Genomic DNA, 288358 nt, shown 5'->3' with positions numbered 1-288358 from the left:
AAAGGAGGATGTGTGGCTCAGGTACAGGCAGCTGGGATCAAGGGAATCCCGGGAGGCATACAGGGAATACAGGAGTTTACTGAAGAAGGAAATCAGAAGGGGAAAAAGGAGGCATGAAGTAACCTTGGCTGAGAAGATTAGGATGAATCTAAACAGGTTATTTAAGTATATTAAAGGAAAAAGAGTAACTAGAGAGAGAATAGGGCCTTTCAAGGACCAAAATGGATATGTATGTGTAGAACCAAAAGAGATGGGCAAGGATCTCAATGAATATTTCTCCTCTGTGTTTACCATGGAGAAAGACATGAAAACTTGGGAACTTAGGAAAATTAGTGGTGATATCTTGGGGACAGTCCATATCATAGTAGAGGGCGTGTTGGATATATCAGAATGTAAGAAGATGGATAAATCTCTTAGTCCTGACCAGATATATCCAAGAACACTGCAAGAGGCTAGAAAAGAAACTGCGGGGGCCCTGGCTGATATTTTTGCATCAGTGTTAGCCACGGGTGACGTCCCGAAAGACTGTTATGCCATTATTCAAGAAGGGTTTAAAAAAAAACCTGACAACTATAGACCAATAAGGCTAAAATTTGTGGTGGGTAAATTACTTGAGATGATTCTGAGAGATAAGTATACATGCATTTGGAAAGAAAGGGTTTGATTAGGAGTAGTCAGCATGGTTTGTGAGTGGGAGATCATGCCACTTTGTTACAGTTCTTTGATGAAGTGACCAGGAAGGTTGACGAGAGTAGGGTGGTAGACATAATAAATATGGATTTCAGTAAGGCCTTTGATAAGGTTCCACATGGTGGGCGGCCCTGGAAGGTTAGATCACATGGAATCCAGGGGACCTGGCAAATTGGATACACAATTGGCTTGATGGTAGGAAGCAGGGGGTAATAGTGCAAGGATGCTTGTCGGACTGGAGGTCTGTGACTAGTGGAGTGCCTCATGGATTGGTGCTGGGCACATTACTGTTTGTATTTGGTAAGATGATGCCAGGCATTAGCAGCTTTAGTTATGATAAGAGATTAGAGAACAGTGGCTTTTTAAAAAATAACTTGACCAAAGAAGCTTATGAGGATATTAAACAGAGGTTCAAATTCAGAGGCTTTGATGAGATGCAATGAAGTCAAACTATTTCTATGTTTTTATTCACAAACTGAACCAAGTAACCAAGTGTTGAATGATTCCATGAAATCAGAATTCATAACAAGTCTGTGTCCACAACTATTTTTTTTCTCACCATCTGTTTGGCAGGATACATAAGAACCAGACTGAACATTTTGGAAACACAGGATGGGTAACTACAGTTAAATGTGTGTACAGTGTGATTACTGAGCACGTCAATGGAATCTGGGAACCTATCACAGCATGTAGGTGGATGCATGAATTGAATATACTCATCAAGACATGGCATATATCAGATGTCAAATGCTATGGCCTTTACCACCATATTTACAATATTCAGTTTGATAACTCAATAATTAAAAATATCATCAAATGGCCTCATAGCCTAGACTGACACAGATATAATTGTAGGTACTGGATTAGTGGTGCTGGAAGAGCACAGCAGTCCAGGCAGCATCCGAGGACAGGCAAAATCTTATAATTGTAGGTAGACAAGTAGGAGGCTGGGAGAACACAGCAAGCCAGGCACCATCAGGAGGTGGAGAAGTCAATGTTTCTGTGTAAATCTTCATTAGGAGTTGGGTGGCACAGTGGTTAGCACTACTGCCTCACAGCATTAGGGACCCAGGTTCAAATCCAGCCTCGGGCGACTGTTTGTGTGGAGTTTGCATGTTCTCCCCTTATCTGCACGGGATTCCTCTGATTTCCTCCCACAATCCAAAGATGTTCAGTTTAGGTGAATTGGCCATGCTAAATTGCCCATAGCGTTCAGGGAAATGTAGGTTAGGTGCATTAATCAGGGATAAATATAGAGTAATAGGTCTGGGTGAGAAACTCTTTGGAAAACATCAGTGTGGACTTGTTGGGCCGAAGGGTCTGTTTCCCCACTGTAAGGAGTCTAAGACTGGGGGTGGGTGTGGTGGAAGCTGCAGATAAAGAGGGTGTCGGGGGCAGGGTAGTGAGGTGGGTGTAGATGAACACAGGCAAAGGTTTAGTTTATCAATGGGAGGAATGAATCTGGTAGGTGGGTAGAAGGACAGGTTGATAAGAATAGAAGGGAAGGGCATCAGATGATGGGAAGAGAAGTTATTGAAATTGGAGAATTCAATGTTGAGTCCTCTGGGCTGTACACCGCCCAGGAGGAAGATGAGGTATTATTTCTCCAATTTGCGGTCTGATCTGTTGTGGCAACAAAAGAGGCCAAGGGTGGTCATATCGAAAAGGGAGTGGGAAGAGGAATTAAAATGGGCAGTGACTTGGAGGTCAGGTCAACCCCTGCATGCCCGGCTGAGGTACTAGGCAAAATGTTCCTTAATTTACATTTTGTCTCCCCGATGTAGAGAAGACCACTTTGGGAGCACTGCATACAATAAACTAGATTGGAGGAGAGGCAGGTAAATCTCTGTTTCACCTGGATGGACTGTCATGAGGGGTTGGTGTGCTGGCAGGACTTGCATCTTTTCTGGTTGCAGGGGTAGACACGTGGGCATTCGGGAGGGGGCATGTTGGTGGGGTGTCTGGCACAAACCAAGGATTGGCGATGGGAACGGCCCTTGTGAAAGGTGGAGAGGAATGGGGAGCAGAAGATGTTCTTGGTGGTGGAGTCTAGTTGGAGTTGGCGGAAGTGGTTAAGGATGATGCATTGGATGTGGAGACTGGTGGGTGGTAGGTGAAGACAAGGGTGACCCTGTCCTCATTGTGTTTCAAGAGGGGGGAGGTTAGACTAGTGGAGTGGAGGGCTGTCTGGATGACAGAGCGGGGAGAAGCCTGTTGTTCAAAATAGGTAGACACGGATGCTTGGGCATGGGATGTCTCTTCATCCGAGCAGATGTGGCGCAGGCGGAGGAATTGGGAGAACTGGATGGATTTCTTGCAGGATGCTAGGTAGGAGGAGGTGTAGTCCAGGTAGTTGTGAGAGTCTGTGGGTTTATAGTAAATGTCAGCGTGGAGACTGTCACCGGAGATGGAAATGGAGAGGTCAAGAAAGGGAGGGAGGTGTCTGAGATGGACCAAGTGAATTTGAAGACGGGGTGGAAGTTGTGGGTGAAGTCGGTGAACTGCTCCAGTTCAGCTAGTGTGCATGAAGTTGCACAGATGCAGTCATCAATGTAACAGCGGAAGAGTTAAGGCACAGTGCCTGTTAGGTGCTGAAGAGTGACTGTTTGACATAGCCGATAAAGAGGCAGGCATAGCTGGGGCCTATGGCCACCTCGTGGATTTGAAGGAAATGGAGGGAGTTAAAGGTTATTAAGGGTGAGGACTAGTTCGGTGAGGCAGAGGAGGGTATTAGTAGAGGGGGACTGGATGGGTCTGTTGGAGATGAAGAAGTGGAGGGCCTGGAGGCCATCTCTGCGGGGGTATGGATGTCTTTAATGATAGCATATCCATAGCGAAGACAAAGTGCTGGGGACTGGGGAACTGGAAGTTTCTGAAGAGATGGAGGGCATGGTTGGTGTTGCGGATGTAGGTGGGAAGTGCCTGGACTAAGAGGGAGAGGATGGAGTCAATGTAGGATGGGATGAGTTCAGTGGGGCAGGAGCATGCCGAGATGATGGGTCAGCCAGGAAAGTTGGGCTTCTGGATCTTAGGGAGCAGGTAGAACCGGGCAATGTAGGGCTGGACGACTGTGAGATTGGAGGCAGTGGAGAGGAGATCACCCGAGGCAATGAGGGCATGGAAAGTGCGAGTGACTTTGGCCTGATGGGTCACAGTGGGGTCGTGGTCAATGGGGAGGTAGGATATGGTGTTGGAGAGTTCGGCCTCTGCGACATAGAGGTCTGTTCTTCAGACTACCACCGCCCGCCTTTGTCAGTGGGTTTGATGGTGAACTAGAGGTTGGTGTGGAGAGAATGGAGCACTGCATTCGGAGGAGGTGAGCTTGGAGTGGATGGGGGCAGTGAAGAAATTGGGGTGGCCGATTCATGTCGTCACTCGGCAATGAAGAGGTCTAGGGTGGGTACAAGGCTGGCGGGTTCAGGGGTGACGTGTTGGATAGGGAAGATTGGAGGAGGGAGAAGGGGTCTTCGGAGGAAGATTGGGAGATTTTGTCGAAGAAGAAGGCATGTAGGTGGAGGCAAGGGAAGAACAGCTCCACGTCGTGGCAAGTACGCAGTTTGTTGAGGTGCTGAAGAAGGGTTACACCTGAAATGTTGACTTCTCCACCTCCTGATGGTGCCTGGCTTGCTGTGTTCTTCCAGCATCTTGCTTGTCTCCCTTGGAGTCTAGCATCTGCTGCTTTTTTTGTCTCTAAACAGATATAATTGTGTCAGAAAGTCACAATGAAAGGCATCTGATAAGATTTGCATTCTGCTCAATATCACAATACAGAAAAACAAAATGCAGTATGAAGAACTCTACTGCAATAGACGACCAGTAACATTTAAACTTATTACTTCCATCAGATGAGGTGTTATATATCAGCCATTCCAAAGAATAGCAATAAAATGGAGACCCTGGCAATCTTTGAAGAAAGTGGGTAGTCATACATCAATATCTATATAATGAAAGGAGCTCCTGTCATGATGGTGGGAAGGAGAGGTGTCGTTGTTTCAGTGTTTGCACAATTGCATCTGAGTCCATAGGTTTTGAGTTCAGGCCCCCACAACAGGGCTTGAGCACATTTAAATGGATTGTGAAGAAGCTCTGCACTGGTGTAGCCTTAATGTTTTTTTGATGAGACACTGACCTGAAGGGGTTCTATCCTGCTGCGCTTTAACATGCAGTCTTGTTGGCAGTGGTAACCAGGAGGATGGGCAAATAACAGCGTTCAATAAAATGAAAAAAGTGGCAGTATATGAAGTTCACATCAGCAGATCTTTTTTGCACGGTGGCACAGTGGTTAGCACTGCTGCCTCGCAGCGCCAGAGATCCGGGTTCAATTCCCGCCTCAGGCGACTGACTGTGTGGAGTTTGCACGTTCTTCCCGTGTCTGTGTGGGTTTCCTCCGGGTGCTCCGGTTTCCTCCCACAGTCCAAAGATGTGCAGGTCAGGTGAATTGGCCATGCTAAATTGCCCGTAGTGTTGGGTAAGGGGTAAATGTAGGGGTGTGGGTGGGTTACGCTTCGGCGGGTCGGTGTGGACTTGTTGGGCCGAAGGGCCTGTTTCCACACTGTAAAGTAATCTAATCTAATCTAATCTATACTGTAGTAACAAGGGATTTCTGGGTTTCTCAATCATTTAGCATCTGTGGACCTGCTGAAGATCTGTGTGGCACAGTTTTAAACTCCACTATTTATAGGGACATGCCAAACAAAACATACACATGGAAGCAGTCCTTACTGTCTCTTATATATGTGGGAGCAGTTGGAGCTGGGCTAGAGAGAGAAAGAAATGTTGCCAGGGTTGGTAGGTATTCAAAGGTTATGCATTGTTGCAGCAACATCTCCTTGAATGTTCTGCTGATGCCTTCCTCCTGACAACAGGAGGAGGAAGCTGACAAGAAGGACTGGTTGGTGGTGGTCAAAAGGCAGCAGTGAGAATGAGGGTGCCACCCTCCTGGATCCAATGCAGGGGGTTGTTCATTGATCTCAACAGGGCATGAAAGGTGAGCACAATGGCACATTACCAACATCCTGATATATGTATCACTGATTATGAGGATATGCTATAACAGAACTCACGCACGGCTCGGGTCCTCACACTTCAGTGGGATAGGTTTGCTGTGGGTTTACACCTGGTAACTTGCACATAAACTCACAAGTGAACAAGACTAGGCAGCAGGAGATGGTGTCAGCTGTGGAGATCCTGCATGGAGAGTGAAGGACACTCTGAGATCTGCTCAGCTGAACACAGATGTTTTGTTATGAGGCCATCAATGAGCAAGATACTTCTGGTGCAGCAGAGAATGTGTGATGCACTGGCAGAAATTCGAACTGCACTGTGTTTGCTTGCAAAGAGATTGAGGGTTTGGGGGATGATTGGCATGATCTTGCAGGCTTTTTCCATGATGTGTTTTTCATACAAACAATGGCCACTTGTAGAGACCATCAAACACAACAATCAAATAAGTGCTCACTGACATTCACTGATGGTTTACCTGCCACCTTAAACTGGATGAACAGTATTGTAGTCTTGGCCATTCATTGCCTCACTTTTCTGAGCAAAGCATTCTCCACCTCATTGCTGGTTGCGAATGGTGATAATGGTGAAAGTAGATATGCAAGTGGAAAGTCAACTCAGAATGCTTCCATTTCTCATCTGTTTGTCCCCACTTCTCAGTCAGTATCTCAAACATTTCCATAGAAGCAGAGCAGGATATCATTTGTTTAGATTAGAGTGGTGTTGGAAAAGCACAGCAGTTCAGGCAGCATCCGAGGAGCAGGAAAATCGACGTTTCGGGCAAAAGCCCTTCATCAGGAATAGAGGTAGGGAGATAAATGGGGTGGGGCTGGGGAGAAGGTAGCAAAGAGTACAATAGGTGAATGGGGGTGGGGATGGAGGTGTTGGAAACTCTGCTTTCCAGCATCTGCAGTCCTCACTTTTGTCCAGGACATCATTTGGCCCATTGTGTTAGCACCAGCTTTTCTATTTTACCTCCTGCCAATTGCTGCTTTCTCCCCACACAAAAGACCTAGTTGACAGCAGGGCCTGTTCCATCAGGCTGCCAATGTATGCTACTATTTGACACAACATCCTGAACCTTCTGTGACAAAGATGTTTCAAGATGTCGAGGAAGCTATCTTCTCCCTGTAGGTTTTATGTGCTGGGTGTGAGTTCTGCCATACTCAGCACAGCATTGTGAACAAGCTCTTTCAAACATACAGGCTGAAAAGTCAGGACTAAGTATTCATTGGCATATTTCCCTGGTGTGTCTTCAGTTCCTTGAATTGCTACTGTCTTCTTGGTTGAATTTTGCTGGCTAGTGCTAGTGTTTTTTTTTTAGATTACATTAGATTAGATTACATTACAGTGTAGAAACAGGCCCTTCGGCCCAACAAGTCCACACCGACCCGCCGAAGCGAAACCCACCCATACCCCTACATTTACCCTTTACCTAACACTACGGGCAATTTAGCATGGCCAATTCACCTGACCCTGCACATCTTTTGGACTGTGGGAGGAAACCGGAGCACCCGGAGGAAACCCACGCAGACACGGGGAGAACGTGCAAACTCCACACAGTCAGTCGCCTGAGGCGGGAATTGAACCCGGGTCTACAGGCGCTGTGAGGCAGCAGTGCTAACCACTGTGCCACCGTGCCGCCGTGTTGCCATGAGAAAGTGAGGACTGCAGATGCTGAAGACCAGAGTCAAAAAGTGTGGCACTGGAAAAGCACAGCAGGTCAGGAAGCATCCAAGCAGCAGGAGAATCAACGTTTCGGGCATAAACTCTTCATCAGGACTGATTAAGTGCTTATGCCCAAATGTCAATTCTCTGCTCCTCAGATGCTGTCTGACCTGCTGTGTTTTTCCAGAACCACATTTTTCGACTAGTATCCCATGAATCTATATGTAAAATGCTAAAGCTATTAATATTGTTCTAATTGAGTAATTGACAGATTAAAATTGACAATGTATCTCTGACAAAGTTCCTCACTTGCTCACTTTATGTAGTGGAAAGGCTGGCTTCCCAACATACTTGTATTTTGCTCTATGTTCATAGTTCCTTTTAAGAAAGTGGGGATTTATCTTTCAATCAAAATCACCAGAAATGAAGAATTTGGTTGTTTATCTCCTGGTGTGCACAGTTGTATGTACTTTCCTTCATTACAATAGTGACTGTACTTTAAAAGTATTTGAGAACTGAAGATGAGTCATATTGGACTCAAAACATTAACTCTGTTTCTCTCTCCACAGAGACTGCAAGACTTACTGAGTTTCTCCAGGACTTGCTGATTTTATTTCCGATTTCCAGCATCTGCAGTACTTTGCAACTATTTGAGAATCTGGCTGCTGGTCTTAATTGACAAGGGCCCTTGAGGTGACCAATTCATTGGAAGCCTATGCAAAAATTGGTTTCTTTTTCTTGAACAGAATTCCTGCCTGATCTTATTCTCAGCATTCATAAATAGGAATTAAGTCTAGGATATCTTAGCTATCAAGATATGGCCAAATGCTTGGTCTACTTGCCGCTTATGAACATATCAAAAAGAAACAAATGTAGGCCTTTCAGCCCCTCAACCCTGCTTTACTGATCAACAAAATCTTGGCAAATCTTGACTGTAACCTCAAATTTATCTTAAAATATATTCAAAACTCTGCTTCCAGCATTTCAAGAAGAAAACTCTCACAATCCTCTGAGAGAGAAAAAAAATTTTGTTCATCTCTGTTTTAAATCAGTGGCCCCAAATTATTAGCAATGCTTAATACTAGATTCTCCCACAAAAGGAAACGTGCTCTTTACATCTACCCTGTCAATTCCCCTCAGGATTTTAAATGTGCATTTTGTGGTGAAATGTCTGAAGATGTTTTCTTGAGTTGACAGTGATATATAAATGGCAAGTTGTTGTTGCAAGGGTAGAAGAAGGGCCCTGCATTCTTAGGTGAAAGAAAGAAACCAAGAGTCATTCTGATTGAAGATGACATAAAAGCAGGCAGTTTTGAAGTTTGTTGGAAGGGTTTAAACAAGACTTGTAAAGACATGAAAGAAGCAAATCAGAGCAGGACTTATACACTGAATGGTAAGGTCCTAGGGAGTGTTGCTGAACAAAGAGACCTTGGAGCACAGGTTCATAGTTCCTTGACAGTAGAGTTGCAGGTAGATAGGATAGTGAAGAAGGTGTTGACCATAGAATTCCTTTATTGGTCAGTGCATTGAGCATAGGAGTTTGGAGGTTGTGTTGCGGCTTAACAGGATATTGGTTACTGGATTAGTGGTGCTGGAAGAGCACAGCAGTTCAGGCAGCATCTAAGGAGCAGCGAAATCGACATTTCGGGCAAAAGCCCTTCATCAGGAATAAAGGCAGAGAGCCTGAAGTGTGGAAAGATAAGCTAGAGGAGGGTGGGGGTGGGGAGAAAGTAGCATCACGACATAGATATTGGTTAGGCTACTTTTGGAATATTGCGTGCAATTCTGGTCTCCTTCCTTTCGGAGCAATGTTGTAAAACTTGAAATGATTCAGAAAAGATTTACAAGGATTTTGCCAGGGTTGGAGAATTTGAGCTATAGGGAGGTGCTGAATAGGCTTGAGTTATTTTCCCTGGAGCGACGGAGGCTATGGGGTAACCTTATAGAGGTTATAAAATCATGAGGGGCATGGAAAGGGTAAATAGACAAGGTCGTTTCCCTGGGGAGGGAGAGTCCAAAATTACAGGGCATAGGTTTAGGGTGAGAACGGAAAGATACGAAAGGGACCTAAGGGACAACGTTTTCAAGGAAAGGGTGGTGCGTGTATGAATGAACTACCAGAGGAAGTGGTGGAGGCTGGTACAATTGCAGCATTTAAAAGGTATCTGCATGGGTATATGAATAGGAAGGGTTTGGAGGAATATGATCCAAGTGCTGAAAAATGGGACTAGATTAGGTTGGGATATTTGGTCGGCATGAACGAGTTGGACCGAAGGGTCTGTTTCCGTGCTGTACGTCTCTATGACTCTATGACTCTAAGTCATCTCCTACTCTCCTAAACCCAGTGCATACAAGCCCAGAGAGTCCAACCCTTTCTCATGAGACAACCCACTCATTCCAGTCATGTAAACCCTTCTCTGAACTGCCATCAATACATTTACATCTTTCCTCAAATAAGCTGACTAATACTGTGCACAATACTCCAGATATGGTCTCACCAATGGTTTGTACAGCTGAAGCATAATCTCCCTATTTTTATATTCAATTCTCCTTATGATAAATGATAGCATTCTAATCACTTTCCCAATTATTTTCAGTACGTGCAAAGTAACCTCCTGTGATTCATTCACAGTGACACCCGAATCCCTCTGCACTTTAGAGCTCTGCACTTTCAACATTTAAATAATTGGACAATGGACAAATGAACAATTTCACATTTTCTGACTTTCCCATTTGCAACATCTTTTCCCACTCTCTTCACCTGTCCATATCTTCTTGTAACCTCTTTATGTACTCTTCATAACTTACTTTCCTACTTATCGTTTTGTCACCAGCACTCACCATACCTTGTTTACCATCATACAAGTCATAGAGTGTCATAGAGCTGTACAGCATGGAAACAGACCCTTTGATCCAATTCATTCCTACCAGATCCTAAATTAATCTAGTCCTATTTGCCAACATTTGGCACATATCCCTCTAAATGCATACCCCCATCCAGATGCTTTTTTAAATGTTGTAATCGTTATCAACCTCCACCATTTCCTTGCTTGTTCATTCCATGCATGCACCATCCTCTGCATGAAAAATTACCCTTCAGGTCCTTTTTAAATTTTTCCCCTCTCACCTTAAAACTATGTCCTCTAGTTTTGGATTCCCCCATCCTAGGAAAAAGATCTTGGCTATTCATCCTATCCATGCACGTTTATAGAGATTGTATAAACCTCAGTAAGGTCACCCCTCAGCCTCAGAAATGATGCCCTAGTCTAAACAATCTTTCCCCATATTTCAAACCTCCCAGTCCTGGTAACACCCTTATAAATCTTTTCTGCACCCTCTCAAGTTTAACAACATGGGGTCTCAACATAAGCATGCAATGGTGCATATAAACAAAAGTTTCCCCTTAAGAGTTTAATTCATTAACTCAAAATTACATCAAATACGGATTTGAATGTAATAATTGTTCTATTTTATGTATTTTTAATCACATTACATTTTGCATAGCACGAGTCATTTATATAAATTGTAAAGAATGAAAGTCACAGCACTGATGCCTGTGGCACACCACTGGTTACATCTTCCCAACCTGAAAAATTCCCATTCATGTTTACTCTCTGCTTTCTCTTAGCCAACCAATCTTCTACTCATGCCAAAATACACTAAGAGCTTTATTTTCTACAATAATCTTTCACTATTTTCAATATCTGGAGAATTATGGGGATGAATATTTTAAGGACCTCAGCCCATGAACCAATAAGTTGAGTTTTACTGAATAAGAGAATTCTTCTCACCGTGATAAAACAAAGAACTTTGGATGCTGGAGATCTGAAACCAAACCAGAAATTGCTGTTCAACAGTTCTGATGAAGAGTGGCCTGACTCAAAACATTAACTCTGCTTTCTCCCCACAGATTTGCTGAATTTTGCTAGCAATTTCTGCTTTTGTTTCATATGTATATGAACATTTAAATATTTGCTTCTCTCAGTTGGTATCACTCATCCCTTTGAGAATTAGAAGGTTGTGAGTTCAAACCTATACTACTGGGCTATTATGTTGTCAGAGATAACTGTCTTTTGGGTAAAATGTTATAATGAAGCTTTAGTAGATTTAAGCAATGGAATAACTTCAGGTCTCAGAGCCAATATTTCTCACCACAGCTCATCTTTGGGAAAGATACATCTATTTAATTTTTGTCTACTATCCTAGGTTCTGTATAGAGATCTATGTGGTTTGGTTGGTCTTTGATAGAGAAATACATTTGGTAGTCTAATGAGAAAAGGCTCTTCTTGTAAACAAGATGCAGTTTATTGCATGATAACAACTAGATTCAAGTTACATTTCTATGATAGGCATTGTTACAGAAACTATGAGGAAGACCTCAATGCTTGGTCTTCATCATTTGAGGTCCAACGGTGCTTTTTCACATGCAGATTCATATGACATCATCACATTGGGAGGTGCATAATGTACTCCTCAATATTTCAGAATCTAACACTCTTGCATGATATCTCCCTCCAACCCTTACCTTTTGATTATCATTATTTATACATTTCTTTATATAAAAAAATTTAGCACTACCCCTATTGGCCAAAGTCTCAGATTTCATGAATTCTTTCTTGGTATTACCACAGTCACTGATATGGATGATTATTCCTGGGAAAATCTTTTAAAAATGAAGTGTTCTACACCTTCTCAGCATTCAACATCAGACTTGAATTTGTTATCAGGATCTGTTCATCAAGCTGTGTTGCCCTCTGAATTATATCAGTTGAAGTTTCATCAGTGAATGGGGTAAACTACTCAGTAGCTCTCTTATCATTAGTCTTTCCACACAAGCTTTGCCAATACTTGTAGTCTGAATGTTCTTCCTTGTTGATGGAGTGGAAAACATTTCTACCAAGTCAGTACAAAACAATTCCCTGATGTCAAAATAACTAAATTCAATATATTCTATCTTCTGTTTAGGTTCCATCATGAGTCTAGAAAGCCTTAGGAAATTTTCTCCCAGTTGACCCTTGACTAGCTGTTCCTTAACTCAAATTTCTTATGCCTGTTGTTCTATGATAGGCTGTTCCTCAAACAGTTGTGACACAGCTGGCTGTTGTTTGACCAGTCATTTTTTTTCTACTCTATGATGAGGTTTATTTCTTTCACCATTTGAAGAAAACTGAGAACAAGACATGTTTTCATGCTCAAGAGTGAGAACTTTTGATGGTGAAGTATGTGTACAATTTCTACTATCTGAGTTGCTTGCAGTTTGCTTTAATCTTAAGTGGTATACCCCCTGGGTAGTATATGACTTTATAGCGCCATAGTTTAATTTTTCTACTAATCTATAGAGATCATTTATGAAGTTAACTACGAATTCCCCTTGATATTGAATTCCTGTATTAAATCTTGCTCCTTCGAGTCTTTTGTATGTTCTAAGGTTAATATAAATGTTAAAAACTTACAGAACATTATCCAGAGTATTTGTTGCTTTTTTGATGCTCTGTTGAGCTGGGAGACTATTAGCTATAGTCCCAATTCAATGCAAAAGTATATTCACTTGTTCAGCTTCTGATTTAGTATTTAGTTTGGAAGCAATTTTAGAACTTAAGAATTATTTTCTCCAAGATGTTAATTCAGTGTTTTAAATCATCCATCTCCGAAATTAAATCTTGTTGACAAAATTATTTCTGCTGTCATGTCTTCCAAATTTATTTTCCTTCCTTGAAAGCATTTTAAATCCTGAAGGGAGCAATGCAGTTACTGTTTACTGCTGTACTGTTCCATGTTTTAGAAGTCAAAATGATGGATTGTTGCCTTATGTATAAAATGGCAGTTCCTGCCTTTTCCAACAACTATAATAGATTTTTCCTGTTCACATAACACTGTTACTGAATGAATCCTGCTGCCTGTGGCTTTAGTAAAGTATTCCTGTTCTGTTAATGGTTTTAGTAAATGAATCCCACTCTTGGTAGTTTTGGGAGACAAATTCCATTTTATTCCAATTTCCTTACATGATTCATGCTGTCTGTGTTTCTTCTAATATCTTCAGCTGTGTTACAATTTTTTTCCAGCAATTATTCCTCCATATGGTTTAAATACATGCATCCCACCTCAGTTTAAAGTAATGGATTGCCTGCTTTTTCATTTGAGGAGTCAATAATCACCTAACTTTACCCTTCTCTTAGTCTTTGACATATTTTTCCTAATCAACCTGTTTGGGAATGTTATTATGCACCTCTGAAGCAAGTGGGACTTGAACTCAGGCCTCCTGGTCTAGGGATAGGGACACTACCAGTGTGCCACAAAAGGCTTTTAAATTGCTCCTTCATTGCTTTATTTCCAGTTGTGTGTTTTCACAAGTCTGAGCCTTTGTTTTAAATTGCCTCTGTGACCTTTGATTTCCCTTACTGTACCTTTATCACAGGGCATCCACCTATTATGGCAAACACTCAATCTGAGCTGGTAATTACTGTACTTCACTCAAACTCTAGCTTATCCAGTCTAGTAACTGCACTATTTTGAAAGTTGCTCCCTTTACCCACTAAAGTTTTCATCTCTATTTACAGACCCCGTGATATTTGTTTGCCCTCCAGCTGAACCATGACTCGGGGTCTCTCCTAATGCATCCAGTGCAATCTGTAACTGTTTAGGTGTTACTGGTGTTCGAGCTGTGTGGAGAATCGAGCTCAAACTTGCTTGTGCATGTGTCTTAGCAGGTCTAAAATGTTTTTTTACAAGCGACTGTGGCTTCTGCCATGTAGAATCTTGCCACGAGTCTCTCCTCTGCAGCATTCTCAAATTTTCAGTTCTTTTAGCTGGTGTCTGTCGATGCACAGACTTTTAAAAGCTGTATCTGAAGATGCTCCACTGCTTGCTATCTAGTTGCAAGATGAAGCAATGCTCATTGCTGGCACCATGTTGTCTGCTGGATTCTCACCCCTCATTCATCACATTATTCATCCAGTAGATTTGCTACCACCAACCTCTTTCCTGAAAGTGATCGACAGGGTCTGGTTGGTGGTAGTCTAATGAGAAAAGGCTCTTGTCTAAAACAGGAGACAGGTTATTGCATGATAGCTGCTGGATACAAGTTACATTGGTGTGATACTTTGACTTTTGTGAGAAGACCGTGAGAGAGATTACGATTCTAGTCCTTAAGATCATATTGTGTCCTGCTTAATACAATCTTCAACATTAACCCTCTCATAGCCTAACAGACTTACACAATATCATGGGTGTGATAAGACCCTATCTAAATCTAAAGGCATCTCTTTATTTCCAAATCACATATTTAAAAAAAAGGTATATTTCTTTGAACCTAGGATGTATGTGTACAGGACAGGGGGTAATTCCAAGTGTGAAAGTCTGACAAGAAACCACAATTGCCACCCACTGGGCCTGGAGATGTCTGAACTACATCCTGTGATTGACTCTCCTCTGAGTGAGCCATGGTGGACTCCATGCTAGGAGTGTAAGCTCTTAGAATTGAGACAATATCACTCAGAGAACATTAACTTGCTTGCTTCGTTTTCTCTAAGAATGGAGATTGCCCCATGAAGACTGGAGATGGGTATGTAATTCAGAGTTTAGATTAGAGTGGTGCTGGAAAAGCACAGCAGTTCAGGCAGCATCCGAGGAGCAGGAAAATCGACGTTTCGGGCAAAAGCCCTTCATCAGGAATACAGGCAGAGAGCCTGAAGGGTGGAAAGATAAATGAGAGGAGGGTGGGGGTGGGGAGAAAGTAGCATAGAGTACAATGGGTGAGTGGGGGAGGGGGGGAAGGTTGTAGAGAGAGGAGGAAAACTTCTTCAAGGCAGGCATCCTTGCAAGACGATTCGAAGTAGGGTCAAAGGCCTTTTCACCAGTAGCAGCTCCACCATACGTTGGTTTCCCCAGTGTTGTAGATACAGTTTTATTTACATCATTCAGAACTGAATGTTTCAGAAGTAGCAAGTCAAAATAACTGCTAAAATAATAAAGGTCATCATTTCAACTGGTATACAAAAAGGGTCCTTGCTGATTATCAATGTAAAAGCCTACTTTTAACCACATTATGGACACTTGATGCTACAACTATCAGCTTTTTTTAAACTGAAATTGAGACTGCTGTGAACCAATGCCTTGTGATATCAATAAATCAAAAATTAATAAACTGGAATTTGCTTTATTAGTGGGGCATTTTTTGTGTTCTAAAGTTTGCAGATGACACAAAAATTGGAGGTGTAGTGGACAGCAAAGAAGGATTACAATGGGATCTTGATCAGATGAGCCAATAGGCTGAGCAGTGGCAGATGGAGTTTAATTTAGATAAATACTAGGTGCTGCATTTAACACATCTTAGCAGGATTTATACACTTAATGGTAAGATCCTAGGGAGTGTTGCTGAACAAAGAGACCTTGGAGTGCAGGTTCATAGCTCCTTGAAAGTAAAGTCGCAGGTAGATAGGATAGTGAAGAAGGTGTTTGGTATGCTTTCCTTTATTGGTCAGAATATTGGAAGGATGTTGTGAAACTTGAAGAGGTTCAGAAAAGATTTACAAGGATGTTGCCAGGGTTGGAGAATTTGAGCTATTGGGAGAGGTTGAATAGGCTGGGGCTGTTTTCCCTGGAGCATCAGAGGCTGAGACATGATCTTATAGAGGTTTATAAAATCATGAGGGGCATGGATAGGGTAAATAGACAAAGTCTTTTCCCTGATATGGGGAGTCCAGAACTAGAGGGCATAGGTTTAGGATGAGAGGAGAAGGATATAAAAGGGATCTAAGGGGCAACATTTTCACGCAGAGTGTGATGTGTGTATAGAATGAGCTGTCAGAGGAAGTGATGGAGGCTAATACAATTGCAACATTTAAAAGGCGTCTGGATGGGTACATGGATGGGTACAGGAAGGGTTTGGAGGAATATGGGCCGGGTGCTGGAAGGTGGGACTAGATTGGGTTGGGATATCTGGTCGGCATGGACGGGTTGGTCCGAAGGTTCTGTTTCCAACTGTACATCTCTATGACTCTAAGACTCTATATACCAAAATAATGTGTTGTTTACAAGGGCAGAGTTTCTGGGCAGTGTGTACAATCTCCTCCTCTGTCATTCACTTCTGAGTAATGTTACACTAATCATGAGGCTGAGGTTTGTGACACTCTTCTTTTGCTTAACATTAATTCCTGGAGTCATTACTTTTTTTTGTAATCTCAATACATTTGTGTGGAAAAAACAACGACAGTGTGCAGTTCAGACATGCCTGGGGTAGAGATGTCAGCTTAATTTTTCATCGTGTGAAGTAATGAACTGGACTCTAGTGTTTAGGCTTTTTAGTCCCTTTGACTCATACTGTTGGGATGTAAAGTTGTAGTGTTACTTCACAGAGTGGGCGAGGAATTCATAATAACAGAGGCATAATAGCAGAGCTGCCAGGTCTGTGTTAACCATTGGCAGACTGTGCAACCAAACATAACGTAATGCAAGTCTGCACTAACCTTTACAAAATAAAGAAAATAATTTGAAAACAGAAGCTTGATGAAGCAAATATAAGACCGTAATCAGAAGACCATAAGATATAAGAGCAGAATTAGGCCATTTGGCCCAGAGAATCATGGTGGACATGTTTTTCAACCCCATTTTTCTGCCTTTCCCTGTAAATCTTGATCCCCTTGCTAATCAAGAACCTACCTATCTCCTTCTTAAATATACTCAATGACGTGGTCTCCAGAACCTTCCACAGCAATGAGTTTGACTCATTAACTACCCTCTGGCTGAAGAAAGTCCTCCTCATTTCACTTCTAAGGGATTATCCCCTTAGTCTGAGGTCTTAGTTTCTCCTACTAGTGGAAACATCTTCTGCATGTCTACACTAACCAGGACTCTCAGTATTCTGTAAGTTTCAATGTAATTCTCCATCATTTTTCTAAACTCCATCAAGTAGGGACCCAGAGTTCTCAACCACTCCTCATATGACAAGCCCTTCATGCCTGGTATCACTCATGTAAACTTCCTTGGGACCCACTCCCAATACCAAAACATCCTTCCTTAGACACAGGGCCCAAAACTGCTCACACTATTCCAAATGCAGTCTGATCAGAGATTTATGCAGCCTTAGCAGTATATTTCTGCTCTTGTATTGTCACGCACTTGAAATGAATGCTAAAATTGCATTTGACATTCTACCTGTCAAATAAGTCATGTTGGGACAAGAGTCCTGCTGAATCGCAAAACTAGGGCTGTGGATAGAGCTTTAAAGTAAATGGTGGTGGTGGGGGGGAATGGTCGTGGGTTCAGTTGTAAGTAAAGTTAGAAAATCAAAGCTAAAAGAGGAGGTAGACTGGCAGGTTAATGGTTGGGTTGATTCTTACCAGAAAATGAAAGGAAGAAGCATAATGTATGAATGCTGTATTGAATCATCGATCCATAAAAGTGTATGGAAACTCAATAATAGAACAAACTTAAAGGCTTTGTACCTTAACGCACAAAGCATTTGGAATAAGATTCATGAACTGACGGCACACATTGAGGAAAATCAATTCAGAATCCAGCAAAGGAGGACTATAATCTCTGTGTAAGTACATTGGCGTAGGGTAATAAAATTAGATGGATGAAAACACAGCTGAAAGGCTGATATGAGAGTTGTGAGTACTAGTTCTTCAGCTGCTGGCATCAGTCCTGGGGAAAGTGGAGGCTGTACCATAGGAACGGTTTAACCTAAACCAGACTGGGACAAGTGTTCTTGTGAATCGCATTAATTAGGAAGTAGAGAGGGTATTAAGCTAAGTGAAGAGGGCAGGGATCAAATGTGGGAAGATGTGGTGTATCAAAGAGTAGAGACAGGTAAGAGGGGAAGTAGCAATATGGGAAACGGCAGTCAGGAAATGACAGGAAGGCACAGAGAGAATACATCAACAGTCAAATGCTACAAAGATAACAAAAATCAGATATATATAAGATCTGTGTCGAAATGCGCATCGCAATTTTATAACAAAGTAACAAATCGATAGCATAGTGAATGTAATGAAGTCAGAGTTAAAAAGTGTAGTGCTGGAAAAGCACACCTGGTCAGGCAGCATCCGTGAAGCAGGAGAATTGATGTTTCGGGCAGAAACCCTTCATCAGGAATGAGGTCAGCCAGGTGGATGTCATAGAATGTGGGTTCCCTGATTGGGGCTGTTAATCTGGTCAAATCAGGGAGCCCTGGGTGATAGATATAAATAGGATTAGATTAGATTCCCTACAGTATGGAAACAGGCCATTTGGCCCAGCAAGTCCACACCAACCCTCCAAAGCGTAACCCACCCCCCCCTACCTTATATTTACCCCTGACTAATTCACCAAACGCAATGGGCAATTTAGCATGGCCAATTCACCTGACCTGCACATCTTTGGATTGTGGGAGGAAACCCACATAGACATGGGAAGAATGCACAAACTCCACATAGACAGTTGCCTCAGGTGGAAATCGAACCTGGGTCCCTGGCGCTGTGAGGAAGCAGTGCTAAACATTGAGCCGCCATGCTACCCCTAGGAGTGTTAGCGGTTCTGTTTACTCTGAGAGCTGGCTCTGAGGGAGCTGGAGCAATGTCAAAGATTTCACAATGTAAATTAACGGTGACTTGGTGACAGACACTGGCCTCTGTGGAGTTATTTCACATAGCACACATTGAAGTAAACAAATATGATCTGAGTGCCAATACATATACCTGATTGCAGGATGACTAAGATCGAGTACTGAATATTGTGGGGTTTCTGACATTCAAGAAGAGTAGGAAACTAGGTAAATATTGGAGGGATAGAGCTTTCAATCAAAGACGGAATTACTGCAATGGTTAGAGATGATCTTGGTTCAGGAAATCAGGATGTGGTATCAGTTTTGGGTGGGGATGAAGAATGGTGAGGAAAAGAAATGGTAGCAGTCTACAAGCCCCCTAACCGTAACCATAATGTGGGACAAAGTATACAAAAATAAATAACTGGTGCTTGTGCTAAAGGGACAGCTGTAATCAAGGGAGACTTTAATGAACTAGAAAAATCAGATTGGCAGTTCTGGCCTGGATGAGGAGTTCATAAATGCTATTCCAGTAATAGCTGTAAAGGGAGAGAGGAATTACTGAAATTACAATCCTAGGGAAGTAGTATTGAGCAAAGTGTGCTATAGAACCGTGACCTAATAAGTCTCCAAATTCAGATAGAATCTTAAAAGAGGGTATAAATGTGGATGTAATTGCAAAGGTGTTAATTTTCCAAAATTAAAATAAGGAAAGGTTCCATCGTACTGGAAAGTCGCAAATGTATTCCCTCCATTCATGAAAGAAAGGAAGCAGTAAACAAGAAATTATAGGCCAGTGAGCTTGACATCTGTCCTAGGAAAGGTGTTGGAATCATTCATTAAAGAGATTATAGCTGCACACGTAGAAAATCCCAAATTAAGTGGGAACAAATATCATTATTTTGTGAAGCATGTTTAACCAATTTTGGTAATATGTATTATGAACAAAAGGGAGCCAGTAAATGTAATGTACTTGGATTTGATAATGCACTTGATAAGGTTCTACATCAAAGATTATTGTGGAAAATTAAAGTTCATGATGTAGGGCCCAATATGTGTGCATTCGCTCCCTGAGCACTTGAATTTATTGTCAATCTTCTGTCTTTTCCCTGTAACCTTGCACACTTTTCTGTTTATCTAATCATGCAATACTCTCTTGAATGCCTCAATCGAGTCTATTTTCACTATATGTCCAAGCAGTGATTCCAGATCCCAACCACTCACTGTATAAAAACATTTATTCTCAGTTCACATTTGCCTCCTTTGCAAAACAGTTTCAAACTTTGCTTTCTGATTTTCAATCTGTTTATAATTGAGGACAGTTTATCCTCATCTGCTGTGTCCAGACCCCTCAAGATTTTGAAAAATTCTATTAAATCTTCTCTTGGCCTTCTCCTATCCAAATGAGACAGTTCCAACCTTTCCAATTTATCTTCACAACTGAAGTTCCTTAGCACTGGAACCATTCCTGGAAACCTTTACTGCATTCTCTCCAATGTTTTCATATTCTACTTATAGCGTGGAGTCCAAAACTCTACAAAATATTTCAGTTGAGATCTAACAAATGTCTTACATAGGTTCATCGTAACTTGTCTGATCTTGAATCTATGCCCATACTAATGAAGTCTACACTATTATATGCATTATTAATAGCTTTCTCTACCTTTCCTGCCACTTTAATTTACTTAGTCTCTCTGCTCCTGCACACCTATTTTAAATATTACCCTTTATTTTATGTTGTCTCTCCATGATCTTTAAATCACAGTGCATCACCTCACACTTCTCTGCATTGCACTTCATCTGCCACTTAGGCACCCATTCTACAATTCAATATCCTGTCAAAGTTTTATCTTGTATCCTCACCGCTTACAATTCTCTAAAGTTTTGTGTCATTTGTAAATTTTTAAATTGTCCTCTGCACACAATGATCAAGATATTGATATCTATTAGGAACACCAAGATTTCCAACAGCAATCTCTGGGGAATTCCATTACTAACTTTCTTCCAGCCCAAACAATACCCTTAACCATTGCTATGCTTCCTATCCCTCAGCCAATTTTGTACCCACACTGCTACTGTCTCTTATTCCAGGATCAATAACTTTCCTCCCAAGTATATTATGTAATACTGTATCAACAGCATTTTGGACATCCATGTAGACCACATCAATACTCTTCCTCTCATCAATTCTCCCTGTTACTTCTTCAAAAGCCTCCATCGATTTAATCAGACATGACGTTCCCGTCATCTATCCTCGCTGACTCTTGCAAATCAATCCACATTTTTGCATGTGATGATAAATCCTATCCTGAATAATTGTTTCCCCACGATCAATGTTCAACTGACTGGTCTGTAATTGCTGGGTAAATCCTTGCAACCTTTTTCAAGAAGGTTGTACTGTTTGCAATTCTCCAGTCCTCCAGCACCATCCCCAAATTCAGGGAAGACAGGAAAGATTATTGTTAATGCCTCTACAACTTCCATTCTCACTCAAATGAATCACAATATGTAGTATGCAGTGAAGACATCTAATGGGATGTTCTCCTTTATTGCAAAAGAAATTGAACATTGAATTAAGGATGTTATGCTTCAATTATACTAGACATTGTTGAGTCCCCATCTTGAACACTGTATGCAGTTTTGATCCTTATTGAAGGAAGGATGAAAATACATTAGGAGTTGACTAGTTTGATGCTGGACCTTTTTTCCCTCAAATTTAGAAGAGAGTGCTAACCTGATTGAAGTGTTAAGATCTTGAATTATCTTGATAAAGTGGATGTGGAACGAAGTTTATTCTTGTGGGTCAGTCCAGAACTAAGGAACACTGTTTTAAAATGAAGAATTGTCCTTCTAAGGCAGGACTGACGAGAATTCTTTTGTCTCAGAGGGTGATGCAACTTTGAAACTTACTGCTATGGAAGGAAATACGGGTGGGAATATTCACTACTTTTAGGACAGAAATGGACAGATTCTTGAACTCTGCTCCTATTTCTTATGTTCATATAAACTTGAATCAATCCTACTTCACAGCACAACTGCTAGCCCATCTATATACCAGAGCTGGGATGGTTTCTTCATTTCTTCTCATCAATTATTTTCCCTCTTGTCTGCTCCTAAAAGGACTGACTTCTTAATGAACTAAAGTTCCAAGGACATCAGTAACCCTCCGATACCCCATTCAAGTGTTCAGGTGTCTCATGAGCTGGACTATCAGTGTTTGAATTGAATTGAATTAATTTTATTGTCACAAGTACTCAAATGAGTGCAGTGGAAAGTTTACAAGTCACCACTCACAGTGCCATCTTAGGTGTAGATCTTCAGTACAAGGTCTTAGGAAAACACAAATTAGAAAAATAAGGAAATAAAATGTCCAGCATTGCAGATCATATAAATAAGTTAGAAAATAGAGAAATAAACAGAATTTGTTGGAAAAGCTCAGTAGGTCTGCAGCATCTATGCAGGGAAATCAAAGTTAACGTTTCAGGCTTGGTAACCCTTCCTCCGAACTGAAAGTAGTTCAGAAAATGTCGGTTTATATGTAGAATATAAGGTGGAGGGAGGGGGATAAGGAGTAAATGATAGGTAGGGAACTAATAGTAGCTAGGAAAAGGCAATATATATGCTGAAACCAAGGATTCGGGTGGGAAAGGTGAGTGGATAGGCAAAGATGGAGCCCAGGGAGACAGAACAACAATGAGGCAGATGAACTGATGGATGATAGTATGCCAGGGAGAAAGGAAGTAGACAGGAAGGAGGCTGAAAGAACACAGCAAACCAGGTAGCATCAGGTGGTATCGAAGTCAACATTTCGGGTGTAACCCTTCTTCATAGGTGTATGGGGAAGCTGCAGGTAAAGGGTGTTGCAGGGGTAGGGTGGTGAAGTGGGGATGGGGGAAGACAGGTGAAGAAAGGAAAGCTGATAAAATAGTTGGGAAATGGTGAATGGTGGTATTAATGCTGATGATGAGGTTGGGGTGTTTGGTTTTTTTTTGTGTGGGGGAGGAGTAAATCAAGTAAATGTAAACCGAGAGAAAAAAGAAAGAAAAGAAAAGAAATTGCTGATGATAAGCTGTGAGAGAAATAAATGCAGAATGGGTGCTAATGGGAAGTGTGAATGGGTGAAAATGGTTGACTATGATGAGAACAATCCATCCAGAAAAGGACCTAGGAATGTGGGTAATGAAAATGGAAAAAGTTGTTTACACTCACAAAGTTTAACATGCAGTTAATTAGATGCACTTAATTGCCATCTTCTCTTCCATCTGAAAATTGTATTGGATTCCCAAGGCATCAGGGTACAGTGGCAGCCTCTGGGAATTACATTTTCAATTTGCACGCACGACAATGCTTGCCCCACTCCTGCATTTGCAAAAACAGCTCATTAACTTTTGCCATAGATATTGCTAGGTCCCTCCGGCATTGTCTTAAGAACAAAGTTTAAACAGTTTGGGACAACACCCATTGCAGTTTAGAAAAATGAGAGGTGATCTCTTTGAAACTTATGGGATTCTTAAGGGACTTGGCAGGGTAAATACTGAGAGGATGTTTCACATCATGGGAGAGTCCAGGTCCAGAGGGCATAGTCTCAGAATAAATTTAAGACTGAGATAAGGAGGAATTTCTTCTCATAACATCATTACAGGGCAGATAGAGACCATTCAGACCATCAAGTCCACACTGACCCTCCGTAGAACATCCTACCCTATCCCCATAAACCCACATTTAACATAGTTAACTCACCCAGTCTGCACTTCACTGAACACCACGGGGCAATTTAGCACAGCCAGTTGACCTAACCTGCATGTCTTTAGATTGTGGGAGAAAACCCATGCAGACATTGGGAGAATGTACAAACTTCACACAGACAGTCACCCAAGGCTGGGATTGAACGCAGGTCACTGGTGCTGTGAGGCAGTAGTGCTAACCACTGTGCCACCATGTCACACTTCCTGCAGAAGGTTGTGAGCCCTTAGAATTCCTCCCCCAGATCGCAATAGAAGCAGAGTTCCTTTGTATAGTTAAGGTTAAGATAGGTAGATTCTTGATCAGTACAAGAGTCAAGGGTTATGGAGAAAACACACCAAAGTCTCTGCAAGGAATAAAAAATGAAAGAACTGCAGATTCTGTAAAACAGAAACTAAAACAGAAATTGTAGGAAAATCTCAGCAGGTCTGGCAGCATCTGTGGAGAGAAATCAGAGTTAACATTTTGGGTCATGTTATCTTTCCTCAGAATGGCCAGTTGCTGATCCTAATGAATGGTGGCGCAGACTTGAGGGGCTGAATGGCCTACACTTGTTCCTATTACTAGTGCTCTTAAAGCCAATAGGCAAGTGAATTGCAGAATTAAAATAGTGGAATATATGGGACAGAAGGTAATGATGAGTCTTAATGAAGCTTCATCAATCTGCCCCTTAAATATTCCCTATAGTTGTCATGAGATATCAGAGATGTTCAAATATGGCATGCATACGTGTGAAACTTGATGCTGGGCAGCTTCAGGAATTCTCAGCCTAGAAAGGGCAGCACAGTGGTTCAGTGGTTAGCACTGCTGCCTCACAGAACCAGGGACCCAGATTTGATCACAGCCTTGGATGACTGTCTGTTTGGAGTTTGCACATTTTCCCTGTGTCTGCGTGGATTTCCTCCCACAAACCAAATTCGCACAAGTTAGGCGAATTGGCTATGCTAAATTGACCATAGTGTTCAGGGATGTGTACGTTATGTGCATTAGTGAGAAGAAATGTAAAGTAATACAGTAGGGGAATGGATCTGGATAGGGTATTCTTCGGAGGGCCAGTGTGTACTTGTTGGGCTGAAGGGCCTATTGCCAGACTGTAGGGATTCTACAGTGCTTAAAAATAAGGATTTGAGAGGTGACCTTTTTTAGATATTTGAATTGTTAAGGTGACAAATAAAGTTAATGTAAAAATTATTCAAATTAATCTGCAAAAGCATAACTAGCTAAGGTAATGTACTTAAAGTAGTCTAATGTAATTTTAGCATTGACATAAAAAAATTCTACCTTGTGCAAAATGTAATTAAGTTGTGGAGAATAATAAATTGGTGAATGCAAACTTCTGGGATCTTTAAAAAGTGAATTAAGTAAGGATGGGTGGGTTGGGTTTGGGGAAGGGACTTTTCTGGCTGGTTAAGTTAAAAATGATCTTCCTCATCTGGAATTACCTTGTGGTGATGTATCTATGTTACACTAAGGTAGGATTTTCCATGATTCCAACTCTCAAAAAATTGTTCTTGTGGGAAGAGCATGTCTTGAGACCATAGGATGGTCATCAAGAATTCTAACAGGGAACTCTGAAGAAACTTCTTTATGCAAATAGTAACAAGATGCGGAACACATGATTGCAGGGAGTGGTTGAAACAAATTGGTTTGATGCATTTAAGGGGAAGGTGGACAGTCACTTGAGGCAGAAAGGAATAGATGGCTACAATGGCAGATTTAATAAGGAGAGATAGGAGGACTGAATGGAGCATTAACATTTGTATGGGGAATTGATGATAATCTTATTTTTATCTGTTCAAGGGATATGGCCTTTCTGGCTGGTCCAGCACTTATTGCCCACCCCTAATTGCCCTTGTGAAATGTGGTGGTGAGCTGCCTTCTTGATTAGATTAGATTAGATTAGATTCTCTACAGTGTGGAAATAGGCCCTTCGGCGGTTCATCCTCAGGATCATTCTTGTGAACGTCCACTGGACCCTCTCCAAGATCGCACATCCTTCGTTAGAAATATGGGGCCCCAAACTGCTCACAATATTCCAAATGCGGTCTTGCCAGAGCCTTATACAGCCTCAGCAGTGCATCTCTGCTCAGGTATTGTAGCCCTCTTGAAATGAATACTAACATTGCAGTTGCCTTCCTAGGCCTCCTCCACCGCCGCTCCCTCACCACCAGACGCATGGAAGAAGAACGCCTCATCTTCCGCCTCGGAACACTTCAACCCCAGGGCATCAATGTGGACTTCAACAGCTTCCTCATTTCCCCTTCCCCCATGTCATTCTAGTTTCTAACTAGTCCACACCTCCCCGCCGAAGCGAAACCCACCCATACCCCTACATTTACCCCTTAGCTAACACTACGGGCAATTTAGCATGGCCAATTCACCTGACCTGCACATCTTTGGACTGTGGGAGGAAACCGGAGCACCCGGAGGAAACCCACGCAGACACGGGGAGAACGTGCAAACTCCACACAGTCAGTCGCCTGAGGCGGGAACTGAACCCGGGTCTCAGGCGCTGTGAGGCAGCAGTGCTAACCACTGTGCCACCGTGCCGCCCACTTGTCCGACCTGCCCAGCTCCTTTTCCACCTATCCACTCCACCCTCTCCTCTCCACCCTCTATCCCCACCCCCACCCTCCTCTAGCTTATCTCTCCACGCTTCAGGCTCTCTGCCTTTATTCCTGATGAAGGGCTTTTGCCCGAAACGTCGATTTTGCCTGTCCTCGGATGCTGCCTGAACTGCTGTGCTCTTCCAGCACCACTGATCCAGAATCTGGTTTCCAGCATCTGCAGTCATTGCTTTTACCTTGCCAACTGAACCTGCATGTTATCCTTCAGATAGTCCTGAACTAGGACTCCCAAGTCCCTTTGTAATTCAGATGTCTGAAGCTTTTCTTGATTAAGAAGGTAATCTCCACCTCTAATCTTCCTACCAAAGTGCATAACCTCACACTTTCTCATATTTTATTCCATCTGTCACTTCTTTGCCTGCTCTCCTAAACTGTCGAATTCCTTCTGCAGCCTCCCCATTTCCTCAACACTACCTATTCCTCCACCTGTCTTTGTCTCATCTCCAAACTTAGAAACAATGCCTTCAGCTTCTTCATCCAGTACATTGATGTGTAACATGAATAGTCATGGTCTCAATATGGACCCATGTAGAATTCCACTAGTCACCAACTTGCTATCCCGAAAATAAACTTTGCTGCATACTAACTGCTTCCTACCAGTCAGCCAATCCTCTATCCATGCCAATACAAGCACGGATGATTGAATACTTAAATGCCTTTATTCATCAATCCCCATAACCCTACTTGCCATTCATAGTCAGAAATTTGTCAATCTCTTAGTGTCACAGAGATGTGCAGCATGGAAACAGACGCTTTGGTCCAACTTATACATGTCAACCAGATATCCTAAATAAATCTAGTTCCATTTGCCAGCATTTGGCCCATTTCCCACCAAACCTTCCTATCCATATACCCATCCAGATGGCTTTCAAATATTGCAATTGTACCTGCCTGCACCACTTTCTCTGGCAGCTCATTCCATCCACACACCACCCTAGGTATGAAAAAGTTGCCACTTTAGCCCCTAATAAATATTTCCCTTCTCACCTTAAACCTATGCCACCTAGTTTTGGACTCCCCCACCCCAGCAAAAAGACCTTGTCTATTTACCTTATCCATGCCCCTCATGATTTTATAAACTTTTATAAGGTCACCCCTCAGTCTCCAATGCCCCAACTCTGGTAACATCCTTGTAAGTCTTTTCTGAACCATTTCAAGTTTCACAACATCCTTCCTATAGAAGAGAGATGAGAACTGTCTGCAGTATTCCAAAAGTGGGCTAACCAATGTCCTGTACAGCCACAACATGACCTCCCAACTCCTGTATTCACTGCACTGACCAATAAAGGAAAGTGTACCAAAAGCCTTCTTCACTACCCTGGCCATCTACAATTCCAGTTTCAATGAATCTGTAACTCAAGGTCTCTTTGTTCAGTAACACTCCCCAGAAGGTAGTAGTGAGCTATCTTCTTGAACTGCTGCAGTCTTGGGGTTTAGGGACACCCACAGTGCAGTTACTGAGGGCGTTCCAGTAATTTGAAAATCACACAACACCAGGTTATAGTCCAACAGTGAGATAACAAAAGTGAGGTAACAGAGTTTTACATAAATGAATGCAGTTTTTGAGCTCAGAGGTCTACATGAATGTATGCAGTTTCATACATTCATGTAGAACTCTGAGCTCAAAAACTGCATGAATTTATGTAAAACTCTGTTATCTCACTTTTTAGATTAGAATCAATTTAAACATCAGAACACAGGGGGCTAACACCTTCAACATATTGTCTAGCTATCACCATTGTTAACAGTTAACCCGAGAATGCAACTTTAAAAAAAAGGGTTTTGTGATTTACACATGAAAGAAGTGAAACTATCACTGTATTCTAACAGATGAAAGGCTTAACAGACAATCAATTTTTCAATGTATAATTTCAGTTACATCACACTGCAAATTTTTGCGATAAATTCTGTGTTACGATTGAGCCCTCCACAATCACCTGATGAAGGAGCGTCACTCCGAAAGCGAGTGTGCTTCCAATTAAACCTGTTGGACTATAACCTGGTGTTGTGTGATTTTTAACTTTGTACACCCCAGTCCAACACCGGCATCTCCTAATCATGGCCAATAATTTGAGCCAGTGACCGTGAAGGGACAGTGATACATTTTCCAGGTCAGGATGAAATGTGACTCATTTGGGAACTTACACATGATGGTGTTCTCAAGTGTCTGCTGTCCTTGGCCTTGTATGGTTAGAAGTCACAGATTTGGAAGATGTTATCAGAAGAACCTTGGTGAATTGTTGCAGTGTGTCTTGTAGATGGTACACATTACTGTCACTATATGTTGGTGGCTAAGGGGTTGGATGTTGTAGATGATGGATAGGGTGCCAATCAAGTTGCCATTATTTCCCAGACATTATCCAGCTTTGAGTGTTGTTGGAACTACATTCATCCAGGCAAATGGAGAGTATTCCTGACTTGCATCTTACAGATGGTGGATGAGATTTACGGAGACATGAGGTGAAGTTACTCACTGCAGAACTTTTAGCCTCTGTTCATCAAAACAACACCTCAAGTTAGCAATGATTTTATGCCTCTCCTAACGATCCCACATGTCAAGGCTCATTTACAAATGATGGACAATGACCATTTCTGTGTGGCTATTGGCACCTATAGAGTTGTAACTTAACATAAGTCCATGCTTTCAAAATGTAAGAATAGAAACTGGCTCAACTATCCAAGTAAAAGATATTTTGTCTGCAGTTGATTGTTTGTGTTGACTGTTAGTTTATTCAGAAGAGCTATTCCTTTTGGGCACAAGAAATCACAGAAAATTATTTACTCCTGAAAAGTTTCAACATTGATCCTGTAACTGGTAGGTGTGAACGAATTGTACTTGCAATGGGGCTATTGGAACAAAAAGAACGTTTTAAATCCAAGCAACCTGCATTACATTGTTTGATTAATATGTCAGTATAATTTATGACAAACCTTTCTTTAACTGGGGGGACAAGCCAAGTATTAGCACAGCACCAAGGGGTTACAGAAGTACAGACAGGTTATCTGGCCTCACTGGTCGATATTTATGTTTCACATAAGACTCTGAATATGATCTTCCAACTTGCCTCCACATCCCTCTATTCCTGTCTTACCCCATTTCAGGGACAAGGAACAGGAACAGGAGCAAAGCAGGCCATGTAGTCGACTGAGATTGCTCCACTACTTACACACCAATTCCACTTTCCCTCAGATCTCTTGATTTCCTTTAATGCTACTTGAGCTATTGGTTTCAGTAGGGGTCGCCCTTCTCAAGGTCCACTGGGGTGGCAAGGGCATTTCCCTTGTTCTCAGTGCCCTACTTTGGGGCATGAAGCTTTTGCCTCTGATGAGCTACCTAAATGGTAAAGATAGACTGCCTCCGTAAGGCTGCCAATCATCCCAAGGGTTGAGGGCTACTGCACCAAACAAAATGCCAGCTCGCTAGAAAAATTACCCCAATAAAGGTCTTAATCATTTGAATTGGCCATCTGCCAATGTGTATCTGGTCCCGCCATTGGGTAATGTTCCTAGTTGTGGGAATGTATTGAAGAGCTCTGCTAACCCTGCTCCCACCATTGTCACAGATCCCAGATTGCTAACCCAGGTACGAGGGAAATCATCATAGCGTTATCTGCTTCAGCCATGCTATGTAGCATAATGTGTAACAAATGCCTAGCATTCTAGCTTTTTACTGGGGCAGTATAGAGATGGCAGAAGTATGTCTAGTCAAATCAGATACACTTGACAAGGTTGAAAGTGGACCGTCAGGGCCCAGGCCATGTAAGTCTCTAAAATCAAATACATTCAATGCCTTCCCAAATGAACTACTCCACTTTGGGGAGTTACCCTCTGCTGTAATTCAATAGACAATAGGTGCAGGAGTAGGCTATTCTGCCATTCGAGCCTACACCACCATTCAATATGATCATGGCTGATCATCCTTAATCAGTATCCTGCTCCTGCCTTATCTCCATAATCCTTGATTCCACTATCCTTGAGAGCTCTATCCAACTCTTTCTTAAATGAATCCAGAGACTGGGCCTCCACTGCCCTCTGGGTCAGAGCATTCCACACAGCCACCACTCTCTGGGTGAAGAAGTTCCTCCTCATCTCTGTCCTAAATGGTCTACACCATATTTTTAAGCTGTGTCCTCTGGTTCAGCACTCACCCATCAGCGGAAACATGTTTCCTGCCTCCAGAGTGTCCAATCCTTTAATAATCTTATATGTCTCAATCAGATCCCCTCTCAGTCTTCTAAACTCAAGGGTATACAAGCCCAATCGCTCCAGTCTTTCAGCGTAACGTAGTCCCGCCATTCCAGGAATTGACCTCGTGAACCTACGCTGCACTCCCTCAATAGCCAGAATGTCTTTCCTCAAATTTGGAGACCAGAACTGCACGCAGTACTCCAGGTGTGGTCTCACCAGGGCCCTGTACAGCTGCAGAAAATCCTCTTCGCTTCTATACTCAATCCCTCTTGTTATGAAGGCCAGCATGCTATTAGCCTTCTTCACTACCTCCTGTACCTATATGCTTACCTTTATTGACTGGTGCACAAGAACATCCAGATCTCTTTGCACTGCCCCTTTACCTAAATTGATTCCATTTAGGTAGTAATCTGCCTTTCTGTTCTTGCCACCAAAGTGAATAACCATACATTTATCCACATTAAACTGCATCTGCCATACATCTGACCACTCACCTAACTTATCCAGGTCACCCTGTAATCTCCTAACATCCTCATCACATTTCACCCTGCCACCCAGCTTAGTATCATCAGCAAATTTGCTAATGTTATTACTAATACCATCTTCTATATCATTAACATATATTGTAAAAAGCTGTGGTACCAGCACTGATCCCTGCTGTACCCCACTGGTCACTGCCTGCCATTCCGAAATGGAGCCGTTTATCACTACTCTTTGTTTCCTGTCAGCCAACCAACTTTCAATCCAAGTTAGTACTTTGCCCCCAATACCATGCGCCCTAATTTTGCTCACTAACCTCCTATGTGGGACCTTATCAAAAGCTTTCTGAAAGTCCAGGTACACTACATCTACTGGATCTCCCTCGTCCATCTTCAGAGTTACATCCTCAAAAAATTCCAGAAGATTAGTCAAGCATGATTTCCCCTTCATAAATCCATGCTGACTCTGGCCTATCCTGTTACTACTATTCAGATGTGTCGTAATTTCATCCTTTATAATAGACTCCAGCAGCTTTCCCACCACTGAGGTCAGACTAACTGGTCTATAATTTCCTGCTTTCTCTCTCCCACCTTTTTTAAAAAGTGGTACAACATTAGCCACCCTCCAATCGGCAGGAACTGATCCCGAATCTATTGAACTCTGGAAAATAATCACCAACGTAATGTTCAACCTCTTCACTGATGCTTTGAGTAAATCCCAAATGTCTTTCTGTTGCCTTCCTGGTCACCTTCTCTCACAACTAAATCCCAAATAGAGGAGTTGCTTTGTGAGTCTGGCACCTTGCCCAGTGGAGTTGGTTTTAAGACTCGATGTTGGACATGTTGACTTGGGAAAGGCTGTTGCTGATGCTCTTCCATCCTTGCCATTGAGTTTTAAGGGTCTTGCATTTATGAAAATGTTTTTTCTATCAAGTGCACTGTAGAACAACAAGACACCAGCAGAATTCAAACTGGTGATGATATGAAAGCTGTGACAAAAAACATAGAAAATTTACAGCCCAGGAACAGGCCCTTCGGCCCTCCAAGCCTAAGCCAAGCCAAATCCACTGTCTAAACCTATCACTCAATTCCTAAGGATCTGTATCCCTCTGCTCCCCACCTACTCATGCATCTGTCCAGATGCACCTTAAATGAATCTACCGTGCCTGCCTCTACTACCTCTGCTGGCAACGCGTTCCAGGCATCTACCATCCTCTGTATAAAGTACCTTCCATGTGTATCCCCCTTCAACCTTTCACCTCTCACCTTGAACGCGTGACCTCTTGTTACTGAATCCCTCACCCTGGGAAAAAGCTTATCTCCATCTACCCTGTCTATGCCCTCTAGGGTAGGGGGATCTAGGAGGTAAAGCTGCAGTAGCCTCAGCCCTGTCCTTGTCCAACAGGTTTGAGAGTTTGTTCTCTGTGTGGACAGAAATGGGGACTGCAGGGAGGGATGAGCCAACTGACCACAGCACCATGATGCAGGGAGTTATTCAAGTGGGGGAGAGAAGAGAAATGTTGTTGTAACTGGGAATAGTATAGTTAGAGGCATAGACACTGTTCTCTGTGACCAGGATCAAGAGTCCCGAAGGTTGTGTTGCCTAACTCGTGCTCAAGTTCGGGATACCACATCTGGGCTGCAGGGGAACTTGGAGTGGGAGGATAAAGATGTGATTGTGGTCTCATAGGTATCGATGACATAGATATAACTAGGGCAGAGGTTCTGCTAAGGGAGTATGAACAGTCAGGAGCTAAATTGAAAAACAGAACCGAAAAGCTAATAATCTCTGGATTACTACCTGAGCCATAAACCAATTGGCATAGAGTCCATAAGATTGAGCAAGTAAATGTGTGGCTCAAAGATTGGTGTGGGAGAAAGGGGTTTGAATTCATGGGACATTGGCACCAATCCTGGGGAGAAAGGGACCTGTTCTGATGGGACGGTCTTCAGCTGAACCGTTCTGGGACCAGAATCCTAGCGAATTGCATACCTAGGGCTCTGAACTAAATGAAGGAGGGGGGTATGGAGGAAGGGCTCAATTATAGGAGACATTAGAAAACCCAAGTTAAAGGAGGAAATAAGGAGAGGTTATTAAAATCTCCAGCACAGACACAAATAGGACAGAATGTATGGAAAGGGTTAGCAACCAAACTTCAAGCACACTGGACAAAAGAATGACAATAAGAAGAGGAATGGTTAATACAGGGCTGAAGGTGTTATATCTGAATGCACGCAGTACAAGGTATAAGGTAAATGAGCTTGTGGCAGAGATTGAAATTGGTAGGTGTGACATGGTGGGCATCAAGGAGACATGGTTGCAAGGGGAGCTGAATATTCAAGGATATACTGTACATCCTATTAAAAAGAGAGGCAGGATAGAGTTGGGGGAATCCAAGATGGCGGCAATCTAGGAAGGTCGCTTTGCAGAACTCCGCATCGCATCGCAGGTGGGACAAAGCCCTAACCCACCCTACCCAGGTCATTGCGGTATTCTAGGACTCTGAAAAAGTTACAGAGTCCTAGAAAGTTCTAAAAAATCACTTACCTGCATTCTCGCCATCCAGGGATGCCTAAGAAGGGAGCAGGCTCGCTCAAGGCCGGGACTGCGGCCCAACCTACAGGATCCTCGACTCAATTTCTTACCAGGTTCTGGTCTCAGAGCTCACGAAATCTCGCAAGACGCTGGGCAAGCAAATTGAAGAGAAGTTGGCCCCGATCTCTATCATGCTGCAGAAGCACGAGCTACAGCTGGGAGACTTCAGGAAAAGGCCAGACGAAATCAAATGCAGGATCACAGTGGTAGAAGCTGAGACTGATTCCTCTAAGGATAGGATCCAGGCCCTGGAGACACAGGTCCATAATTTGCTTGACCAGGTCAATGATCTCGAGAACAGGGGCAGGAGGAAAAATATTCTGATCATTAGTCTGCTGGAAGTGAAAGAAGGTGAGCGATCGGTAGAATTTATTGAGGATTGGCTGCCAAAATTCCTTAACTTGGAGGCTGGAATGGGAAGCCTGAAGATTGAGGGGACTCACCAATGTCATCGCCCTATCCTGGTGCTTTTCCATAATGATAGAGATAAGCAGAGAATCGTGGAAGGTTCCAGAGTCTAGGACAGGATCCAAAGGCCTTAGCTTACAAGGGCTCTAGGATCATGTTTTTCCAGGACTTCTCAGCAGCAGTGATCCAGAAAAGGAAATTCTATGATGGCATTAAGAAAAGACTGAGGGAGCTTGGAATCCAATACTCTCTAAGGTGCTTTGGATTACCTTTAATGGATCCGCACACTTCTTCGACTTGTCAGAGAAAGCAAGAGACCTTGTGGACAAGTTAACTTAGTCCAAATGATTCATTATGTACAGATAATAGCGTTGTATGGATATGTCTTTTTTTTAACAAAAGGAAGTCGTATTGGGGTTTTATTTTCTTCTTATTTTTTGGCAATAATCTGTGTTAAATTATGCTCGGGAATGAATGGCGTATTTACTTTTAACTTCTAAATTAAACTATACCAGGTATTGGTTGGGGTACTTACTTATTACTATTCAGTCTTAACTTCTTTGTTCATATTGTTATTCTTTTTTGTATTTCCCTTTTTTTGTTGCTTGTGTTTGTGGTGCAGCTGTAGCTAGGAGGAAAGAAAATGGTTGGGATGACTAGACAGCTATTTACAGACAATATAAGCCCAGTTCAGATATTTAAATGCCCTGGTTGCTGTGTTGGCAGTAGGGATGTCAGGTTTTGGGGTGTGTAGGTAACCCCTTTGGGCAAGGGGTGAAATCCCCTATCCAGTGCCACTGGTACTTTATATGTTGTTTAATTTGTTTGGCTTTTGTTTTATATAGTCTTTGATAGTTGTGTAGGTTTGTGAACTGTAGTGGTTTTAGTTTGTGTAGTTTTTATGTTCTGTGGACTTTCTTTTATTATGGCTCAGTGCTTTGTAATTTGAGTTTTTCCTCTTTGGAGTCTAAATGTTACTGCAGAAGGTTATGGCTAATGACTCTTTTAAATGGTGTACCTAGAATATCAAGGGGAGTCACTCACCATTTAAGAGGAAGAAGGTACTCTCAAGTTTTAGAAAGGAAAAGATGGATATTGCTTTATTACAGGAGATAGGGAATATTTGAAATTGCAGCAGAATAGCTTTGATTGGGTTGACTTTTCATCGTTTAATACTAGGAGTAGGGAAGTGGTCATATTGGTTAGGAGGAATCTCCCATTTAAGTTACTAGAGATTGCTAAAGACACACACGGGAGGTTCGTAATCCTTAAAGCTTTGATAAATGGGGAAGAGTATGGCATTTTAAACGTCTATTGTCCCCTGGCCCATCCCCTCAAATTTCTGGTAGATGCATTCTCGAAACTGATTAGTCTTGAATCTCGACATATCATCATAGGGGGAGATTCTAATTGTCTTATGGATCCCGCGGTAGACAGGTTGCCCAAAGGCCCTCCGATACCTTCTTTACAAATGAAGCAATTGGTGGATTTGTGTGTGGAGTGAGGGTTGGTGAACGTCTGGAGGCATCGCCACCTTTCAGGCAGGATTTTGCATTTTTTTCTAATCCGCACAGGTACCACACTAGGATTGATTTTTTTATTGACCCCCGTGGCAACCCTGGACTTGGTGGCATCCTGTACAATTGTTAATGTTGCCATGTCCAATCCTGCTCCAGTGTACTTGTTGCTTAAGATTAAGGATGCTGTAGCGGGTCCGAGATACTGGCTAATAGACCCCTTTACCCTTAAGCATAGTAGGTCTGTGGAGTATCTCGCTAATGAATTCAGGGTGTTGCTAAACATCAATTCAGGTTTGACAATACCCGGCCATTCTTTGGGAAAATGCGAAAGATTAGTTATTTCCAGAGGGTTAGTTATTTCCTATTCCGCCAGCAGGAAGAGGCAGAAGGGTGAGCAACGTCCACCAAAGCATGGTTGAAGGCAGTCGAGAAGATTTACTCTGACAGGCTAAGCTACAGAGGATCACAGTGCTTCAGTCTGCATTGAACTCCATGCTCACTCAGTCCACAAAGAAAGAGCTGGCTTTTGTAAAGCAAAGGCTGTTTGAGCTTGGTGACAAAGCAGGTAAATACCTAGCGTATCTTGCCAGGAAAAAGAGGCCCCCCCCAATCCATTATGTTGATCAGAGAACGTGCTAGAAACCTAACCTGTGATTCTACAAAGATCAAGGCGGAATTTCAGAGATTTTATTCTGAATTATACTGGTCTGAAAGTTGTGAGGATGGGTAGGCTAGAATGGAGTCTTTTCTCAAGAATCTGGAACTTCCAGGTGCAACCCCCAAAAAGAGTATTTTCTCATTGCCCCTTTATCAGAATAAGAGGTGCAGGAGGCTGTGAAGCAGATTCAGAGTGGGAAAGCACTTGGTCTGATGGACTCCCCAGTGAATTTTATAAGGAAGTTATAAGCATATTGTCAGGCCCGATGCTCAACATGTTTAATGACTCATACAGTCATGATCGCCTTCTGCAATCTCTAAGAGAGGCCAATATCTCTCTTATTCTTAAAAAAAGAGAAATCCCTGGAGGACTGTGCTTCTTCTAGACCCATTTCACTTTTAAATGTTGATTTTAAAATCCTTTCCAAGATTCTTGCATTAAGGCTGGAAACTGTGTTGCCCTCTATTATTAAAGAGGACCAGACAGGCTTTATAAAAGCCACAGATCTTCCAATAGTATTAAGAGGTTGCTTAATGTAACTCAAACGTGTCAACAACAGTCTGGTACAGGGATTGGTGATCTCTCTGGGGACCAGGACAAATGGCTGTACCGTTTTTATACTCTGTAGCGGTTTGGCTTGGGCGAAGCCTTTATAAGATGGGTAAAGGTTCTCTAGTGATTCACTCACTGCGGTTCTCACCAATCGTGTGTGATCAAGCAATTTTAATATCTGTCCCAACAGGGCTGTCCCTTTCCGCCATTGCTTTTCACATTGGTAATCGAGTCACTGGCAGAGGCCATTGGTAGGGTTCGTAATATATTTGCTCCAGAAGTGGGGCCAAAGTCACATCAGATTTGTTGTATGTGGACAATGTCCTCATCTTTTTGTCAAACTCAGCCGTTTTGGTGCCTTGTCTGATACAATGTACCAATTTGTTTGGCTCCTTTTCGGGTTACAAGATCAATTTTGCAAAATCAGAGGCTATGCCTATGAAAATACTAGTCTTTTGAAAATACTAGATATTGAGGACAAATCTCAATTCCCTTTTAAGTGGTCACGGGGGGGGCTTTCTTTATCTGGGTATATTCATTACTCCATTTTTTGATCGGCTGTTCAAAGCTAATTTTGTTCATTTATTCATCAAAATCAAAAAAGACATTTGCAGATAGAAGGCACTCCAAATAGTAGTCAGGAGCTGGGGCTCAAGATACACCAGGAAATAGAAAAGGTGTGTAGGAAAGGCAAAGTTACAGTGATCACGGGAGATTTCAATATGCAGGTGGATTGGGAAAATCAGGTTGGGGGTGGATTGGGAAAATCAGGTTGGGAGTGGATTGCAAGGAAAGGAATTTGTGGAATGTCTATGAGATGGCTTTTGGGAGCAGCTTGTAGTGGAGCCACTAGGGAACAGGCAATACTGGACTTAGTGTTGTGTAATGAGGCAGACTTGATAAGGGAGCTTAAGGTGAAAGAATCCTTAGGAGGCAGTGACCATACTATGATTGAATTTACTCTGCAATTTAAGAGGGAGAAAATATAATCAGAGGTAATGGTATTACAGCTGAATAAAGGCAACTCCAGAGGCATGAGGGAGGTGGTGGGTAGAATCGACTGTGAGGTGCCTAGCAGGAAAGACAGTGGAACAGCAATGGCAGGAGTTTCTGGGAGCAATTCAGGAGACACAGCAGAGATTCATCCCGAGGAATAAGAAGCATGATATAGGGGGGATGAGGCAACCATGGCTGACTGGGGAAGTCAGGGATACAATGAAAGCAAAAGAGAAAACATATAATGTGGTGAAGGGCAGTGAGAAACCAGAGGATTGGGAAGCTTACAAAGACCAACAAAGGGCAACAAGAAAAGAAATAAGGAGGGAGAAGTTTAAATATGAGGGTAAGCTAGCCAGTAATATAAAGGAAGACTTTAAGAGTTCCTTTGGATATATAAAGGGCAAAAGAGAGGCAAAAGTGGACATTGGGTCACTGGAGAAATGGTGGTGGGGAACAGGGAAATGGCTGAGGAACTGAATAATTACTTCAAATCAGTCTTCATGGTGGAAGACATGAGTAATATCCCCAAAATTTAAGAGATTAAAGGGCAGAGCAGAGTATGGTGGCCATCACCAATGAGAAGGTGCTAGAAAAACTGAATGGCCTGGAGGTGGACAAATCACTTGGACCAGATGTGGATGGGTATATGTATAGGAAAGGTTTAGAGGGATATGGGCCAAGTGCTGGCAAATGGGACTAGATTAGGTTCGGATAATTGGTCAGCATGGACGAGTTGGACCTAGGCATCTGTTTCTATACTATACATTTCCATGATTCTATAACTACACCCCAGAGTTCTAAAGGAGATAGCTGGAGAGGTGTTAGTGGTGATCTTTCAGGAATTGCTAGAATCACAGAGGGTCCCAGAGGACTGGAAAATCGCTAACGTGACACCTCTATTTAAAAAGGGAGTAAGACAAAAGACAGAAAATTACAGACTGATTAGCCTAACCTCAGTTGTGGGTAAGATCGTGGAATCTTTGGATTTTTGGATGTTTGGAAGAGTATAGGGCAAAGTCAGCATGGTTTCATCAATGGGAGGTCATGCCTGATAAATCTGCTAGATTTGAGGAAGTAAAGAGCAGGTTAGGACCAATGGATGTCAACTACCTGGACTTCAAGAAGGCCTTTCACAAGGTGCTGCACAGAAGGCGACTGTGTAAAATAAGGGACCATGGTGTTGGAGGCATGTGGATTGAAGCCTGGCTGTCTGGTAGAAATCTGGGGCATATGCATGAAACAACCCCACTGCCCCGTGGCGGAACACTTTAACTCCCCCTCCCATTCCCCCAAGGACATGCAGGTTTTGAGCCTCCTCCACCGCCAAACCCTACCACCCGACGCCTGGAGGAAGAACGCCTCATCTTCTGCCATGGGACCCTCCAATCCCATGGGATCAATGTGGATTTTACCAGTTTCCTCATTTCCTCTCCATCCACCTTATCCCAGATCCAACCCTCCAACCCAGCACCGCCGTCTTGACCTGTGCTATCTGTCCATCTTCCTTCCCACCTATCTGCTCTACCGTCCTCTCCAACCTGTCATCTTCACCCCCATCTTCATCAACCTATCGCATTCTCAGCTACTTTTCGTCCAGCCCCACCCCCTCCCATTTATCTCTCAGCCTCCTTGGACCACCTCCTCATTCCTGATGAAGAGCTTATGCTCAAAACATCGAAACCCCTGCTCCTTGGATGCTGTCTGACCGGCCGTGCTTTTCCAGCACGACACTCTTCGACTCTGATCTCCAGCATCTGTAGTGTTCATTTTCTCCCTGTCTGGTAAAAAGCAGAGAGTGGGGTTAAAAGGGTCCTTCTCGGGATGGCAGCCGGTGACAAATGGTGTTTCGCAAGGCTCAGTGTTGGAATCACAACTTTTCACTTTATACAATAACAATCTAGATCAAGGAACTGAGGGTATTCTGGGTAATTTTGCGGGTGATACAAAGATAGGTAGAGGGACAGGTAGCATTGAGGAAGCGAGGAGACCGCAGAAGGATTTGGACAGGTTAGGAAAGTGGGCAAAGAAATGGCAGATGGAGTACAACATGGGAAACTGTGAGATTATGCACTTTGGTAGGAAGAATAGAAGCATGGACTATTATCTAAATGAGGAGAAAATTCAGAGATTCAGAGACTTGGAAGTTCTAGTCCAGGATTATCTAAAGATTAACTTGCAGGTTGAGTCAGTAGTTAGGAAGGCAAATGCAATGATGGGATTTATTTTGAGAGGACTTGAATACACAAGCAGGATGTACTTCTGCGGCTCCATAAGTCTCTGGTCAGACCATATTCGGTGTATTGTGTGCGTATATCAGGAAGGATGTACTAGCCCTGAGTGTGTTCAGAGGTGTTTCAGGATAATGGACCCAGGAATGAAAAGCTTAACATATGAGGGACCGTTTGATAGGTTTATATTTGCTGGAGCCGAGAAGGATGAGGGGGAATCTAATTGATACATACAGAATACTGAATGGCCTGGACACCGTGGATGTTGGGAAGATGTTTCCATTGGTAGGAGAGACTAGGATCTGAGGGCATAGCCTTAGAGTAAAAGGGAGACCTTTTAGAACGGAGATAAGGAGAAACTTCTTCAGTCAGAGAGTGGTGAATCTATGGAATTAATTGCCACAGAAGGCTGTGGAGGCCAGGTCATTGGGTAAATTTAAGACTGAGACAGATAGATTCTTGAGTATCAAGGGCATCAAGAGTTATGGGGAGAAAGTGGAGAATGGGGTTGAGAAACTTATCAGCCATGATTGAATGGCAGAGCAAACTTGATGGGCTGGGTGGCCTAATTTCTGCTCCTTTGTCTTATGATCTTACTCAATGCCACCCTTAGTGATACATCTACATATTACTAGGAACACAGGGCAGAATTTTATCAGGCATGGAATGATGCGGGCAATGGTGAAAATGTTGGTTGATCATCATCAAAAGCAAAATTTTTAAAACCAGATGTCAAAAGGTGAGTTGAGATTCTCGGTAGGGAGCAACAAGATACTGATTAACATGCATTAACATCCTTATTGTATAATCTCACCTCATTGACATGCAGTTTCCTGTTTTCCCATCTGTCAGATAGAAACTATACAGTGGCTATTCCTGACATGAGAGTCACAGAGGGTACCTGACGATTCTAGCTCCTCTAGCTCCCCTTGAACACTTGGCACCAACAGCTCAGGGTAAACTCAATGGGCAGCAACTGCAAGTACCCTCTGTCTATCGGGACCTCCAGGTATCCCGTACGCAAAGCAAACAGCCAATTTCTCTCAGTCTGACTTTTGCAGCAGTCAACAGGTACTATGCACGGCAACTGCAGACTAGCAGTGTTTGATTAGGAGCACAGCTGGGCTTTAAAGATGGTGTCGGTAATTTTAACCCCAACCCCTTGCTCGGAGCCGGACAGTTAGAACTGGCCAGAATGCTTACCCACCAAACACACCAATTACAATTTTCCAATAACTAAATTTAGCACATAGCAGTAATTATACTGCCCAATGACAGCAGATCATTCAATAAATTCATGGCTGCTCAGATTTTAACCTCAAAGGTACATTCCTGCATGTTTTTAATAAATCTTTTATCCACTTGGTAATCAAGAATTGATCTAGCTCTGCCATAAAAAATATTTAACAATTCTGCACTCACTCTATTTTGCAGAAGGAAATTCAAAGACACAATCCTCTGAGAGAAAAATAATTCCTCATCTCTGTCTTAAATGGACATAGACTCATAGACTCAGAGATGTACAGCATGGAAACAGACCCTTCGGTCCAACCCGTCCATGCCGACCAGATATTCCAACCCAATCTAGTCCCACCTGCCAGCACCCGGCCCATATCCCTCCAAACCCTTCCTATTCATATATCCATCCAAATGCCTTTTAAATATTGCAATTGTACCAGCCTCCACCACTTCCTCTGGCAGCTCATTCCATACACGTACCACCCTCTGTGTGTAAAAGTTGTCCCTTAGGTCTCTTTTATATCTTTCCCCTCTCACCCTAAACCTATGCCCTCCAGTTTTGGACTCTACAACCCCAGGGAAAAGACTTTGTCTATTTATCCTATCCATGCCCCTCATAATTAACTCCCTTGTTCTAGGTCCTCCCACAAGGAGAGCCATTCTTTCAACATTGACCCAGTCAAGCTCTCAATTAATTCACCTCCAATGTTTCGATTAGTCACTTCTGACTTTTCCATACTCCAGAGGATACAGGCCAACCCTGTCTAGCCTTTCCTCATAAGGAATACTTCATTGCAGGTATTAGTCTTTACTTGTGAATGTCGGGTCTTGATGATTATTATTTAATGTCTATTTTAACTAGTGGCCTAAGCAGGGAAGCTGATGCCATTATCCCATTAGGTAAAGACAGTGGGAAGAGGAGTTAGGGCTGGAAGACACTTTCTTTGCACCACACAGACCCAGGTGGGGCAAGAATGCTCATTCAGGACCTGCTAGGGAAACATAGGCCCCCACTGCCACAAGTCTGATCCTCTTTCTCAACATGAGACCCATGCAAAATGGCTCCAAAGCTGATCCCATCAACTGGTGTCGATGGTGGACTATAATCATGCAATGTTCCATCACTTCCCAGACGTTAAGTAGCCCAGGCTTCACTCCTGGAGCAGCGGGAGAGCTTCCAACGCCAGCTGCCATCTAATTGTCCCAAACCTGGATGCCACTTTGGCATGTTGCAACTCCTAATGTTTCTGATTGATGCCAATTACTTTGATTCGGAGTCTCAGTTGCAAATTTGTCAAATTGTACAAATTGAACAGAACCTAAGCAGATTGTGGAGCTGAGGGAGGTCCCTTACACACAAGAGTGTGTCTGATCAGAAACAAATCCTGAGACAGAGAGAGGGAGCAAGGCAGACAGAGCGAGGAAAAAGAAAACTTCAAACCCTAGAGGAGAGGCATTGAATCAATTAACCAAATAATCAATTATCAGAATGAAATAGTGCCCGCCCATCTTGTTCGGATAGTTGAGGTTTCTCTGTACTGACAACATTAAAAGCCAATGACACAGTTTGATGCTTTGGGGGTATAAGACCGGGAAACATTAAATCGTTGGGAGAGAACTGCCAAGCCACCAGCGTGTACAGACTGCCTGAAACACAGCTGCCTTAATGGTACATTTATCCATCAACCAACCTGTGAAAGAGAAATCCTAAGAAGAAAATTTCGAGAGAAAGATACAAAGAGAAGATTCGACAGCTGCCTGGTTTTGAAATTTGAATTTTTGGTAAATCTTACTTGGGGATTTTATTGGACTAGTATTGTAGAACGGGAAGGTAAAAGCTACATTAGAAAAAGGAGTTGGAAATAGTTGTTAGTTAATCTCTGTTATACCTTAAGAAATAAAGTTGTTAATTTTGACTTTAAATAGTTCTTGGCCACTCAAATTTTCACAGATTACTGCACGAGATAATTTTTTTCTGTGTTGCTGGTTTAAAATTAACAGAGGGGATTTAATCTGTGTCGTAACACAATGCAGGGATATAAAGTACTATAGCCATATTTGCATATGACACTAAAGCAGGTGGGAAAATAAGTTACAATGAAGAAATAGGAAATATACAAATGAATATGAAAAGATTGGGTGAATGGGCCAAGATGTGGCAGATGATGTTTAATGTGGATAAGAATGATGTTCTCCATTCTGGTCAGAGGAATAGAAAGGCAACAAATTGTTGAAATGGAGAGAAACTTCAGAGTGCTTTGATGCATGAATTGCAGAAAACTTGTATGCAGGTACAGCAAGAATAAGGAAGATAAATTAAATTTTAGAATTTATTGCTAAAGGAATACAGTATAAAAGTAAAGAGCTAGACTGCACCTGGAGTATTATGTAGAATTTTAGGAGACCGTAGTTGTATTGGTGGCATTTGGAAGAGCTTCGCTAGATTGATTCCAGACATGAAAGATTTGTCTTAGGAAGAGAGATTGAACAGTTTAGGCATATACTGTCTGGTGTTTAAAAGAGTGAGAGGAGATGTAATTGAGTTATATAAGATGCTAAAGGGGATTGACAAAGTAGACATAAAAAGGACGTTTCCTCACCTGAGGTAATTCAGAATGAGAAATTATGGTGTTAGGCCTAAGAATAGCTGCTTTAAAACAGTGATGAGGAGAAATTGCTTCCCTCACAGGATTGTGAATCTGGAATTCATGACTCCAGAGTTCAATGGATGCTGAGACACTGAATAAATTTAAGGAGAGGACAGACAGATTTTTAATTTAGTAATGGGTTGAAATGTCATGGAGAGTGAGCAAGAAAGTGGAGTTAACACCGAAATGAGATCAACCATGGTCATGTCAAATGGCAGAGCAGGCTTGAGGGGCTGAATTGCTTACTTCTCATCCTAGTTCTTATGTTATTATTTTCTTAACCACTGAATTTTAGCTGTACTGTAAAATAAGTAATTGAACTACAGGAGAAAGGCTCTTAAATCCCACGAGCAGTTACATAGAATCATGGAGATGTACAAGCACAGAATCAGACCCTTCGGTCCAACCTGTCCATGCCGACCAGATATCCCAAGCCAATCCAATCCCACCTGCCAGCACCCGGCCCATATCCCTCCAATCCCTTCCTATTCATATACCCATCCAAATGCCTCTTAAATGTTGCAATTGTACTGGCCACCACCACTGCCTCTGGCATCCCATTCCACACATGCACCACCCTCTGCGTGAAAACATTGCCTCTTAGGTCTCGTGTATATCTTTCCCCTCTCACCCAAAACCTATGCCCCCTAGTTCTGGACTCCCCCACCCCAAGGTAAATAGACTTACCCTATCCATGCCCCTCATGATTTTATAAAACTCTATAAGGTCACGTCTCAGCCTCTGATGCTCCAGGGAAAACAGCCCTAGCCTATTCAACCTCTCTCTATAGCTCAAATCCTCCAACCCTGGCAGCATGCTTGTAAATCTTTTCTAAACCCTATCAAGTTTCACAACATTTTTCCGATAGGAGGAGACCAGAATTGCACGCAATATTCCAAAAGCGGTCGAACCAATGTGATGTTTTGCCGCAATATGATCTCCCAACTCCTGTATTCAATAACCTGACCAATAAAGGAAAGCATACCAAATGCCTTCTTCGCTATCCTATCTACCTGCAACGCTACTTTGAACGAACTATGAACCTGCATTCCAAGGTCTCTTTGTTCAGCAACACTCCCCAGGACCTTACCATTAAGTCGAGATTAGAGTGGAGCTGAAAAAGCACAGCAGGTCATGCAGCATCCAAGGAAAAGGAAAATCGACATTTCGGGCAAAAGCCCTTCATCAGGAATAGAGGCAGGTTCCTTATGTGCTTTTCCAGCACCACTCTAATCTAGACTCTGGTTTCCAGCACCTGCAGTCCTTGTTTTTACCTTACCGTTAAGTGTATAAGTTCTGCTAAGATTTGCTTTCCCAAAATGCAGCACCTTGCATTTATCGAAATTAAACTCCATCTGCAACTCCTCAGCCCAATGGCTCATCTGATCAAGATCCTGTTGTAATCTGAGGTAACCTTCTTTACTGTCCACTTCACCTCCAATTTTAGTGTCATTTGCAAACTTATGAACTGTACCTCTTAAGCTCACATCCAAATGATTTATATAAAGGATGAAAAGTAGTAGACCCAGCACCGTTCCTTGTGGCACTCCACTGGTCACAGGGAATGATCAGTGACCAATCTGAAAAAAACCCTCTACCACCACCCTCTGTCTTCTACCTTTGAGCCAGTTCTGTATCCAAATGGCTAGTTTTTTTTAGACTCCCTACAGTGTGGAAACAGGCCCTTTGGCCCAACAAATCCACACCGACCCTCAAGAGCAACCCAGTCAGACCCATTTCCCTCTGACTAATGCACCGAACACTATGGGCAATTTAGCATGGCCAATTCACCTGACCTACACATCTTTGGACTGTGGGAGGAAACCGGAGCACCCTGAGGAAACCCATGCAGACACAGGGAGAACGTGCAAACTCCACACAGACAGTCACCTGAGGTTGGAATTGAACCTGGGACCCTGGTGCTGTGAGGCTGCAGTGCTATCCCTGTATTCCATGAGATCTAACCTTGCTAACCAAATTCCCATGGGGAACCTTGTCGAACGCCTTACTGAAGTCCATATAGACTGCGTCTACCACTCTGTCCTCATCAATCCTCTTTGTTACTTCTTCAAAAAACTCCATCAAGTTTGTGAGACATGATTTCCCATGCATAAAGTCATTTTGACTTTCCCTTATCAGTCCTTGCCTTTCCAAATACATGGACATGCTGCCCCTCAGGATTCCCTCCAACAACTTGCCCACCACCGACATCAGGCTCACTAGTCTATAGTTCCCTGGCTTGTCCTTACCACCCTTCTTAAATAATGGCACCATGTTAGCCAACCTCCAGTTTTCTGACACCTCACCTGTGACTATCAATGATACAAATATCTCAGCAAGAGGCCCAGCAATCACTTCCCTAGCTTCCCACAGAGTTCTAGAGTACACCTGATCAGGTCCTGGGGATTTATTCACTTATGTGCATTTCAAGACATCCAGCGCTTCCTCCTTCACTTCCTTGAAATGTAAATCTACCCAGGGCTGCAAAGAATGGGAATAGTTAAAATGCTTTCACAGAGAGCCAGAATCAGCTAGTATTTAATTCTTCTCAATGAATCTTTGAGCCGTTTCCTGCTTGGTCTAATGGAAGAATGCACTTTCACTTTGCTTCAGGGAAGAATACTCATTACAGAAACAATTGAATATTTAAACAAAATAAAGCAAACAGGTTTCAGTAAGAACCAGTAATCCAAAGATCTAAACTAATAATAAAGTAAAAGAAATGTGGATGCTGGAGATCTGAAAAAAAATTGCTGGAGAAACTCAGCAAGTCTGGTAGAACCAGTGGGAAGAAAATAGAGTTAACATTTCAAATCAAGTGATTTTTTTTTAGATTAGATTACTTACAGTGTGGAAACAGGCCCTTCGGCCCAACAAGTCCACACCAACCCGCAACCCACCCAGACCCATTCCCCTACATTTACCCCTTCACCTAACACTATGGGCAATTTAGCATGGCCAATTCACCTAACCTGCACATTTTTGATTTGTGGGAGGAAGCTGGAGCACCCAGAGGAAACTCACACAGACACGGGGAGAATGTGCAAACTCCACACAGAGAGTCACCTGAGGCGGGAATTGAACCCAGATCTCTGGCACTGTGAGGCAGCAGTGCTAACCACTGTGCCACCCACCAAATTTCACCTAAACAAATCATCCAGAGGACAGGAGGTCAAATCCCATCATATGTGTCTGAGAATTTGAAATCAGATTTCAAAATCTAGAAACAAAAAATGGCTGGCGTTAGTTAAAAAGAGACCTCAATGTTATTGGGTTCAGGAAGGAGAGGAAATAAAAACCAAGAACCTTGTGTTGGGGTAGGCCGCTAAGCCTACTTTGTGATTCAAAAATATCATGGCTGATCCAGTGCAGTGTCAACATTGCCTTCCTCTGTGTCCCAGAATTCACTACCTTTGATCAGTCTGACCCCTGTGTGACTCCATTCCACACCAATTGCCTTCAAAAGTGGCCTAACAATCTAACTAGCTATATTAAATTCCTTTAAAGAATCTACAGCAGTTCGAGACGGCAGTCCATCATCTCCTCCTCAGGGTAACCTACAGACAGCCAATAAATGCCAACCTTGGCAGTGGCATCAACACAAAAAAGGAAGAAAAGGTCAAGTGCATTGTTCATCTTTAATTATTCATTTGCCATTTAAAGTTCAGGAGTCATCATGAATTATTCTATCAGTAAAGTCACTTCAGGTCCATATTGTTAAACAGTGAGTTCCTTGCGGCCGCTTGAAACAAGACAATAGCTTTCACGGTGTAAGGCAGTTTCCGTGCTCTGTGCTTTAGTGAATGTATCGTACTGTTGTCAGGGTTCAGCACACTCTACAGATTCCATAGCTGGTATGAAATCAAAAAGAGGAGAGGTCAGCAAAGGGACTTTACCTTTGATGTTTGGTAAATAGATTTCTGCTTCAAAATAAATTCACCAAAAACAATTAACCAATGTTCTTTCCTTTCACTGTTTTCTTACACACCTTCTCCATCTGGTCAGATGGCCAGATAAATCCAATACTGACCACAGAAGGGCTAGGATATTCTCTTTCTTATATGTCTCTGTGCTGTTAGAACTTAGGTCAAGTTATAAATGTTAGTAGGCGGAAGTGGGTACTGCAGATGCTACAGATTAGAGTCGAGGTTAGAGCGGTGCTGGAAAAGCACTGCAGGTCAGGCAGCATCCGAGGAGCAGGGAATCCTGATGAAGGACTTTTGCCCAAAATGTTAATTCGCTGCCTGACCTGCTGTGCTTTTCCAGCACCGCTCTAATCTTGACTCAATAAATGTTGGTAGGCAACTTAGTGTTGTAGTCAAGCCTGAGGAAAAGTTCTGAAAGTTGTGGTGGCTCAAAGAACCTGAGTGCCATTAGTAAATCAGTATGGCTGAAACTGGGATTTGTGCAGTCTCTGCTTAATGTAACTGGGGAAGATTGGAATTCAGGGAAAAATAACACAAGAAATATCCAGCTTGGTGAAACAAGCTATTGGTGAAAAGCGGGAGTTGTATCAGAGAATAAATGCTGAGTAGAATTTTCAAAGTCAGTGGAAGCAAGGACTCAGGAATGGCGAGCAATTGACTGGAGAAACTGTGGAGCAGTCCATGATAGAAAGGCTTTTGAGGGGAAGTTTCAAGACCAGATTAGCAAAAGTGAAGAATTGTAATTCCTTGTGAAGTTTAATGATATTTGATAATTGACCATATAATTAACGAATGTGGGAGCTGCTGAGAAATCTGTATGATCTATCTTGATTGCATTTGATCTTTGATATGCAGTATACAGTGTTGAATCACAATATGTTACCCATTTTTACCACGTGTCAATTCTTGGTGTAAGCACACGTATTGTAGATATTGTAGATTGTATGACTGTTTTAACTTACTTAGTAAAATATTATTCTTTGTTCAAAGTTGTGCAATCTTATGGTTTTGTTCTCTTAGTAAATCCCCAAATGTTATGTTTGTCTTCTATAAATACAGTATAAAGGTTACTGGCCCTCAGCCAGATTGTTACAAAAATTGCTCATCCTGTCGAGGATCATAACATGACATTACTTGTCAGGTCTGGGATCATAACTCACTCAATGTCATTACCATAAATGAATCCCTCACTATCAATATTCTGGGTGTCACCATCACCAGAAACTGAACTGGACTAGCCTTATGACTGCTGTAACTACAAGAGCAGGCCACAGGCTGGGAATTCTGAATCAAGAATCTCAGCTCCTGACTGCTTAAGGCCTGTCCACCATCTGGAAGGTGCAAGTCAGGAGTATGCTGGATTTCTCCCCACTTGCCTGGATGAGTGCAGCTCCAAAACACTCAGGAGGATCATCACTGTACACAATAAAACTGCTCATTTGACTGGTACTCCATCCACCACCTTAGACATTCACACCCTCCACCACTAAAGCAGAGAGGCAATAGTGTGTACTATCCATAAAATGCATTCCTACAATTCACCAAGGGTCCTTCAACAGCACCTTCCAAACCTGTGACTTCTACCATCTAGAAGGACAAGTGCAGCAGGTCAAGTGGTATACCACCATCTGCAAGTTCCCCTCCCCTCACTATTCCTTCACTGTCAAAATCCTGGAACAGCATTGTGGGTGTCCCTACATCTCAAAAACAATTCCTGTTCAACAAGGCAGCTCACACCATGTTCTCAAATTAGTGATGGGAAATTAATGTTGGCCAGTGAAGTCCACATCCCATGGACAAATCAAAAGAATTTTCGCTGTCAGATAAATCTGCAAATGATGGTTAACTCAGAGCCTGTGACCATAGTATCTATTACTTCCTACATCTAGGAGCAGCTAAGAACAAAATAGAAAAAGTCAAAACAAATACTATCTAAAGTAGCAGGTTCAACTCACACTTTGCTAACCACTGTCGCCTTTTGGTATCTTGCACTGGTAATTGGTGCAGTCAGACAACTAGGGAGATGGTGGTGATGTTGTGCAGCAGTCCTGAGTCATGGGCACATGCACTTTGCCTATATCTGTATGGCACATTAGTTTGTCACCTGTACCACGTGACCTCAGTGATCAAGCCAAATACCTGGCATCTGCAGCAAAAAGTACAACAGATCAGAAAATCTTAGGGAGTAGTATACACTGAAGTCCACAGGAAAACCACTGAGTCATAGGGTTCCAGCATAGTTAGTCAAGGGCAGGCTCCCATAGCCATTCCAGGCTTTGGCCTTGGTCAGGCAGTCAGTCAGAGTGGTGTTGCTCTGGGGGGTCACAGTCAGTCCTTCATCTCCGTTGGAGCCAGACAGCAAGATATTGTGTTTAATCTGCCAGAGTGGAGGAGATCATGAAATGTCTTCCTGCAGTGCTGCACAGTCTTCATGTGCTAACACATGTATGATATCCTCCTGAGGCCCAGCACCAACGTGAGTACCCAGGCCAAAGGTTAGTGAGGGATGGGGAGAGAGCAGCACGGTGGGAGTTACAGGAAAGAGGGGTAAGGGTGAGAGTGGGTATCTGTATCAGGGCAGTGGCGTGTCTACTTCCTGAAGGCATGCGCCTACCCCCTCCCCATTGGCTGCATTAATTTCTATAGCACTGCTGAGCTCAAGGACCTCAATAGTGGTCGGGAGGAGGAAGGTGGGTGGCACGGTACAAAGCTTGTGCATTGCCAACCCACCACATGGGGTTGGATGCAGGAAAAGAGTGGGGTCCCCACCCACTCACCTGATTAAATGACCCCTGCTGCCAAACTGACTTTGAAGGAGGGCATTAACTAAGTTAAAAATCACACAACACCAGGTTATAGTCCAACAGGTTTAATTGGAAGCACACTAGCTTTCGGAGCGACGCTCCTTCATCAGGTGATTGTTGCTCCGAAAGCTAGTGTGCTTCCAATTAAACCTGTTGGACTATAACCTGGTGTAGTGTGATTTTTAACTTTATACACCCTAGTCCAACACCGGCATCTCCAAATCATGGCATTAACTAATGCAGTGTTTAAGCTTGATACTCTCTCACCAGATCATTTACAACTTTTATAGTAGCATTTTGCTTTATGTTAGATTCTGAAAACAGTACTCTTGATAGTTTGTGATTCTGCTACTTGCACAAGTGAGCTGTGCAAAAAGGCTGGAAAAAGAGTTCAAGCAATTCTCTTCAGAGTGTGTTAGTGATAGCTGGAGGACCTTGCATCAGGCTTCAATGACATCACCCTTAAAGTGTAGAGACCTAAAGCTGAATAGACAACTTCAGAGTGCAGCATGACCCTTCCCCCAGCACACACACACAAATTACAGCTCAGACCAATCCTTAGAATTAGGCTGTTAATTATACCGTAAGCACCATTTCATCAAGGTTCCCATAATCATTAAAATCCCTTCACAAAAACAGAAGAATACTCAGTACTAGGAAATGGTATATGGTGACAAATGTAGGTGTTACCATCACTGTTGATTATTATGTTAATTGAAACTGTCTATGCGACCTTTATTGCAGCATTAGCTGAAAATTGCTAACTAATCTATGAATATAAACACAGTTCAGTGAGGTGAATGGTGAATATAATGTTTTAATCACTGTGTAAGTGAAATTACTTCTCACAATCAGAAGATAAAAAGCTCAACACAAACTATTTATGGATGAGGAAGACCAAGTCATTCGATTTAATCATTCTGTACAGAAAGACCTAAGAAGCCAACATTGCTGCTTGAAACTTATAATTTAGTAAAATGTAGTTTATATAGCTATAAAAAGGGTTCTGCTGGTGCAGTGATGTTGGCTGTACCTCTGAGCCGGGAGATGTGGGTTCAAATCCTACCTGCTCCAGAGGAGTGTCTGAGTAGTTTTTTTTAAATTACTTATACAACTGTAAGATCACCTCTCAAAACAGAGGATCAGTTTCACAGCTGTTTACTGCTTTAGTATCAGGGACCAAAAGCCTCCTTTTTTCACTTGATGGTTAGAGCAGGACATAGCACTCGAGGTGCAATCTGATCAGAACAAATGCAGAAAAAGCAGAGTTGGACTAGCTGAGCAGATCGTACAGCCAGTGACACTCACCTAGGCATTTAGAGAATATTCGATCACGTTTCTGACTTGTGCATTGTTGATGGTGGCTTTAAGGAGTCAGGATTTGGGTTGTTTATCTTGGAACTCCTAGACCATAACCTGCTTTTGTGGTCACTCCCAGCTTCAGCCCTACACTAGGTCCTAGCTCCCAGCCCTGCCGTGTTTTCACCATCCTCCAGACCTCCTCCTCACTGAGAACAAATGTTCAGTCCTCAGTAAAGGCCTCACTTTCATCCCCCTCCACTCCCGGATCAATGAATACAATATGTGTTGTGACATCAAACACTTCTTCTGCCACCTCTGGGCTTACATTTTCCACCAAAACTTCCGCCCACCCTCTGAGGACCCTTTCTCCCACCTCCAACACACTCCATCCACTTGTGCACCCAGTGCTGGTCTGTAACCCATCCTCAATCTCTGTATTTTCAAATGCCGCCACGACATAGACTGCCTCAACCTGTCCACCCCAGCTCATTCCCTCTGCTACAACCCCAATCTCACCATCGACCCAGCAGACAAGGGGAAGTGCAGTGGTAGTTTGGCACATCAACCTCTACTCTGCTGAAGCCAGATGCCAACTTGTGGACACCTCCTCCTACTGCCCCCTTGACCATGACCTCACCTCCCATCAGCAAACCATCATCTCCCAGACCATACACAACCTCATCATTTCAGGGAAACTCCCACCCACAGCTTCTAACCTCATAGTCCAGGAATCCCACACCATCTGGTTCTACCTCGTACCTAAAATTCACAAACCTGATTGCCCTGGCCAACCTATCATCTCAGCCTGCTCCTTCCCCACCAAACTCAACTCCTCATACCTTGATGCCGTCCTTTCCCCCGATCCAGGAACTCCCCACCTATGTTCGGGACACCACCCACACCCTCCATCTCCACCATGACTTTCATTTCCCCAACCCCGAACGCCTCATCTTCACCATGGACACCCAGTCCCTATACACATCTATCCACCATGCCTTCAAGCCCTCCGTTTCTTCCTCTCCCATTATCCCCACCAGTACCCCTCCACTGACACTCTCATTTGTTTGGCTGAACTGGTCCTCACCCTCAATAGTTTATCCTTTGAATCCTCCCGCTACATTGATGTCTGTATCGGCACCACCTCGTGCTCTCACAAGGAGGTTGAGCAGTTCATCAACTTCACTAACACACTTCACCCTGAACTTAAGTTCACCTGGACCATCTCGGACACATGCCTCCTCTCCCTGGACCTCTCCATCTCCATCAACAGTGACCAATGCAACATGGATGTCTTCTACAAATCCACTGACTCCCACACAGCCAGCTGGACTACATCTCCTCCCACCCCGACTCCTGTAAAAATGCAATCCCTTTTCACAATTCCTCCGCCTCTGCCGCATCTGCTCTCAGGAGGACCAACTCCACCACAGAACACACCAGATGGCTTCCTTCTTCAAAGACCACAATTTCCCCTCCCACTGTGGTTGATGATGCCCTCCAGCACATCTCATCCACTTCCCGCACTTCTGCCCTCGACCTCACCCCTCAACTCGCAACAAGGACAGGACAGTCCTTACCTTCCACCCCACCAACCTCCAGATACATCACATCATGCTCTGCCATTTCTGCCACCTAAAAACAGACCCCACCACCAGAGATATGTTTCCCTCCCTACCTCTATCTGCATTCCATAAAGACCATTCCCTCCGTCAATCTCTTATCATGTCCTCACCTGCCACCAACCCATTCTCCCCTCCTGGCACCTTCCCCTGCTACCGCAAGAATTGCGAAACCTACGCTCATACCTCCCCCCTCACCTCCGTCCAAGGCCCCAAAGGATCCTTTCACTTCTGTCAGAGATTTACCTGCACTTACACACATATCATTTACTGTATCCGTTGCTCCCAATGCAGTCTCCTCTACACTAGGGAGACAGTACACCATGCAGAATGCCTCAGAGAATATCTCTGAGACACATGTACAAAGCAACTCCATCACCCCATGGCCGAACACATTAACTCCCCCCTCCCACTCCCCCAAGGACATGCAAGTCCTGGGCCTCCTCCATCGCCAAACCCTTATCACCCGACACCTGGAGGGAGAATGCCTCACCTCCAACCACATAGGATCAATATGGATTTCACCAGTTTCCTCATTTCCCCTCCCCCCCATCTTGACCCAGATCCAACCTTCCAACTTGGCACCGCTCTCTTGACCTGTCCTACCTGTTCATCTTCCTTCCAACTTATCCACTCCAGCCTTCTCTCTAACCTATCACGATCAATCCCACCGTCATCTACCTATCACACCAGCCCCACCCTGTTCCCATTTATCTCTCAGTCCCCTTAACCCACAAGCCTCATTCCTGATAAAGAGTTTATGCCCGAAACATCGATTCTCCTACTCCTCGGATGCTGCCTTACCAACTGTTCTTTTCTAGCAGCACACTCTCTACTCCAGGATCTGCAGTTCTCACTTTCTCCCAGGACAATGGTTAGGCCCCTTTTGGAATACTATGTGCAATTCTGGTCTTCTTCCTATTGGAAGGATGTTGTAAAACTTGAAATGACTCAGAAAAGATTTACAAGGATGCTACCAGGGTTGGAGGATTTGAGCTATAGGGAGAGGTTGAATAGACTGGGGCTGTTTTCCCTGGCTGCAGCATTGCTGAAGTTTCCACCCACTCCCCCACCTCATCAGTTCAATGGGATTAAAACAGCAAGCACTCGATAAGTCCGATCCCCATTCAGGAGACACCACATGCGAACCTTCGCCCACCCCCAACCCTGTGCTCCCCCTGTCCGACCCCATACCCCCTCTAGCCAAGTGAATAAATTACTCCTAATCCCATGTGATTTTATCTTGTGTATTAACTTTTGAGCGACACCATATGCTAATCAAGATATAGTACATCTGCAGGATTCCCATTATCCACACTGTTTGCTACATAGAGTAATAGAAATATGCAGCACAGAAACAGACCCTTCGGTCCAATTTGTCCATGCTAACCAGATATCCTAACTTAATCTAGTCCCATTTGGAAGCACATGTCCCATATCCCTCCAAATCCTTCCTATTCATATACCCATCCAGATGCCTTTTAAATGTTGTAATTGTATCAGCCTCCACCACTTCCTCTGACAGCTCATTCCATACAGGCATCCCCACCTCTGTGAAAACGTTGACCCTTATGTCCTTTTTATACCTTTCCCCTCTCACCCTAAACCTATGCCCTCTTGTTATGGACTCCCCCACCGCAGGGAAAATACCTTGTCTATTTACCCTATCCACGCCCCTTATGATTTTATAAACCTCTATAAAGTCACCCCTCAGCCTTCGATGCTCCAGGGAAAACAGCCCCAGCCTATTCAGTCTTTCCCTATAGCTCAAACCCTCCAATCCTGGCAACATCTTTGTAAATCTTTTCTCAACCCTTTCACGTTTCACAACATCCTTCCGATAGGAGGGAGACTGGAATTGCACACAATATTCCAAAAGTGGCCTAACCAATGCCTTTTACAGCCGCCAGATGACCTCCTAACTCCGATACTCAATGCGCTGTTCAATAATGAAAGCACACCAAACACCTTCTTCATTATCCTATCTACCTGTGACTCCACTTTCAAGGAACTATGAAACTGCACTCCAAGGTCTTTTTGTTCAACAACACTCTCCAGGACCATTATGTTAAGCGTATACATCCTGCTCTGATTTGCTTTTCCAAAATGCAGCACCTCACATTTATCTAAATTAAACTCCATCTGCCACTCCTTAGCCCAATGGCCCATCTGATCAAGATTCCATTGTAATCTGAGGTAACCTTCTTCGCTGTTCACTACACTTCCAATATTGGTGTCATCGGCAAACTTACTAATTATACCTCCAATGTGACATCCAAATCATTTATATAAATGACGAAAAGCAGTTGAGCCTGCTCCCTGTGGCTCATCTTCAAAGGACTCTAGCAAATTAGTCAAACATGATTTGCCCTTCATAAAACCATGCTAACTCCGATGGATTGTATTTTGTCTTTACAAATGTCCTGTTATTTCCTTAAGAATGAATTCTAACAATTTCCCAATGACCGGTTTCTTACTCTCTGCACCTCTCCCTTTTTGAAAAACAGTATTGTATTAACTCAGGACAGTTTGGGAGTCACTCAAGACAGTTTAGGCAAGTTACAGACAGGAACTGAAATTCAATTAGCATATTTTTTTAGATTAGATTAGATTACTTAGTGTGGAAACAAGCCCTTCAGCCCAACAAGTCCACACCAACCCACCCAGACCCATTCCCCTACATTTATCCCTTCACCTCACACTACGGGCAATTTAGCATGGCCAATTCACCTAACCTGCATATTTTTGGACTGTGGGAGGAAACCAGAGCACCTAGAAGTAACCCACGCAGACACAGGGAGAATGTGCAAACTCCACATAGACAGTAGCCTGAGGCGGGAATTGAACCCAGGTCTCTGGCGCTGTGAGGCAGCAGTGCTAACCACTGTGCCACCATGCCGCCCGCTAAAAAAAAGCCGATTGGACTATAACCTGGTGTTGTGCGATTTGAACATTGTACACCTCAGTCTCACACCCAAATCTCGACAATGACCAAGTGTTGAAACTAAGTGGGGGCTGGAAACAAGGCTAAATGTAAAGAGGGCCCAGTGGGATTTGAACTCACGACCTCTGGTTTACAAGACCAGCACTCTAATCACTGAGCTATGGGCCCTTTTAGATTACTTAGTGTGGAAACAGGCCCTTCAGCTCAACAAGTTCACACCGACCCTCCGAAGAGCAACCCACCCAGACCCATTCCTCTACATTTGCCCCTTCACCTAACACTACAGGCAATTTAGCATGGCAATTCACCTAACCTGCACATTTTTGTACTGTGGGAAGAAACCAGAGCACCTGGAGGAAACCCACGCACAGGGAGAATGTACAAACTCCACACAGACAGTTGCCTTAGGCGGGAATTGAACCCGAGTCTCTGGCACTGTGAGGCAGCAGTACCAGAAAGTTGAAACTTTATTGCTGGAACAGCACAGCAGGTCAGGCAGCATCCATGGAACAGGAGATTCGACGTTTCGGGCACAGGCCCTTCTTCAGGAATGACTGTACCAGAAAGAAGACTCCATGGCATCCGGAATCGATATTAAGTTAAACATGGGCAAGGAAACCTCCTGCTGATTACCAGCTACTGATCCCCCCTGTTCTCAGCTTCACAGACTCCTCACGTTGAACACCAATTGGAAGATGCATCAAAGATACCCTCCAACATGTACCAGAAAGAAGACTCCAAATTAGGAGTAGATTGTGGTTGAAAAAACTTCTATCCCTGCTGTTGGTCCACATGGGGAGCCTCAAAATGTTCTATCTGTCTGAAATGTAACCTCTTCAGGTACTATATAACATGTTGGAGGGTATCCTTGATGCATCTTCCAATTGGTGTTCAACGTGAGGAGTCTGTGAAGCTGAGAACAGGGGGATCAGTAGCTGGTAATCAGCAGGAGGTTTCCTTGCCCATGTTTAACTTAATATCGATTCCGGATGCCATGGAGTATGATATCAAGAAATCCTAGGGCAACTCCCTCCTGATCATATAACACTGTGCTGCAGCTTCTGTTGGGTCTGTCCTGCTGGTGGGACATAACATATCCAGGGTTAGTTTTATCAGGGATAATCTCTATTATGTATGATGCCATGAGTATAATTATGTCAGGCTATTGCTTGACTAGACTGTGGGACCATTTTTGGTTCTGGCTCCCAGGTAACGGTAAAAAAGAATTTTCAGGATAAACACGACTAGTTGTCATTTCCTGTGCCTCACTCAATGGCAAGCGGTCTGTCCAGTTTCTTGTTTTAATGGCTTCATAGCAGTTCCACTGAGTAGCTTGCAAAGGTACAGAGAGCAATTAAGAGTCAGCGACACAGCTGTAATTCTGGACTCACTTATAAGCCAGACCAGGTAAGCATGACAGATTTCCTTCCTGGGAGGACAGTAGTGAAGCAGTTGGTTTTTAGGACAGTCAACAATGGCTTAATGGTCATTATTAACTGAATTTAAATTCCATCAGATGCCCCAGTGGGATTTGAATCAAGACCACTAGTCTTGACCTCTTGATTACTAACCTGGTGATATTTTCAGCTGAAAATGTGTTGCTGGAAAAGCGCAGCAGGTCAGGCAGCATCCAAGGAACAGGAGAATCGACGTTTCGGGCATAAGCCCTTTTTCAGCTCTGTTCTCCAGCATTTGCAGCCCTCACTTTCTCTTGGTGATATTTTCAGTACATCAACTCCCTCCATAAAGGTCAGACCAGCTAAGGACGGCAGGTTTCTTCTCTAAAGAGTTTTCATAATTTTGGTTTTGTAGTCACCCTTAAACTAGTTTATCAGTACAGGTTTATTGATTGAATTTAAATTCAACCATTTGAAGGTGTGTTCTGAGAGCAATAGCCAGTGTCATGATGACTACATTAGTGTCTTCTTGATGCTCTAATGTTTCAATTCATCCCAATGACAAAGTGCCTAGTCTTTTCTCCCAATCAGCCCAGCTTGGAGCAATGTCATCCCACCAGAGAATCATGTCTTACATTCCTTACTACTCCATGATGTTCACTGTACAATGCATTGTACAGACACCACCCATCTGTTACAAATATTTTACATTATATTTAAGGGTGATAAGTAATCACAGAAACAGTTCAAGTGGCTCACGGAATTTATTATTTTCAATAACATACATTTATATATTTAACATATTAAGGCACTTCATAGGAATATCATCAAACCAAATTTGACAGCAAGCAATTGAAGCAGTTTATATGAAGAGAGGCTGAAAGATTTGGAGAGAGAATCCTAGAGCTAAGTGTATAGTCAGCTGAAAGCATGGCTATCAATAGTGCAGCAATGAAAATCAGGGATGATCTAGCAATTCAGAGTCAGAACAACACAAAGATCTGAGAGGACTGGAGGAGGCTGGCAGGTGGCATTTCAGACAAAGTGACCAGCAGCCCTGGATTTTATGGAACTGCCCCTTATTTGAGGTGGTTATCTTGTGTCCTGGATTGTTTGCTACCTGGACACTATTCGTTCCAGTTTTGAAACTGTGGTTGAAGAATCATAGAATCCCTACAGCATAGAAAGAGGCCATTCATCCCATCAAGTCCACACTGACCCTCAATGAACATCCCAGCCCTCCACCTATCCCTGTAACCCTGCATTTACCATGGCTAATCCACCTAACCTGCACATCTAAGGACTGTGGGAGGAAATCAGAGCACCCAGCAGAAATCCACACAGACACAGGGAGAACGTACAAACTCCCCAAGGCTGGAATCAAACCCTGGTCCCTGGTGCTGTGAGACAGCATTGCTAACTTCTAAGCCACCATATCGCCCACAGATTTGGAGACTTCTTGTTGGTCCCCTCTGTTTCCCCAACATCCATGATGTTTGCAAATAAATACCTATAAACATGCAATGTGGCGTTCTCTCAGTGACCCACTCACCCGTATAGACAGTCACCCTCTGCTTCGAGTGTTTGAGAGGGTACACACCCTTCCCACACTTCCAGACAGGTGCTTCCCCCAGTACCCGTGGTCCAGAGAACACCCACCAAAGGTCTCATCAGCATTCCTTATAGTCCACAGGCTCACAAGGTAACTTCATGCCAAACTGACTCTTATTTTCTTTTCTGAGTTAGTCACTCTGGCCTCTGAAGGCTCAGACACAAACGCACTCATGGCACAACTTACAAAAAGATCCGGGGTATTAGTGATCATTAAAACTGTGAACACAGAATGTAGCATCAGTAAACGAGGAAGATCCTAGGATAACTACAGAGAGGGCTATGGTAGCAGTTCCAATTCACAATAGTGAGTTTCTAAAACATGTTGGTTCAATTCCATATACGTAATTGATGTTGAGACGTTTTTTGACTTTGTACAGGCGAACATCAAAGAGTGAGTAAATTTGCATCAGGTTTTAGACGCTTGAGCTGAAGAAGCTATAAAATCTGGACATTATGGTTCGAGAAGTGAAAGCAGAGGGAAATCTTACTGAAGTATTCAAGACTCAGAGATAGGGATGGATAAATTGAACTTGAAAAATGCTTTTAGTTGTCACACCTTAAAAGGTTGCACTGACTGAAGGTCAGAAAGAGACGAATAATTTAAACTAAATGTGTTTACACAGAGGGCGGTGAATGCGTGGAAATGTCTGCTGAGAGGAATACTGAAGTTGGATTATGTTGGCGTATTTAAGAACAAATGGGATGCAGTTGATTGATGGCTTGGAAAGGCTGAGTCATGTTTGATGTTTCCTATACTTTGTCACCAATGTAAAAGATCTTTCCAGCATTCACATTGAACAAGAGGATTTTATTGCAGAGTATGTGCTGAGTTAGCAGTGCGGCAATCTAAAATGGGCTTCAATGAGGATCATAAAAGGACTAGTCTCACAATAACGGTCAAATCTACTGCCAGTCATTTTGGCTTCCAGAAGAGGAGGCTGTGGAAGGAGCTTTTAGGCCTTTTTATTCTAAATGTTAACTGAATGTAACACTGATGAGCTGACAAATTGGTCTGCTTTTCACTTTAACAAAAATTCATAAAATCACACTCCTTCTGTTTTCCTCCATTCATGATCTGCAGATACCAAGAGTTAAAAAGAAAATGGATTGCTTCTTCTAGCAATAAAATACAGTACTCTGCTAACATTCCTGTCCATGTGTGTAAACATCTTTGTTTATTTAAACAGAAATGTATCGGAAACAATATTATTTGGGGTATATACAGTGCTTAGAACAAAGGTACCTAAATATCACAGATCAGCTTTGTTTAGTCAGTCCACATTCATAACATCGAGTTATCCGTTGGAGCAGTGGTCCAGATAGCACCCACCAAAGGTAGGTAGAAGCAATAAGGTAATCCGTTAACGCAGATCACTTATAATCAGGAGAAAGAAGATTCTTTCAGACCATTACCTTGGATTGGATTCTTGATCAAGAACTGAAAGGACCTATTAACACAATGAAAAACACAATACTCAAACAATATACATGACAACATCACAGGCTTTGTTTGCTGTAATTCTACAATGACTATGGCAGCTCCCTTCGTTAGCTTTGCTATTTGACCAACCCAGCCTAGATTCCTCCATAATTGGGATTGAGGCTGTGAAAAATGGCTGTGATCAGGCATATCGCTGCTTCCCTATCTGACTCACATTTGCCCTCATCTCTCCCCTCCTCCTGCTTGTAAAATTTGACAGAAGAGTACGCTTGGCATTTTGATTATTTTCCTTCTCTCTAACATGGTCAGTGGTGCTTCCATGTGGCTGACTGATGGGAGATTGCCAATAGTCTCACTGTCTCCCTCTACTTTGACTTCTATTTGTTGGATGTGCTCCACAAAAAGGAAACACATTTACTGATATTGCATTAATGGCTTCTCTGATTTCCCCCCCCCTTGCCCTATTATAATGGGAATTCAACTGGGAGCCTACCCTATATAATGGCACTGTTGGATGAATTTCCATTTCATGATTTATGCACATACCAGGAATGAGAGTCCAGGGCAGTATGAAGACAGTCTTGCATTGACAAAGTAGCTCTCATGTAGCTGTGACAAAAAAGGTTCAGTATGCTTGTTTCAAATTTTTGTTAATATTCCAAAGCACTATCAGAAGAGCAAAGAGTTCTCTAAATATTTTATAATTAATAAAAAGTGATTTAGAGAATCTTGTAGACAAATAAGATGTTATTTAAATTTGTGTTTTTTTTTCTCCAAATTCCTTTCCAATGGTACTGCAAATTCAGATTAACCAGTAATTTCTTTTCTTGCTGTTTATTCAGATAAATAATCGTGTTATGTACATAACAACAGAGTCTAAACTTCACTATAACTCATAACATGTATACTACTGTGAGCTCAACACTTCAACATAAGGAGAAAATCAGTCATGGCCTCTCAGTCCTAGGATTATCCACAATGGCTAGCACTGCTGCCTCACAGTACCATGAACTCGGGCTCGATTCCGGCCTTGGGCGACTGTCTGTTTGGAGTCTGTATCTTCTCCATGTGTCTACGTGGGTTTCCTCCCGGCACTCCGGTTTCCTCCCACAGTCCAATAATGTGCAGGTTAGTTGAATTGGCCATGCTAAATTGCCCATTGTGTTCAGGGGTGTGTAGGTTTGGCGCATTAGTTAGGGATAAATATAGGGTAGGGGGGAATGGGTCTGAGTGGGTTACTCTTTGGATGGTCGGTGTGGGCATGTTGGGCTGAAGGGCCTGTTTCCACATTGGACTGATTTTACTCTATTTGATTCTAAGGTTCTAAGACCCTCTGTCAACTATGGATGGACAACTGTGCTTAGATGTGGCCATGGCACACTTTGTCAAACAGTTTACATGCAAATAATCGTATTGGCTACATATTAGATGGGCATGTGCCAATAAAATAGTAGCCGAGGAAGGAATGCCTTCACTGGAGGAGAAAAATTGGCCAAAGGATGTTTATCACGACAGATTAATTATAATGTTTCTGCAAATTCTATGCCTGTGTTCTTCAGATAAAACAATCAGACTTACAGTTAGAAACCCACTTGCAGATTGGGTCTTGTGCTCATGCTGAACATCTGAACTCTGCTGTGGTTTGAAGATGCATTTGAATGACTAGCTATTAACTTACGAAATCAAATTGTGCATTCAGATCCCTTTGCCTGCAACTTGTTTCTGTGAAAGTCTGTGTTGATACTTGTACTTTTCCACAGACTCCATTCCAGAGCTCAGAGTATGACATGGCAAAAGGAATGTGAGGAATCAGGAATCTACAGCTTCCCGGAGGCACTTACTTATACAGGTTTCTATTTGCCAATTCTATAGTTTGGGATTGTTGCTGCACCAGACACCCCTCTGCTGTAAGAAACATATTGCCAGCATGATGTGAATGCGTAACAATTATTAGAATGAATATCCTTCTCAGGAGTATCTGGAGACCCCATCCCTGCATGCTAGCTGTGAACAGCATGAATTTTCTAAAGGTTCTGCTACTGTGCACTGACTGTACATCCCCCATACTAATTTTCAGTTATTTCGAACAGGAGGTTTTTAAAAGACAAACATTTTTGTTATCTCACAATGAACTGCTCAGACCATCAGATGCCCTTGCTTGGTACATTTTCCCCATTTCCTTCAGAATAAAGAAAGGATACAAAGGTTGCTCACTAACCTTTTTCCTCTTCCACACATGCAGTACAGTTAAGTCACTGATCTTGTCTGAGAAAGGTTACAACAACAAATGGCTTATTCTGCCTGGGTGCAGGTTGTCTAGGCACACTTCTGACAGTGTGTAGGAGATGTGGTTAGTAGGGAGTATAACATCATACCTGTGGTTTGAGAACTATAGATGTGAATTGACAGTTCAGTCTTGCTTTTCAACATAATTTGCTTTAATGGCCATAGTCGTATTATACAGGAAAGGAAAATATATTGGTGTGGGAGCAGGTTTTGGCTATGCTGAAGCTCCAACATCTAGCACAGTAGGCCAAGGTTGGTTTGTACCTTCAATTTCTCCACTGCCCACCACTAATGCACTCTCAGGCTCAGTTTAACGACTTTGACAAGAAGGCAAAAATTCACCATGGTACTGTTGGAAAAGACAATGACACGCTGCAGTATATTTTCATTGGAATCTAGAGGTGCTGTATCAGCAACTTTATGCTCTCAACCAATGTGCTGCTCTGTTGTAACATGTCAATGGTGGGCAGCCAATAAAGGTGCTTTTTACAGACACTCTTCACATCCACTAGGTAGTTTCTGGTGCCCCTGCCAAGGTTGAAGCCTGGGGAATCCACCTCCATCCAGGTCAGGTGGCAGTCTGGAGTCCTGGGCAATACTTTATTTAATTTTTAATTCCCAACTTCACTCCTTCTGCCAGAAGATTAGAGCTGTGGCATAGGTCATTCTTTGGAGCTTTTCACACACACAATGGGCCCACTGGTCTCCTTCTGCACTAAGATTAGATTCCCTACAGTATGGAAACAGGCCGTTTGGCCCAACAAGCCCACACCAACCCTCCAAAGAGTACACCACCCAGACTTATTCCCCTACCCGAGTAGGGGAATATCCCTGACTAGTGCACCTAACACAATGGGCAATTTAGCATGGCCAATTCACCTGACCTGCACATCTTTGGACTGTGGGAGGAAACCAGAGCACCCAGGGGAAACCCATATAGACACAGGGAGAATGTGCAAACTCCACACAGACAGTTGCCTGAGGTGGGAATCGAACTCAGGTCCCTGGTGCTGTGAGGCAACAGTGTTAACCACTGAGCCACTGTGCACCCCAACTTAACAATTTTGTGATTGGAAAGATTTCCTCTCCACAATGCTGGTCTGGCAGCTATGGCTACATTAGATTTTAAAATATTGATTTGGAGGAGCCAGTGTTGGAGTGGGGTGGACAAAGTTAAAAATCACACAACACCAGGTTATAGTCCAACCTGCTGGATTATAACTTGGCATTGTGTGACTTTTAACTTTAAAAATACTGGACAGTGTTCAGGGTGGACCTCCATCTTGAAGCGTCCTCTCATTCGCTCACCGATTGTGGGGCTGTCATTCTTGCAGGTGCTGGATGGTCTCCATCTCACTGTCTTCAATTGGATTGGGGTCCTGGAGCTAATCACTTAATTCTTCAAAATCTCCCCCTGGGTGTCACTGGTGGTTCTTGACCTACATTGCAGCTGGCTGACAGGATTGTGATAAAAATACTGTCTGTGCTTTTAGTAACCATTAGAATAGCAGTCCTTTAGGTGAGACACCTAGTGTGCCAGTATCTCTAGAGCCAGATCCCATAGGTGGTCACATGTTCAGGAAGATGGTATTGCAGGGTTGGTGAATTAGCTTAAAATGGCATCCCAGGTACTCCTTCTTTCCTCTACCCTGAGATTCCCCTGTCTGCAGTCTTTGCTGCTTCTCCTCAGCATACTACAAACCAAGAGGCAATGCAACCACAGTCCCCACACCTATTTCAGTCTGTGTGGACAGATCACTAAATTCACCGTGCTGTTTGCTGTTTGACACTCCCTCCCAAATCCAGCAACTCACCACAATACCTCCAATAACACCGCCCAATACTTACACAAACTTTGCAGAAGGAGGCAACATCACGTCACCAGCAAGTTGCACTGCTGACCCTTTGTGCTGGACACCATAAGAACATAAGATATATAGGAGCAGAATTTGGCCATTGAATCTGGTCTACCATTCAGCCATGGCTGATACTTTTCTCAAACCCATTCTCCTGTCTTCTTCCCATAACCTTTGAGCTCCATACTAATCAAGAACTTATCTGTTTTAAAGACAATCAATGACTTGGCCTCCAAAACTTTCTGTAGCAATGACTTCCCCAAATTCACCACACTCTGGCTGAAAGGATTCCTCCTCATCTCAGTTCTAAAGAGTCATCCCTTCACTCTGAGGCTGTGTCCTTCGATCCTACTCTCTCCTACTAGTGGAAACATCTTCTGTCTCCAGGCCTCTCAGTATTCTGTATGTTACTTTGAGATCCCCCTCATCCTTCTAAACTCCATTGAGTATGGAGCCCAAATCTTCAACCACTCCTAACATGACAAGCCCTTCATTTCTGGGGTCATTCTTATGAGCTTCTTCTGGACCCCTTCCAAGGGTAGCACATCCTTCATTAGATACAGGGGCCCAAAACTGCTTATTATACTCCAAATACAGACTGACCAGCACCCTGGTTTAGCAGTACATTCCTTCTCTTTTATTCTAATCCTCTTGAAATGAATGCTAAACACTGCACTTGCTTCTTTCTAAACAAACCGTCCCATGTTAGCCATTTCAGACAGATGACATGGGCCATTTGGACAGTCTCCATTCTCCACAGCAGTGGGTCCAGCTGAAATCAAAAGAAAATTCGAGAGAAGAAAGAAATTTGAGAAGTTATGATTGCTTACTGTTCTTAGCCATAATGCTGAGTGCGTTTGTTTGGTAAATGGTCCAGCTAAGCAGTTACTAATAGCACCACCTCATTCAGTCTTACTACTTGTGGGGATTGTTGGCCCAGTTTACATTCCAAACTCATTACCACTACCACCTAGAAGGACAAGAGCCAGAGATACATGGAACATCACCATTTGCGATTTCCCTCCAGACTACACTCTGTCCTGAATTGGAACAATATCACTGATCCTTCATTGTTGTTGGGTTAAAATCCTGGATCTCCAATTCTAATAGCATTGTCTTTACTCCCCAAAGTCTATAATGGTTCAAAAAGACACCACACTATCACCTTCCCCAAGGGTAATTAGGGATAAGCAATAAATGCTGGCCCAGCCAACGATGCCCACATTCCCTTGAATTACTTTTTAAAAAAATCCATGACTAAATACAACACTTCTCTGCAATTTTAACGTTTTTTAGGACAAAAGTCATCATTTGATAGAGTCAGAGTCATACAGAACAGAAACAGATCCTTCCATCCAACTCATATATGCCAACCAAGTTTCCCAAACTAAACTAGTTCCATTTGCCTGCGTTTGGTCCATATCCCTCTAAATATTTCCTAATCATGTACATATCCAAATATATCTTAAATGTTGTAACTGTACTTGTAACTTTCTCTGGCGGTTCATTCCACACGCTAACCTGATCCTATCTTTATGTATGGAGAGGGCAAGAGTATGAAAATAATAGTTTCTCATCTCACATTCCACCTTTCACCATCCAATATTGTATTTTTGAAATGTACGTAAAAACTGTGCACTGTTTGTCCTGAAACTGTGAAGCAGAGTTGGGCTGCATCCCATGTGTTTTTCTTTGCAGCCCAGCCTTTGAAATACTGGGCATTGTCCCCAGTATAGTATCAGGCTTAAGTAGGGCATTGATCACAGTTTATAGTAAGCTGCAGTTTTTCTCTCTAACTTTAATCTTACAGAAGGTACAAGATAAGGACATGGCCTCAGTAAGATTCCAGCAACAATAACTTTTCTCTACCATGGAGAATGCCTTTTGATCGATCAATAAAAACATTTGTACTCAACGGTGTTACCGTGTGGATTGAACAAAGCCACCAAAACGATAGTGTTAGGTGCCTCAAATGCATTTCATGAGATCCCTCAATAAATTTAAAACTTTACTGTTCATAAAAAACACAATGGTGATGATAATATATCCCATTTTCAGTCAAGGCAACTAGTGGATATTCACAATGATTTAATCTAATTTAAGTGAGCTTGTGTGATCTCTCTTGTTCTTTCCAATCGCTGCCTTGGCAGCTGTATTTGTAATTTGCTGCTGGTACTTTAAATAGTATATCATCCTTCTAATGAATTGTTTAGCATTTTTTCACTCTACAGCTACAAATTTCCATAACATTCTCCATGTTTATATTAAAAAATATATATAAATGTATAGCTGTTCATCGCACAGAGTGAAAACCCATGTCACTGTTGGGTTCAACCAAGACTCTGGAACAGATATCAGGTGGAACAACATACAGCTTTAAAATTGTGCTTCTAGTTGAAAATGAACAGCAAGCAGTTTTGCAGGAGTTCAGTGGGAGCATGGCTGGAAAGAAGTTCTTCGAAGGCTTATAGATTTTACAGAAAAAGTAGTTCAAGAGAAGATTGTCAAGATGCCTCAAGACTCTACCGCTGCAGTGGAGTTGGAAGAGGAAAGAATGAATATAGACACGAGACCACAGTCAGTGTGAAGATGATGTCGTGTGTCTCAGGGCTGGAGGAAGTTGGAAGTTACGTGAGCTGCGGACATCACATTCGCTGCCAATTGTAAATTTCCTCTGAACTGATGAATTGGCCTAGTAACCAGAGGTCAATTAAGAGTAGAAAATAAAATGGTTTTTACAACAATCAATGATGGCGGTGGTGGTGGTGGTGGTGGTTCAGAATTGACCACAAAACTAAGATTACCTAAATTTCAGGTGTATGAACTGAATTTAAGTTCTGAATTTAAATGATGGAAGTTGAATGCACATTCCAGAGTATTAGCTTGGGCTCTAGATTACTAGTCCAGTGACATTATCATAACACCACCATTGATTAGCATCCATGAAACCATATACTAGCATAACTCTACTACACATGAAAATGTCAAGAATACAATGCAAACCAATTAAGGGGCTTGTTGCATTGGTAAAGGTGCTATCTTTAAGATGAAGTGACAAGCCAAGGTGCAGTGACCACATTTTCAAAAGGCTATGAATATTTTGGGATGGCCTGAGGATATGAAAGGCATTTTGGTGGGGAAGCATCCTTTCAGGTGGTACCTGGTAACAAGGTAGGCGACTTATATCATTTGGCCTGTGGCAAAAGCAACTCATTCTTAAGTGAAACTGTGCAAATTACTGTCCATGACTGAGAATAGGTGACCGTAATATTTGCCTACTTAGAAGACTTCCCAGCTGCTGTTCAACAGATGTTCCATTAGCCACTTACTCTAGATGGGAAGTAGCTATTCATGTGCAGCAGGCATTTGGAAATCAGAACATGCCTTGGCCAGAAGAACAATGGGAGAAAATGGAAGAATGAAAATACCACTAACTGGTCCCTTGGGGAGGAAAAGGGATGAAAATATAAAATGGTTGAAGATGAAATACTAGAAGATATTTAAAAAGAAATTTGACATCATACTCCTCTGCTAATTAAATACCCAATATCAGACTGAACTATAGAAGAGCAGGATGGTCCTGGATCTGCTTGGTATTCTGAGCAGTGTTAGCTGATTTCAGATGCACATGTGGTTTTAGCGCATATAGACTGGTGAAGAAAGAATCAACCAGAGATTACGTCTATTCAATACTGGCATCCATGTCACTGCAGCTCAACACAAGTACAGGACAGGTAGGTCACAGAATTGAGGGGAAAAGATCTGTTCGACTCAGAAAATACATTGGACACGTTTCCTATCGGGGGAATTCTTCTTAAAACATTCACATGCTACATTACCAGAATATGATTTTCTTAATTCGTAAGGAGATTTCTTCTTTGTTAATGGAAATTTAGGCTTTCAACATAGTAAATGTTAATAATGTTGTGTATCATGCCTGATCCATTTTAATTTATTTGACTACAGCTAAGCACCTTCCATCTTATCAATAAATTTGAATCAAGTCAAACAGAATGTTTTAGAAGCACACAGCCAGCATGGCAGCATCCATGGAGAGATACTTAATGTTACAATTCTATGACCTGCTATTGCTAGATATTCTGAGTCTTTCCAACGTTTATGTTTTTACTCCAGATTTCCAGCATCTGCAGTATTTTAGCTTTGCAAATGTCTGCACAGGAAATGAACTGTGATTGCTTTCTATTATATTGTACTATATTCTCACCTTCCTTATTCTTATTTAGCAACTCGCTCTTTGAACGGTTTCTGTAACATGAAATATTTGAACTTGTTTTTGCAAATTTTTCAACATTTATCATCCAGGAAGAAATCTGGCCCTACATGATTAATAAAGCAAATAGTCACAGTAAATCTATAATATTTCAAATAAATCTTGAGCAGGATTCAGGGAAATTTTATTGCCTATAATAAACTAATTATTTGTTTCTGATTATCCCCCATTCCAGTGTGTGCTGGAAATGCAAAATGAAAATGCTCAAGATACTCAATAGATTTAGCAGCATTCACAGACAGAACACAAATTAATATTTCAGGTACATCAGAAAAGCATTTTTTCCCTTCAGATAACAATGCCTGAAAACGTCAACTTGTGTTTCTTCCATAGACATGGCCTGTTATAGAGTACAGCACGGAAAGAGGCCTTTCAGCCTATCGTGGCTATACCGGTCATCAAACATTTATCTATTCTAATCCTATTTTCTAGCACTTGACCCATAGCCTTGTATGGTATGGTATTTCAAGTGTTCATCTAAACAGCTCTTAAATGTCTTGAAGGTTCCTGTCTCTAAGATCTCTTAAGAGCAGTAAAGACCAGATATCTACAAAAGTTTGGGTGAAAAGAGGTTTCCCTCAAATTCCCTCAATATCTTAAAACTGAGTCCCTGGTTATTGACCCCTCTCCTAAAGGTAAAGGCTTCACCCAATATTTCCCTCAGAACTTTGTGCACCTCAATCAGAATCCCCTTATCTTTTTCCACGCTAAGGAAAACAACACCAGCCTATGTAGTTGCTATTCATAGCTGAGTTGCTCCAGCCAGACAATAACCTGGTGAATCTCTTCTGCACCTTCTCTCATGCAATCACATCCTTCCTGTAGTGTGGCCACATAGTACTCCAGCAGTGGTCTAAATTGCATTGTAAACAGCTTCACCATAACCTCCTCACTTTTGTGTTCAAAGTTATTGACTAATAAAGAAAAGTATCTCCCCTTCCTTCTTAACCACCTTATCTGCTTACCCTGCTGCCTTCAAACATCTATGGATATGCATACCAAGGTCCCTCTGTACTTGCTAGAGTCCTACTGTTCAATTTATACAGTAATCCCTTGTTTGGTTAGTCCTTCCAAAATACATCATCTCACACACTTTTCAGGATGAAATTCGATTTGTCACTGACCAACCCATCTGACCAGGCTGCCTATATTGTCTTGTAGTCTAAGGCTTTTCTCCTCGTTATTTATCACATCACAAATTTTCATGTCATCTGTGAACTCACTGATCATGCCTCTTACATTCACTTCTAGATCATTAACCGTACATAACAAATAGCAAGGAATCTCACACTGAACCCTGTGGTACATCATTGTACACAGGTTTCCAGTCACAAAAACACACTTTGACCACCACCCTCTGCTTCCTGCCACTAAGCCAATTTTGGATTCCATAATCTCTTAGCTACTTAACCAATTCCATGTGAAATCTTATCAAAAGCCTTAACAAAGACCATTTAGACTACATCATCTGCACTACCCTCATCTACACACAGTCACCTCCTCAGAAAATGAAACCAAATTTGTTAATGTGATCTCTCCTGACAAAGTCGTGCTGACTATCTTTGATTAATTTTTGTCTCTCCGAGTTGAGATTAAATCTGACCCTCAGATTTTCTTTTCCCCCCCAATAATTTCCCTACCACAGATGATAAACTTACTGGCTTGTAGTTTCCTAGTTTATCACTACATCCTTCCTGAATAATTGTACCACATCAACTGCTTTCCAGTCTGCTGGCACCCATCCTCTGGCCAGATAGGATTTGAAAATGGATGTTAGAATCCATGCAATCTCCTCTCTTGTCTCCCACAAGAGGCAAGAGAGATACATCTTGTCTACTTCTGAGGATTCATCCATTTTCAAGAGCCTACTGAAATCACTAATACCTCTTCTCTCTCTCTCTCAATGCTAATTCGTTCAAGTATACCATAGTTACCCTCCCTTGTTTCTATATCCACATCATTCTTCTCTACAGTACACACAAATGCGAAGTACTAATTTGGAACCTCAGCAATGTCTTCCAGCTTCACACAGACTGGTCAGTTTGGTCCCTAATGGATCGTACTCTTTCCCTAATTATTCTCTTGCCCCTAATTTCCATTGCTTTGAGCCTTTGGTATACTATATGTGACTTTTTTTCTCCTTATCCAATCCTGTAGATGCCTTGACATCCAGGGTTCTCTGGACATTCTGGTCTTACTCTTCACCTTTATGGGAACATGTTGCCCTGCACCCTTACTATTACCTTTTGAAACACACCCATTGCACCGATGTTGCTGCAAGCAGCTGCTCCCACACAACTTTGTCCTGTCTTATTTTATTGGCTTTCTCCTAGTTCAGGATCTTTACATCCAGTCTATCTTGGCCTTTATCCATAATTACCTTAAATTGCATGGAATTAGAGTCAGAGTTGAAAAGAGTTGAACAGCATGGAAACAGATCCTGCGGTCCAACTTGTCCATGCCGACCACACATGTTTAATCTAGTCCCATTTGCCAGCATTTAAAGCATATCCCTCTAAACCCTTGCTCATCATATACCCATCCAGATGCCTTTTAAATGTTGTAATTGTACCAGCCTCCACCATTCCTCTGGCAGTTCGGTCCACACACGCACAACCCTCTGCATGAAAAAGTTGTCCCTTAGATCCCTTAAATATTTTCCCTCTCACCTTAAACTTATGCCCTCTAATTTTGGACTGCCCTATCCCAGGGAAAAAGGCCTTGATTATTCACCCTATCCATGCCCTGTGTATTTTTATAAACCTCTATAAGATCACCCCTCAGCCTTCGACAATCCAGGGAAAAAAAGCCTCAGCCTATTCAGCCTCTCCCTCTGGCTGAAACCCTCCAAACCGGGTAACATCCTTGTAAATTTTTTCTGAACCCTTTCACAAGTTTCACAACATCCTTCCCATAGCAGGGAGACCAAAATTGGACATAGTATCCCAAAAGTGGCCTAACCGATGTCCTGCACAACTCTTATACTCAATGCACTGACCAATAAAGGCAAGTGTACCAAATGTCTTCTTCATTATCCTGTCTACCTGTGTCTCCACTTTCAAGGAATTATAAACCTGCACTCCAAGCTCTCTTTGTTTCACAACAGTCCCTAGGACTTTCCTATTAAGTGTATACACTGCACACTTATCTAAATTAAATGCCATCTGCCACTTCTCAGCCCATTGGTCCATCTGATTACCAAAAAGGTTCCCCACTACTACATTTACCACTAGCCTGGCTTCATTCCCTAAAATTAGGTCCAGCATTACCCCCGTTGGAGTTCTTTCTACTCACTGGATTATAAAGCTATCCTGGTAACATTTTAAGAACCCCTGGGCCTCTGACATTGTCTATCCAGTTAATATTGGGGAAGTTGAAATCCCGAGCTGAAAAATGCTTGGCTGGAAAAGCGCAGCAGGTCAGGCAGCATCCAAGGAGCAGGAGAATTGACGTTTCGGGCATAAGCCCTTCTTCAGGAATGAGGAGGGTGTGCCATGCAGGATAAGATAAAAGGTAGGGAGGAGGGACTTGGGGGAGGGGTGTTGGGAATGCGGTAGGTGGAAGGAGGTTAAGGTGAGGGCGATAGGCTGGAGAGGTCAGGAAGAAGATTGCAGGTCAAGAAGGCGGTGCTGAGTCCGAGGGTTGGGACTGAGATAAAGGTGGGGGGAGGGGAAATGAGAAAGCTGGAGAAATCTGCATTCATCCCTTGTGGTTGGAGGGTTCCTAGGCGGAAGTGCATTCATCCCTTGTGAAATCCCCCACTGTTACTGCACTATTATCTTTACACTTCTGAATTCTTCCTGCTGTATTGAATGCTTCCAGAAATTTCCACTAATGTTTTAGACTTACATCATCTGTACTTGTTTGTTTACATAATATTAGGAGAAAGTGAGGACTGCATATGCTGGGACCAGAGTTGAAAAGTGTGGTGCTGGAAAAGCACAGCAGGCCAGGCAGCATCTGAGGAGCAGGAGAATCGACGTTTCGGGCATAGGCCCTTCTTCAGGAATGAGGCTGGTGTGCCAAGCAGGCTGAGATAATCCGAGGGTTGAGATTGAGATGAGGTGGGGGGAGGGGAAATGTGGTTGGAGGGCTCCTAGGCGGAAGATGAGGCTCTCCTCCTCCAGGCGTCGTGTGGCCAGGGTCTGGCGATGGAGGAGGCCAAGGACCTGCATGTCCTTGGCAGAGTGGGAGGGGGAAGTGTTCAGCCACGGGGCGGTTGAGTTGTTTGGTGCGGGTGTCCCAGAGGTGTTTCCTGAAACGTTCCACAAGTAGGCGACCTGTCTCCCCAATGAAGAGGAGACCACATCGGGTGCAGCGGATACAGTAAATGATGTGTGTGGAGGTGCAGGTGAATTTGTGATGGATATGGAAGGATCCATTGGGGCCTTGGAGGGAGGTGAGGGGGAAGGTGTGGGCACAAGTTTTGCCCTTCTTGTGGTTGCAGGGGAAGGTGCCAGGAGTGGAGGTTGGGTTGGTGGGGGGGTGTGGACCTGACGAGGGAGTCGTGAAGGGAGTGGTCTTTCCGGAACGCTGATAAGGGTGAGGTCTGTTTGGAGGTGGCGGAAATGACAGGATGATTACGATGTATCCGGAGGTTGGTGGGGTGGAAGGTGGGGACCAGTGGGGTTCAGTCCTGGTGGCAATTGGAGGGGCGGGGTTAAAGGGCGGAGGAGCGGGAAGTGGAGGAGATGCGGCGGAGAGCATCGTCGACCACGTCGGAGGGGAAATTGCGGTCTTTGAAGAAGGAGGCCATCTGGGTTGTTCAGTATTGGAATTGGTCCTCCTGGGAGCAGATGCGGCGGAGGTGAAGGAATTCGGAATATGGGATGGCGTTTTTACAGGGGCCCCCACCGCTGCATGGACAACATCCACCACCGACCATGCAGCCTCTGTGATCGCCGTCCAGACAACCGACTCCACGATTGCCAGGAAGACCATCGCCGGCAGATACGCAGCCGCCGCTGCATCCACGGCAACCGGGACAATCGCTGTTTCTGCCCGGCGCACCACTTCCGCCCCCGGAGCTGCCGTCACCGCAGCCTCTTCCGCCCCCAGTGACGTCACTCACCTGCTCAAGGACCACACCGCACACTATGCCACTCCCACGTCGATCTCCGCCCCCACTCCCACCTCCAGCCCCACACCAGGTCCTAGCTCCCAGCCCTGCCGTATTTTCACCATCCCTCCAGACCTCCCACTCTGAGGATGAGTGATCAGTCCTCAGCAGAGGCATCACCTTCATCTCCCTGCGCCCCCGGATCAATGAGTTCGACACGCAGCTAGACATTGAGCATTTCTTTCGCCGCCTTCGCCTCTGCATCTACTTCTTCAACCAGGATTCTCGCCCACCCTCTGAAGACCCCTTCTCCCGCCTCCAACACACCCCAGCCACCTGGACACCCCGTGCTGGCCTCTTACCCGCCCTCGATCTCTTCATATCCAACTGCCGCCGCAACATTGACCGCCTCAATCTGTCCTCCCCTTTCACCCACTCCAACCTCTCACCCTCACAACGCGCAGCCCTCCACTCCAACCCCAATCTCACCTTCAAACCAGCAGACAAGGGAGGCGCGGTGGTAGTTTGGCGCACCGATCTTTACACTGCTAAAGCTAGACGCCAACTCGCGGACACCTCCTCCTACTGCCCCCTTGACCATAACCCCACCTCCCACCACCAAACCATCATCTCCCAGACCATCCATAACCTCATTACCTCAGGGGATCTCCCATCCACCGCCTCCAACCTCATAGTCCCACAACCCCGCACCGCCCGTTTCTACCTCCCGCCCAAAATCCACAAACCCGACTTCCCCGGCCGACCCATTTTCTCAGCCTGCTCCTGCCCCACCGAACTTATCTCTGCATACCTCGACACGGTCCTGTCCCCCTTAGTCCAAGAATTCCCCACCTACGTTCGGGACACCACCCATGCCCTCCACCTCCTCCATGATTTTTGCTTCCCTGGCCCCCAACGCCTTATCTTCACCATGGACATCCAGTCCCTGTACACTCCCATCCCCCATCATGAAGGCCTCAAAGCCCTCCGCTTCTTCCTCTCCCACTGACCCAACCAGTACCCTTCCACTGACACCCTCCTTCGACGGACTGAACTGGTCCTCATTCTTAACAGCTTCTCCTTCCAATCCTCCCACTTCCTCCAAACCAAAGGTGTAGCCATGGGCACCCGCATGGGCCCCAGCTATGCCTGCCTCTTCGTCGGATATGTGGAACAGTCCATCTTCCGCAGCTACACTGGCACCACCCCCCACCTTTTCCTCCGCTACATCGATGACTGTATCGGCGCTACCCCGTGCTCCCATGAGGAGGTTGAACAGTTCATCCACTTTACTAACACCTTCCACCCCGACCTCAAATTTATCTGGACCGTCTCAGACTCCTCCCTCTCCTTCCTAGACCTCTCCATTTCTATCCCGGGCGACCGACTCAATACAGACATTTACTACAAACCGACCGACTCCCACAACTACCTAGATTACACCTCCTTCCACCCAGCCCACTGTAAAAACGCCATCCCATATTCCCAATTCCATCGCCTCCGCCACATCTGCTCCCAGGAGGACCAATTCCAATACTGAACAACCCAAATGGCCTCCTTCTTCAAAGACCGCAATTTCCCCTCTAACATGGTCGACGATGCTCTCCACTGCATCTCCTCCACTTCCCGCACCTCTGCCCTTGAACCCCGCCCCTCCAATCACCACCAGGACAGAACCCCACTGGTCCCCACCTTCCACCCCACCAACCTCCGGATACATCGTATCATCCTCCGTCATTTCCGCCACCTCCAAACAGACCCCACCCCCAAACAGACCCCACCCTTATCAGCGTTCCGGAGAGACCATTCCCTCCGCGACTCCCTCGTCAGGTCCACATCCCCCACCAACCCAACCTCCACTCCCGGCACCTTCCCCTGCAACCGCAAGAAGGGCAAAACTTGCGCCCACACCTCCCCCCTCAACTCCCTCCAAGGCCCCAATGGATCCTTCCATGTCCGTCGCAAATTCACCTGCACCTCCACACACATCATTTACTGTATCCGCTGCACCCGATGTGATCTCCTCTACATTGGGGAGACAGGCCGCCTATTTGCGAAACGTTTCAGGGAACACCTCTGAGACACCCGCACCAACCAACCCAACCGCTCCGAGGTCCTTGGCCTCCTCCATCGCCAGACCCTGGCCACATGACGCCTGGAGGAAGAGTGCCTCATCTTCCACCTAGGAACCCTCCAACCACACGGGATGAATGTAGATTTCTCCAGCTTCCTCATTTCCCTTCCCCCCACCTTATCTCAGTCCCAACCCCCGGATTCAGCACCACCCTCTTGACCTGCAATCTTCTTCCCGACCTCTCCGCCCCCACCCCCTCTCCGGCCTATCATCCTCACCTCCTTCCACCTATTGTATTCCCAGCGCCCCTTCTCCAAATTCCCCCCACCCCTCACCTTTTATCTCAGCCCGCTTGGCACACCAGCCTCATTCCTGAAGAAGGGCCTATGCCCGAATTGTCGCTTCTCCTGCTCCTCGGATGCTGCCTGGCCTGCTGCGCTTTTCCAGCAATACATTTTTCACCTCCGTTTATATAATATTGTCCGGTTTCTCTATTGTTAAGCCCTGGATATAACCAGTTTCTTCCTTGTTATATTGTGCTTATTCTTTATTTTATCAACTGCTTTGCCCTTTACCCACAATTCTTCCAAAGTTAATTTTCATTGCTGACTCCCCAGGGCCACAACACTAAAACTTTGATCGGAAATTCCAATAGTTTGAACTGTCAGATAGTTAGTGTTTTTGTGGTAATGGCTCCTACCTCTCTTATGCTTTCTGCCAAACATCCCAATTATTCTCTCTTCCACATTACAGTACAGTATTATAAATTTCACCACTTATGTTTCAATGTCATTCCCTACTCTGCTGAGCACAATAACTGATATTTGGACAGGACTGACCAGCAGGAGAAAGTGAGGACTGCAGATGCTGAGGATCAGAGCTGAAAATGTGTTGCTGGAAAAGTGCAGCAGGTCAGGCAGCATCCAAGGAGCAGGAGAAGGGCTCATGCCCGAAACGTTGATTCTCCTGCTCCTTGGATGCTGCCTGACCTGCTGCGCTTTTCCAGCAACACATTTTCAGGATTGACCAGCACACTGGCATCTCATTGAAATGACTCATTTTACCACAACTTGGTAAAAGATGAATATTAAGGGGCACTTCAGAACGAGTTACTTCTCTTGACAGAGACCATACTTTTTAGTTTTTGTTTCTAATGCTATAACAAAAATATGTAATTTTCAGAAGCTACTGAATAGCGATCAGGTGGGGAAAACATTGATGCATTTCCCCCACTTCCTGTGCAAAGTACATTTACAAATAATTGATGTCATTCTCCAAATAGCTCATTACAGACTAGAGATCAAACCTAAGTATTTTCTTCATGACCTGCACAGTTAAGTAACACACAATATTGAATAAGAGTCTTTGGACTCAAAACATTAGTTCTATTCTTTCTCCAAGTTGCTGCCAGACCTGCTGAGTTTCTCCAGCATTTTCTGTTTTAATTTAAATAACATTTCAAATGTGGCTTTGTTAAAAGGTGTGAATAAGTACCGAAGATTGACTATCACCCATATCTCTTAAGCTAACAACTGCCATCTATACAAGCTTGTACTGGAAGGTGAATAATGGATATAGTATCTTGTGTAATCACAGAGCAGTAATCTAATCAAGTGGTGTTAAAACTGATGGTTTAGATAACTGTCATCTGAATTCTGAAATTAAGTTACTGCCTTGAAACTTCCCCAAATTGTTAGCTTTGGAAAAAAATAAAAATTATAAAACTATTCATGGGGTGATTTTATTCAATTTCAAGTCAACTGCAGTGCTAACAGGTATTAGAGCAGAAGGTGGTTGACAGTGTACCTCATGGTGTTGATACACCAATTGAATGATTAACAATCATGCTGCAATCCTAACCAAGAAGTACAGTACTTTGCAATAAGTAACTATACATTTCTACTGATACATATAACAAAGAGCACCAATGCACACCCTTTCAAATTTCCAAGCACACTCAACATGTTACACTGTGACATGTGCTTTCAGGAAGACCTGTGTAATGTTATTACAACAAACAGTACTTGCAATCCCTCTCCGGGCACTTATTTCCACTGGTACACTATTTTCTTTCAGTTGTTTAACTTCATCTTAATTGCTTAGCTCTATCTTCATGTGGTTTCCTTCAATTTAGCAAACAAAATCCGGACTCCAGCGGTCTACTTGGTATCAAAACTTCCATATGACCTCTTCTCCGATTCCCCTGGCGTTTGTGTCAAAATCTGAATTCGCCTGAATTTGCGACATTCTCTCCGATTAAACACCCTTGGCTCCCTCTCCCTCTCAGGTACAGTACCTCACTGTCTCTGATTCAGTCTATGTGCAGTTGGGGTGGGCGGATCGATGCACCTTTCATCCAGTCACTTACCTGGTTTCGACGTCGGTACCGCCTCCTGGAATCTGAAAGCGTTCAGCCTGGAAAAAAACGCAACTTTTACCTCCAGCACCTCACCCAACTGAAATCTGAATTTTTCCACATATCTGTATATACGTTTGCTTTTTTTTTGGAAATTCCCTAATCATACATTGCTTTTGCGCCCACCCATGGTGTAGTCTGTTTTTTTTGAGTAAAGGGGTTTTGATTTTATTCCCCCCCACCCCCCCACGCTTTATGCAGCCCTGCAAGTCTCATGTAGAGCAGGGTTACCGTGGGACTGCACTCATCGCACCGGTTCTGCAGAAAGTCGAAAAGAGGAATTACCTGTAGCCCAGGTTCTGCACCGACTTGAAAGTCCAGTTTCGCAAGAGGAGCCGGAGAAATATGTCACAGGAGACGGACAAGTAAGTGAACCTACTGGTTCTGTCTGTCTCTTTTATCCTCGGCTTTATCTTTAATGGTCTCTTGTCTTCAACCAACAACCAACCCCCCCCCCCCCCCCCCAATTCTCCTCAACTCGACAAACCGGTGTCTTTATACACACACCAGACCTGAATTGTGATTATTATCAACATATTTTTGAGATCCTTTCAAGCGATCATCCTGGATTCCGATGATACAAAGAGCGTTTTCCAAGTCCTATTCCTCACCCCCCCCCCATCGGCCATTTTCTGCTGGGACATGGGAAGGGGGGGGGGCTGTTTTCAAACTGAGTTTGCGCCCTCCCCAACGGAGGAGGTGAACTTGGTTGAGTTTGGTCTTGAGTCAATGGTCTGTACCCCCGCGGGTGTTGGGGATGGGGCGGGGTTATGGAGGCACCCGACTCCCCCAGGACCTGTGCTGCTCACCTTGGACTCGGCTGCACTTTTCCGCCGGGCCCCTCACCTGTAACTCGGCTGCATTTTCTGCCCTGGTGCCAGGCTCCTATTTCTGCAACTCGACTTCAACCCCCTTCGTTCCACTCACCCACCCCCACGTGACCCAATTCCCCTACACCCCTCACTCCCACCTAAAAACCTCGACCACCTCATCCTCCTCCCTCTCCTCACTCTTGCCCCCCCACCCGTCGATGCCCCTCTCTCTTCCTCCTGCCCCACGTTGATCCCCATCCTCCACACCACCCTTCACCTCATCCTTCCCGTTTCATCCTTGTCTTCTCCCCCTTCAAGTTGACAGAGTCATACAGCACAAAAACAGACGCTTTATTCCAACCAGTCCATGCTGAACATAATTCCAAACTAAACTAGTCCCATCTGCCTGCTCCCGCCCCATATTCCTCCAAACTTTATCTATTCATTTATCTATCCAAACGTTTTTTAAATGTTGTAATTAGACCTGCATCCACTACTTTCTCAGGAAGTTCATTGCACGTGTTCATTCCCTCTGTAAAAAATCTCATTTCTTTTTTCAAATCTCTCTCTTCTCACCTTAAAAATGTGATCCCTTGTCTTGAAATCCCCCATCCTAGGGAAAAGACAACTACCATTAACTCTTATCTATACCTCTCATTATTTTATAAACTTCTATCAGATCACCTCTCAAACCCCAAGCTGCAGTGAAAAAAGTCCCAGCCTATCCAGCCTTTTTTTAAATGGAGTTTGCTAATGTTTTTAAAATGAGAAGAGATCAACACATACACACCCTCTTCCATACGTGAAGTAATTTGAAACCCTGACTATTACAACTATTATTCTTACATATATCTGAGATGTCTGTACATATTTGTAGCTCAGTTTCCCTCTGACTATTGGGGAGCCAATCTCATCAAGATGATTGTCCCTATTTTATTTGTAATTTCTACCATATAGTTTCACTGGATGATCCCTCAGAAATATCCTGTCTAGTTAAAGAAGTAATGTTTTCCTTAATAAAAAATGCTACTCCCCTCCTCTTTTGCCTCTCTTTTCTATCTTTCCAATAGCATTTGAAATTTGGAACACTGAGCCCTGTCCATCCCTCAGCCAATTATCTATCGTAGATATGACATCCCAACTCCATGCTTGCAAACATGCCCAGATATCATCAGCCTTACCTTTGAAATAAATGCAGTTTAATTCTTCAGAGTTACTTTGTTCTAGAGACAGCTAGGGGTTCAGGTACATTGTTCTTTGAAGCTTGTATCACATGTAGACAGGATGGTTAAGCATGCTTGCCTTTATTGCTCAGACCTTTGAAGATAGGAGTCGAGACATCATCTTGAGGTTGTATAAGACATTGGTGAGGCCTCTTCTGGAGTACTGTATCCAGTTTTGGTTGCCATTTTATAGAAAGGATATTACTAAGGTGGTCAGGGTTCAGAAAAGATTTACCAAGATGTTATTGAGAATGGAGGGTTTGAATTATAAGGAGATGTTGGATAGGCTGGGACTTTTTTTACTGGGGCGTAGGAGGTTGAGGTTTGACCTTATAGAGGTTATAAAATCTTGAGGCATATAAATAAGGTGAATAGCAAGTGTCTTTTGCCTAAGGTGGGGGATTTCAAGTCTAGGGGACATGTTTTTAAGGTGAAAGGAGAAAAATTTTAAAAAGACGTGACGGGCAATGTGTTTTGCACAGAGACTGGTTCATGTTTGGAATGAACCTCCAGGGGAAGTAGTGGATAGGGGTACAATCAGAATATTTAAAAGACATTCAGATAAGTACGCAAACAAGAAATGTTGGTGTGATATGGGCCAAGCCCAGGCAGGTAGGACTATTTAGTTTGGGATTATGGTCAGCAGGGACTGGTTGGAGTGAAGGGTCTGTTTCCATGCTGTATGACTCTGACTATTTTCCAAAACATGCAAATTCCCTCTGGCTTGTGGTTGCTCTTCCCTCTGGTCGACTCTATGGATTGTTTCAGCAAACAGCTTTTATCCAGCCAGAGCTGCTGAAGGCTCATATAACTCAGTTCATTTTTTTTTTAACAGCAACTCTACTGTCTTAGATACAACCTTCACTTATGTTATTCACTTGCATTTCACCATTTTTGAAATCCACAATTTATTAGATTGTATTCACTCTTGACTCACTTTTAGGGATATGCTGATAGACTCATAATTAATGTGTAAATATTTTGACTTTTATCAGAAAAGAAAAGTCACTACCTGGTTGCTTGGAGATCTGCAAGGCAGGTCCAAGAACATGTGGATAGATGAGGTTTCTTTATGCAGAAGGGTTTTTAAAACAAAATTAGGACTTTGTCTATCATTGAGACTCGCTTTGGCTTTGAGTCACTTGAATGTTTCTTGCTGCAGGTGCTTTTCACTGGCTACCAATTTACAGAATGAACCCTTTTTATCACATAGTAGTGGATCCCAGCCAACAATTACCTGTTGATATCTTGCTCTCTCTAGAAACAACAGGTTTGTTTGTGGTGTGGGAAGAGGGGTTGATAGTTGCTTTTACAACCACCATTGTATTGACTTATTATCTACTTTTTAAACAAGTGTGGAGTCTAGTCGTAAGATTGCAGGAACCTCAAGTTTTTTGATTTGTTTGTGGGATGTGGGCATTGTTGGCTAAGCCAGCAAGTATTACCCATCTTTCAATGCCATTGAGAAGGTAGTGGTAAGCTGCTGCCCCAAATTACTGCAGTCCCTGGAGTTTACGGATAACCTCAGTGTTATTAGGGAGGGAGTTCCAGGATTTTGTGTGTTCCACAGTGAAGAGATGGTGATATATTTCAAACTCTGGAAGATGTGTGTCTTGCAAGGAATTAACAGGTGTTCCTAAACATCTGCTGCCCTTATCCTTCTAGATTTGTAAAGATCATTAGTTTACAAAGTATTGTTTAAGGAGCCTTGATGAATTGCTCCATTGCATTTTACTGATGGTTCACCATGGCTCCCGCAGTGCATCAGGAGTGAAAGTTGAAAGTAGTAGATGGGATGCCAATCAAATGGATGTTTCACCCTAGGCACTGCTGCTCTTCTTGAGTCGTCTTAAGGTCACACTCATGCAGCCAAGTAGAGAGTGTTCCATCACACTTCTGACTTGTAGATGGTGGACAGACTTTGGGGAAGATGGGAAATAATTAATTTAATACTGGATTCCTAGCTTTTGACCAGCTCTTGTATTTAAATGTCTACTCCTTTTTCAAATTTTGGTTAATGTTAATCCAGATTGGGATTAGTGGAGTATTTGGAAATGATAATGCCATTTAGTATCAAGAGGCAGTACTGGTGTTGTACATGTACTGAAACAGCATGGTTAGGGTGTGGCAGGTTCTGGAGTACCTCTCTTCAGTACTGTTATTGGATGTTGTCAGGGTCTGTAGCCTTTGCAATATCCAATGTCTTCAGCCATTTTTTTGATATCACAAGGAATGATTCAAATCAGCTAAAGACTGGCATCTGAGATGTTGGGGATATCAGGGGGAGGATGAGATGCATCATCCACTTGGTTCTTTTGACTGAAGATGTTTACAAATTCTTCAGCCTTGTCTTTGCTGTGCTGGGCTCCCTCATCATTAGATGGGGATATTTGTAAAGTTGCCTCCTCCTATTAGTTGTTTAGTTGTCCAATGCAATTCATAACTGGATATGGCGGGTCTGATCAACTTGTTGTGGGATCACTTAAACCTATCTATCAGATGCTGCTTCTGCTGTTTGACAAGCAAGTACTCCTGTATTAAAACTCCACAAGTTGACATCTCATTTTTAAGTGTATCTGTCATGTCTTCCATGCCTTCTTGTGCTCTTCATTGAACTAGGGTTGATCTCCAAATTAGTAAACCTGATGATCTCACCGTGACCTGACCATGCATTAATGCTCGCCATTAAGCTAACTTTTGAATTTAGATTTGAGTGGAATTCAAATGTCCCATTTCCTGTGGTGATATTCAAATATGTGTCTCCAAATCTCCTGGCTCTCTGAATTACTAGCCTAGTGACAATACCACTATGTCACCTCATCCCCAAGACATAATTTCCAATGAAGAAATAAAAAGGAAAGAGGGAAGGGAACAAATCTCTAAATAGCCCTGCAGAAGGTTAATAGAGGGTGATTTGAAACTTTTTGATTCCACTTCTTTGTGTCCATCCTGTTTGATACTGGATTTCTTTTCTCATACTGACACCCTTAAGCAATTTGATTTATTACGACAATAAACTAGCAGATTGTACTTGAAGATAGCAGAATCACTGATACATCACAATGACAGAACAAAACTAGAATATGCTGCTTATCTATTTCAGAGCAGACTCATAACAGCATCCTGTCCATAAGTGGATATCGAAGAACCAAATACTACAGATGCTGAAAATTGCAATTGAAAACAGGATATGTTAAAAGTAGTCAAAAAATGTGGTGCTGGAAAAGCACAGCCAGTCAGGCAGCATCTGAGGAGCAGGACAGTCGAAGTTTCGAGCATGAGCTCTTCTTCAGGAATCTTGATGAAGAGCTTATGCTCAAAATGTTGGTTCTCCTGCTTCTTGGATGCTGCCTGACTGGCTGTGCTTTTTCAGCACCATATTTTTCGACTGATCTGCAGTCCTCATCTTCTCCTATGTTGAAAATATCCAGGTCGGAGAGCATCTATAGTCAGAGAAATGTTGTTAGTGTTTCAGGTCAATAATCATGACTTTTCCTCTCTCTACATGGGTGCTATCTGGCCTTTTGATTATTTTCAGCATGTTCTGGTTTTACTATGACAATATAAAGTTCATTTTTATTGTTGAGTTAAAGTTATTTTTGGAAATATTATTTTTAGCATTAAAAACCAGGTGACCCCAACAAGCAGGGTAAATTTGGAGAAAATCAATAAAAGTTGCTCTTCATTTATACCATAACTAAAATGAATAATGTTTTAAAATGAGTGCAGTTCAGCTAAATGCCTGTCCACAGTTGATCATGGATGCCATTCTTATGGAGTTTAACGGTTCTGACGCACATATAATTGAAGCAGCTTTATTAAGCTGTATTTGCTAGAATATCTTTTCCTTGCAATCTGGAGGTTGCACTACAAATAAGTTTCTGTCATTGCATATAAAATGGGTTAAATTAGGCAAATAGGCAATAATACATTTGAGTACCAATTTTGAGACAAAAGGTTGGGGTAAAGTAAAATCAATAGGAGGAAAAGTAACAAATTTTTGTTCAATTCTTTTACTGTAAGCTTCAAGGATAATGTGGTTTGAACAAGAATACCTCTGAAAAATATCCAGTTTAATTGCATATTGAGAATCCTGTCCCAAGTATGCATTGCACTGGAAATGTGATTGTGCATTTTGAGTACTGTTTGTGATCAGGTCACAAATGCATCATATGCATCCTGGTACCTCCTTTTCAAAGTGATGAATAGAAAATATTTCAGTGGTCAAAAAGCAAGGATCGATTAGATTCCCTACAGTAAGGAAACAGGCCCTTCGACCCAATAAGTCCACACTGACCCTCCGAAGAGTAACCCACCCAGACCCATTCCCCTACCCTGACTAATGCCCATAATGTTAGGTGCACTTTAGTATGGCCAATTCATCTGACCTGCACATCTTTTTGGATTGTGGGAAGAAACCCACGCAGACACGGAGAGAATGTGCAAACTCCACACAGACAGTCGCCTGAGGCAGGAATTGAACCCAGGTCCCTGGCGCTATGAGGCAGCAGTGCTAACTACTGAGCCACTGTGTCACCCAGTTATTGGTGATCTACCAAAAATGTCAAGAATGAAAATTGACATATATGATTCTTGGCTAACATTACTAAACTGACGGGTTCATTGTGTCTGTACTGTAATATCAATCACTATAGATTTTGTTTTTGTACTGCTTTTGTTTCCCCCATTCTTGAAACTAATGACTCTCAGTGGAGTATGGTTCCAGAAATGTCAGTAGCCAGTAGCAGTTCTTTTGTGAGCCCTATACAGTTAATTTGAGGGAGTGGGCAAGAAAGTGAGGAGGCCAATTCAGCTTAAATGCATTGATTTCACAAGCATTGAGTAATGTACCTGAACAATGTTGAATCTTTTCTCTCTTTAGCTCAGGAACCCCCGAAGCCAAATAATGAAGTGTTCTATACCAAGGGTTGTTGGGGTTCATCTTTAGCTGAAGATAAATAATTAAGCATCAGCTATGCGTTGAATGTCAGGCTTTTAATGGTGGCATTTACTCTCAAATAGTGAAACTTAGTAGTTCAGTTGGCAGGATGACTGGTTTGCAATGGAGAATGATGACAACTGCGCAGATTCAATTCCCGTACTGGCTAAGGTTACCACAAAGGTCCCAAATTGTCAAACTTGCCCCTTGCCTGAGGTATGGTTACCCTTAGGTTAAACTCACCACCAGTCATCTCTCTCTGATGAGAGACTGGGACTATGGCAACTTTACCTTTTAGCTTTAATCCAGTTGGACAATGGAGAGTGCTGTGCAGTGTTGTACCCTGACTTCCAAATAGTATTGGTGTAAGTTCAAAAAATGATATTAATTGAATCAAAGCTTTGGAGGTAAATCTTGTAAATAGATAAGATAAATGGCCAATTGGTAAAAACCAAAGTGAGGCTATTTGAAGAATAACGTTGAACTAGAGTATTGAATGGGATGCCAGGGTTAGGGCCACTAATGTTTCTAAGTGATGTTAATGATTTTTAATGTATTCTAGAAACTAAAAGGAGACTACAAAAGATAGTATCTAAAAAGTATAATTGTCAAATTTTTGAGTAGTCTAAGCCAGGAACAACATTGAAATTGGGAATGTTGTTCAGAAGTTACAGAATAAATCAAGAATAAAATGTGTGAATTGATAGTGTAAAGCCAAATTCCATTTACTTTGAATAAGTGTTAAGTACTGCACATAGGAAGAAAAACTGAACAAGGCATGTATTCTATTAAGATAGGTATGAATAAAATTGAACAGGATTCAGCAATGCTAACAGAATCTTGACCTGCGTAATCTGAAGAATGGGATAGATTACGTCACTTCCAAGGTATATGAAGCTCTAGTAAACCTTGCCTTGTGTACTGTGTTCAGATCTGTTCACACAGCTATAGGTGCTGGCAACAGTGCAGAGAAGGTCTTCAAGGCTTAGTTTGTGTCAATGGTCTAACTAATAAGAAAAGACTAATGGCAAGTTTTGAGCTTGAATGGAAGTGTTTGAGATTTGATGATTCAGACATTTGCAGGATGATAAAATGGGAAAGGTAAATCTGAAAACTATTTTCCATTGTAAAATGTAGAACGTGACACTAATTTTATCTTGTCAAAAGCAAAGAGAGTATTAGTATTTGGAAGTTATTTTCATCAAAGATTGGAAGCAAATGAAGTGAATTTGCAGATAGAGTTGTGGAGGAAAAACTCCCTGGAATTATTTAAGAAACAGCTGGGTACTAGAATAGGAAGACTTTAGGATCTTTTCAAATGTATATCCTAAATTGAGGTGAATCATCATCCTCATCCATAATGATTTTGTTAAACTGTATTCTTGATTGGGAAAATCATCAAGCTGTTTCCAGATCTTAAACAATACATTTCTGTAGTTGGCTTTTGAATGTATTACAATTGAACTATATCTTCCTTCTAATTGTCTCCTAAAAGTGCTTGATTTTATTAGGTTCTCTTCATATTATTTTGCTTTCTGTGAGGCCCAGTTCAGCAAGGCGGAGGAGAATATTGGTGGAGGGGAACTGGATAGTTCCTGAAGAAGGGTTATACCTGAAACATCAACTTCTCCACCTCCTGATGCTGCCTGGTTGGCTGTGTTCTTCCAACCTCCTGCTTGTTTACCGTTACACTAGCACAGCTTTAGTTTTCCTTGTGGTTCAGTGAGAATTGCAATTGTCATGGCTGAGTGATTAAGATGTTGGACCTGAAATGCAATGGGGTTTCCCCTTCAGGCTTGAAATGTAATCTTGGATCTAAGTCTTGCAACAGACAAATTTATGGTGGAGCAGGCTCGACAGCCTGAATGATCTACTCCTATTCCTATGTTCCTAAAGTAAGTTGTAGAGTAGGAGTATAATCAATGCTAATTACAGGAGCTCATCTCAGTAAGGGTATTGCATCAACTTCTTCCCCGCATTCATTAATGTCTGCTGTTCATTGTTGCCCAATGATCTGGTTTGGAAATGTATGTGTGGCATCCTTTGGTGAAGACAGAATTGATCTTGGCTCTGAAACATCCTGTATTAAAAGTATTCAAGCTCCATTCCAATAAGTAGATCTCGAATGAAGTATTGAGGGATATCTGGAGCTTTCAAAACTGAATTTCTACAATGAGCAATACCTTTAACAGAAGAGAGGGACATTGGTGAAATTAAAAATCGGCTTCAAAATGTTCCTTGATGGGTAACCCAGCAACGAAGTGTGGTGCTTAGAGTGGAGATTTGATTTCTTACAATATTGAGGGAGGAGAGGTGTTGATGCAACCTTGCTTCAATGGTGCCAGTTGAATTGATGCATGTAGCAAGCTAATTTGTAGATAGCTGTTTGGCTTTGGGACAATAATGTTATTGTGATATTAAAGTTGGTTCCTCCAGAAACTATAAAATGGAACCCATGCAGGTGGGAGATAGGGCATTCTTTACAATGGTTAAGTTGAATCTTTGATTCTAAGGGGTAAGGTATTGGTTATTTGTTTTTGCTACTGCTACAGAAATATCGCTACGACTCATATAGAACCAGGTTCTTGGCATAATGAGCAGTGATGTGCAGTTGACCTGAGCTTATTAGATAGTATAGAAACAGTCTGTTCACATAAATCAGCGTCTCTATTCTTTGCACTGCATTAGATTATGGAATACCCCTGCATTAAACTTCTATGTTACTCATTGGGATGACAGCTAGTAAAATTCAGACTCCTGTTCAGAGAACGATGTGTGTCACTAAATATCAGCTATTTTTCTTGTCAGTTTTGTCAATTTATGTTGAAGGGTTAGAATTTTTGCCTTAGATGGCCTATAATACTTTTGTAAAAAATTGGGGTAGAATTTTTAAAGGGTTACGGGATCTCAGACTGGAATTAGGATTGGGAATGCATCAGTAACATGAATATCACAACTGAGGTATGCATGTCTTTAATAGAAGAGAGCTATAAATTAATAAAGAATTACTGGGTTTTTACACTCAGTATTTAAACGTTTGATATAACAAGAGTTCAAGAGAACCTTTTCTCCTATTGGACCTGCATGTGGTATAACATTGTCCGAAATCACTGATGCATTATAATGATTGACATAATAACTATTAACACTTTTAATATGTTTGTCTTTATTTATACATGTATAGCATTAATATATCAACAAGGATTGGCTTTTTCTGCCATGATCTATCTGCAGATACCAATCGATTTATGTCTTAGATCTGCTCAATGTCACTCATCCACTCCAATAGCTCCTTATAGCCCCAGTGCCAATTCATGCCAATTCACCTATTACCTGTTGACCTTACAGCCTTAAGGGCAGATAATTGTGTCATGGTACTGTCATTGTAGTAATAATCCTGAACTCCAGGCTAAGTGTTCTGCAATATCCGTTTGAAACTCACCATGATAGTAAAATTTAATTCAGTAAGTATTTGGAATAAAGCAACCATGTAACCGTACCAATCATTGTAAAAATCTAGCTAGTTCACTAATGTGCTTCAGGGATGGAAATCTGCTATCCTTACTTGGTCTGGACCACAGCAATGTGGTTGATTCTTAATTGTCCTTTGGGGAATTAAAGATGGATAATAAATACTGGATAATAAAAGATGGATAATGAACACCCATATCCCTTCGACATTTTAAAAAAGCCAAATCACACACTATCCAACAAAGCTCTCAATATCTATTATGGACTTTCTAATTTAACAAAGGACCCTTGTATCTTGGAAGCCCATTCAAAACTTATAAATCCACCCAAAGTACTTAATCCCTTGATCAATATGATATTAACAACACCACATCAAAGACAACTAAACCTTTAATAACATTTTTAATCTGAATCGTAAGTGAATTTAGAACCACCTACAGAGATAAAACTATATATTGTGGAAAGTGACCAAGTATTAATAATGTCATTATATAACACTTACACTGATGTCAAGAATAGCTATTATAACTGTAAGACCGGATTTGCTTTTTTTACTCGTTGACAGAATTTTGTTTTAGTTTTTAAAGGGCTGGATGTTGAAGTAGCTTCACAGGTTGATATTTTTCAGCTCCGTGACACAGAGTGCTTCCTAATTTTTAAGGGGAGGAGGATTTAGATGACTTTGCATGTTGACAGTCTAAAGACCTTCTCCACATTTCAGGAGCATTTACTGTTTTAAAAAAAAGTTGTAAGTCTCACATCATGTAATGGTCCTTGCTATTGTAAAAACGTGATCAGTTTGAACACTGCACTGAACTCACGTCGTCTCTGGTTTTTGCCAATGACCTTAAACCTATCCCTCTCGCGATCTTTCAGTCACTGGAATTGGTTTATTTTTATTTACTCCAGTTAAATCCTTGATATATTAGTTTGATCTCAACACGGTTCCTGAGGTTTGACCATTGATGGATATTAAGTGAGTTGTCTTTTAAAACAATTCATGGGATATGGGTGTTGCTGGCTATGCCAGCATTTGTTGCCCATCCCTAATTGCCCAAAGGGTAGCTAAGAGTCAGACACCCATATCAAATATCTCCTTAGCTATTGCTGTTTGAAGAAGAATAGACACAAGGTTTATTCATTAATTGAATTCAGATTCCATCAGCTGCTGTCATGGAATTTGAGCTTGTGCCCCTGAGTCAAGACCTTTAGATTACTGGTTCAGTGGCATTACCACCAAACCACTTGCCTAATTTAGCATATATTGTCTTTCTTCATGCTTCTAACAACATATAGAGCCTGACACTGTTACAGCACTAATTTTATCTGCCACGTATCCATTCATTTCACCAGACAATCTATGTCCTCTTGAAGCCCTTTACTTTCCCCCCAGTGTTAACTAGACTTGCAGGTCTTGTCTCACCTGCATATTCTCAAGAGTTCAGTGCTACCGTGAGCAATACCTTCATCGTCTAGACCTTCGGGGCAGTTAGCTGTGAGTAACCGAGGAGAAAAGTCCTAATGCTACTTAAAAACTACTCTTTTATTTTTAAACAGTTTCCTTTATTTGACTTATGCTAGCTGGAGTCAGGTAGCTGTAGGCAGGCTAAAGGCTATTTGCCTGGGCGGGATGTCATGTGATGAATCTCCAAAAATGTATGAGCTTGAGATGGCTACCCTTTGTTGTAGCATGATGTGTTTTACCAATGCTCTTCCATTGTCTCTTGCCTGGATTTTCCTTTAATGCCACTTTAATATGGTTAGCTGCCCTGATATTGCAAAAATGCAACTTGGAAATCTAAATATCCACGTGAAATTGCCAAGTTCTTGCCAGAGCTTAATGTTGTGTTGTCAGCTCTCACTCATGGGAACATCTATTACTGGGGCAAATGTGGAAGTGCCAGCGTTGGATTGGGATGGACAAAGTTTAAAAATAAATCACACAACACCAGGTTATACTCCAACAGGTTTATTTGGAGGCAGTAGCTTTTGGGGAGTTGCTTCTTCACCAGGTGGTTGTCTCTTCAGAAAGCAGTGGAAGTTGCCTATGCAAGAAGTGAAGAAGCAGCACTTCAAGAGCGAGTGCCTCCAAATAAACCTGTTGGACTATAACCTGGTGTTGTGTGACTTTTAACTTGTAATTACACATGCACATTTATTCCATGTCACTAATCAGCAGTATATTCAGCAGGCGAAGAGGAATAATACAGCCTAGCTTAATGGAAAATGGTTAAAGACATAGCACAACAAAGCTTCCTGAAAACCTACCCCATCACCATTATATCAGCTTCGATCAATGTTCTCCTTTACATCTTAAGGAGTTAGCAGTTGATTAATACTAGGCTTAATTATTTTTTCAATGGTTCATGGCTTATCATTATTGAGCTAAGTGGAATGGTTGGATGTCGGGTTCCTTTCATGTTGTGCTGAGTCAGCTGATCTGAGCTGTGAGTCGGGAGGGGAATTATGAGATTTGTAGGAGTGGTATCATTGATTCGTGCAACTGAGTCAAGAAGGGCAAATCGCCCAATCTTTGGAGGAGGGGTTTTCCAGTGGGCTTCGGGAGCCAATGTCAGGACTAAACAGGGCTCCCGAGTATGCACTTTTGTTTTCCTGGTGGCTGGCCTCCTAATGGCTGGCTGCACGTTCACTGTGCTTTTGAGCATTGCAGGCAGCTTCCTGTTGCTACAGGCCCAATGCAAGGGCACCTCGACAGTCCAACTGAGAGTGGTGGCTGTTGCTAAGGTAGAAGGAGACTGGAAGGGAAGCTCCATTTTGAGGTAACAAGCATAGGGAATGTTGGGGAAACTCAATAGGACTGGCAATATCTGTGCAGAGAAAACCAGAGTTAATGTTTTGAGTTCAGTATGAGCCATATTCAGAAGCATATTTTTTCTAGCAAATCAAAACAATATAATTGAAACCTGTTATATTTTGAATTAAGATAAGAAACTCAATTTTTAAGTTTTAATGCGAGTCTGGAACCTGTATAATTCTTACCTTCTAATGTGAATCTTGTGGGTGACTCTTTCCACAGGGGCTAATCAAGCCTGGGCAACTACATACATTCAGGGCTGCGATAGATAATCAGTGATGGAATCAAGGGTTTGGGGAAAAGGCAGGAAAGTGAAGATGAAATTTATCGGATTAGCCAGGGTCTCCTTGAATGGTGGAACAGACTCGATGGGCTGACTGGCCTATTTCTGCTCCGGTGTCTTATGGTCTTCTACTGAAAGGCCAACATAATTTTGCTTAATTCAATTAAAATTCCAATGTGACCAAAGTTAAATCACTGCCTCTATTGTGCTGATATACACTTCAATGTAAAATCCTCTGTATTCAAACTCTTGATGGCCTTAGACCACACTATTCCTGCAACATCGTCCTGAGTTGCATCCTTTCCCTTTGGTGTCTTAACTTTGTGCATCCCGTCCTCTCTTCACACACTGTTGGTGGGAAAACTTTTACGCACAACGGTCCTGTCCTCTGGAACTTTCTAAGCCTCCACTCTAGCTACTTATCTCTATAATTGAAAAGCCCTGCAAAATTTGTACTTTTGTGGTCTACTAATCTGCTTCCTGTAGTTTGACATTTGTTCATTTCATCTCTTTTTTTTTCTTTCTATTCCAGTTGGTTTTCCTTATTAAATAATATATTAATTGTAGTTGGATTGTCTTGAGACCTAGAACTGCCAGTTTTAACTGAATTAAGCAAAAAAATTGTTAGTTATTTTGTGTGCATCACCCTAACAGGAAATGGTATGGTACTACTCATGATCAAATACTCAAATATGAACATACAAATATTCAAATGAGGAGAAGGAGTAAACCATTCACTCAACTTGAGGTTGTTCCACCATACAGTAAGACCCTGACTGATCTGATTACTCCACATTCCCACCTACACAGAAACCTTGCAACTCCTTGCTTGTCAAGACGCTCATCCACCTCTGTCTAAATGTACTCAAAGCATCTGCTTGTACTGCCTTTTGAAGATCACAGCTCCAAAGACTCATGATCCGACATGACAATAAACATTCTTCTTATCTCTGGCTTAAATGGGTGACCCTTTGTTTTACAAAGTGACCCTAGCTCTAGATTTTGATACAAGAAGAAATGTCCTCTCCAAATGTCCCCCCTTCTATTCCCTCAGACTTTTACATAACAAAATCAAGTTGCCCCTTACTCTTCTAATCACCAGCAGATAGAAGCCTAACCAGTCCAAACTTTCCTCATCCATTCCAAGTAATGGTGTAGTAATAGCTTCCAATGTGTTTACATCCATTCTCAAATGAGGAGACACTGGAGGATACCGTACTCCAAGTCTTATTGATGCCCTGTGTAGATGAAGCAAAATCACCTTGCTTTTATTCCATTCTGCTTGCAAGAAAATTCGAAGTGCAAGTCCATGTATTCTGTGGCCAGATTTCTCCTCATGCGTAAATATTTTTCACATCAATTTTCATACAGACCTTTTGAAAAGTCAGTGTTTGATTCTGATGCTCCATAGCTAAATGTTTTTAAAATCATCTTTCAGCCCAAACATGATACCTTCTAATTTCATGCAGGTTCGAACTCTCCTAATCGGTTTAGTATTTCTTGTGAGAATGAATAGTTGAATAGCTGAGAGGAGGTTCCTTGTGGATTCTTTACTGTGCCTCCTCCCTACTGTGTCAGCCCTCTCACCTTCCTGTCACTCTTACTCTCCCACCTGTCCCTCTGCCTAGTTTATGTTTATACTTCTTTAAGTTTAAAAGCAAAATATTGCGGCTGTTGGAAATCTGAAATTTGGAATGCTGGCAGCATCTGTGGAGAGAGAAACGGGGTTAACATTTTGAGTTTGGTCTGACACTGTAATAAGTCTTTAATTCTTTAATTTTTCCAGTCTTAACCCTCCTAAGCTCTAAATAAGGTGTTCTTTTAGTTTAATGGATTCTTGAAGTTTTGAAATCAAGAACTGTTGCACTGTGGCTGTCTGATTCTACTCAAGGACCTCAAAACAGTGGAACATCTTAACCTTTGTCTAACCTTAACCCTATTAACCTTGCACCCATGTGTCATTCAGGTCTAATTTAATTTACCAATTTTAAAAAAACCTTGTGTCTTTAAAGGCCAGATTGTCAGTTGGCCTTTAATTCGAAGTTATTTGCTCAAAAATGACCTACCTCAGTCGCCTATCAACGCTCTCTAACAGTCAGGGTTCATACCTAACACTCAATGCTGCATCACACCCTCACACATTCTAACACTTATACCCACATTGCACAGCTTACACCAACTGGCAGCTGTCAGTCACAGACTCACTATTGCAAGCACAACAGCTGAACCCAAGTTCAGCAGCAGGCTTGACACTTGAAGAGAACAGTATCATCAGAACAAATCCCCGTTCTCGCATCCCATTTCTTCTCATCCTCCACTTCCTCCTTATTTACAGCCTCCAGCTACTTCGAACCAGGCTTTCCCAAAGTTCAGTCACGAGCTGAAATTTTGGAATTGCGAGATCTGACCCCGAGGTACAACAGTTGTACAATTGTCCTGCGGCTCCGATCTTCTCGGAGGGTGGTCACCATTTCAAGCCTCAAAATGGGGTCACTGAAGGGAAAATATTTGGGAAGCACCGGTATAAGCATGTTGTTCTTGGCTCTCTTTGTTCCCCTAACCACAGTATTAGCCTGTACTTTACCCTGTCAGGCAGCTAGAGTGCAAAATCTAGCCTGACATGGTGAAAACATTAAGGAGACAACAGTAATGAAGGTACGTGATCACTAGCCATCACCTCCTTTGCAGCCAACAATTCCGGTAGCGTCACTGTGAGAGTTGGAGGATCACTCTGATATAGGGTACTTGCTCGGTGAGATGTAGGAGTGGGTTGCAGCCAGGCACACGACATGAGCTATTCAGGTGAGCCAGAGTTTACAAATGGAGTTGAATTTTTTGGGGCACTATTATCCCACTCTCCACTTCAAGGTCTCAGTTGATTTACTAAGGGAACGTGGCAGTGTGCCATCCAAGGCCAGCACCCCATCCCAATAGCTGGAGGGTGGTGGTGGGCAGGGAGACGAGCAGGCTCCCTACTTGATTTTATGTGCTCATTAACAGGAACTCTATGATCCACCCAATGGGTTCTGTTGTAGAGGGCACAGACAAGTCCAGGTTAGAGAAGGTTTACAGATAGAATTTTGGGCCGGGGGCAGGGGAGAACTGAATGAGGCAATTATAAAATAACTCTTCTGAATGAAAACAAAATCCCCTCTCAAATAGCTGTTTGAAGACCTGGAAAAGCTACAAGTTAAAGTAGTCCTGTTAGGCAACCCTTCCCGAGCGTGAATGACTATTTAGATTGGCAAATTATTAGAGCAGGACTTATACACTTAATGGTAAGGTCCTAGGGAGTGTTTTTAAAAAAAGAGACCTTGTAGTACAGGTTCCTAGTTCCTTGAAAATAGAGTCGCAGGTAGATAGGATGGTGAAGAAGGCATTTGGTATGCTTTTTTATTGGTCAGAGTATTGAGTACAGGAGTTGGGAGGTCATGTTGCAGCTGTACAGGACATTCATTAGGCCACTTTTAGAATATTGTGTGCAATTCTGGACTCCTTCCTATCAGAAGTATCTTGTGAAACTTGAAAGGGTTCAGAAAAGATTTACAAAGATGTTGCTGAGGTTGCAGGATTTGAGCGATAAGGTGAGGTTGAATAGGCTGGAGCTGTTTTTCCCTGGAGCGTCGGAGGCTGAGGGGTGACCTTATAGAGGTTTATAAAATTGTGAGGGGCATGACTAGGGTAAGTAGACAAGGTCTTTTCCCTGGGATAGGGGAGTCCAGAAGTAGAGGATGTAGGTTTCGGGTGAGAGGAGCAAGATATAAAAGAGACCTAAGGGGCAGGTTTTTCACGCAGAGGATGGTGCGTGTGTGGAATGAGCTGCCAGAGGATGTGGTGGAGGTTGGTACAATTGCAACATTTAAAAGGCATCTGGGTAGGTATATGAATAGGAAGGGTTTGGTGGGATATGGGCCGGGTGCTGGCAGGTGGGACCAGACTGGGTAGGATATCTGGTCGGCATGGACAAGTTGGACTGATGGGTCTGTTTCTGTGCTGTACATCTCTGTGATTCAATGACTCTTGCAGTGGCAGCTCAGACTGAAATCTCTCAGGGTCAGCTTACTACAATCGAAGTGATGCCAGCTCTCTGTCTCAAGCTGCTGCTGCCAACATGGTCGCAGGTGCCAGTTTTCAAAGGGGACTGCTGTGTTCCTACGTAGTGTAGCAATCTGCCCTTCCAACTAATTTTGAGTATTGATGATGGTACAATACTACCCAAAGGGAGCTTTGGTAGCTATTTGGACTACCATGCTCCTCCAAGAAAATAGCCTTTGTACTCACACCCCTGCCACTTTTGCACTATCCTTACTGTAGCCCATACCAGTGGTGGTGCATTCTGAAGCTAGGTGTTCTAGGCCCACAGCTGCTTGAGGGTGTCCTACAAGATCTCCCCACCATCTCCCTCCTCATCTGCAGTCTCCCCACTGAAATCATTCTGGTAAATTAAACTTTTCTCAGCCACCTTTACCCAGCCAGTTGGTTGGCACAGAATTGGAGAATGAGAAAAGGCACACAGAAACTAGGCACTAGAAACATAGAACATAGAAAATAGGAGCAGGAGTAGGCCATTCAGCCTTTGGAGCTCACTCTGCCAGTCACCACGATCTTGGCTGAACATCCAACTCAGAATTCTGATTCCCACTTTCTCTTACACCCTCTGATCCCTAAAAACAATATCTAATTGCTACTTGAAAAAAATCAATGTTTTGGCCTTAACCCCTTCCAAAGTCGAGAACTCCACAGGATTACCATTCTTTGGGTGAAGATATTTCTTCTCATCTCAGTGCTAAATGGCTCACCTTGTATTCTTAGACTGTAACCCCTAGTTCTGGACTCCCTGGTCATTGAGAATATCCTTCTTTCGTTTATTCTGCCTAGGGAAGTGTGTAAGTGTAGTCACTGTACTCTTGTAGGCACTATGTAATGATTTCATGTATAAATTTGGTTCAGATGATTACCTTACTTTGGCTTTTATTATAATTTCAGGCCGATAATACATTCAGAAACAGTAAGAAGGGAAAAGTGGGTCTTCTGTAGAATGAGGAATTGGCATCATAATTACTTGCATCTTACTCGTAGTTCTTCATGTTCCTCCCATATAGAAAAGGGCTATCCAGGTTTCCTCTTATTTTTTTCTCAATTCTATATGTTCCTCTTGTTCCCCTTGTGTTCCTCCCTCTTCTGACAACTTGTGTAGTTCTGCATGACCTCTACTCATTGTCCCAAAGATGTATCACAGGGAGTGGCACTGTGTCTGGCAGGAGCTGGTTTGTGCAGAACCCTTGAGGTCAGGATAGATTTCCTTCACTGCTTTTCACATATCTTCCTTTTCATATTTGCAGCCCAAGCTATTATTTGTAGAATTTCAGTAACAACTAGAAGAAATCAGCCTGCAGGTGTGCTGTCAGTAGTTGATAATCCCGAACCTTGGAGAGGATGAGTTTCTTCCTGATGCTTAATGCATGTTCAGCTTGGATGTAGAGCTCCAAAATAGCAGCTGCATTAGTATTGTACTCTGACCACACCTGCACATGTTTACTGGGCTTTACAATGTGCCACTGATGCCTTCAATCTGTTGTCTGGCACATTTCATGGCAGAAACATATGCACATACAATGGAGACCGTATTGATCAGGCTAGGGCACCTGTCATTTATAATGGGCATGATCAAGCCCAATTTCATAGTCATATCTGATCTGGATTTCTTCAAATTTTGTTTTGGGCACTACTACAAGTGTCGTCACATTATACCTCCAGTATCTATGTTTTTGTGTTGGCAACTAATTCTGTGAACAAGCCCAGTCTCACTAATACACACCGTAAACCATTTCAAGAAGTATTGTTCCCGCGATATACAATGTTGCTACGATTGAACAATTCCTTAAGCAGGAGTGCAAATTAGCCACTGTCTTATCGGCATCTCTGTATATGGTGTGCCCAATATTGTTCACTTCCATTACAAGGCTTATTTAAAGACAAATTTCAATTACACTATCTTTAACATGTTTGTTCTTAGGATGTGATTGTGGTGATAAGACTATGCTTTATTGTTGGCCTCCAGTTACCCTGAGAAGGTGATGCATTTGGTTTTGCAACTGAGTAGTTTGTTCGGAATCGTGTCTGAGTCAGATTGGGTAGCAGCGATCGCTTTTAAAATAACCCAGCAGGCTTTGTACTGATTTTTTTTATGCTTTCTCTGGTGCCAATATTCAAAATGACTATATTTTTTGAAGTCATTTCCACAACTTGTTATGCTACAATTTGATATTGTGACCTCTGGTTGGGGGTCTATTATTATAACCACTGCACTCTCTTACCGTGTACACAATATGATAAAGTGAACAGCAATTGAGCTGATTTTTTATTTTGTCTGCAGTAAGCGCTTGGTGGTAGTATTACAGAATGACACAAACCTCCATCCCAGACGTGCGTACACAAGTGAAGATGAGGCCTGGAAGTCATACCTCGAAAACCCCTTGACAGCTGCCACAAAAGCGATGATGAGCATCAATGGAGATGAAGACAGTGCTGCCGCCTTAGGATTGTTGTACGATTACTACAAGGTCTGAATGTTAATAAATACTAGTTACTCATTTCCATTCAGTCTTCCCTTCCAGAACACTCCCCCCAGTTACTATATACATGGATTTTGTTCTGTTGTTATAGGTCCCTCGGGACAAGAGACACATGCCAATTGGTAAAGCAGCTGATGCACCAGATGACCAAGAAAAAAGGTATATTTATTTGCAATCATTTTGGTTTGGTGACTATGTGAGTATGTGGAGCGGGATAAGGGTTGGGTAGGGAAGGATGAATTGGTGGCATTATGAATTCCTGGTCAAGGTTCCAGTGGTGCCTAGTACTGTTTGGAAAGACGGAAGTGAGCATCTCTTTGAAAATGTTGCTTGTCTGAATATATTGCTATCCTCCACTATCCAGAAAGGTTTTGTGCAGCTGCATAAGAGGGGTTGCTCATGATTCACAGAGAGTACAGCATATTCAAATATAGGAAAATGCCCAAGTGTATCGTATGACTCAGCCTAGTGTGAGACTATTGCAGATCAGACCAACATAATGGTATCAACAGGGAGAGTGAGAAGTGCAGGCCAGTGTCCCTTCCCTGCAACAACTCAAATGAAATACAGTCAAGCTTTTACTAATACGTTGATACCAACATTAGGCATTGTATTATCTTTTATGGTGAATAAGACTTTTCTATCTCACAGAGGACTGAGAACAGTGAACAGGGTGAGGTGTATACTGTGGTTTTCACAGTGAACCATCATTCCACACTTAATAATGGAAATTTCTTCCCTTCACAGAAGAGGAGGCTTTCTTCAAAGTGCACTCACATGACCAGGTGTTTGACTAGATTGCTCCATAACTGTTCACTCTCTTTACCTTTCATACGAAGGGGAATCTCCCCTCCTATAACTATCAGCTGATCGGTGAACTGTGCAAATCTGGCTACCACCAAAATTTAACTTATTACAAAAGCAGGTCAGAGGCTAGGAATGCTACCGCAAGTAAATCACCTCCTGAATTCCCAGATCCTGCCCACCATCTACAAGCCACAAGTCAGGAGTGTGGTGGAATATTCCCTGCTTGCCTGGATGGGTGGAGTTCCAACAATACTCAAGAAGCTTGTCACTATCCAGATTTAGCTCAGTTGGCTGGACGGTGTTGGTTTGAGAACCCCGGTGTGATGCTGATGTGAACTCCCACACTGACTATGAGCACTCTCCTGAGGTGTGGTGGCCCTCAGATTAAATCATCATTTGTCATCTGTCTCTAATGAGCAAGCAGCCCTATGGTCTGGTAAGACAATGACGACTTGATTTGACTGCAGTTTCCTTTCCCATTCCAACTGGATTCAGCTTGCTAAATGGGCTTTAACTCAAAGCCAATACTTTATTGGTCTATATAAGATTGAAACAGGAGTAGGCCATTCAATGTATTGAACTTGCTCCACCATTCAATATGATCATGGCTGATTGAACACTTCAGTGCCTTTTACTTACCCCATCGCCATAACCCTGTGTGTCACTGGTAATCAGGCAACTACCAATGACTACCTTGAACATATTCAAAGACTAAACTTCCACAGCCCTCTTGGGTGGAGAATTCCAAAGGATCACAACCTCTGAGTAGAAAAAAACCCACCTCATCTCCGATCTAAGTGCCATCTCCCTTTTTAATTGTATCCCCTGAATCTAGACTCCCCAACCAGGGGCAATATCTCATCTGCATCTATCCTGTCTATCTTTTTTAAATATTTTGGAAGTTTGAAAAGTTTTGAAACTCTTGAGAATACAAGCCCACTTTGCCAATCTCTCTTCAGAGGACTTTGCTGTCACCTTCAGAACAAGATGAGTGAACTTTTGTTGCTCTCCATCTTTGGCAATAGTATCTTTTCCGAGATGAGAAAACCAACACTGCACACAATACTTAAGGTGTGGTCTATCCAAGTTCTTCTCCAACTTAAGCAAGACCTCCTGTCTTCAAAGCCTGTTGCAGTAAAGGTGAACATTCCATTAACCTTGCTAATACTCTGCTGCACCTGCATGTTAGCCCTTAGTGATTTATTGTCAAGACCACGTAGGCCCCTTTGTACATCTATACTTTCTAACCTCTCTCCATTTAAGAAATGCTCTGCACATCTATGTCTCCTACCAAAGTGAAAAACCTCATTGTTTTTCATTCTGATGCAAGGGTGTTAAATTTGACTAAGGGGATAAATAAAAGCATGAGGCACAATTGACTGAATTAGATTCGGAAAACATATACAAAAAGGCATGACTGTACGTGGGCAATGGATAGTCTTTAAAGATCTATTGCAAGACTTACAGAAGCTATATATTTCTTCAAAGTGCAAAAACTTAAAAAAAGTTCAGTGAACTGAAGTTCAGGATTGTGTAAAGTAAAACTACACAGTGAGAGGTTAGGTTTTATGGCTTTTATGACTCTGAGGTAACTTAATTTAAAAATATAAGATCCTGAGAGGACTTGACCAGGTAGATGTGGAAAGAATGTCTCCTCATGTGAGCGAATCTATAAATAGGGATTATAGTTTTTAAAATAAGGGGATTGCCTATCTGGAGTCATTGGAATTTCTTTCCTTAAAAGACAGAGATAGATTGTCGATTACTTTTTTCATATGCGTACCTAATGCATCTACTCATTGAATGTCAGACGGGCAGCTAATGTATCTGATTCATTCCATTTCCCCTGGTAAAAATAGCCATGTATGAAGTAAAATGAATGCAGAGAATGTAGACAGTATTTAATAGGTTCCTTCCAACACTGCCTACAAAATTACCACTTTGTTATTCAAATTACGTGAATATCCTGCTTACTGTGGTAATCTGTTAATGATTTAAAGGATATTAATGCCTTCAGTCAAACAAAAGATCAGCATTAATGCAAAGTAATGCATTTAGTAGGCCCATTCACACTTACTTTATCTTTATCTCTAGAGAAGTTTTATCATCAAGATGTGAATAAAACTAAGACTGAGATAAGTAATTTGCTTTGCAATACATTCTTTCATTTAATGTGGTGGTTAAAATTGGAAGCAAATGATTGGTTCCCAAAAAATCATCTGCTTTAATCAATAAAAGTGCAATGAGCTAATAGGTTCTACTAAAATCAAAGCAACACATACTGCAGAAACACAACAGGCCTGGCAGCATCTGAAGAGAGTGACAGAATTCAAGGCAGATATCATCCTTCAGAACTCAATTTGGAAGTTTGAAAATGGACGATTTCTGATTACAATTACCTGTGTTATGTTTTCTTCGTTCTTTCATGGAATGTAGGCATTGCTGTCGAGGCCAGCATTAATTGCTCATCTGTAATTTCCCTTGAACCAGTAGCTGTTGCAAAGGGCAGTTCAGAGTTAACCACATTGCAATGTGTCTGGAGTCAGATTTGTAATCTAGACCAGGTTAAGGATGCAGATTTCCTTCCCTACAGCGTATGAGTGAACCAGATAGAATTTTACAATAATTGACTATGGTTTCATGGTCACCATTACTGAGATTAGCTTTTGATTCCACATCTGTTAACTGATTTGAGTAATTCCACTGCTGGCTGTGTGGGATTTGAAACAACGTCTGCAGATCTATAGCCTGGGCTCTTGGTTACTAGTTCAGTGGCACTCCCAATCACCAATATTCAATGGAATTCCTTCCAAAATAAATTCCGAATAAGTATAGTGCAATTTTACTTTTCTAATTATTTCTACTCATACACTTGTATCATTACACACAATATTGGCCTTATTTGGTGTGCACATCTGGGTAATACTGTTGCCTGGTGAAAGTGCCTCAAAATGGGAACCGAAGCTTTCTTCTGGATTTAGAGGTGCGTAACTGCATTGTGAAATCAATCGAGACAAAATGCTGAACATCCCTGCCCTGGCTGTCACTAATCATTTAAAAAACTTGTAAATCCATATCTCATGCACTGACCTACAGAGCTGTGACAGATTTTCGATCATTTGGGGGAATTAAGGGATATGGGGAACAGAAAGGAGTTGATGCTGAAGGTTCACTAACACATTGAATGGAAGAGCAGGCTTGAGGACCCATTGGTCATTTTTTTTGTTTAAATTGGACAAACTCAATAGACCACAAATGCACATAAACTTTGGGATTAGAATAGTTCAGTACTTGCTTTTGGCTGGCGCAGACTCAATGGGCTGAAGAACTTTTCTCTGTGCTGTAGATCTCTACAATTCCAATGGGAAAATCGGATTTCTAGATTTCAGATTGAGTCTCTGGTCTCTATTTTAGCAATGTAATTTTCCTGGAGTCAAACTGGTGCCAAACAATGCATGATTATTCCCAAAATATTCCACATTACAAAGTATAATTTTTTTCTGACAACAGACAGGCTAGAGAACATAATTGCTGACCTGTAAGGATCTCGCTGATATGAAGGGGAATGAAAATGCTCCAAAGTATCAAATGAAATTTGGAGTGATTGCACTCGTGTAGTCCTACAGATGTGCAGCTGCTTCATCATTGCAAGACGTTAGGATAGCCATATTTTTAAAAGTTAAGACCAGGACATGTTAAAACGCTGTTCATAATCATTGACATTGACTGGCCAATGGTAGGAGCTGATGTTGAAGGTGCAAAGACATGTGATGACATTTCTTGAAGCATTCAGTTTCGGGGGGGGGGGGGGGAGTATCGCATTTTGGGAACAGTGATCATACGCAGTAAGTTTTAAGATAGTTATGGATAAGCATAAGACTAGTTCTCGGCTGAAAGTGCTAAATTGGAGGAAGGCTAATTACGAATACAAGGCAGGAACTGGAGAAATTAAATTGGGGGTGGCTGTTTGAAGGTAAATTCACAACTGCCATATGGGAGTCTTTTAAAAGCTGGTTGATCAGCTTTCAGGACCATCATGTTCCTATGAATATCAAAGACAAGGCAGGCAGAATTCAGGAACATTGGATGACAAGAGATATTGAAAGTTTAATCAAAAAGAGAAAAGAAACATACGTAAAGTTTAAGAAACTGAAAGTACACAAGGTCTTTGAGGAATTTAAAAGAATCAGGAAAGAACTTTAGGAGATGGGAAATGTCCTTGGCAAGCAGGGTTAAAGAGAATCCCAAGGCATTTTAAATGTATATTAGGACTAAGAGGGTAGCTAGGGAAGAGGCAGGTCCACTCCTGGAAAAAGGAGGGAAATTATGTGTGGATTCCAAAGAAGTGATTACTTTACATCGGTATTCACCAAGGAAAAGGACATGCACTTGGTAAGCTTAGGGAGGGGTAAGTTGATATTCTGGGGCATGTTGATAATTAGAAGGAGGTGGTGTTGGGTGTCTTGAAAAGCTTTCAGATAGGTAAGTCCCCAGGGTTGGTGGGATCTATTCCAGGATACTAAGAAGTCAAGGGCGGAACCACTGCTGGGGCCTAAACAGAAATCTTTGTAATCTCGTTATCCAAAGATGAGGTCCCAGAAGACTGGAGACTAGCCAGTGTTGTCCCTTTAAGGAGGAACATTTATATAGACATCTGACCAGGCAGGGAATAGTGGCAGATGGGATTGGTTTAGAATGGTGCAGACATGGTGGGCCAAAGGGTCTATTCCTGTGCTGTAGTATTCTATGGTCTATATTCTGTTCAGCCAGAGTTTGCAACCCTCCACTAGCCATAGTGGGAGATTCGAGTGGTGGTGTTGTCAATGTGCATAAGAAAACCCACTCTGTGCTCTTGGATACCATTACTGAGAGGCAGGACGAGGTAGATGAAAAATAAAAGAGAGCTAAGGCTTTCTAGGCTTCATGATATTATCACTGGACTGTTAATCCAGAGACCCAGCTAATGTTCTTGGTACCTGTGTTCAAAATCCACCAAGGCAGATGGTGGGATTTGAATTCAAGAAAAATCTGGTTCACTTATGTCCTTTAGAGAAAGAAACTGCCATCCTTATCCTGGTCTAGCCTACAAGTGACTCCACAGCAATGTGGTTGGCTATTAATTGCCCTCTGGGCAGTTAGGAATCTGTAATAAATGCTGTCCTAACCAGTGGGGCCTTCGTCCCATGAATGAATTTTAAAGAATTCCCTTTGGGTCTACCTACAGCATATGGAAGGCAGCAGCTCAAGAAGGCAGCTCACCAATACCTACTCAACAGTAACTAGATTGGGTAATAAATGCTGGCCTGCCAGTGTTCCATGAGAAAATAAAAAAACCTCCTTGAGGGTGACAAGTGTGGGTGTGAGAAGAGAAGCCATTGCAAATGATTCTCTGGCTACAATGAGATAAATACAATTTAAAACTTGTGAGAGCAGATTCACCAAGTTAGACAACTGTGAGAAGCATTGGAAGAAGATGAAGTCTTCCACAGAATCCCTACAGTGTGGAAACAGGCCCTTCGGCCCAATATGTCCATACTGACCCATTCCCCTACCCTATTATCCTATATTTACCCCTAAACAATGGGAAATTTAGCACGGCCAATTCACCTAACCTGCACATCTTTGGATTGTGGGAGGAAACTGGAGCACCCGGAGGAAACCCACACAGACACAGGGAGATTGTCCAACTCCACACAGACAGTTGACCGAGGCTGGAATCGAACCCGGGTCACTGGCGCTGTGAGGCAGCAGGGCCAACCACTGAGCCAAGTCAACTGCGTCAAAGACTGGAACAGGCTAAGAAGGATGAGGAGAGAAAGTTTGTATTTGTCAGAGCCAAATAGGATGTCAATAATAACTTTATTGGGAGCTGTTTCACTTCTGTGGTAAAGATGGAAACATGATTGGAGGAATTTCAAGAAATCTGGGGATAGATTTGGGAGGGGAAGCTAATTAGGTACCAAATTCACTTCCCAGTCTGGAACTTTATGTATTAAATAGCGACAACCAGGTGGGAATCAGATTGCCAGTCCTTTGAGGTGAAGTTGGAGGGATATGAGGAGATTAAGAAGCTGGTTTATAGTAGAGAACGTGATACAAGTAAGTGCTGTGAAAAAAAAAAATGTAGCAATGTTCTTTTCACTCTCTTTCCCATTGTTGTTAATGGTTAGTTGGGTTTTGGAAGTGAGGACTAACTACTTGAGAGGCAAGACTGGGTGAGTATTGCAGTCAAACCCCAGTCCAGCCTCATCCTTGACTGCGATTCTCACTGGAGTCATTAACTGGGCATCAAACATGAGCACTCCTGTGGTCTCTCGTTATTGTTTACTTCCCAAACCATGGGTGCCAAGCGCCACTACTCCAACTAACTTGACACCGACCAAGGACTGAACCTGGGACCTTTCTAGTTGTAACTCAGTTACTCAATGGATAAACTTAAATCATTGGCTAAGAGTTGGAGATCAAGTTGACAAGTTTAGAGAAAGCAACAAAGAAAAGCCTGTGCATGTGCATAACTTCTAAATGAAATGAAGTGGTTAACTAAGAATGCAAACTTATTCTGTCACTGCCACCCCATGTTAAGTAAGCATAGGTTAAGTTATTTTGTTTGGATTAGTTTCAATGTTTGTCTTCTGATGGCATTTCTTTCCCTGTGTCTTGATTTATCAGAAATTGCCTTGCGTCAGCTGATAGTCAGAACGATCTAGAAGTACATGACAATCGGGTGCAAGTTCTTAAGTCCCTCCCAGTGAACCTGTCTTTACATCCGGAGCATCTGGAAGCCTCAAAGCGGGAGCCTTTTGCTGCAAATCCAGCTGAGAATGCGCCTGTGTCAGTGGCAGGGGTAGCAGTGGTCAGCATCAAAACGGAGGGTTACTCTACCAGCTACTCAGGGGCAATGACTCCCACTGTGCACTATAGCAGAGCCGAGAGCGATGAACAGAGAGGGGTGATCTTTGAACAGAACCTTGGCAGCAACCAGTATGAAGTGTTCACTGTCACACACACCAACTACCTCAAAGACGACCAGCGCAGCACACCTGACAGCAGCTACGGTGAAACGTTTAAGGATGGAATAGCAGAAGTAAGTCGTGATTTGGAAAGTTACAGATTTATGGAATGCTTACAAAATGTGCTTCATTTCCGCAGGATATTGTACACTTGGATACATTAGGGCTTACTCCCCCCAGCATATGGCTGTGGTGATTGAATGTTTCAAGAGTATGACTGATAGGTTTTCATTATCTAAGGGTATCGGGTAAAGATGGATAAATGGGATTGAGGTTTTGAAAAAGCCATGCTATGACTGAATGGTGGAACAGGCTCAAGAGGCTGAAAAGCCATTGACTCCATTGTTCATTAATTCATTGTCTATCATTGTCAGGGATTAATGTCACATCAGGACAATATTGGATTTCAGTAACTGAACTAATTATATATGGTGTGTTAATGTTCACCACTCTTATCCTCTTTCCATACCATAATCTTCAGTTGGTCATACATAAGTGTGACTGCCTTCTAAACTGCACACCTTAGTTAATATTAGTGTTGATTTGATTTTAATTCTATACTATAGTGCTTCATGGCTTAGAAAACTGTCATGTTAAACTGTGATGTTTGGTGTTGGCTTTTAAACCTGTCCTTCCTACTCCAAGTGAAGCATCATCCTGCCTTATCTGGGTTATTGCAAACCTTTTCTGAGGAAATGTGCAGCTGGGAAAATAAATGTTAAATTTTAAAAGAAAAAATATTGCTGCACCTATGTGGACATGTAAACAGTTACTTGTGTGTACTCAATTGCTGAGCAGCAACCAAAGCCATTCAGCTGAGACTAAGAGCAGTAAACTGCACAGACTAGAGTCTACTCTTCAGGCCTGCCTGGTGCAGAGACCTCTCTATCCATGGAGCTAGGCTAGCTGCAACCTGGGGTGGGTACGTACTGTAGGCTCTGGAACCCATCAAAGGACTGCGTGAAGGGAAAGCCAACACCACCTCCATCCCCCACACCTGAACAATTCCCCCTGCCAGAGGACTTTCTCCTCTGTTCTGAAGGCTCTTCCACCCTTGGAATTTTCTCAGAACTCCATCAGTGTGCCTTCACCATCCCCAAGACTGCTTCATCTCAAAGTGAGGCACTTGAGGCTCTGGAATTGTTAACCGCTCACTGAGCTAGGCCAGGGGGGAGCTACCTTGATGTGATCAAGTTATTGGTTGCATTTGGTGAAATAGCTGCCGGCCAATGGGCTTGGGACTCTCATTTTGTCCTGGCATTGGAGCCTGTGATAAACCACTGTCTGTTGTGGTTGTGAATTCAGGACTGTGTTTGAAGCATTATTAGGGAGCATATAGATCGATAGAGATATTTGCAATTATCATCTGTTCAGAGTAGACAGGGAGAAACTGTTCATGTTGAGGGAGCGATCAGGAATTGGAGGGCAAAGAGAATTGGCAAAAAAACGATGGTGACATAAGGGAAGAAAGTCCTATTCAGTCTCGAGTGAACTGAATGACCATATGGTGGTAGCAGAGTCAGTTTGGGCCTTCTGAAAGGAAATGGGTATTTATCTGAAAAGGAAGAAGTTGCAGGGAAATAAGACTAGGCACATTGCTCTTTTAGAGGATTAGCATAGACATGATGGGCCAAATGAACTCCCCCTATGTAAACTCTCGTATGGTCATTTATTCTTTTTTACAAAGGATGTCAGACTTTTAAACAATACTAAATTGTGAATAAAAGTCCATCACAGTTAACTGTAGCAAGTTCAACGAACATTGTGAAGTTGTTAGCGAGTTTTGAGAAGATTTGTAGGTCAGGTTGAGGTTCTGGATGTAAGTTTGCTTGCTGAGCTGGAAAGTTCATGTTCAGAAGTTTCGTTACCATACTAGGTAACATAGTCAGTGAGCTTCTGGTGAAGCACTGGTGTTATGCCCTGCTTTCTGTTTGTGTTTAGGTTTCCTTGAGTTGGTGGTGTTATTTCTGGTTCTTTTTCTCAGGGGATGGTGGATGTGGTCCAAGACAATGTATTTGTTGATTGAGTAGCAGTTAGAGTGCCATGCTTCTAGGAATTCTCACGCATGGCTCAGTTTGGCTTGTCCTAGGATGGATGTGTTGTCCCAGTCAAAGTGGTGTCCTCCCTCATCTGTATGTAAGGATACTAATGATATTGGGTCGTGTCTTTTTATGGCATAAGCCCAAAACATTGATTTTCCTGCTATTAAATGCTGCCTGATCTGCTGCACTTTCCAGCACCACACTTTTCAACTCTGATCTCCAGCATCTGCAGTCCTCACTTTCTCCTAGTGGTGGTTAATGAGAGGAAAATAAAAAGAGGTTCTAAGAGTTTCTATAAATCGTGAAGGAATGAGTTAACAATGAGTGTTGGACCTCTCTAAAATGTGTCAGGAAAATAAGGAGATGGTAGATTAATTAGAAATTTATTTTGCATTGGCCTGTGTTATAAGCGATGTAAGTAACACCTCAGGAGCAGCTAATAATCAGGAAGGAAGGTTAAAAACTCAGGAAAATTGCAATCACCACAGAAGTGATACTGAGCACGTAATTTGAGCTGTGGTTTATCAAGTGCCAGGGTCCTGTTGGATTTTATTATAGGAATCTTCAAAGAATCAGCTGGTGAGATTACTGATACATTGGTTTAAATTTCCCAAAACTCACTGAATGCAAGGAAAGTCCAATTAGATTGGAGGATAGCAAATTCAATTGGTTTATTCAAAGAGGGGAGGAGATTGAAAGCAGGAACTACAGGTTAGTTTAGCTTAACACCTGACTAGGATACAGAACTGGCTCAAAGGTAGAAGACAGAAGGGTGGTGGAGGGTTGTTTTTCAGACTGGAGGCCTGTGACCAGTGAAGTGCCACATAGATTAATGCTGGGTCCACTTTTCATCATTTATATAAATGATTTGGATGTGAGCATAAGAGGTAGTTAGTACAGATGACACCAAAATTGGAGGTGCAGTGGACAGCGAAGAAGGTTACCTCAGATTACAATGGGATCTTGATCAGATGGGCCAATGTGCTGAGAAGTGGAGATGGAATTTAATTCAGATAAATGCGAGGTGCTGCATTTTGGGAAAGCAAATCTTAGCAGGACTTATACACTAATGGTAAGGTCCTAGGGAGTGTTGCTGAACAAAGAGACCTTGGAGTGCAGGTTCATAGCTCCTTGAAAGGGGAGTCTCAGGTAGATAGGATAGTGAAGAAGGCGTTTGGTATGCTTTCCTTTATTGGTCAGAGTTTTGAGTACAGGAGTTGGGAGGTCATGTTGCGGCTGTATAGGACATTGGTAAGGCCACTGTTGGAATATTGCGTGCAATTCTGGTCTCCTTCCTATTGGAAGGATGTTGTGAAACTTGAAAGGGTTCAGATAAGATTTACAAGGATGTTGACAGTTGGAGGATTTGAACTACAGGGAGAGTCCGAACAGGCTGGGGCTGTTCTCCCTGGAGCGTTGGAGGCTGAGGGGCACCTTTATCGAGGTTTACAAAATCATGACAGGCACGGATATGATAAATAATCAAAGTCTTTTCCCTGGGGTGGGGGAGTGCAGAGCTAGAGGGCATAGGTTTGGGGTGAGAGAGGAAAGATATTCAAGAGACCTAAGGGGCAACCTCTTCACCAGAGGGTGGTACATGTATGGAATGAGCTGCCAGAGGATGTGGTGGAGGCTAGGACAATTGCAACATGTAAAAGGCATTTGGATAGGTACATGAAAAGGAAGGGTTTGGAGGGATATGGGCAAGGTGCTGGCAGGTGGGACTAGATTGGGTTGGGATATCTGGTTGGCATGGATGGGTTGGACCGAAGGGTCTGTTTCCGTGCTGTACATTTCTATGACTTGAGGAAAATGTTGAAGATATTAAAGATATTATAGCAGGGCAATTAGCTAAGTTCAAGGAAACCAGAACTGACATGTCTTTGTGAAAGTTGAAGCATGTTTGACCAATCTATTTGAGCTATTTAAGAAGATAGACTTGCTGTGGATATAAGGGAACCAGTGGATGTCCTATACTTCGATTTCCAGAAGGCACTTAATAAAGGAACACATCAAAGGTTTTTGTGGAAAACAAAAGCTTATGGTACAGGGGTAGCATTTTGCATTGGATAAAATATTGGCCAGCTAACAGGAAGCAGAGAGTAGGCAAAAATGGATCATCTTCAGGTTGACAAATACTAATAAGTTGTATGCTACAGGAATCAGTATTGCAACCTTAACTGCTTATAGTTTTAATCTCAACTTAAGGTCTTAATGCTGTGGGAAAATGTGGAATCAACCACTTTACAGGAAGAGGTAAACAAAAACCTATCTAAATAGTGAGAGCTTACAGAGTTTGGAGATGCAAAGAGATGTGAGTGACCTACTGTATGAATCACAAAAGATTAGTATGAAGGTACAGAAAATGATAAAACATTTGTTGCAAGGTGAACTGAATACAAATGTTCAATTATGCAGGGCATTGGTGATGATACATCTGGAATACTGTATACAGTATTGATCACTTTATTTAAGGAAGGATGTAAGTGCACTGGAAGCAGTGCAGAGAGGATTTACCAGTCTAATTTATGACTGTTGCACATGCTAGGCTTGTATCCGTTGGAATTTAGAGCAACAGGTGAATTGATTGAAACATATAAGATCCTGAAGGATCTTGACAATTTAATGGGAAGAGGATGATTTTTCTTTTCAAAGAATCAATTACTAGAAGTAACGGTTTAAAAATAAAGTTTGCTCAGTTAAAATAGAGGTGAGGGGAATTTTCTTTGAGGTTGTGAGGCTTTTGAAATGTCTTCCTGAAAAGCTGTTGTACGCAGAGCCTTTGAATATTTTTAAGGGAGTCTGGACAGGTTCTTATTAAATGAGAAGGTGAAAGGTTATCCAGAGTAGGTAGAAACGTGGACTGAGCGGCATGGTTGCCCAGTGGTTAGGACTGTTGCCTCTCAGTGTCAGGGACCCAGGTTCAATTACAGCCTTGGGTGACTGTCTGTGTAGAGTTTGCATTTTCTCCCTGTGTCTGCTTGGGCTCCCTTCAGGTGCTCCAGTTTCCTCCCACAGTCCAAAGATGTGCAGGTTAGGTGAATTGCCCATGTTAAATTGCCCATAATGTCCAGGGATTTATAAATTAGATGGACTAGCCATGGGAAATGCAGCGTTATGGGGAAGGGGTAGAGTTTGGGTCTGGGTGGGATGCTCTTCAGAGGGTCAGTGTGGACTCGATAGACCGAATGGCCTGCTTCCACACTGTAGGGTTCCGTGATTCTATGATCAGATAGACCTTGATCTTATTAGATGGCTGATCAGGATCAGAGGGACTCCTTCTCCTTGTTCATATTTTCACATGGCTGGATGACAGGCATCTGAAGACAAGGTGAAAGAATAAAAAAGAAGTAATTTAAAAAAAAATCTGATTGCGTAAAAGAAAAGCATGAATCAGAATAGAGACAGGAGTTGCTGCCTAAAATAGTTGAATGCAGTAGTGAGTTCAGCAGACTGAAGTGAGATGAGTCAAAAGATGAGGGTGCTCTTTCAAAAGCTTGCATTCAGTTTCATTAGACCATTACTCCAGGGCATGAACACAGAGGTCAGAATGGAGGCAAAATGGAGAATTGAAATGATTATTCAAGAATGGTCAATATTTAGGAAGGACAGGCAAAAGGGAAAAATGGGTGGTGTTGCACTGATTATAAGGGATGGGATCTTTTCAGTCTTAAAGTAAGAGCTCTGATTGGAACCAAATGGAGCTAAAAAACAGCAAGGCAGCAAAGGACATACATTGGATTTGTTTGTAGGCCACAAAACATTAGTGCTAGCATTGGGCATGGTATTAATGAGGAGATTAGAGAATCATGTAGGTTGGTTAATACAGTAATCATTGGAGACTTCAATTTACATTTACCTGGGTAAAACTAATGAGCACCAATTCTTTGGAGGATGAGTTTCTGGACTGTGTTAGGGATCGTTTTCTAGAATGGTATATCAGGGAATGGACTATTGTACACCTTGTATTATATATTGAAAAAGGTCTAGATGACTAATCTGTTGTTAAAGAACTTTTGGTGATGGGTGAGCATATTCCAATAGAATATTACATTAAGTTTTTAAGTGAGGTAGTTCAATCTTAAGCCAGGGTTTAAATTTAAGCAAAGAATGTTATGAAGTCGTGAGGACCAAGTTGACTGAAGTAGATTAGGAAAATATATTAACAAATTTGATGGATAAACAATAGATAATCATTAAAGAATTATTACATAGTTTGCAGCAACTATGCATTCCATCAGCACACCAAAAAAATAGGTAGCTATAGCGATAGTAGATGCATTGATGACCTTCCTCCAATATTGTGGATTCTGGAAAAGTTCCTATAAATTGAAAAGTAACAAATGTCACTCCATCATTTAAGAAGGGCGGGAGAGAGAAAATGGGGAACTACAGACTTGTTAACCTTGCATCAGTAGTAGGGAAAATGCTAGAATTTATGATATTTTCTAATTAACTGGTTCAAATATGTTACTAGTATGCTTCTGGGACATTTACACTGGTCTCCAGGCTCAGAGTTAGAAACCCTACCACAAAAAGATGTAATGTTTAAATCTGTTATAAAGGATCTGATAAAGGTGCACTTGGATAATAATGATCTGATTATATAGCATGAATTTATGAATGGGAAATCATGTTCAATGAACCTGTTGTTATTTAAAGTCCCACACAAAAGTTGGTTAGCAAGATTTGAAGCACATGGGATAGAAAATATTGTACTGAGATGAATTAGGATTTATAAAAAGATAGAAAATGGAAAGCAAGAATAAATAATAGGCTTTGATTAGTTGTGTAGCACAAGGACCGGTACTTGGCTCCAATCGTTTACAAGATATATCAAGGTTTATATGTGGGGACCACGTAATATTTCCATGTTTGGGGATCAGTCACGGCTAGGTGAGAATGTGTGTTGTCAGGAAAATGCATTGTGGCTTCTGAGAACTTTGACAGGCTCAGTGAGTGGGGGAAAGCATGGTAGATGGAATGTGATGTAGAAAAACATTTGGTAAGAGGAGCAGATGTGTAGAGTGTTTCTTAAATGATAAGAGATTAACAAGTATATATGTACAAAGGAACCTAAGTAGCCTAATCAACTAATTTATTAAATGAATGAGCAAGGTACAACATAGAATTACAGCACAGGAACAGGCTCTTTGTTCCGCTATATCTGTGCTGACTGTGATACTATTCTGAACTAATTCTATCTGCCTGCACATGGTCGGTATCACTCTATTCTCTGCCTGTTCATGTATCTATCTAAATGCCTCTTTACCTTCACTATAGTATCTGCTTCTACCACCTCTCCTGGCAGAGTGTTTCAGGTGCAGGAGAGTCGACGTTTCGGGCATAAGACCTTCATGTTCCTGATGAAGGGCTTTTGCCCGCAACATCGACTCTCCTGCTCCTTGGATGCTGCCTGACCTGCTATGTTTTTCTAGCGCGCCATACTTTTTGACTCTGACTCTCCAGCATCTGCAGTCCTTACTTTCTCCAGGTATCTACTACCCTCTGTGTTTGAAACAAAACTTTCTTTGCACATTGCCTTTGAACTTGCCCCTCTCACCTTAAACCTTTGCCATCTGGTATTTAACATTTCCACCCTGGGGAACAGAGCCCAACTATCCACCCTATTATATCCCTCATAATTGTATATACTTCTATTAGACCACTCCTCAGCCTCCGACATTCTAGTGAAAACAATTCAAGTTTCCCCAACCTCTTTTTTTTTTAATATATATATAGCTGATACAGTCCAATTCGGGCAACATCCTTTTCTGCACCCTCTCCAAAATTTCCACATTCTTCGTATAGAGCAACAACCAGAACTGCACACAATGCTCCCAACTATAACCTGACCAAAGTCTTGTATAATTGCAATATGACTTGCCAGTGTTTATATTCAATATCCCGAACGATGAAGGCAAGCACACTATACATCTTCTTCACCACTTTATCCACTTGTACTGCCACTTTCAGGGAGTATGGACTTGCACACCAAGGTCCACCTATATACCAATGCTACTAAGGATCTGGCCAATTACTGTATAATTTTCTGTTGCATTTGAGCTCCCAAAATGCATCACCTCACATTTTCTGGTTTGAACTCCACCTGCCATTTCTCAGCCAAATTTTCAAGCTGATCTATAATCTTCTATATCCTCTGTAATTCTTCCTCATTATTCATTATCCACCAACTTTCATGTCAGCCACAAAACTGACCATTATTGAAAGCATGTTTGGAGTACTGTGTGCAGTCATGACCCCCTCAAGTAGAATATTATTGCTATAGATAGAAGGTTCACTAGACTTGTTCCTGGGATGTTACAATGGAGTGAGATTGGGCAAACTGGATCTGTAATCACAAGAGTTTTGAAGCATGAGAGGTCTTGGATTCATACAGTACAAAAACAGACCCTTTGATCCAACTCATTCATACTGACCAGGTTTCCCAAACTAAACTCGTTTCACTATGATCTCATTGTAACCTACAAGATACTTGAAAGGATAGATGGGTCTGATGCAGATAAGACATTTCCCTGGTTGGGGAGTTCAAGCACCAGAGGTACAATTTAAAATAAGGGGAAAGCCACTTAGGACAAAGGTGAGAATTGTTTTCACTCAGAAGCTTATGAACTTTCAAACACTCCACTCTCGAAGGCTAAAACATGTGGTGCTAGAAAAGTGGAGTCGGTCAGACAGCACACTAGGAGCAGGACAGTCGACGTTTCGAGCATAAGCTCTTCATCAGGAATGTGCAATCTTGATGAAGAGATTATGCTCGAAACGTCGACTCTCCTGCTTCTCGGATGCTGCCCAACCGGTTGTGCTTTTCCAGCGCCACACGTTTTGACTGTGATCGCCAGCAAGTATTTAAGGCTTTGGATGGTGAGAAGGGAAGAGTAGAAGTAAAGGGCTGATGATTTCACTCTTGACCAAGAAAAGGAAGAGTCATGATGTGGGGGGATGTAGCAGTGTTTTGAGGTATTTTCTGAACAATTGAACTACACAACACTTAAATTGCAGGGTTGGGGGAAATGGATGGGGGACAGGTTTGCTGTGGTTGAGTGGTTTGTGAGTAAGCTATTGCCGATGATTATTTTTATAAAATGAGCATGAATTCCCCTTGGAGATATGTACACAAAGTCATGGATCACAACTAGACAGAATCTTTTTGTTTAAATGCAATCTACCTTAGGCTATAATTAACCTGACCATTCCTGCAGAGCTGCTGAGAGTGTGGTGTGTTTCTGATTCCTCGAGCATAACTAAAGCTTTGTACTTCCGAAATCTGCTAGCACTACCTTCAGCAAAGTTTCATTTGGCTTGAGTGCTTCATACATAGCTGACAAGAAGTGTATTTATCTGAGAGTGGAATTAAAGTGAGATAAGTCGCTCAGGAGGAAGAGAAATGAAGAAATGAATATTGCTGGTTTTTGGACATAGCCTCGTGAGCAATTTTAATGTTGAGTAAGTTTACAAAAACCTTTTATCTTGGTTTTATTCTTTCTCCCTGCACTGGGACTGGCCGCTAGGGTGACCTGATCCAAGAAGGTGAGTTGGAATGTTAAAAATGATATTGAGATGGTCAGGTTTGAAATTTCACAGCAGCTGGGCAGATTTCTCTAAGTATCAGGGAAGCTGGAAGCTCCCCTTCCATAGTTTTGGAGGTAAGCACATTCGTCTTTGCCTGCAAGAACCTGGTGCCTGTGTGAGGAATCTTTACAGTATCTACACCATAACAGCACAGTGCCTGACCTCCCCCAAACAATGGCAACCCCTTCACCACACCAAGTTTGTGTAATTTTGTGCTTTGTGACATAGCTGCTGAAATTATTTTGGCATTTTTCAGTCAAAACTGTAGATAATGAAGAAACTTTGGAGAATATTTTCTGTTCTTGACTACAGCATACTTTGGTTTATGATTGTTAATGATGAGGCCTCAATACTAATGTCTGATTTGTGATACTTAAGGCCACAAGTCACCATCAGTTATATTATCCTTTCACCTTTTGTTTAGTCTGGCTCTTTGTCCAGCAGATCCATTGATGATGTTTACATTAATTTCACATTTGAGCAATAGAGTCCACCTACTCTCAAACATCTCTTTTATGCAAAAAATGTATTTGTGAGCCTATAGCTTACCAACCCTATTTACCAGACTTATTTACAGAGAATTCATATACCTCACAGTATTCCTAATTTAAACCTCATTACATTCCATCTTAGTCTGACCCCGTCTAATACTCCCCACTCTCAGGCTCCCAATCCCCCATATTCTTTGTTTTTACCATATTAGAAAGGCACAATGACTGCAGATGCTGGAAACCAGAGTTTAGATTAGAGTGGTGCTGGAAAAGCACAGCAGTTCAGGCAGCATCCGAGGAGCATTAAAATCGACGTTTCGGGCAAAAGCCCTTCATCAGGAATACAGGCAGAGTGCCTGCAGGGTGGAGAGATAAATGAGAGGAGGGTGGGGGTGGGGAGAAAGTAGCATAGAGTACAATAGGTGAGTGGGAGAGGGGATGAAGGTGATAGGTCAGGGAGGAGGGTGGAGTGGAAAGGAAGATAGGCAGGTAAGACAAGTCATGGGGACAGTGCTGAGCTGGACGTTTGGAACTGGGGTGAGGTGGGCGAAGGGGAAATGAGGAAACTGGTGAAGTCCACATTGATGCCCTGGGTTTGAAGTGTTCCGAGGTGGAAGATGAGGCGTTCTTCCTCCAGGCGTCTGGCGGTGAGGGAGCGGCGGTGAAGGCGGCCCAGGACCTCCATGTCCTCGGCTGAGTGGGAGGGGGAGTTGAAATGTTGGGCCACAGGGCGGTGTGGTTGATTGGTTCTGGTGTCCCAGAGATGTTCCCTAAAGCGCTCTGCTAAGAGGCGTCCAGTCTCCCCAATGTAGAGGAGACTACATCGGGAGCAACGGATACAATAAATGATGTTGGTGGATGTGCAGGTAAAACTTGGATTGATGTGGAAGACTCCTTTGGGGCCTTGGATGGAGGTGAGGGAGGAGGTGTGGGTGTAGGTTTTGCAATTCCTGCGGTGGCAGGGGAAGGTGCCAAGACAGGAGGGTGAGTTGTAGGGGGACGTGGACCTGACAAGGTAGTCACGGAGGGAACGGTCTTTGCAAAAGTCGGAAAGGGGTGGGAAGAGAATTATATCCCTGGTGATGGGGTCCGTTTGGAGGTGGCGGAAATGTCAGCGGATGATTTGGTTTATGCGAAGGTTGGTAGGGTGGGAGGTGAGCACCAGGGGTGTTCTGTCCTTGTTACGGTTGGAGGGGTGGGGTCTGAGGGTGGAGGTGCGGGATGTGGACGAGATATGTTGAAGGGCATCTTTAACCACGTGGGAAGGGAAATTATGGTCTCTAAAGAAGGAGGCTGTCTGGTGTGTTGTGTGGTGAAACTGGTCCTCCTGGGAGCAGATACAGCGGAGGCGGAGGAATTGGGAATACAGGATGGCATTTTTGCAGGAGGTAGGGAGGGAAGAGGTGTAATCCAGGTAGCTGTGGGAGTTGGTGGGTTTGTAAAAAATGTCGGTGTCAAGTCGATCATCGTTAATGGAGATGGAGAGGTCTAGGAAGGGGAGGGAGGTGTCAGAGATGGTCCAGGTAAGTTTAAGGTCAGGGTGGAGTGTATTAGTGAAGTTGATGAATTGCTAAACCTCCTTGCGGGAGCACGAGGTGGCGCCAATGTAGTCATCAATGTAGTGGAGGTAGAGGTGGGGAGTGGTGCCGGTGTAATTACGGAAGATGGACTGTTCTACATAGCCAACAAAGAGACCGGCATAGCTGGGGCCCATACGGGTGCTCACATTGATGCCCTGGGGTTGAAGTGTTCCGATATGGACTTCAACAGTTTCCTCATTTCCCTTTCCCCCACCTCACCCCAGTTCCAAACTTCCAGCTCAGCGCTGTCCCCATGACTTGTCCTACTTGCCTATCTTCCTTTCCACCAATCCACTCCACCCTCCCCCCTAACCTATCATCTTCATCCCCTCTCTCACTCACCTATTGTACTCTAGGCTACTTTCTCCCCACCCCCACCCTCCTCTCACTTATCTCTCCACCCTTCAGGCTCTTTGCCTGTATTCCTGCTGAAGGGCTTGCGCCCAAAACGTCGATTTTCCTGCTCCTCGGATGCTGCCTGAACTGCTGTGCTTTTCCAACACCATTCTAATCTAGAATCTGGTTTCCAGCATCTGCAGTCATTGTTTTTACCTTTATCTTCCTATACCCATACTCACTTGCACGTGGTGCTAGGGTAATCCCAAGTGGTCCTGCTTGTTAGTTTATCTTATGGTTCCTTAAACTATGTTTTCTGTAGCAGATTGCATCCCTTGTTTTACCTTTTCATTGGTACTGGTATGGATCCTGACTACTTACTATTCCCCCCGCCCCCTGCAGAGTGCTCCGCAGTTGCTCAGTGACATTCAGAATGGTAGCACCAGGGAGGTAATATACCATCCTAGATTTATGTATGCAGGCACAAATCTAATGAATTGCCTATCACTATTGCTTTCCCTATATTCATCCTACACTCTGTATATCTGACTAGCTATAGAATTGACTCTGGCTATACACCAAGAGGTACAGTCATACTCCCCAGTATTCAGAACTGAATACCTGTTGAAAGTGTGCTGCACTCAGGGATCTTCTGCAATTCTTGACTAGCCATTTTTAACTATCTGATTGTCACCCATTCCCTCATTTCCTGCATACTGTTAACCCTGCAGGCTGACTACATTTATAAATATGCTTACCACAAATTTCTTAACCTCATGGATGCACCACAATGGCACCAAATGCTGCTCATGCTCCAAAACCAAATGCTTGAGCTGCTATAGTTGATGAATGTTCCTACATATTTGGTTATACAGGACATGAGACATATCCTGGAGTTCCCACATGGAAAAGGGTGTGTACCTTGTGGTTCTGAGCTGTCCTGTTGTGCATCTGTTTATCAGGTTATTAAATTTGCTATTTACTAAAAACTCATCAGCTACTCACCAACAGGCTACTGAGAATCATATAATCCCTACAGTATGGAAACAGGCCATTCGGACCAACACTGGTCCTCCGAAGAACATCCCATCCAGACCCATTCCCCAACAATTCCCCTGACTACTGCACCTAACCTACACATCCCTGAACACTATGGCAATTTAGCATAGCCAATTCACCTAACCTGCATATCTTTGGACTGTGGGAGGAAACTGGAGCACCCGGAGGAAACCTATGCAGACCCAGAGGGAATGTGCAAACTTCACACAGGCAGTGGCCCAAGGCTAGAATTGAACCTGGGTCCCTGTGAGACAGCAGTGTTAATAGATACACTGAAATTATTTTGCTTAACACTTTTCATAGATTATCAAGATGTCCTTATGAATTGTTGTGATGTGTGAAACGGTTTGACAAATTGCATTCTTTTTAGCAATGCAAATATATAACAAGCTGCACATATGCGCAGTTGCTTCAATAACAATGTGTTGGAGTGCTCATCACTTTATTATGTTATATGTAAAAGTATTCACCGGTTCTTATTATTTTAGTAAGTTCGGAAGCCATGATGATCCATAAATGAACTGATTTGCTGTAAACACTTTTCTCATCATTTATTGATTTATTGTGCATGCTGATATATTTGTTCACTTTTGCATTAATTTTATGTACTGATTGAATGATTGCTGATGCAGTCAATTTCTGAATCATTGGTGCTACCTTAGCCTTGCTGCCACATTTCAGGACATTTCATTATGTCAATGCTAGGTGATTATATTCTATGATCTGTATCTCATGTCAAAACATTTGCTGTATCCTTTCAACTTCAGCAGTTCATTCTGTTCTCTTAATTGTTGGTGTGTATGGTATTGGAGTGTGGGGAAGAGATGAGAAATTATTCTACTCAGCGAGTTGTTTTGATTTAGAAAGTAGAGTTGCAGGTAGATAGGATAGTGAAGAAGGCATTTGGTATGTTTTCCTTTATTGGTCAGAGTATTGAGTACAGGAGTTGGGAAGTCATGTTGCGGCTGCACAGGACATTGGTAAGGCCACTTTTGGAATATTGCGTGCAATTCTGGTCTCCTTCCTGTTGGAAGGATGTTGTGAAACTTGTAAGTCTTTTCTGAACCCTTTCAAGGATGTTGCCAGTGTTGGAGGATTTGAGCTAAAGGGAGAAGTTGAGTAGACTAGGGCTGTTTTCCCTGAAGCGTCGGAGACTGAGGGATGACCTTTCTTGAGGTTTATAGGATCATGAGAGGCATGGATAGGATAAATAGACAAAGTATTTTCCCTGGGATGGGGGAGTCCAGAACTAGAGGGCATAGTTTAGGGTGAGAGGGGAAAGATATAAAAGAGACCTAAGGGACAACCTTTTTACGCAGAGAGTAGTGCGTGTGTGGAATGAGCTGCCAGAGGAAGTGGTAGAGGCTGGTACAATTGCAACATTTAAAAGTCATCTAGATGGGTACATGAATGGGAAGGGTTTGGAGGGATATGGGCTGTGTGCTGGCAAGTGGGACTAGATTGGGTTGGGATATCTGGTTGGCATGGACGAGTTGGACTGAAGGGTCTGTCTCTGTGCTGTCCATCTCTATGACTCTAGAATGCCCTTCCTGAAAAGGTGGTGGAACTAAATTTAATTGTAGCTTTCAGAAGGCTAGAAATATACATCCCAGGGCTATGAGGAAATAGGAGGAGAGTGGGGACTAATGGGTCGCTCTTTCAGAGAGATATGATGGACTGGTTGATCTCTTTCTGTGCTGACAGATTCTACGATCTTGAACCAATACTGTTGTCCATTGTTGCAAAACACCGATTTCATCTTTGGGGGTAGAGAGGACAGTTTGCAAGAATTGCAGATCTTGACTCTCTCCAGTAAAGTTCCCCCTTATTTCCACCATCTGTGTGTGGAATATATTTTAATATGTGCATTCAATATCAAGGTGATGTGCATTCAATATCAAGGTGATGTGCAGGTGTGTACCACCTACAGAAGCAACAACAATCCATACAGTGTAAATACTTCTAAAAATTTGCCAGTGCTTAGATCACAAAAAGTTAACATCTAAGTTCAGTAGGTATTGGGAAGGCAAATGGAATGTTGGACTTTATTTCAAAGGGAGTGGAGTATAAAAGTAAGGAGGTTTTGCTAAAAATGTACAAGGCACCACTCAGACCACAGCTGGAATACTGTGAGTGCCTTGTCTAAGGAAAGATCTACTGGCATTGGAGGCAATCCAGAGAAGGTTTGCGAGATTGATTCCAGATATGGAGAGACTGTCTTACGAGGAGAAGTTGAGTAGATTGGGACTTTAATCATTGAAATTTAGAAATCCGAGAGGTGGCCTTATTGAAACATTCAAGATTCTTAGAGGACCTGACTGGGATTTCTTTCTATTCAGTCATGGAACATGGACATTGCTGGCTGGCCAGCATTATAACTTGCCCTAGGTGCCTTCGATGAGACATTGTAGCAATCGATGCAACTGAGTGGCCTGCTTGGCCATTTGAAAGGGCAGTCGAGAGTCAACAACATTGCAGTGGGTCTGGAGTCACATGTAGGTCAGACCGGGTGAGGATGGCAGGTTTTCTTCCCTGACGGACGTTGGTAAACCAGACGGATTTTCCCACAGTCAACAATGGTTTCATGGTCATCAGTAGATTTTTAATTACAGATATTTTTGTGTTCACATTCCACCATCTGCTACGGCAGAATTCAAAGTCAGGTCTCCAGAACATTCGCTGAGTTTCTGGATTAATAGTCCAGCAATAATACCACAAGGAGAAAGTGAGGACTGCAGATACTGAACAGTCAGAGTCAATAAAGTGTGGTGCTGGAAAAAGCTTAGCAGGTCAAGCAGCATCCAAGGAGCAAGAGAGTCAAAGTTTTGGTCCTGACTAAGACTTCTCCCCAAAACATTGATTCTCCTGCTCCTCGGATGCTGCCTGACCTGCTGTGTTTTTTCCAATGCCACACTTTATCGACAACAATACCACTTAAGCCATCACCTCCCCAAGCTAGATGGAGAGAGGTGGTTCGTCTTATGGGAGAGTCTGGGACGAAAGGACATAATCTCAGAAAAAGAGGTCATTTAAGATACAGGAGGATGAATTTCTTTTCTTGGAGGTAGTTATGGAGAAAAAACAGGTAAGTGGAATTGAGGATTAACAGGATGAGTTACAATCTCATTGACTGCTGGAGCAGACCTTGATGGGCTGAATGGCCTCCTCTGTCTTAATAACATATGTAAGTAAGAAGATGAAGAAGCATTATAATTTTAAATTTACACATTGACATTTGGTTTCCCAACATCTAGACTTTAAGTTAAGTATCATAAGCAAGACAAGGGACCTAAAGGGCAATATTTTCACACAGAGGGTGGTGTGTGTATGGAAGATGCTGCCAGAGGAAATGGTGGAGGCTGGTACAATTACCAGCATTTAAAAGGCATCTGGATAGATATATAAATTGAAAGGGTTTAGAGGGATATGGGCCTAGTGCTGGCAAATGGGATTAGATTAGGTTAGGATATCTGGTTGGCATGGATGAATTGGACCAAAGAGTCTGTTTCTGTGACTCTATGACTCTAATACCATGTGTGGGAAATGCAGTTGTTAGTTTTTATAGTGTAACTTGTCATTTATGGAGGAAAAGTTGAATTGGCAGCAATTGATCAAGGCAAGGTTCTTTTATTTCAATTTGAGAAGTTTAGAATAGAAGGAGCTAAGGAAGCTTGCCTTTTGAATTAAGAAAAAATGTGGAAAAGGCGATTTTTTTAAAAAAAAAATTTCAGCTGCTTAGAGTTTAATCAGCTGCTTAATTTTAAAATTGCTATGGATAGTGAGAAAAGTAGCTCAGTCATTTTTCACATGAATAAACACATCAGCACTTAATTGGTCAAGTGGTGAGAAATGGGAGGGGAAAGTCATGCATATATATGTAGTAACTCTTCTGATATACCTTGCACTTATTGTTTCTTACCTTCAGCTTTTCACCTTTCTCAACTTCGCCCCCCCTCCCCCATTTCATAATCTACTACTTGCTATGTTCTACTTCCATCACTCTCCACCTCTCACTCGCCACCCCTCTGCTAACCTACAACCCACTGTCTCCATCCTTAATCTACACTGCCATCACTTTTCACCCACTGCCATCACTTGCAACCTCTCACTCACCACCTCCCTCTCTGACCTACCATTCGCAGACTCCTTCTGAGACCCTCCCCTTTGCTGCATATCTGTCTCCAACTCTTCCTCCCCCTTGCCACCTCCCTTTCCTGAATCCTCGCTTTGCTGAATGCCACTCTTTGTGGGCAATGGAGTTAATTTGCCAATTGTACCTGCCTGTTGGAAAAATTGGGATTTTCCCAGGTTCTGGCGATAATATGCGAAAATGTGTTTCTGTATGAGATAATGACACACCCTGAAAGGACCATGCCCACAGGGTACTATCACATTCAGGTCAAACAATTAAGAATAATGACTGTGTGATGCATGAGAAAAGAGTCAAAAGTAAAATCTTCATTTCTTTTCTTTCAATATTTATACAGTTTGGATAAATAAATAAAAATTCACGGTCAGGTTTTGTTTGGAATATGCTTTGCTGTGTTTCTGAAGTGTTCTGATGTTTACACCAGGGGTACAGGAGCTGTTTATGAAGCGCTTTGATGCTCATCTCAAATTGTAACTGGAATCAGTCAGTCAGGTTTGGATCGTGATGAACGACCACTTGTTTGGATGATAGTAGATTGGAGCTCAACAGTTGGAGATTTTATTTTATAATAAAATGAGGACTGCAGCTGCTGGAAATCAAAGTCGAAAAGGGTGGCGCTGGGAAAGCACAGCAGGTCACGCAGCATCCGAGGAACAGGAGAATCAACGCTTCGGGCATAAGCCCTTCATCAGGAATGTGGGGAGAAAGGGGGCTGAGAGATAAATAGGAGGGAGTGTGGGACTGAGGGGAAGGTAGCTGGCAAGGCGTTAGGTATATACAGGTGTGGGGTGAAGGTGATAGGTTGGAGTGGAGGGTGGAACACATAATGGGAAGGAAAATGGACAGGTGAGACAGTTCAAGACGGCAGTGCCGAGTTGGAGGGTTGTGTCTGGGATGAGATGGGGGTAGGGGAGATGAGGAAACTGGTGAAATTGATGTTAGTGCCATTGGTTTAAGGATCCCAAGGTGGAAAATGAGGCGTTCTTCCTTCAGGCGTCAGTGAGGATTTGGCAGTGGAGGAGGCCCAGGACTTGCATGACCTTGGCAGAGTGGGAGGGAGTGTAGAAGTGGTTGGCCACAGGGTGGTGGGGTTGTTTGATGTGTGTGTCCCAGAGCTGATCCCTGAAACATTCCACAAGTCTGTGTCCTGTCTCCCCAATGTAGAGGAGACCACACCGAGAGCAACAGACACAGTAGATAAGGTGTTTGGATGTGCAGGAAAATCTATGCCAGATGTGGAGGGATCCTTTGGGGTCTTGGACAGAGGTGAGGGGAGAGAAGTGGGTGTAGGTTTTACACCTCTTGTGTTGGCAAGGGAAGGTGCCAGGAGTGGAGGGTGGGTTGATGGGGGGTGGCGTGGACCTAACGAGGGAGTCACTATCTGCACTGGGGAGACAGGACGCCAACCCACAAAACATGTCAGAGAACATCTCTGGGACACACTCACCAAACAGCCCCTTTGCCCTGTGCCAACCACTTCAATTCCCCCTCCCATTCCGCCAAGGACATGCAAGTCCTGGGTCGCCTCCACCAGCAAATCCTTGCCACCCGACATCTGGAGGAAGAACAGCTCATCTTTCACCTTGGGCCCTTCCAACCACACGTCATCAATGTCGGTTTCACCAGTTTCCTCATCCTCCTCACCTCCCCCCGCCCCGCCCCCCCCACCCACCCACCCACCCCTCCTCCCCCACCCCACCCCTCCTATTTATCTCTCAGCCCCCTTCTCTTCCACATCCCTGATGAAAGACTTACGCCAAAAGCATCAACTCTCCTGCTCCTTGGATGTTGCCTGACCTATGTTTTTCTAGGAAAAAGTGAGGACTGCAGATGCTGGAGATCAGAGCTGCAAATGTGTTACTGGAAAAGTGCAGCAGGGGCATAACTTTCCTGAAGAAGGGCTCATGCCTGAAACGTCAATTCTCCTGCTCCTTGGATGCTGCCTGACCTGCTGCGCTTTTCCAGCAACACATTTTCAGCAGCTGATGTGTTTTTCCACTGCCACATTTTTCAAAACTTTATTTTCGCATGAAAAGTTTCTGATCTCTTGCACAGGGATGACAACCCCTGTGGGAAGAAAACATTCTCAATATAATCTAAATAAAAGATTTTGGAGAGAGAGGAGAGAAGATTAAAAACATTTGCATTTGAGAAAATATTGTACCTTAATTGGGGAAGTGGAAAAAAACCTTTTTAAACTGTAAATCAAAGGTTTTGGTTAGGGAAATAAATGTAATAATGTAATAAATTAGACCATAAGAGCAGAAATTAGGCTATTTAGCTCATCGAGTTTGATCCGCCATTCAATCATAACTGATAAGTTTCTCATTTTAAAAATGTGTTGCTGGAAAAGCGCAGCAGGTCAGGCAGCATCAAAGGAGCAGGAGTATCGACGTTTCGAGCATAAGCCCTTCTTCAGGCTTATGCCTGAAACGTCAATTCTCTTGCTCCTTTGATGCTGCGCTTTTCCAGCAACACATTTTTAAGCTCTGATCTCCAGCATCTGCAGTCTTTACTTTCTCCTGATAAGTTTCTCATCCCCATTCTCCCATTTTCTCCTCATAACCTATGGTCCCCTTGACAATCAAGAACCAATCTATCGCCATCTTAAACATACTCAGTGACCTGGCCTCCACAGCCTTCTGTGGCAGTGAATTCCTTAGATTTACCACTCTCTGGCTAAAGAAGTTTCTTCTTATCTCCATTCTAAAAGGCTTTCCTTTTACTGTAAAGATGTGCCCTTGGGTCCTAGCCTTTCATACGAATGAAAACATCTGCCCAGCATCCATGCTGCCCAGACCATTCAGTATTCTGTAAGTTTCAATTAGATTCCTCCTCATCCTTCTAAATTCCATCAAGTATAGACCCAGAGTCCTCGAACGTTCCTCGTACGGTAAGTTTTCATTCCTGGGACTATTCTTGTGAACCTCCTCTGAACCCCCTCCAGGGGCAGTGCATATTTCCTGAGAATATGAGGCCCAACACTGCACACAATACTCCCAAATGTGGTCTGATCAGAGCATGTAGAACTTCCGAAGTACATCTCTGCTTTTATATTCAAGTCCTATAAAAAAAAATGCCAACTTGCATTTGCCTTCCCGACTACTGACTCAGCCTGTAAGTTTACCTTGAGAGAATCCTGGATAGAACTCCCAGGTCTGTTTGCATCTTCAAGCTTTGCAAAGTGTTTGGGTTACAAGTGCTGTAATGTAAGGCTATACTCTTTGCCGTTGATAGTGTGAATAATATTGTGTGAATAACCTTGTTTGATTTTTGATTAATCACTTAAGTAAATCGGTTAATTGCACTATAGATCCTGATTCGTCTATAAAATTGGGTCTGATGTACACAAAATAAACTCCTTCTCACATCGCAGACGTCTCAAATAAGCACTGTGCTCTGTAATACCATCCAACTGATCCAGGAGCCACTACAGGAAATCCTTTGGTTTTCAGTTGTAACTAATGGGAAAAGGAGGTATACAACGCATGACAGTGAAATTTTTCCTTCTCATTTTGTGCTTTCCATCACAATATGAATTGATACACTGCAAATGATAAGATGGGATGGCTCACATGCTAACTGGAAGAACAGGCAGTCTAAGCTTTCCTAATGATTTGCTTTTAAAATCTTTAACTTCATTTTATGTGACCAGTTACTGAATGTATAGCTAATGCTATACTTCTTGTTTCCTTTAACTGCAGAAATACCGCAACTCTTCATTAGGTGATGAAGAATTCATCTATGAACATGCAGGAGGGTAAGGCATTTGGAATCTCCAAAGGGATCTATAGATTTGAAACTGAATGTTATGGGAATATCTGGATGCCATGTACAGTAAGAATTTTAGATCCTATTTGTTAATTCACTGATGCAGTGCATTATATGGCTTGATGTTTCTGCCCTGTTTCTACAAGCATCAGATGAGATTCAAGCTTGGATGAAATGCTCTGTCTCCTTGGCTGAGGTAGCGGCACGGTGGCACAGTGGTCAGCACTGTTGCCTCACAGCGCCAGAGACCCGGGTTCAATTCCCGCCTCAGGCGACTGACTGTGTGGAGTTTGCACATTCTCCCCGTGTCTGCGTGGCTTTCCTCCGGGTGCTCCGGTTTCCTCCCACAGTCCAAAGATGTGCAGGTCAGGTGAATTGGCCATGCTAAATTGCCCGTGGTGTTAGGTAAGGGGTAGATGTGTAGGGGTATGGGTGGGTTGCGCTTCGGCGGGGAGATGTGGACTTGTTGGGCCGAAGGGCTTGTTTCCACACTGTTTTAAAAAAAAAAGTGGGCGGCACGGTGGCACAATGGTTAGCACTGTTGCCTCACAGCGCCAGAGATCCGGGTTCAATTCCCGCCTCAGGTGACTGACTGTGTGGAGTTTGCACATTCTCCCCGTGTCTGCGTGGGTTTCCTCCGGGTGCTCCGGTTTCCTCCCACAATCCAAAAAATGTGCAGGTTAGGTGAATTGGCCATGCTAAATTGCCCGTAGTGTTAGGTGAAGGGGTAAATGTAGGGGAATGGGTCTGGGTGGGTTACACTTCGACGGGTCGGTGTGGACTTGTTGGGCCGAAGGGCCTGTTTCCACACTGTAAGTAATCTAATCTAATCTAATCTAATCTAATCTAATCTAAACTAGTCCAGTGGGTATGTGGCCTAGGTGTTTGGTTAAATACAGAGGGGAGACAGGAGTGTAATTGTAATGTCACTGCATTAGCAATCCAGAGGCCGGGGCTAATGTTCTCGAAATACGAGATGAAATTCACCCATGGAAGCTGGTGAGATTTGTTGTGTTGTGGCAAAAATTCCAGACTGGATGTGCCTGTACCTTTTAAGACAGTTACATGATATATGTCGATCTGGTATATAGATATCCACCTCGCCTCAGTTGCTCACACTTTCTCTCTGTAATGTAGTCAATGTAGTGTCTTTGTTTAGTCAGCTGTATCGGTGTAGTGTACAGTAACATCAGTAAGCACAGAACCCAGACTCTGGTTAAGTCATGTGACATTGTAGCTGGGTTAACAGTCTTGTTAATAAACTTCAAGGCATCTGTCTCAACAAGAACCTAACTCTTCGTGGTACATGGTCCTGTTCCAAGTTACATGGGCTAACATACAGAAAGCGACAGTGCATCAGAATTTCAATTCAATTAATAAAGATATCTTGATGTAAAAGCTCATTTAGTTCACTAGTGCCATTTTAGGGAAAGTACACTGCTGAAATGTGAGTTCAGACCCATAGCCATGTGTGCTGTGGCTCTTTTCTGCCTTTTCTTTTTCTAGTCCATTCTTGATATGAAGGGCTTATCTTAGGAAGAAACAAGTTAGGCCTCTACTCATTGAAGCTCAGAGGATTGGGACAGAGGTAATTGTCGTAAAACATAAGATCTTCAGGTCACTGAACAGGATGGATACTGACAGGGTGTTCCCTCTGTGTGACAGAGTCTAAATCTAGGGGGCAGAGTCTTATTTTTAAATCAGATGGGGATTATTTTTCTCTGAAGGGTTTGTTAGAGTGGAGTATTCTCTTTTCTAGAAGGTAGAACCTTCCCAACTGCCCTATTGGGAAACTCAAAAGCCACACCATTCAAGTGACAGCAAATGCTGGCCTTGCCAGCAATGCCCACATGAATAGAAATAACTAGACATATGTGTAGTATTAATGGGTGCCTAGTGTTGAAAGGTAATATCTCAGATAGGAGTTAATGGCTTCAAGAAAGGAAATGTAACAGGAAACAAATTGAAGGATGCCAGTATTAAACAGTTTTCTGTACTCTTGAAGATGCTTTGTTTCCCTTGCCATTTCCCCCCCATCCTTCCTTCGCCTGTTCTCCAGATAGAGTTGCCTCAAGTGTGGAGGGCAGCGCCAATCCTGAGAAATGCAATCAGTTTCTAACAAGTAAAAGATAAAGCCCTGAAAAAAGCAGCAAAAGCCAATGACCCAGAGTAGATCAATGAGCTCTTGAAGAGGAAGCAGCATGTCACCATGAATCTGGTGAAGAATGAGTATCTGAAAAGTCAACTGCCTTCGACTGCTGTGTGCTGGAACTTTTTTCTCAGTCATACCGTTTTGAAATAAGTTCTTTAATTTTTAGCTGAGGAAGTGAATTCCTGGACAAAGTTGATGACCCCTTTTCGCTTCTCAAAACTATTCCAGGGCAAGGCCGATGGCCCTAAATACACAACTCTGGCTTTTCCAAGCCTCAACTAACTTTGATGCAGTTTGTATATTTTTACCAATGGCAAAACTTCACTGATATTATACAAAGCCATTTGCAAGTTGGTTTGTTTTAGACTTGTATTCCTGGTTTAATATCTTGCATTTAATAGAAAATGAATATCTCATTTGTCATTTGAGATTCTAACAAAGATCTCTATAATAACTAGCCATAGTGACCAAGCTGACTGAACAAATTACAGCCAATTGATGTTAGGGAGAATTTTTAAGTACAACTCCACATTATGTGCATAGACTGGATTTGTAGGAATCCTGTATGTGTGTATCCTCTCATCATTGGCTCTTGCTGTATTCCAGAGATTCATTCCAGTACATGTTGGAAGCTACAAAATCATTACGTCAGAAGCAGGGGGAAGGGCCAATGACGTACTTGAATAAAGGACAGTTTTATTCCATAACACTCAGGGAAACTGGAGCCAATAAGTGCCTTCGCCATCCAATCAGCAAAGTGAGGGTAAGCAGCTCTGATTATCTTTGGCTTTTAGGCAATTGATGTGAACTCACCTTGTTCTTTATGCATAAGGTAATAACTAAAATTTGAAGGTGGCTGTATAATGGACCATTGCACTCTTGGGTTGAGGAGAATTCAGACTGTAAACAAAGTGCAAGAAACATTCAGTGAGTCCAGCAGTGTCTGCAAAGAGAGAAGCAGAATTAATGTTCAAAAGTGCAATGTGATTCTGATTTCTGTGAAGAGATGCCAGCCTGGAGTGTATATGAATGACTGTAGAATGTGAATGGGATTGGACTCTGCTCTGAAGTCAACTAGGCCTCCGACACTCACTTCAGTTGCTCAAATAATTCACTTTTTTCAAAGTTGAAAATGAGTTAGTAGCCTTCAGAGTGCAAAGATTAATGATTGCATGGTCATTATTAATTATTCTGCTTCTGCTGCTGGCTTTGAAATTTTAATTATTTTTATGGAAACTGGTGTGAGTCATTTACAATGACTTGTTTGGTCATATGACATGGTTCTAAGTTTACCTCCAAGGATGATTAGCTGCCATCTTGAACAACCTTTCCAAATTGGAATTTCCCTCATCACTCCCCCTCACTTACATTCTCAACCAATCTCCCTTGCTTCCTGAAAGAGGACTTAACCCAGGGGCATCAGTGATAGTCAACTATCTTAGCTGCATGGTGTTATAATAGTCACTTGATGCCTGGGTAACAATCACCTACGCAGGGAGCGCTCTCCAGTCCTCCTCATTCGGCAAGTCTAATGTTCAGTCATCTGCGCTGGAGGATGGATCATGAAACAGATCTTCACCATAGCCCATATGTTAACTCTTTTGTGACCATTACCTCATAAATAAATGGCACCATAGTAAGAGATGAACAGCATGGAAACAGATCCTTCAGTCCAACCTGTCCATGCCGACCAGATATCCCAACCTAATCTAGTCCCATTTGCCAGCACTTGGCCCATATCCTTCCAAACCCTTCCTATTCATTTACCCATCCAGATGACTTTTAAATGTTGCAATTGTACCAGCTCCACCACTTCCTCTGGCAACTCATTCCATGCACGCACCCCTTTCTGCATGAAAAAGTTGCCCCTTAGGTCCCTTTTAGTTTTTCCCCTCTCATCATAAATTTATGCCGTCTAGTTGTGGACCTCCCCACCCCAGGAAAAAGACTTTGACTATTTATCCTATCCATGCCTCTCATGATTTTATAAACCTGTGTGAGGTCACCCCTCAGCCTTCGATGCTTCAGGGAAAACGGCCCCAGTCTATTAGGCCTCTTCCTATAGCTCAAATCCTCCAACCCTGGCAACATCTTTGTAAATCTTTTCTGAACCCTTTCAAGTTTCACAACATCCTTCCGATAGGAATTGCACACAATATTCCAAAAGTGGCCTAACCAACACCGTGTATAGCCGCAACATGACCTCCCAACTCCTGTACTCAATACTCTGACCAATAAAGGAAAGCATATGAAACCCCCTATCATTATCCTATCTACCTGCGACTCTACTTTCAAGGAGTTATGAACCTGTACTCCAAGGTCTCTTTGTTCAGCAACACTCCCTAGGACCTTACCATTAATTGTATAGGTCCCGCTAAGATTTGCTTTCTCAAAATGCAGCACCTCACATTTATCTGAATTAAACTCCATCTGCCACTCCTCAGCCCATTGGCCCACCTGATCAAGTTCCCATTGTAATCTGAGGTAACCTTCTTCGCTGTCCACTGCATCTCCAATTTTGGTGTCAGCTGCAAATTTACTAACTATACCTCCTATGTTCATATCCAAACCATTCATTTATGTCCACCTCTTTGTATTGGCCTACTTTTCTGACTTGGCAATCATTGCATTCCAGTCTAGTGTCTTCCACATGGATGAAGTGACTCAACAGTGTATTCCTTCACGACCACCACAACAAGGCCCACCCCCCAACCCACCAATATGTACAATCCTAGATGTAAACATTGCTGGCCCACATTGACTAGCCAACTTTGAACAGACCACAAATTGAAACAACAAACTTTCAGTGCAGGTTTGAAAGGAAATGGGTCAGGAGCAGGCAAGTGGGACTGGTTTAGGATTATGTTCAGCATGGACTGGTTGAACCAAAGGTGATGTGTGACTCTATGACTCTAATTCAGTACAATCCTATTGTAATTCAAAAAGAGACATCTTGACCCCATATACTTAGTGAGTCAGCCTTGGCCAGGTGCTCACTTTCAGAAGAATGTGCACTCAAGTTTCACTCCATCTCTAGGCTGACACTCCCAAGTACAGCACTGACTGGCCCCCACTGACTGGGCCCTATGCTACAGTGGCCAATGAGATACTAAACTTAAGCCTTCCTACCTTTATTATGGTCAGCACAGACATGGTGGGCCGAAGGGCCTGTTCCTCTGCTGTACTGTTCTGTGTTCTCTGGCAAATGAAGAAGATCTCATGCCACTATCTTGAAGAAGAGCCGGTTCTCCTGTACCCCTGGCTGATATTTATTTATTGATCAATCTCACTTTAGCCATGATCCAGATGATCTGCCCATGATTGTATTGCTGTTCATGACACCTTGTTACTTGAAAACTCTCTTCATACTTCTTACATTAGAAGTACTTCAAAATGTATTTATCTGGATGCAAAAGCACTTTGAAGAGAACTGAAGTTGTAAAAAACCACCAAAAAAAGAAAGAATTCGCTTTTGTGACAAATTGATCAAAATGACTTAGACTTGAGCAATGTTTTTCAATTTCATCATTGAAAAAAAGAAACCAATTTAGAAAATGCACAATAGTTTCATTCAAAGTGGGTATAATTCAATGGACATCATTTGCATTTGTTGAACAGAATCTCAAAACCAAAATCACTTCCATTGGCTATAAGGTCAGTGTGTTGTAAACAGGTAACTAACTGTTTTCACGGAGAGATTGTATCTCCACTTACTCATTGTCAACCTCAAATACAGTCAGAGCCATGCTTCTGAGGTTTGAAGTTGTATACAGTAGAAAGAAGCTGAAAAATGTGTTGCTGGAAAAGCGCAGCAGGTCAGGCAGCATCAAAGGAGCAGGAGAATTGACGTTTCGGGTATAAACCCTTCTTCAGGAATGAGGAGGGTGTGCCAAGCAGGCTAAGATAAAAGGTAGGGAGGAGGGACTTGGGGGAGGGGCGTTGGTAATGCGATAGGTGGAAGGAGGTTAAGGTGAGGGAGATAGGCCAGAGAGGGGGTGGGGGCAGAGAGGTCGGGAAGAAGATTGCAGGTCAAGAAGGCGGTGCTGAATCCAAGGGTTGGGACTGAGAAAAGATAGGGGGAGGGGAAATGAGGAAGGTGGAGAAATCTGCATTCATCCCTTGTGGTTGGAGGGTTCCTAAGCAGAAGATGAGACGCTCTTTCTCCAGGCGTCGTGTTGCCATGGTCTGGCGATGGAGGAGGCCAAGAACCTGCATGTCCTTGGCGGAGTGGGAGGGAGAGTTAAAGTGTTCAGCCACGGGGCGGTTGGGTTAGTTGGTGCGGGTGTCCCAGAGGTGTTCTCTGAAACACTCCGCAAGTAGATGGCCTGTCTCCCCAATGTATAGGAGGCCACATCGGGTGCAGCGGATGCAGTAAATGATGTGCGTGGAGTTGCAGGTGAATTTGTGCAGGTAGAAACGGGTGGTGCAGGGTCCCACATAGTCCCACAACCCCGCACCACCCATTTCTACCTCCTGCCTAAAATTCATAAACCTAACTGCCCCGGCCGACCCATTGTCTCAGCCTGCTCCTGCCCCACCGAACTCATCTCTGCATACCTTGACACGGTCCTGTCCCCCTTAGTTCAAGAACTCCCCACCTATGTTAGGGACACCACCCACGCCCTCCACCTCCTCCATGATTTTCGCTTCCCCGGTCCACAATGGCTTATCTTCACCATGGACATCCCGTCCCTGTACACCTCCTTCAACTGACTGAACTGGTCCTCATTCTGAACAACTTCTCTTTCCAATCATCCCACTTCCTCCAAACCATAGGAGTAGCCATGGGCACCCGCATGGGCCCCAGCTATGCCTGCCTCTTCGTCGGATATGTGAAACAGTCCATCTTCCGCAGCTACACTGGCATCACCCCCCACCTTTTCCTCCGATGACTGTATCGGCGCTGCCTCGTGCTCCCACGAGGTGGTTGAACAGTTCATCCACTTTAATAACACCTTCCACCCCGACCTCAAATTTATCTGGACCGTCTCAGACTCCTCCCTCCCCTTCTTAGACCTCTCCATTTCTATCTCGGACAACCAACTCAATACGGATGTTTATTATAAACCGACCGACTCCCACAGCTACCTGGACTACACCTCCTCCCACCCTGCCCCCTGTAAAAATGCCATCCCATATTCCCAATTCCTTTGCCTCCGCCGCAGGTGGACCAATTCCAATACCGAACAACCCAGATGGCCTCCTTCTTCAAAGACCGCAATTTCCCCTCAGACGTGGTTGACGATGCTCTCCACCGCATCTCCTCCACTTCCCGCTCCTCTGCCCTTGAACCCCGCCCCTCCAATCGCCACCAGGACAGAACCCCTCACCTACCACCCCACCAACCTCCAGATACATCGTATCATCCTTCGTCATTTCCGCCACCTCCAAACAGACCCCACCACCAAGGATATATTTCCCTCCCCTCCCCTATCAGAGTTCTGGAAAGACCACTCCCTCCGCGACTCCCTCGTCAGGTCCACAACACCCACCAACCCAACCTCCACTCCCGGCACCTTCCCCTGCAAACGCAAGAAATGCAAAACTTGCGCCCACACCTCCCCCCTTACTTCCCTCCAAGGCCCCAAGGGTTCCTTCCATATCAGTCACAAATTCACCTGCACCTCCACACACATCGATTTACTGCATCCGCTGCACCCGATGTGGCCTCCTATACATCAGCACTGTCCCCATGACTTGTCCAGACATGTCCTACCTGCCTATCTCCTTTTCCACCTATCCACTCCACCCTCTCCTCCCTGACCTATCACCTTCAACCCCTCCCCCACTCACCTATTGTACTCTATGCTACTTTCTCCCCACCCCCACCCTCCTCTAGCTTATCTCTCCAGGCTTCAGGCTCTCTGCCTTTATTCCTGATGAAGGGCTTTTGCCCAAAACGTCGATTTCGCTGCTCCTCGGATGCTGCCTGAACTGCTGTGCTTTTCCAGCACCACTAATCCAGAAATTGGGGAGACAGGCCGCCTACTTGCGGAACGTTTCAGAGAACACCTCTGGGACACCCGCACCAACCAACCCAACCGCCCCGTGGCTGAACACTTTAACTCCCCCTCCCACTCCGCCAAGGACATGCAGGTCCTTGGCCTCCTCCATCGCCAGATCATGGCAACATGACGCTGGAGGAAGAGCGCCTCATCTTCCGCTTAGGAACCCTCCAACCACAAGGGATGAATGCAGATTTCTCCAGCTTCCTCATTTCCCCTCCCCCCACCTTTTCTCAGTCCCAACCCTCGGACTCGGCACCGCCTTCTTGACCTGCAATCTTCTTCCCGACCTCTCCGCCCCCAACCCCTCTCCGGCCTATCTCCCTCACCTTAACCATCTTCCACCTATCGCATTCCCAACGCCCCTCTCCCAAGTCCCTCCTCCCTACCTTTTATCTTAGCCTGCTTGGCACACCCTCCTCATTCCTGAAGAAGGGCTCATGCCCAAAACGTTGATTCTCCTGCTCCTTGGATGCTGCCTGACCTGCTGTGCTTTTCCAGCCACACATTTTTCAGCTCTGATCTCCAGCATCTGCAGTCCTCACTTTCTCCTAAAGTAGAAAGAAGAAGAGTAATCCAGTTGACAGCCTCAGTAGCACTGAGAGAGAGAGAGATCTGCCTTCACAATGCAGCCAAGACTTGCTTCTGTGCTGATCAGCAGAGGCCATACAATGTAACACAAGTTGGGGAATCTAGGAAAGCCCTTCTCTGAAGCTTAGGAATGCAGAGAGCTGGACCATTTCCAAAGTTGAAAAAAAAACTTCGCTGTGCTCTATAATTTTTACTGTTCAAATACTTTTTTTGTTTAAAAGTGATCTAGCTTGTCTCAAGTTTGCTCATTTCTCCACACCCATGTTCAATCTAAAATATTCACTTTTCACCTCTGTCTCTCTCTGTTTCCATTCCATTCCCAGCTTCAGTTACACAATTTGAGGTAGGGTTTATCTATATCCTTTTAGAATTGTGAAAATGTCAGTAATTACCTTTTCTCCAGTGGCAACATTTCCAAGTAATCCCAGTTACGTTTGGTGTCTGGAATTTCTGGAATTTGTTTATTTGCCTGACCTGTAACATTCAGCCACCTTGAACGTAAAATTAATATTCACCATAATTCTCCTCCCCATGTTCCCAGGTAATATTATTTTGTGAGTAATTAGTTTACAGTTCTCTAAATGTGGTCAAAACAGAGACCAACCCTCCCAGGTACATACAGTTTCATAAAATGTTTTAACTCTCTTGTCCACATTTACAATAGCACATTGGAAAATATTTAAAATTCTGTGTGATGTTTTGAAAACGTTGCGAGGAATATCAGTTTGGTAGAATATTTTCTACTTTAAATATAGTCATAGAGTTTTCCAGCGTGAAAAGATGCCTTTTAAGCCATTGTGTCTGCCCCAACGATCAAACTCCTATCTGCCCTCAGCCTATCTTCCTGCATTTGGCCCATAGCCTTCTGTGGTATGACCTTTTTAGTGTCCGTCTAAATACTACCTAATTGTTGTGAGGGTACTTGCCTCTACCACTTATCAGGAGTTAAAAATGTTTTCCTCAAATTCCCTGGGTTCGATTCCACCCTCCAGCAACTGCCTGTGTGGAGTTGGCACATTCTTCCCAAGGAGAAAGTGAGGTCTGCAGATGCTGGAGATCAGAGCTGGAAATGTGTTGCTGGAAAAGCGCAGCAGGTCAGGTAGCATCCAGGGAACAGGAGAATCGATGTTTCGGGCACAAGCCCTTCTTCAGGAATGAGGAAAGTTTGTCCAGCAGGCTAAGATAAAAGGTAGGGAGGAGGGACTTGGGGGAGGGGCGTCGGAAATGTGATAGGTGGAAAGAGGTCAAGGTGAGGGTGATAGGTCAGACTGGGGTGGGGGCGGAGAGGTCAGGAAGAAGATTGCAGGTTAGGAAGGCGGTGCTGAATTCGATGGATTTGAGTGAGACGGTGGGGGGAGGGGAAATGAGGAAACTGGTGAAATCCGAGTTCATCCTTTGTGGTTGGAGGGTTCCTAGGCGGAAGATGAGGCGTTCTTCCTCCAACCGTCGTTTTGTTGTGGTCTGACGATGGAGGAGTCCAAAGACCTGCATATCCTTGGTGGAGTGGGAGGGGGAATTGAACTGTTGAGCTACAGGGTGGTTGGGTTGGTTGGTCCGGGTGTCCCAGAGGTGTTCTCTGAAACGCTCCGCAAGTAGCCGGCCTGTCTCCCCAATATAGAGGAGGCCACATCGGGTGCAGAGGATGCAATAGATGATGTGTGTGGAGGTGCAGGTGAATCTGTGGCGGATATGGAAGTTTCCTTTGGGGCCTTGGAGGGAGGTGAGGGGGGAGGTGTGGGCGCAAGTCTTGCACCTCCTGCGGTTGCAGGGGAAGGTGCCGGGAGTGGAGGTTGGGTTGGTGGGGGGTGTGGATCTGATGAGGGAGTCACGGAGGGAGTGGTCTTTACGGAATGCTGATAGGGGAGGGGAGGGAAATATATCCTTGGTGGTGGGGTCTGTTTGGAGGTAGCGGAAATGACGGCGGATGATGCGCTGTACATGGAGGTTAGTGGGGTGGTAGGTGAGGACCAGTGGGGTTCTGTCCTGGTGGCGGTTGGAGGGGCGGGGCTCAAGGGCGGAGGAGCGGGAAGTGGAAGAGATGCGGTGGAGGGCATCGTCGACCACGTCGGGGGGGAAATTGCGGTCTTTCCCAAGCCCGTGTGGGTTTCATGCAGGTGCTCTGGTTTCTTCCCACAGTCCAAAGATGTGCAGGTTAAGTGGATTGACCATGCTGAATTGCCCAGAGTGTGAAGGCTAGGAGAGTTAGCCATGGGGAATGCAGGGTTACAATGATAGGGTAAGGGGTGTGGGTCTGGGTGAAATGCTGTTCAGAGGGTTGGTGTAGACTGCTTCAGCACTGTAAGGTTTCTATGATTCTGTTCGATGAACTGAGAGCTGAACCCAGTGTGTATGTTTCCTGAGCAGAGTGGACTATGCCACATTTGGCTAGTTGAGAACAGAGGAGGGAGTACTCTGTGGGAAACATAAAAGTATGGAACTGAAGAGCTGCAGCCATGCACTCCTTCTCACTCACTGTTTGACAAGTGATTTCTAACTCTAGTTTGTCCGCCCCAGTCTCTGTTGATCTTAATTTACACTTCCTCGCTGTCAGCCTTGATTATCATGAGGGAGTTAGTAATGCAGCTGTACTGTGCTACTCTGAGCAGTGAGAAGAGCGGCACTAGCTGCCATCTTCTTAAGCCCGTGCTGCTCCAGAGGGCAGAAAAGATGGATACAGAGATCCAGCTTAAAGGAAATGAGACCTTCAAGACAGGTTCCACACACACATGGTCAGCTCTCCACATTTGTGAGTACCAGTGCTTCAGGAGTCTCCAGCTATCATACCTTGGCACTGCTTGCGTTGCTGGGTTTGTTAAGCTGGACATCATTGAAAGATTTCTTCTCTTAGACTTCTGCACACTCTTCTCCTCTAAGGATGGAGCAGAGAGTTATAATTTTGAAGAATGAATTGTCTGAAGGTTAGGGAAGGACATTTGTGGAACATGACTGGGGCATGTTTTTTATGTGGGCACATGAATCATAGAATCATAGAAGAATCATGGAATCCCTACAGTGTGGAAGCAGGCCATTCTGCCCATTGAGTCCACACTGACCCTCTGAAGAGCATCCCACCCTATCCCTGTAACCCTGCATTCCCCGTGGCCAATCCACCTAGCCTGGACATCCCTGGATGGCCAATCACATCTTTGGACTTTGAACTTGAGATAACTTGAAAGGGAGGAATGAGCAGAACTACAAGGCCTGTTGGTCTGAGGAGTGTTGTGCAAGAAACAAAATCCTAGAAAGTCAGAATGTGAGATTAATTGCCTGAAAATGTTATGTCACTGATCTTCCCTGCTCTCCTGAGGTCCTTATACCTTTTTGAACCTCTGTACTGAGGTTAGAGGGACCACATTACTCCTGCTCATTGTCTTGGCCACCTTGATCCACACCTTATGGCTTCCTCTTCTTGTCCCTTGGGAAGTATCAATTCAGTTTAGACTCTCTGATCTCACAGCAGGACCTCAGTTAAGAGTCTGAGACTCGGGCAGCCTTCCCAAGTCTCCTCTCCATTCTCGTGATTGCTGAAATATCAGGAATTGTTGAGAAATTCTGACCCCCTTTAATTAAAATCCTTTCCATTAATGATTTGCTGAGTAATTTGGCTGGCAAACTGAATTAAAGAGTAAGGGTAAAGTGTGCTGAGAGAACAATGGGTTTCCCTCACCTCTGTATGAAGATCTGTCAGGATAAAGTGTCATCACATAAGAACAGAAGAAATAGGAGCAGGAGTAGGCCATCCGGCTCATTTAGCCTGCTTTGTCATTCAACAAGATCATGGCTGGTCTCTTCATGGACTCGGCTCCACTCACCTGCCCACCCTCTGTAACCCTTCATTCCTTTATCTATCTAACTCTGCCTTAAAATCATGCAATGAGTTAGTCTCAACTGCTTCACTGGGCAGGGAATTCCACAGATTCATAACCCTTTGGGTGAAGAAGTTCCTTCTCAACTCAGTAAATGAATTTTGAATTGGATACCAAATCAAGTTTTCTAAGCGCTGTGCAATGATATTTTTAGAGTCAGTCTGAAGATCACCATTATACATGTGCCATTTTCTTTCCATCCACAACCATCATTTATGACCTTCCTATTTTGAAAGTCTATTTAATACAGTACGATATATTTGTACCCATTGGAACTCATATTGCCTGTGAACTTTTGGAAGGGTCACTGATTGTTATTTTGAAGAAAATGCTGCACAGCAACTAATGCATTCATAGACATTGTGTCGGGGTATTTGGTCTCTGGAGCAAGATTGCAGTGCTATCATGGAGCTGCACATCACTCTGTATCAATACCACAGAGTGTGCAGAGTTAGAAAACACCTCACTTCTAACACTGAACGAGCACCTGACCAGACTACACTAGAATTCCCTACTCTTTGGAAGGTACATCAAGAGTATGTGTACTTGAACACATGAAGAAGATAATCAAATTCTTATTGAATATAAGTCAGAGAGCTTGGTGTAACTATGATTACTATGAAGAGCAGTATTTCAAATTTAATATATAATGAATAGTGTTACCTTTAAGTCTATGACACAAAAGAAACCTGCAAATGCTGGAATCCAAAGAATGGTTATACCTGAAACATTGACTTCTCCACCTCCTGGTGCTGCCTGGCTTGCTGTGCTCTTCCGCCCTCCTGCTCATCTACTTTAAAGCCTAAGCCTGAAGATGGTCCTCGACTTCACCTTCTCCTCCAACAGTCTGTAACCACCCCAAATTAATGGGAAGACATTAATCCAGGGGATGTAACTCAACCCCAAATTATTTGGTAGTGACATAGGGCCTGAAACCAACAGCTTTTTGTTTCTGCTTCATGGTTGAAATTAAACATTTGTTGAATCATTTGCTTACTGATACAATTATGTTGTTTTGCGTGAGAATAATCTTTTGTTGATGTGTATGCTTGTTCTAAGTAAGTAATTATGTTAAATACTACTGTAACGTCAAAGGCATACATTAGACTCCAGTTTGTACCCTGTGTTGTTAACCTGGATATTGTATAAGATAGTAAATGCAGTGTTTTGTGTTGTTTTTATTGAAAATGCCAGCTTGCTATGTTTTTGTGGAACTGGATATAAGGTCTATGCAAATGATAAGTCATAGGCAAATAGACAGCATGCAAAACATAATTTTAAAGGCAGATTCCTGTTGAAAGAGTAGAATATGAATAATGAGACTTTTAATTGCTGAGGATGAGAAATGGAATGGAAGGAATGCACAAATTATATTCTTTAATAATCCTCCCTTTGCATTTTTTCTGTTTTTTAGAAAATTTCACAGAATTAAATCTGTGTTTCCTGCTAGCAGTAAGGAACAGTAGCTGGGAATGGAGTAATTTTCTTCAGATTAGGAAACTATCAGAAGAATATAAGGCCAGAAAAAAATGATAAATCTAAGTGCTTTGTTGCTTATCATGAGGTAGCATGAATATAATCTGCATAATCCATTTCCCCAGAGTGTAATAATGGTGGTATTCAGTGAAGATAAGAACCGTGATGAGCAGTTGAGATATTGGAAATACTGGCATTCTCGACAGCACACTGCCAAACAAAGAGTCCTCGATATTGGTAAGTGACTACCTAAACGGTGCCTGCCTACTGCAGAATTATTCTCACAATTAAAACAAATATCTTGTCATTGAAAGTTTGCTTGTTAATTGCTAGACAAAATTTGATGTGATTTTAAAATTCTGACCCAATGTGCTCATCCTAGTGTGGGCCTTTATTCATTTTTGCAGAATGCTGGGGATAAAATTTTACCAGTCAATGAGGGAAACAAAATGTCCAAATAAATGTTTTGTTCCAGGTCTAGACCCTTGCATTGAATATTTTTTGAGCACTACAATGCTAGTCACTCTGTAAACCATCTGCAGGGCTTCTATATAGGATGAGTCAATTTTGCTCAAAGGCCTAACGATTAACCAGGGTATGACCATTATCTTTCCATGTAATCTGAATTGTATATCTGTGCCTTTTGCACACATACACTTCAATTTGGTCAATTAAAATTACAGACCCATTAGCCTAACCTTGGTCATGGGTAAGATCCTGAATCCATTGTGAAGGTTGAGATTTCTGAATACTTGAAAGTTTATGGTAAAATAGGGCAAAGTTAGCATGGTTTCATTAAGGGGAGGTCATGCCTGGCAAATCTGCTATAATTCTTTGAGGAAGTAACGAGCAGGTTGGGCCAAGGAGAGCCAGTGGATGTTATCTACCTGGACTTCAAGAAAGCCTTTGATAAGGTGTCGCATAGGAGGCTACTGAGTAAGGTAAGTGTCAATGATGTTAGAGACAAGATGCTAGCATGGATAAAAGCTTGGCTGTCTGGCAATAAGCAAAGAGTGGGGATAAAAGGGTCCTTCTCAGGATGACAGCCAGTGGCAAGTGGTATTCTGCAAGGCTCAGTGTTGGGGCTACAACTTTTCACTTTATACATTAACGATTTAAATGAAGGAACTGAGGGCATTCTGGCTAAGTTTGCCGATAATACAAAGATAGATAGAGGGACAGGTAGCATTGAGCAAGCAGGAACGCTGCAGAAGAATTTGGACAGGTTAGGAGAGTGGTCAAAGAAATGGAAGATAGGGTACAACGTGGGAAAGTGTGAGGTCATGCACTTTGGTAGGAAGAATCGAGAAATGGATTATTTTCTAAATGGGGAGAAAAATTCAGAAATCTGAAGTGCAAAGAGACTTGGGAGTTCTCGTCCAGGATTTTCTCAAGGTAAACTTGTAGGTTGAGTCAGTAGTTAGGAAGGCAAATGCAATGATGACATTTCTTTTGAGAGGACTTGAATATAAAAGTATTTCTGAGGCTGTATAAGATTCTGATCAGATCACATTGTATGCAGTTTTGGACTCCATATCTTAAGAAGGATGTACTGACCCTGGAATGGGTTGAGAGGAGGTTCACTAGAATGGTCCAAGGAATGAAAAGCTTAACATATGAGGAATGTTTGAGGACTCTGGGTTTATACTCGGAGTTTTGAAGCATGAGGGGGAATCTAATTGAAGCATACAGAATACTGAATAGTCTGGATAGAGTAGATGTTGGGAAGATGTTTCCATTGGTAGGAGAGACTCAGGCCTGAGGGCAGAGTCTTAGAGTAAAGGGAGATAAGGAGAACATCATCAGCCAGAGCATGGTGAATCTATGGAATTTATTGCCACAGAAGGCTGTGGAGGCCAGGTCATTGAGTATATTTAAGATTGAGATAGATAGATAGATAGATAGATACATAGATAGATAGATTCTTGAGTATCAAGGGGATTAAGGGTTATCCTATGTGTTATGGTGTCATTTCTTTTAAGGCTGACTCAGAATGCACTTAGTGAGATTAGACCACATATGAATAAATAAGCTGCTTTACTTAACAGCTTAGTGAATGCCCAAAGCAACTGCTTTAATTAGATTGATGTGAAATAATCAGGAGGAGAAAGTGAGCACTGCAGATGCTAGAGATCAGAGTCGAAAAGTGTGTTGCTGGAAAAGCACAGCAGGTCAGGCAGCATCCAAGGAGCAGGAGAATCGACGTTTCAGACATAAGTCCTTCATCCGGAATGTTCAGTGAAACAATCAGTGCCGTTTATCTTCATGTAGTAATAGAATATTTCTATTTATGTTGTTATTACTATATTTCAGATTTTTGACTGTTTTAATTAGTTTGAACTGAACGAGGATAATTTTCATTTGGAAAAAACAATCAGGCGGGTTATATAATTGGCGAGTTATCTCCTCTTCCAAGTTGAACATAGAACATAGAACATTACAGCGCAGTACAGGCCCTCGATGTTGCGCCGACCTGTCATACCAATCTGAAGCCCATCTAACCTACCCTATTCCATGTACGTCCATATGCTTGTCCAATGACAACTTAATTGTACTTAAAGTTGGCGAATCTACTACCTTTGCAGGCAAAGCATTCCATACCCTTACTACTCTCTGAGTAAAGAAACTATCTCTGACATCTGTCCTATGTCTATCACCCCTCAATTTAAAGCTATGCCTCCCCACCCCGTGCTCGCCATCACCATACTTGGAAAAAGGCTCTCCCTGTCCACCATATCTAATCCTCTGATTATCTTATATGTCTCTATTAAGTCATCTCTCAGCCTTCTTCTCTCCAAAGAAAACAGCCTCAAGTCCCTCAGCCTTTCCTCGTAAGACCTTCCCACCATACCAACCAACATCCTAGTAAATCTCCTCTGCACCCTTTCCAAAGCTTCCACATCCTTCTTAGAATGCAGTGGCCAGAACTGTACACGATATTCCAAGAGTTTTGTACAGCTGTAGCATGACTACATGGTTCCAGAACTTGATCCCTCTATTAATAAAAGCTAAAACACTGTATGCCTTCTTAACAACCCTGTCAACCTGGGTGGCAACTTTCAAGGATCTGTGTACCTGGACACCGAGATCTCTCTGCTCATCTACACTACCAAGAATCTTAGTATTAGCCCAGTAGCCCAGTACTTTGCATTCCAGTTACTCCGACCAAAGTGAATCACCTCACGCTTGTCCACATTAAACTCCATTTGCCACCTCTCAGCCCAACTGTGCAGCTTATCTATGTCTCTCTGTGACCTACAACATCCTTCGTCACTATCCATAACTCCTCTGACCTTAGTGTCGTCTGCAAATTTACTAACCCACCCTTCTATGCCCTCATCCAAGTCATTTATAAAAATGACGAACAGCAGTGGACCCAACACTGACCCTTGCGGTACACCACTAGTAACTGGACTCCAGGATGAACATTTCCCATCAGCCACCACCCTCAGTCTTCTTTCAGCAAGTCATTTACTGATCCAAACTGCTATATCTCCCACAATCCCATTCCTCCGCATTTTGTACAATAGCCTACTGTGGGGAACCTTATCGAATGCCTTGCTGAAATCCATATACACCACTTCAACCAGTTTACTCTCATCCACCTGCTTGGTCACCTTCTCAAAGAACTCAATAAGGTTTGTGAGGCATGACCTACCCTTCACAAAACCGTGCTGACTATCCCTCATCAAATTTATTCATTTCTAGATGATTATAAATCCTATCTCTTATAACCTTTTCCAACACTTTACAAACAACTGAAGTAAGGCTCACTGGTCTATAATTACCAGGGTTGTCTCTACTCCCCTTCTTGAACAGGGGAACCACATTTGCTATCCTCCAGTCTTCTGGCACTATTCCTGTAGACAATGACGATTTAAAGATCAATGTCAAAGGCTCGGCAATCTCCTCCCTGGCTTCCCAGAGGATCCTAGGATAAATTCCATCCGGCCCAGGGGACTTATCTATTTTCACACACTGCAGGATTTCTAATACCTCTTCCTTGTGAACCTCAATCACACCTAGTCTAGTAGCCTGTATCTCAGTAATCTCCTCGACAACATTGTCGTTTTCTAGAGTGAATACTGTCAAAAAATATTCATTTACTGCTTCCCCTATCTCCTCTGAGTCCACACATAACTTCCCACTCCTATCCTTGATTGGCCCTAATCTTACTCGCGTCATTCTTTTATTCCTTAAATACCTATAGAAAGCCTTAGGGCTTACCCTGATCCTATCCGCCAACAACTTCTCATGTCGTCTCCTGGCTCTTCTGAGCTCTCTCTTAGGGTCTTTCCTGGCTACCTTGTAACCCTCAGGCGCCCTAACTGAGCCTTCACATCTCATCCTAATATAAGCCGCCTTCTTCCTCTTGACCAGCGATTCCACTTCCTTCGTAAACCACGGCTCCTACGCTGTACAGCTTCCTCCCTGCCTGACAGGTACATACTTATCTAGGACACTCAGAAGCTTTTCCTTGAATAAGCTCCACATTTCTAATGTGCCCATCCCCTGCAGTTTCCTTCCCCATCCTATGCTTCCTAAATCTTGCCTAATCGCATCGTAATTGCCTTTCCCCCAGCTGTAACTCTTGCCCAGTGGTATACACCTATTCCTTTCTATCACTAAAGTAAACATGTCAGAATTGTGGTTGCTATCACCAAAGTCCTCACCTACTTCCAAGTCTAACACCTGGCCGGGCTCATTACCCAGTACCAAATCTAATGTGGCTTCGCCCCTCGTTGGCCTGTCTACATACTGGTTCAGATGAAGACCATCCTGCTTGTAGAGGTCCCACCTACCCCAGAAAGAGCCCTAATTATCCAAGAATCCAAAACCCTCCCTCCCTGCACCATCCCTGTAGCCACATGTTGTACTCCTCTCTCTCCCTATTCCTTGCCTCACTAGCACGTGGCATGGGCAACAAACCAGAGACAACAACTCTGTTCATCCTAGCTCTAAGCTTCCATCCTAACTCCCTGAATTTCTGCCTTAAATCCCAATCTCTCTTCCTACCTATGTTGTTGGTGCCTATGTGGACCACGACTTGGGGCTGCTCCCCCTCCCCCTTAAGGATCCCAAAAACGTGATCAGAGACATCATGAAATCCGGCACCTGGGAGGCAACACTCCAACCGTGAGTCTCTCTCGTCCCCACAGAACCTCCTATCGGTCCCCCTAACTATGGAGTCCCCAATGACTACTACTCTGCTCCTCTTCCCCCTTCTCTTCTGAGCAGCACGGACAGACTCTGTGCCAGAGCCCTGAACCCCACTGCTTTCCCCTGGTAAGTCATTCCCCCCCCAACAGTGTCCAAAATGGTATACTTATTGTTGAGGGGAATGGCCACAGGGAATCCCTGCACTGCCAGCCGGTTCCCTTTCCGTCCCCTGACAGTAACCCATCTGCCTTTTTCTTGTACCTGAGGAGTGACTACCTCCCTGTAACTCCTTTCAATAACCCTCTCTGCCTCCCGAATGATCCGAAGCTCATTCAGCTCCAGCTCCAGCTCCCTAAGGCGGTTTTCGAGGAGTTGGAGTTGGGTGCACTTCCTGCAGATGTAGTCAGCAGGGACACTAGTGGTGACCCTTACCTCCCACATTCTGCAGGAGGAACATTCACCTGCCCTCACCTCCATTCCCACTATTCTAAATTCCCAAAGAGACTGTTGAAAAATAAGGAATAAAACATAAACTCGTTACCTTACTAATCTGGCGCACAGAACCTTTTTGTTTGGTTAGAGGAGGAGGATGGGTGGAAGACACTACCCGAGTAGTGTTTCGGGTAACGCAATCACACAAATATATGACTTCCCAGAAGTCCTTCGCTCCTCCCTCGTACCTCTCAGCAAATGGAGGCCCGACTCCCAAAGTAAGTCCCTTTTAATGCGGGAAAACTCACCCTTCCTGGCAGCCCTCGCTTCACCGCTCCTTCTTTTCTCCTCGCCGCTCTGGCAAAATTTCAAAATTGAAAATAACTTCTTTCAATTCCTAACAAAGCACTTTTCTCTCACAGCTCTGTGCTGGATTTTTGTGTCCCATAAACAGATTTTGAGGTTGAGGGGGTACAGGAAGCCTTCCTGATCCCACTGACCTGCCTGAAATTTTACTGGGGCCAGGAAGAGCAGGGGACTTCCATCTCTTGATGCTCTCAATTAACGACTAAAGGGCCTCATTCCAATTCCTGTTGCTATTTTGCACATTCATAACTCATGTTGATCAGGAAGCCAAAAAACTTATTTTATAATTCACTCATGGGATGTGGCCACTACTGGCTGGCCCAGTACTCATTGCCCAGCCTTAGTTACCCTTAAGAAAGTGAACTTCTGAACTGCTGCAATCCATTTGGTGTTGGTAGACCCATAATGCTGTTAGGAATGGAATTCCAGGATTTTGACCCAGATCTACCTGTCCAAGCTGGCATTGGGCAAGGAGAAACCTCCTTTATAGATCTCACTATTCCAACAGAAGCACATACCATACATACCCTCACCCCTCCACCCCCAACTGAATCTTGTTAATTGCGACCTTTCAACAATCCTTCTTTGACACCGCTATACCCAGAATCTGCTTATCTGCTCACTGTGGTGAGATTGCCCGATGTCCCAGCAATGACCATTGCCGTTAGCTGACACTGCTTGGACTAGAAAGCTGTCGACTGACCAATTGGCTGGCACCTTTCAGAGCTGGGACTTTATCTCATCTCAAAGCAATTACAATGTAAGTTGCTGCCAAGTGGGCATGGAGTATGGCATCCAATAAAATCTAGCCCTTTGTGTATGTTTAAAGCTGCATTTTTTCTCCCAAAAATATGCTTCATTCACAACATTGGTCAAAATACATTACAAAACATTTCAACTTGAATTAAAAATTTGTGATCAAATTCAACTTATCACCACACGGCACATTCTTCTCAACTCAATGGAGGTGAACTAATTTGTTGCCTTCAGTTTGAAATGGGCTGCCTGTGTTTTCCTTTTGTTTTTATCTGAGAACAGTAAGAGAAGGATCAGGGAATTTCCAACATGGTGGGTGTTGATCCCAAAACAGGCTAATGTATTGCTTATTGTTTATACTCTTAAGGGAAGGCCTCTGCTTTTTGCCTGGGCCCCTGTTTTACTTTAGCTCAACTTTCTCATCCAAGATTATCTGTTCATTTGATCTGAGCAGGGAGAAGGGGTGTCAGTTTATTATCTGATGTGAAAGTTGGCACCTTTAACAATGTTTGGCTGTGAACTGAGCTTGATTATATCTTAGTAAATAATATCCTTCACTCAGATTTTGACTGTAGGTAATAAAACCACACTCTGGCGCTGTGTCAGACTTTTAAATCTATTGGTTTGGGGGGGTGGGTGTGGGGATCTGTCATAATCTTGCAACTCCTACATTATTTAAAGAATTTATTCTTGAGTTGTGGATCATTCTGGCATGGCTATATTTACCATCTATTGTGTCAAAGATCTGTTGTTTCTAACCTTAGTGCTGTTTGTTAGTGATATATGCAGTCATGGGACACAATTTTAACTCTATACACCAAGATGAGTTTTGAGTGTGTTAAGTTTTGGGCAATATTACCAACTCCCATGACAACAGTTAGATGATTTAGTATGGAGATGTAATGATTTGGCAGTGATAGGGAAGTATGTAGACAGGAAATGCTGACTGTCAGAACTTGTAGATTGAGAACTTCAGAAAGCTTTGACACTCACTTTCATTGTGTGTTTACTTATGTTGGTTTCCTCCTGCCAGTGGCATGGGTCATAATCATGAAAGGTGAAAGAAGCTGGGATGGTGACTGGTAGATATGATTCTGTGTCAAGCTTTTGCATGACCAGTCTATAGGATCTCTCTCCTAACTTGGATACCAGTTCCTGGAGGCAGGAAGAGGATTTTGACTGGACTAAGGCAACCTGAGCTTGATGCAATGTCTGGTTTGTTGCAAAATTTTGTGCTTTCATTCCTTAATACCTGTCACTGAACATTTACATTGACCTGCTGCTATAGCTGACTGTACCAGAGATTAAGTCACAGTAGTTTTAGCATGAGGTGGCTTTGTCGTGTCAGTAAAAATTTTATACACAACCTTTTATTGGAATGAACATTCCAGAGGCAATAAGTAGCTTTCAGTGTAAAACTGTAGTTAACTTGCGGCTAAATGGAACTTGTCAAGTTTCTATCACTCAGCCTTAACTGTAGTGAACTGCATACACGAGATTGATAAGAGACTGAAGATTATATTCAATAGTTTCTTGAAAATTTCAAGTGCAATTATAAATGGAAAGGAATGCAAACCTAGCTAGCAGCAGAGTATTCTGGATTGCACATGATAGGAGGGATGTGATTGCACAGGAGATTTACCAGAATGTTGCCTGAGCTGGAGAGTTTTAATTATGAAGCGAAATTTGATAGACCGAGGATGTTTTTCTTGGAGCAGAGGAGACTTGGGAGGATTTGGAGGTTGGGGTGTGGGCTGGATGGTGGGATTGGGGGTTGGGGGTAGAGTACGGAGGTGGCTGAGATGTTTAAGATTATGAGGGGCATTAGCTTTGTAGACTGGAAGAGACTTTTGCCCTTGGTGGAAGGATCAATGACTAGGGGCTGTAGATTTAATGTAAGGGGCGGGAGGTTTAGAGGGGATGTGAGGAAAAATATTTTTACCCAGGATCCTATGAATCTGGAACTCACTGCCTCTAAGGCTAGTAGAGCCAGAAATATACATAACATTTAAGTAGTAGCTAGATGCACACTTGCAATGGCAAGGCCTACAAGGCTATGGGCTACCTAGTGAGTGTTGTCAAACAGAGGGAGCTGGGACGCAGGTACATAGTTCCTTGCAAGTAGTGTCACAGGTAGACAGGGTGGTGAAGAAGGCATTTAGCGTGCTTGCCTTCATCAGTCAGAGCACTGAGTACAAGAGTCGGGACATTGTGTTACAGCTGTACAGACATTGGTGAGGCCACATTCGAAGTACTGTGTACAATTCTGGTCAGTCTGCTTTAGAAAGAATGTTGTTAAACTGAAAGGGTGCAAAAAAAAATTTTACCAGGATGTTACCGAGACTGGGAGTTCAAGGGAGAGGCTGGATAGGCTGGCACTTCTTTCCCAAAGCTTAGGAGGCTGAGGAGTGACCTTTTATAGAGGTTTATAAAATCATGAAGGGCATGGATACAGTAACTAGACCAGGTCTTTACCTCAGGGGAGAGGAGTCCAAAACCAGAGGAAATAGGTTTAAGGTGAGAGGGGAAGAATTTAAAAGGGACCGGGGACACCTTTTTCACAAAGAAAATGGTGCATATATAGAGCAAGCTGCCAGACGAAGTGGTAGAAGCGAATACAGTTACAACATTTAAAAGACATTTGGACATTTGTACAGGTACATGGATAGGAAAGGTTTAAAGTGATATGGGCCAAATGCAGCTAATTCAGGAATTTAGGAAACATGGTCGGCATGATCAGTTTGGGTTGAAGGGTCTGTTTCCATGCTGTACAACTGTTGGACTTTAAATGGGATTAGAGTAGTTAGGTTGTTATTTTTGATCAGCATAGATACGGTGGACCAATGGCTGTTTTCTATGACATGAAATTTTTTTTAAAAATTAGATTAAATCTGTGCAGGCACATAGGATAAACATTGTGAATATTTACTGTCTATTCGCTTTCTGCACAGTGAGTTTTAACATGTTGAGGATGTTCATTTTTTGTTGATCAGTACCGAAGTGGAGTTATTTGATTTGTGAGAAATTACATCCGTAGATCAGAATATTTTTGTTGCAGTGCAGCCTTGTAGCCTTGTTAAAAAAAGCAGCTCATTCTCATGGACATTCCTTTTCAGAAGTTCAGGTTCCTTCTCACTACAGTGAGTTCCTCAAAAGTGTATTTGTCTTTGTGAAAACATTTCTCTTTCAACTGGGGAAGAAACTAAAACGAGGCTGAAAACAAACAATTATCTTTTTGTTTGGGAAGAACTGTGCATGTCCTTCCTAACCACACTTATGATGTAAGCATGTGTTTCAACATGATTATTGAATCATATGTTTGGTTTAGTTTTTCCTTTTTCCAAATGTATTTTCAAGAGGTCATTGATTCTTTAGAATACTTTCACAAAATTGTATGCCTGAGTTTGTTATATTTTATGCCCTGGGGTTTTGGTGCTATGGAAATATGACATTTTATACAGTACGGGGGGTGTGGCGTGCTGTTTCAATGACATTTTTGTGCATTGCTGTTTGTAAACTGTAGCATGTGAATTTTCAAAGCCAACAGAAGGCAGATTTGGGTTCATGTAGAGGGTTAAAGACTCTAAAGGTGATGCTGTATTACAATCCCAGCATCATTGTGCTCCCTTGCAGGTTTCACTTGGGTATGTTGATTGTGAGAGCCCTCCACTTGCCACTTTGGAACTGTTGGGAATGTAATTAGATTACACAAGCAGGCAATTGGCCTGGACAGCCAACAGGCTTGGTTCTCAAGCTGATAGCCACCCACCCAGATCAACCAGGCAAGTGCACAGCAGCATGCTTCCTCAGATGAAACAAACAGCCAGACAAATCTTTGATCAATGACATTGAAACCACTTTGCCAGGGACCATCAGTTAAAATATCATACCTTGAGTTTATAATGTCACTGGGATTGCTGTATTTTTAAAAAAAAATCACACTTTAGTGATACAGGAACAACAACATGACTCCATTTGCTTTTCTACTGAAGTTAAGGCAGCTGTCATTTGCAGCAGACCGAGTGCGTAATCACCTATTACATATTAATCGTGGTATGTTAAGCATGCAGTTCATTGTGAATCATCAAGTACTGGATGAACCTGTTATTTCCAATGAGCCTTTGCAATATTAATATTTGAGACACATAAAACTCGACAGGGTAGATGTTGTTCCCCACTCCTAGAGAAACTCAGAACCATTGAGCACAGTTTAAGAATAAGGGATCTCCCATTTGTGACTGAAAGAAGAAATTCTCCTCACCTCTGTCCTTTGACTCTCTTCCCCAGAGAGCAGTAGAAGTGTGGTCATTGAATATAATCCAAGCTCAGTTAGACAGAATATTTATTTTCAAAATAGTTGTTCAGAATTACGGGAGGGAAGTAGAAAAGTGATTTTGAGATCACAGTTGGATTGATGGGCTAAATGGCCTACTACTGCTCTTATTATTTATGTCCTTGTGTTTGTCTCATAATGTGGTACACCAGTCTGTTGCTTACTTGTGAGAGTGTATCACCTTGCAAGGACAACTGCTCCACATGTTTCTGAAAATATTTCCCCTCAGTTGCAATTTTCTTTCCCAGCATCGAAGGTTTCAAGTAAAAAAAAGTTTCAAATAAAAAAAATTCACAATCTTATTTCATCATAACAAGATTAAATTGAATCGTAACTTGTGTTGTCGTAATGCCTGTATTAAATCTTTCAATGAAGGCCTAAGCATCTCTGAAAAGCCTGAGATCATTACTTTGCCCAAATTTGTCACTTTGAGGCTGTATTTGAATTGTCCAGCCTGAGAGTGTACAATGCATCTAAGTTCAAGATTTATCAGTAATGTTCAGTCAGCTCTTCTGATGGTGTCTCTTTCTTTCTCTTCTAGCACTTTCTGGCCATTAACGTTTCTCCAATTAGCTTTGAAAGATGGGAAACAAATTTCAGAATTTTACTGACATAAAAATAGATGTGTACATATTTAGCTCTTTCAAAGTATATTGAGCTGTGTGCATGTGTATGTAGTGTAGACTATTTTGCTTAAGAATGCTTTAAATTTCAAAAAAGGTTAAGTTTGTAACCAACTAAGGATCTCAACCTAGCACACACAAGCAAAATACTGCAGATGATGAAACTCTGAAATAAAAATGGAAAATGCTAGAAATGCCAACCAACAAATGTTCCATAGGACATTTTTACATGTGCCCTGGTAGTCAATGCATGTGTTTTTTGAATTATACATGCACATGCTAATTTGGCAAAACACAAGCTTCCAGGGTGCTGTGCAGCTCAAAGGGAATATTACTCAGCTGATCTGGTATGATAACTAGAGTCAAACTCCTCTGTCAGTATGAAGTCATCCAAGTGTTTCCCTATATGCTGACTCACTCATGAAGACTGAGTTCTTGTTGAGATAGATGTCTTGAAGTTTATGAACAACTATTTATATTGTCATGCTCTACAATACACCATGGCTTTGTTGTATATGTTACCTGAGCTAACATAGGGAAGCACTTAGGTCATATCAGACTGGCAGTGTGTTTGACCTAAGAAACCACAGCTTGGTGGTGGCAGCAGTGAGATGAGATTGATGGATTTGACATGATTCACTTAAGCTGGTGTCCTTTTTGATGCCAGGCCAATAAATGGGTTAATATGCCAACTTTTTGTGTTTTTTTAAAAAATGTCTATGAGGTCCAAAAATCTTCCTTTATATGGTCTACCATGTCACTTGTTTTTCTGTAAAACTGCATTAACGAATGTCCAAGCTAGCCTCTGAATGAGCAAAATGAACATGTTAACTCAGGGACCTGTTGAATGTGTCCAGACTACCCGCTGAAGATGATCTTTTTGAGCCATTGCAGCTTGTTGAGCCTACTCTGCTCGGCTGTGACCAGAATGTGTAGGAATGATGTCATGGTTTGGAATCTACTGTGTTGCAGCTGATGGGTTCGTTACCTCGTGTTGCTCAACGCATTCTGATAGACCAATAATAAAAGTTTCTGCCATTTTGACAATGTAAGCAGTTACAGATGCCCATCCTGTGTAAACATTGAAGACAGATAATGCCAATGTGTGTAAAGTCAGACCTGTTATCAACAGATAACTTGTCATGTGCAGACTGCATTGTGTCATGACTACGTTTTATGATTACATATTCACTCAGACGCATAAATGGATGGTGCTTGCACTTGCACCAGTATCAGTTTTTGTATATAGCACACAATGTCCATTTCTTTTTCACATAAAAACTTCAGCTTTTCAGACAGCATCCATGTTGACCACTCATACTGCCTGACTGGGATCTGTAAGCAGTAATGTTGCTGTTACCTCTGGGACATTGTTGATATTCTTGTGGACATTGGATAGAGCTTTGGAAACATCCTTGACATGGTTCCTTGTCTTGCTATCCTTTACATGCTGCTGTGGAGCATTGTGTCACACTTTGGGTTTCTTTAGGTGACTCTTGAACATCTTAGCCCAATATCCTCTTGTAGAACATAGCTTGCATGTGTCATGAAACATTGAACACTGTGCTGATGGGAGAGGCAAGCCACTATTCTTACAAGATTTGAGTGCTTTACTCATCCTGTTGATGATTGCAGTCAAGAACCTGAAGATGCTGCTGGCCTGTAGAAATTACTTTGAACTTGCATCCTTCCTCTGAGTAGTGATTCAATTATGGTTTTATCTAGATATGCCTTTCTGTAGAATTTAATGGAGAGGCGATCATCAGTTTCATAAGCCTTTCAACCAAGTTTGCTTTGACCAGATCAAATTTCACGGATTCTGGGTAATCCAAGATGGAGGATGGGAAAAATTTCTGGCTGTAAGAGCTGCTCCTTTTTTCTTTTGAGGGTAATTTAGGTGGTGGAGGTGATTTCCTCGAATTCCAGGAGCAAGAATTACTGTTTTATATGCTGTTGCATTGTTTTGGAACTTTGGAAAAAAAAGTCAAAACAACAGCATTTTTAAAAGGGAGAAGAGCAGACAAAGGAAGTACATGGTGAGGTCAGTGCAGGAGAGAGAGAGAAAACCTGCACAGTTACCGCCTTTGCTGTTTGAATTCGTGTATCGCTGGACATCGGAGTGCATCTGGGAAAATTAGCAAACAATGAAATTCACAATTAATTTTGGAGGAAGTGTTGGGTGAAGTTCACAGCACAGAATCAGAGAAGTTAATTGTTGTTTTAAGTCTGTCCAAGAGAAAGGCTGTATTTTTAAGAACAGTGAGGTCTTTCTTGATTATATGTTTTTGGAGATAAGTCTCTTGATTAAACTTAAAATATAAGCCATAGCTATTAATTTAACCTGGTGCAGTGTTGTGTAGAGTTCTAAGACGGTGTTATTTTCTGGGTCTGTAGATTTTGAAGGAGCAAAAATGGCCTTTGCTGTGATATGTACTTATTATCAGATGTGGGAGTTTAAAGAGAGTTTAAGGGTTACTGCGGATTATATCTGCCACGAATGCTGTTGGATGCGAATCTTCTCAGATCGAGTGGATCGGTGGGAGAGACAGATAGAAGCGATGAGGAATTTGCAACAGCAACAGTATGTGATGGATGGCAGTTACTGGAAGGGGGGAAATGCCTCAGATACAGTCACATAGATGGGTTAACCAGGAAGGGTAAGAGAGGTAGCCAGCTAGTGCAGGAGTCTTTTGTGGATATACCCATTTCAAACAGATATGCTGTTTTGGAAAATGTAGGGGGTGATGGATTCTCAGGGGAATGTAGCACGAACAGCCAAGTTTCTGCTATTGAGAATGGCTCTAATGCAATGAGGGGTACGTTGGCTTCCGAGAGATCAATTGTGTTAGGGGATTCTGTAGTCAGAGGTACAGACAGACGTTTCTGTGGCCAGCAGAGAAAAAATCAGAATGGTGTGTTGTTTCCCTGGTGCCAGGATCAAGTATGTCTCAGACATGGTACAGAATGCTCTCACGGAAGAGAGGGGCCAGCAGGAGGTCATTGTCCACATTGGAACCAACGACATAGGAAGGGAAAAGGTTGAGATTCTGAAGGGAGATTACAGAGAGTTAGGCAGAAATTTAAAAAGGGGGTCCTCAAGGGTAGTAATATCTGGATTACTCCCAGTGCTACGAGCTAATGAGGGCAGGAATAGGAGGATAGAGCAGATGAATGCATGGCTGAGGAGCTGGTGTATGGGAGAAGGATTCACATTTTTGGATCATTGGAATCTCGTTTGGGGTAGAAGTGATCTGTACAAGAAGGACGGATTACACCTAAATTGGAAGGGGACTAATATACTGGCAGGGAAATTTGCTAGAACTGCTTGGGAGGATTTAAATTAGTAAGGTGGTGGGGGGGTGGGGGGTGGGGGGGGGGAGCGGGTGGGACCCAGGGAAATAGTGAGGAAAGAGATCGATCTGAGACATGTACAGCTGAGAACAGAAGTGAGTCAAACAGTCAGGGCAGGCAGGGACAAGGTAGGACTAATAAATTAAACTGCATTTATTTCAATGCAAGGGGCCTAACAGGGAAGGCAGATGAACTCAGGGCATGGTTAGAAACATGGGACTGGGATATCATAGCAATTACAGAAACATGGCTCAGGGATGGGCAGGACTGGCAGCTTAATGTTCCAGGATACAAATGCCACAGGAAGGATAGAAAGGGAGGCAAGAGAAGAGGGGGAGTGGCATTTTTGATGAGGGATAGCATTATAACTGTGCTGAGGGAGGGTATTCCCGGAAATACATCCAGGGAAGTTATTTGGGTGGAACTGAGAAATAAAAAAGGGATGATAACCATATTGGGATTGTATTATAGACCTCCCAATAGTCAGAGGGAAATTGAGAAACAAACTTGTAAGGAGATCTCAGCTATCTGTAAGAATAATAGGATAGTTATGGTAGGGGATTTTAACTTTCCAGACATCGACTGGGACTGCCATAGTGTTAAAGGTTTAGATGGAGAGGAATTTCTTAAGTGTATACAAGACAATTTTCTGATTCAGTATGTGGATGTACCTACTAGAGAAGGTGCAAAACTTGACCTACTCTTGAGAAATAAGGCAAGGCAGGTGACTGAGGTGTCAGTGAGGGAGCACTTTGGGGCCAGCGACCATAATTCTATTTGTTTTAAAATAGTGATAGAAAAGGATAGACCAGATCTAAAAGTTGAAGTTCTAAATTGGAGAAAGGCCAATTTTGACGGTATTAGGCAAGAACTTTTGAAAGCTGATTGGAGGCAGATGTTCGCAGGTAAAGGGACGGCTGGAAAATGGGAAGCCTTCAGAAATGAGATAACAAGAATCCAGAGAAAGTATATTCCTGTCAGGTGAAAGGGAAGGCTGGTAGGCATAGGGGATGCTGGATGACTAAAGAATTTGAGGGTTTGGTTAAGAAAAGAAGGAAGCATATGTCAGGTATAGACAGGATAGATCGAGTGAATCCTTAGAAGAGTATAAAGGAAGTAGAGGTATACTAAAGAGGGAAATCAGGAGGGCAAAACAGGGACATGAAATAGCTTTGGCAATAGAATTAAGGAGAATCCAAAGGGTTTTTACAAATATATTAAGGGAGAGAATAGGGCCCTCAAAGATCAGCAAGGCGGCCTTTGTATGGAGCCACAGAAAATGGGGGAGATACTAAATGAATATTTTGCATCAGTATTTACTGTGGAAAAGGATATGGAAGATATAGACTGTAGGGAAATAGATGGTGACATCTTGCAAAATGTCCACATTACAGAGGAGGAAGTGCTGGATGTCTTGAAACGGTTAAAGGTGGATAAATCCCCAGGACCTGATCAGGTGTACCCGAGAACTCTGTGTGAAGCTAGAGAGGTGATTGCTGGGCCTCTTGCTGTGATATTTGTATCATCGATAGTCACAGGTGAGGTGCTGGAAGACTGGAGGTTGGCAAACATGGTGCCACTGTTTAAGAAGGGCGGTAAAGACAAGCCAGGTGAGCCTGACGTCGGTGGTGGGCAAGTTGTTGGAGGGAATCCTGAGGGACAGGATGTATATGTATTTGGAAGGGCAAGGACTGATTAGGGATAGTCAACATGGTTTTGTGCATGGGAAATCATGTCTCACAAACTTGATTGAGTTTTTTGAAGAAGTACCAAAGAAGATTGATGAGGGCAAGAGCGGTAAATGTGATCGATATGGACTTCAGTAAGGCGTTTGACAAGGTTCCCCATGGGATACTGATTGGCAAGGTTAGATCTCATGGAATACAGGGAGAACTAGCCATTTGGATACAGAACTGGCTCAAAGGTAGAAGACAGAGGGTGGTGGTGGAGTGTTGTTTTTCAGACTGGAGGCCTGTGACCAGTGGAGTGCCACAAGGATCGGTGCTGGGTCCTCTACTTTTTGTCATTTCCATAAATGATTTAGATGTGAGCATAAGAGGTACAGTTAGTAAGTTTGCAGATGACACCAGAATTGAAGGTGTAGTGGACAACAAAGAGGGTTACCTCAGATTACAAGAGGATCTTGACCAGATGGGCCAATGGGCTGACAAGTGGCAGATAGAGTTTAATTCAGATAAATGTGAGATGCTGCATTTTGGGAAAGCAAATCTTAGCAGGACTTATACACTTAATGGTAAAGTCCTAGGGAGTGTTGCTGAACAAAGAGACCTTGGAGTGCAAGTTCATAGCTCCTTGAAAGTGGATTCACAGGTAGATAGGAAAGGGAAGAAGGTGCTTGGTATGCTTTCCTTTATTGGTCAGAGTATTGAGTACAGGAGTTGGGAGGTCATGTTGCGGTTGTACAGGACATTGATTGGGCCACTGTTGGAATATTGCATGCAATTCTGATCTTCCTATTGGAAAGATATTGTGAAACTTGAAAGGGTTCAGAAAAGATTTACAAGGATGTTGCCAGGGTTGGAGGATTTGAGCTACAGGGAGAGGCTGTTTTCCCTGGAGCGTCGGAGGCTGAGGGGTAATCTTATAGAGGTTGACAAAATTATGAGGGGCATGGATAGGATAAATAGACAAAGTCTTTTCCCTGGGGTTAGAGAGTCCAGAACTGGAGGGCATAGGTTTAGGGTGAGAGGGGAAAGATATAAAAGAGACCTAAGGGGCAACTTTTTCACGCAGAGGGTGGTACGTGTATGGAATGAGCTGCCAGAGGATGTGTTGGAGGCTAGTACAATTGCAACATTTAAGAGTCATTTGGATGGGTATAAGAATAGGAAGGGTTTGGAGGGATATGGGCCGGGTGCTGGCAGGTGGGACTAGATTGGGTTGGGATATCTGGTCGGCATAGACGGGTTTGACTGAAGGGTCTGTTTCCATGCCATACATCTCTAAGACTCTATGACACATATGTTTTGTCAATATCTGCTTATAAATTGATTGTTTTATCTGGCTTTTCCTAGTATGATGTGAACTCGACCATATCTGGCTTGAAGTTGACTCTAAGATGCTCTTCAAAAATCTGGAAAATGTCAGGATTTTTGCTTTTGTCATTAGAAATACTTGAGGATATGATGCTTCTTCATCCTTTGCTTCCCAAAGCACTTAGGAGTTTGACTGCGTACCTTCCTCATCAACTCCTTAGTGATCCAGACTAATTTTTAAGTATTATTTTATTTTAAGATAGCTGAAATTCTAGCTGCACATGGCATTCATAGCATGAAAATGTATTGGAGTGATGTCTAGTCTCTGCTTTTGTGCCATTTCTGAGGAAAATAAAATGGCAGAGTTGAGGGATGACTGCACAGGTAATATGAACAATAGTTTGTTTTTTTATTACTGTTTTTGGCTCTATTTCAATCTGGGATCAATTTTCCACATTAGAGAGTCTCTTGCAAACTGCTGCTGGTTGAATTGGACACACGATAGCCTCTCCTTTTTTGAGACAGAAAATTTACTTGCAACAGTTCCTATGTTGCAGTTTCTGCATTTCAGTTCAGTTTTGCCTTTGGTCTTGGTTGTAATTGTAACTTTCACTCTGAACTCCGGTTAGGTGACGAGTAATGACTGTTAGGAGAGGAACTCTTCACAACTGTCACTGCTGCTATTGCTTTGAATTATCTACCATGAGCTTGCTGTCACTATTAGCTGCCACCAGCTCCTGTTGCCCACTTGTTGTCACTATGACATCGTTTCTTGGGTCAAACACCACTGCCATTATGTCATAATCTGCGTTTTTCCATAAACCAAAAAGACAGAGAGTCTTTTTTTTGAGACAGCTACCTTGAAGTTTATTAATAGCACTAACCTTTTATAGTGTTTTGCACTGTCAAATTTGGATTTTAAAAAAATCATTCATGGGATGAGGTGTCACTGACAGTTTTGAGTCAACCACATTGCTGTGGGTGTGGAGTCATATTTGGCCAGACCAGGTAGAGAAGGCAGTTTCCTTCCCTAAAGGATTTTAGTGAACCAGATAGGTTTTTCTGACAATTGACAATGGATTCATGGTCATCACCAGACTCTCTAATTCCAGATATTTACTAAATTCAAATTCCACCACCTGCCATGGCAGGATTTGAACCCAGGTTCCCAGAACATTTCCTGGGTCTCTAGAGTAACAGTCCAGCAATAATACCATTAGGCCATTGCCTCCCATATAGTCTAGGTTCTGTGCTTACATTTCATGTATGTAGCTGACTGACTGAACACACTACATTGACTTTAAGCTGAGCAGGGAGTGACTGAAAGTGAGTAACTTCATACCAGAGTATCATGTTGTAATATTATCTAACTATCTTTAAAGATTCACTGGCCTGGTATCTATACAATAACATGACTGCACTGTGCACAAACGATGGCGTTTCAAATTGATGACCTTTTGTGAGACTCTTTGATACATACAAACACTGGACAGGATGTTTCCCTTCCTATGGGTGATGGAATGGATGGCAAATAATTCGACAGGTTGGCACTGGTGAGATACCCACCATATTCCTGCCACATCGGCAAACACATTCTGGATGGTAAGGTGTATGATCGACCTTCCTGGCTCACTACCACTCTGGCTCATTGGTGATCAATTAATGGTCACTTCGGGGCTTAAACCCACTGTCAGCTCAATTTCCTGCAGACCTGGCAAGTGAGAAATGTGATGGCTTTCCCAGAAGGGAAGACAGGACCATCTGTCTGCCGAATTTGGGGTTTTGTTTTGGGAGTGGAAGGGCATGGGATTGTTGTAATCTTGGGAGCACCCATGAGGGGAACACTCCTAGCTACCCCTCTGCCCTTGCCTCCGACATCCCTTGTCACCCACACCCTGTCACCCACACATAGCCGCCAACCTGTTTATGTCATTCTTCTCTTTCATTGTTGTGACCCTCATCCATGAATGGTCAGAAAACAACATTTTATCTTCTCATAAGTGCATATTCTAATTGCTGTGCACCTTGCATCTCCAGCAGGGCAGAACTTCCGTTCACAATAGGGTGAGAAGCCCATTGGAGAACACGTCATTGGCTAACTGGAGGTAAATCCACTGACTTTTCCCTGGTGGCAGTAGGGTATAGTGAATGGAAGATGCCCATCGCCACATTTTGATAATTTCAACTGTTAACTCAGTTTCTCACTTTGCAGTTGCTGGGCATTTCTAGCCTTTTCTGTTTTCATTTTGATCTATTTGGGTAATTGAAAGTGAGCAGGGTGGGGACAGTCAGGCAAAATCACCTGGAAAGAGGGGGCTCTGGAGTCCTGAGGGTGTAATCTTACCCACAACCGCATTCCCACTGCAAAGTACATCTGTAGTCAGGCCTTTCTCTTCTCAAACACACTGTAAAACCCACATGAAAGAGAATAAAGAGGTAAAGATAACACAAGAAGCATGAAGAGGAGTTGAGGTGAGAGAAGCAGAAGAGGCAAGATTGAGGCTGTCATCAGTGGACAAATACTGAAACTTAGCATGTGTATCAACTAGTAATCCTGCAGTTTAAATCGAAGATTGTAAAAAAAAAATTACCCTTAAGATAGTTTAGGGCCAAATTTAGACATTACAATTAAGTTGTAGGACCTGTTGCTATTGATAAATCAATATGTATATAACTATCTGACTATGGCAGGCACTGGCAAATCAGCATTAGGACTAAGTTTTGCCAGACGATTTTGGTGCAGTGTAATGGACAAAATGAATATTTGTTTGTACATTTTTCTCTCATTAAGAAAATGCATTCCTGTCACAACTTGCTCACTGATCCACTCAGATGCTGCAATAAGTAGACCCTGCTCCCACGTGCACTCATAAATGTTGCTCATATTTTCCCATTTAAAAAAATCCTCTTGTCATTTTAAATTGATGGAGCTACAATTTCTGAATTGAAAGTGGGGCAAGCCAGTTCTTTCAGTGGGGACAGGGTATGTAGTCATCTCTGATAAACTGCCCATGTTACAGCTTCCTGAGCTGCTATTGCCCAATGACAGCCATACATGGGTTGCTACCTCAGTAAGTAATATGAAGCAGCATTACTGACTTTAGGGGTGGCAAAACCCACCAAAAGGGAATGGCTTTTCCCCTGCAACTACAGTTGTAATTACAAGTGTTGTTTCCTGAGGTACAGACTAATTGGATCTTACCATCCATTTGATGCAATTCTGCTCCTTAGATGAGTGTTACTAATCCTTCCTGAGATTGAGCAAGGCTCAATTACAAATTGAATGCAAATCAGACAGGCCTGATCAACCCTATCTGACATTTTTTGATCTTCTGAGACTAACTAGATCACAGAGATTTAAAGTAGGGTAAAACAAGTGGGCATAGATGTCCAGTTGCAAACCGCTGTGGCCACATTCTGTCTGGATTTTAGGCTGGACTTTAAGAAACTAAGTGAGGCCATAACATTGTGACTGCTCTTGTGTGTCACCTACTCTGGGGCTAGTGAACATTCTTCATACCCTTTCCCACTGACTCAAATGAAAACCTTAGTCTTAGCAGGATATTCAACAGTGTAAGGCATCACAAGCCATTTTATTTGCAAAGTCATCCCCAGGAGAGTGGAACTGGAGATGAAGAGCCATGATCTGTAAGCCCTCTCCCTGAGATAATTTCTCCAGTGTAACTTTCCTGTTAGAAACGGGATGCCTGGGGAGGATCAGGTCTGCAGTTTTAACTTTTACACAGGAATTTCTTTGGAATCTCAGCAATCTATCTTGATGCTGACTGAAAAAACACTACACAGAATCTTCACAGGCCAGCTCTCATGGTGGGAAACCCTCTTGATCAGTTGGAATGCTGACTTTTCACTCCTGCGCAAAGGAGGGAATTTTATGATCTCTGGTCAGTTGCTGGCTTGAAAGTGGAGAGATAATTGACAAAATTGTCAAATTTAGAGAGCAAACCTCAGGACATACAGATGCAATTCAACCCAATCAGGTTCTGGAATTTCCTGACCTTGACCAGATGAGAACTGAGCCAGAGGGCAGGAGAAAAGTGGCTGTCGTGGAGCACAGCCAGGAGGCCCAGGTTCAAGTCCCACCTCCTCCAGAGACATGTCATATCATCTCTGAACATGTTGGTTAGGAAAATCTCTGTGAGAAGATGCAATCATTACCATTAAAGGGGCTGGGCATGGCTGAGACATTATATCATTGTCACTAATTCTTGTAAATAAAAGCATTATGAGCCTACTATCCTGGGCTCCTGCCCTCCTGAAACGTGGGAAATTTTAACTTTTCATGGTAATATTTTAGTTAGCAAACAGCAGTGAAGTGTATCATCAATGCCTGTGATTTGACTGATCGGCCTCCATTCCTGCACCATTGCTGGCTAATTGGATGACAGATCAATCTCGTAAGGAATTAACTCTCAGACCCTGTCAAAGAGGCAGTCACTTCCGGGTTTGTGGTATGACCCAGAATTGAAACCACCTTCTTATTTCCACCTCGAATGGCAAAATCTGGCCCTCTGAGCTCTGTTCTCTAAATTTGACAGGTTTATCAATTATCTCTGTGTTTTCAAGCTTAAATGTCTTTTTTTTGGATAACTTCCTTGAATATAAGCTGCATCCTGTTGTGCCTCTGAGAAACACTTAGTTACTCCCTTAAAATTTGGGAATGCTGACAGCTCAGGTGCGCAGATGAACATTGATCAGAGACTGGAGGTGGGGGCTTGTGGGAGGTTGAAAGTAACTTGATTTTTATGGCTCATGCTCCAACTTGCAGGCAATCACTCAGTGAGCCTTTGCAGCAGAAGGCTATATCTTGACAGTTTATTCAGAATCACAGCAGACAACCTGTGACAGCATCATTTAAAAGCCTTTTAACTTCTGATTTAACTCTCAGTGAGTTGAATAATTATTAATGCTGTTTTGAGAGTAAGACAGCTTAGTGGCAGGATAATAATTTATGCAATATTCGTGAAATCTCCTGCCCACTTGCATTAACCACAGCTTTTGCAATTTTTATTTGATACCATTCATTTTAAGTAGGTTTTAATGCTCTGTGAATTTATATTTTAATAGGATGCCTGCTATAAAGAGTGATTTAGTAACAGAGAACTATCAGAGAAGTATCTATCATATGGGTCAGAAATATTTCCTGTTGATCTCAGTCTGTGCTGTTGGTTTATCTTAATTTGAGGCACATCACCACAAACTCTAGTGTGATGCAGGCATTATTCTGGGTTGGGTTTAGCTCTCATTTGAACCCCTCCCCCACACAACTCACTGTTTTTGGGATACACACAAAGAGTGCTTTTGGCATTTTATATTGCCTTCCAAAGATAGTCACAATGCTTTAGTGGAGGAGGGAAAGAAAGGGGAAAAATAATTGGGGTGTACAGGGGTAAAAGGAGCAACTTTTGTAGAAACTCATTATGCTTGAACAATATCTCTAGGTTTTACTTAGAAGACAGTGCCTGTGTCTATAAATGCTTGCGATATGTACTTCCAATAGCATGTTTCAACAAGTTGCTTCTAAACTGACATGACTCACTCTATTGTGACTTCATCAGTCCAAGACATTTGCATGAGCTTGTCAGTTTACATTTATATTGGAGTTGGAAAGATTCACATACACCACTCGTTTGTATCAGTGAGCTAGGATTAATGTGACACAGGTATAAAGACTGACACGATGTGACCCATTGTCCTGCAATCCACCAGTCCAGATCAACTAACTCTGCATGCATTCAAGAGCATTCTGATCTCAATACTTAAGTAATTTGCTATGTAAACTTCTTTGAACCATTCTGGTCAAATTGTAAGCCATTTTGTTTTTGCTAATAGTCAGTTCTATTTATATAGGATCTCAGGATTTAAAAGGCATCTGGATGGGTGTATGAATAGGAAGGGTTTAGGGAGGGATATGGGCCACGTGATGCCTAGAGCTTCACTAACATTGTCTGTGACTGCTGCGGTAAAGTGAGTGTCTCTGTCACTGTTAATGCTTCCTGGAATTCCAACATCTTTCATGACGCATTTGACCATTATTCTAGCATCGTCTTTCCGTGTGGGGAAGGCTTCTACCCATTTAGAAAATGTGTCAACAATTACCAACATGTACTTAAAACCTTGTTTCGCTGGCATGTGAACAAAATAAATCTGTAAATGATTAAAGAGTCTGTCTGGGACTGGTTGATGACCATAATTGACTCAAGGTTTAGCATTTTTATTTTGTAGACACATGAGAGATTTTGATAGTAGCGCTTGTGCTGATGCGGCAAAGCCTGGTGTGTACCACGTTTGTTGTACTGCATGTATCATCCCTCCTTTTTGCTGCGTGGTTGACCCCATGGGTGGCCAGTGCAAGAACATGCAAGGAGGCTTTAGGGCAAATGAAGCTTCTGTCAGGATGCATCATTAGCCATAAAGGGGATTAGTAGAATCAAGGGTTATGGAGATAAGGCAGGAACAGGATACTGATTAAGGATGATCAGCCATGATCATATTGAATGGTGGTGCGGGCTCGAAGGGCAGAATGGTCTACTCCTGCACCTATTGTCTATTGTTTATTCAGTAGCTCCTATGCACCTCCAGCTGTCTTTTTCGGCTTGTGAAGCATGTTGCTGTGCGTATTCTCTCTACTCGATCTAAAACCTTTGTTGCTTCCGTGCCTTTGGAACTATACTACCCAGACAGTGGGAGCTAAAGCTGCTTGTCTAGCAGCTTGGTCAGCGCAAGCATTTCCTTGGGCGATTGGGTCATCAGCGACAGTATGGGTGGCGTACTTTATCACAGCTATGGCAGAGGGGAGCATAACAGCCTGTAAGATTGTTGATAAGCAAAGCATGCTGCAAGGACCTTCCAGAAGAGGTAATCAATCCTCTATGCTTCCACAGGGTTCCAAAATCATGTACCACTCCAACAGCATATTTGGAATCGGTGTAAATGTTAACAGACCTTTTGTCAGCCGGGACATAGGCTCTGGTAAGGGCAAACAGTTGGACTGCTTGCACAGAAGTCCCTTCTGGCAGCGCAGTGGATTCAAGGGTTTCAAAAGATGTGCATAATCACATAGTCAGTGAGCACTTGGTGATCTGAGGGCCAAAAAGAGGAGCCGTCTATGAAAAGGATCATGTCTGGGTTGTCTAACGGAGTTTCAGAGGGGTCAGGCGCACAGAGTGACAACTTCTGGGACTACATGCAGCCAATCATGGTCCTCTGCCGGAGAGTACTGTATAACAGGGAGAAGGGTGGCAGGGTTTAAAGCAGGGCACGCGCTGAAACGTAAGATTAGTGCGAGAAAGTAGAACGACCTCATAGCCAGTTCTCGATGATGCTGTAAAATGCTGAGTTGCTGCTGAATTAAGCAGCAGGGAGACCGAATGAGGAACGGAAACTGTGCAAGGATAATCGAGTACAGTAGGGGTGGACTTTTCTGCCGTTACAGCAGCAGCTGCCACAGCACGTAAACAGGCCGGCATCCCCCTTGCAACAGGTGATATCTGTACAGAAAAGAAGGCTATAGGGCATCGGAGATCCCCATCCATCTGCATATCCCACCGTTTTGTTAACGTAATGCTGAAACTGCTGCATATAATCAGAGATGCCCAGAGCAGGCGCTGAGGTTCAGCACCATTTGAGTTCCTGAAAGGCTTGTGCCATTTCAGGTGTCCAGTTCAACTGGGTCAGCTGGTTTGGTGAGGATGCCTGGTGGACAGGCGCATCAATGACTTCATAGTCTGGTATCCAGTGTCTGCAGTAATTCACCATGCCCAAAATTGACAAAAGTTCAGTTTGTGTAGTGGGAAGAGAGAGCTCAACAATGACTGCGATGTGATCTTGGGACAGTGCTCTGACACTGTGTGAAAGTTAGTAGCCCAGATATTGAACTGTCTTTTGGCAGAGCTATATCTTTTCAACAGAGACCTTTATGTCCATCCTGAGCCAGACAGCGGAGCAATGCAACAGTGTCATACATGCAGGCATCAGGTGTACTGGAGGCCATTAATAAATCAACAGCATACAGAACCAAGGTGCTTTTACATGGCAGGTGGAGGTCTTTCAGGGTCTGTGTACGGCGGAGGCATACACAGTGGGGATCTCCATGTATCCTTGGGGACGCTGTTTCCAAGTATATTGGGGGCCGCCGTAAGTAAAAGCAAAAAGGTATTACCTGACTGTTAACAATTTAATGGAGAAAACGGCCAAGCAGAGAGCAATGATAGGAAAAACAAGTGGGAGGCTAGTAAGGATGGCATTGGTGTCGGGGACCACTGGGAAGCAGGGGACAACAATGACATTGACTGCCCGCAGAAAGGATGTTGCCAGAGTTGGAGGATTTGAGCTATAGGAAGAGGTTGAATAGGCTACGACTGTCTTCTCTGGAGCACGGAGGCTGAGGGGTGACCTTATAGAGGTTTATAAAATCATGAGGGGCATGGGTAGGGAAAATAGACAAGGTCTTTTCACTGGGTTGGGGAAGTCTAGAACTAGAGAGCATAGGTTTAGGGTGAGAGGGGAAAGGTATAGAAGAGACGTAAGGGGCAACCTTTTCACGCAGAGGGTGGTGCATGTGTGGAATGAGCTGTCAGAAAGTGGTGGAGGCTAGCACAATTGCAACATTTAAAAGTCATCTGGATGGGTATATGAATAGGAAGGGTTTGGAGGGATATGGGCCGGGTGCTAGCAGGTGGGACTAGATTGGGTTGGGATATCTGGTCGGCATGGACGAGTTGGGCCAAAGGGTCTGTTTCCTCGCTGTACACCTCTATAACTCTATGACTGTATATGTCCTGTATAAATCTCCACCGTAATGATTTTCCTGGCTTAGAAATAGGGAGGATAGAAGTTTTGCAGGGACTAGTGGTAGGCACCAGAATGCCTTGCCATAGGAGGGAATCAATAACTGGTTTTATACCTTCATTGGCAGCTGGTGACAAATTGTACGGTCTAATAGACAGTAGGATGACCCCACGTTTCACAGTGACCGTATGAGGCGGAGCCAATATGACTAGGCCTACATCAATGGAGTGCTGTGCCCATAATGATGATGGTATATTATTGAGTAATAAGGGGCTGTCACAGGAGATGGAGGGCGGCGGGGCCTGTAAGGTAAAGGTAGTTTCTTCAGATGAGGGAAAACAATGCAAGCAAAACTCCTTCTGCCCTACGCTGGCAATCTGCATGGAGTCGGGATCTGCAGGGTCCAGGGATTTAAATTCTTTTGGCAGACTGCAGAGTCTATGTACCATGGACCCCAAATCCTTCAGGTATCACGGGGCTTTACAATGATTGAAACATGAGGAAGTGAGGCAGGGTTATTTCAGAAAAGCAGTTGGTGTTCGGCATTGAACCAAAGTTCAGCAGCTAATCCTTCATTACCAGCGTAATAAAATGTCAGTGTGGAAGGCAGATTGAGGTGGGGTCTGCAATAGTGGAATAACATGGGTCAGGGTCGGTAAGGTCAGTGGCAGGCTGCTTTCTGTGCAAGCTTCGCTGCACTATCTGAATGATCCAACGAAGGAAGGCAGTAGTGGGGGACAGTGGGGTATGCAACAAATGTGGGAGGAAAGAGGTAAGATAAGAGTGGAAAGGGTTGCCCAGGAATGTCAATACATAAAGTGAAGGAGTAGGAGAGGACGGAGGTGGAAGAGCATTCATGGCGGCCTGTAAAAAGGGGTAATTAGAGTCAGGGAGCTCCAAGGTGAGACCCTGTGGAGAGCAGAAAATGGAGGCATTCAGCTTGTAAAGCATCTGGCGGCCAAGAAGGACAACCGGACAGGAAGGAGAGATTAGGGTGGTGCTGGAAAAGCACAGCAGTTCAGGCAGCATCCGAGGAGCAGGTAAATCGACGTTTCGGGCAAAAGCCCTTCATCAGGAATAGAGGCAGAGAGCCTGCAGGGTGGAGAGATAAATAAGAGGAGGGTTGGGGTGGGAGAAAATAGCATAGAGTACAATAGGTGAATGGGGGTGGGGATGGAGGTGATCGGTTAGAGAGGACGGTGGAGTGGATAGGTTGAAAGGAAAATAGGCAGGTAGGATAAGTCATGGGGACAGTGCTAAGCTGGAAGTTTGGAGCTGGGGTGAGGTGGGGGAAGGGGAAATGAAACTGGTGAAGTCCACATTGATGCCTTGGGGCTGAAGTGTTCCAAGGCGGAAAATGAGGCGTTCTTTCTCCAGGCGTCGGGTGGTGAGGGAGCGGCGGTGAAGGACGCCCAGGACCTCCATGTCCTCAGCTGAGTGGGAGGGGGAGTTGAAATGTTGGGCCACAAGGCGGTGTGGTTGATTGGTGTGGGTGTCCCAGTGATGTTCTCTAAAGCGCTCTGCTAGGAGGTGTCCAGTGTCCCCAATGTAGAGGAGACCGCATCGGGAGCAACGGATACAATAAGTGATATTGGTGGATGCGCAGGTAAAACTTTGATGGATGTGGAAGGCTCCTTTGGGGCCTTGGATGGAGGTGAGGGAGGAGGTGTGGGTGCATGTTTTGCAGTTCCTGCGGTGGCAGGGGAAGGTGCCAGAACAGGAGGGTGGGTTGTTGGGGGGGGTGTGGATCTGACTAGGTAGTCACGGAGGAAATGGTCTTTGCGGAAGGCAGAAAGGGGTGGGGAGGGAAATATATCCCTGGTGGTGGGGTCTTTTTGGAGGTGGCAGAAATGTCGTCAGATGATTTGGTTTATGCGAAGGTTGGTAGGGTGGAAGGTGAGCACTGGGGGGGTTCTGTCCTTGTTACGGTTGGAGGGGTGGGGTCTGAGGGTGGACGTGCGGGATGTGGACGAGATGCGTTGGAGGGCATCTTTAACCGCGTGGGAAGGGAAATTGCGGTCTCTAAAGAAGGAGGCCATCTGGTGTGTTCTGTGGACTGTTCTACGTAGCCAACAAAGAGACAGGCATAGCTGGGCCCATACGGATGCCCATGGCTACCCCTTTGTTCTGGAGTTATGCCTGTCTCTGTTGGTTACGTAGAACAGTCCATCTTCCGTAGTTACACCGGCACCACTCCCTACCTCTTCCTCCGCTACATTGATGACTGCATTGGCACCACCTCGTGCTCCCGCAAGGAGGTTGAGCAATTCATCAACTTCACCAACACATTTCACCCTGACCTTAAATTTACCTGGACCATTTGTAAGTTATCCACACTGTAAGTAATCTAATCTAATCTCTGACACCTCCCTCCCCTTCCTGGACCTCTCCATCTCCATTAATGATGACCGACTTGACACCGACATTTTTACAAACCCACCGACTCCCACAGCTACCTGGTTTACACCTCTTCCCACCCTACCACGTGTAAAAATGCTATCCCATATTCCCAATTCCTCCGCCTCTGCCGTATCTGCTCCCAGGAGAGGAGAACCAGTTCCACCACAGAACACACCAGATGGCCTCCTTCTTTAGAGACCGCAATTACCCTCCGACATGGTCAAAGATGCCCTCCAACGCATCTCGTCCACATCCCACACCTCCGCCCTCAGACCCCACCCCTTCAACGGTAACAAGACAGAACACCCCTGGTGCTCACCTTCCACCCTACCAACCTTCGCATAAACCAAATCATCCGATAATATTTCTGCCACCTCCAAATGGACCCCACAACCAGGGATATATTTCCCTCCCCACCCCTTTCCATCTTCCGCAAAGACCATTCCCTCCGTCTCTACCCGGTCAGGTCCACACCCCCCAACAACCCACTCTCCTGTCCTAGCACCTTCCCCTGCCACCGCAGGAATTGCAAAACGTGCGCCCACACCTCCTCCCTCACCTCCATCCAAGGCCCCAAAGGAGCCTTCCACATCCATCAAAGTTTTACCTGCACATCCACCAATATCATTTATTATATCCGTCTTCGAGCGGAGGGCATACCTGGCAGTGGAGGTGACAGTGGGGTCAGATTCCTCCTGGTCCCGTTTACCAGTGTTGTTCTTCCCAAGGCCCCTGGTTGCTTGTGGGAGGGGTAATTCCCAGGGGGATTATCGGGGGTTGAGCCGGAGGAGCTGGAGGAAGAGTAGTGACAAAAGCAACAATTTCCACCGTAAGAGGGTCAGGGTCCGAGGTAGGGACATGAACATTAGGATACTGAGGGGTATAAGGTGTGGGGCAGAAGGTGGGGGCCAAGAAGTCAAAACATTGTTGGGCAGCTGATGGCGACCTTTATTTTTATGGGGCTGATGGCCTTTCGCATCTTCTTTAAATTTATTTAAACACCGGAGCATGTAATCACAGGAGAGGTGGCCGGACCCACCCTCAATGTTTGTCCTCCAGTAATCAATCTTTTCCAATTTGAAGGAGCCTCCATAAGGCCAGTTACCGTGGAACCACCTGTATAAAACATAGAAAAGAACATGCCTTTGGCCCACGCTGTTGTGCCAAGGTTTAATCCTAATGTCAAATATAGTAACTTAACCTACACACCCCTCAATTCACTGCTGTCCATGTGCATGTCCAGCAGTCGCTGAAATGTCCCCAATGATTCTACTTCTACCACCACAGTTGGCAATGCATTCCATGCATTCACAACTCTCTGCGTAAAGAACCTGCCTCTGACGTCTCCTTTATATCTTCCTCCTAATATCTTCAATCTATGACTCCTCGTACCAGTCAATCCTGCCCTGGGGAAAAGTCTATGGCTATTGACTCCATATAGTCTACTCATTATCTTGTATACCTCGATCAGGTCTCCTCTCTTCCTGCTTCTCTCCAGAGAGAAAAGTCCGAACTTTTTCAACCTTTCTTCCCTTCAGTCCAGGCAGCATCCTGGTAAACCTTCTTTGCACCCTCTCCAAAGCCCCTGTATCTTTCCTATTGTAGGGTGACCAGAACTGGACACAATATTCCAAGTGTGGTCTCACCAGGGACTTGTAGAGCTGCAGCAAAACCTTGTAGCTCTTAAACTTGATCCCCTTGTTAATGAAAGCCAAAACACCATATGCTTTCTTAACAACCCTATCCACTTGGATGGCAACTTTGAGGGATCTATGTACTTGCACACCCAGATCCCTCTGTTCCTCCACTCTGCCAAGAATGATCGGAAGTGAAAGGAATAACATAAAACTGTCAAACATTATTGGCCAATGACCCTGGTAGCACCAGGAGGTCTTTTTCATTGACCATAATTACCGTGGCACTTCTGCTTTTTCTTCGTGGGGACAAATGGGCATAGGCCATCCTTCTCAGCAGGACATGGTTTACTTGGCCCTGGGACTGGCCTGTCTTTCTTATGTTTAGAAGTCATCGACCCCATTGTCGCTTCCTCAGTTCCAAAGCGCAGATCTACGACCTATGGAGAAATGAACAACAAACGCACAAAGACAGGCAAACAAAGACTGGCGCCATCATCAATCCCTCAAGGTCACCTTAAAATGATTTCTGTCCTATGGCAGTGGTCTTCCTGGTCCCGCCTTGTCACAGAGATCTCTCCTAACTTGGGATCAGCCTATGGGCTCAGGTTAGGGTCACACAGGCAGCCGCTTTATACTTTAGGTTCGCTCAGGATCCCGTAATTAAGGGATCCTGTTGACTGACGCCAGATTGTGGAAAAAATTCTCCAGACTCCGACCTTGAGCATTGACAAACTTTATTACATGATATCATGGGAAGCACACCTTTCATAATCATGGTCCGGTGCTACTCCAAAGCACTCCTGATCGCAGCAGACCTATATATTACGACAGATGCTGAGCCGACAGTTTCGCAGGACTGTACATAACAAGCTATTGTTTTCAGACCTGGACTCAATACATACTCCAGATACTACATTCACTCATTGATAACATCTGGCTGGATTGTTATTTTGCTTAACAGGTGTCTGCAGATAAACAATTCAGGAGTTATGTGGGAAAAGCTATGTTGTTGTTACAGAATATTCTAGCAGGCTAGGAGCCACCCAGGGCAAGGGGTTTTAGGCTAGGTGAGACTAAATGGCTGTTCACCAGCAGGCCAGCAAAAACTGCTTCCACACTGGGGATAGAACAATTTTAGGAAATCAGTTGAAAAGTGGGGTGGGAAGCTAATCAGCAAGTAGTTCATAGGAATCATACTAAAAATGTCAATGGCATAATGCCGGACCCCATAACAGCAAAGGAAGTCTGTCTTCACCGTTCACCAGCACGGGTTTAAAGACAGAAATAAAACTCTGGCTTGCAAAGCTACTTAACAACATGGAAAATGTAAATCTAACAAACAGTCTGAGGGAAAAAGAATAGAAAAAAAACCCGTGTGTTTGTCCAACAACTCATTGTATTTCTCAGAAACCTGAATTAAATGAACTGCCCGTTGAATTTTAAGGCAAGCGTGCTGTTTTCAAAAACACTGAGTTTATCTAAAATGACTTAAAGTGCACATGATTTGTTTAACAGTGTTTGTTCCTATTGTTCTTTAGGAACCTTGTTGAACCATGATGACTGTAGCCTTGCTGTGCTAACTGTTTAACTTCCATTAATTAGATTGTTGTTTATTTACATAGCCACTAACCAATCAATCATGTACGAGGTAGGTAGCTTTATATGTTTTAAATGTCTTTTATTGGTAATTTATTTCTTATTGCTGATAACAAGACCCAGTTAGATGTCACAAATGTTTGATTCAGTTTATTTGTTAACCATTTTGCAAAACTGCTTTTAATTAGTTAACTTCAGATAAATGGCTATTTAATCCACAGTTCAGATAGAAACAAGAGTAGACCATTCAGCTTTTTGAGCCAGATCTGACAGACATAAAGATCATAACTGATTTGTGGCCTAACTCCATATGCCTGCCTTGGGTCCATTTCCCTTGATATCTTGCTTAATAAAAATCTGTTTATCTGATATAAATCTAAAACTGAATTAAATCTAAAATCCAAAAGGTTGCGATGGAGAGGAATTTGTTAAGTGTGTACAAGACATTTTTTCTGATTCAGTATGTGGATGTACCTACTAAAGAAGGTGCAAAAATTGACCTAATATTGGGAAATAAGGCAGGGTAGGTGACTGAGGTGTCAGTGGGGGAGCACTTTGGGGCCAGCAACCATAATACTATTAGGTTTAAAATAATGATGGAAAAAGATAGACCAGATCTAAAAGTTGAAGTTCTAAATTGGAGAAAGGCCAATTTTGACGGTATTAGGCAAGAACTTTCGAAAGCTGTATGGGGGCAGATGTTTGCAGGTAAAGGGACGGCTAGAAAATGGGAAGCCTTCAGAAATGAGATAACGAGACTCCAGAGAAAGTATATTCCTGTTAGGGTGAAAGGAAAGGTTGGTAAGTATAGGGAATGCTGGATGACTAAAGACATTGAGGGTTTGGTTAAGAAAAAGAAGGAAGCAAAATGTAAGGTGTAGACAGGATAGATCGAGTGAATCCTTAGAAGAGTATAAAGGCAGTAGGAGTATACTTTAGAGGGAAATCAGGAGGGCAAAATGGGGACATGAGATAGCTTTGGCAAACAGAATTAAGGAGAATCCAAACAGTTTTTACAAATACATTAAGGACAAAAGGGTAACTAGGGAGAGAATAGGGCCCCTCAAAGATTAGCAAGGCAGCCTTTGTGTGGAGCCACAGAAAATGGGGGAGATACTAAATGAATATTTTGCATCAGTATTTACTGTGGAACAGGATATGGAAGACATAGACTGTAGGGAAATAGATGGTGACATCTTGCAAAATGTCCATATTACAGAGGAGGAAATGCTGGATGTCTTGAAATTGGTAAAGGTGGATAAATCACCAGGACCTGATCAGGTGAACCCTAGAATTCTGTGGGAAGCTAGAGAAGTGATTGCTGGGCCTCTTGTTGCGATATTTGTATCATCGATATTCACAGGTGAGGTGCAAGAAGACTGGAGGTTGGCTAACATGGTGCCATTATTTAAGAAGGGTGGTAAGGACAAGCCAGGGAACTATAGACCAGTGAGCCTGACAGCGGTAGTGGGCAAGTTGTTGGAGGGAATCCTGAGGGACAGGATGTACATGTATTTGGAAGGACAAGAATTGATTAGGGATAGTCAACATGGCTTTGTGCGTGGGAAATTGTCTCTCAACCTTGACTGAGTTTTTTGAGCAAGTAACAAAGAGGATTAATGAGGGCAGAGCAGTAGATGTGATCTATATGGACTTCAGTAAGGCATTCGACAAGGTTCCCCATGGGAGACTGATTGGCAAGGTTAGATCTCAGGAAATACAGGGAGAACTAGCCACTTGAATACAGAACTGGCTCAAAGGTAGAAGACAGAGGGTGGTGGTGGAGTGTTGTTTTTCAGACTGGAGGCCTGTGACCAGTGGAGTGCCACAAGGATCGGTGCTGGGTCCTCTACATTTTGTTATTTGGATGTGAGCATAAGAGGTACAGTTAGTAAGTTTGCAGATGACACCAAAATTGGAGGTGTAGTGGAAAACAAAGAGGGTTACCTCAGATTACAAGAGGATCTTGACCAGATGGGCCAATGGGCTGAGAAGTGGCAGATGGAGTTTAATTCAGATAAATGTGAGGTGCTGCATTTTGGGAAAGCAAATCATAGCAGGACTTATACACTTAATGGTAAGGTCCGAGGGAGTGCTGCTGAACAAAGATCTTGGAGTGCAGGTTCATAGCTCCTTAAAAGTGGAGTCGCAGGTAGATAGGACAGTGAAGAAGGCGCTTGGTATGCTTTCCTTTATTGGTCAGAGTATTGAGTACAGGAATTGGGAGGTCATGTTGCGGCTGTACAGGACATTGGTTAGGCCCCTGTTGGAATATTGCGTGCAGTTCTGATCTTCTATTGGAAAGATGTTGTGAAACTTAAAAGGGTTCAGAAAAGATTTACAAGGATGTTGCCAGGGTTGGAGGATTTGAGCTATAGGGAGAGGCTGAAGAGGCTGGGGCTGTTTTCCCTGGAGTGTCGGAGGCTGAGGGGTGACCTTATAGAGGTTTACAAAATCTTAAGGGGCATGGATAGGGTAAATAGACAAAGTCATTTCCCTGGGGTCGGGGAGTTCAGAACTAGAGGGCATTGATTTAGGGTGAGAGGGGAAAGATATAAAAGAGACCTACGGGCAACATTTTCACACAGAGGGTGGTACGTGTATGGAATGAGCTGCGAGAGGATGTGGTGGAGGCTGGTACAATTGCAACATTTAAAAGTCATTTGGATGGGTATATGAATAGAAAGGGCTTCGAGGGATATGGTCCGGGCGCTGGCAGGTGGGACTAGATTGGGTTGGGATATCTGGTCGGCGTGGATGGGTTGGACCGAAGAGTCTGTTTCCATGCTGTACATCTCTATGACTCTATGAACTGCCATTTGAGGAAGAGAGTTCCAAACCTCCATGATTCGTGCCATGTGGAAGTGTTTTCTAACACCTCTCCTCACTGGCCTGGCTGTAATTCTTAGTCTATGCTCCCTACTTCTAGAATCAACCAGTGGAAATACTTTATCTACTCTGTCTTTCCCCGCTAATATCCTGAAGACATTGATGAAATTACCTCTTAACTTTCTAAATTCTACAGAATAAATTTGGCCTAATTTGTCTAATCGCTCTTTGTACCTTAATCCCACAAGTCAACCCAACCACCCCGTGGCTCAACACTTCAACATTTGCTTATATTAAAACCTCACATTTGCTTATATTAAAGTCCATCTGCTACAGTTTTGCCAATGCATCTGTCTGTTGTAATTTTAGGCTGTGTCAATACTGTCATCATTTCTGCCCAGCTGTGTCAATACTGTCATCATTTCTGCCCAGCAGATTTTGATATTTGACTTTTTATGCCATTATTTAAGGTATTAATGATGTTGTAAATAATAAAGGCCACAACACTGATCCTTGTGGGACACCATTAGGCACGCACTACTACATTGAGTACTTGCCCATTGTTTCAAGTCTGTTTCCTGCCACTTAACCAATTTCTTATTCATGATGTGGAGGTGCTGGTGTTGGACTGGGGTGGGCAAGGTCAGAAGCCAGACAACACCAGTGCAGCCAGTTCATTTGAAACTGCAAGTTTTTGGAATAATGTCCCTTCATCAGTAACTTGCCCTCAACTCTGTGGGTTTTTGCCTTTGCTAATAGTCTCTTCTGTAGGACTTTATCAGAAGCCGTCTGGAAGTCCGTATGAACAACATCCATCGAATTACCTCTGTCCACCACCTTTGAGTTGATTTCATTTTCTATATTGTAGTCACATGCACTTAAGTATAGTGAAACGTTTTGTTTACCGTGCAGTACAGGCAGATCATAGCAAACAAGGGTATACCGATATTTAGACAGAGTGAGGCATACAAGGTTATGGCTGCACAGGAGGTGTGCAAAGCAAGATTAACATTATTTGAAATTAAAGAGGTCCAATCAGCAAACAGCTCTGATGTTTGTAAAGCATGACCTACCTTTCATGAATCGATGTTGACTCTGCCCTGATTTTTTTTCCAAGTGATCAGCTAACCTATCCTTGATTATAATCTTCAATAATTTCCCCATTACAGATGTTGGGCCAACTGCTCTGTAATTTCCTTGTTTCCCTTTGTCAGATATCCTAAAAGAGTGAAGTGGCATGAGCAAATTTCTAATCCAGGTTCAGCTCCTGAATCCAAGGAAATCTGAAAGATTATGGTTAGAGCATTGGCCAACTCTCCTACCTCCTTTAACACCCATGAATGGAAACCATCAGATCCTGGGAATTTGTCACTTTTCAGTTCCATTAATTGCCCCATTATTGATGAGTTAATTTTATTTATACCTTGTTCTGATCCTTTGCAAATGTCTTTGGGACAACCTGCAAGCCACCCTCCTTTTCTGCTGTGAATACTGAAGCAAAATATTCATTCAACATGACTGCCATTTCCCCACGGTCATTAACAATATCCCCACTCTCAGCTTTCCCCAAGTCTTACAAGATTTAATAGTTGCTTTTTATTCTTTCATGGAATGTGAGTATAACTGACCAGATCATTATTTATTAGACTTTGAGGGAAGAATTTTCTGTTACTGAAGATGGTGAGCTTGGAGGCAGGAAAGGCACTTAATTAGGCAGGACAGTGGCATCCTCAAACCCCACTATTTCCTCACCTTCACCAGAATTAAGATTTGGATTGGAAGCTGGACGTCCCTGCTCTGGTGCTAATTGAGGCTCTGTAGAGGGCAACTAAGATGCACATAGGCTCCCCCAGCCCCCAGTTGCAGGGCTAACACAACAGCATGAACGCTTATTACCATCAGGTCAGGTTCGTCAAAGTAGCCACCCAAGTGGATAGGGTTGTTAAGAAAGCATATGGTGTTTTGGTTTTCATTAACTGAGATCAAGTTTAAGAGCCGCGAGATTTTGCTGCAGCTCTACAAGTCCCTGGTGAGACCATATTTGGAATATTGTGTCCAGTTCAGGTCGCCCTACTATAGGAAAGATACAGAGGCTTTGGAGAGGGTGCAAAGAAGGTTTACCGGGATGCTGCCTGGACTGGAGGGCTTGCCTTACGGAGACAGGTTGAATAAGCTCGGACTTTTCTCTCTGGAGGGAAGGTGGAAGAGAGGAGACCCGATCAAGGTGTATAAAATAATGAGTGGAATATATGGAGTCAATAGCCAGAGAATTTTCCCTAGGGTAGGATTGACTGGTACGAGGAGTCATAGTTTGAAGATATTAGGAGAAGGGTATAAAGGAGATGTCAGAGGTAGGTTCTTTTTTTTTTTAGATTACTTAAAGAATGGAAACAGGCCCTTTGACCCATCAAGTCCACACCAACACTCCAAAGAGCAACCCACCCAGACCCATTCCCCTACATTTACCCTTTCACCTAACACTACGGGCAATTTAGCATGGCCAAATCACCTAACCTGCACATTTTTGTTGGACTGAGGGAGGAAACCGGAGCACCCGGAGGAAACCCACACAGACACTTGGAAAATGTGCAAACTCCACACAGACAGTTGCCTGAGGCGGGAATTGAACTCGGGTCTCTGGCGCTGTGAGGCAGCAGTGCTAACCACTGTGCCACCGTGCCACCCGTAGAGAGAGTTGTAAAGGCATGGAATGCGTTGCCTGCTGTGGTGGTGGAAGCAGAGTCTTTGGGGACATTTAAGCGACTGCTGAACATGCACATGGATAGCAGTGAGTTGAGGTGTGCGTAGGTTAAGTTACTTTATTTGACATTAGGTTTAAACCTCGGCACAACATCGTGGGCCAAAGGGCCTGTCCTGTGCTGTACGTTTCTATGTTCTATGTTTGTCACCTCGAGTGGAGGACAGGAGTGAGAGGTGGGAAAGCTAATCCAAGGCAATCAATGTGGGAGTGGACATCAGGCAGTGAGGTGACCACTGTTTACCAGCCACTACACCGCAACCGCTCACCAACACCCCCAAAATCCCACCAATTCCGTAGCACTGAGCCTCCAATGAGGCCAGTGTTGTTGATGAAAGAGAAGGTACACAGAGCTCTGAGGCTTCTTTTGAACACCTTCTGTGGAACTCTGAAAAAGAGTAAAGTCACCACAGTTTCGGAAAGGGAGAACTGTCTGGGGTGGTTTAATTTGAAGGTCATCAGACCTCCGACACGAGGAAAGGTTGAGAAGGAGAGCCAATGCAGGAATTGAGCCATCGCTGCATTGCAAACCAGCAGTTCTGCCAACTGAGCTAACCGACCCCCAAGAACTCTAACAGCTGCCTGGTAATTAACTCTAGGCTGGAGACAACCTGCTTATTCCTATCTTACTAAATTACTACAAATGTTCTTGAGTGTTTAGGGAGCACCTGTGATTTGTCTGCGTGTTGAATATTGTACCATGTCCCAAACACTGAAAACCTGAGTTGAGGTACAGAGCAGGGCTGCTTTATCCTCCCAGTTATGATCTCCTGTTATTTACTGAGTTATCTTTCACAGAAGATTCTTAGTATGCAGTGGAACCTTCAGGTCAATTTCTGAGGCACAACAATCTGTGCTCTTAATTTTACATTTAGAAAAATTAATGCCTCTTCAATTTGAAAACAAAAATCATAAAATTAAGCGTTTCCTCAACTGTAATTAAAATGAAACATAATTGAACCATTATTGTCATCAAATGTTATAGTACAGTATTGGACCATTTAAAAACAGCAACTCTTATTTTGTATGTATTTATACATGTACAGCTTCATCACAAATTTCCTGACAGGAAAATACAAAGTTTAAATGTAAGTTAGAATCATGCGATCTTATTAAATGAAACATTATGGCTTTTTAAAGATTACAGCACAGCAGTCTGCTAAACTGTCAGTAAAACTTACCTTTAAAAGACAATTTCTTTTAACAGATCCGAAATCACTAGCAGTCATAGGCCCTTGCATGACATTGAGTCCTCTGGTTCTATACTGCAAGGCCAAAATTAATCAGTAACCTAATAACTTTTTGTGAATTTCTAACTTTTTTAACATGGGAATCTGTGCTGTCTATTATGAAGAACATGTCCTTAGGATTTCTGCCAGAGGCAGGAATTCAGTATGGTGGAGCGTCATGCCATCATGTGCATTTCTAGGCAGTCTATAATATTCATATTAAACCTGGTAAGATAACAATCCCTCATCGCAATGGAAAGTGTAATGCCAACCCATCCCATAGTAGGATAATAATTCTCCAGCCGTATTTAATCTGTCAGTTGATTCCAGGGCAATGAAATTGCAGAACACTTTGGAGTTTTGACTATCCTTTAAATATATCATTATCAACTTGTCACTGGCTAGTACTGTAATCCAAAAGTCTATGTTGTTGTTCTGGGGCCATGGGTACGATTTCCATCATGGCAGATGGTGAAATATGAATTCAGTAAAAGAAAATGAGAATGAAAATGAAGCTAGCCTAATGGTGACCATGTAACCACTATCTATTGTTGTGAAAACCCATCTTTATCACTAATATCCTTTTAAGGAAGAGAAATCTGTTCTTCTCTGCTTACATGTGACTCCAGACCTAAAGCAATGTGCTCTACTCCTAACTGCCCTCTGGGCAATTCGAATGGGCAGTAAATACTGGCTTAACTAGTGATGCCTACATTCTGTGAATTGTTTTTTTAAAAAATATTAAGTTACTTTTGTTTTATTACCATCTTTCCCTACCTGAAAGTGTGAATGATTGCTGGGCTCCAGAAGGAAATGGCTGAAATGTTCGCAACCCTGTGGAGAGAGACTTTTGAGGGAGGTGTGGGTACAAAAAGCCTAGAAAAGTGACACGATTTAGAGACATTGGACAGGTCAAGAAAGGTGGTGGATGTTGTCTGTGCACATTGTGTTTACAGATTGTTGAGGGGAGATGCATGTGGATGAGATAGATAAGATGTGTTCGCGTAACTTTCACAACCTCTGAAAATCCTAAAGAACTTTGCACCCAATTAAGTGCTTAGAGCAATGATTGATGCAACATACAGAAACACAACAGGCAATTTGCAGACAATGAGATCCCACAAGCAGGCAAATGAGCAGGTATTGTTGGTTCTGGTATAATCCACGTTTCTTCAATGAGAATTGGCTATAATGCGATTGCAGAATTTAGACCATTATTTGTAGATTGTGAAATTTCCTTACCTGTATTAGGTATAACACAATTCTGGTCCTATTAGTTTAAATTGTGCTACTGCTATGCGATTTTCTTAAAATGCGGGATTGCTCAGCAATGGAACTATCGCATTATATCAGAACAGACTGCATGTTGGATGAGAGATGTTGATTGAGGGATAAATCTTGATGCTGGGCAGCAGAAAGACTTTCCTGTACCACTTCAAAGTGCCACTGGATGTTTTAATGTCTACCTGTGGAGGAAGATGGGGCATTTGATTTAACGTTCCATTTGAAAGTTGTCACTTTGCTGTGGTGGCAACCTCATTATGTGCTTATGCTATTGAATAACACTTGAACCCTTGGACCTCTTGAATTGACAATACTACTATTGAGCCAAGACTGAAAACAAAAATGAATTGAATCTTGGACTGCCCTGGAAAATCTGGCTCACTTGTACATTGATCATCCATTTATGGCAGAGTAAGAGATAGTTCAGTGCATCTTAGTTCCTGCAAATTCTCTGTCAACGAAGCATCCGTTTGCTTAAATAATTCCACCATCTGGATGTCCATTCCATGTATTAATCACTTTTTCTGTTGCTAATCTTTTGGGTTGTCTGTTTCTGGTTTGATACTTTTCATTTGACTTACTCCCCCAATTTAATTTGAAATTGCTGACTAATTTGATCTCTTCCATTCCATTAAGAAACTATCTGATCTGTATGAGATCATCTCTTGAAGACCTCCTTTCCAGCACAAAATGCCCCATTTTCTCCAGTTTTTAATTGCTGTAAGACAGATCTCCGGCACTTCTCTTGCACTATCTCTTTTGTCTCAATAACAAGAACTGAACATATTACTTAAGCCGACCAGAGGTAATGGGCCCAATTTCCATGGAGAAGACTCTGCAAACCTTTTAGAAATAGCTAGCTGGAGCCAGATATGCAAATCTTGCCCCTATTTTTGACCCCATTTTTTTGCAAATTGGAGGAAGGGAGCAGGGTACCCTTCACAAAGGAGGGAAACCAAACTCAGCAGGGCCAACTGAATTAACAAATCTCATTTTGGCTTTTGCAAAGGCCTTAACTTGCTAGGTTGAAGTCACAAATAGCCTCAGTAGCCAAAGTCAGGTCTCTGACTTCTTTCAGTTAGTATTTTATTGCCTTGGTTGTATAATTCAGCATGTTTTGATGATTGGTGCCCTGCATTGATTGAGTGCAGAGTCTAGCAAGAGTCCTACCCGATTCTTAATTCATGAGGTGCTTGATATTGCTTTCCTCCTATGTGTAGTCCTTTTCATTCTCTATATTAACTTTGATCATCCATTGCTCTACCTGCTTCAATATTTTACACAACTCTGTGTGATTTCTGAATTTCTACCTCCAATTTGGTATCATCTCCACATTTTGGCCATTTGTATCGAGTTTCTAAATCCAAATCATTTCCATAAATTACAAAACATTTTGGTCTCAACAGTGATTCCAAAGGCGCACCCAGTTTGCTGCAACTCCGATAAACAAACATTTTTCAGTCGTTTCTGATCTACACTCAGAATTTGCCAATAAGTCTGTTATTAACATGGGATTGCCATCTATCTCTGAAGACTTCTATGTTTTGAGCCATGTTAGCTGATACTGGTCATTAATTTTGTGTAGATATATTTTCAAATCAACCTGTTCAGAGATGTTATTACACACCCCTGGGCAGAGGGTCCGAGTTCAAGTCCCACCTGCTCCAGAGGTAGCGACAGTTAATTTTATGAACATTATCAATGTTAGTGAAGGGAATGTTATTCATGCCTTTCCGTGTGTATACTTGGAAGAAGTTAATCATTAACAATGTTTATTATCTTCTGCCCATTACTGATCCTGCCACAAAGTCGTCCTTGACCTACAATGACTCCTAGCTGATTAGCGTGTTAAGTGCAATTCTCTGCCTTCCTTTTCAATGTCCTCTAGCTCTGTAACCACCACTAATTGCCACCTCTCCCCAACAGATTCTCTGGACTTCTTGTATTTCCTTACCCCACCCTCAACCTTCAACCTGATATTTGAAACTTTACCTGCGTGTTCTGAAACACCTCTATGCTTTCCTTTCTGACTTGAAGCTCCTCTTTAAAATCAACTCTTTGGAGAAGCTTTTGGTTGCCATGATGCCTTTTCTGCAGTTCTTTGGTTCTCTTCTACATGCTGCCTTTATTATTGAAATAACACCAAAGAATCTATTAATTTTGCTTTGTAATTAAAGCCACATGTATTTCTAGGTCTGTTTTTATTTCTAGGTCTGTTTTTATATGTGCCTCTGGCAGTTTGCATTTGATTTCTACCCTTCCTGTCACAGAAACTGTAACATCCCACTCGTTACCTGATGAAGGAGCGACACTCTGAAAGCTTGTACTGTACTTCCAAATAAACCTGTTGGACTATAACCTGGTGTTTTGTGATTTTTAACTTTGTCCAGCCCTACTATTTGCAAGGTATAAATGAACTAATGCAACCTGCATCTGGATTGGCTGGTTGGTTGTCTGTTCTATTGAACCATGAAAGGTTTTAATGTTTTGTTTTGAACTCGCTTCTCCTTCCTCCATCTTGTTGGGCCCTGGCCTGTGGTGATGAACATTCCTCAGTGGCCAGTCATAGATACTTCCATTGCAGCCAGCTTGATAACAAGTTGGGGCAGCAAGCTACCCTAATTTAATTTCTCTCCCTCAAAACCAAGAAATTTTGGGTATTCTAGGGAATACCTAAGACATTGTAGGTGGGATCATCTAATTTAGCACTGATCAAGAATAAAAATTAAAACCAATTAAGTCTCTGTGAGTCATTTACTGACATCCTATTTGACTGAGCTATCAGGAGGCTCAGTACTATGTGTTTTAGTTACTGGTTTCTGTATATATCAGTGGCTGGGCACATACTGATTTTAATCTGACTTGGAGGTGCCAGGGCTGGACTGGGGTGGACAAGGTTAAAAGTCACACAACTACAGGTTATAGTCCAACAGATTTATTTAAAAGCTTTTAGAGCGCCACTCTTTCATCAGGTGGTTGTGGAGGTTAATTTGGTTGACTGCTTAGTTTGTGGATAACCTGACTTGATAAGACCACAATATAATGAAGCACTGTCTCCCAGAGATGGTGAGAATTTGTTTGTGTCCTCTGCAGGCCGACCAAAAACAATGTGAAGAAGCGTTTTGCCACACTTCAGTTTCTGTGCAGTAAAAGCTGATGGAGAAGAAACAAAACATCTCCTACTTCGGTCAGCTCTGGAACATGATCCCTTATATCTGGTCTGCAATCAGCTTTCCGCAATAGTGCAAATGGGGCTTCTGATGGTTATATTTGTTCATGTTTATCTTGCACTGGGGAAGCATCAAAGCAAATGCATCCAGGAAGTTGTGGTCCTCAGGAATTGTTAACCAGCTTTGCTTGGCTTTGTTCAAGGTTAACGGGACCTTTCCTGATATAATCAGCTAACATACTGCCAGCTAGGAGCAAGCTGCTTTGTTTGATCATGGGCTCACTCAGTCACAGCTCATTTGTATTAGCCCACTCAGGTGTAGTTATCAGCTTTGTGTTTTGTTTTAAAGTTCCAATTTTATGCTCAGCTCTTAGTGTAAAATACATTCGCTTGAGCAGGATTTTTAATTGTTGACTTAGATTTTCTAAAGTAACATGCAGTCTCCAATGAATTAGTGACTCGACATATATTAAACTGGTCATTGCTATTAGTAGACAAACTTATTGAGTGGGATATGCAGAGCAACTTGTTTTGATAAATATGATTCTCCCACATACTAGCAGAAATTAGTGATAGAATATTTTAATATACTTGGCAATCCCTTATCCTTTAAATTATGTCCAGTTGATGACTTGCTGGTCATTTAATATAATTACCAAAAACAAATCACCCAAATCCTGGCTGAGGCCAACTCCAATAGATTTCCACTTTCTTTTAACAGCTGACAGCGGTTTGAAAGTGGAATTAGGCTGGCACTTACAGAATTGGCCACCTTCCATGGTATAAGTCACCCAATAATATGCAAAATTGTCAAACTATTGCAAATTGTCAATAGAATTATTCTTCTGAATACATACATCTTCAACTTGTTTATGTGCAAGAGATCATAATATCTTAAGGAAGCAAAGTAGGGCCTTTTCTAAATAAAGGCATATTCTGATGTGTACTATGAAATAGTGCTAGGCTGGCTCAGTGGCAGCGCGTTCATTTCTGAATGAAACCATCTCAGTTACTCTGATCAAAGTTCATCATATTGTTTTTTTTGGAAATGTCGGTTCTAAAGCAGAGGAAATACTGGATTTCGCTTTTTGTTCTGCAAGACTCTGCCCTGGTGTTTTACTGTCATTTTGTGTTAAAAAGCATATACAAGAAATCCATAAGAGCATAAAATGTCAGAGCATAAGTAGGCCATTCAGCCCATCGTGTCTGCTCCACCATTCAATGAGATCATGGCTGATCTGATAATCCTCAACTTCACTAATCTGCCTTTTTCCCCATAACCCTTGACTCCCTTACTGATTAAAAATCTGCTGATCTCAGCCTTGAATATCTTAACAACCCAGCCTCAACAAGCCCTGTGGTAAACAATTTCACAGACTCACTGCTGTCTGAGAGAAAGAATTTCTCCTTATCTCTGTCTTAAATGTGGGATCCCTTTATTCTGAGATTAAGCTCTGTGGTTATGGACTCACCACAAGGGGAAACAACCTTTCCACATTTACCCTTTCAAGTCCTTTAAGAATCTTCTTCCATTAAAATCCTAGGATGCATCCACATGAGGTCCAGGGGACTTCAGTCTTTAGCCCCTTTAGTTTCCCTAGCACATTTTCTCTAGAGATACTATCATATTTATTAACTTTCCTCCTTTTGACTCTTGAATATTTAATGATTTTGATTATTATCATAGAATCCTTACAGAATGGAAACAGGCCGTTTGACCCAACAAGTCCACAGTGACCCTCCGAAGAGTATCCCACCCATACTGATTACCTTACCCTAATACTCTACATTTCCCTGACTAATGCACCTAACCTAGACATCCCTAAACACTATGGGCAATTTAGCATGGCCAAATCACCTAACCTGCACATCTTTGGACTGTGGGGAGAAACCGGAGCAGCCAAAGGAAACCCATGCAGATGCAGGGAGAATGTGCAAACTCCACACATACAGTTGCCCGAGGCTGGGGTTGAACCAGGATCCCTGGCGCTGTGAGGCAGCTGTGCTAACCACTGAGTCACCATGCCATGGCTTTTTGAAAGCCAGTTATGTCATCTATTGTGAAATCTGATATAAAGTACTTATTCAATTCTTGTGCCATTTCCTGGTTCCCCATTATTATTTCTCCAGCCTCATTTTCTAAGGGGCGGATGGCCACTTTGGCTTCTCCCTTCCCTTTTACATGTTTAAACAAGCTCTAGCTGTCTTGCAAATTAGTTCTCATAGTCCTTCCTCTTTATTGTTTTTTTTTGGTTGTCTTATGTTAGTTTTTAAAGTTTTCTCAATTTCTGGCTTACCACTAAGTTTAGCCACATTGTATGTTTTTCTTTCAATTTGATGCTATCATTAATTTGCCTGGTTAACCGTGTTTGGCTAATCCCCTTCCTAGAATTCTTCTTCATTGCTGTGAACCATGAACTATTTTCTTAAACATTTTCAAATGTTCCTCAACTAGCTTTTCCTGCTAAAGCCTTTCCTCGTGTAGTTCAGCCAGTTCTTCTCTTGTTTCTTTGTAGTGTCCTTTATTTAGGCTTAGTACAGTTGCTTTTGGCCCAAGATCCTCCCTCTCAACTGAATGCTAAATGTGACCACGTTATAATCATCGTTTCCTTGGGGATCTTTTACGCTGAAATGTCATTTCAAAGCCTCCTTTGAAAATAATTGATAAAGCTTTGGCTGACTTGAATTTTAAAACCGAGAGAGGGGACAAGAGAAAGGTTCATTCAGAGAAAAGAGGTCCATTACAACAGAATTGGTGTCAGTAGCAGTCTCCAAGCAGTCAGGACTGGGATAAATTTCTGAGAAAGGCTCAAAAGCAGAAAGCTGTGGAGTTGTCAGAAGGGAATTTATCCAACAAGGCTGTTGAAGACATGAGTTTAAGGAATCTATATTCAGTAATAAATGAACTAAGTTGGCAGCTGGTTTTCAGTTTCCTTTCCGATGGACATCACTAGTTGAGCTAGCATTTATTGTCCATCACTAGTTGCTTTTGAGAAGTTAGTGGTGAACTACCTTCTTTAACTGCTGCAGTTCAGACAGCTGTAGATGGACCACCAATGCTGTTAGGGAGGAACGTACAGGATTTTGATCCATCAAAACTGAAGGAATGGTGTTATATTACCAAGTCAGGATATTGAATGGCTTGAAGGGGGACTTGCAGGTGGTGATGTCCCCATGTATCTGCTGCCCTTTATTTTTCCAGATGACAGTGGGTCGTGAGCTTGGAAGATGCTGACTAAGGAGCTTTAGTGGGATTCTGCAGTGTGCATCTTGTAGATGGTGCACACTACTGCTACTGAACATCAGTGGTTGGCAGGGTGAATGTTTGTGGATGTGGAGCCAATTAAGTATTCTCAAGGAGATACATTAGCTAAAGAAAATAGAATCGAGTAATTGTATAGAAATTTGTCAAAAGGGAAACGGATTACATTTGTGCCAGGTGAGCAACAAGCTTCAGCACAAAGTTCGAGGCTTCACTGAGGTTTAAGTGTCTGTAGGGGCTTTGCTGAGATAAAAGGGATGAATCTTTCTCTCTAATGTTTATAGTGAAATTGCTCCAGTAGTGCCACTATAGTATACACTTTTGTGTAAACATAATTTTTAGCATCTTTTTGTGCTTTGGCAGCCTATTGGGAATGTGCTCAATGACTGACCCTAATAGTAAGCAAAAAGAGCAATAAAGTATGGTCCATCACGTTCCACTCTGGATTCAGTTAGTCCAGTATCGTCTTCAGCTAGCCATGGCGGGGGGTGGAGGGGTACAAGTGGGAACAACAAACTGATTTGGATGATCAGCCATGACCATATTAGTGGAGCAGACTTGAACAACCAAACAGCCTACTCCTCCTGCTTCTTTTTCTATGTTTCTATGTTTTAAAAGTCCGGAAATGCCTGGTCACTAACTTTATCACTTCCTGGTTTAAAATCGGAGGTGTAGTGGACAGCAAAGAAGATTATCTCTGATTACAATGGGATCTTATCAGATGAGCCAACGGGCTGAGAAGTGGCAGATGGAGTTTAATTCCGATAAATGTGAGGTGCTGCATTTTGGAAAGCAAATCTTAACAGGACTTATACACTTAATGGTAAGGTCCTAGGGAGTGTTGTTGAACAAAGAGATTTTGGAGTGCAGATTCATAGCTCCTTGAAAATAAAGTCACAGGTAGATAGGATAGTGAAGAAGGCGTTTGGTATGCTTTCTTGGTTAGAGTATTGAGTACTGGGGTTGGGAGGTCATGTTACGGCTGTACAGGACATTGGTTTGGCCACTTTTGCAATATTGTGTGCAATTCTGGTTTCCTTCCTATCAGAAGGATGTTGTGAAACTTGAAAGGGTTCAGAAAAGATTTACAAGGATGTTGCCAGGGTTGGGGGATTTGAGCTATAGGGAGCGGTTGAATAGACTAAGGCTGTTTTCCCTGGAGCATCGGAGGCTGAGAGGTGATCTTCTAGAGATTTATAAAATCATTAGGGCATGGATAGGGAAAATAGACAAAGTCTTTTTTTCTGGGCTGATGGAGTCCAGAACTCAAGGACATAGGTTAGAGTGAGAGGAGAAAGATATAAAAGAGACCTAAGGGGCAACCTTTTCACGCAGAGGGTGGTGCATGTGTGGAATGGGCTGCAAGAGGAAGTGGTGGAGGCTGGTGCAATTGCAACATTTAAAAGGCATCTGGATGGGTATATGAATAGGAAGTATTTGGAGGGATATGGGCCGGATGTTGGCAGGTGGGACAAGATTGGGTTGGGATATGTGTTCGGCATGGACAGGTTGGACTGAAGGGTCTGTTTCCGTGTTGTACATCTCTATGACTCTATAAGTGGTCAACCAGCTGCCAAGAAGCTACTTAAATGTTGTAGTGCAAGGTTTCCCCACAGTGGAGGTCAAGTCCCAAGGTAGAAGCTCGGGCTGAAATTTTGGGGTGGTGAGCTGCAAAGTAGCAATGATGGCTCCCATACCCACTGGTTTCATAGATGTCCTCCCCTAACCATCCCTCCAACAAACCATCTCCCATTGCTAACTGAATTGGGAATTTTTTTAAGCTTCAAACAGGGGAAAAGATTTGCAAAACCCCATCGTAGTGAACATTAGCCTGGTTACCCAGCTCTTGTCAAAAGCCAACATCTTGAAGGAGATGTGGGGGAGGGTTGGGGATTAAATAAATATCAACAGTTTGTAAACCAGGAGGCACAGGAGTATATCTCGCTGATCCCAGGTATACTCTTTTCTTTGATGACAATATATTGCCTGATTGCACCCATCTTCCATCCCAAGAACAAGCATTTTCCCCTTCTCCAGGCAATCCTCGCCCAACCTGGATGGACCCCCTCTTCCATAAGCAACTACAGGTTTTCAACACAAAGGTACAGCCTGCTAAAGCATGTCATGTCTGACTGGATGCTAAGCCTAACATAAAACTAAAAGAAACATTTTACAAAAATTGTGAGATGTAGCACACATTCTGACCAAAGGTAGGAATTCTGGGAAATAAAATGTATGCTGTGGATTTATAAATGTAGAGTTTATCGGAAGCGTGTAACAAGGGCAAAGTGATTTTAATTGCAGTTTTATTTTTCATGTAGGTTAGGATAAGCAGATTGTTATATATTGAAAGGCAATGAGTTTCCTGAAAGAAGTAATATAATAATTTTCTGCAATAATATACTATAGGACCAATGAGGGGAGCATATTAAATTTAGTAATGAGTACTGAACCAGATTTAATTAACAAGCCTAACAGTATGTAAATATTTATCAAATAATGATCATAATATGGCCAAACTCAGAGTGAACAACAGAAGATTTGTTTGGTGATACAGATTCACTCCGATCGGGGACAAGCGCTCTATTTGACAAATTTTAAAATTGCTAACGGCAGCTAAAGAAATAGCAAACAATATAAAGCTAAAAGAAAAATCTGACAAAAAGTGCAAGATGTAGCATCGATTCTGACCAAAGGGTGACAAAGATTGACAGAACAGATTGAGAGAGCTGCAAGGAGAGAGGATGAAAAATGTGGGGTCGGGGAAGTAGAATGTTGGGAATGGGGAAGGGGGAGCTTGAAAACTGGTTATGATTATATTGTGAAAATAAGAAACTAATTAGATATTTTGAATAATTGGTTTGTACAATCATTTGAGATAGAGAAATAAGTCAGCATGGCCATGGAAGCTAATGTTGAATCAGGGACAAGGCTGACAAAGATTAATATAAGCTAAACAATAGTAATGATGAAAATAGACCAGGTGCAGTCCATCTTGGGGTTTTGAAGGATGTAGATAAGAATATCATGGTTACCGTTATTATAAGTTTAAGAGGCATTCAGGCAGACACATGAACAAGCAGGCAATAGAGGGAGACTGACCATTAATCCTATCTGCAGGCAAATAGGATTAATTTACAATAGCAATATGGTTGGCACAGACTTTGTGGGCCGAAGGGCCTGTTCCTATGTTGTCCTGTTCTATGTTCTATAGTCTTGTGTGGTTCTCTTGATGTGGGAGTTTTCCTTGATTTTGAAAAATTTTGTCTGTGCTTTAAGGAACGTGAGAGAAAGAAAAAAACACAGGATTTGGAGAACAGTGAGCCTAAGATCTGTTGTCAGGTATAACTAGAATTTAGCATTAAAGATGGGGTGGCTGGTCACCTTGAAGATGTTGAGATGATCAGGGACAGAATCAGTACTCCTTGTTAAATCTAATTTATAAAGTGCAGATAAAGCTTAATGAGATTTATTTTTGCAGATGTGATAAAGGTAGTGGACAGGCTATGGCTATGGATGTTATTTGTAGTCTTCCGAAGAGGTTTGCTAAGGTGTCTCATTAAAAGACTATTGGTTGATGATGAAGTTGCCTGCTTAGAAAACTGTTGGAGTGGCAGGAGATGGTGAGTGTGGGTAATGAGCGGGGTACTCCAGTTACTGGGATGAAATGAAGGGCCTGCTGCAAGCATCAGTGCTAAGGTCTCAAACCTTCATCTATTTCATCAGAACTTGGATGTTTGGACAACAAGTCACAACAATACGTGACATTGTAAGCAATACAGGTATCAAACTATGGTGAGAACTTGATAGATTGTCAATTTTCAAAATTGTGACATATGGATTTTAATGTAGACCAGCCACTTTGGATGATACTGTTCAGTGTAGCTTCTAAATGTTGAAAAGCAAGAAAGAATCTGGATGTAGGTTCATTTTCAGACATTTCATCACCATACTAGGTAACATCTTCAGTGAGCCTCTGGACGAAGCACTGCTTGTGTTTCCTGCTTTCTATTTATATATTTGGGTTGGGGATGTCATTTCCTGTGGTGATGTCATTTCATATGGCGATGTCATTTCTGGGTTTTTTTCCTCAGTAATGGTAAATGGGATCCAAGTCAATGTGTTTGTTGATAGAGTTCTGGTTGGAATGCCATGCTTGTAGGAATTCTCGTGCATGTCTCTGTTTGGCTTGTCCTAGGATGGATGTGTTGTCCCAGTCGAAGTGGTGTCTTTCCTTACCTATATGTAAGGATACTAGTGAGAGAGGGTCATGTTATTTTGTGGCTAGTTGATGTTCATGTATCCTGGTGGCTCGTTTTCTGCCTGTTTATCCAATGTAGTGTTTGTTACAGTTCTTGCAAGGTATTTCATAAATGACATTAGTTTTGCTTGTTGTCTTTCAAGTTCATGAGCTGCTGTTTTAGTGTGTTGGTGGGTTTGTGGGCTACTGTGCTGCCAAGGGGTCTGAGTAATCTGGCAGTCATTTCCATGATGTCTTTGATTTAGGGAGAGTGGCTAGGGTTTCTGGATGCATTTTGTTTGCTTGTTTGGATTTATTGCTGAGAAATTGCGGATTGGGTACATTTTTGAATACACTGTATAGATGATTTCCCTCTGCTCTGTGTAGTTCCTCTGTGCTGAAATAATGTTCTAGTGCAGCTTCATTTGTGGATGTTGGGATGATTGCTTCTGTAGTTCAATATTTGGTCCATTTGTGTTGTTTTCCTGTAGATGCTGGTTTGAAGTTGCCCATTGGCTGTTCGCTGTACTGCAACATCAGGAATGGCAGTGTGTTGTTGTTTTCCTCCTCTTTAGTGAATTTTATGCCAGTAAGGGTATTATTGATGGTCTTGAAGGTTTCCTCTAATTTGTTTTGTTTAGTGATGACAAAGGTAGCGGACCCAAAGTTTGGGTTGGATGGTTGGCAGAACTGTTTGTTTGAGTTTTTGCATTACTATCTCTGCTACTTCTCAAAACTCGCTAAGCAAGAAAGAATTGAAGTCCAACAATGTGGGTGTCTAAATACATACATAATCAAAAAGCCATTGACAGACACCGAGAAATAGGAGAAAGTGAGGACTGCAGATGCTGGAGATCAGAGTCGAGAGTGTGGTGCTGGAAAAGCACAGCAGGTCAGGCAGCATCTGAGGAGCAGGAGAATCGACATTTTGGGCATAAGCCCTTCATCAGGAATGAGGTTTGTGAGCCAAAGGCGTGGAGAGATAAATGGAGGGGGGGAAGGTAGCTGAGATAGCGATAGGTAGATGAAGGTGGGGGGAATGGTGATAGGTCGGATAGGAGGGTGGAGCAGATAGATGGGAAGGAAGATGGATAGGTAGGACAGGTCATGAGGGTGGTGCTGAGTTGGAAGGTTGGATCTGGGCTAAGGTGGGAGGAGGGGAAATGAGGAAACTGGTGAAATCCGATGTGGTTGGAGGGTCCCAAGGAGGAAGATGAGGCATTCTTCCTCCAGGCGTCCGTCTTCAATGGTGATCGACTCAACATGGACATCTTCTACAAACCTATTGACTCCCACAGCTACTTGGACTACACTTCCTCCCACACTGCCTCCTGTAAAAACACTATCCTTTATTCTCAATTCCTCTGCCTCTGCCGCATCTACTCCCAGGAGGACCAGTTACACCATAGAACACAGCAGATAGCCTCCTTCTTCAAAGGTCGCATTTCCCCTTCCAGCACATCTCCTCCACTTCCCTGCCTCAGCCCTCGAACCCGACCTATCCATGCACACCAAGGACAGAACACGACCCCCCCTCCCACATCGGTCCTCACCTTCCACCACACCAACCTCCATATACGTTGCATCATCCTCTGCCATTTCCACCACCTATAAACAGCCTCCACCACCAGAGACATATTTCCTTCTCCAACCCTATCTGTGTTCCGTAAAGACCTTCCCTTCACGACAGTCTTGTCAGGTCCATGCCCCCCCCCCCCCCCCACACACCTCCCCTCCTGGCACCCTCCCATGCCACCGCAGGAATTGCAAAACCTGTGCCCATTTCTCCCCCCTCACCTCCGTCCAAGGCCCCAAAGGAGCCTTCCACATCCATCAGAGTTTTACCTGCACTTCCACACATGTCATTTACTGTATCCATTGCACCCGATGCAGTCTCCTCTACATTGAGGAGACAGGACGCCTACTTGCAGAATGCTTCAGAGAACATCTCAGGGACACCCGCGCCAACCAACCCGACTGCCCTGTGGTGAAACACTTCAACTCCCCCTCCCACTCCCCCAAGGACGTGCAGGTCCTGGGCCTCCTCCATCGCCAAGCCCTAACCACCCGACACCTGGAGGAAGAATGCCTCATCTATGCCTTGGGACCCTCCAAGCACATGGGACCAATGTGGATTTCACCAGTTTCCTCATTTCCCCTCCTTTCATCTAATCCCAGTTCCAACCTTCTAACTCTGCATCGCCCTCATGACCTGTCCTACCTGTCCATCCTCCTTCCCTCCTATCCGCTCCATCCTCCTCTCTGACCTATCACCCTTGCCCTCACCTTCATCTCCCTATCGAATTCGCAGCTGTCGTCTCCCCACACCCAACCCCTCTCCCATTTATCTCTCCAACCCCTTAGCTCACAAGCATCATTCTTGATGAAGGGCTTTTGCCCGAAACATTAATTCTCCTCCTCAGATACTACCTGATCTGCTGTGCTTTTCCAGCACCACACTCGAGACACAGAAATAACCAAAGCATTACCCGGATGCTGGCCTTGTATCTAGATGGCTCGTTTACAAGATGGTCAAATTCAGACTTCAGCTATGCAGATCCCTGGTTCAGCCTTGAGCAGTTCTGGGCACCACACATTGAGAAGGATACATTGGTCTTGGAGGATGTACAGTGTAGATTTTAGCAATGAAATGTAACATCACTTTGGACTCCAGCTGTAAACTGCAAATTGATATTCCAGAAGCTAGAGTCATATTGCTCGGAATTGAGTGATATGGTCTAAGTTATCATGGTGTTATCGGAATTAAAATCAATAAAGAAAAGCTACATTCACTGAATGGGGAGGCAAAATCTAAACATTAGACCTAAATATTCCAGGAATGAACTTGGTAAATACTTACACACACACGGTAGTAAATGCTAAGAATTCTCTTCTGTGAGTAATACTTGGCTAATTGTTAAGTTTATATCTGAAATCAGTTAATTAAAATCCAGCAATGTTATTGCTGTACAGAGTAAAGGCAGTTATTTGGAGCTGGGTCCCAGACCGGCTGTGATCTCACTGAATGGAACAAATTCCAGGGGCTGGAGGATCTACTCTTATTCCTTTATTCCTAGTGTGAGAAGGAAAGGCTGGATAGAAATCTTTCCCTGGAGTGTAGGGCATTGTAGGGTGACCTTAAAGAGGTTTACAAAATCATGAGGGGTGTAAATAAGGTGAATAAAGGTCTTTTATCTAAGGTGGGGGAGTTCAAAATTAGGGACTGTATTTTTAAAGTGAGAGGAGAAAGATTTACAAAGGTCCTGAGGGACAATGTTTTCACACACAGGGTAGTTCGTGTGTGAAACGAACTGCCTGAGGAAGTGGTAGGTGCAGGTACAGATACAATACTTAAAAGACATTTGGGTACGTACATGAATGGGAAAGGTTTGGAGGGATATGAACCAAACACAGACACGTGAGGTTAGTTTTAGTTTGGGAAACATGGTTGATGTGAACAAGTTGGACCAAAGAGTCTGTTTTTCGTGCTGTTTGACTCTGTGTGCAATAGGCTTCCAGATAATGTAGTGGAGGCCCCATGCCTAGAGTTAATAAAAGAAACATGATTAGTGTTGGCAAATTAATCTGTTGCTTGAAACTATCCTGATTCCTTGTTTATGAAACTTTCTATCTGAATATTGGCCTGCAATATTTGTAGCACTGCTAGCACTGAAATATTGTACCAGCAAGTGGTGGAGGTAAAGTGCAATGAAATGTAACATCATTTATTGTCTCAGGTTACTTCCTTACTGAATAAACTGGGATGCTGTCATCTAATTGGCAATCCTCAGAACAAAAGAGTGCTTGTTGTCATTAAGCTTCGGTTTTAAAATTGTGATCCATGCTCGTCCATTCAATTATGTTTAAAACATTTTTAGCTTCCTTATAAATTGATTGATAACATGAGCAATGATTGCCAACATGCTACTTTAAAAGAAACTGTTGTTGAGATATGTAAGTGATGGAAGCAAAGAAAAATCTCTAGCTACTACTCTGAGCTACTGATGGGGCCGTTTCAGAAGCCATGAAGATAATAAATATCATGTAACTAAGCAACACTTGAAAAAGCCAGATCAGGTAGAAATGACAGTTCCCCTTCCCTGATGGACACTACAATAGCAATTGTGTTTTTCCATCAATCCCATGGTCATTATTTCAGGAGCTGATGATGTGTATGAGCCTAGATGTTGACAGGATTATTGATCTCAAGGAAACTCCAGAAGAACCTGTCGTCTTTTTAAATGTTAGTCATGACCGAAACCGGGAATCAATCTTCTTAATTTGCAGGCTGATGCTTTACTTGGTGAGTATTTTTAACATTCGTCTCTTTTTCTTTTCTACCCTTCCTTCAGCTGATTACAAAGAGAGTTTCAACACTATTGGAAACATTGAAGAAATTGCTTACAATGCCATCTCCTTCACATGGGATGTGAACGAAGAAGCCAAGGTGAGTTTACTTTTGAGGAGCAGTCCTCACTGGTAGGGAGTCTCAGTTGGTGTCACTGACCTCGGAGTCAGAAGATTGTGGGTTCATGTCCCAGTATTAGATCTTAAAAAATATAGGTTGATTATCCAAGACAGGTCTGAGGGAATATTGTACTGTCACATCTTTCAGGTGAGATCTTATACTGAGACATCCCTACCCCTCAAGTAGATAGTCGTAGAGATGTACAGCATGGAAACAGACCCTTCAGTCCAACCCGTCCATGCCAACCAGATATCCCAACCTAATCTAGTCCCACCTGCCAGCACATGGGCCATATCCCGCCAAACCCTTCCTATTCATATACCTATCCAAATGCCTCTTAAATGTTGCAATTGTACCAGCCTCCACCACATCCTCTGGCAGCTCATTCCATACACGTACCACCCTCTGCGTGAAAACGTTGCCCCTGAGGTCTCTTTTATATCTTTCCCCTCTCACTCTAAACCTATGCCCTCTAGTTCTGGACTCCCCGACCCCAGGGAAAAGACTTTGTCTACTTATCCTATCCATGCCCCTCATAATTTTGTAAACCTCTAAAAGGTCACCCCTCAGCCTCCGATGCTTCAGGGAAAACAGCCCCAGCCTGTTCAGCCTCTCCCTGTAGCTCAAATCCACCAACCCTGGCAACATCCTTGTAAATCTTTTCTGAACCCTTTCAAGTTTCACAACATCTTTCCAATAGGAAGGAGACCAGATTTGCATGCAATATTCCAAGTGTCCTGTACAGGTGCAACATGACCTCCCAACTCCTGTAACTCAATACTCTGACCAATAAAGGAAAGCATACCAAATGCCTTCTTCAGTATCCTACTACCTGCAACTCCACTTTCAAGGAGCTATGAATCTGCACTCCAAGGTCTCTTTGTTCAGCAACACTCCCTCGGACCTTACCATTAAGTGTATAAGTCCTGCTATGATTTGCTTTCCCAAAATGCAACACCTCGCATTTATCTGAATTAAACTCCATCTGCCACTTCTCAGTCCATTGGACCATCTGGTCCAGATCCTGTTGTAATCTGAGGTAACCCTCTTCGCTGTCCACTACACCTCCAATTTTGGTGTCATCTGCAAACTTACTAAGTATACCTCCTTATGCTCTCATCCAAATCATTTACGTAAATGACAAAAAGTAGAGGGCCCAGCACCGATCCTTGTGGCACTCCACTGGTCGCAGGCTTCCAGTCTGAAAAACAACCCTCCACCACCACCCTCTGTCTTCTACCTTTGAGTCAGTTCTGTATCCAAATGGCTAGTTCTCCCTGTATTCCATGAGATCTAACCTTGCTAATCAGTCTCCCATGGGGAACCTTGTCAAACGCCTTACTGAAGTCCATATAGATCACTGCTCTGCCCTCATCAATCTTCTTTGTTACTTCTTTAAAAAACTCAATCAAGTTTGTGAGACATAATTTCCCACGCACAAAGCCATGTTGACTATCCCGAATCAGTCCTTGCCTTTCCCAATACATGTACATCCTGTCCCTCAGGATTCCCTCCAATAACTTGCCCACCACGGAGGTCAGGCTCACCGGTCTATAGTTCCCTGGCTTGTCTTTACCACCCTTCTTAAACAGTGGCACCACGTTTGCCAACCTCCAGTCTTCCGGCACCTCACCTGTGACTATCGATGATACAAATATCTCAGCAAGAGGCCCAGCAATCACTTCTCTAGCTTCCCACAGAGTTCTCGGGTACACCTTATCAGGTCCTGGGGTTTTATCCACCTTTAACTATTTCAAGACATCCAGCACCTCCTCTTCTGTAATCTGGGCATTTTGCAAGATGTCACCATCTATTTCCCGACAGTCTATATCTTCCATGTCCTTTTCCACAGTAAATACTGATGCAAAATATTCATTTAGTATCTCCCCCCTTTTCTGAGGCTGCACACAAAGGCTGCCTTGCTGATCTTTGAGGGACCCTATTCTCTCCCTAGTTACCCTTTTGTCCTCAATATATTTGTAAAAACTCTTTGGATTCTCCTTAATTCTATTTGCCAAAGCTATCTCATGTCCCTGTTTTTTTTGATTAGATTAGATTAGATTAGATTAGTGTGGAAACAGGCCCTTCAGCCCAAATAGTCCATGTTTCGCCCTCCTGATTTCCCTCTTAAGTATACTCCTACTTTCTTTATACTCTTCTAAGGATTCACTCTATCTATCCTGTCTATACCTGACATATGCTTCCTTCTTTTCTTAACCAAACCCTCGATTTCTTTAGTCATCCAGCATTCCCTTTCCTTACCAGCCTTCCCTTTCACCTTGACAGGAATATACTTTCTCTGGATTCTTGTTATCTCATTTCTGAAGGCTTCCCATTTTCTAGCCATCCCTTTACCTGCAAATATCTGCCTCCAATCAGCTTTCAAACGTTCTTGCCTAATACCATCAAAATTGGCCTTTCTCCAATGTAGAATTTCAACTTTTAGATCTGGTCTATTCTTTTCCATCACTATTTTAAAACGAATAGAATTATGGTCGCTGGCCCAAAGTGCTCCCCCACTGACACCTCAGTCACCTGCCCTGCCTTATTTCCCAAGAGTAGGTCAGGTTTTGCACCTTCTCTAGTAGGTACGTCCACATACTGAATCAGAAAATGGTCTTGTACGCACTTAAGAAATTCCTCTCCATCTAAACCTTTAACACTATGGCAGTCCCAGTCGATGTTTGGAAAGTTAAAATCCCCTACCATAACCACCCTATTATTCTCACAGATAGCTGAGATCTCCTTACAAGTTTGTTTCTCAGTTTCCCTCTCACTATTGGGGGGTCTATAATACAATCCCGAATAAGGTGATCATCCCTTTCTTTTTCTCAGTTCCACCCAAATAACTTCCCTGGATGTATTTCCGGGAATATCCTCCCTCAGCACAGCTGTAATGCTATCCCTTATCAAAAATGCCACTCCCCCTCCTCTCTTGCCTCCCTTTCTATCCTTCCTATAGTATTTGTATCCTGGAACATTAAGTTGCCAGTCCTGCCCATCCCTGAGCCATGTTTCCGAAATTGCTATGATATCCCAGTCCCATGTTCCTAACCATGCCCTGAGTTCATCTGCCTTCCCTGTTGGGCCCCTTGCATTGAAATAAATGCAGTTTAATTTATTAGTCCTACCTTGTCCCTGCCTGCCCCGACTGTTTGATTCACTTCTGTTCTCAGCTGTACCCATCTCTGATCGATCTATTTCCTCACTATCTCCCTTGCTCCCACCCCCCCACCAGCTCTAGCAAATTTCCCTGCCAGTATATTAGTCCCCTTCCAATTTAGGTGCAATCCGTCCTTCTTGTACAGATCACTTCTACCTCAAAAGAGATTCCAATGATCCAAAAATGTGAATCCTTCTCCCATACATCAGCTCCTCAGCCATGCATTCATCTGCTCTATCCTCCTATTCCTGCCCTCACTAGCTCGTAACACTGGGAGTAATCCAGATATTACTACCCTTGAGGACCTCCTTTTTAAATTTCTGCCTAACTCTCTGTAATCTCCCTTCAGAATTTCAATCTTTTCCCTTCCAATGTCGTTGGTTCCAGTGTGGACAATGACCTCCTGCTCTCCCCCGTGAGAACATTCTGCACCCTCTCTGAGACATACTTGATCCTGGCACCAACAGGAAACAACACACCATTCTGCTTTTTCTCTGCTGGCCACAGAAATGTGTGTCTGTACCTCTGACTACAGAATCCCCTAACACAATTGATCTCTTGGAAGCCAACGTACCCCTCATTGTATTAGAGCCAGTCTCAACACCAGAAACTTGGCTGTTCGTGCTATGTTCCCCTGAGAATCCATCACCCCCTCCATTTTCCAAAATAGCATACCTGTTTGAATGGGTATATCCACAAAAGACTCCTGCACTAGCTGCCTACCTCTCTTACCCTTCCTGGAGTTAACCCATCTATGTGACTGTATCTGAGACTTCCCCTCCTTCCTATGACTGCCATCCATCACATACTGTTGCTGTTGCAAATTCCTCATCGCTTCTATCTGTCTCTCCAACCAATCCACTCGATCTGATCCCAACACAGGATTTTGAAAAAGCCCATTGAAAGTTAACTCTGGCGTCCTGGCCAGTATTTAGCCTTGCTTTGTTATATTGTTTTAGTCAATCTATATCTGCACACCTAGCAATGATAATTGAAAGGTGAAGTCAAAGGGCTAATTTTGTTATCACATCAGCAAATATTCAAATGGAAATAAAAAGAACTGTATGAGATGGTCTTTTGTTGTCACCGTAACTCGAAATGAAGGAGATTCAGTGTCCATTTATTAAGAGGGTCTCTTTTACAACAATGGAGCAGGAGCAACTCAGAGGAAATTGTTGCCTCAAAATGATTCTACTCTAAAAGAGTTTATTTTCAGTATTTGCTCTCTGACCATGTCGGAATAAACTTGATGGAAGGTCATTCACCTTGAGCCAAATGTAAGCTACCATTATGTTAGTGCTGAAAATGTGTGGCTGGAAAAGCGCAGCAGGTCAGGCAGCATCCAAGGAGCAAGAGAATCGATGTTTCGGGCATAAACCCTTCTTCAGGAAGGGCTTATGCCCGAAACGTCGATTCTCCTGCTCCTTGGATGCTGCCTGACCTGCTGCGCTTTTCCAGCAACACATTTTCAGCTCTGATCTCCAGCATCTGCAGTCCTCACTTTCTCCATTATGTTAGTGCTGTCAGGTATTCAATGGCTATGATTAAGAAGGCCTTTCTAAATAGAGAATGGGTCAACTTTAGGCAGCATTGGGGAGTTCTGCCTTTCAAACAGGATTGATTGATTGCTGCTTTGTTATTTTTCACATTTGACAAGGAACCAATAAAGCTAGACAGGAAATTTGATCTCATTACAATAATAGGATCAGAGAAAATATAATTCTCGTGGAGCAACTTGGCTTAGAGTCTTGGCAGAAAATTGTTTCCTTTCATGGCATAAAATTATGTGACCAGGATTGGAAATTCATTACTCAGGAGTAATTCATATAATCTCAAAGTTGTTAGTGTCTACGAGAAACAGAAATGTACCATTAAACCCATTTAAAGGTGTGTGGGAGTGTTTTTTGAAGCAAGGTACATACACTTCAGAATAATTAGCTATATCTGTGACCTGCCACACACTCTGAATTTCCATAAGAAGCTAATATTTACCACATCCAGAAGACACTCTGAAATTTCAAGTCAATGGGTTAAACCCATCATGCTTTCCACTAAGACAGAATGCACAGCTGAAGTGACACATATAAGGCCTGTAAAAGCCCCAGTCGGACATGTCCTAGTTTTTGATGAAGCAGAGCTGTCAAACTGACAGACGTCCCTATTGTCATCAACTCCCTCCTCTTGTGATCTGTTCCATTTAGGCCATTAAGGGAAGGGTTGTGTTTTGATAGTATTAAATAACTGCCATTGACTGAGCATTCCTCTGGTAAATGGATAGCCAGTGGTCTCTTTATTGACTTTTAAGTTTTTGAACAGGCTTATACAAAAATAGTTTGTAACACCATTGATGGATATTGGACTGTAGCTGTTCAAAATACAAGCTAATCAAATTATCAATTTATTTAAACAAAACTAGTGCATTTAAATCCAGTTCTTAAAATAAGGCTTAACTTTTAAGCTTCCACTTTAGCTCTCCAGACAGGTATTGTCTGCATGACTAAGCATTACAATTAAACTTACTATGACATTTCATGTTGCTAGGATACAGTCATAGTTGAACTGACTTGAAAGGTTACTGCAGGAAGAAAGTTTGTCAGGTACATATTATTAACAAAGCTAGCGCTTTCAATCGTTCCTTTCAAATATGTGAGTATTTGACATAGGATGCTGCTTCTCTTACCTGACAGCAATGTTTCATTGACTTGCACACATTGGCGAAACATGGCAGGTACAAAGATTGTTCTTCCTAAGTGGGTTGTGCACAATGGGCTGTGCTATAAATCTTTAAATATTCTTTGACAAAGCATCGATGGATGAATGTTCAAGTTTTGCTTTTCACACTAGTTGCTCAAGGCAGCTCAGAGCAGTTAATCAGGAAATTGGGTTAATCATGTCATCCAACTGTAAGTAGCAACAATCAGAAGAAAGTCAAAGCAATATGATCCACTGCTGATGGCAACCAACAAAAGTGGACTTCTTGGTTGTCGACTAAATTTTACAAATGATGCACAATGTCCCAGAGTAAACTGAGCCTTGATTTTGGGTTCTCACTTTTCTCAGCTGTTTATGAGCTCGAGCTTAGCAAGCAATCCCTTTAGAGGTCCTTTTTAACTATCATTGAAGACACATTTCAACTTCCAAAGAGTATCATATTACTTGATAGCTTACAAAAGAAAAGCACAGTAAAGTTGACTTTATACAAGTTTCTGGTGACAATCCCAAGCTATAACCAGGAAACAAACAGAAAAGAAAACTATTTTTCAATTCCTATTATTCTTGAATGATGTGTTTTTTTTAATGGGTACTTTCAACTTGCATGGACAAATACTTCAATCATGAAGGGCTAAAATTAGAAAAACGTCAAGGTCAATGATTTTCCAACCTAAACTGCTGCCACAGTCAGCAGGCCAGCCGGCATCTCTGCAAAAAGGAAATAAGTCATTGTCCTGAATTTATGACCAGAATTCATATTGACCTGAAACATTGTTTTCCCACTTTTTTTCTAATAGCATGAATTGTTGTGGTCCCATCAAGAACCCCTGTGGAATTCCACTAGCCACCAGTTGCCATCCTAAACAAAGATCCCTTTATCTCTACTCTCTGACTTCTGCCAGTCAGCCAATCCTCTATCCACCCCAATACCTTGCCTCTAACACCATGGGCTCTTATTTGCAACCTCCTGTGTGCCAACTTGTCAAAGGTCTTTTGGAATAGATCACACACTGGCTCTCATTTTTCTGACTTGCTCATTTCCTCCTCAGAAAATTCTAACCGATTTGTCATGCATGACAGTTGACGAAGCCTTGCTGATGCAGTCCTAAATTACCACCACTTCCAAGTACTATGCAATCACATCTTTAATAATGGACTCTAAAATATTATCAACAATCGAGGTCAGGCTAATCAGCCTATAGTTTCCTGTTTTCTGCCTCCTTCCTTTCTTAAACAGGGGTGGTACATTAGCCATTTCCCAGTTCTCTGGGATGCTCCAGTAATATCTGAAAGATCACCTCTCATCTGAATGCTTCTAAAATCCCCTCAGCTATCTCCTTCAGAACTCTGGTGTGGTCCAGCTAGTCTGGCTGATTTATCCACCTTCACACCTTCCGGCACCTCCTTAATGATGACAACTACACTCACCTCTGCCCCCAACTCTTGAAGTTCTGGTATATAGCTGGTGTTTTCTATGTGAAAACTGATGCAAAGTACTCATTCAGTTCCTCTCCCATTTTTTTGTTCCCCATTTCTACTTCTCTAGCCTAATTTTCCAGTGGTTGAATATCCAGTCTTCCCTGTCTCTTACCTTTTGGAGATCTAAAAAAAACTCTTTTATAGAGTTTTTATATTACTAGCTAATTTACTCTCATATTTCATCTTCTCCCCCTTACTGGTCTTTTTAGTTATCTTCTAGTTTTTAAAGGTTTCACAATCCTCCTTCTTCCCACTAATCTTCACCATGTGGTATGCTTTTTCTTTTGCTATTCTGCTGTTTGTGACTTCCCTTGTCAGCCATGGTTGTCTCATCCTCCGCTTAGAACGTTCTTCCTCCTTGGGTGAATTTCTGCTGTGCCTTCCATATTACCCCCAGAAATTCCTGCTAATGCTGCTCCACCATCTTCCCTGTTAGGTTTCCCTTCCAGTCAATTCTGGACTAGCTCCTCCCTCATGTTTTACTCAATTGTAATACCGTCACATCTGATTCTAGCATCTCCCTTTCAAACTGCAGGGTGAATTCTATCATACTGTGGTCACTGCCCCCTAGGGGTTCCTTCTCCTTAAATTCTCTAATCAAGTCTGCCTCATTACACATCTCCAAACCCCAGAACTGCCTTTTCCCTAATGGGCTCTACCCCAAGCTGTTCCAAAGAAATTGTTTCATAGACATTCCACAAATTCCTTTCCTTGAGATCCACTACCAACCTGATTTTCCCAGTCCAAGAATCCCAATTCCTGGAGAAAGTTGTTGGGGAAAGGCAAGAAACTAAAGACTGTCAAGTGCCCTGGAAATTATGCCCTTCATCACATGATCTTAAAAGAATTGACTGTAGAGATAGTGAGTGCTTTAGTCGTAATCTTTCTAAATTTCCTAAATTCTGGAAAGATCTCAATAATTGGAAAATTGTGAATGTAGCAACCATGTTCATGAAAGAAGGGAGATAGAAAGTAGAAACTCTACTTAGTCTAATTAGGCTAACAAGTGTTCAAGAGGGAAATGCTGGAATCCATTGTTAATGAAGTAGCAGGGCATTTTAAAAATATATATGCTGTCACCATGGTTTTCTGAATTGGAAAACATTTTTAACTAATTTATTTGTCTACTTTTGGGACAAATCAAGCAGGCCACAAAAAGGGGAGTGAGTTGATGGACTGCATATGGGTTTTCAACAGGCATTCAGTGAGGTGCTTCATAAATGGTTCCTACACAATCTGAGAGCTCATAATGTTGGGAGCGATATGTAAGCTTTGATGGGGCATGGACTAAAATTGGATAACAGAGTCAGGATTAGTGGGACTTTTTAGGTGGCAAACAGTAACTAGGAATACCACAAGGATCAGTACTGGAACCTTCAGTATTTACAATCTACTTTAATGACTTGGGTGAAGGAACTTAGTGTATTATCGCCAAATGTGTTAACAATACAAAGATAGATGGGAAAGCAAGTTGTGAGGAGGATACATAGGGCAGAATCTTCTGCTTCTGGTGTGGCTTGAGCAATGGTAAGAGAGGTGAGAAAGTATTGTGAGAACGAAGACATTGGATTCTTAACATAGAGAAACATTTTCCCAGTTTTCCCCTCAAGTCTTAAATGGTCACTTCAGAATCTTGCCCTTGATCAATTGACGACCAAATTTCCATGCATTTGCATCTTAATTACTTGCGCTTTCCAATTCTTCTCTCCTTCACTGAAAAACTGGGCACAAATCCCCAAGGTGTTGATCAGAGCAGGACCCTGGTGACTGCAGCTCACTGAATGTGTGTCATACCCAGTATGTAACAGCTTCCTCAGAGCAATGTCCCTGTCTTCTCCATGGGAACCATCCTCCACAATCCTTCATTCACACAAGTTGACATTAACAAGCCACTGGCCTCACCACATCAACATGGCTGCCCTCAGACCAACCTTGACATCATTCAGCCCTTCACCATTTTACTTTGAGGGCCACTGGATCCCTATGACTTGTTTCTGCAAGGTTGCCTTATAAACAGGGACTGAGACACATCTTTTAAATAGAATTCCCACTGTGGAAACAGGCCATTCAGCCTAACAAGTCCGCACCGACCTTCCAAAGAGCATTCAACCTCGACACATCCCTCTACTCTATCCCTGTAACCCTGCATTTTCCATGACTAATCCACCTAATCTACATATCTCTGCACACAATTTTGCATGACAAATCCACCTAACCGCATATTTTTGGACAGAGAGGAAACCACAACATCCGGCAGAAACCCACACAGTCACTGGGAGAACATACAAATTCCACACAGACCCGAGGCTGGAATCAAACCCGGATCCCTGGCGCTGTGAGGCAGCAATGCTAACCACTGAGCCACCATGCTGCCTCTAAATAGAGTGGTTCTACATAGATGGATTTACAAACTGTACCAGTTGCTAGGAGGCTACCAATTGCTGTATACTTCACATTCCTTTCTTAGTGTATACCCACTTCTTGTGAGTTTATATCTAACAGGGTGTTCTATCTGATGTGGAAATGCTCAACTCCTGTGACATAAGAAACTGGACATGGTACTGAAGAATATAACAAATTTATTACGACTAACTATAATGTACATGAGTGCCTATGTGAATGTAAACTCTTAGATTACAAAAGAGAAGCATATTTCCCTAGTGTGCCATGCTTCAGTTGATCCAAAATAAGAGGAGTATATGGCCTATGTGACCTCAGGTCATGTGCTATGATACAGTGGATAATGACTGTCCCTTAATTGTATACTGACCATGAGACATAACAAATCCTCCTTTCTTCAAAAAGAAAAACATCCCATACTAATAAACATGTTTTGCCTAGGCATGTGTATGTTGGTCAGTTGAGATGTTGAGACATCAGTCTGCTGAAAGAGTTTCCGGGGGAGTTGTAAGAATGGATGAAGTTTTGGTGGATGGGATATACAGTAGGAAAATATGAAGCTATCCAGTTTGGTAGGAAGAGTAGAAAAGCCAAACATTTTTTAAAGTGGAAAAAATACAGAGGGCCACGGTGCAGAGGGATCTGAGTGTCTTCCTACATTGAATCACGAAAAGTTAACTTGCAGGTACAATGAGTAATTAGGGTTCTCAGGAATATGGGCTTTATTGAAAGAGCCATTGAGTATAAAAGAAGGGAATCTTGTTACAACTGGACAGAGTTGGTGAGACAGTACCTGGAGTGCTGTGTAAAGTTTTGGTTTCCATATTTAAGGAGAGCCACTCTTGCCTGCAGTTCAGAGAAGGTTACTAGGTTGATTCCAAGCATGAAAAGTCTGCCTTTTGACCCATACTTACTGCATTTTAGAACAATGAGAGGGATTTTATTGAAACAAAAGGTTCTGAGGGGCTTGACAGGTAGAATGTTTCCTGTCATAGAGTTATCTAGAAGCAGGAGGCATAGTTTCAGAATAAACAATCTCCCATTGAAGGCAAATATGAGAAGGAATATTGTTTATCATTGGAATTCTGTACCTCAGCAAGCAGTGAAAGCTGAATCAATTAATATTTTCATTTAATTTTGGATCTTCAAGGGACTCCGAGGTATGACATGGGAGGAGGGGAGTGCAGGCAAGAGAATGAACTTTAAGCTGCAGTCAGATCAGGCATGATGTTATTGAATCTAAAGAAGGCTCGAGAGGCTGAATGGCCAGCTTGTGTTCCTATTTGGCATATTGTTAAGTTCTCTTTGTCCAGGCCTGAATATCTCCTTGGGCAGTGTTATTTGAGAGCATTATGTGAGGCATCTGAAGATATTTTATTAACATAATGGTGTTGTCTAAGTTATTATTGCTGTTTATTTCTTAAATACTGAAGTGACAGCAGCAATATTATAATTCAAAGAAGTGAATGTGAACACTTTGGACGGTGATGATTAATACTCGTCCCTAGGGTCAATACCATCATTACCTGCTGCCTTTAATTTAGTTACCTCTGTATGTCTCAATGCTGTACTTCTCTATAGACAGCAGGCAAAAACAGAAAAGTATCAAAAATAGGAATGGGAGAGACAATAGAGAATAACTTCTGATAGGGGAGTCCAGAACAAGGAGAATGAGCATAAAATTGGAGATGTATTGTTTAGGTAGCACTTTACAGTATAGGGGATAGTGAAAATCTAAAAAAACTCTTCCTCCACCCCAGTCCTAAAGAACTGTTGACCTTACTCTAATGTCCAATTTAAACACTGAGGTTGACTTTTGATCAGTGAATGTTGTAATCTGAGGTAACCCTCTTCGCTGTCCGCTACACCTCCAATTTTGGTGTCATCTGCAAACTTACTAACTGTACCTCTTATGCTCGCATCCAAATCATTTACGTAAATGACAAAAAGTAGAGGACCCAGCACCGATCCTTGTGGCACTCCACTGGTCACAGGCCTCCAGTCTGAAAAACAACCCTCCACCACCACCCTCTGTCTTCTACCTTTGAGCCAGTTCTGTATCCAAATGGCTAGTTCTCCCTGTATTCCATGAGATCTAACCTTGCTAATCAGTCTCCCATGGGGAACCTTGTCAAACGCCTTACTGAAGTCCATATAGATTCCATCTACTGCTCTGCCCTCATCAATCTTCTTTGTTATTTCTACAAAAAACTCAATCAAGTTTGTGAGACATGATTTCCCACGCACAAAGCCATGTTGACTACCCCTAATCAGTCCTTGCCTTTCCAAATACATGTACATCCTTTCCCTCCAGATTCCCTCCAACAACTTGCCCACCACTGAGGTCAGGACCGGTCTATAGTTCCCTGGCTTGTCTTTACCGCCCTTCTTAAACAGTGGCACCACGTTTGACAACCTCCAGATTTCCGGCACCTCACCTGTGACTATCGAGAGGTGAGGATGTTAATCCTGTCTCATGGTTGTGGGAGTTTGCAGTGGTGGGCTTCAGACTAAACCATCAGTTTGGGGGTTCCAGTGGGGGAAAGGCCTTCCTTGTAAGGAGAGTTGACTCCTTGTTGACCTGCTGCTCACAGCCGAATTGCACCTGCACTGTGCAACATGAAACCCTATTGTAATGTTTACTAAACAAGCAGGACCCATCTCGCTCTTTTCATTTTGTAAGCTGTTAATGGGTGGTGTCTGTTGCCTAGGGAGCCATTGAATTGGTCAATGCCAGTGTTTTGTCAGTACAGTATACATCAGTTGCGGATGATTTAAGTTCCTGATTTTCTCTTCCAGATATTCATCACCGTGAATTGTCTCAGCACTGACTTCTCCTCACAAAAGGGGGTGAAAGGACTTCCCCTGATGATACAGATCGACACCTACAGCTACAACAACCGCAGCAACAAACCCATCCACAGGGCCTACTGCCAGATCAAAGTGTTCTGTGACAAGGTGTGGTTCACAAAGCATGCTGGAAGGGGCTGCTTTTTTAAAAAAAAAGGCTTCTCAACTTCCCAGAGCATTGTTTAGGAACGACAGGTTTATTATCATTGGAAGGCTCTTGTGCAATCGCAGATACACGTCAGGAGTTCTCTTCTCAAAGGGGAAGAATGGCTTGTGTGATGATTGTCAAAATGTAATGTATTGTCGTTCTAATCCTACAGGCTGGGCGAGCCTTAAACATTTCTTAAGCATATTTTATTTGCTTGCTCAAACTAAGATACCCTTCAGCTTATCCATCTTCAATACACTATTGTACAGTAAATCCTGCACAAATATTTGAGTTTTCATAGTGGACTTTATGGAGACTAAAGTTATTTAATGAATTGGAGCAGTCAGGCTTTGTTTTGTACTTGTTGAAACAATGAGAGAGCACCATCTAGTGTTGATATTTTTGCAGTGACACAGATGCAACTCCAGTGAAGAATTCAATTAATTTTACCATCTTCAGGAGTCTTTATAATTCAAGCAAGTTGTTCCCATAATTCTGTTTCTGTGCTATACACCAGTGTAAAAATAACAACTTTTATTTGTATTAGGGCACCTTCCATATAATAAAACAGCCCAAGACATTTCACCTAAGTATTATAAAACAAAATGTGACAGTGAGCCTGTATGGGTAATACAGATTTACCCCTTTATGGGGAACCTAGAGCTTGTGGGTATACCCTAACCCTGTTGTAGTTTCAGAATAAAAGGCCAGCCATTTAAGATGAAAATAAAGAATTTCTTCTCCCACAAGGTTGGTGATCTTTGAAATTCTTGACCTCATAAAGCTTCGTAGGCTGAATCATTGAACATATTCAGGGCTGAATGGACAGGTCTTTGGTCTAAAAGAGAGTCAGAGTTAGTGTGCAAGTGTGGTTGGGTCAGGCAGAAAAGGGAAGTGAAATGCACTCAACCATGATCTTGTTGAATGGCCAAACAGGTTCAAAGGGGTGAATGCCCTGCTCCTAATCCTATTTTTGCATTATATGTTCCAATAAATGTGCCTTCTAATATTTTTTTATCAGCTCATTATCAGTGCATGATTGAAATTCCTTACTCTCAACCATACCCTTTCTTTTTTGCAGTAGTTTAGGCAGGAGGCAGAAATTAGCAAGAGGCTTCTTTGGTCTTTTCTTTAATTGGTATGAAATGTCACAGAGCTGTCAGTATTCAATGAGGCTCTCTCAGCTGCATTTTACTGTGCCCCCAAATTTGTTGGGTTGTTCCTGCCAATGGGTAAATGGATGGTAGTGGAGAAATGGGAGGTTAGCTGATGGATATGTCTCTGCAAGTAAATCGTTGATTGGATCTTCCTTGCTGGACTGCATATTGAACTTTGGCACCAATAACCCCGAAACATCAATGAAGACTAGTGTTGATTGCCTAATCCACTATCTCCTGAATGGTCCATTGAATATTTCTCTTAGTGGTTGTTTATAAATCACTTCAAAAGTCATATTGTGGGATTGAAATTATATGGCAGGTAAGTGTGTAAGGCATAGAGAACAGAAGTAGGCCATTCAGCCCATCATGTCTGCCCAGCCACTGAGGGAGATCATGGCTGACCTGATAATCTTCAACTCCATTTTCCACTTTTATCCCTTTACAGATAAAGAAAACTCTCCAACTCAGCCTTGAATATACCTCATGAGCTTGCCTCTTCAGCTCTCTGCAGTGAGGAATTCCACAGATCCACTACCCTCAGATCTCTGTCTTAAAAGTGTGACTCATTATTTTTGAACTAATTTGCTTTTTATGACAGTACAACAGCTTTTGTGGTTACCTTTTCTAATGGTAGGCACAACCTATCTGATTCTTGTTAACAAATCCTCACTGTGGGATGTGAAATGATGATCCTTGAGTTGCTAATCCAATGCACTAACCAATAGACTACTGTATATATTAATTCATTCATTCCATTGCAAGTACTGGCTCATTCCTAGCTTTTGCTGTAGTTGCCAGGCTCAAGTGAACCACTTTTGAGAAGAGGAATAATTCAAGAATTTGATTCTTAAAATAAGTCTCTATACTTTAGATCCAAATAGAGCCTGTGGCTTGGTACTCATTGCCTTACCGTTGTTGTCCAGAGATTTCTATCAGATCCTTTCTCTGCAGGGAGCGGAGAGGAAAATCCGAGATGAAGAGCGGAAACAGAACCGGAAGAAAGGAAAAGTTGCGGGAACAGCAAATCAAGTAAACCCTTGTAAGCCAATTCAGTCATGAATTTTGTTTTATTTTGACTTGAAAAGGTATTTTTTAATAGCTTTATTCCTTTGGAATAATCATATGTTTCCTCCCTGTATTCAGCATCAGAAGGTAAACTGAACAGTGCAACCTTGCAGAAGAGGAATGATGCTACTTTCTTCAAGACAATGACTGACCTGGAATCCCAGCCAGTGCTCTTCATACCAGACATTCACTTTGGGAACCTGCAGAGGAGTGGGCAGGTAAAAGCAATTGCCCCTGTATCCCCTGAGAAACACAGTCATCAGCGAGCATCTTCGTTTTTAAAGAATGGAGCAGTATTGCTTACTTAATTTCTGCATTTATATTTCTCCAGTTGTCTTTCCCTTTCCCTGTGCGGTGGAATTGGTTGGCTGATAATGTCAGGGTTTGAAGATATTTTAATCTATATATAATGTGACAATGGAGATATAACACAATAATGCTGTGAACCGGTGAAGTGTTTGTTTGGGAGAGGAGTAAGGGGTGGAATGTCAAGTTAAGAATCACTCTGGTTATTGTGGTTCCTGAGCTTTTATCAACTTCTGTTCATGATTGGAAAAGTCAATCATTGCCTGTTTGCAAAGTACGGTTTTTAAAAGTGCCACACTCCACAGGCACATGCCTTTTGAATAAGCTAATGTGTTCATTGTTCCTATGCAGACACCTTCTTCTTAAAATCATCTTTTTCAGAATAGACTGTATTTTTTCTATGTCTGGTGGAATGGATAAAGAGGGCTAAGTGGATAGTGTTTTGCCCTGGGTCCTGTGATTAACAGGAGTCCAGGGGAAAGGATGAAGAATTTGAATAATAAATAGCATTTCTGTGCTAGTTAGCCTTTTGTTTAAAAAAAAAACCCTAGTGTAGTGGACAGAGCTGAAGAAGTGTGTGTGTGGTGTCTGTGTGTGGTGTGTGGTGTGTGGTGTGTGTGTGTACATGTACTTTCCACCTTCCACTTCAGCAAGTGCTGTGCCTATGATTCTGGTCAGAGGAGGACTGTCCTCATGTTTATTAAGGAAGGATTAAAAAAGACAATTTAATCCATGAAATCAGTCCATTTGCCAGTAAGGGCTAAGCATCTACTAGAGACTCCTTTTTCATGATTGGTTTCTCTATGCACTCTGTGCCATAATTGGCTGCACTTGGGCAAAACTAACCTGAGGATTTCCTGCTATTTAAGCAGGGACGTAAGTTGGTTGATTCATTGAGCCACAAAGGACTAGAATGTTTCTTTACCTGTCAGAGAATTGGGTGCTGTTACTCCTACTCGCCCATCATCCCAGGCCTCTTCCACTACCCCTGCTCCAGTTTCCTGCCAATTCTCAATTCTCCTCCAAGCTCCTCAGGATTGAAGTATGTTTCCTGGACTCACTCCCCTGAGGACTGAGGTGACCTGTCCAGTGAACTGATGTTGCACAGTTCACTCACATCCATTATAAAGGAGCTCAGTAATGAGGGAGCATCGAGTCATTCCTACATTGCTGGCCCATTTCCCTTTGTACATTTTAAAGGGGAGGAGGGATTGCAACGCACAAAGTCTTTTGGGGAAATGTTGTTTGTGAAGAGCAAAAAGCCATGTTACATTCTCACCTTCTGCCACATTTTGAGATGATTTGCCTTGTCTTGCTATTGTCATATACCAAAACCAGAAGGACCATATACTAGTCTTCTTTAAATATAATATGGATTCGAAAGGTTTTAAATAAAATGGCTGATAGTCTCAAAATGAATGTTTGTTATATGTGTGCAAGAATGCTAAACCTGAATGGATGATATCTGCCTGCACATTAATTATTGGAAGACCTTAAAAATTAATTTCTAGGATGTGGGTGTTACTGGGTGGCCCAGCATTGATTGCCTTTCCCTAATTACACTTGAGAAAGTGATGGTAGCCACTGTTTTGAATCACTGCAGATACAACTTAAGTGCGATTGGGAAAGAATTCTGGGGGTATGATGTGGTGACAGTGACCAGTATACCAATGAACCGTTCTGATGAAAAGTCATTGACCTGAAATATTAACTCTACATGGAACCTGCCTATCTGCTCAATTTCTCCAGCATTATTTGTTTTAGTGCCAAGCAAGTTTGGGTGTGACACGAAGGGGAAATTTTGTGTGATAGTGTTTATGTGTGCCATCTGCTGTCGCTGTTCTCAGTGGTAGAGGTTGCAGGTTTGAATGTTGCTCACGAAGGAAGCTTGGCAAGTTGCTGTACTTTCTTTTATATCTGGTGCACTCTGCTGCTACTGTGCACTGGTGGTGGAGGAGTGAATGCTTGAGATGGCCTGACAAACAAGATGCTGAGCTGCTTGAGTGTTGTTGGAGCTGCACTCATCCAGGCAAGTGGGGAGGATTCTGTCACACTCCTGATTCATGCCTTTGTGGATGGTGGACAGGCTTTGGGGGAGTCAGGGGGTGAATTCCTTACTGCAGGATTCCCAGCCTCTGAATTGTGTAAACCTGTAAAAGTGAAGTGGAGCCAGTAACGTGCATGCTCAATTGTTAGAAAATAGCAAGAGGGTGAACTACAAAGGCTCAAAGTAGTGACATTTATAAGAAAAGACAGATCTGGAAATTATGAATGGTGAGGAGGTTTCAAGCTGATCTGTGCAATCTTGGAAATTTACTTCTACTTTAGTACAAAGACAGATTTCCCTTTGGTCAGGTTTCTGAAATTATGTTCTTTCTTTTTGTAGATGTACAGTGTCACCACTGATGACATGGAGAGAGAAGGGTGAGCCTTTGATTTGTTTTTGTGTATATTCTTCTGTCTGCAAGTTAAAGTTGCTGAGCTCCGGAGAATTTCAGCAATCTGAGCCGAAGGTTTGCAACAGTATCTGAATAACAAGATAAAATTTATCTAATTGCTAAAAATGAAAGATGCCCAGGCCATTATGGAGACTAGAAATAACACTACTATGTGGGATTCCAGAATTTATAAGTATCTGTGAGAATGACAGTCATGAATGTGAACACTTCCAGACCAGTGGTCTCTTAAATGGCTTATTGCAATGAATGGGCAGAATTTTCCCTTCCGGTGGATGGTAGCGGGGGGAGATGCTCGGTGTATTCCTAGCCAATGGAAGGTGATGCTTATTACGTTTCTAGCCAGTGGAAGGGGTATCACTGTGGTCCCTGCCGCTGGTGGAGAATGTGTTCCCAACCAGTGGAAGTGGGTAAAGAGTGGGGGGGGGGGGGGAATACTCAGTGTATTCCCAGCCAGTGGAGGTGGGTAAAGGGGGTTTACTCAGTGTATTCCCCGTTAGTGGACATGTGCTCATTGTTCAGGTTGGCCTCTGGGTTTGGGGCATGATTTGAAAGTGGGACCCTATCAATCTGGCAGGAAAGCAGTTGAAGTGATTTTAAAAAAAAAGACAGCTGCACGTCTTTTCAGCTGTGAATTCCTTCTTTCCCAATGCTGCCTGGTTTCCACACTGCACCTGTACCTGCACCTCACCTGGCACAGCAAGGAGAGCTTCTTCAGAGAAACTGACAACCTGGGAAGGCTTTGATCAGTTACAATGAAGAGCTTCAGTCATATCGGGATGATGCACTGCTGTTCAAAGCACTTCTCTGAGTGCTGTCACTGACTGACAGGTGAGTGCCAATCTCTTGGCAACCATTTCACCTGCCTGGCCCCTCCCTGCCAACAGCATGCTCCATATCCACCTCCGCTGGAAAGAGGTGAGACTGGGGACCTGGATGTTAGAGTCAAGGCCAATGATGTGCCAAGAAACCAGCCCATACTTATCAAATTGTTAAAAGCTGACAGATGAGTTACGAGTGGGACTGACATGTTAGTCCCCACCTATTATGCTTACACCCTCACAGTATTAAGTCATGAAGGGAAGAAATATGCTTCCTTGGTAATTAAATGCACATTCAGTGTCAATTGTAAAGAAATCAAAACAGGGACTCTGCAGTTGAAACAGTGCAAGCTGTTTTTCTTCACCAAATGATAAGTGCATGCAATGAATTGCTTGACAGCTATCGTTTAACATGATAGCAACGAATTAAAAGTTGTTCAGGGTACTACGACAGTACACTGAGTACAGGAAGTAAGAAGGACCAAATGATCTTCTCTAATTCATTCTCATTTTGTGTGAAGGTCATGTTGTCATTACATGAACATTTAATGTTTGCATATAACTGAATGTTGTTCCATGGTGGACTTGGGATTTTTGTGTGTTTTCTTTCGCAGTGTCCTTGTAAAAAGGTTGTTCCGATCATTAGAAGATGAGTATCCCCCAACGGCTGCCAAACAAATAAGAGAGGATATCCATAAAAAAGGTGCTTTCCTGACCTCCATCGTTATCTTCTTTTGAGATTAAAATGGTGCTGTGGGGATCTTGTATCAGGGTTACCTGTGGAAGTTGCCAAAATATCACCACACAGCAAATATGATGTTGTGATCCATTGAACTGCATTTATTTGGGGAGCAAAGTTATCAAACTGCACTGAGTTTTGCCAGGTCGTGGTGTTACATCTATGAATCGCAGACATGGTTCTCTGTGAACTTTGACAACAGCCACTTGAGAAATTTTAAACTACATTTTTTGCACTTTACATGCGGTTCTCACAAGTATCTTGCACAACCTTCAGCAAAGATCTATGGTAAATCAGTAGCCATTATGGCCTAACCTTTAACAATCTACGAACAAGACTTCCTTTTGAACTGGGATGATCTGATCATTTAAAACTGTCAGTAACCTTCCAAAATAGTTAATCAGCCATTGGCTTGCTGCATTCCAATCCAATCGCTGTTTGATGCAGTTGTTCTTTCAGAATTGCTAAAATAGAAGTTCTGAAATGAATGACAGTTACTCTATTATCACAATTTTGTTTTTAAACATGAGAGATATTAATTGTATTCATGAAGTTGTTTTAAGTATTTGTTTTCCAGAAGGTTGACCAAAGGATAGCTTAGTTAGATAAGGAAAGGATTGGTCTTCTTTTCAAAACATTTTGCTGCAGCACATGATAGGACAGGGATAGATTTGCTTCAAATTAGCACTTCAAAGACAAGGAGAAGCTGCAGCTAGGTTGTTACACTGAAACCTAAGGAGGGGTAAACGGTTTGGGATGTGGGAGCTCAGCTGCAGGAGAGGAAGGAAGTAGAGGAAAAGATCTGAGAGTGGAGCTGAGGGAGAAGAGGGGAAACAAATTAAGGTCAGAAGTAGAGATCATTCTTGTTAGCCCTGTAGATTAGCTAATAGATTAGGCAACAAAGCACATGTGGAATTATGGGAGTGACTGTCCAGCATTATACCCTTTGGGAGCTCGGAACAAGCTTTGTGTGGAGAATGTGAGATGAGATTTTTGGTCTGGAGCTGGCAGCTTCTGTTGCATGTGGTGGTCTGATGATCTGGTTCCAATATAATTGTTGTTATCCAAGACTCGGATCTCTTAAGACTCACTGGCCTGGATTTTCCGGAGTGTGTGTTGTGAAATTTCCAATGGAGTCTCCTGGAAGGATTAGTGATGTCGTCGCATATGACTTAATTGTATTTGACTTTGGAATGTATTCAAGCCCCTGTAGGAGATATTGATATTCAGTTGGATATCTAACGAGCATTGGAATATCGTGCATGTTGTTAAGAAGGAAATAATCCGTTCCCTTCAAGGACAGAAAATGGGGGAGATACTAAATGAATATTTTGCATCAGTATTTACTGTGGAAAAGGACATGGAAGATATAGACTGTCGGGAAATAGATGGTGACATCTTGCAAAATATCCAGATATACAGAGGAGGAAGTGCTGGATGTCTTGAAATGGTTAAAGGTGGATAAATCCCCAGGACCTGATCAGTTGTGCCCGAGAACTCTGTGGGAAGCTAGAGAAGTGATTGCTGGGCCTCTTGCTGAGATATTCGTATCATCGATAGTCACAGGTGAGGTGCCGGAAGACTGGAGGTTGGCAAACGTGGTGCCAACTGTTTAAGAAGGGCGGTAAAGATGAGCCAGGGAACTATAGACCAGTGAGCCTGACGTCGGTGGTGGGCAAGTTGTTGGAGGGAATCCTGAGGGACAGGATGTACATGTACGTGGGATAGTCAACATGGCTTTGTGCGTGGGAAATCATGTCTCACAAACTTGATTGTTACTTCTTCAAAAAACTCAAAGAAGATTGATGAGGGCAGAGCAGTAGACGTGATCTATATGAACTTCAGTAAAGCGTTTGACAAGGTTCCCCATGGGAGACTGATTAGCAAGGTTAGATCTCACAGAATACAGGGAGAACTAGCCATTTGGATACAGAACTGTCTGTCTTCTACTTTTGAGAGGGTGGTGGTGGAGGGTTGTTTTTCAGACTGGAGGCCTGTGATCAGTGGAGTGCCACAAGGATTGGTGCTGGGCCCTCTAATTTTTGTCATTTACATAAATGATTTGGATGCGAGCATAAGAGGTACAGTTAGTAAGTTTGCAGATGACACCAAAATTGGTGGTGTAGTGGTCAGCAAAGAAGGTTACCTCAGATTACAACAGGATCTGGACCAGATGGGCCAATAGGCTGAGAAGTGGCAGATGCAGTTTAATTCAGATAAATGCAAGGTGCTGGATTTTGGGAAAGCAAATCTTAGCAGGACTTACCATTAAGTATATAAGGTCCTCGGGAGTGTTGCTGAACAAAGAGACCTTAGAGTGCAGGTTCATAGCGCCTTGAAAGTGCAGTCGCAGGTAGATAGGATAGTGAAGAAGGCGTTTCGTATGCTTTCCTTTATTGGTCAGAGCATTGAGTACAGGAGTTGAGAGGTCATGTTGCGGCTGTACAGGACATTGCTTAGGCCGCTGTTGGAATATTGCGTGCAATTCTGGTCTCCTTCCTATCGGAAAGATGTTGTGAAACTTGAAAGGGTTCACAAAAGATTTACAAGGATGTTGCCAGGGTTGGAGGATCTGAGCTACAGGGAGAGGCAGAACAGGCTGGGGCTGATTTCCCTGGAGCGTCGGAGGCTGAGAGCTGACCTTATAGAGGTTTACAAAATTATGAGGGGCATGGATAGGATAAATAGATAAAGTCTTTTGTCTGGGGTCGGGGAGTCCAGAATTAGAGGGCATAGGTTTAGGGTGAGAGGGGAAAGATATAAAAGAGATCTGTGGGCAACATTTTCACGCAGAGGGTGGTACGTGTATGGAATAAGCTGCCAGAGGACGTGGGGGAGGCTGGTACAATTACAACATGTAAGACTCATTTGGATGGGTATATGAATAGGAAGGGTTTGGAGGGATATGGGCCAGGTGCTGGCAGGTGGGACTAGATTGGGTTGGGATATCTGGCCGGCATGGACGGGTTGGACCGAAGGGTCTGTTTCCATGCTCTACATCTCTATGACTCTATAACTCTGTGACCTGCCTTAGTTCACAATGTCTTTCTGAAGTCACATTCTGATGCAGGCATCTGTTTTCTCTTAAGTACATTATGTACTCATTAACAATAGTTTTATACAAGCTCATTAATAATGCTGGAAATATGAAATAAAAACTAGAAGTGCTCAAAAAAACCTGGTAGACCTGATGGCATCTAGATTAGATTACATTACAGTGTGGAAACAGGCCCTTCGGCCCAACAAGTCCACACCGACCCGCCGAAGCGAAACCTACCCATACCCCTACATTTACCCCTTACCTAACACTACAGGCAATTTAGCATGGCCAATTCACCTGACCTGCACATCTTTGGACTGTTGGAGGAAACCGGAGCACCCGGAGGAAACCCACACAGACACGGGGAGAACGTGCAAACTCCACACAGTCAGTCGCCTGAGGCGGGAAATGAACCCGGGTCTCTGGCGCTGTGAGGCAGCAGTGCTAACCACTGTGCCACTGTGCTGCCCCCTAAAAGAAACTGCAGCAAGAGAAACTGAATTTGAATTCAGTAACTATTTGGAATTAAGAGTCTAATGATGACCATGAATCCAGGAAGCTCCCATCCTTGCCTGGTCTGACCTACATGTAACTCCAGATCCCTAGGTTGACTCTTAACTGCCCTCTGAGCAATTAGGGATTGGTAATAAATGCTGGCCTCGCCAGGGATGCCTTCATCGCATGAATGAATTTAAAAAAAGCTGTGACTTCAGAACTGAAGGAAAGTAGAAACATTTCGGGTTTTATGTTGTTGAGAAAGGGAGTGGATAAAGTAGGACCAAAACGAAATGTCAAGGCTAGGTTGCTCTGCAGGAGAGGTTAAGTAACAAAAGTGTAATGGAAGAAAGGGCAAAATGAATGGTGATTGTACAGTGAACATAAAAAAGGCTAATCCAGAGGGAGTGTTAATTGTAGAATAATGGACAACTGTGTCTGAAAGCAAGCACATGAAAACAATTGTTACACTGTCTTCCATTTTGACTTTTTTTTAAAAACCAAGTATCAGAGTTGATGATCTGAAGTTGCTGGGTCCAGAAGGCTGTAATTGGAAGATTGAGGTGTTGTTCCTCAAGCTTGTGTAGAGCTTTGCTGAAATCTACAGGGGGCCAAGGTGGAGAATTGAGCCAGCGAAACTGGCAAAATGGAACAAAGGCCTTCGAGGAAATGGGGGAATGAGCAAATGTAATCAAGATGGTTGTGGGAGTCAGGATTTATAGCATTAATGAAGGGTCAATCCCAGAACTGCAGTCCATGAAATCAAGAGACAGGCCAATCGGGTGAATGGGAGAGAAAGGTGGAACTTGGAAGTGAATTGACAAACCTTTCCATTTTCAGTTGAGAGTAGAAAGTGGCAACGATAGAGTCACCAATGTACCACAATAAGTTTGGAGAAATTCAGCCTGAATGGAACTAGAACACACCTCACAAAGTTGGGGTAGAACTGGCAGGGGACCCCAGCCAAAGAATTGAACACTGAATCAAAGATGATAGAAAAAGTGCTCAAGGTAGTGTTTATATCCACTAACCAAACACAGACCAGAGCTTTCTTCATCTCCAATTTTCTTTGTCCATTTAATTCCATCTCTGATCTACTTACTCATAATGACATCCGGAAGCTCTTGCACGCTCCACTTTATTTAATTTCCTCAACAGCTGTCCTATGGCTTTCTAAAGGCAAACAGTTTCTTTGCCACAAGCTTTGATTACATTCATCAGGATGATGTGCTGTTTGTCTAATGTCCTGAGGGGTTGAGGTATAGTTCTGCGGGTACCAGCTGCTCTCCAGCATCTGACACAGGGGGCAAGAATTCCATTCTGGTTGGCTGTTTCCAGCTCATTGTCTGCGGGGAACATGAATTACATTAATCAATTCCATGAATAGCCCAACCTGTCCATAAGGTTCAGTCAAACATCTGCCGCCAAACTGGATTAGCCCCCTGCTTTCTTCTGCAGCCAGGGTCACAACTGTGTGTTTGCCACCTCCCTCCCTGCCGAATGTCTCTTCACTAATTCTTCCTGCTGCCACTACGTCTCTTTATCTACACATTCCTTTCTGAACTCTCTCCAACAATTGCTTCTCACACTTTTCACCACTCAGTCCTGTCATCACCACTCTCTTAGAGTCACAGAGTCATTGAGATGTACAGCAAAGAAACAGACCCTTCGGTCCAACCCGTCCATGCTGACCAGATATCCCAACCCAATCTAGTCCCACCTGCCAGCACCCGGCCCATATCCCTCCAAATCCTTCCTATTCATATACCCATCCAGATTTGTATTTGTAGTAGCCCCCACCACTTCCTTCGGCAGTTCATTCCATACATGTACCACCCTCTGCATGAAAACGTTGCCCCTTACGTCACTTTTATATCTTATCCTTCTCACCCTAAACCTATGCCATCTAGTTCTGGACTCCCCCATCCCAGGGAAAAGACTGTCTATTTACCCTATCCATGCCCCTCATGATTTTATAAACCTCTATAAGGGTCACCCCTTAACCTCCGCTCCAGGGAAAACAGCCCTAGCCTAATCAACCTCTCCCTATAGCTCAAATCCTCTAACCCTGGCAACATCTTTTCTGAACCCTTTCAAGTTTCACAACATCTTTCCGATAGGAAGGAGACCAAAATTGCATTCAATATTCCAACAGTGGCCGAACCAATGTCCTATAGAGCCGCAACGTGACCTCCCAACTCCTGTACTCAATACTCTGACCAATAAAGGAAAGCATACCTAACGCCTTCACTATCCTATCTACTGCGACTCCATTTTCAAGGAGCTGTGAAACTGCACTCCAAGGTCTCTATGTTCAGCAACACTCCTGAGGATCTTACCATTAAGTGTATTAGTCCTGCTAAGATTAGCTTTCCAAAAATGCAGCACCTTGCATTTATCGAAATTAAACTCCCATCTGCCACGTCTCAGCCCATTGGCCCATCTGATCAAGATCCCATTAATCTGAGGTAAACTTCTTCACTGTCCACTACACCTCCCATGTTGGTGTCATCTGCAAACTTCCTAACTATACCTGTTATGCTCCCATCCAAACCATTTATATAAATGATGAAAAGTAGTGGATCCAGCACTGATCCTTGTGGCTCTCCACTGGTCACAGGCCTCCAGTCTGAAAAACAACCCTCCACCACCACCCTCTATCTTCTACCTTTGAGCCAGTTCTGTATCCAAATGGCTAGTTCTCCCTGTATTCCATGAGATCTAACCTTGCTAATCAGTCTCCCATGGGGACCCATGTTTGACACCTTACTGAAGTCCACATAGATCATATCCACTGCTCTGCCCTCATCAATCCTCTTTGAGTTTTTTGAAGAAGTAACAATCAAGTTTGTGAGACATGATTTCCCATACACAAAGCCATGTTGACTATCCCTAATCAGTGCTTGCCTTTCCAAATATGTGCAAATCCTGTCCCTCAGGATTCCCTCCAACAACTTTCCCACCACCGATGTCAGGCTCACTGGTCTATAGTTCCCTGGCTTGTCCTTACAACCTTTCTTAAACAGTGCCACCACGTTTGCCAACCTCCAGTCTTCCAGCACCTCACCTGTGACTATTGATGATACAAATATCTCAGTAAGAAGCCCGCAAACACTTCCCTAGCTTCCCACAAAATTCTGGGGTACGGCTGATCAGGTACTGGGGATTTATCCACATTTATGCATTTCATGACATCTAGCACTTCCTCCTCTGTAATATGCGCGTTTTTCAAGATTTCACCATCTATTACCCCACATTCTATATCATCCATGTCCTTTTCCACAGTAAATACTGATGCAAAATACTCGTTTAGTATTTCCCTATCTCCTGAGGCTCCACACAAAGGCCACCTTGCTGATCTTTGAGGGGCCCTATTCTCTCCCTAGTTACCCTCTTGTCCTTAATGTATTTGTAAAAACCTTATGGATTCTCCTTAACTCTATTTGCCAAAGCTATCTCATGTCCCCTTTTTGCCCTCCTGATTTCCCTCTAAAGCATACTCTTACTGCCTTTATACTCTTCTAAGGATTCACTCGATCTATCCTGTCTATACTTGACATATGCTTCCTTCTTTTTCTTAAGCAAACTCTCAATTTCTTTAGTCATCCAGCATTCCCTATACCTACCAGCCTTTCCTTTCACCCTGACAGGAATATACTGTTTCTGGACTCTCGTTATCTCATTTCTGAAGGCTTCCCATTTTCCAGCCATCCTTTACCTGTGAACTTCTACCCTCAATCAGCTTTTGAAAGTTCTTGGCTAATACTGTCAAAAGTGGCCTTTCTCCAATTTGGTCTATCCTTTTCCATCGCTATTTTAAAACTAATATGATCGCTGGCCCCATAGTGGTCCCCCACTGACACCTCAGTCACATGCCCTGCCTTATTTTCCAAGGGGAGGTCAAGCTGTTCTCCTTCTCTAGTAGGTACATCCACATACTGAATCAGAAAATTTTCTTGTACACACTTCACAAATTCCTCTCCATCTAAACCCTTTACACTATGGCAGTCCCAGTCTATGTTTGAAAAGTTAAAATCCCCTACCATAACCACCCTATTACTCTTACAGAGAACTGAGATCTCCTTACAAATTTGTTTCTCAATTTCCCTCTGTGAATTAGGGTGTCTATAATACAATCCCAATAAGGTGATCACCCCTTTCTTATTTCTCAGTTTCACCCAAATAACTTCCCTGGATGTATTTCCAGGAATATCCTCCCTCAGCACAGCTGTAATGCTGTCCCTTATCAAAAATGCCACTCCCCCTCCTCTCTTGCCTCCATTTCTATCCTTCCTGTAGCATTTGTATCCTGGAACATTAAGCTGCCAGTCTTGTCCATCCCTGAGCCATGTTTCTGTAATTGCTACGATATCCCAGTCCCATGTTCCTATCCATGCCCTGAGTTCATCTGCCTTCCCTGTTAGGCCCCTTGCATTGAAGTAAATGCAGTTTAATTTATCAGACCTACCTTGTTCTCTGCTTTGTTCCTGCCTGCCATGCATGTTTGACCCTCCCACCTCCCATTCCCTGTCCCTCCCCCACAATGCTTCTTTCTTCATCTTCCTTTCACCACCTGCCCCCACCTCTCTCTCTCTCTTTTCACTGTTTTTCTCCCCCTCTCTACCACTTCCCTCTCTCATAGACTCATAGAGATGTACAGTACAGAAACAGTCCCTTCGGTCCAACTCATCCATGCTAACCAGATATCCTAAATTAATCTAGTCCCATTTGCCAGCATTTGGCCCATATCCCTCAACCCTTCCCATTCATGTACCCATCCAGATGCCTTTTAAGTGTTGTAATTGTACCAGCCTCCACCACTTCCTCTGGCAGCTCATTCCATACATGCACCAGCCTTTACATTAAAAGGTTTCCTCTTAGGTTTTTTTATATCTTTCCCCTCTCACCCTCAACCTATGCCCTCTGGGTTGGGATAGTCCAGAACTAGAGAAAAAACTTGTCTATTTACCCTATCCATAACCTTCATTATTTTATAAACCTCTATAAGGTCACCCCTCAGCCTCCGATGCTCCAGAGAAAACAGCCCCAGCCCATTCAGCCTCTTTCTATGCCTCAAATCCTCCAACCCTGGCAACATCCTTGAAAATCCTTTCCGAACCCTTTCGAGTTTCATAACCTCCTTCCTATGGGAGAGAGACCAGAATTGCACACAATATTCCAAAACTGACCTAACCAATGTCCTGTACAGCCACAACATGACCTCCCAACTCCTCTACTCAAAGCTCATACTAAATGCCTTCATCACTATCCTATCTCCCTGTGACTCCACTTTCCTCTGCTCTCTTCACTGCTTTCTCCCTCTCTTCATCCCTGCTTGCTTCTCTTTTCCTCTCCTTCACTGCTTTCCTCCTCACTTTGCTTGATACTTGCCTCCCTTCTTTCTTTGGTTCATCCCACTGCCTTCACTTTCTCCCACCCTATTCCCCCTGCTCTCTTTGCCAATTGTCCGCCCATTTTTTTGTTGCTTCTGCCCATTCCCCGCTGCTATTCCCTGGTCTCTTCACTGCTCCCTCCCATTGGCTGGTATCCATCCCAGTGTGTTCTGCCACTCAATCAAGGACCTAGTAGCTCTGGAGCCTTGCAGTTCCACTGGGTACTGGGGGTGCTGCTGAGGCAGGGAGAAGAAGGAGGATGCCAGGATCTGGAAGTGCCTTAGCATGGAAATAATATATTTTCTGGCACAAATGAGTAGGTCCCTAGGAGTGGAGGAGAAATCCCTTTGGTGGTATTGTTTAATCCATAGATGTGGTCTTTCCTTCCTGTGGCCCTGTCTTGGGGACTGGAGCCTTTGGCATACAACCAGAGGGCCATTTCTATACTGCCATGTCCATTCTTTATTTGTTCTTGGGACATTAGAATCCTTGACCAATATTGCCAATTCCAGTTGTCCATGTGAAGGTGGTGGTGAGCCATTTTCTTGAACTGTTGCAGTTTGTGTTGTGTTGGTGCACCCACAGTGCCATTAGGAAGGCAGTTCCATTGACTTGGTGACCACCACACATGGGTGGGGAGGGACTGCTGTAATGCTTGCAGAATGACCACCAAATTCTGATCTACTGGTATTAATTGGACCCTGGTAGCTTAATGGATTCACAATGCAGAGCTTCAGGTTAATGCTCTGAGGCCACAGATTCAAATCCCACCAGGGTAGCTGATGGGATTTAAATTCACTTAATAGGACCTGGAGTTGAAAGTTAACCTCTATAGTGATAAGAGTGATCATCTGTGGATTCTTGTAAAAACACGTCTAGTTCATTAACGTTCTTAAACGTATGAATGGTCCCAAGTGGGACCAATGTGTCAGGGAGCTGTCCGGACCAGATTATCCCAGCCTCTCCCCATTCCCAGCCTCCAAGAGCCATGAGAATTCAAATAATTTACTTACAAGTGGCCTCATAAATGGAAGTCTATATTTCTTATTTGATCTAGTCTTTGGACCAGAACCCATCCTTCATTCTGCAGCTACATTACAGTTATAAAAATATAAAGGTTCAAAATATAAACATCTGGATGAGGTGAAGGCTGTAATTTTGACTGACACTATGAGGCCACTTTTCAGTGTGTAGCCTGTTTAGGAAGTATGTCATTCAACCTATCGAGCTTGTCCTGCCACTGTAGATCAGGGCTGATCAGTTCCTCAACATCATTTTCCCACACTATCACATGTCCCTTAAAGTCATTAACCTCCAGCAATTTCAGTCCTCAGTCTGCTCAAAGATTGAACTTTCACACTGACTGAGCTAAAGGATTTCAACGATTCATCACCCACTGACTGAAGAAATTCCTTGTTACCTCAGGCTTAAGTGCCCTTACCCTGCAATAATTGCCCCTGGTTCTAGAGTCATCAGCCAGGGAAAGATCCTGTCACTATCCTAGCACCCTGTCATACCCTTTAAGAATGCTGTAAGCTTCAATGTCACCTCTCATTCTTTGAAATTCAAGAGACTACAAATCCAGTTTCCTCAATCTCTCCTCATAAGACAATCCCAGCGGCCCAGGGATTAATCTGGCGAATCTCCGTTTCACAGTTTGTGTTTCTTGCTTGTGACCAGATGTCTCTTTCTGCGTTACAAAAACAATAAATTGGATGAATGGCTGCTGATAAACCACAGCACTTTCAAGAGAGGAGTGAGCCTGTCCTAAAGTGGGAAGAGATTAGTTTAACATAAGTATTCTCCTCCTTCAATCTCATTTATGGGCTGTTACTACTGAAGCATGTCAGGGAAAAGAGAGAGAGAGCATTGCAGTTCAACTCGATGCTGTATTACTGAGTTGTGTAATCTCAGCCAGTCTGTGGTTAGTTTGGATGGATACTGACTGAATCCAGAGATTAAACTGTGATCAAAGGATATTCAGGCTAATTTTACAAGATTAGAGTCTTTCCTACAGAGCCTCACTTACCGGTAGTGTGCGTTGTTAATTTGGACATCTGTACCACATGATCTTCCATCAATTAGATTCAATTGGCAGAAAATGAAGGAGAAGCCATTTTTCAATTGCTGACAGATGCTCCAGTTGGCAAGGCTTCAACCCGGGAGCATAATTTCATCAAATGAGTTTCTATTCATCAAATTGTTTATGAAGTTTGAGTTTTTTTCACTGTGACACTGAGATAAACATACAAGTGTAATTTTAACATTGAAACTTTGTGTTTCTAGTCCTGCTGTATGTCCGGAAAGAGTCAGATGAAGTGTTTGATGCTTTGATGCTGAAGTCTCCGACTATGAAGGGACTGATGGATGCAGTAAGTTGGTAGTTTCGTGTTTATTTTGAAATCGGGGAGCTGCTCAATTCCCAAGTGTAGAGTGCCCCAGTGCAGGCAGTGAGATGCATGTTGGCGTTACTAATGTCAGCTGCTTCTGCACTGAGGGCAAAAGTAGAAAGAGGTGAGTGTATGACTATGGTTTTAAACCCCTCATCTGGAGAGAACAATGTGTAGAAGGAGCTGAAATTGGCCTGTCTTGGCTTACGGACTTTTACTGAACTACAGTCACTGACCTCAGTTGCTCTCTGCACCATTTTATCTTTCTTCATTTTCAAGACAGCCAAGGTTTCCACTACAGGAAGGATTGTAAATTCAAAGATGTTGCCTGATAATGCTTTGGTGGTAATCAAAGGTCCGCTATAATGTTGTACTATTTGGAGCCCAGCAGCAGGACTACATGAGGGAGAGGCTGAGTTACCTTAAAAATGTCTCGTCAGCACTCTGTGTGTGACCAAAGGAGTCCTCCATACCCACAGGCCAGGTTCCAGAGAGTCCCTGGACTTCCCAGCCTTTCCTGATTCTTTGAATAGCTACATCACACCCCCTTCTTCCATCACTCTTTGTCCCACCAGATCTGTGGGATGGCATTCTGACAGTTTCCCATCCTCCCACATTCCCATTCATGGCTCCAGTGGTCTCTGACTGGGGAATGGGTGGGATTCCAGAAGCTTTACAGAGATATACTACATGGAAACGGCCCTTCGACCCAACCAGTCCATGCTGACTATATTCCCAAATTAAGCTGGTTCCACATGCCTGCATTTGGTCCCTATCCCTTCAAACCTTTTCTATTTATGTACTTACCCAAATGTCTTTTAAATGCTGCAACTGTACCTGCATCCCACCACTTCTTCTCACAGTTCATTCCACACATGACCCATTCTGTGTAAAATAAGTTGTCCCTTTTAAAATCATTCTCCTCTCACCTTGAAAATATGCTCCCTAGTTTTGAACTCCCCACCCTAGGGAAAGGAGTCTTGTCAATCTCCTTGTCCATGCCCCCTGTGATTTTATAAATCTCAATAAGGTCATCCGTCAACCTCCTACACTCCAGTGAGAAAAGTCCCAGTAATTCCATCTTATTTTTATAACTCAAACCCTCCGTCTCCAGTTTACATAAGGCTTGATCATTAAGACCCGTCCCACCCACTCTCTAACCCAATTTCAATATCAGGTCCAGCCTGTGCATGAACTGCTAAGTAAGTGTAGCCCACCATTTCTCTGTTAGATTGCTAAATGATTAAGAAGTATAAGAAGAAAGCTATGAAAATAGAGGACACTGCTCTCCACTCAGAAGCTGCCATGGAATGGTTGGGAGTAAGATTTATTGTATTTAAATGTTGAAACTTCCTTGGAATTTTTTCATTTTCCTGCTGGACCCAGGAGACAAGCTGTCCATTTTGGAAAGAATTCAGTATATTTTACTTTCAAAGGCACTAATCTTCAAAGTGAACAGCTTGACCTAAAGAATTAATTAACAAACAATGTTAATTGTATCTCCTTTCTCTTTGCATTGCTAGTTATCGGACAAGTATGGATTTCCACCAGAAAAGATTGGAAAGATTTACAAGAAAAGTAAAAAAGGGTAAGGAACACTTAAATCCAAAATGGCAACCAGTAAGGTGGGAGGAAACTTGAATGTCTTGATGATCAAACGCAAGATTTTAAACTAACAACTAACAGCATTCTCTTACCTAATTACTGTTCTGGAATAAATCACAGGTTCAAGAAATCAGCGGCATTATTTGCCAAGCAGGAATTTGGCAATGATTTCCTGGATGTTTTCTGTAATAAAATCTGAGAGGTCATAGGTAATTGCCATACATGAACCCCATCACAAAGATACAGAAACATGGGATTACTTATTTTGAATTAGCCTTCAATGATCCTACAGAAGACAGTGGCAATATAATTTGCCACAATTTATTTTTAAGTTGGATTTGGTGAGCCTAGGGTATGTCACACTGAATTGAAGCTTTGCTGCAGAGATTTATTTCCCAAGCCACTTTACTGTCACAGTCTGTTCTTCTATAACACGATGGTTGCATTCTTGTGCAACCCTGCATTATAGAAAAACTGCGCTTTAGAAACAGCGCCTAAAGTGTTGGCGATGTAATCATGTTATAGCCAACACGTTTTAGAAGTTTGCGCTGTTGAAACAGTGTCCCCAATTTGTCAATCATGTTACAATGGATTTGCTTTGATGAAATGCATTTTATAACAGAATGACCTGTACTTCTTGAGGGATGTGCTCTAATACACTGACCCAGTGTGGCAGCTTTACACTGGTTCACTATTAGCAGCTAGTGGTAGAAGCTCATCTGATAGTCCATTAGCTCTAATGTTGCTGAAGTGATTGGGGATGCTTTTTATACCTTATAAATTTACAGAGGAAAAATTATATTGAAGCTAAAAAGCTTACAAAGCACTACACAATAATAAATGTAATTTTCCTTTCATGGGAGGGAGCGTCACTGGTGAGGTTGGTGGATTTCCTTCCTTAAAGGACACTGGTGAACCAGATGGATTTTTACAACAGTCGATGAGAGTCAAGGTCACTGAGACTAGTTATAGATATTCTCGAATCAACCCATTCAGAAATGTTACTGTACCCCTCTAGAGCAGGTGGGACCTGAACTCAGATCTACTGGTGCAGAGGTAGGGACAGTATCACGTGTCACAAGGGGTCCACAAAATAGAACATAGACATTTACTAATGGACCTATTCAGCTAATCTAAATGAAATCATCGAATTTGAAGTCCATTGGCAGCTATGGTGGGATTTGAACCCATATCTCCAGAGCATTGGCTTTGGCCTCAGGATGACATTGCCATTGGCATTACTATAGGAGGTAGCGGTGGCCTAGTGGTGGTAACGGGGATAGTATTAGCAATGCCATAGTAATAGCAATGGTATTTTATAAAGAGATGCTTTGGCCTTGCATGCAGAATGAGCATTGGATGGGTTAGAAATGGAAATGAAAGAGGTTTTCTTTTGAATATTAACCTTTTTTCCATCATCCTAGAATTTTGGTGAATATGGATGACAACATCATTGAACACTACTCCAATGAAGATACTTTCATTCTCAACATTGAAAGTCTGGGTGAAAGCTTCAAAATCACACTGACTGAAATTTAACAGGGTTTTGGAATCAACCAACAGACAATCCTTCTTCGAGAGATGAATCACAATTTGACAATCTTGGAGACCTAAACGTGACCACTGGCCAGCTATGAATGACTGATGAAGAGGAGTTTGCTTCAATCAAGTGGACGTTCTCTGTACATACTTCAGAAATCGATGAAGCATAAGTGGCATTTCTTCCCACATTTTACTTCATATATAAATATTGACTTTTTTTTATGGAACTAAATTATCATCACAAAGACTTCAGAATAAGCAAAATCGTGATAGTACCTGGATGGCAAAATTTTAGCTATTAACTGGATGTTTGATACAGTGCTGCCTGGTAATGTCCTCTCTTACTTTGTCATGCTAATAGGCAGTTCCAGTTTAATCACATACTGGTTTATCGACATTAGATGCATCCAGCAACACCTCAGAACACAGGATTGTGAAATGAAAAGGTAATGCTAACTCCAACAGGAGAGCAATAAGATATGTTCAATTGCCTTTTACGGTAATTATGGGAACTTCTCCAGATGATTGCATTTTAGTCAAATGCATTTGTGATGAAATTGGCATTCACCCAACACTCCAGGCCGCACAGAGATATCTGTGTTTTTATTTGGGTTCTTTTAGGTAGCTTTGAGGACCAGTAACAACATCTTTAGTAGAACTTGACACTAACTTGAAATAGAAATAGCATATATAATTGTAAAAATGTCTATAATGTGCAATATAAATTTTACATAAGGCATGTTTACTGCCATTATGCTTTGGGTTGAGGGTTTTCATGGTACAGTAGTTGTGTATTTTTATTTTTTAATATAAAACCTGTTTCCTTCTTGTCTATATAATTAAGTTTGAAAGACATCTTGAGATTATACACAGTGACTGTATAAACTACTCTCCGGGCTATTTAAAGGATTTGGGAAACTTGAACGTTTTTACAAATTGTGAAAAAAAAACTGTAGACAAGGTAATATTTTTGGAAATGGGATTCGGGGTCTTTTCAGACTATAAAAAGACAGTTGTATTTTATTTTTTGTACATTTTTTTAAAAAGCAAAATAAACTTCCACATGTAAATAGATGTGTATACTTTTTCTACATTGGGAGAGGTAATCGGAAAGAAGACTAATCCTAACCTCCCTGGATGAATGTATAGATACTTAGCTGTTGTTTGAACTTCTGAATCTAATTGTTCACTCCTCGTCACCTTTTCCTTGCACTCTGTAGCAACTATCCCTCTGCCACTTCTGCTCCTTGTATCCTCCTCTTGTTCCCCTCACTTCTCATCTTAACCCTTCATTTTCTCTCCATCCCCTTCCTACTTCCCCAGCTCATTTGTATAGAATAGAATCCCTACAGTGTGAAACAGGCCCTTCAACCCAACAAGCCCACACTGACCTTCTGAAGAGTAACCTACCCAGACCTATTCCCCTACCCTCTATTTATGCCTGAGTAATGCACCTAACCTACATATCCCTGAATACTACGGGCAATTTAGCATAGCCAATTCACCTGATCTGCACATCTTCGGACTTTGGATGGAAACTGGAGCACCCGGAGGAAACCCACGCAGACACGGGGTGAATGTGCAAACTCCACACAGTTGCCCGATGCTGGAATTGAACCTGGGTCCCTACCACTGAGAGGCAGCAGTGCTTACCACTGAGCCACCATGCCACTGTAACCTTCTTCATTCCTTCCTGTTTTCCTCCCCCACCCTCCTCACCTCCTCCAATTGCTTTTACCCCTTGTCCACCATCACTTTGTTTCTCTTACATTGGTCTTAGCTGATTCTCCCTCACTGCTGTCTTCTCCCATCTCACACCTTTCTGTTTTTGTCAAGTTTGAAAGCTGAAACATTGTCGCATAGCAGTGCCACTGCTTTGCCACTGTTTACCCTAATGTTCAGTGAGCTATCAAAACTGCATGTGCATTCAAAAAGGTCATTTACATAACAGTACTGGCTTCATTTAAATGTGAAATGACCAGTTCATTTCAAAAGCACCTGTGCTGTGATCTGAGTTAGATATTTCTTTTAACCCTTTGATTGAAAAGTATTCTCTGAGCTTACTGTACATACTTCGGAAATCTTGGACTGATTAGCACCAACCTACAGAGTAGTGAATGACTGGGATTCTGTACTCCAGAGAGTTGTGGAGGCTAGATCACTGAAAGTATTTAAGGAGCTGGTAAATAGATACTTGAAATATCGAGGAGTTGAGGATTATAGGACCTGGCTCCACAAGATCATGGAAGATCTACCCCAGGCCACAATTCCTTTCTTAAGTGGCGTGGCAGGTTTGAGGGGTTAAATGCCATACCCTAGTTCCTATTTATCATCTTATGATATGAATCTCTGCTCCAGCCAAACCATTTTAGCCATTGGACATAGTACAAAATCAGGCATTTTGTATGAACGATGCCTGAAAATGATTTGGTTCAAGTACTTCCTTTACGTGTTCCTCTTACTTTAACTTTTTGTTCAAAACAATAAAACTTCATGTTCTCATGATCCTGTAGAAAACTAGGCGTTTGCTTTGGGGATAGATACCTGGACATAATATTGCAAGCTCAAGGTAGGAGAGTTAAGAAATGAGAACACACTGGCTGTGGAGGATACACAGAGAGATGGAGATTGTGAGTAAATCATTGGCCTGAAGGATAAAGAGAGTTAAAGAAGATGTAAAATGTGGTAAGAATGTTAAAGGTGCAGATAATCAAATAAGGCAGTTTCTGGTAACTGTGGTTTCAATTTTTAATAGGGGTATGGTCCAGGAGTGGGGGAGGGGTGTGCAGTGGTCAAGTTGAGTCTGATGGAGAGGGAGATCTACTCCAGTGCCTGACTCAAGGGAAGGGAAGGTTAGGTCTGGAACAAGGGGGTGTGTTGGTCTCTGGGAGGAGTGGACTGTGTTGGGTCCCCTGAGTCAAGTCCTGAGGGAATCAGTGTGTTGGTCCTTGGAGGGATGTTGGGTCAGGGTCAGGTGTAAATGTGCATGGTGCAGTTGCGGGTATGTGAGATAAATATGAGGTCACTTTAAGTTAGTCTGAAACTTAAACTCGAGTATTAAAGTAAAATAATTATTCATGAAACATTAAGTGTCCGATTTTTATGGATACTTTCAGAGGGATCAAGAGATAGACGAATCGCCCAGTGGAAAATTCAGTTTCCCATCCCACGGAACTTTTAAAAATTCATTCATTCATGGGATGCGGGCTACTCCAGCATTTATTGTCCATCCCAATGGACAGCTCCAAGTCAACCACATAGCTGGTTTGGACTACATATGACTCCAGACCCACAGCAAAGGATGACAGTTTCCTTCCCTAAAGGATATCTGTGAACCAGGTGAGTTTTTCAAACAATCAACAAGGATTTCATGGTCATTATTAGATTCCTAATTCCAGATTTTTAAAAATTCCATCTGGGACTTCAACTCAGATTCCCAGAACATGCACAGTCCAGCGATAATACGACTAGGGATTCAGCGAAAGTTTCCATGTGCAACGCACAACTACACTGGAAGAATGATCATTTGGCCATTAGCACATGAGCTGGCTTTGGCTAATTTCGTACAGTTCTGTGTCAGTTTAAGGCTACGGAGACTCTCCTGAAGGACTCTTGTGGCACTGCGATAGTGTCCCTACCTCCTGAGCTGTCGGTTCTGGGTTCAAGTCCAAACTGCCCAGGCGATTTATCAAAACATCTAAAAAGACTAATTAAGATACTAAATGGTCCTTTGTATACTTTCAAATGTTATAGTTTAAAATTAACTATAATCATTTTAAAATGACAGAGGTTGAGCACTCAAATTCAATAAATCGTGAATCTTAAAATATGCTTTTCTGACATAATTACTGAGATGGATAATCAGTCTTTCTTTAAGTTCTGGGCAGCAGGTGCCCAGGGTTACACTTTGTAACCTGCCATCGATGAAAGCAGATTAATGACGATTTGAAAGCCTAATCCCACTTCAAGCTGCAGTTATTTTAGCTGCAGGTGGATGTGAAAGTCAGCCTTCCTGACTGGTAAACCAGTGAGGGCAGCCTGTCAGATTTTTTTCTGGGGCCCAAATCTGCACAAATTTGGCCAAGGGACTCCAACTCAGGCAGGAGCACAGCCTTTGAGAGCTGCCACTGCCCTCACTTCTGACACCCCTCTCCCTGCAAGCCTCACCCCAGAAAGAGTTCATATTGGGGGTTTGCTGGCCTGGCACCAGTCATGGCTTCTGCTGTGGCCCTGCTGAGTTCTGCTGATGCCAGCCTCTGACCAGGAGGAGCAGAAATCACTGTCCGATGAAGTGATCCCACTGAGTCAGCAATTGGATAACCTCAATCAGGCTGGCTATCTCATTCCTGATGGATGGGTGCATGCGGCCAAAATCGGAGGATAAATTTGAAAATCCTGGCCATTGTTTGGGATCAACAGGGACCAACATGTGACAGGCTCACTTCTGAGCCTGCTCCCCATATCCACATTGTAGAACCAAGGAGTACAATGTGATGTAGTGGAGGGGGTGGGGGAGGGGGAGGGGGAGGGGGAGGGAGCAGAAAACTTATTGAGGACAATTTGGTGGCCTGGATGACAATGCACTATCCCATGATCGATTACATTTCTATAAATTGCACTATTTTGACCTTCTATCAGTGTGTTTGAGTATCTGCCAATGTAAGTGTGCCAGGATGATACCTAATTCAATGTCCATGCAGGATGTACCATGGATCGGTGTCTGTGTTGAGAATCTACTGCAGCATCTGGAGGCAAGAGGAACAATCTGTGTACAGGGCTGAGAGTTCTGCTAACACCATTGGCCCTCACAATCAACCATCACTATTCTGACTTGGCCTCAGCGTCCAAAAGTGTTGATGTGAAAGAACTGGTCAGTGCTGTCTGGGGCAGCATGATGTACAGCAACAGAAAGCCAACAGAATCTGAGATCACCAGTGATCAGGGACCCCTCAGGTCTGCATGGTGCCAGTGTCTGTGTATAATGTTTGTGCCTTCTATAAGGCTTCACATCGGTGGGTCTTGCAGCCCCTTCCCTCAAAAGTCAAGGTACGTCTCCAGCCCACTCTGGGTGTGGCTGCAGCCATTTTCTTCTCTATTGTGTAATTTTGATTTTCATCATGAAGGAGGGAGACAATGAAAACTTGGCCTGTGGCTTCCAATCTCCATCTCACTCATTGGTTAGGCCTTGAACATCCAGATCTGTTTCCTTTTGCTCTTTTCTGTGAACTCCATAAGCTTCACCCCTCCCTACCCCCCCACCTGAGCTCTACCCAACAAGAGCTTCTACCTGCCCAGGTTCGATTCCAGCTTCAGGCAACTGTCAGTGTGAAGTTTGCACGTTCTCCCCGTGTCTGCATGGGTTTCCTCTGGGTGCTCCAATTTCCTCCCATTGAGCAAAGATATCCAAGTTAGGTGGATTGGCCATGCTAAATTGTCCAATGATGTGCAGGCTAGGTGAGTTAGCCATGGGAAATGTAGGGTTACAAGGAATAGGTTTGGATCTCTCTGGATACACTCGATGAGCTAAATGGCCTGCTTCCACACTCAAGGATTCTCTCCCAGACAATGGCTGCACATCTCCCTGATCATGTTAGCACTTTCCCCTGGATTTGCTGCTGTGGAGCTACAGAATTAACTGTGACTCACTCCCCAGAGAGCAGAAGCACGGACTCCCAGCTGAGAAAATCCCAACTGGATGAACAATCATGGACTAATATCAGAGGCTGACCTTGACTTACTGAGGCAGGACCCCCTGAGTGACAGATGCCTTTATAGACTTGGGTGAGCACTACTGACCACTTCATTTATTCAGGTTACACCAGGTGCCAGTATCCAGTGAGGTGCTGGTTTCTCAGTCTTCCTAATGTGTTAATAAGCCTGGTATGTGCATCACCTAGGCGAAAGGAGATCAGAGTCAAGATTAGAGTGGTGCTGGAAAAGCACAGCAGGCCAGGCAGCATCCGAGGAGCAGGAAAATCAACATTTCGGGCAAAAGCCCTTAATCAGGAATGAGGCAGGGAGCATCCGGGGTGGAGAGATAAATGGGAGGGGCTGGGGCTAAGGTAGCTGCGAATGCAATAGGTGGATGGAGGTGGGGATGAAGGTGATAGGTCGGAGACGAGGGTGGAGTGGATGGAGGTGGGGATGAAGGTGATAGGTCGGAGATGAGGGTGGAGCGGATAGGTGGGAAGGAAGATTGACAGTAGGGCAGGTCATGAGGGTGGTGCTGAGATGGCAGGTTGGAACTGGGGTAATATGGGGGGAGAGGAAATGAGGAAACTGGTGAAGTCCACATTGATGCCCTGGGGTTGAAGTGTTCCGAGGTGGAAGATGAGGCATTCTTCTTCCTGGCGTCGGGTGGTGAGGGAGTGGCAGTGGAGGTGGCCCAGGACCTGCATGTCCTCAGCAGAGTGAGAGGGGAAGAAGTTGAAATGTTCGGCCATGGGGCGCTGGGGTTGATTGGTGTGGGTGTCCTGGAGATGTTTCCTAAAGCGCTCTGCAAGAAGGCGTCCAGTCTCCCCAATGTAATGGAGACCACATCGGGAGCAATGGATACAATAAATGACGTTAGTGGATGTACAGGTGAAACTTTGCCTTTCTCTTGTGCACATTACTCAGTTCAACACTGAATCATGCTAAGTGCCACAAAATGCTTTCTGAGCATCTGTTTTAACACGTCTGCCAAAATCAAAAATAGAAAAGGAACTGTAAAATACATACATAATGATTTTTAATTAAAAGTGAGCCTTAGGAAAAATGTCAATAATTACAGCTTAACACTTATGTCATACTGTGAAGCATTAAAGGGCATTTAATACACTGCTGGTGAACATATTGATACTAAGTGCATGAACTTTGCAGCCGTTTGACTTACAACATCTGCAAGGTAACAACCAGAATAATGTGACATCATACACACTGTGGCAATACAACATATACCACCCTATGGAAACTTATATCATACACACTGTGGCAATACAACATGTATCATGCTGTGGAATTTTATATCATATACACTATGGCAATACAACATGTCCCACTCTGGAAATGTTTATCAGGCAGACTATGGCAATGCAATGTATACTACTGTACGGGAAACTGGATATCATACAAACAAGAAGGTGTACACTGAAGGACCAGTATTAAATAGTCACAAAAAAATGCTAATCTCAGTTCTTTTTCACCCATGGTGCTAAAATATGGATAGCTCTAATTTTACACTTCATAAGATCGCTCTCAAAACCAGGACAAACTCTCTGCATATAATAAAGAGCTTTAGGTATGTCCTATGATAGTGTGAACTGCATATAACACATTCATCTCCCCAGATGCTGTTAACAACATTGCCAAAATGTTTGGCATCATATCACTTCTGTATGCAGTATAGTTAATATTAACTAGAAATGTTTGAAGCTACTGTGAAGTCCTGTACAAGAATACATTGGTTTTGTTTGTAAGTTCACGTTGTTCAATCAGTACAGTTTTTTTTTGGCCAACACTGAAATTAGATTTTAGAGCAAGACAAACGTTTCCACTGAGATATTTGATTTCTTCACAAAATGAGTCTATGACTACGAGGAATATTTTTAGTTCAGTTGCCAGAGATCTTATTTAAAAGAGGAATATCAGTTATTAACACTTCCATAACCACCTCTGATACAGCCAAAATGATATTGTACAGTTATAGGTTTAAAAGCAATAATGACTGACTTTGCTATATCAAACAAAAATAGTGGCATGAGTGAAATTTGATGATTTTTATTTGGGTGCTTTTAGGCTTTGGTGCATGTTCAATATCAGTGGGATCTCTTTAAATGCAATATTCAGTACAGATAGTAAATAAATTAGCAGAGAGGGTGCACATTGCCATTATTCTCGGGGTCCTCAGCACCATTAGTCACACATGGCTCTGTAATTCTGTAGACCATATCCTAGTATAACTTCACAACCTTTTGCCTGATAACACCTCATTAATGCTTCAAATGTGCAACTCCAGGATGAAAATCAAGTGATTAAATTAGTTGTTAAGCCAGGGAGGGGGTTAAGATAGTGAGGAAACTGCAGTTGTTGGGATGGGGATCATCAGTTCTTGATCCTGAGGGGTATGTAGGGTGGAAGGAAGGAGTGAGAAGTGTGGAGAGGGGTAGAACAGGCAGGTTTCATTTCTTGACCTTTGGTGGGAGGGTGGTGGTGTAATACCAGTAGGCTTCAGTTCTTGACCCTGGGTGTTTGGGCAGTTGTGGAGTGTGGGTGTGGGAGTGCTGATTGCTGAAAAGGACTGTAGTATTATCCTGAATTATAAAGTGACAGGAGTCTTGGACTCAGCATGAATGATATGAGCTTCATTATTAGTATGCTGAATCCTGGGTTACTGATGTCAGAGCATTCTGATTAATGTAATAAAATCCACATTATTGAGGCAACACCTCACTGATTAACATTTAAAATATGGTTTATTCATGTCTTTGGACTCTGCTTTTTAAAATTTGTTCGTGGGATATGGGCATTCCTGGCTGAGTCAGCATTTATTGCCCATCCCCAGTTGCCCTTGAGATGGTGGTGGTGAACCGTCTTCATGAACTGCTGCAATCTATGTCCTGTAGATAGACCCATAAATACTGTTAGGGAGGGAGTTCCAGTATTTTGACCCAGGAACAGTTTCCAAGTATATTCCTAAGTCATGACGACAAGTGGTTTGGAGGGGAACTTGCAGGTGATGGCATTCCCATGTATCTGCTATGCTTGTCCTTCTAGAATGAAATGGACATGGTTTGGAAGGTACTGTCTAAGACTTTTTGATTTTCTGCAATGTGTTTGTAGATAGTACACACTGCTTCTACTGACAGTCAGTGGTGGAGGGAGTGAACGTTGAAGGTAATGGATATGTTGCCAACCAGGTAGGCTGCTGTGTCTTGGATGGTGTCATGCATCTCATTCAGGTAAGTGCTGGGCATTGCATAACACTCCTGAGTTGTGATTTGTAGATGCTGAACAGACTTTGGAGAGGATCACTTTGCACTAACCTTTAAGATCATTGTTACTGACATAATTGGAAATTTGCTATTTCCACAACTGGATTTAGACTATTGAGGCAGTAGGGTTCTGTTTATTAATTGAAATAATTCTGATTTTGAATATATTATTATCTTGATTCCTGATGCAATCATTTCCTGAGTATTGAAGCAACAGGCTGATGATAGTTAACGCAGTTGGAAATGTAATTGGATCCTGATTATTAATGATATATGGCATTGATTGTTGATGCAAGCTGATCCTGATTATTGAATGAAGGAAAATTGGCTCTCTACAGAAAGGGCTTTCTTTGCTTTCTGTTAGACAGAATGCACCAACAAAACAAAAATTAAAGGGGTATCACAGCTGTCAGGAATCAAGGTCTCGATTGCTGCCTCAGAGTTAGCAATTCCAAGATCTCATCCAACAACCCTATTTGGGAGCCTTGACAGAGAGCAAGGGGGGATACAGCTCTGCAAATCCTGTAGTATACCTCTCCCGTTCCAGGGATCGGGCAACCTTCTAAAAGAGGATGGAGATTTTCCCTCCTGGCAGGCTCCTTCCTATTAGGGTGTTCTCTTTCCAGAAAAGGGGGGCCACTGGGTGGCAATGACAAGGCAATGGCACCCAAACTCTTAGCAATTCCCACAGCCCCATCTGAGCCTGCCTAACTGGCTCCTACATCCTCAGAGCCCACCTACCTACCTCTTAGGGAACCTGGTCATCAATATGCCCTCAATCTGTGGTTGCAATCCCAGCAGTGACCTCAGCAAGTTGTGGGTGTTGTTGTCAGGTTGCTGGCCCCCTGGGTAGCTAGCAGGTTTTGTGGGGACAGCCCTTAATAGGGACAACCATCCCCGTGCCTACCACTGACAAGGTGTGGCCCTGGGTCTCACTTACTCCAAAGTGGGTTTGTACACCCCTCCCCTCCTTCTAGCCATCATCAAATTCGACCTCAAGTCAGTTTGATTAGGGAATGTAGATTAGTAATGATGGATAGTGATGTGCATGCAAGTGGCATGATAGGGGTGTGGATGAAGTTCCTTTCTTATATATTGTTCCTTGCAAAGTGAGTATCACTGAGCAAGTAAGCATTTAGTGCCCATCAGTAACTGCCCTAGAATCTGGGGCAGTTAAGAATCAATCATTTTGCTGTCCTTACTTGGCAGAGTTCTTTCCCCGAAGGATATTTGTATAAGGATTAGTGGCGAATCCAGGGTGTTCTGTTGGGGAAGCGATGACAGTGCATTGGGTCTGAAATATAGATGTGTGCATCTGGCCTCCAGTTGTTTGACTAAATCCTTCAAAGTCACATCACTGAAGCCTTTCCCATTCTGGTGCAACATATTTCTTGTCAGTGACAATTCTAATTAGGTTATTAGGCCTGTTGTGCATTATTGTAAATTCATGTTTAAAGAATCAGGGTCTATAAAAGGGAAGGGCTGCCTGCTATTTGGCCCCAATGAACAATGTTACAGAGAAAGGTGTAGCATGAGAGCCTGTGGCCATAGCAATGTGGTGGATGTACCAATTTTGTGTGCTGTCCATCTTATTTCAAATTGCCACAGACAAATAACAAATTTCAGCCTGTATGCACATAAAATGTAGGATTTGAACAGTCAGCCATTGAGAAAAATTGATTGACTGGCAAAATAATAATAGGCTAGAATTTAGAAAGAGTCAAAGGAGCCTTGCTAAGTTATTGCAGTACATCGTGGGGATGAGACACACTGTTCCCACTGTGCACCAGTGATGGAGGGAATGAGAATGTAAGGTAGTGGATGTGGTCCAAATCAAGCAAGCTGCTTTGCGCTGGATGGTTTCAAGCTCCTTGGGGAGCCACATTCACCCAGGAAAGTGGGGAGTATTCCATCACGTTCCTGACTTGTGACTTGTAGATAGGGGACAGGCTTTGGGGAGTCAAGTGAGTTATCCACTGCAGAAATGCCAGCCTGATTTGCTCTTATACTCAGCTAAACTTCTAGTCAATAGCAAAGCCCAGGTTGATAATGCAGTGAGATTCAACCATGTTCATGCCTTTGAATGTCATGGGGTTATGGGTCTCCAGTTGGAGATGGTTATTGCTTAACACTTGTGTGGCATTTGCCATGGAGCAAGATAGCACTGCTGCATGTAATAGATGGATTAGGGCATTTTCTAAATGATAAAGGAGGAAACTACAAATGAGCATGGACTTACCAATCTATGAACAGATATTACTAAAACTGGTGGACAGGTACAAAAATTAATGAAAGCATTGATGGAACATTGACTTTAAGCTCAAAAAGACTGAAATACATAGTGGCAAACGTCATGCTAGAGTTAGAGGAAGTTCTGATTTGACTTTATTTTGATTATGATATTCAACTCTTTTATTGAACCTCAGGAGGGGTATATTGTAACTTCAAAGAGCTGCAGCATAGATTCACTGGAATTGCTTCTGTGTTAAGAAAGTTAAAGTGTGAACACAGGTTGCTTGAGGTTAGGCTTGCATTATCTTGAGTATGCAAGGTTAGATATAGGCTAAATGAGGTGATGCATTTTAGCCACTGTCTACTTGAATGGTGAAACAGGTTTGTGAGGTTGAATTGCTTAGTCTTGTTGCTATGTTTCTTATTGGTTAGAAATCATTTATTTTAAAAGAGTAGTAGTAGTTTGAGCAAGTCAACCATTTTCAGGATGGCAACCTTTAATTCATATACTTGGATGAGGAAAGAATTATAGCCAAGGTTGCATTTGACATAAAAATAAGTAGTAAGGCAAGAGAAGAGGATAACACAAAGAGTCTTGCAGGTTAAGTGAATAGGCAAAATCTTGACATATGGAATATTATATGGCAAAATATGAGGTTCTGGAATTTGGCAGGAAGGAGAGAAGAGCTGAATATTATTTAAGCAGAAAACGCTGGCAGAGAGCTACAAAACAGAGAGATTTGAGAGTGCTGGTCCAAGAATCACAAAAAGCTAGCATCCCAAGTTCAGCAGGTAATCGGGAAAGCAAATAGAATGTTAGCCTTTATTTCAAAAGGAGTGGAGGAGAATAGTAGTGTGGCTTTGCTAAAACTGTGCAAGATAGTAGTCAGATCACGTTGAGAAAACAATGGTTTGGGCTCCTTATTTAAGGAAAGATACTCTGACATTGGAGGCAGTCCAGAAGTTTCACAAGGCTGGAGGGATCATGAAGAGAAGTTATGCAGGTTGGGCTTGTATTCTGAGAGATATTGTATTATGATTCTCTTTATTAACTCACTTACAAGCACTCTATACCGCATTTCCATTCACTCATTCATAAAACTGCATTTTTGGCGTACATTTACTCTTACAACTTAAACATAAATTTAACCCATTACTGTTTCTTTACATCTTTCAATTCTTATTGACCCCATGCTACAAAGAACAATCAGACTTGATTCTGTATCAAAGGTTACCCCTGAATAAGTGTTAATACTATAACCTACTCAGAACAATGCCACCCCACTGTCGTAGCTCCATAACTCATGGAAAGATCATATTAATTAGCCCCTGGTGATTCAGTGGTTAGCACTGCGGCCTCACAGTGCCAGGGACCAGAGTTCCAATCTAGCCTCGGGCGACTGTCTGTGTGGAGCTTGCACATTCTCCCCGTGTCTGCATGGGTTTCCTCCAGGTGTTCCGGTTTCCTCTCTCAATTCAAAAATGTGCAGGTTAGGTGAATGGGTCATGCTAAATTGCCCATAGTGTTCAGGAATGTGTGGGTTAGGTGCATTAGTCAGGGATAAATATAGTGGAATGGGTGTGGGTGGGTTACTGTTCGGAATGTCAGTGTGGACTTGTTGGACCAAATGGCCTGTTTCCACACCATAGGGATTCTATGATTCTATGAATCCTTTCTCGGGACCTGAATAGGTTGCAGGACATCAAGTAGTTTTCTCCACTAACATGTCCCTACAGTCTGCTGCTATTTATCTCTCTGAAATTTCCTTATATGCAACTGACTTGTCCGACACTGTACTACCAATTTCTACCTTTTATTTAGGTTTACCATCTTGTACTAACATATGGATTTATACTTTTAAAATAAACATTAAATCAGACCGCTACCCCCTTTAAAAAACTTACTATCCAAACAGCGCCTGAATGAACGTGTAAGAACCGTCAAAACCAGTAATAGTAAATGAAATCTCATGACCCAGCTGTGGGAGATCAGTTTAATATCCTCTATACTTTTATTTAGTACATATGTAATTTCTCCTTTATTTATATCATACAGGTCTAGTATTTTTACGAACATTACTAACTTTAAAGGCACAAGGACAAACACCTCTTAATTATGCAAACTCAGACCGGACAGATGCTCTAATCCCGTTAGGAGTAATAGCCAGCATTTAGCAAGTGCTTAAACCATCTCCTACTTCTCCAGGATAGACGTCATACAAATGTGTGTACAACATATACAACCATGTGACAACGTAGTGCTAAAATGTTAATGTAAAAATGGTGGATAAAGAGGCTACTGTAAAACTGTACTTTGCATTCCATCGCTGCCTGGTACTGTGCTACTGCGGATGCTTAAAATAGCCTACATCATTCACTGACCTTGGTCATTATTGATCATGATCCCACAATTCCTTGGAGTTTAGAAGAATGAGAGGTAACTTCATTGAAACATAAAGGATTTTTAGGGAGGTGGGGGGAGAATGACAGGATAAATGCTGCAAGGTTATTTTCCTTTCTGGGAGAATAGAGATCGAGAGATGATAATCCCAAAATAAAGGTTTACCAAGTTAGGTCAGAGGTGAGGAGGAATTTCTTCTGTCAGAGAATAGATAATCTGTGGAATTCATTGCCACAGAAGGCTGTGGAGACTGTCATCAAACATGTCAAGGCAGGAAAATGAGGTTGAGGATTATCAGATCAGCCATGACCTTGTGAATGGCTGAGCAGACCTGAATGTTTCCCATGTCTTATGGTCTCACCTCTCCATGTAGACAATCACTAACACTGATTCAATACCGCAGATGCTGGAAAGTGAAACAAAAGCAAGACGAGATTTTCTGTTCCATTCTGACAAAAGGTGATGAACTTCTCACATAATCTTATTTCTCATTTGTTAGATGGCACCTGACCTGTTGAGCATTTCCACCAATTTCTGTCTTTGCCTCTGTACTGCCATTCAAGTAGGGGTGGCACAGTGGTTAGCACTGCTGCCTCACAGCACCAGGGTCCCAGGTTCGATTCCAGCCTCGGGTGACTGTCTTTGTGGAGTTTGCACATTCTCCCCATGTCTGCGTAGGTTTCCTCCCAAAGTCACAAAGATGTGCAGGCCAGGTGAATTGGCCATGCTAAATTACTCATAGCGATAGGTGCATTAGTCAGAGGGAAATGGGTCTGGGTGGGTTACTCTTCGGAGGGTTGGTGTGGACTGGTTGGGCCGAAGGGCCTGTTTCCACACTGTAGGGAATCTAATCTAATCTAACCTAATCTAATTGCCTTCTCAATTCTCTCAAACATATTTCAAGATTGAAAGATATCCTGTTTGAAGACCACCACAATATTATTTGTCACCACATCATGTTATAAAACATTCAGGAATTCACAGTTCAAAAGCAGAGGTGGCCTTTCCCTTTAATTGTAGGTTTCTCAAAATATGTAATCCAGAAACGTTTTCATAATCTGAGTAAACAGAACACCAGCAGCAAGATTAAAAATAAGTAGTTTGTGATTATTTCAGATTGCATCTTCAAATACCAATTTCCTTTCTTTAACATTAGAATACAGTTGCACTATGGAAATAACCTTCCTATTGCAGATGAACTAAGAACTCATTTATATAGGCATATTAATATTTGTGTGTGTAGAAACAATAGAACGGTTTAACTTAATCTCATTTTAACATCATCTTTGTGAATCAGCATGAATTTGTTAACATGATCAAAACTTATCCAATACTTATATGAAATATGCAATATGAGGTTGATCTGCAATTATGAAATTCCTTGCAAGTTTAAAAGTAGCTAATTGAATTTTCCTTGCAATTCAATACTTTCAAAATGAATTTCATAAACAGGCAGTGGATTGTCCTCTGATTTTCTGCATACACTATAGCACACGAAGGTGCATGCATTTTATAATAATATAACTTCTAGCAAAATGAGCAAGAGATTCACCAACTTCATTGTTGTCTCACTAATACACCACAACAGAGGGAATGGAATGTAATCCGAAAGCAAGCAAATGATTGGAATTCTATACACTGTAAAACTTCTAATCTAATATACAAGTGGAAATTACACCCAAATGACACAGGAGATAAAAGGAAACTCTTTTCTCTATTTTGAATAGAACATAAAAAACATTAAGTTCAAGAATATACATGCAAACAAAATCACAACACAAACCTTGCTTATTTTTATGCCATGATGTTGCAGGAAATTTACACAACATAGGTACATAGCACATGCTAATCATGATGAGGCGATTCTGCCCACAATTCAATTAAGGGAATAGAAACAGCAAATTTCTATTGAAATTGTAGTGAGAAATTTTAACACTTCGAACCCTGTAGATTTCAAAACACACATCAAATGATTTTGTTTGCAAAACATAAACTACAGAAACCAATTAATTTGTAAATTACTTATGTTTCTCCCTTGGTGTTGCATGCCAACACAGAACACCTATCCTTAACATTAGTAAATGCAATTCAGTACTTGGATCCCTCAAAACATACAACCAGACACATACCAATATCAGTTGAAGTTTCTGGTTAGTTTAGTCAATTATCTTGGATTCTCAGTGAAGGTGATCTGCATAAATTAGTTATACTTTAATTGACAACAGTTTGTTTTTCCTCCTCAACTAAGATTTTGTTTGCAACTAACTCTCAATTCACGACAAATAAACCTCCCAGGCTACTTTACTATTGATCGGTTGGTTAGGATAGTTGAGCATTAGTGATTGAATGTTAATTGATCAGAGAGATGACCATTGCAGGAAAAGTATGTTTCTGCACAATGACAGTGTAAAGCTTTCTGTAGACTGACCCATTACACAATTAAAGTTTCTGAATTGTGACACGAGTTGTTTTCCTGGTTGTGCACTTGAGCATACTGTAGATTGTGGTGTACAAGTCGATCTGTGAAGCCTTAGAAATAGGAAAGTTTTTTTACATGGCAAGTATGAAAGCCTGGTGTAGGGCGGTTGCTATTTTGAATGTGAGAAACAGCAGAATACCAGTAATTTATATTAGCTTAATGTGACAGGGATTATTTAGTGAATTAATTGCACAAAAATATCTCTAACCACTATCAAAACGTTTTAAAACCATTAAATTCATAGTTTTCAGCATCTGCCAATGTTCATTCTCAGTCACTATGGCTATGGCATCATTGTAAGGATCCCACTCTGTTGTGGCATTCACCACCCCTCCACATAAAATCACTCCCATACTTTTTGAATGATTTAATGACACTCAATTTCACAACTTGATACTGAATTCACAAAACATCAAGTGGAGCAACATACATATTTCCCCGTGCTTTGCAAAGGTTTTTCTGTCCGTCAACCATCCACCATGAACATGGTGAGTCATGCATTGAATTGCTGAATTATGGAAGTCAATCATAACCCAACACTCTGCCCCGGCTGGGTATATAACTAAGTGATATACCTGATCTCACTAGTCATGTGGGAATTGAACAAGCCTCACACTAATAATCTGAATATTGACATAGGCCATTGGGATACCTATTCCAAATGTGACTATTCCATAACTATATTCAATCTTCATCTATCTAGCCATTGTCAAGGATGTAAACAAAAGCAGGGAACTTGAGGGTCAGCATGGTTTTAAGTTTGAAAATTATCAAGTATTTTAATATCATTGCAGGATAGTATGTGAATCTGGTCTTCTCATGACTTGTAAGTTCCACTGGAATCAATTGTTTTATAACTTTTCCATTGCACAGTTTGGCTACTGGCATTTGAGTTTCATTGAAATTTTGCCCATGTTCCTAACATGACCCAATGGGTATTTGTGATTTTGCCACTTTTTGATGACAAATTGCTGGGAACAGGCCATTTTGGCATCTGTTCTTTGGGTAGGTACCAAGTGATTTAGTCCCTCTACCACAATACTAGACAGTTTTTATTCCATGACATAGTCACATCAATTAGATGTTGGTCGTAAAATCTTGCAGCATTGCATATATACACAGTGCATGTATATAAATTTCATTTCTGGTGCTGGCATAAACAATTTGATGATTTCTAGAAGCCCATTCCGATGCATATTGCTCAAAATCAGGCCAGTAGTTGGTCCCTATTCTGAAGGCATATTTGGTCCTGGGCATCTTCTTTAGGTCAGATTCTCCTTCTTCTATTCTCACAGCAGTTTTTCACCAATACAGAATTTCCTTGCTCTAGCAGTTATTTGCTGAGTTAGCAAATGTTACCACTCCTAGCTTGGCAACAGCCTGGAGCTTTGTTTGTTTAACTGCAGGACCCACTTCTTTCACCATGTCTTACATGGTCCTCTCCATATGGGCATGGTAAGAGATAGTTAGATTCCTTTGCATTATCTACTTGATTTCCTATCCCAACTTATATATTTCAAAGTAAGGAAAACACATCACTCTGAGGATGAAAAATTTAGGCCAATCACTAATGCAAGTATAGCATTTCATAGCGGAAATATTTGGGAAAGTCAACTTGTAACTTGAGCACATAGAAAAGCATGACTTCTAAAACAAATAAAAAGTTGGGTCACTTTTTGGCATGATCTACGATATTTACATTTTTAGTTCTCTCAATCGTCTGTGCATATTCTTCATGAGACTTTCCCATTAGTAAGCTATATTGAGGAAACAGTAAATAGCAGTAAGGAAAATAGTCATGCTAAGATGTGAGGATATGTTATGAACTGCAAGGCATTCTCTGGAAGATTAAACTGAAAAGCAAGAAAAAAGATTTGTTAAGGTTGCAGATAGACATTTACCAGCATTATTTAAGGGAGACAATTATTTGTGTGTTATTGTGAAGCCTGCAGTATAGTGTCCTATAAACTATATTAAAATATGTACATGTACGACTTATGCACTACTTCTTCCATTATAAGTTCTGCTGTTCACAGTTATGGCAGACCTTCCTCTGTAAACTAATCAAACTCTAATTGCAGTCTCCCATGAGTGGTGGAATTATAACTTCTCAATATCTCCCAATTCCTCAACATGCCAAGAGACATCAATCCTCCAACTTGCAAGTTGCTGCAAGTTTTGTTATTTAACCATAATTAGTAGAACAAAATTAAAGTACTATTTAAAAATAAAAACAGAATAAATGATTTTAAAATGGAAACAGTATTGTATCTGTATGCCCTGGTCTAATAAACTTTTGTTATCTTCATTTTAGACTACACTTGATCGCAATTCCCTTTGGAAAGCTTTCAACTGAAGTCAACTGGAAGGAAAATGGGGTTAGGTACACTACCTTGCTGTTGTCTATTTTACACTGCTGTCAAACTTTAAGAATTCACCTTGTGTGCACTGTAACAGGGATTGACCGCATAGCAAAGCACAACAAGCTCTTTGACAAAGAGCTTTACAATAAGTAGTTTTACAGAATACATTTCCCTTCCACATCTTTCAATTGACAGACTAGAACTTCATTTAACTTGGGTTTAGCAACTCTAATATATTGAGCATCCTAATTATAAACTCCAGAGGAATTCCATCTCAGATTTATATTCACCCTCTTAATGCTAAAACACTGGATTTGACTGACTCCTAATATACTTGAATATTAACATTTCTCACACAAGGTTACAACATAAACATTCACCAAACTATGTACTGCTTGCTTTTCTTTCGATTTGAATGTAATGGGATGAAAAGTAACCAGCATTTGATCTGCTAGGGCTCATCTCTCACAGACGTAATTATCTGTTCCTTCCAGTTCCACAACTAAGAGGCACAAGGTTACAGAAAAACAAAATCAAATCCTTTATAAATTATCCCCTCTCTATTCCAAATTTAAAAAATACCTAAAAGATTTCTGTTCAAAGTAACTACAATCATTGTAACAATATATTCACACAGCTGAAAAAATTCTGTAATAATTCCAGACACAGTGTTTAATTAATTAAACAGCCATTTACAAATTCAGAATTAAAAAGCAAACAGGGCTAAAAGATGGCATGTTCAGCCACAAACAAGTGGCCAAGCCACTGGTGATGTAATTGCAGGAAGCAGAAACACAGTCACACTAAATGTCGTATTCTTCATTTTGGAATTAGAATTGCCCAGCAGTGCTGGGATCGCACTGAAGGAGACGGACGATAGAAGGATCACTTTTGGCACCTCGGATGAACTCCTCAAGGGATAGCTTTCCTATAAAAAAAAGGAGAATATCTAAACATAGATAATTTAAGAATAGTCAAGCAGACTGGAAAAATGGAAAGTACAGATGAATGGGAACATGATATATACAGCAGAGTTCTGAACACAATATTTTTATTTTTTAAAAATTTTCAATAACAAGCACTACATTTCTCGAGACATCAGATGTAATTGTGTATTTCAAAAAACATTTTTTTCACCACTGAACTGCCTAAATCTGCACTTAAATCAACACTTCATCCCTCACATCTTAATGCCAAATGGTTTTCATGCTCTTTCATTGTGAATTAATCCATATAACTAGCTGAAAAATCTTAACTGTCAAGAGTGAGGTAGAAGACCTCCCACAGTCTCCATGTAGGTCAGTGCATTGTAAAGTTAGGTACAAAACAGCATGAGAAAAACATGCAAAGACTCGAAGTAATAATGGACTTTGGAAAGAGATGTAACCATGACAGGCACATATTCCCCTCAGCTTCATTTCCCTTCCGCATGTTTCCAGTTCCGATGATTTAGCTTACCTCAATATTATATATCACAGATCAGTGTGGATATATTGGATAAACCCATTTTTAAAAAGTAACTGCAGTAATGATGGAAACTGTTTTTTTCAACACAAATTCAAATAGCAGTCCGGATGTTAAAAATTAACAGGCAGGTTCTTTCATCATCAGATTGGTCAGGATGAAGAAATTTGGTTTTGAGATGTAAAGCCAAATTGGTCCTTTGAAAAGCAACGAGTGTTTTATTTATAGAATCAAAATGATGCCAATCTGGCACAAATGTGGCTTCAGTTGCTGGAAAGGTTAAAATATGTAAATTTAGAGACAGATGTAATATATCTAAATGGCTGAACCATCAAGAGAAGAGTGTTCAAATGTAAACTGTTTTAACATATCAATCCAACTTGCTTATTAGCTTATAATACAAAGAAATGACTGATTCAGCCGTCTTTTGGTTTGGAAAATATACCACATCTTTCATCATTATCTTGAGTCCAATTTCTGGAATTGTATTGAAGTTCATCAGCCAACAAGATTGTATTGCTTATATTAAAAAAAAAATCACATCAGTAAAGGCTTATGAAAGTCTACATTATCAAAATACATTGCTGTGTAATAAATTTGTTGAGAAGTACATTCTGGAAAATAACAATTCAACTCCTGCGGATATTCTCCTCTCATTGTTCTTTTTAAATTAGACTAGGTTCCCTACAGTCCACATCGACCCTCTGAAGAGTAACCCACCCAGACCTATTTCCCTCTGACTAAAACTACGGGCAATTTAACATGGCCAATTCACCTGACCTGCACATCTTTGGACTGTGGGAGGAAACCGGAGCACCCGGAGGAAACCCACGCAGACACTGGGAGAATGTCTGTGTGGAGTTTGTACAGTCACTAGAGGCTGGAATCCTTTTCATTACAGATTTACATGCGAGGGTCATGTCCGTGTCCCAGACTGGGGAGCTAATAAAGATAACCAATTTCAGTGCTCCTTGTTACAACCGATATATGAGGATGGCTTACGGAGAAAGAACCAGAGCTCACAGACAAGATATCAGACTCAACTATAATATTAGTCCACAAATAAATTGCTTGACAACACTGGCATTCTGATAGTCCCTGGTTTCTAAAAGCTTGGTATAACTGATTAAACAGGACAAAATATCCCTATTGCTGGCCCAAATTAATCTCAGTTAGGCTGTGCTCATGATGGGAAATTTGCTACTCCTGACTGCTATTCAGTGACCAATACTAGAAAATGTCCGTGCGTTAACAATAGATAAGTAATCAGTGGGTTCCACTGTGACAGTGTTTGCCCTCATGATGGACCTATCTGTCAATGCCCAAAGGCTCATCTATATAAAAAAAAGTTATTTTAAGCTGCTACTGAAAATAATCTAATACTGTAGCTCTTCAGCAAATGCAGACAAAAGTGGAGAGAAAAATAAAATCTTTCAGCATCTAACACACTTTTGAAGAATAGCAACTTGAGCCTAAGCATCAGAGATAGCCAGTGTTTATAGATTAATGGGTCAGCAGGACAGAAGGAAATATTGTAATTGAAAAAATGTAATGATAATTTTCAAGGTAAAGTAATATCAGTGGCTACCAAAACAAAGACACATTTAATTCCTCTGTGCTATTTTAATGCACTCATTACTTCAGACAGTCTTAGTTTGTGCTTAGAAAACACTGAATCAACAACAGATAGGAATTTTTATGGTGAAGTTAAAAAGTGCTAATAATATTGTATTCATGCATGTGTAAATGGAACTGAAACATTTAGCATTTATTTTATGTTCTTCAACTAGTCACTTTGGTAAGAAATGTATAAAGTTACAGTTTATGTTTTGCTTCCCCTTTTAAATACATCCTTTGGGAGTTCTCCAAGATACTTGCCGTAAAAGGTAAGTGCCATGCACAGTAGCATATTCTATAAATACTCTATTATGAAGAGAGCTATGGATAAAGGGTTGTACTTTCAACCAACACTGCTGAACATTCTAGCACCAAATTACTTGTGGTCTGTTTTTAATCAGTGATATCAACCAAGTTATTTGCAGAGATTGTATAAACATTATCAGTCAATAAATGTTGACTTGTAGGTTATTGACAGTGTCATGTCTTATGTAATAGATTATAAAGATGAGCTGTCTGGTGAAATTTTGTAAGAGATAAAGACTCGAGATTACTGTAGAACTCATGAACTCACCATCTCGGTTGGTATCCATCTGTCTGAATATTTTTTCCGTCCTTTTCTCAGGTGTTGACTCATCTTCTGGCATCTTCATCACAGAAGAAACCATTTTATAGATTGCCTATAAAACATTTTGAAAAGTACATCTAGCAGTTTTGCATCGACACAGGTTCACATTCATCAGTTGCTGCAGAGTTTGTCTATCAGCCTAATATTGAGTTGAGTTATGTGCTGATGCATTAAATACAAACTTGAATGAAATTATTTTCATTTCCTTTTGGAGGCTAAGATAATATGAAGGCAATCTGCTCCCTGTTACAAGCTTTGGCCTTGCCTGGGATATTGCTTTGTTACATTGTGATGAGTCGCTACCATAAGCATTCCAAGGGACTATATTTGTTAATGGGTCAATTTTTCCCAATATCAAATCATATCATCATAAAAGTTAGGAGCATAACAATAATATCCATGATCTGAGCTTGACATAAAAGCAAAATACTACAGACATTGAAAATCTGAAATGAAACCAGAAATTGTTGGGAATACTAAGCAGATCTAACAGCATCTGTGGAAAGAGAAACAGTTAATGTTTTGGATTGAATTTGATGCTTCTGCACTTCATATTTGATCAGCTGAGTATTTCCACTTTCACATGCAGCCTTATGCATGATTTGAGGAGAAAGTGAGGACTGCAGATGCTGGAGATCAGAGCTGAAAATGTGTTGCTGGAAAAGCGCAGCAGGTCAGGCAGCATCCAAGGAGCAGGAGAATCGACGTTTCGGGCATGAGCCCTTCTTCAGGAAGAAGGGCTCATTCCTGAAGAAGGGCTCATGCCCGAAACGTCGATTCTCCTGCTCCTTGGATGCTGCCTGACCTGCTGCACTTTTCCAGCAACACATTTTCAGCTCTTATGCATGATTCTCCAATCATACTGAAGGTAGCCAGAAATGCATTGGTGAGATAAAGTCAGCTTTTAAATGTAAAAACAGCCATATTATAGAATCCCTACACTGTGGAAGCAGGCCTTTCAACCCATCGAGTCCACACCAACCTAGACCCATTCCCCTACCTTTCCCTGTAACCATGCTTTTCCCATGGCTAATCCATCTAATCTGCACATCTTTGGACTGTGGGAGGAAACCCATGCAGACATGGGGAGAATGTGGCAAACTCCACACAGACAGTCACTCAAGGTTAGAATCAAACCCAGGTACTTAGCGCTGTGAGGCAGCAGTGCTAGCCAATGAGCCACTGTGCTGCCCCAATTGTATCGGAAAGCATAAAAAAATGATCTCAAACACATTAAACAATAATATTAGACACCATCAAGTATTTCCAAGAGAGAAAATCACATTGCTCTAAGTGCTGAAAGATCATTATAAACAAATCTCACCTCAATTCATCAAAATGCCTGAATCCAAGAGAACAAGAAAAGTAATGAACCATACACTGCACTCTCTCTACTACTCTTAACTATTCCTATTTGGCCTGCTGTTTGTGACTAGCTCTAGGTTTGATATCACCAGGGTTTTCCTTGCTAGACTAGGCTTCTTCCCAAGGCAAAAGTGAGGACTGCAGATGCTGGAAACCTCCATTCCTGATGAGGGGCTTTTGCCCGAAGCATCGATTTCCCTGCTCCTCGGATGCTGCCTGACCTGCTGTGCTTTTCCAGCACCACTCTGATCTAGGTTTCTCCCCCAAGCCTTGTTGTCTGGCTGACCAAATATCTTCTTTCTTCTTCCCGAGCAGAAGTGAAAGACTGTGATTGTCACTCCATCTCCCACTCAGAAACTCAAACCTGTCAACTACAATTAATGATCCATTCTCACAGAAATCCATCATTACTAAAATAAAGATCTGCATAGAATTTACAGCACAAAACCAATTCTCAGCAGTTATCCTCACACTGAGCTCATCTCAATATTTGTGAACATTCACTAGAATTCCAAACAACTTTAATTATCTAAATTACTCTGTAGTAGATGTCTCCTCTGAATTCTGAATTACTGTTCCTAACTCTGCTGCTTTATGAATTTAACCCATTGAGAATTACATTTCCCTCAAAAGATAAAAGGTCAAGAAGGTATATGGCATGCTTGCCTTCATCATTCGGGGCATAGAGTATAAAAATTGGCAAGTCATGTTGCAGCTGTACAGAACTTTAGTTAAGCCCCCTTTGAAATATTGCATACAGTTTTGGTCGCCCCACTACCTGAAGAATGTGGAAGGTTTGGTTTACCAGGATGTTACCAGTATGTTACCTGGTTTGGAAGGTATTAGCAATGAGAAGATATCGGACAAACTCAGTTTATTTTCACTTGAACTTCGGAGGTTGAGCAACAACCTGAAAAAGGTTTACAAAATTATGAGAGGCAGGGATAAATATGAGTCAGAGTCTTTTACCCAGGGTGGAATTGTCAATTATTAGGGGACATAGGCTTAAGGTAAAAGGAGACATGAGAGGCAAGTTCTTTTTACGCAGAGGGTGGTTAGTGCCTGGACTGCACTGCCAAAGGAGGTGGCAGAAGCAGATACAATAACAACATTTAAGAGGCATCTTGACAGATGCATAAATAGGCAGGGAATAGATACCATCCACATTTTAAAATAGCACCAATTCTCAGCCCAATCTTGGTGGACCAAAGGGCTTGTTAGTGTGCTGTATTGCTCTTTGTAATTTACACAATACTTCCCATGGAAGCACAATTCTAAACCTAAGAGTGTGATATCCCACTCCAAAACCTCAATGATGTGCTTTGAGTAACAGAACTTACAATTTTTCTGGAACAAATTCTTATCACAATATCATTACTGCAAGATACTCACGATCTTCTGTGAGGAAGTATTTTAATGCTCTAACCTGTTTCCATTCATGTTCCACAATGCAATCTAAAAAGAGTGCTAGCGGGTTGTGGATTCCTTTGTTCTGTTGCAGCTCCTTGTCCTTCTAGTTTTGTTTTAGTAAGACTGGTGACAAAAAGGCTGTGGAAGGGCGGCCACTAAGATTTCTTGGTAGCATCAGGAAGAAATTATTGCCCCCATTTAAAATTACACATTCAGATTCATACAATAAATTTAACATCTGATTCAATTCAGATTGGCTGAACTGCACTTCAGAGAACTCGGTCAAGAAAATCCTCCCAGTGGTGTAGTAGGGGGCACTTACCTGACATTGAGCTGAATATAATGAGAATGGTACTATTGCTGGCTCTGTCTGTGTGTGACCCTCAGGGGGCATGAGGCTGATGCTAGCTAATGATAATCATTTGCTGTCCATTACTGACATTCCTCACCCCAATGACTCTCAGCAATTCACCAAGAGTGAATAATATGCAAAATACAAAGTGTATCTCATATGCTTTACTGCTATGAAATACATTCCACCAAATGAATAGGGTCAATAGGCTAAATGGTTTTCTTTCAAATTCACATCAAGAATGTTTAAATAGATTTGAGGACAGAACCTGATACAGCAATTTTTTAAAATTAGAACCACTGCCTCTAAAGTGATTACTCATAGGAATAAATGTGGATGCAATCACAGAATTCCTACAGAGTGGAAGGAGGTCATTCAGCCCATCAAATCCAAACAGACCCTCCGAAAAGCATCCCACCCAGATCCACATCTCTAACCTATCGCTGTAACCCCATATTTACCATGACTAATCCATCTAGCCTGCACATCCTTGAACACTGTGGGCAATTTAGCATGGCCAATCTAACTAACCTGCATATCTTTCAACTGTGGGAGGAAACCAGAGCACCCAGAGGAAATCCACACAGACACGGAGAATATGCAAACTCCACACAGTCACCTGAGGGTGGATTCGAACCTGGGTTCCTGGTGCTGTGAGGCAGCAGTGCTAACCAGTGAGCAACCATGCAATGAAGACTTACCATGTTGAGTACTTCAACAACACTTACAATCAGAGGGGCTCAGGCTTCCACTACTTAAGAGATTACAGTGTTAGTGATGAAGGCTAACGGAGCCCATTATCCTCATCAAACGAGGCAGCCACACCAACTCATTCAACTGAACTGGAAGTGGCTGGCAAGGGTCCTGAACCCAGAAGGGGGGTTAACTTAAAAGGGTCAATAGATTAAATGGAGGTCCAACATAAAAGGCAAATCAACAGAAAAAGTTAACACAAAGATAGGATGACTGCAAAGGAAAGGAAAGTAATTCAACTTAAAAGACCTTTAAATACACAGTTACAATCATAATACAGCCTCCGAGTTAGGTTAACATCACACTATGCCTTTATGGAGACTAGGTGATTGAGCAGCCATCAGAAGTATGATTTATAATGGTTGCCGTTTTTCATGAATCTTACAATTAGTTTAAAATTTAAGTCACTGAAATTGTTGCAGTTTGTTTACTTGCTTGCTGCTTGGAACAAATTTTAGCAGAATTGTCTCGGTCGTTTTTTTTTAACCACATTCATTCAAAGTGCAGCTCTCTCATTTTTCAAACTCACAGACTGCTATATGTAACAGTGGTTTTGCCAATAAACACAGCCCATAATTAAACCTCTGGGAGCTAAGAATCACCTTGGACAAGTCCAGGAGAACGGAAGGTCTACTTGATAGACAGTATAAAGTATATTCATGAAGCATGTTTTCAACTGTGCTAAAAGAAAACAGGAGCATGTTCTGTTTTGTGATTTAAATATAAGTTGCCTCCCAAAATAATGTTTAGTCTATAGTGTTTTTAGTCTTTTGTTATTGTAAAACTCTTATAATGTGAAATCTTGCTGTGTCACCCTTACAGCTACTAACTTTTAAACAAAATTTGAACTTCCCGTTATCAGTGTGTACATAGATTGTAACACCAATCTCAGATGATCTGCTACTGAAACCCTCATTTACGTCTTTCTTACCTCAATACTCTATTTCAATCCACTCTTGGCAGATTTCTCACATTCTTCACTCTGTAAACTTGAGGTCAACTAAATCTTTGCTGTCTATATAACTGTATAAACATTAGTTAGGTCACAGACAAAGTATTGTGCAGTTCTAGAGTCCACATTATAGGAGCATTGTGATTGCACTAGTGAGGGTGCACTGGTGAGGGAGAAAGGATTTACCAGGATGTTGTCAGAGCTAGCGAGTTTTACTTATCAAGGGAGATTGGATAAACTGGGACTGTTTTCCTTGGAACAGAGGATACTGAAGGGGGACATGATTAAAATATATAAAATCTTGAGAAGCATAGATAAGGTAGACAGGAAGAAACTTTTTCCCCTGTTAGAGGGACCAATGACCATGGGACATTCCTTTAAGGTAAGGGGATTTAGAGACAATGAGGGGAAAAATGTTTTCATCCCAACAGTGATGGGAATCTGGAACTTACTGCTTGTAAGGGAAGTGGAGGAAGAAATCCTCGTAACATTTAAATAGTATTCAGATATATACGCGATGCCAAAACATGCAAAGCTATGGGCCAAGTACTGAAAAATGGAATTAGAATAGTGAGATAGTTGTTTTTGACCAGCACACACCCAATGGGCCAAAGGGTCCTGTGCTATAGACTTCCATAACTCTATATTTTAACTTGCACCAAGTCCTATTCCCATATTACTCCTATGCTGGATGCTGACATACAACAGATCCTTGTTAAGCATTGCCATGATTTTAAAATTCTCCTATTTGTTTTCATTTGCCACGCTTGTCCCTACCCCTACAAACAGCTCCAGCACCACAAATCTCTCAAGATAACTGCACTCCTCTCATTCTGGTCTCTTGAATATATCCATTTGCTCCAACACTGGTGGCTGTCCTTCAAGTTACCTTGGCCCCAAACTCTGGAAAATTGCTCCTACACATCTGTCTGTATACCTCACTTTGCTCCTTTATAATACTCCTTAAAACCTACCACTTTGACCAAGACTTTGATCATTGGATTTATTATTTCATTATATGGCTCTGCAAAGTTAAACTTTTTCAGACAGCAGAAATTAGTGTACCAATGGATCAACATATGCATTGACACAATGGAGTTACAACAATACAGTTTCAGTGTTTTTTGCAAAACATGTAATTTACCCATAGCCTGTTCATAATTTGAAGCAAGAACTGTACTAAAACACTGATTCACAGTTATTGTTTTCTGCTTCTAGACTGAAGATGGCACTACGTTTGTGCTTATATTTGAGAAATAAATGGCATCCTATTAAACTTATACCGCATGAAATTGTTAAATTACATAGGATTACACAGAATGTACAGCACAGAAAAAGCCATTTGACCCAATGCCAGTGTTTATGCAGCAGTCATGCCTCCTCCCAGCTTTTCTCTACTTTTATACTCATTGACTCCCATCTCATCTGCATTTTTAGTTTCCCTTTAAATGTATCTATAATATTCTCTTCAACTACTCCCTGCTGTGGTATATTCCATATTCTCATCACTTTTGACTGAAGAGATTTATTTTGAATTTCCTCAATAGATTTCTTGATAATTCTCTTATAATAACGATCTCTGGTCATGTTCATCCCTAACAACACAAAGCATTCTCTCAGCTTCCACTCTCACAAAAGCTTTCATATTTTTAAAGATTTTAATGGAGGCACCCCTCAGCCTTCTATTACTAAGAGAGTAGGCCTGTCAATCCTTTCTGGTACACAATTCTGGTACTGTCCCTGTAAATCTCTCCAGTGCTTTTATATCTTGCTTATAATATGGAATGCAAGGTGCAAGACAAGTTGAGCTCAACTTTTCTTTTTTCCCCAATTCTATCCATCCCCAAAAGCAAGTGCTTCATTTGTTTTTCTTATGGTCTTGCTAAGCTGTGGAACAATTTCTAATGATTTCTGTATTTGTACTCTTAGATCCTTTTGTTCTTCAATTCTGAGACCTGCACATTCCAACAATAAATGACTTCCCTATTCTTCCTATTAAAATGTACAATCTCAAATTTAACTTCATTTACTAATTATTTGTAAATCATTTTGTAAAGTTTATTAATGTTCTGATATTTGATGCAGTCCTCCTTATTGACAAATCCCTTCAATTTGTTGTCATCTTCAGATTTGAAATAGTGATTTTGATTCCAAATTGATGTAAATTGTACGTCTAGCACTAATCCTTGTGGAATATCCCATGTTCTGCTACTTGAAATAACTATTCTTTCCTCACAATTTCTGCTTTCTGGCTTGAAGTCAGCTAGCAATCCACTCTACCCCAACTCTGCATTCTCTGGCCTTACTATTAGTTTATTATGGAGCATTTATTATGGACATTTTGACAATCCAGATAAATTAGATTTATGTCATAACATTTTTACTTTCATATAATGTGGGCATCATTGGTTGGACCAGCATTGAGTTCCTGCTCCTAGTTGCCTTTGCGAAGGTGATAGAACATAGAACAATATAGCACAGAACAGCCCCTTCGGCCCATGATGTTGTGCCGAACATTTGTCCTAGCTTAAGCACCCATCCATGTACCTATCCAATTGCCACCTAAAGGTCACCAATGATTCTGATTCTGCCACTCCCACAGGCAGTGCATTCCATGCCCCCACCACTCTCTGGGTAAAGAACCTACCCCTGACATCCCCCTTATACCTTCCACCCTTCACCTTAAATTTATGTCCCCTTGTAACACTCTGTTGTACCCGGGGAAAAAGTCTCTGACTGTCTACTCTGATCATCTTATAAACCTCTATCAAGTCACCCCTCATCCTTCGCCGTTCCAATGAGAAAAGGCCTAGCACTCTCAACCTATCCTCGTATGATCTATTCTCCATTCCAGGCAACATCCTGGTAAATCTCCTCTGCACCCTCTCCAAAGCTTCCACATCTTTCCTAAAGTGAGGCAACCAGAACTGCACACAGTACTCCAAATATGGCCTTACCAAGGTCCTGTACAGCTGCAACATCACCTCACGACTCTTGAATTCAATCCCTCTGCTAATGAACGCTAATACACCATAGGCCTTCTTACAAGCTCTATCCACCTGAGTGGCAACTTTCAAAGAGCTATGAACATAGACCCCAAGATCCCTCAGCTCCTCCACCTTACTAAGAACCCTACCGTTAACCCTGTATTCCGCATTCTTATTTGTCCTTCCAAAATGGACAACCTCACACTTGACAGGGTTGAACTCCATCTGCCACTCCTTGAACCACTGCAATCCAGTTGGAGTATGAAAGGACTTGCAGATTTTGATGCCAGTGACAGTGAAGGAGCGGCCTTATAGTTCCTAGTCAAGATGGCGTGTGCTTGGAGGGGAACTAGTAGGTGCTGCACTTGCCCTTCAAGGTGGTAGAGGTCATGAATTTGGAAGTTGCTGTAGAAGGGCCTTGGTGAGTTGCTGTAATGCATCTTGTGGATTGCACACACCGCTGCCGCTGTGTGTCAGTGAAGGGAGTCAATGGTAGACAGTCATCTTCCTGACAACCTAAGTGCTGCAGGGGAGATAAATGGTCAGTAACTATTGTCTCTCACTGTCCCTTAGCTGCTGTAAGGGACAGAGACAGTATGGAGCAGTAGAGGAAATCTTTCGCAGAACCCATCTTATTGTATGGCTGTGAACAGAGTGATCTGCAGTCTACCATTCACACTGCATTGGGAAAGGAAAAATATTTTGAATATTGACATTTTTCCTAACAGCAGAATGACACCAATAAGTTTCCATTGTCCTTGCACTGTAAGTGACATCATTCAATGCCTCTTTCTAAAGGCTGCAGGATAATTTTGATAACATTAGTTGAGCTGGTCTACCTGGCTTAGTAAATAGAGGTGAGTGTGGAAAGAAGTTTTAATGAGCTGATCCACACAGTAGTTGCTGTATATTATTTACTCCTACTGTTGATCTTAACTGATAACTAGGAATGTAAGGACTTAACTAAAACAAGAGAAAGTTAATTAAATCTATCATTTGGCAGTTGCCACCATTCTTTCAAATGGAAAATAATTTGTTCATTTCTTCAAAGGATTACAAATTTCAGTTTCTAAATGTGATAATTGCTGTTCAGTCGTGGTTGGGTCAGGATCCTGAAGGATATTGCAGTTACATATCTATTTCAAAAATTCATGACAAGATAAAATCATAGAGTTGCCTTCTTGAACCGGTATAGTGCTTGCAGCATTGGGAAAATCAGAGTGCAGAGTGCAATTAGGAAGGAAGCTCCAGGATTTTGACTCAGCAACACTGAAGGAATGGCGATATACATCCAAGTCAGGATGGTGAATGACTTGGAGCAGAACTTGCAGGTGGTGGCATTCCCATGTATCTACCGCCCTTGACTTTGGCAGAGATTGTGCATTTGAAAGATGCTGCCAAAGGAGCTTTGGTCAGTTGTCATCATGTATAAAGTGCACATTGCTGCCACTGCGTGTCAGTGGTGAAGGGAGTGAATATAAAAAGTGCTAGACCGGTGCCATTCGAATGAACTGCTTTGACCTGAATGGTGTCAAATTTCTTGAATATTGTTGGAACTGCACTCACCCAGGTAAGTGAGGAGTATTGTCACATTCCTGACTTGTACCTTGTAGATAATGGACAGATATTGCGGAGTCAGGAGGTGAGTTACTTGCCACAGAATTCCTAGTCTCTGACCTATTCTTGTAGCCACTGTATTTATATGGCTGGTCTGGTTCAATTTCTGGTCAATGGCAAGCCCCAGGATTTTGGCAGTGGGGGATTCAGCAATGCTCAGACCCTTGAATGTGGGGACAACAGTTAGATTCTCTCTTGTTGGAGATGGTTATTGCCTGGTACTTGTATAGTAACAAATGTTACTTGGCACTTTTTATCTCAAATCTTGCTGTATGAAATGCTTTAGTATCTGAGGAGTCATGAATGACGATGAACATTGCGCAATCAGTGAACATTTCCAATACTGACCTTCTGATTGAGGGAAGGTCATTAATGAAGCAGTTGAAGATGGTTGGGCCTGGGGTACTACCCTGGAGAACTCCTGCAGTGGTGTCCTAGGGATGAGATAATTGATCTTCAACAATCTGACACTATTTCTTTTCCTCTTTTCTTTCTTAATTTTTCCTTTATACTTCTCACTTCTTTGTAATTTCATATATTTTGCAAAATGATCTTTTAGAAATCCAAATAGCTGGCATACAAAACTTTTTCCTACACTCTAGCCATTCCATTAGGAGGATTATACAAAGCGAATGATTTCTAATCATGAATATTGGTGATGTTGGGTGGAATACTGGAGCTCAGTAAGAATGACGGTGATTACAATCAGTTTATAGGTGAGCTGGATGTTCAGTTTTAAACAGTATTCATCATAATGATGTTAGACAATGTTTCCATCAGTTGGAGAATCTCTAACTAGGCAGCATTGTCTTTTTATTCTGTATCTCTAATTTAAAACGATGCAAAGGAATTTCTTTTTGGACCAATTAGTGAATGTCTTGAAATCTCTACCCGAGAGTGTGATGGAGGCTACATCACCGAAAATATCTAAACAGGAGGGAGACAGAACTTAGAAATATTGAGGAGATGACAGCTTTCAGGAGAGGACACAAAAGAAGCCTGGGTCAGATCAGCAGGGCAGGCTTGAGGGGCTTAATGATCTACTACTGTTCCTGTTTCTTATGTTCTTATACTATTCTTTTAGATATCAATGAGGCTCGGGTAAATGGCGGCTGGGAGGGCTGCCAGTGCTAAATGGTGGCTAAGGCTCAAATCAATACACGGTGTCATGCGCTACAACATACAACAGTTTGGCTGATAAGAGTTCATGGGAGCAAGAGGTGTCTCATGGCCGGAAGAATCTCAAGGAAGGTATTAGGGGATATGCAGCATCAGGGCAATAAGAGGAAGGGACTTTGATGATAATGGAGGCAAAGGCAAGCTGCAGAAGTAACTTAGGACCTCTTAGATACAATGATCTCTGGTGTTCCTCATATGTGTCTTGCATTGTTGATTGTCAGGAAAAGCCCATCTGATTCATGACTGTCCTTTAGAGAAGGAAACTACCATTCTAACCTGGTTTGGCCCACATGTAACTCCAGATCCACAACAATGTGGTTGACTCTTAAATGACCTCTGGGCAATTAGGGATGGGTAACAAATCTTGCCTCACCAGCGATGCCCTTATCCCATAAATGCATTTTTTAAAAAGTAAGGACGGAGTCAGGAAAAGGGCTTAGACAGCCATTAGACAGTGGAGAAAAGAAACCTGGAGAAAAGGTACGGTGATCTTAGAGTAGAGGAGATGGAGACCCAACAGCACTCGATATGCATTGAGATCAGCTCCTGTTGGTACACCAGTTGTGTCTAAGATAAACTCAAGTCTGCACTCCTTGGACTTGAGCAAGTGAAGTCTGGGTGGCTGATGACATGGGAATCAAAATGTGAGAGGATAAAAGTTTGGCTGAGAGCCAGTGCATCAAAAGTGAAGATGGGGAGTAGTTGAGCAATCTGGGAGCAGTAAAACTATGAACAACTATTGCAAGGTCAAAGACCTGGCAATGGCTGTTTGAATATAATGCCTTAAGTAACTTGTAGTAGAATTTATTTCCCAGGGTTGAATGCAGAAGGTGCTTATGTGGGAAAAGAATTGGGAATTTGATGGTGAGGGATGTAAACATGAGCTTGGTAAGCAGTGAAGACGTGGTGGTGAGTATGAAGGAGAGACAGAAGGAGAGACATCTGATGGCCACTGGAAAAGGTGGAATGGGAGCTGACCAGAACATTGATATCATTAAGAGTAAGCTGTTTTCAAGACTGAACCTGAGGGAAAATGGCAGGAAAACTGTACATTTTGGGATAAAACTGGAGGTGGATTTGGGAGTGGTGGGAGTGGTAAACAATGAAAAGTTTAACCAAGGGGCAAGGTGTGTGGAGTAAGGTGAAGTAGGAGGAATAACAAAAGCAGAAACAAAGTCTTAACCCTTTATTTGTTTGATTGGATTCTTGCTAGGAAAGGATATTTTCCCCTTGCCTTCATTTCCATTGGGGCCTAAACAGGACATAAACCCAGTGTTTCTGCCGCAAATGTAAACCTTGCACAGTATTTTGTGCCAGAAATTAATGCAAAAAATGTGAAGTTTCGTGCTTGTAGCACCAAACTAGGAAAATATTACTGAGGCCCAGTGAGCCAGTTTCACCAGTTAGAAGTGACCTCTGTTCTGTGCAACAACGTGTTGAAATGTGACCATGATGTCTCACAGAGCAAGAACCAAGTAGTGCCACAGAATCTAGAGCTTTTATTTCCACTCATATGTAAAGAGGATAATCCAGAGAAAAAGGGAGAGACAAATAAAACAAAAATTAGTGTATGGAAAAATTTGGATCACAATATGGAATCATTTACTGTTCAGCATTGATACTCCTTCTGGGAAAGGAAACGGTTTGGGCTTAGCTGGTTACACAAGTTGCAAACTTTCAATACATACTGTCAGCTCTTAAAGAAACATTGCTATTGTATTTTTGTTTAGACAATGATGAATTTGGCGAAATGTTAATAACATAATAATCATTGTGCTTATAATAACACGTAGACTTTACTTTAACAGCAACTGCACTGGAACAAAACATAAAAACTTAGGGGAGGCAAAAACATATTCGAAGCAGTCATGTTTCCCCAATGCTGGATGTGGATTTCTCTAATAACGGGTTTGGCTATAATCGACCTTCAGTGCTGAAGTAATCACTGCTGCAGAGTATAGATTCCAGGTTGAAAGCTACTGGGTGTACAGACTTAGCAATTTGCTGTACCTTTGTATATGTGCATACTGAGAGCAGTGAGAAGTGAACGTGGACAGAGACAAGTATGTAAAGTGTTCTGATGTACAATCAGGCTTCTCCTTTAAGGATCAGCGTGTTGAAACACTGCATGGCCAATGAACTGAGCCTGCCCCATTAAACATTCTGAATGGCAGAAAGAGTGAGAATAAATGTGGGAATAATGTATTAGACCTTTTAATCCTACACTTCTACATCCTTTGGCCCTGAACAAGATTCTAATGGACACCAAAGAAGAATAACTGTCCTTCTGAAGTATTCAACATTCTTTCAAATAACCCACATTGGATGAAATGTCTGTATCACTGGGACCCTCCAAGAAAAAGACTGTAGTGAGTGTTCTCAATTATCTTAATTTACTTCACTTGAATTGAAGTCCAACTGGTCATCTGAAGTGTCCCGAGAGAATATTTGGCAGAGAGGCTCAACAGGAATCAGGCTCAAACTTTCATTCTGGATGCAGGAATCATGAGCGAGGCCATTTCTCAATTCTGGGTCCAACATGTAATTTTTATGGTCACATGGCAGGAACAAGCTGATTGGGGCAACTATCTCCATGAGCAGATTTCCATAACAGGCAGCTTAGAAGGCCAACTTCATTGACTGGAATATCGGTTTGCTTCTGTAAATTGCTGTTAGGCACCCAAACCTTCACTCCTCACTTATTCCTATTCCCTGCGCCCCCCCCCCCCCCCCCCATGTCGCCTCATCAAACTATTAATGGAAGCCTAAAGCACAATTGCATTACTAAAATGTCTAGAGCTGAACAGAGCTGGCCATCTGTTGCACTGTTTCAAAGACTGGACTGTCAATCAAAGGAAAGAAATCAAAGGGTCAAGCTGATACATTAAAACTGAACCTCGGACTCGACAAGATGGCAGCGATTCTGTAGAACTGCTGTGGACAGCTCTGTCTAACAGCCAAGGCATACCGGTGTTTTATTGCCATCCCTGGCCAACTTATGTGGTGGAATTATTAGTCTAAAACCTTACAGAACACATATTTGTTAATATTTGGGAGTGGGAAGGATGCCAAAAGGAGGGAGGACACTCCCCTGCAGCACCTACAACACCAGAAACTGCAGCAGCAGCAGCCTCTCCTGAACCCCCCAGGGACCTGACAGACTCGCAGGAATTGGCTGCGGCGATGGAGAGACTTACCTTGAAAGTTGCGGCTGCGATTGAGGAAATCCGTGGGGAGATTCGTGCCCAGGTCCAACCCCTTTATTGGTCAGAGTATTGAGTAGAGGAGTTGGGAGGTCATGTTGGGGCTGTACAGGGCATTGATTAGGCCACTGTTGGAATATTGCATGCAATTCTGGTCTCCTTCCTATTGGAAATATGTTGTGAAACTTGAAAGGGTTCAGAAAAGATTTACAAGGATGTTGCCAGGGTTGGAGGATCTGAGCTACAGGGAGAGGCTGAACAGGCTGGGGCTGTTTTCCCTGGAGGGTCAGAGGCTGAGGGGTGACCTTATAGAGGTTTACAAAATTATGAGGGGCATGGATAGGATAAATAGGCAAAGTCTTTTCCCTGGGGTTGGGGAGTCCAGAACTAGAGGGCATAGGTTTAGGGTGAGAGGGGAAAGTTATAAAAGAGACCTAAGGGGCAACATTTTCACGCAGAGGGTGGTACGTGTATAGAATGGGCTTCCAGAGGATGTGGTGGAGGCTGGTACAATTGCAACATTTAAGAGGCATTTGGATGGGTATATGAACAGGAAGGGTTTGGAGAGTTGTGGGCCGGGTGCTGGCAGGTGGGACTAGATTGGGTTGGGATATCTGGTCAGCATGGACAGGTTGGACCGAAGGGTCTGTTTCCATGCTGTACATCTCCATGACTGTATTGCATCCATGCTGCAGAAGCATGAGCAGGAGATCCAGGGCCTCGGGGAGAGACTGGAGGAGGTGGAGGGTCGAGCGAAGCTGCGATGGAGTCCTCATCCAGTCGGATCCAGGTGCTGGATCAAGAGGTGAGAGCCTTGCAAAACTATATCGACGACCTCAAAAACCGAGGTCGGAGGATAAATCTCCAAATTGTCGGGTTCCCTGAAGGTGAGCAGCCAGTCAGCTTCCTTGAAAGCTGGCTGCTGAAGTTTTTGGGCCTTCACATCGAGTCCAGCAGGCTGCAAATTGAAAGGGCATATCGGGTTATAGTGCACAGGCAGGCCCAGTGCAGCACCCCCGCTCGGTCCTAGTGCAATTCCATTCATATAAGGACAAGCAAAAAGTCATAGAAGCTTCCAGATCCCTGGGAAAAGATCCGCAGGCACTGCTGTACAAGCGGTCAAAAATAAAGTTTTTCCAGGTTTTTTCAGCAGTTGTAATTCGAAAGAGGAAGTCCTTCGATGAGGTTAAAAAGAGGCTGAGGAAACTGGGCATTCAGTACTCCATGAGATACCCTGCAGTACTTCATTTCAGCCACGAGGACTCAGTTTATACATTTGACTCAGCGGATAAGGCTAAAAACTTTGTGGACACTTTAAAATAGACGGATTGGCCTGAAGAATACGGTTAAATTCCTTTCTTTCTCCCTAATAATTTGTTTTTTGGAAAGGGGGGAAAAGACTTTGGAATAAGTTGTTCCTTTTTTTTAATAACTGCATTTTCTGATGGGAAATTTTGTGGATGTTCTTTGTTATCTCTCCCCCTTTTTATTTTGTTTGTTCTGTTTCTCTTTTAGTCACAAGTAGGGGTGATATGAAGCCAGAGATGGGTGGAGTGCTCATCCTGACTTTGTCTTTTTTTCTGTTGATTTAAGGATCATCTCCTTGTTTTTATTTCTGGCCTAAGGCTGGGGCACAGTCCGGGTTTGAGGGAGCTGTGAAGGAGGGGATGGGTAGGAGGAGTGCCCCCTATGGGCAGGGGGAAGAGTCTTCCATTCAAGGTTCTATAGTTGGTTTTCTTTGTAGTCTTTTGGTAGTAATAGTTGTTTATAGCTATGATAGAGTAGCTTTTGTATGTATAGTTTTTCGATTCTATGAGTCTTTATTTACTTATGCTCGGTGCTTTGTAAGCAGGGTTCTCCCTTTGAGGGGTTCAAAGGTGTCTGATGGCTAAGTGTCTTATTAAATGGTGCACCTGGAACATTAAGGGAAGTCATTCGCCTGTTAAAAAGAAAAAAAGTGTTTTCTAGCCTTAACAGGGAAAGGGTTGATAGCGCTTTGTTGCAGGAACCCCACCTTGATGATGGGGAACACCTGAAATTACAACAGGGGGTTATGACCAGGTATTCTTTTCATCCTTTACTATTAAAAGTAGGGGAGTGGCGGTACTAATCCAGAAAAATCTTCCGTTCACATTATTAGAGCAGATGAAAGATGAGCAGGGATGGTTTGTGATACTTAAAGCCCTGATACATAGGGAGGAATATGGCATTTTAAACGTCTACTGTCCTCCAGCGCATCCCTTCAAATTCTTGATTAGCGCTTTCTCTAAGTTGAGTGTTTTTAGAACACGGCACATTATTATAGGGAGGGGATTTTAATTGTCTTTTGGATCTGACAGGGCCCCCAACTATTTCTTCACAGGCCAAGCAGGTGACTGACTTATGCGAGGAGTTGGGGCTAGTGGATATTTAGAGATGTCTCTACCCTACCGGCAGGGACTTCACCTTTTTTTCAAACCCACATAAATGTCACACGAGGATTGACCTCTTTCTGGCTCCCTTGGCCCTTCTGGATTCAATTATGGGTTGTAAAATTGGGAATATAGCTATCTCTGATCACGCGGCAGTATATTTGAGGTTAAGGCCAAGAGTGAAGGGCTAGGTTTGCGGCATTGGCGTTTTGACCGTTTCACCTTAAGGATTCCAAATTTGTGGAATACGTTTTGAAGGAGTTTCAGGAATTCTTGACTATCAACTCAGGCACGGCTAGTAGTCCGTCCATGCTATGGGAGACTGCTAAGGCCTTTGCTAGGGGATTAGCTATTTCCTATTCGGCTAGCCAGAAATGGGTGGCACGGTGGCACAGTGGTTAGCACTGCTGCCTCACAGCGCCTGAGACCCGGGTTCAATTCCCGCCTCAGGCGACTGACTGTGTGGAGTTTGCACGTTCTCCCCGTGTCTGCGTGGGTTTCCTCCGGGTGCTCCGGTTTCCTCCCACAGTCCAAAGATGTGCAGGGTCAGGTGAATTGGCCATGCTAAATTACCCGTAGTGTTAGGTAAGGGGTAAATGTAGGGGTATGGGTGGGTTTCGCTTCGGCGGGTCGGTGTGGACTTGTTGGGCCGAAGGGCCTGTTTCCACACTGTAATGTAATCTAATCTAAAAAAAAACGACAGAAGGAGGAACAGCAGCATCTTCTTGAGACGCGGTTGAAAGCTGCGGAGGTGGCACATTTTGCGCGGCCTTCGGTGACTAAGCTACAGCGGATCATGGCCCTTCGGGCTGCTTTGAATTCACCACTGACACAAAATGCAAAGAAAGTACTTGCTTTTGCAAGACAAAGGCTGTTCGAATATGGGGATAGGCCAGGGAAGTATTTAGCGTACATGACTCGGAAAAAGCGTCCTCCCCAATCCATTACTGCAATCAGAGACAGCGCCGGGCTCCTTACATACGATGCTAAAAAGATTAATGAGGCTTTTCGGAGCTTTTACTCTGAATTGTATCAGTCTGAAGGTTGCGAAGACAGGAGGGCTAAAATGGAGATCTTTTTAAAGAACCTGAACCTCCCAGGGGTAACCTTGGAACAGGCCTCTCTCCTTAATGCCCCCTTGACAGTTCAGGAAATACAGGAGGCAGCTAGGCAACTTCAGAGTGGGAAAGTGCCTGGTCCTAATCGTCTTCTCGGTGAGTTTTATAAGAGGTTTATAGGGATTTTGTCAGAGCCGATGTTGGAGATGTATAATCGCTCCTATATGCATGAATGCCTACCACCATCTTTGAGAAAAGCTAATATTTCCTTAATTCTTAAGAAGGGGAAGGTTCCTGAGGATTGTGCCTCATACAGGCCCAACTCTCTATTAAATTCTGATTTCAAGATTCTGTCCAAGATTCTGGCACTGAGATTGGTGAAGGTGTTGCCCCATATTGTGAAAGAGGACCAGAGAGGCTTTATAAGGGGCAGTAGGTCCTCGAATAATATTAGAAGGTTGCTGAATATGGTCCAAGTCTGTCAGCAACAATCGATTCAGGGGTTGGTGATTTCCTTAGATGCAGAGAAAGCATTTGACCGGGTGGAATGGCCATATCTTTTTTATGTCTTAGAACAGTTTGGGTTGGGTGAGGTCTTTGCTAGGTGGGTGAAAGTTTTATATCGCCATCCTCTGGCTGCGGTCATCTCCAATGGGGTGAAGTCTGGGAATTTTACGATTGGTAGGGGTAGTCGGCAAGGCTGCCTCCTCTCACCGTTGTTGTTTATGTTGGTGATAGTGCCGCTGGCAGAAGCCATTCGTCAGAACGTCCACACAACTGCTCCGGAAGTGGGATCGAGGGCACACAAGATTACACTGTATGCAGATGATGTTCTTCTGTTTTTATCGAACCTGATGACCTCCATAGCCTATTTGATACAATTTATCAATTCATTTGGGGCTATTTCAGGATATAAGATTAACTTTGCAAAATCGGAGGCTATGCCTTTGGGGAACCTTAAGGATGTACCAGAAGTTGAAGGTGACCCTAAGTTCCCTTTTAACTCAAAGATCAGCAAGGCAGCCTTTGTGTGTAGCCACAGAAAATGGGGGAGATACTAAACGAATGTTTTGCATCAGTATTTACTGTGGAACAGGACATGGAAGATATGGACTGTCGGGAAATAGATGGTGACATCTTGCAAAATGTCCAGATTACAGAGGAGGAAGTGCTGGATGTCTTGAAACGGTTAAAAGTGGATAAGTCCCCAGGACCTGATCAGGTCCGAGAACTCTGTGGGAAGCTAGAGAAGTGATTGCTGGGCCTCTTGCTGAAATATTTGTATCATTGATAGTCACGGGTGAGGTGCCGGAAGACTGGAGGTTGGCAAACGTGGTGCCACTGTTTAAGAAGGGCGGTAAAGACAAGCCAGGGAACTACAGACCGGTGAGCCTGACCTCAGTGGTGGGCAAGTTGTTGGGAGGAAATCCTGAGGGACAGGATGTACATGTATTTGGAAAGGCAAGGACTAATTCGGGATAGTCAACATGGCTTTGTGCATGGGAAATCATGTCTCACAAACTTGATTGAGTTTTTTGAAGAAGTAACAAAGAAGATTGATGAGGACAGAGCAGTAGATGTGATCTATATGAACTTCAGTAAGGCGTTTGACAAGGTTCCCCATGGGAGACTGATTAGCAAGGTTAGATCTCATGGAATACACGGAGAACTAGCCATTTGGCTCAAAGGTAGAAGACAGAGGGTGGTGGTGGAGGGTTGTTTTTCAGACTGGAGGCCTGTGACCAGTGGAGTGCCACAAGGATCGGTGCTGGGTCCTCTACTTTTTGTCATTTACATAAATGATTTGGATGCGAGCATAAGAGGTACAGTTAGTAAGTTTGCAGATGACACCAAAATTGGAGGTGTAGTGGACAGCCCGGAAGGTTACCTTAGATTACAACAGGACCTTAATCAGATAGGCCAATGGGCTGAGAAATGGCAGATGGAGTTTAATTCAGATAAATGCGAGGTGCTGCATTTTGGGAAAGGAAATCTTAGCAGGAATTATACACTTAATGGTAAGGTCCTAGGGAGTGTTGCTGAACAAAGAGACCTTGGAGTGCAGATTCATAGCTCCTTGAAAGTGGAGTCACAGGTGGATTGAATAGTGAAGAAGGCGTTTGGTATACTTTCCTTTCTTGGTCAGAGTATTGAGTACAGGAGTTGGGAGGTCATGTTGCGGCTGTACAGGACATTGGTTAGGCCACTGTTGGAATATTGCATGCAATTCTGGTCTCCTTCCTATCGGAAAGATGTTGTGAAACTTGAAACGGTTCAGAAAAGATTTACAAGGATGTTGCCAGGGTTGGAGGATCTGAGCTACAGGCAGAGGCTGATAGGCTGGGGCAGTTTTCCCTGGAGCGTCGGAGGCTGAAGGGTGACCTTATAGAGGTTTACAAAATTATGAGGGGAATGGATAGGATAAATAGGCAAAGTCTTTTCCCTGGGGTCGGGGAGTCCAGAACTAGAGGGCATAGGTTTAGGGTGAGAGGGGAAAGATATAAAAGAGACCTAAGGGGCAACTTTTTCACGCAGAGTGTGGTACGTGTATGGAATGAGCTGCCAGAGGATGTGGTGGAAGCTGGTACAATTGCAACATTTAAGAGGTATTTGGATGGGTATATGAATAGGAAGGGTTTGGAGGGATATGGGCTGGGTGCTGGAAGGTGGGATGAGATTGGGTTGGGATATCTGGTCGGCATGGACGGATTGGACTGAAGGGTCTGTTTCCATGCTGTACATCTCTATAATTCTGAAGGGGCTTGACAGGCTAGATACTGAAATGGTATTTCCTCTTGTGGATGAATCTAAAATCATGGGATCTCCCATTTAAGACATGATAAGGGATTTCTTCTCTAAAGGGCAGTTATTATGGAACTCTCTTCGACAGAGCATTAGCGTTTGGGACACTCAATATATTTAAGGCTTAGTAAGGCAGATTTGTGATTGTTAAGAGAACTTCACACTTATAGGTGATAGGCGAAAATATGGAGTTGTGGCCACACTCAGATCAACCATGATCTTATTGAATGGTACAGCAGACTTGATGGGCTGAATGACCTACTCATCTTATGATCAAAATATACAATCACAGTTGAACACTTAGTCTGTTCCGGACAGATGTTTTATTTTCTCATGTTAAATACGGATTAGCAACAGTGTCTTTGTACTCTCAATAAATCAGCAGAATGACCTATTTGTTTTGTACGTTATTTAGTTTTTCTTTGTCCCAGGCACTTTTCCTTTTGACAATGTAGTCTTGCCAATTGTCCAGTCGGAAACTGCAATTTTACCAACATAATATCCGCCTTTTTAACACATTTCTGATTGTCTTTTGTTGTTTTGAATTTTTACTCCTCCACCACTACCCTGCCGACTTCTCCAGAGGAGAGGAATGGTTAGATTTTTTTGTAGATTTTAATCATCGCTGCTCCATTATGAAGTACAGGATGAAATGCAGTCTAAATGAGGCAATAGATAATTCATCAGTTTTTACCGTTCCATATGGTACTCTGTGTAGTGGTCTAATGAAGAATTCATAAATCTCATCTGGACTAAATCAAATCATTTGGATTAATTCCTAGACTTGCACTCCAGATGGATGCAAGGGAATTACATCCTTGGCTCTATCAAACACAGATTGTGGAGATAAGGTCGTAATTTGTGTTGCTGTCCTAATGAAACACTTTGTTGGTAAGTTTTAATTTAATATGAAATCAGCAAGCAAAATCTTGTCCTTTTCTGATCAGAATGAGTTGAGTCTTGTATTTTTAGTTTTAGAATGGTGACCTTCCACAATTCCAAATCCAAAATGGCCTCTCCCCTCGTCAGCCTGTCAACGTACTGAGTTAGGAAACCCTCCTGAACACACCTTACAAAAACAGCTCCTTCCAAACCATCTGCTCGAAGGAGGTTCCAATCAATATCGGGAAAGTTAAAGTCACCCATTACAACAACCCTACTACATTCACACTTTTCCAAAATCTGCCGACCAATGCTTTCTTCAATCTCCCTGCTGCTATTGGGAGGCCTGTAGTAAACCCCTAATGAGGTGACTGCTCCCTTACTATTCCTAATTTCCACCCATATTGACTCAGTAGGCAGACCCTCCTCGACAATGATAACTTCTGTAGCTGTGATACCCTCTCTGATTAGCAGTGCTACACCCCCCTCCTCTTTTCCCCCGTCCCTATTCTTTTTAAATGTTCTAAACCCTGGAACATCCAGCAACCATTCCTGCCCCTGAGAAACCCACGTCTCTGTATGGCCACAACATCATAGCACCAGGTACTGATCCTTGCTCTAAGCTCATCACTTTTATTCCTGATACTCCTTGCATTAAAGCAAATACACTTTAACTGATCCCCGATGCCTCAGTAAATTACAAAGCTGTGTGGATTGTGCTCCAGAAATTTAGATGTCCAAGAAACTTCTTCACAATCCTATAATTGCTTCACGATGATATGACTGCAACTGTTGGGAGTGGGACACCTAAAACAGAGCACTTCTAAGTCTGGACTGGTATCAACTAAGGCTGAGAGGTAGCCCCATACTATTTACAATCTCCCTGACTATTAGTATTCAAAGAGGCCCCGAGTGAGACTATTAAACACTGCCTAGATAGAAACTCTTTAACCTCAGTTAAAACTAAACTGACCACCACAAACATACATGACCTATAGCACATAATGACTGCAGTGTCATTAGTCAGTCCGCATTGGCTTTGCAAGCCTTCCCAAGCTCTTCAGTTTTGCTCATGAGAGACTCAGCCTGCCCTTGAATAAAGAGAAACAAACCCCATATTAACATAGACCTGGTGTGTCAAATATTTCACCTCCCACATGTGTTAAAGGGCAGACTCTGGAATATGGTGAGCCTTTTCCAGACCTTGGCAGCAACCTTTCTGAGAATGTCACCATGATCAAGGGGACCCAATACCAGATCAGCCCTGCTAGCCCAGCCACCTACAACTGTGTTTTACAAAAAGGATCTCTCTACCTTTCTTTAAATGCTCTAGTGTACAGATTAATTATCACCACATTTCTGTGCAGTAGTGAAACTTTACAGTACAGACTGTAGAGGAATTTCATCAGCAGTAGCTTTGCTACATTCTCCAGATTCAATGGGAAGATCATAGATCAAATACTAGTGTCCTTCTTGAAGCCTGTTCTACAAGCAATGAGGCAAAACTCCAATAAAACCAACTACCAAATAATGTATCCAGATGTTTGAGATGTATTTTCCTGCCAGTATCTATTTCTCAACTTCCAGATGGCCCATGTTCTGGGGCAGACAAAGAAAACACTATAAAGACACACTGAAACTCTCCTTGATGCATGGCATTAATGACTCAGAGGAGCTCATCACCCAATTGTTCAAAATGGCAACAACTTGTCCATCAAGTTGCATCATATTTTGAGTCCAAATGTTTCAATGATCAGCAAAGCAGCAGCAGAGGAGGAAAGGACACAAAATAAATCCTGCATCTGGAACCCATGCAACTGTGGGACATCCTGCCCCATTTGCCTAAAGACATGTGTTGAAAATCAGCCTATTCAGTCACATGAAGACCCATAGCAGAAACTCACAACACTGACAGAAATCATCTTTGAATCAAAGAACAGACGACAATGGCTGCAATTGCCATGAAGACCAAACTAAATGGCAATTTTACCAAATCTTCATGAAGAACAAGCATGAATGAACTTTATTATACTGTGCTCCATTCATTTCTTCACCAGAAACTTCCTCCACTGCACCATCTATCTCAGAGAAGGACAGTGCAGCCAAGTCATGAGGACACCGTCAATTCCAAGTTCCCCTGCAAGCCACAAAGCAGTCCAATGTGAACTTCTATCACTCTCCATTCCCTGTCACTATGTCAAATTTCTTAGGATTCCCAACTTTGGGAGCTCCATCAGCCCAATAATCTGCTTTGTTTCAAGGTATGGTCCACCATCATCTTCAGAGAGAAATTAAGGTTGAACAATAAATGCAGTCTTGTCAGCACAGCCCACATCTCACAGAGAAGTAATTTTTAAAGCTACAAGCTGCTTCATCCCCAAAGTTGAAACTGAGGATCTATTGGATCATTGAAACAATTCAAACACAATGGGCTTAATGTAGATTAAACAATGATCGTGAAGAATTTCTACCGGATAGTTTTACCGCTGTAACTTTAGTGGCTGTGACAATGTACACAGAAAGCCACAAGGAAATTCATTGTCAATTACCTTGTTGGTCCTATAAAACATAGAAAGATTGGACTGTGTTTCTTGTACGGTGACATGAGGCCCTCTCTGACTGCTATTTTTTTTTAAATTTGGGAACAGGATTGGAATTTTAACATCAAGCTTTTAGAGGAAACTCTCTCAGGAGTTCTCTTGATTGGTCCACTGTGACTGTGTCAAAATATTAACTAAGATCCTGAAAAAATGGCATAAACGACAGTTCCCTCTGCAGTTTCTATTGCATTGCAGTGAACAATCAGAAAAAAAGCAAAACTCAGAATTTTTTTCTCAATGGTGTCATGGGCCTGTATGCTAATCCCTGTACATCAGTAGGAGGGGATCAGTGTAAGTTTACTTGAACCATGCTTCCAACATTCTGACTATTGTTTATCCTGATAGATAAATGTCAACTGAACCTCTTGTAATGAAAAAGCATATTTAAAATCCAGCCTCCAGGGTAAAACTGGGAGCTGAATTTAAAACTGAATGCTGCCCCACATATCTCCAAGAAACCCAGCTGTGAAAGTGACATGAGCAGCCAGCAACCCCGTAGATAGTGATTTTTAACAGCACTGCTTATGGCCCTGAACGATTGGAGTGTTTCACCCATTTCCTCAGTCTCCCGTAATTCCAACCTTCATTCTCTCCAAACCTCCAGTATTCTCAACTGCCAATTTTTCCATACATGCCCTAGCCCTCAGACAATCAGACCCAGCTCCTCCCTCCTGTTTCTCAACTCCCTCCTGATGGTAGTATCTTCTCACAGTCCATTTTTTTGGGGAACAGCCACAGGGTTGTGACCTGCGACCTGCCACTGCTGGTGTTTCCTCCTGCTTGGGTTTTGTATTCAAGAACTAGATCAAAAACATCCGAATGAAATCCTGCTATTAAGAATGGCCTAGTCCACATTCCCTACTCTGACTCTGGAGGTAATAGTAAGGAACTTAAAAATACCATACATCTGTCTCGAATACACAGTGTAAGGTGTACTGCCATGTGCTGAGGTGACGCTCCATCAAATTTGCCCTGACAAAGTGCCTCAACTTGAATCTCAAAAGCAGACACTCAGCAAACATTTACTGTAATTTTTAATTTCAGTTTACACATTTTGGGTATAATTATAACATTTACCACTGGATTGAAACCAGATGATAGTGAACTGATAGTTTGTTTTACATCCTGCCTGGAATGATAGCTGGCATTTGTAAGATGGGGGAGGGTCAATTCACATTGCCTATTTGTCACCAGTAATAGAATAAGCCCTAGCCTTTACTACATGATTTTCTTTGGTCACTTATACCTTCCCTACCTTTTCTGGCTATTATTTACATATTCTACAAGCATACATAACTGAGACAATGTTCTTCAATACCAACTTGATGCCTGAACTCAAGAAATTACCTACCAAGCAATCGCCTGTCATTTTATTCTATTTCCCTAATTCTTTTTGCTGCTCAGCATCTGAGTGTAGCCTTTAGTGTTCAAACAGAGATAATCAAAGATGGGAGGTCATAGTAATCTCTATGGGTATCAGACAATGATGCTTATGGATAAATGAATTTCCAAGAGGTTCATATATCCTTAACAAATCTGACGCACACACACACGCAACGCACGCACACACAGTCTTAACTTAACAAGAAGAGCACACCTTTTAATGATTTGGAGCATTATAATATGGCTGTTTTAGCATAAGGTCTAAACCCAGCTGAGGATCATCAAGAGGGACAAAGAGCACAAGGACATTAAATGAGTTCAAAATCATTGATACAATAAGCATATATTACAATGTAGAACAAATCTGAAGCAATGAAGGGTTACCTGAACAATCTCTAACATTTCTGACTTGCTGATGTATCCGTTTCCATCGAGATCATACATGCTGAAAGCCCACTTCAGTTTCTGCTCCAATTTGCCTCTTGATGTAACACTTAGTGCAATGATAAATTCTCGGAAATCTATTGTCCCATCTCCATTAGCATCAAAAGTGCGAAAAACATGTTCAGCAAATTTGGAAGCGTCTCCATAAGGAAAGAAGTTCCCGTAAATTTTCTTGAATTCTTCCATTGATAAATTCCCACTGGGACAATCCCTGAGGAAGCCCTTGTACCACTCTTGGATCTCATGCTCAGTGAAGTCTGTGCTGTCCAGCAAATCCTGCATCACCTCAGGCCGTAGCTTGCTGTTTTGCTTCCCCATCTTGAACTTAAAAATGTTCAGCTGCAGAACAATTCCAAAAGAACATTGACTTAAACCAGAGTTAAGAGTGGGAGCCAATTTAATCTGCCAAGGAAAAAGATATTTCTGACTTGTAAATGCATGATTTCAAAGATTAAAAAGAAATTGAAAAAAACACGCTGGAAATAGAAACCGAAAATACTCAAAATAATCCGTGGGCCACTCAACGAAAGAAGGATACAAGTAAGTTAATCTCATATTTGTGAACCAAAGGATGATCTTTATTTGAGAGATTTCTAAAGTATTACCAATAAGACCTCTTGCGTATTCACATCAGCAGAAACATCTTACTGGATATCAAAAAGGCACTGAATTAATGAGGTAGATTTCTCAAAACATTTTCATGCTTTATTTGTTGAGGAAACCACAAAAAAGTTCATCATTGCTGTTAATCAAGTCAAACACATGTAATGTAATGATCTATTCCAATCCAATTTATATCACCAGATAATAATTCAAAGGAGACAGCTCTTGTGACATGGAGGTGAATACCCTCCCTCTGAGCCAGAAGGCCTAAGCTGAAGTCCCATTCGTTCAAGAGGTGTAGCATTACACATCTGATTAGGTTGATTATAAATATCTACAATTCAGTAGAATTTTAAAAAAAAATGTTACTTAAGAGTTATAGCAAAAAGCATTTATTGTTAGTTTCTTCAACGATCTTGTTTGCAGATAAATGCTGTAGAATTAATTACCAAAGGTAATTCTAAGGAACTTTAAATTGTATACAAGTCTGGGACAATCAGATTGATAAGAACTTTTTGTATTCATTCATGGAATATGGGCATTGCTGGGACAGCCCAGCATTTATAGACTTCCCTAGTTGCCCTTGAGAAGGTGATGGCGAGTCACATCCTTGAATTAGTGCAGTCGATGTGCTGTAGGTTGATCCATAATGCTGTTAGAAAGTTCCAAGATTTTGACCCAGTGACACTGAAGGAATGGCAATATAGTTCCAAGTCAGGATGGTGAGTGACTTGGAGGAATACCTCAAGGTGGTGATGTTTCCATTATGAAAACAATTGCACTTTAAAAAAAGGAGGAAGACAGATAATGATAGTGACCACATGGGAAGTGATTCAAAAGGGGAAAGAAAGCTACACTGTTGCCTGACCCAACAGTTAATCTGCATAGCTACTGCCTCTGCTGTTTGACTTTCATCCAAGATAAATTAACCAACAGCGAAATTCACAGCACACCTTGGAGAAACCTATGTGGGAGGGTTCACAGCAGGGGAGCAGCTCTAAAGTGTAACCTTACTGTTTATTCTGTATCACTACAGTAGACAGTTCTTTTTTGATTGTTTGTTTTATTGAGATCTGTCTCTTGATTAAAAATATAAAACATAGGTACTAAGTTAGCCTGGTGCAGTGTCTTTAAGAGCAGTATGACTGTTGTATTTTCTGGGTCTGTCGATTGTTGAGGAGCAAAAATGGCCTTCAGTATAGTGGTGTGTTCTTCTTGCCAGACATGGGAGTTTATGGAGAGTTTACATGTTACTGATGATTATGTCTGTAGGATGTGTGTTTGGTTGCTAATCTTATTGGATCACATGGATAAGTTTGAGCTGCAGTTACAGGAGCTAGGGAGTGTGATGGATGGTAGTTGTAGAAAGTGAGAAAAACCACAGATACAGTCAGGTAGATGGGTTGCCTTGAGGAAAGGGAGGAGATGGAGACAGGAGGTGCAAGAGTCTCCTGTGGCTACCCCTATCTCAAACAAGTATGCTTCTTTGGAAAATGTAGGGGCTGATTGACTCTAAGGGGAATATAGCACTGACAGCCAGATTTCTGGTACTGAGACTGGGTGTAATGTAGTGAGGGGTATGCCAGGTTCCAAGCAAATGACTCTCTAGTCAGAGGCACAGACAGACGTTTCTGCGAACTACAGCGAGACTTCAGAATGGTATGTTGCCTCTCTAGTGCCAGGATCAAGGATATCTTGGAGAGGGTGCAGAATATTCTCAAAGGAGAGGGGTCCATCAGAAGGTTGTTATACACATTGGAACTAACAACATAGTAAGAGAAAAGGATGAGATTCTGAAGCAAGAATATAGGAAGTTACGAAGGAACTTAAAGTAGGTTTTTGAGGGTAGCATCGTCTGGATTACTCCTGGTGTCACGAGCTAGTGAGGGTCGGAATAGGAGGATACAGCAGATGAATGCACGGCTGAGGAACTGGTACAGCAGGGGAGAAGGATTCACACTTTTGTATCATTGGATTCTCTTCTGGGGTAGAAGGGACCTGTATAAGAAGGACGGATTTCATCTGAAATGGAAGGGGATTAATACTGGCCAGGAGTTTTGCCAGAGCTGTTCGGGAAACTGGGGTGGGACCAGGGAGATAGTGAGGAAAGAGATCAGTTTGAGATTGGTAAGTTGGAAAAAGGTGCAAGTGAAACAGTCAGAGCAGGCAGGAACAAACTAGCGAATGAGCTAGGACTGATAAAATTAAACGGCATTTATTTCAATGCAACAGGCCTAACAAGTAAGGCAGATGAACTCAGGGCATAGTTGGGAAAATGGGACTGGAATATCATAGCGATTACAGAGATGTGGCTCAGGGATGGACAGGACTGGCAGCTTGATGTTTCAAGGTATAAATGTTATAGAAGGAATAGAAAAGGGGGCATAAGAGGAGGGAAGTGGCGTTTCTGATGATGGATAATATTACGGCTGTACTTAGGGAGGATACTCCTGGGAATACATCCAGGGAAGTTATTTGGGTAGAACTAAGAAATAAGAAAGGGAAGATCACCTTATTGGGATTGCACTGTAGACCCCCCCGGTAGTCAGTGGGAAATTGAGAAACAAATTTGTAAGGAGATCTCAGTTATCTGTAAGAATAATAGGGTGCTTTTGGCACAGGATTTTAACTTTCCCAATATAGACTGGGACTGCCCAGGACTTGGACTTGGATGGAGAAGAATTTGTTAAGTGTGTACAAGAAAATTTTCTGATTCAGTGCATGAACATACCTATGAGAGAAGATACAAAACTTGACCTACTTTTGGGAAATAAGGCACGGCAGGTGACTGAGGTGTCAGTGGGGGAGCACTCGGAGGCCAGTGACCATAATTCTACTAGATTTAAAATAGTGATGGAAAAGGATAGACCAGATCTAAAAATTCTAAATTGGAGGAAGGTCAATTTTGACAATATTAAGTAAGAACTTTCAAAATTTGATTGGGTGTGGACATTCACAGATAAAGGGATGGCTTGAAAATGGGAAGCCTTCAAAAATGAGATAACAAGAGTCCAAAGACAGCATATTCCTGATAAGGTGTAGGGCAAAGCTGGTAGATGTAGGGAAGGCTGGATGACTAGAGAAATCAAGGTTTTGATCAAGAAAGAGGAAGCATATGTCAGGGGTAGACAGAAGAGATTGAGTGAATCCTTAGAAGACTATAAAGGCAGTAGGAGTATACTAACGAGGAAAATCAGGAGGGCAAAAAGGGGACATGATATAGCTTGGCAATTGGGTTAAGGATTATCCAAAGGCATTTTATCAATACATTAATGACAGAAGGGTAACAAGGGAGAGAATAGGGCCCCTTAAAGATCAGCAAGATCACCTATGTGTGGAAATGGGGGAAGATATAAAAGAATATTTTGCATCAGTTTTTACAGTGGAGGAGGATATGGAAGATATAGAATGTGGGGAAATAAATAGTGACATTTTGAAAGATATCCACATTACAGAAGAGTAGGTGCTGGATGGCTTAAAATGCATAAAGGTGGATAAATCCCTTGATTCAGGGACCTGATCAGGTGTACCCTAGTACTCTGTGGGAAGTGAGGAAGGAGATTACTGAGATATTTGTATCATTGATAGACACAGGTGAGGTGCCAGAAGACTGGAGGTGGGCGAATGTGGTGCCACTATTTGAGAAAGGTTTTATTTTTTAGATTAGATCCCCTACAGTGTGGAAACAGGCCCTTTGGCACAACCAGTCCACGTCGACCCTCCGAAGAGTAATCTACCCAGACCCATTTCCGCTCTGACTAATGCACTTAACACTGTGAGCAATTTAGCATGGCCAATTCACCTGACTTCTGGATTAGTGGTGCTGGAAGAGCACAGCAGTTCAGACAGCATCCGAGGAACAGTAAAATCGAAACGTCTGTGTGCTCTTCCAGCACCACTACTCCAGAATCTGGTTTCCAGCATCTGCAGTCATTGTTTTTACCTAATTCACCTGACTTGCACATCTTTGGACTGTGGGAGGAAACCAGAGCACCCAGAGGAAATCCACGCAGACACGGGGAGAAGGTGAAAACTCCACACAGACAGTTGCCCGAGGCTGGAATCGAACCTGGAACCCTGGTGCTGTGAGGCAGCAGTGCTAACCACTGAGACACTGTGGTAAGAAAAAACCAGGAAACTATAGCCAGTGAGCCTGACATCAGTGGTGGACAAGTTTGTTGGATGGAATCCTGAGGGACAGGATCCACATGTATTTGGAAAGGCAAGGACCAATTAGGGGTAGTCAACATGGCTTTGTGAATGGGAAATAGTGTCTTACTAAATTGATAGAGTTTTTGAAGTAGGAACAAAGAGGACTGATGAGGGCAGGGGGATGGTGATCTACATGGACTTCAGTTAGGTGTTTGCAAAGGTTCTTCATGGTTATCAAGGTTAGATCACATGGAAGACAGGGAGAACGAGCCATTTGGATATAGAGATGACTCGAAGGTAGAAGACAGAGGATAGTGGTGGAGCGTTGTTTTTCAGACTGAAGGCTGGCGACCAGTGGTATGCCACAAGGATCGGTGTTGGGTCCACTGCAGTTTGTCATTTATGTAAATGATTTGAATGTGAACACAGAAGGTATATTTAGTAAGTTTGCTGATGACACCAAAATTGGAGGTCTGGTGGACAGCAAAGAAGGTTACCTCAGATTATAATGGGATCTTGATCAGATGGGCCAATGGGCTGAGAAGTGGCAGATGGAGTTTAATTCAGATAAACATGAGGTGCTGCATTTTGGAAAGGAAAATCAGGGCAGGACATATACACTTAATGGGAAAGTCCTGATGAGTGTTGCTGAGCAAAGAGACATTGGAGTACAGGTTCATAGCTCCTTGAAAGTGGAGTCACAGGTAAATAAGATGGTGAAAAAGTGGTTTGTGTGCTTGCCTTAGTTGGTCAGTGCATTGAATATAGGAGTTGGGAGGTCATATTGCGGTTTTACAGTACATTAATTAGACCACTTTTGGAATACCGTGTGCAATTCTGGTCATCCTGTTATAGGAAGGATGTTGTGAAACTTGGAAGGGTTCAGAAAAGATTTACAAGGATGTTGCCAGGGTTGGAGTATTTGAGTTATAGGGAGAGGATGAATAGGCTGTGGCTGTTTTCCCTGGAGCGCCAGCAGTTGAGGGGTGGCCTTACAGAGGTTTATAAAATGAGGGGTATGGATAGGGTAAATAGACAAGCTCTTTTCCCCAGGGTGGGGGTGTCCAGAACTAGAGAGTATAAGTTTAGGGTGAGAGGGGAAAGATTTAAAAGAGACCCAATGGGCAACATTTTCACACAAACGGTGGTGTGTATGTGGAATGGGCTGCCAGAGGATGTGGTGGAGGCTGGATGGGTATATGAATAGGAAGGGTTTAGAGGGATATGGGCCAAATGCTGGCAGGTGGGACCAGATTTATCAGCATAGACAAGTTGGACTGAAGGGTCTGTTTTCATGCTGTACATCTTTATGGCTCTACATCATTGCCTCCCCATCAATAATATCAATAGCGACAAAGTATTAGAGAAAATCATGACAATAAACCTGACAAATCCCTGAAACATGATACACTAGAAAGAGATAGCTGCAGGGATTATTGATGTACCAGCTAAGATTTTCCAAAACTCCTTAGATTTAGCCGCATCAAATTATAGTGTCAAGTGTAACACCACTTTTCAAGAAAGAAAGTGGGAGAGAAAACAGAGAATGACAGACCAGAAACTTTAACACACTGGGCAAATGTGAAATCAATTGAGGAAATCTTAATAATACACTTCGGAAAGCAGAACACAGCATAACATGGGCTGTTATTTTCCTTTGTTTTGTTTGAAGTGTGAGGCGGGAGTCTTTAAAGGTGAGAAACCCCAACCCACTGCCACCAGGGAGGGAAGTCGTCAGCATCGCAAACTCTCAGACCGCACAAATGAGGAGTCCTGCTGGAAGTTGCCAGCCAATCAGACACTAGCATCCACCAGGAGCATCAGAGGCCCAGACTGCACACCCTGCAGCAAAAATAGAAAGATCTGCTGAGTTTTACCAGTAATATCAGCATCTTTTGGTGGAAAGCAGAGTTAACGTTTCGAGTCCAGCGACCCTTCGTCAGACTCTTCATTTGCTTTATGTTTATTCATGTTCTGAAGACTGGGATGGTGAGGAGGTGTGTTTTCTTTTGGTGAGGGAGAAGGGGAGGTGATATTTGCAGTTTGAGGGTCACTAGGAGTTGGGAGGCGGGGTGATGACGATTGGGGGCAATGGCAGAAAGGTGGCTTTCAGTGGCCATTCTATTTCAACTGCCCCTAGATGGGTCAGATGAAAACCACACAGCAACTCAGCAAAGAGACCGCCTTGTTTTTCTATCAGGGAGGCAGCCCGTCCTGGCCTGCTGGGAGGGCAGGTAACTGGCCAGTTGCACGCTGAGACTCATTGTGTGCTCATTAGCTGCCCGTGATCCTTCCCACCCAGACGTTAGTCATTGATGTATTGGGAAGGGTTGGGTATCTATCTAAAGCCAACACATCTGATCATTTGCCTGACCTTTCCAACCAGTTGCAGGGAGGGAAAGATCCTGTCCATTGTTTGAAAAATTCATTAAAGATTTTTGAGGATGTAACAAGTAGACAAAGGGAAACAAGTAACTGTTCTACACCCCCTATTTTCAAAAGGGATTCAATATGGTGCCACATGAAAGGTTATTAGTCAAGATAATGGCTCAGACTGGGGGTAATATGGGACATAAATAGAGGAATGGAATGGAGGTAAGAGTGATGCAAACAAGACATTTTCAAATTGTCAGATTGTCAGGGAGTGCCGCATGGTTCCATGCTGGCCTCAGCTATTTATATTCATAACAGATGAGGAAAGAGAAAGTGATGTATGTATGTTTGTTAATGACACAAAACTAGGTAGTAAGACGAGCTGTGGAAAGGATGCAGAGAAGGATCAAGGAGACATAGACAGAGGAGGTGAGTGGGCAACACGTTGGCAGATGGATTATAATGTAGAAACTGTGAAGTTATTCACTCGGATTGCAAGAATAGAAAAATGAAATATGTTTTCATCACTGTGAAACTTGTAATTATTGATCATCAGAGAGACTTGGATGTGTCGTACCAGGAAAGCATAAAGTTAGCTTGCAATTCTGAAGGCAAACAGCATGCTGGCTATTATTACAAAACGATTGGAGTATAAGAATAATGAAATCTTTTGACAATTGTGCAGGGTTTTGGTGAGACCATATGTGGAATACTACGTGCAGCTTTGAACTCCATACTTAAGGAAGGATAAAATTTGTATGGAAGTTTTGATAAATTCATGGGAGGAAGAGATTGTCCTATAATGAGAGGCTGAATAAATTGGGCCGTTGGAGTTTAAAAGAATGAAGTGTGATGTCATTGAAACACACAGGATTCTGAAAGGGCTTGCACTGTCAATGACCTGGGAGTTGCAGTGGGAGAGAGACTCCCTGAGATTCTTGTAGAGAGAGGAGGAAAACTTCTTCAAGGCAGGCATCCTTGCAAGAGGATTCGCAGTAGGGTTAAAATCAACGAGGTAAAAACAATGACTGCAGATGCTGGAAACCAGATTCTGGATCAGTGGTGCTGGAAGAGCACAGCAATTCAGGCAGCATCCGAGGACAGGCAAAATTGACGTTTCGGGCAAAAGCCCTTCATCAGGAATAAAGGCAGAGAGCCTGAAGCGTGGAGAGATAAGCTAGAGAAGGGTGGGGGTGGTGATAGAGTAGCATAGAGTACAATAGGTCAGTGGGGAAGGAGATGAAGGTGATAGGTCAGGGAGGAGAGGGTGGAGTGGATAGGTGGAAAAGGAGCTGGGCAGGTCGGACAAGTCCGGACAAGTCAGGGGATCGTGTTGCTGGAGGTCAGAAACTAGGATGAGGTGGGGGAAGGGGAAATGAGGAAACTGTTGAAATCCACATTGATGCCCTGGGGTTGAAGTGTTCCGAGGCGGAAGATGAGGCGTTCTTCTTCCATGCGTCTGGTGGTGAGGGAGCGGCGGTGGAGGAGGCCCAGCACCTCCATATCCTCGGCAGAGTGGGAGGGGGAGTTGAAATGTTGAGCCACAGGGCGATTTGGTTGATTGGTGCGGGTGTCTCGGAGATGTTCCCTAAAGCGCTCTGCTAGGAGGCGCCCAGTCTCCCCAATGTAGAGGAGACCGCATCGGGAGCAACTGATACAATAAATGATATTAGTGGATGTGCAGGTAAAACTTTGATGGATATGGAAGGCTCCTTTAGGGCCTTGGATGGAGGTGAGGGAGGAGGTGTGGGCACAGGTTTTACAGTTCCTGCGGTGGCAGGGGAAAGTGCCAGGATGGGAGGGTGGGTCGTAGGGGGGCGTGGACCTGACCAGGTAGTCACGGAGGGAACGGTCTTTGCGGAAGGCGGAGAGGGGTGGGGAGGGAAATATATCCCTGGTGGTGGGGTCTGTTTGGAGGTGGCGGAAATGTCGGCCGATGATTTGGTTTATGCGAAGGTTGGTAGGGTGGAAGGTGAGCACCAGGGGCGTTCTGTCCTTGTTGCGGTTGGAGGGGTTGGGTCTGAGAGCGGAGGTGCGGGATGTGGACGAGATGCGTTGGAGGGCATCTTTCAATGTTAAGTGATTGCAGCTGCTGATCAAGGAATTTAAAACGTAGGGGCACAGTGCCAGGATAATACACCAATCATCTGGATTGACATTGAGGAGAAATGACTTCACGCAAAGAATAATGAATCTTTGGAATTTTCCGCCCCAAGGGGTTATTAATGCCACACCATCAAATATATTTAAGGTTGACATAAACATATTTTTGATCTCTCGGGGAACCACAGGTTTTGAGAACGCACTGGAAAGTGAAAATGAAGCTCATGATTAGCTGTAATTATACTAAAAAGCAGAGCAGACTCATTGGGCC

The 288358-nt window shown here is 42.6% G+C and overlaps 2 protein-coding genes and 2 long non-coding RNA genes across 14 annotated transcripts in view; 1 reads left to right on the top strand and 3 right to left on the bottom strand.

Moving 5' to 3' along the window:
- Positions 1-60240: 60240 nt before the first annotated feature.
- LOC122549158 (uncharacterized) lies at positions 60241-79215 on the bottom strand. The gene is made up of 3 exons (XR_006311437.2): positions 79080-79215; positions 78747-78793; positions 60241-60819 (listed from the first exon to the last, which is right to left on the bottom strand). It is a non-coding gene; the product is annotated as an uncharacterized LOC122549158 (long non-coding RNA).
- Positions 78805-232370, top strand: LOC122549157 (grainyhead-like protein 2 homolog). Its single transcript, XM_043688500.2, has 16 exons — positions 78805-79159; positions 98714-98900; positions 99004-99071; positions 106389-106803; positions 127685-127740; positions 130510-130666; positions 141967-142078; positions 197423-197517; positions 210092-210250; positions 212402-212489; positions 212594-212733; positions 215208-215245; positions 216713-216801; positions 228052-228137; positions 229679-229743; positions 231185-232370. Exons 1-16 carry the CDS (start codon positions 79140-79142, stop codon positions 231297-231299), a joined length of 1890 nt encoding a protein of 629 aa, XP_043544435.1. The 5' UTR covers positions 78805-79139; the 3' UTR covers positions 231300-232370.
- Positions 172080-178760, bottom strand: LOC122549159 (uncharacterized). The gene is made up of 3 exons (XR_015756843.1): positions 178202-178760; positions 172981-173140; positions 172080-172182 (listed from the first exon to the last, which is right to left on the bottom strand). It is a non-coding gene; the product is annotated as an uncharacterized LOC122549159 (long non-coding RNA).
- Positions 232371-244495: 12125 nt separating the features above from the next.
- Positions 244496-288358, bottom strand: part of LOC122549160 (neurocalcin-delta) — a 356229-nt gene continuing 312366 nt past the window's right edge. For 9 of the 11 annotated variants that reach the window (XM_087986280.1, XM_087986275.1, XM_087986278.1 and 6 more), the window contains 3 exons: positions 278797-279195; positions 253405-253510; positions 244496-250677 (listed from right to left, as the gene is read on the bottom strand). In XM_087986280.1, coding sequence (XP_087842406.1) covers positions 250580-250677; positions 253405-253510; positions 278797-279174 — 582 coding nt within the window. In that variant the 5' untranslated portion in view covers positions 279175-279195 and the 3' untranslated portion in view covers positions 244496-250579. Of the gene's footprint in view, positions 250678-253404; positions 253511-278796; positions 279259-288358 lie in introns of all 11 variants that reach the window. The other 2 variants (XM_043688506.2, XM_043688508.2) reach the window with 1 other exon arrangement.

This window comes from Chiloscyllium plagiosum, unplaced genomic scaffold (assembly GCF_037043375.1).
Source record: "Chiloscyllium plagiosum isolate Xiang-an unplaced genomic scaffold, Cpla_swu_hap1 HiC_scaffold_4, whole genome shotgun sequence".
Classification (NCBI taxonomy): domain Eukaryota; kingdom Metazoa; phylum Chordata; class Chondrichthyes; order Orectolobiformes; family Hemiscylliidae; genus Chiloscyllium; species Chiloscyllium plagiosum.
The sequence above is the reverse complement of the archived record's forward strand: the minus strand, read 5'-3'. Positions and strand labels throughout refer to the sequence as shown.

Excerpts from the sequence above, each read along its gene's own strand:
- LOC122549157 (XM_043688500.2), top strand. The coding sequence starts at position 79,140 with ATGTCACAGGAGACGGACAA. Across the intron at positions 142,079-197,422 it reads ACAAAGAGTCCTCGATATTG|CTGATTACAAAGAGAGTTTC; the intron begins GTAAGTGACTAC and ends CCCTTCCTTCAG. Across the intron at positions 197,518-210,091 it reads ATGTGAACGAAGAAGCCAAG|ATATTCATCACCGTGAATTG; the intron begins GTGAGTTTACTT and ends TTTCTCTTCCAG.